Here is a 288,358-nt window from a genome sequence, read left to right as displayed (position 1 = left end):
CCATGACTCATTCTCCTGCTTTCTTTTGTTTTCCGCTCAAATGTCATTTAACCTAGAGTCTTTCCCTGCCTGTGACATCCCATCACACACACACCTCCTCATCCCAACTTATCTTATCCACAGTGCTCACTGCCATCTCACAGGAGATGAGCAAGAACCCCCGAAATACATGATCTCAAGAAGCTGCTCCTTTGCAAACATTGCGGAAAGGTTCATCTTCCCAAAACACAGTCTGACAAAGCTGTTTGCTCCCTGCAAGGCAGTGGAGAAATACAATCTGCTGATTGACAAATTGTCTCTCTGAGATGTTAAGTCTGCGTTGTAAGGAATTTGCTATGTTCACGCTTGCACCCTCAGTACCTGGAGCAAACTCTGAGCTATAGCAAGAGTTCAGTAAAGATTTGAGTGGCCTGTTTGTTTAGTCTAAGACTGGAATTTTTCTTTCCTTGCAACTCTCTTAAGTCTCGAAGCTTGGGGTTGTAGAATAAGGCTAATAATAATAGTGTCCATACAGGACAGCGTGAGAAAGGATCCATAGCCCTCTTCTGGATGTCTGTCAGCGACTGAGATGTGGTAACAAAACAGTGAGGACAGTGGAAGTTGGCTTGGAAATACCCGCGCACTTCCAGTCTGGGCTGGGGTCTCAGTCCATTGTGATAGGGTTTCCTTCTGAGCAGTTTAGCTTAAAGGAAAGTTCACTCTGCAGCAACTAACCCTAGACCAGACTGATTCCATCAAACTAGAACTTGAAACAAGAAGAGCCCAGCATGTGTGGCTGTCAAGAGCCTGCTCCCCCGGCCCTTGAGAAGAGCCACATCTCTACACCCATATCTCTCATGCCTGGTCTCTTAGCTCAGCCTTGGTCCTGCAGGTGTCCTGAGTTACCCCCATGTCAACATTAGTGTCTATCACTGCTCATGTCCTTTATACAATGGGATATTTACAAGTAACCTGATACCTACTCCCAAACACTTTATCTCTAGGCTGCTATCGGTGTGTATGCGGGGCAGGCAAGTGTTAATTTGGGAGCACAGATGTGTGTATGTATGTGGAAGCCAGAACTCCACTTCAAGTGTTGTTGCTTGGGGGCTGTCCACCTTGGTTTTGAGGGAGGGTCCATCATTGGCCTGAGTTTCATCTGGTGGGCTAGGCTGACTGGCGAGAAGGTCCCAGTGATCTTCCTACCTCCACCTCCTCACTGCTGGGAACAAAAGTGTGTGTCATTGTGCCCAACTTTTAAAATAAACAAACAAACAAAAATAGAAAACCGACTTTTTCTGAGCATTTCATACATGAGTACTATATTTACATGATTTTCACCCAACCTCTTTATCCTCCAATTTCCCCATCTTCTACATTTTCTCTCAAATTCATTACTTCTTTATTATCAGTGTGTGTGTGTGTGTGTGTGTGTGTGTGTGAGAGAGAGAGAGAGAGAGAGAGAGAGAGAGAGAGAGAGAGGGAGGGAGGAAGGGAGGGAGGGAGGGAGAGAGAGAGAGATATCAAATTTTTTGCATGGGTTTTGGAACTCAAACTTAGTCTTTGAGCTTGCTGACTGAACTGTCCTTCCAGCTTCATCTATAGACTAGTAATTCCAGTGTACTGCAAGTGCTATATAGATGGTTGTCACGCTGCATTGTTTAGTGCATAGTGTGTGTGTGTGTGTGTGTGTGTGTGTGTGTATGAGGGCGAGAGGGAGAGAAAGGAAGATCAGATTTTTGCGTGAGTTCTAGAACTCAAAGTCTCCACATAGTAACAGAATACCTCTGACTCCATACAGAGTCATCAATCCTGAAATCTGGGGAAATGAAACACAAATCAAGAGTCCGGTGGCAGGGACTTCAGAGCAGTCTCCACCTTTGATTTGCTAGGCCTCTGATGCGGTGCGCTAAGCAAGCCTGAGCCCAGGGACTGGGGCATGGGGACATGCTGTCCCTAACTTGCTGTCACATAGGGACATAAAACTGCTTCCCTTGTATCCTTTCCACACGCTCCTAGAACTCCTTATTTACTTAAGATGACATAGTCTTTGGTCTGACTCCACCATGTGTTAATGGATGGCTTTGTTTGAAATGTGTTTAGACATGAACTTGGGAAGCCGTGTCCCCTGGGAAGAGCACGTGCCGGCATCTGTGGCAAATTTCAGAGCTTAAGACTTAGTGTGTGTTCACTTGTTTAGGAAACGCTGGGAGACAAAACAGTAAGCTAGGGGCTAGCAATTGTTTCTGAAGAACTAGATCCACCTGAATATTCGTCTCTATAAATATAATTTGTCTAAATAACGGCATATTATTAATGTTAATGGGAGAGCTTTTCTGACAGCGCAGGTTCCCGGGCCCTGTGGGGGCTATTCTGATGCATTAGCTCTGGCGGAGCTGCTGGGAGTCTTCTGGAAATCATGGAGTAGTGGGGTTCTCAACATCCTAGCTGGTGTCAGTTTGAACTGGACCCTAATCTTATTCTCTGAAATGGGAAGGGCTTAAATGGTTTAAGGAGAATGAGCAAGCCATTTCTCTTGGAGTTCATTCTCAAGTAGTTTCAGACATTAATTGGACTCTAAACTAACTGACCTGTCAATCTTTCTTTGTTTTCTTCTTCTTTTTTTTTTTTTTTTTAATTTTTCGAGACAGGGTTTCTCCGTAGCTTTTGGTTCCTGTCCTGGAACTAGCTCTTGTAGACCAGGCTGGCCTCAAACTCACAGAGATCCGCCTGCCTCTGCCTCCCGAGTGCTGGGATTAAAGGCGTGCGCCACCAACGCCCGGCATGTCAATCTTTCTTAGAAGAAACTGGTTGTCTTCAAAGTTGAGACTGTACCATTGAAACCTGAAAAGGTATTTCCAGTTTTCTTGCTGTCTTGGACAGGGTTCTGCCAGTTTCAAATCATAGAACCAAAGTCATACGTTTAAGTTAGCTTAAATATAAACAGGTAGGTAAGAAAGGAAAAGATGAGCAATCAGCCTGCAAGATGACTAGACACAGGTCAGCCCCAGTCATTGGCAACAACTCCAACCCTGAACTTTACTCTGTATCTCTTATTTCAAACTTGAAAAATTCTCAGAGACAAACCCAATTGGTCTCCTGCCCAAGTCAACTATGCTTAAGAAAGAAGAGGGTCATGTGACTCAGCACCGCAAATGAGGGCCCTGGATGTGAAGAGAATCCAATTCTCTAAGAAGAGGTGAATTTCTTAGCTTTGCTTCACTATGACCAAAACAACTAACAGAAACCAATGTGAGGGGAGATTTAATTGGCTCAGGGGGTCTCTCAGTCCATCATGGTGTATGTATTAATTACTTTTCTATTGCTGTGATAAAACCCCATGACCAAGGCAACTTCTAGAAAAAAAGCATTAAATTGGGGTTATAGTTTCAGAGGTTGAAAGTCCATGAGGGCAAAACAAAGGCAAGGCACCAGGCGTAGCTGAGAATTCGCAGATCAAACCACAAGCAGGAGTTAGAGCGGATGATGGGAGGCTTTTGAAACTTCAAAACCCACTCCCTTGGCACCTCCTCCCAGGCCACACACCCCCATCCTTCCCAAACAGTTCCACCCCCTGGAGATCAAATAGTCAGTCATACGAGCCTATGGGGTCCATTCGCATCTAAACCACCACAGTAGAGAAGCTCATGAGAGAATCTGAGTTCATGGCAGTGGAAGCATGTTCCAGAGGCCATTCACAGCAGAGAAGTAGAAAAATGGGAGGGTCCTAACAGTGGCCAACAAAAGTGCAAGTTCAAAGTGTCCTTAAAACCAATAACACTCTCAGCCTTGGGTCCCTTTAAAACAAAACACCATGCTGCATTCCCTCTAACATACAACAGCACAGAGACACCATTTTTCTCAGGAAAAGTCTTTCCAATGAGTTTATAAGTGCACACCCATGAGCCCAGGATACACAGAGCTTTATGATTTCCTAAAGACCTCAAACGGAGTTCTTGGCTTCTGGAGTCAGTGGAACACATCTAACAGGCCTGTCCCTAGTCCACAGCTTTCAACTTGCTCCTTTCCTGGGCAGACTGAACATTTGGAAATGCTCCTGCTGTTTACTCCTGGTCCTCACTGCACACCTGGCTAAAAGCAGCAAGGCAATAACTGTGCTGCAGTCTGAATGATGCAATGCCGTGAATTTCCACCTTAATTATTAATCATTAATTATTCTTTTGCTTTTGAGTTCAGCCACAGTCAAATCTTCAAGGGCATGGGTGTGATGTAGACTTTTTTTTTTTTTAAGAGAAAGTAATGTGAATGGCTTCTAGTTCCCAGCAGAGTCCTTGTTTCCATCTGAAACCTCATGATTGTAGTCTTTACTGTCTGACATTTACCTTGTGGCATTCAGGCCTTCTGAGTGCCTACCAGAGTCACCCATTCATTTCTGGTCATAGGATGCTATGGATTCTTGTGTTTACCTGTTGCAGGGGGGCCTCTTGGTTGTTCCCGGCTGCTTAACCTTGAAATAATCATACAGAAACTGTATTAATTAAATCACTGCTTGGCCCATTAGCTCTAGCTTCTTATTGGCTAACTCTTACATATTAATTTAACCCATTTCTATTAATCTGTGTATTGCCATGAGGCTGTTGCTTACCAGGAACAGTTCTGGCATCTATCTCCAGCAGGACTACATGGCGTCTCTCTGACTCTGCCCTTCTTTCTCCCAGCATTCAGTTTAGTTTTCCTCGTTTACCTAAGTTCTGCCCTGCTATAGGTTCAAAGCAGTTTCTTTATTCATTAATGGTAATCACAGCACACAGAGGGAAATCCACATCATTTACCTCTCCAACTTTTCCAAATTCTCTAACCAGTTGCCAAGGCCGGTGACTGCAATGGTCAGATTTGATCTCAGCAACCACCCTATATCCCTGGTGTCAATTTTCTGTGTTGGTTACTTTTACACAAGTGGCCCAAATGCCTGCCAGGAACGTGGAAGGAACAATTTACATTGGCTATGGTTTCTAAGTGTTTCCGTGCATGGCAGTGGGAAGCCAAGGGGAGCAGCTTTCTTTGTGACACAGATACTGTCTGCATCATGGCACCACGGCCAGAAGTTCTGCACCAGCCAGGAATTAGGGGCCAGGCTGTAACTGCTATGAGTCTGCCCCTAGAGACTACTTCCAAAGGCCAGCCCTTGCCTCCTAAGGAGTCCACAGACCCCCCCCCCCAACACAGCACCAGCTGGTGAACAAGCATTTGAAGCACAAGTCTGTGGGGGGACAGTTTACATTCAAACCTCAACAAGGAGCCTCTATTCTCCTGATTCCTTTCCTTGAGGTCTAACCTGGAAACAGATCTTCTTTTTTGATGGGGGAGGATTGGTTTCTGATTTTTTAAGTCAGGGTTTCTCTGTGCAGTTTTGGAGCCTGTCCTAGAACTTGCTCTGTAGACCAGGCTGGCCTAGAGCTCACAGAGATCCGCCTGTCTCTGCCTCCCGAGTGCTGAGATTAAAGGTGTATGCCACCATCGCCCAGTTTTGGGAACAGATCTTAAACTGACTCCTAAAACAAGCCATTCCCATTTGCCCTTCTCCACCCTCCCGCTCCTTTACAGACAAAGCCACTGCTGAAAAGCTTCCTAGGTGCCGGTACCCACAGATCTCAGCCACGTAAGTCTCTGACTCTCGTTTGTTTGACTGACGATTTCGCTTCTGTGAAATTTCCATTCCGGAGGGAACACCTTGAGAATCAATGGGATGATACTGACTTTCATACAAATAATGCTGAGAAATCAGCTAATACATCCTGCTTTGGATTATTTTTCTAACGACAGTGATGGATCAAGGTGAGTCACTCAAACTAGTTTCCTCTGTGGCTGCTACTACGGAGTCAGGGGCAAACGACTAACACCGTGTACAGGCTAACTGCCAAAAAAGGTTCTTCCTGGTGGGATGGGCTGGCTGGCTTGCAGAGGGAGAGAAAAGTTATTCCTAATGAAATCTATACCCTAAATAGAATGATTTACCAGGTTAAAAAAAAAAATCAAAGCAGTTTCTTGGTCACCTTCCTATTTTATTCTTTCTCTGAAGAAAACACTAAATGCAATGACACATTTTTTTTCTCACAAAGGTCATGAGAAGATGCCACAAAACTCAGACATACTTTTCTCTGAATTGAACTAAGAGAAAACCCCGACAGATACACTTAGCTTACAATGTGTGCTGTGAATGCCAGTTATACAGCCTCCGGGTGACCGCTGTCTCATTGCCTTCCCCTCCTCCCCGGGGAGATTTTAGAGAAGATGGAGTAAATATTTAAAAGAAGAACCTAGATTAGTGCCTGCCATGTAACAAACACTTTAGACACGTTAGCCACCAGAAGCATTTGTGACAGCCGAGGGTAACGCTTGCATACCTTCTCTATAAAAAGCTCCCTTCGCTGTACTGTTATCTTTCTCCACCATTAGACAAGGGCACTCAACTGGAGCCCTTCGTACTGTATCTCTGGTACCTGATGTGATGCTGTGATGCTGGGTGTGTGCATGAATGCTGCCAGAAAGCCAGCCGTATAAGAGGACCAGAATGGAGTAAGGAACACATGACTTCCGAGATCCTTCGGTCGGTAAGAGCAGTAAGTGTATTAGCAGAAGAGCGTGCACAAAGATTGCAAAGGAGCACGGAGAGCTAGTTAGGAGTTTTGCGTGAGTCTGGCAAGTTGCTTAGCACCTTTGTGGTTGTCTGCTGGCATTTTGTTTTATCAGTGTAATTTGCAGCCTAGGCTGGCCTTGGACTCACTCTGTGACATAGGATGGCCTTGAATTCCTGGTCCTCCTGCCTCTGCCTCCCCAGTGCTGGGAGTACAGGAATGGACCACCACTCAGCAACACTTTAACCCTTCTTCTCCAGCTGGAACATGGATACTAAGACTTATTCCAGGCATTAAATGAGAGCCAGATATAGCAAGGAAAGCCTAGTGTTTGATGTATAACAAGCATAAATGATAACTATGCAATAAAAACATTAGCTATGTCAGAACTTCCTTATTCCAAAGTAGAATATCTCAGTGACAAAATCTGATAATGTGACCAATTAATTCCTCTGGGTTTGGTTTCCCCTCATAAAACACTCTCTAGATAGTAATTTGTCTTCTATACAGACACCTACAGAGATGGACTACAGGAGTCCTGATTCTTTTGAGTCTTGTTTAAAATAGACAGGGATGGGGCTGGAGAGACGGCTCAGCAGTTAAGAGTTTCCTTAGGACCCCAGCATTTTACAATTCTCAGCACCCGTATGGCGCTAACCATCTGTCACTCTGTCCAGTTCCAGGACATCTGACACTCTCCTCTGGCCTCCGTGGCACTGAGTATGCAGGTCAGTATACAGACATACATGCAATAAAAATATTCACACATATAAAAAAATTTAAATTAAGTGACTAGATGGGCACCTTTAATCCCAGCACTCTGGAGGCAGCAAGGCAGGCAGATCTCTGAGTTCAAGGCCAGCCTGGTCTACAGAGAGAGTGCCAGGACAGTTAGGGCTACACAGAAAAACCCTGTCTCAAAAAAATAAATAAATAATAAGTAAATAAATAAATAACAAATAAATGAAATGTATAAAATTGGTAGGTGCTTATAATTTTTTTCAGAGTCTCTCTGAACTGGACCAGTTCCTGGTAGAAAAAGATGTAGAGGAATCTGGACCTGATGCCAGCATATGGCAGCTCCTTCTTGTTCAGACTCTGCCCTTCACCAAAGCGGGTCTTGCAGAGGCAGCTGCTCGGTGTCCTCTCGTCCCGAGCAGCAGAGCCCCGATGCCTACAGAGCAGTGCTGGGCAGAGACTCCTTCTCCCACTCTGACTCCGGGAACACTGTTAGAAGGACTGGCTCACATTCTCATACCGAATACTTCATGTTAATGAACGGAGAGATGTATCATTAGCTTTAAGAAATGGAGCACAGATGACTCCAAGGTCTGCTGAAAATCATAGCAAATTGTCTGAGTGTGTAGGGCAGAGTGTCCCCCGGAAGAAACAGATGATCAGCTGATAGCCCCAGTGACCCGGGGAGAGAGGAGATGGGTGGCCCAGGCCAGAGAGGGAGACTTTCATGTACTCCTCACTTGAACATTTTTGAACTATGTGAATATGGTCACTTGCTCAAATCTACAAGTTTTGAATATGAAGAATTTAAAAGGAACGCCTACTCCTACCACATTCATTAAGTTTGACGCTTTAGCCGACGAGCTCAAAAATTACATTTTAGGTATTCTGCTCATGAGTCTTTTTAATGTTCTTCAAAGTGAGCTCTTGCCTTTGATCACTGATCTCTGTGCTCACAGTTTTTAAACTTCAATTAACTTTTTGAGGGATGAACTCTTAGATTTGAAAGGAAGTCTGTCAGTTTCTCTGCTGACCTGATATTATAGGAAGGGTGATATTAAAAACATAAAGAAAAGAAGAGCATTCTTGCTGTGTCTCTGCCCCCCCCTCGTGTGTGTATGTGTGTGTGTGTGTATGTGTTTGTGTGTGTGCGCTACTCTTTCCATTCAGTGTGACATCATTATGATACTGGGTTAAACTTGGGGGTCTGCCCCAAATCTCCTGTGACTAAAGGAAAGGATTGCTAATCTGGATGTGGGAGAAGCTCTTTTGGCACTCCTTCTCCCCTTGGCGTGGAGTGTGTGGACTAGAGCTTGATCCTGGATCCTTCCTGGAGCTGCCAGCCCCATCTTCACTTCTGCTCAGAGTGACTTCCGCTTTGTATTGCTTCCCAGGATCTCCCCACCCCCACCCCTGCTACACACCCAGCAAAGACATGATGTGGGAGTGATTTCTTTCTAATTTGTTGCTTTCATTGGTTAATTAATAAAGAAACTGCTTAGGCCCATTTGATAGGCCAACCCTTAGGTGGGTGGAGTAAACAGAACAGAATGCTGGGAGAAAGAAGCCGAGTCAGGCAGTCGCCATGATTCTCCCACTCCAGACAGACGCAGGTTAAGATCTTTCCTGGTAAGCCACCTTGTGGTGTTACACAGATTATTAGAAATGGGTTAGATCAATATGTAAGAACTAGCCAATAAGAGGCTGGAACTAATGGGCCAGGCAGTGTTTAAAAGAACACAGTTTCCGTGTAATTATTTCTGGTAAAGCTAGCCGGGTGGCAGGACGCAGCCCGCCGCCGCTCCTCCATCAACAAAGGCACACACGCACCCTCGGCATCTCGGGTTCAGCTGCTGCCATCAGAGATGAACACATATTGGAATCATTTGGGTGTCTTACTGAGGCCCCTATTTCAGAGCCGTACACCCAGAATTTATGATCCTGAAGGTCTGGGATAGGACTCAAACATGATCATTTCTAGCAAGCCTCTGCCACGATATCAAGGACTTAAGAAGCTTCTTGAATGTTTCTTGTTTATGTAATTCTTTAATCTCTGAAAAATCTGAATAACCTTTTAGAAAGGCTCTGTGGAAGTCTGTGAGATGGTTCAGCAGTTAAGAGCACTGGCTGCTGTTGCAGAGGGACCTGGGTTCAGCTCCCAGCACCCACACAGCAGCTCGCAACCATCCACAGTTCCAGTTCTGGGGATCTGATGCCCTCTTCTGACCTCCTTGTCCATCAGACATACACAAGGTGCACACCACACACACACACACACACAGGAAAAATATTCATACCCATAAATCAATCTTTTTTAAAAAATCAGAAAGGCTCCGTATCTTATCAATAACTTATTTCTAGAAAGTGGAAAGAGCTTGAATATTTTAAACAAGTAAAATGGGTTCACAGACAGACCTTGCCATCCATTAGCTTGTTCATCTGATGATAGGGAACAAGAGTTTCAGCCTCCCTCAGCCTCGCTTCCAGTTTCCTCACCTGTGAAATTGGGGCACTGGCAATGACTTCATATAATTAACACGACAAGGGAAGATGGTGTGAACTGTTTCTTTAGCTCTCCTCTCTTTCCTGATGAGCAATGAACTGTGCTACCATCGGAATGTTTCCCCAAATTTCACATCTTGGAAACTTAACCCCTCTGAAAAGCAGGGCCTGTGGAAAGTGATTGGCAGAGTCCTCATTGAATGGGTTAATTTCTGTTTGAGCTACTGGAATGACGGTTATATAGAGTGGATTTGTAAAAGAAGCGAAGGCCTCTGGCAGCTTGCTCAGACTCACTCTCTGCAAAGAGGCTCCACCAGGGGGAAGACCTCATCAGAGGACATCCTGTCCTCTAAAACTGACAGACAAATTTCTCTTCTTTATAAATATACCAGGTACTCTGTTATATGAACAGACCAAACCGAGACACTCACCACTCGAACTATTAACCAGTCCAGGAATACCCCAATGAAAGAATTATTCAGGAATTTACACCTCTGTGCCTTACAGAAGAAGCTGTCTACACTATCGTGTGGAGGAAGTCTAATAATTAGCACCTTTAATGAACCCCCAGGGTAATGTGTATATGTGCGGAGCTCGGAAGCAGCTAAACATCTCATCTAAAGTTCACAATGACCTGAAGAAGGGTATTATAAATCAGTATTTTATGCATGAGAGATATTTGACTTGCCATATTTGCAAAGCAGGTTCCCAAGCCCCTGGCTTGTGAATTTGACTCTTCAATATGAATACCGAAATGCATAATGGTGGTATTTTGAGCATGAGAGACAGGAAAGAGGGGTGGATATTTTTGCTTCCAAAGCTATTCTTGGAGTCACCTGATGATGCCCCCGCGGGTGATTTGCGGGGAAATTGGGAAGCTGTTGAGAGCGGCTGAGTATGCGACTCCTGGACCACCGTCAGCTCAGGAAGGATGCACCTGAGCAGGTGCCTTATGGCCTTTCCACTCCGAAGGGCCGACCTAATGCCAGCTGGCTTTCTGGAGTGGAACATTCGGTGATCCTGCTGACAAACAAGCTTCCCGCCCCCCTTTCCCTTCTTTCCTTTATAGCTCAAGCCTTTATAAGGGAAGAAGGCATTACTCCTAAACACAGTTTTGGAAAAATCTTAACCAAGGGAAGAGCAAATCTTGGCTTGGACCTTTGTGAGTGGAGCTGCCCTCCCCCCTCCCCCCGCCAACATGCTACCAGTTGGGTTATTTATACTATGAAAGGAAATCACTTAATTGCTAGCTACCCCTTTTCAGCTTTTGTCAAATCCAAAACAAGCGTGTATCTGTAAACCAAAAGCAGAGGTTGAAATTAATAAAACAAAATACTTAGTGGCTAGCCACATAGCTTCCTATCCTAAACAGAAAGTCCCGCGTAATTATCTGTTTCTTGGGCTTACTGTCTAACCGGCCATATTTCATCAAGACTGGCTTGATCCCGTCTCTTGTCCTGCCCACCCCAGGATGATATTTGCTTCTCAGAGATTTCCTAGCACATATGTAAGAGTGTTCATCAGGCGTTCACGGAGCTTGCTTTTTTACATTTTATTTTGAGTTAAGAAATGATGGAGTGAGAAATCGAACCTGTGGTCAAGCGCATTGAAACTAGCCGAGGGAGAAAGTAACTCAAGCTGGCACAGAATTCCACAACTAGAAATGGGGTTCTCATACTTAAAGACGTCTGGACCTGAGGGACAGTGACAACAAAATCTCGTGAACTAAAAATGTGCATCTCCTTTCCTGTCTCCAGCCTGAGACGGACCACAACTTTCCTTGATGCCAACATGCCTAGAATTCATAATAAGTCCCCCTGGGACTGTGACAGCTGGGATCAGGAACGAGATCTGACTAGAGAAGAGAGCTTGAATGGGGCGGCCTGTGAAATATGCCAGGTTCGAAACCACCGTTTGCCCTCTTTCTGCAAGTGAGTGTGAGCCTCATTTGAAGCGAAAAGAAATGAACTCTTGGGGAGAACCAATAACTGTGAAATGGACCATTTTTTAGATCGTGAACATAGGGCAATTTGTGGTGCTCACAGTCCGTGATTAAGTCAAATCAGAGATATTAAAACCAATTTCCGAAGTTTCACTTGAAGAGCTGAGGTGAAACCCAAGTTTGTGAGGGCTGTTGAAAGAATGACATGAATGTGTCTCTGGGAAAATATGGTCATAAAAATATGAATCACAAGACATTGCTGTCTCCATGTTGCGAATTTCTCCAGTTGAGAGTGAGTGTTTTGGGGGGAGGAAGACTGACCAGTTGAGTCACAGGACATCCAAAGCTCAACTTGTCTCCCGGGGATATACAAAGTCAATTTTGTGAGCTGTCTCTGAAAGCCTGCTGTTTCCCAGCCAACTGGGAGAGCATCTGCCTCTGGAATCCTCGGTCAATAATCCACGACAAGAAGTGAGCCAGATGCTTCTCCGTGGCTCCGATTTTCAGTTACTGCTGGACGTGCAGTGATTTGCTCTACAGAGTTCTGAACTTCAACTCTGTCTAGACACAAACAAATCTGACACATGCCATAAATAAGGAAGACAAATGAGAGACAAACAAAACAAACAACAGGCGTGTGACACAGAATGTGGACAGCAGAGTCAAGTGGTCATGCATGCATTCATTCAGTAAACACTGACAGGGCCCCTAGTCACAGGGGCTCTGTGCCACCCTGGGGTATGCCTTTCACAGTGTATAAAACTGTGTATAAAATGCAGGAAGACAAAGGACAGTCCTTGCCTTCGGGAGGGGGCACCGTGAGGCAATTACAGGATAGAAACACTCGGGATAGAATGTTGACCACCAGTGGTCCTGAGAGCTCCAGTGTCCTCCCATTCTCGGGAAATCTGCAGAGAGATGCTGCACCTAAGAAAGGGACCTGGGGTTTAGGAGAAGAGGGAACGGCCCAAGATCAGCTGTAGCCCATGCAAATAAGATGGGATAAGAGTTGGGGGTATCCAGAGCCATTCAGGGGATTTAGGACCAGCTGAGTAGGAGGAGAATTCCAAGAAAGTGAGAAGAGGAGGTTAGCTGGTCGGGAAGAGGAGGAAGGAACTGAGGAGAGAAGACGGCAGGAGGCCAAGCCACAGGCCCAGCTGTCTTGTTCCTCACCTCCCCTTGGCCTGGCAAACAGACTGTTATGGGTGTCTGTGACCTTGCTGTTCCTTACTAGGTCCAACTCCAACAGGGACTCTTAGTGTTCAACAGGCTGAAAGGCAAGTAGGCCCTTAAAAAAATCATTTAAAATGTACTTGAGAAGCGCTTTGGTGACCTGTGCCTGCAGTCCTGGCTACTCAAGAGGCCGGGGAGGATCCCTTGAGCCCAGGAATTCAAGGCTAGCCTTAGCTTAAATAACTGGAAAGCAAAAATAAGATAAGATAATGAGGAGTGTGGTTTGTACCCAGTAGATCAATTGACCTTCACCACCTGCTAGTCTGAGTCCGTGTAAGTCACAGTCAGAAGTCACAGGAAACAGCTCATTTTGGCCCACCATGATACAGTATGTAGCATCCCTGTTCACTGGCCTACATCCACTCATTTGAGGGACGCTGGCTCTGCATTCCTGGTGTTAGCTGCTCCTTGGCTGAGCATCCGTTTATAGGATAATTAGAGAAAAATGCCGACCGGTAACTTTCCTAAGCACAGTTTTAACCCAATGTTGAGATACATTTTAGCGAAGAAAGTGTTACAAAAGAAGTCAGACAAAACAGCCACCAGGACACATGTTCTCCCAGATACTATGCCTTTTAGTTTTACACTTGAATGCGGGGAATGGAAATCCGGTGTTGGAAAGTTCTGGGATGGAGAAAGGAGGCCGGTTCTCTCGGTGGCTCAAAAGTCAACTGTTAACTGTTTAACAAGTCTTCTTTGCTGTAAAGTGTGAAATGAATTAGTGGAGCAGCCTGGGGCCTGTAGTCATCATCGCTGAGCCAGCAGCAGGGTCTTCCAGTCGCCTCAAAGCCGCCTCCCCTCCGCTGACACCAGTAAATAGAATTAATTATCCTTTCCTGGCCCCCAGCTAACAAAGGCTAAGCTGTAAAGTCGTGGTAGCAAACGAGATCGACTCTCACAGAACAGCTGTTAGCCAGCTGCAAAGTTAAAACTGATAGTGCCAGAGCATGGTTAATTACTTCTTCCTAGGTCGGCCCAGGGAAGTGGAGCAAAATGTACATGTCCGAGGACCACATAGTTCCAGACAGAATGTGTCCACATCAGTAAAAGTTCTGTGGACACAGGCAATTAATTCTTTGTTAATTTCCTAGTTCACCTACCCTCCTGCTTCTTGTAAAGCGAGCTGTTGTTTTCCTAGTTTCATTAAAATCCCCCTTAACATTATTCTGGTCTTCTTTGGTGTCTGGAAGGTGCTTAGAGGGTACCCCTAACTTTAGCTCACTTAACCCAAGATCTTCCAATTTTTGGCAATACTAGTTCAGTTTGGTAAGGTTTTGTTTGTTTGGGTTTGGTTTAGTAGGAGTGGGACATGTGGCTTATGCTGTATGTGTATGGTGTGCACGAGTGTTAGTGTGTGTGAATGCATGTGTAAGTGCAGATATACACATTCGTGTGCATACAGTCATGTAGGAGGGTAGAGGTCAACACCAGGTGTCTTTCCTCAATCATTCTCCATGTCTATTTTTTGAGGCAGAGTCTCTCATGGGACCTAAAAAAAGCTCGAGGACTCAGCTAGGCTGGCTGGCTAATAAGCTTCATGGATTTGCTGGTCTTCCATGTCCCTGAACACTGCATCATTGGAGTTACTGCTTGCATTGCCATGGGTTCTGGGTCTCTGGACTCGGGTACGAATGCATGTGGAGCTCTATCAACTCAGCCGTCTCCAAGCCTGAATAATAACTATGAAATAGCAATGGTAACAAAGTAGCGAGAATCCATCTTTTTTCTCTCCCCTGCCTTCTTCCTACTTGCTCACCACCTATCATTTTTTTTAACGCTCTCAGAAACCAATAACGCAAAGTTAACCAACATAAACATCTCTCCTCTACCTCTTTCTCGCAGTTTTGTTCCTCATTTTTCTTCCCACTTCCCCTTAAAGAAGATTTCTCTGTCTCTCCTACATGGGCTGCAGCCCATAATACGAAAGTGAGCAGGACCTTGGTATCTTCTTTGCTCATGCAAATTGGCTGTAGGGCCCCAATCCCAATGCAATGTTCTCTAAAAGTACTTTTAGCTTTGGTAATCTGGGGGAAGAAGTTCAAAGAAGCCTAGTTATGAATCCCCTCAGAAGATATAACCCGTGAGAAGTTGTACTTATAAATTTGAACAGTAAAAATTCCATGTGTGCAGTACTTGATAAGCATCTCGGTCTTTCTTAGCCACACCTTGTAAACATAATCTACATCTTCAACTATTAAACAGCAACAATGTACCATGGAAACCGTCAGCATTGCCTCTCAGGATGTTTTCTTGTCTGCCTAACATCTTGTTATTAATTGTTTTCAGCCCATCCCACTCTTCCTTTTCTGTCACTGAATAGGCTGTGCCCAGCTATGGTTACAGTTCACTACCCAGCAATGAGATCCAGCCCTCATCCCACTGCCAGCCACAGGAGACCCTATCACGTCCAGCAGAAGCCCTCCCGGTCCCATGTGACGTGAACCACACTCTGTCTCTACTTCTCTCTGGAAGTTTCAATTCTTAAAACTTGGTAATATTGAGTCTCTTCTTAGTTTCCCCCCAGCAAGTTGAATTCCTCTCTGTGGGTGCATTTCCTCTGTCTTGTTCTTCTAACCTCACCTCCTTTCCTTTCTGCTTCCCATTTTGTGAGCATCGTTCTGCATTTGAATCCATTTTGTTGAGGTGCTATCCCTTTCTGTTCATTTTAATTGGGCAAGATATAGTCTCTCTCTCTCTCTCTCTCTCTCTCTCTCTCTCTCTCTCACACACACACACACACAGACACACACAGAGACAGACAGACACACAAATAGACAGACACACACTCACACTTTAAAAACAATGTCTTACTTATTTAGTTCTTTTTATTATATGTTTGAACAATGATTACTCCTTAGGAGTGGGATTAGGGTGACTTGGGGTTAAGAACTGGGTGAACTAGGGTGTTTTTACTTTCATTTAAACTATTTTTCTATTGCTTAAAGTGGCTTTGTGTGTGTGAGAGAGCCTATGCAAAAACCACAGATCTCATCTTAAAGGGAATAATAAAATAGGCAGTTATATTGATGAAAGACAAAGGAAAATTTTGGTTCCTAATTGCCCCCTCATACATGTAGAACATTTTCAAAACCTGCATTTGTTGCTATTGCAGTTACACATTCATACACATCCACACAAAGATGAGAAGGGGAGTCTAGGATGCATTTCCAAATGCCAGCTCTGGTTTCTGGTTATCATAAGCAGTTTCTATCTTATTCAGATACGTTATCACTTGTTTCTGTGTAGATTCTTTGCAGTTTGTATATATTACACTTACTGGAATATACAATAAAACTCATTACACATGGAGAATGACCTGCAGGCAAAGAACCATGTATGCAACACACATGCATGCACACACACACACACCTGCAAACCACGCAAGACTCCTGTTCTCCTTGGAGGCTGATGAGTTTAATTGGGGTCCTTTGCTTATGTCTCTCACTAAAGTGTTGGGGACATCCCCGTCCTCACAGGAATCGAGGGGCCAATGGATGGGCTGATGCCATCATCTCTGTAGACCCCTTTTCTAGGGTGAGCAATAAGTGGAAGAGACAGAAAAGAAAGATCCAGCACAGGCATGGATGTCCAAGTTATTTTTAACACACTACCACACCCAAGGATTGAAGCATGCACTTTTAAAACTCATTGACAGCCCTTGTGTATACTACAGAGAAATATGCCTGCTGGGTCTAAGCTGGTGGGGGCTAACAACTAGATTTGCAGGCCCAGAGAACTGGAGAGGAAGCTGCTAGTGTCTAGAAATACTCTTTCAATGGCACTTACTCATTCATAACATGTGTGGGTTGTGGGATTGCTCCAAGCTCAGATGTCAACCCAGGGCAAGTGATCAGCTTTTCAGTCCACTTCCTGATTCTAACAAACTACTTACAATCCCTTTCTGCATTCCGCCACCGTGTATGACTTGGCCATGAAAGTTATCCGCCCCTTGCAGCTTCTACTGGGTTTCTATTTTTTGTTTGTGTGTTTTAAACTAGGTCTCTGTGAAAGCGGTCTACCGTCATCATTAATTTTGTCTTTAACAGTTTTTAGTGGGAGCTAGGTGTGGTGGCACACACCTTCCGTCCCAGCACTCAGGAGGCAGAGACAGGTGAATCTCTGAAAGTCGAGGCCAGCCTGGTCTACACAGCTAATTCCAGGACAGCTGGTGCTATACAGAGACACTTTGTCTCAAAAATCCAACAATGACAACAAACATTTAATGTGCGCTTTTCAGTCTGGTGGTGTCTTCAGGTGGGAGTTCCTCTTTTCTTACATCACTCAACTTGCCTTCGCTCCCAGGCTCAGTTTGAGCAACTTTGAGTGGACAACGTTGAATCTCATTGGTCACTGTTCAGTCCTCTTTAGACACTCTCCTGGTGAGGAGAGTGCAGAATGAGATCTCCCTTGTGGTGGGATCGTTTATAAGAAACGGTGAGCTCTCCTAGCAATGCCTTCATTTGACCAATAAAACTCTTCCAGGATTTTCTATTTTAATAATAATCCCCCAATTTAAATTAACCTCTTCTGTTTGCTTCCTAGTATCCTTCTCCTCTCAACAGCTAAACTTAAAATAGGAGCAAAACCATTCTTCCCCCACCCCAGAGCACCCCTTAGTCTCCACTCCCGACGTCACATGGTGCTGGGGTTGCCAGGATCTGATTGCCAGAAGCAATGCCAAAATTTTGCCAGGTCATTGTTTTCATGCAAGTCTTCTGGAACCAGACGCCAGCACAAGGTAAAGCCACCTGCAGGCGCTCTGGTACAGAACTTTCCTGAATCTGTGTGGTGGATCTGCTGGGTTCTTAACACGTAGCGGTACGCCAGAAGTCTCTCTCCGCTCTCTCCGCTCCTGCTTTCAGTGTGGAACCACCGTGAACCTCGGTGTGTGGAACCTCAGGGAAAGCATGGCAGCAGGAGCAGAAATCTGGCCGCTCTCATTTTCATCCTCACACGGGATGAGCAAGAACAGGAAGTGGGGCCAGGCTCTCAGTGTTGTTCTTACTCCATTAAGGTTCCACCTCCTAACCGTCCCAAGCAGTGCCAGCAACTAAGAAGGAAATGTTTGAATAGAGGAGCCTATGGGAGTATATTTCTCCCTCAAACACTAAAAGGATGATTTGAGTGCCACCCAATAATGTGTGTGTAAAACTTCAAGCCCTGTTGAGAAGCAGGCAGAGGGTGGAAATGTAACCTGAATGTGATGTTTGGAAATGGGGCTTCTGGGAGAAGACTATGATTAAATGCATTCATTGAGTGGAGACAGAATCCTGGCTTTAGCAGCTAAGGGGAAAACACTGTCACGTGAAACTGCTGCTGTCTTGGGTCACTGGACACAAGGAGTGACCACCCAATGTAGCCGCTCTCCCTTGCACTTCCAGAACCAGGGATGACCAAACAAACCTCTTTTCTTTACAGAGTCACCCATCCACAGGTGTTTTGTTATAGCAGCAAAACCCAGACTAATACACACATCAGTGCTTGCTTTATATAACACCAAGGCCCATGCTTTTCCTCCCTTTTTATAATTTATGAACCATTCCCATCCCATACAACCCGGGGGATATAAGGATGAGAGGGCCCAGGTGAGGAAACTGCAATCCTGTCAACCCTCTTGAACTCAAGGTCTTCCACAAGGCTGCTGATATTTTTTAGTCATCCTCAGAAAGAATCAATAATGCTAAATGTTAGCCACATCTATCCTTCCTATGCTTTCATCTTCCATTGGTATTAATTGAATTTTACATTTGGGGCAGTGTTCCTTTCATGATAAATTTCATGCTGTGTTTTGGCTCCTCTGATCCCTTATCCAAAGTGAATTCTTGTGACATCTGAAACTCTATTTTTCTTCAGCAAAATACTTTTGAACAGCTTTGGAGATTTCTAAATCATTCATCTGGTGCCGAAGCCCAGCATCAGCATAGGTGAGTTCCTTACTAAGGAACTCGGCCCTACTGAACCCAGCTGCTGATCTGACTCTCCTAATGTATGGATGGACCATTTGTCTCTGCCAGCTCCCGCCATCCATCAAATTTGACCCCAAATTCTCAAGTCCACCTTCTCAGCTATTTCTCACTTCCACAGGCGCTAACCATTTCTCTCTCTGTCTATCCCAAAAGCATCCCTTGACTTCCAGAGCCTTCTACAACCTCCTGAGGCACCCACCTGGACACTCATCTCACATGGCTTGGCTTTGGCCTGCTACCCCCATTTGGGTATCTCTACTAAAGACATTCACCATCTACCCTCTGCCCTGTTCCCTCATCTCTGTCTACTGGATCAGCATCACCTGGAGACCCCTGCTTTGTCTGCTATTACTACCAGAGCCACACTGGTGTGCCAGGAAGTCCCTCCCACCCTACTTGGGCCCTGGTCACATGGGAAAGAAACCTTTGCTCATGATTTGGAACATTTTTCTCCTTGACAAGTTTCCCCGTTCTGCTTGGGGATGCTCTGGATGGAAATTCTTGTCACGAGGACACTTTACCCACCTCAGCTTAGCCATCTTTTTCTCCCCTCCCCCTAGGAACTGTGGTCCTACTCTGCTACCTCTTGGCTCCCATCTGTAGTCCTACTATGTGACCTCTTGGCTCCCACCTGCAGGCCCCAAGCTTCTGCTCTCCAGCCTTGCAGCTGCCTGCTCTGCTCTTCCTTAAGCCTGCCTCAGTCTCCCTTCCCTCCAGCAGAGTTCATTCCTGCCTCTCATCTAAGCCCAGGCCTGTCTGGGTCGCTACCCATTCTTTCTCGCTCAGCTCCCTCTTGGAACTTATAGACATTCTCCCTTGAAGAATTTTGCTTTTCAACCCCCTTTCTCTTCTTTCATGGACTCAGATTTTATTAGTACAAACAGCTTGACCTTAACACAGATCAATGGCCAGAGACTGGCACATTCAATTTTCAGATTCTTTCCTATGGTAACAATCTCTGGGGCTGCATAAACAAAGGACCCCCAAATCTCTTCATCTAAACTTGCTCCGCTCTCCATGTCCTCTGCTTCCCCACTCTTAAAAGTCTTTCATCTCCAGTTTCTCTGTGCTCTGTTAATAAAAATGTGTAATGAAAAATTGGCTTAGAAAATCTATACATGGGTAATCTTAATTTACTACAACACACTATATATGGGATTCAGTTCTTGTTTAGAATATACTGAGCCAGGCGTGGTAGCACCTCAAGAGGCAGAGGCAGGCACATCTCTGAGTTTGAGGTCAGCCTGGTCTACAAAGTGACTTCCAGGACAGCCAGGGCTACACAGAGAAACCCTGTACAGAAAAAAATGGGGGCAGTGGGGGGAGGTATATACCATAGATATAACTTACATTCAATTCTTGTTTGAAAATAGGTCTACGAAGAATAGATATTTTAAATAATAGCTACATGGTTGGCAGCTATCTTTACCAAGGTTAAAGGGTACATGCCATGCGACTTAACCATTATCTTATGATAACCACTTAGTATAAACCAACTAAGGTAACACCTATATCACTTTTCAGTCCTATTGAGCCCTCTGCCTCTCCTTTTGGACTAAGTACACAACAACAGGTCTCCAAAATATTTCAGATTGGTATGGATTTTTGTATGATGATAAAAAAAATTAAGGTTATAGAGGTCTACTCTGGTTAACAAAAGCTGGCTTGGATATTTACACCTAACTTCTTATATCTTTGCTAACTGTTCAACACCAGGCTTCTAGAAAATTTAAGTAACAATACATGTTGATAAATAAGGCATATTTGATAAATAAGGTTTATAAGTTCCTAAGACTTATTCAGGTTCACAGTAATATTTATATAGCATCTTTGTCTTTGCTCACTTTGTTAAGTTCTAGCTATTTGGATAAACTGAGTTACACAAGAAACCGAGATATTCTGTAATGATGCCCTATAAAAAGATCAGGAAAATTCCCAGTCTCTCTGTGGACTGCTTTATGGTTTAAATTTGACGGTATTTATGGTTTAAAGTTTTATTTTTATGCTAAGGGATTTTCAATTAAATATTCAACTCAAAATTAAAAGCTCAAACCTAACAGGAACAAAGCTGTAAAATTCTTGTCTTATGAAAGCTACCAACTTGAACTGTTAAAGATAAGTAAGACAGCCAAGTTCATTTATTTTTAAAGTAAAGCCTAAACTCTCAGATATCTAATAGATGGCCCTCAGACACACAGAGAGATGCTGATGTGGCATTTAAAATATTTAATGAAAGAACAACAGACAGAAATGGTCCTGGTGAGAACCCCAAGGTCTCCAAAGAAAGTAGAAGGGGCAAAACCACTCCACCTAAATTATGGTAACACTAACCACTGGGCAAAACTGTCCTGCGCGTCACCTGCTGCAGGGCTTTGCCCAAGTTGTGACACTTTTGGGTTGACTGCCCTGCTCTGCCTCATCCCAAGGCCTTCTCCACAGGAAAATCTCTCCATCTGGGGTCTGGAAGCCAAAGGCTGGTACTGCTGTATCTAGGTGACGGCTGAAGACTAAACGCTATCCTGTATGAGAGCTGAAAACCCATGAGCCTGGCCCCAACTAAGCCATCAAGACCACAGGAGCCTAGGGCAACCATCTAGGGAATGGGTAAGTCTCTGTCATTTTAATTGATACGTATGCTATTTGGATTATACCTCCTGTTGTAATTTATCCTCCTCAGGTCTCTGATGATATTGACTGACTGTAACTTTAACAACAGGAAGCACACCACCAGCTCCTCCCCCAAGGCTGCAGCTGCCTTTTCTTTATAAGTAAAAGCAGGCCTCAAACCTCACTCTCCTAGAACCCCAGCAGAGGAAGCATTGACCTTGCTGCCAGCCTCTGAAAGGAAAGGAGATAAACTCGCAGATTCTTCTAACACCAAGTCATTTTGGGGTTCCCAAGGCGTGAGTATACCGTCTTTTCTACAATATGGATTTCAGTGCAGATCACAAACAGTGGGAATGCTAACGTATCTAAAACGCTTTTTGTAAACGTAAAAAGAAAAAAAAAACCTATAAGCTTCATGGAATCGATTTGAATCCATCTCTCACAGATCAAACTGACTCCAGATAAAGACTCCTGCCAACCAACAGCCTGAGTTTCCTGTCTACTGCTTATTCCTGAGGAGGGGATTTCTCCCCGCTTCCCTGGTGTTAGGACTCCCTTCCCCCAACTACCATGGGCTTGGAAGTTTCAAACGTATACCCAATATAAAAAATATTACTATAAACTCCTAAACTTTACCTTCTGTCCCTAATAGCTATCTGTTCCAGCAGATTTCCAACAAATCAAACACTGCAAACTGCTCTAAACTGACGGCTCAGCTGTAGGTGCTGCTGACAGAATTCCCCCAGTTTCCATTCCCTATATAATTCAGCCATTTGGGATGCTTGGATACCCATCCTTTTGTCTACCCTTTACTCTCCTAGCTCTCCCTTCCCTGTGCCCCCTTCTCCTCACATGACCTAGCTCAGGGTCATGTTCCCTCTGGACTTGCCCAGATGTCCCTGCCTCTGACTGCTGTGGGAGGGGCCACTTGGCCGTTTCCCGGCTGCTCAACCCCAAAATAATCATACAGAAACTATATTTCTTAAATCACTGCTTGGCCCATTAGCTCTAGCTTCTTATTTGCTAGCTCTTACATCTTAATTTAACCCATTTCTATTAATCTGTGTATCGCCACGAGGCTGTGGCTTTACTGGGTAAAGTTCTGGTGTCTGTGTCCTGTGGGGCTACATGGCTTTTCTCTGACTTTGCCTTTCTTTCTCCCAGCATTCAGTTTAGTTTTCTCTGCCTACCTCTATTTCCTGCGCAGACCCAAGGCAGTTTCTTTATTAACCAATGGTATTCACAGCGTACAGAGGGGAATCCCACATCATTTGACTATGTTTCCCTTTATCTACAGTAAACTTTCTCCTCCACCATACCTAGGAGCAGTTATACCCTCCTTTTTTCTTTTCTTCCTATTTTGTTTTTTCATTCAGAGATGGAACAAAGAAGACAGAGGACAATGTTGCAGCTCATGGGAGAATGGCTAGAACCACAGAAAGCTGGTCACATCAAGAGTAAAAGCAATAAAATAAGAATAATTTTTAAGAAAGCTCTTGCATTTTAAGAGACCCTGCTAATATAATGAAAATTCATACACTGGAAGAAAATATTTCCAAATTATATATCTAATAATGGGCTGGTTTCAACAACATCTAAAGAACGCATAACTCAACAATAAGAAAAATACTCCTATCAAAAGTGATCAACAGATCTAAATAAATATTACTAAATAAGATATAGGAATTTCTAATAATCATAAGAACAAGTATACTGGAAAATGCAAGCTAAAGTCATGACTATCTCTTTTGTGTGTATGAGGGTTTTGTCTGCTTGAATATTTGTTCATCACCTGTAAGCCTGGTGCCTCCAGCGGTCAGAAGAGGCCATCTGATTTCCTGAAACTGGAGTTATGGATGGTTGTGAGCCACCATGTGCGTGCTGGGAACTGAACTGAACGGGGTCCTCTGTAAGAGCAATAAGTGCTCCTAACCACTGAGTTACCACTCCAGTCTCACTCATACCCATTAGCATGACCGAAGCTAAACCATAAGAAGGCAATAGCAAGTGCTGAACAGGACTTGGAAGAGGACAACTTCCGGACCTTGTTGATGGGAATGGAAACGGTACAATATTTGGAAAACAGTTTGAGAGTTTACAAAACAGACTAAACAAGTGCCATCCATTCTGAAGTAGTAAGAGCCTCCGAGAAATAAAACTGAGCTGTCGTGCAAGGCCTTGTATGCAGTGCACACTGTGCTATTCCTAAAAGCCAAACACCATGCTAACTGGAAGAAGCCTGATCATAGCGGAGGCTGTTGCACATTGTATTCTATTTACATGTATGGAGACAGATATTAGACTAGTGGTTGCCTGGAGCTAAGGGTCAAATGGGAATTCACTATCAAAGAGAGGAGGTGGTTTTTAGAAGTAATGATACGTTCTTAAAATCTGGCTGTGGCGCTGGCTATATAACCCCACTATTTATTAAAAGTAGTTGAAGTAGTTAGACTTAATGTTGCATACCTTTAATCGACCTTGGGAGGCAGAGGCTCATTTTGTGAGTTCCAAGGTAGTTGAGGCTATGTCATAAGACCCTGTCTTAAAACATAAAATAACCAAAGGGCTGGAGAGGTAGCTCAGTGGTTAACAGTGCTTGCTGCTCTTCCAGAAGACCTGCATTCACATCCGGTCAGTCACAACCCTGGAACTTTAGCTTCAGGGGAGCTGACACCCTCAGCTGGCCTCCTCAAGCACCTGCACACACATATACATATATGCAAGGCACATTTGCATATATATATATATATATGGACACACTTGAATACATATAAATAAAAATAAAATTTTTAAAAATAATTGGACACTTACAATGGATACACATGTTCAAGAGCTTTTAAGTTTTACCTCTGCAGAGTATTTACCTTTACCTTGTTCACTGATGCCTGAACCTATAAACCCACCTTGGTTGGTTACGCAGGTCTTCATTACTGAGAAAGCTCGCATCATGAGGGATAGTGTTGAAACCCTATTACTGCTTTACCCCGACATCATTTACCCTTGATCAACAACTGAGCATCTAAAATAGACTTTAAAGTATATACTGGCTTCCATCAGTGCCCTGCCTTAAACTGGGCAACATTAGGCAATGTCTTCAGACTCTCATATTTCATGGGCAGATCTGGTTGAAAGGCTAACCCTAAAGCCCAAAAGAATAGCTTCACTTTGGTCATTCAGTTAAAAGCTAAGTGCTAAAAAGAGATCATATATTTTAATTTTATTGTGGTCAACTTTTGCCACCAAAGCCTGGGTCCTTTTTGTCCCAGCAGAATGGGCTTCTTCCTACTAAGGGGGCATTAGCAGACTCTGGGTTCAGGTTGGTAGCAGGTCAGCAACGTCTCCCATCTGCCCTAAGGCCACCCAGACATCATGCGGCCCACAGAGTGCTGTGCTATTTTAGTAATGAGAATTACCCACCTAGAAAAAGAGCCGGAGTGACAAGTGACAAAGAGATAAACATCTTCCTGCTTAGGTTTCAGTAATTGGAATGAAGCTACATCCCCTTTCAGACTATTTACACGATTGTCTTTTCTGCACAGCCCTTCACTGTGCTCTGCACATGAGGATGGTGAGTTTGCCCTAAGTATCAATTTCAATCTCTCCTTTGTTGAAAAACTGAGAACAATTATTTTCAGATTCTTTTCATATGGGATTCCAGATGCAAATTAGAGTTGAAGACAACTGAGAAAGATTTGGAAATAGGGTGAGTTGGGGACCCCAAAGTCCAGCTGTGCAAAACCAACCCCTTCCTTTGCAACATGCCTTTTTATTCTGATCTGAATCCTGTCACTTCTGAGTCCATCACCAGGACTTAATCATAGTTCCCAATGTCTTTCCTATGTGGAAACTTTTGGCTTGGCCTTTAAATTGTATTCTGGCAACAAAATATCATTGGGGGAAAAGTTGGGTCCCATGATCTCATGCACGGCCTGGAGCTCAGAGTGCCCCATGCCCCAGTGGCTTCCTCCGTGGAGACAGAGGTGCCTCTGGTTAAATGTTCCACTCCCTTATTCTTGCCCCTTCCCCTGTGGATTGTCACTTTCCTGTCTCTTTTCCTTCCATTATTTTCTCCACGACAAGTTTCTTCCTCCTCCTGATGCCCTTTCTGTCCCCAGGGGACCGGAGCACTCCCTGGATCATGAGGGAATACACCAGACTGAGAAGTGAGCAGACGAAGCTTGATGACTTCCTTCGTGTTTCAGGCCTCTGCTCTCTACAAACCCAAGGCTTATCATTCTTTCTAGAGCATTCAAATGTAACCTGCCATAGCGAATTCTCTTACATGGACACTTTGTGTTATTTAAAATAACTGTCTCTGTGTTTACTCATAGGATCATGAATGGTAAAAGAAATACATTCAAAGCTTGATGATGGTTTTATTAAAAAGCATGAGGTAGCTCCTTAATTACTGACATAGAACAATGGCCACACGATAAAGCCATGTAGAACAACACGGCCAGAGGAATCCACAGGTTTTGAACTCTATGCTGTTTGACTGTTGTTGGGAAAGAATCAATTTAAGTGGCACACGGAAGCATTTGCCTTGGGAGGGAGGCAAGCTCTAAGGAATAAGGAAGTACACTTCTTGTTTGTACACTTCTAAATAGTTTGAATGCTTTAAGTCAGCATTCATTTAATAGTTTAACCACAACACCCACTTTAGTTACCTTTTGGAAACATCTATACCCTGAGGTAGTGCTTTGTTCGGAAGTTTTAGGTACTAAAATAAATTTTCTTACCTATAGGCATTCATTAGTCTCTTTTAAAACATATCCTTTAATCATAGATAGATGATAGATAGATAGATGATAGATAGATAGATAGATAGATAGATAGATAGATAATAGGAAAACAGAGAGACAGACAAAAAGACAGAACTGTTTTGCCCTTTTTAAAAAAGGAGCAAAATGGCCCCGGCTTTTTATTTTGCCTTACTCCCTCTGGCTTCTCCCCACTCAAACTTCTTAATCACCTAACTATAATTAGCATCTAGTCCCATGTCCTAGCAAGTCACAGAGTCCAGAGAGAAGTAGTACAGGAGCAGAGGCACACTTTGAGAAGGGACAGGAGAGCTGGCACAGTGGTTAAGAACACTTGTTCCTGCAAAGGGCCCCGTTTTAACTGTTAGTACCACATGGAGGTTCACCACCTCCTTGGGCATCAGGCATGCAAGTGGTGCAAAACACTCATACACACAAAATAATAAGAAAATAAATCTAAATAAATAAAAAGTCTAAAAAATTTTTGAGAAGAGAAGGCACTGAGATTTCTTTTTCTTTACTGGATTCAAACCCAAGCTGTTTATAACTTTCCATATAACTTATAGTATATGCAACTATGTATATTAACGCACCATCTAGAGAATAGACTTGAGTCTGCTTCATAGACTCTAGCTACTATAGATTGGTTTTTAAAGGTTATTTAAGTCCTGTTTAATTGGATGCCAAGAACTTTTGAGATACCATGATGCCCACTATGGTGAGGTTTTGTATTTATATCAGCAAATAAAGCTATCTCCCTAAGTATTTTCTCCAAGGGGACTTTTATTAATTGGCTTTGTTTGTAGCAAGCTGTGGTGACACGCGGTCTACTATAGCAGTGAGCGCTTTCCAGTACTAATGGTCCACACATAGAAGCATCATTCATTGCACCCTCCCCACATAACCTGACACGTCTGTCATTAAGACAGAACCCTCCCCCGCACCTCCAGTGCCCAAGAAGGAAGTCAGTAAGAATAACCTGAGAGTGTGATTTCCTCCCACTTCCTGATACAGTCCAGCCTGCTTGAGGACAGTCCTGCAAACACAGGCTTATTGCCATGGCGCCGAGACTCCTCTCATTTTCTGGACAGGACAACGGCTCAGCACCTCAGAGTTCCTATGTTTAGGGTTAGGGTAAGCATCCTCTCCCGTCCAGATGCGGTGAGTCAGTGGAAAAGGCATGTCCCATCTACAAGCCTCTGAAAGAGTGAGCCATTATTTATTCTACAGCAAGTGTGTTTCCTGGAAACAGTATGGGCCCCCAAATACTCAGTTCTCATAAATTTGAAAATGTTGGTCTAACTATGAGACGTTTTTATTTATGTCTCTCTAGGTTTATCCCACCTTTCCTCCTGGGAGCTCTGCTGCTACGGGTTCCACGAAGACCCCGCCCCCATCCTACTTTCTCTGACACCGTTTCCTGTTCTGTCTCCTGCTTGCATTTGGCCCCTCTATACCCATGATCTGTCTCCTGCTTGCGTTTGGCCCCTCTATACCCATGTTCTCCACATAAATTTAATAACGTGATGCAGATCCAATCCTAAACTTCCCATTGTGCCTTTTTGGTTAAGCTCCCACCATGGACCCCCATGCCCCGCCAGTGCCTTGGCACTGTCCCTGTCCATCAGGTGCCACGTCCCAGGTATGCTTTCGAGACCACACCTTGCTCACCCAGCTTTGGCCCTTTGCCATGCTCTTCCTCTACCTCCTGCCTGAGACTTAATGTCCAGGGCTCTTCCTGGGACCTGCTTCTCTGTGATCCTCAAGTTCTCTGAGGTCCCTTCTCTCACCACTCATGATTCATGCTTATCATCCCCATAGATGTTTACCTCTGTCTCCTGTGGAGGCGGGCTCAAGGCTGTACCCAGCCCTTCCAGCCTAGGGAGCATACCCTATCACCAGGGCAAGTCATCATGGGTGACTGCATAAATAGTTTTCTGTTTATCTAACATACCGAAAGCAGTGGGCCCTGAGAAAAGAGGGGGGCAGCGAACTGTCCACCAGTTTGAAGGGTACATTACAAGCCAAGCTTTATGATGGGGAAAAAAATCAGATACAATTTAAGGGCAGGGTGTAGAAGGCTCACTCCCTTCTCCCAAATCACACTATAAAAACATCATGGTGACCACACTACTTCATTTGAATCCGTGAGAGTTCCAGCATCACCCAGAAATAACGAGAACGCTTTGATCTCTTAAACTCATTGTACAACCACACGCTTCCCTTTATATAAGCCACCAAAGCTAATTGATTTATTTATTTGTTTATTTATTTATTTTTAGTTTAGTTAGTTAGTTTGCTTGTTTGTTTGGTTTTTGGTTTCTCTGTGTAGCCTTGGTTGTTCTGGTGTTTGCTTTGTAGACCAAGCTGGCCTCGAACTCACAAAAACTTGCCTACCTCTGCCTCCTGAGTGTTGGGATTAAAGGCATGCACCACCACAGCCCGAGCAGTTTTTAATAATAAGTATTGTTTACATATTTATGAAAATTTAGTCAAATCCAGAGCTGTGACTCTTCTATAGGGACCAGGGTTTAAATCTGAGAGTTCAACACGAAACTATCACTGGACATATTTTACCTTGGCCAAACAGTTCCTGTTTTGAAAGCAAAAAGGTCTTGATTGCTACAGACAAAATGGAAGGCTAGTTCAGACAGAGGCCTATCATGAATCCCGCTGCACTATCCAGACGAGCTGGCACAGGCCCTGAACCTCTACACTGCCATAGGAAACGTAGGGCATGCCTCAGCCTAAAAAAAGCGCTAAATTTGGGGAAAGAGTAGCACAGGGGCTAATATATTATGCTCTTGTTATATTGAGTGTCTTCTGGCATTTATTGGGTGCTTACCAGTGCCAACCTTCCTGCTAGAACTCTGAGTGTATATTTTGATTTCATCCTTATGACACCGCTGGGCGCTTTGACTATGTGGCGATTTGACATTTCAAATAACCAAGGCTCAGAGCAGCACACTGATTGTTCCACCCATACCCAGCTAGTTTAGTGGGAGAGTTTAGTTCTACCCAGACCCGCCTGATTGAAGGGCTTAATGCCATTCAAGTTTGATTCATTCTTCTCACCATATCTGAGGCGGGCCGTGTGGCTTTTCTCCTGCAGAGGATACACGGACTTGGGTGCCTGTCAATACAAGGCTCTACCACCTTAGAGACTTCCATCTTCAGGCATGTAAATGAGGGGGAAGTGGACAGGGAGGCCGGAGAGGATGTTATAGGACCTCATTTCCACCTATGTCCCATTGGAGAGTCCTCAGTCATCTGCTATCATCCATCTGAAGGGCGACAGAGACAGAGCATCTTCCTTCGTGCCCGGGAGAGCGACCACCATGGTGGTCCATGTTAGACATCTCATGCTCACACTGCTCTCATCCCAGGAAAGCTCTTGGTCTCAGACCAACCAGGACGGCTAATCAGGAAAGAAGCAAAGGTTTTGTGACAAGACACTGGCAGACAGAGAGCCGCAAGAGTCACCTTTATCCCCCTTGAAGTTGACTCCAGGAATAAGGCTTCGATCCACATCTGGTGAGGGGGAGGACACAGTCAATGCAGGGAGCCTGACTTTGGGACTCGAGAAAAACTTCGCTTTCTATAAGCAGATCTGCCTCCAGCAAGGAAACCGGAGCTGATCTTCCCACATTTGCTTATTTTCTCCACCTTGGCCAATAGAGAAACCTGTCTTCCTGAGGGGAAAAATGGGAGGGTTATGAGGGTAAAAGGGTGGGCATGAAGCAAAAGCCAGGTCGGTGTACCGATGGATCTTCTCTTAGAGAAAGAAACACCATGCAAAACAGGGTTGGGGGCAAAGCATTTTTTTTTTTAATCAGCACACACTGATTATAAAAAAAGTAGGTTTTATTTTGACATTTCCATATATTTATCTATGCAAAAATATATATCTGCATTTCCATACATACACACACACACACACATATATATATATATGTATATTTTCATGGTAAAGAGTTTTAAGCACAGATGTAAAAAGGCATTGGGAGCATCGACTGTGAGGTGTATAAAGGTTTAAAAAAACACACACAATTTGTAATGGAAATGTCCTTGTGACAAGAATAAACCAAACTCTCTGTTTCATGAGTTCATCCCAAAGAGGCAGGCGAGCTGCTGTGCTGGCCCGGCTGGCAGCGAGTGGCTGAGCTCAAACTCAGGATTCCTGACTCTGGACCCACAGTCTTTGTCCTTCTAACTGGAAGAAGAACTTTCCTTAGAAGTTCATGTTTTGGGGGTTTGTTCTTGTTTTATGTTTTTTAAATCCCAGAAGTGTCTTTAGTCACTGTACTTGTCAGATCCCCTATAATGAAACACCTGAAGGTGGATACTTTGAAAGCCAAGTGACTTTAGCTCAGAGTTTGGGAGGCTAAAAGTTCAAATAGCCAACTTTAGTGATGCTGACAGCCCCAGCTTATCACCTCACAGTAGACAATCTCCCAAGGATGGGAGAAAGTCAGTCATATGGTGGGGACAGAAAGTTACGGAGCACAGAGGACACAGAACAGCTTGATCTTTCTAGAGCTAACTTGGGGTCTCAAGAGAACTACAATAACCACCTGTCCCCCCGTAACCCTATGGCATGTCAGCAGTCACCTGCGGACCTTCCCTAGGCCCTCCTTCTTACAGTAGGTTCTCATCACCACACTGAGACCCATGCTTCCAGCACACAAACACTCAAATCAGACATCTGGAAGGAGGAACTGATTACATTATTTGCTTGGGGGCATAGGGATAACAGGCACATGTCAATCCCAGGCAGGCTCTTTCCAGCACATCTCTTTGAATTCCTCCCCCAGGGATGGCTGGAAGCATCCCTAAGCATCACTGTGGACACTGAACAAGAGTCCCTCTCATTCCACCACGGTGTTGGTGGTCTCTGAGCTGGTAGACGTGTCTCTAAGTGGCACTGTCTGTCTGTCTGTCCTCAAAGGTGAAATAATAAATGGCTTTCTGCTCCCTGCACCCACAGAAAGAGCTAGTTTGTCCTTTAAAGTAGTCTCACCTTGAGTGTTTCGAATGATGGAAAAAGGCAACCCTGTGGTGCTACATGGTCTGCGAGTTCTGAAATCTTATACATTTCCAAAGCAGTTACATTTTATTTCCCCAGAGCTATAGTTTCTCTGCTTCTCCACTGTTTCTGGTGGAAGGAACACTGACGTAATTTTGCTGGAGACAGGGACTTTTGCCTTAGAAATTGAGACAGTCCAGGGCTTAGGGAACTGGTCAAATACAAGACCTGCTACCCATCTCTTTCTCAATGCTTCTTGCATCCCATGCTGCCTCTGTTCAGTTTCCTCTCTCTGCTACCTGGTTGAGGCTGTGTGTTCGAGGTTTCTAAACTTCCCGGACTGTGGCTTTGCATAGGTTCAGCTTGCCATGTCCCCAACAGTCCCTTAGAGCACCTCCAAGGATACAGGGCAAACCAAAATGCTTCTTCTACTATATTCCCATAACACAGCCCTCTGCCCTAATCAAATGTACAGGGGCAAGGGGTGTTGCCTCACAACCAAGCAAGCAATCAGCATGGAGGCAGGCATCAGCTCAGTTCTGACACTGTGCATGGGGACAAACCATCAGATCCCAGGCAGAAAGTTCAGTCCTACAAGACAGTCCCTTCTTTAGATGCCAGTTTTAAACCCTAGGCTGTTATGGTTGTGCTTTCAATGGGCTATAAGTCAGCACTGGGGTTGACTATGTGCTAGAGAGGCTTACAGAACTCAGGGAAACATCTCCACTCACTGTGTGAATTGCAGAACATACCACAGAGGATGCTAATGTGGAGATGCACAGGACAAGGCAGATGGGAAGGAGCATTGAGCCTCTGGTCCTCCTTGGGGATGGGGAATGGGGGTTGACCGTTCCAATGCACTGATCCTAACTTGGTTTGACCTATGACTAATGCCCTTCCTGAAGCTTGCTAGAAGCTGCTGGCCTAACAGTCATTTCATCAACATATAAAAGACATCACTTTGGCGAGGCCGGGATCTCAGGGGTTGTATACCAGGAAACAAGGATGGAGAACAAATGCATGCTTCCTAACATCACAGCACGTTCCTACTCCTGGTGCTATGGGCTCATTCTTTCTTGCTTCCTTATCCCAGCTGTTGATAGACAGGGAATCTGATTGGCTCCACTCATTGTTTTCAGCAATGCATATGTCATCCATGCCCTTTGGCTGCCTGTCAGTCAAGTGTCCACCTTATACCAGTCAAAATCAGTTTCCATCACACAGTAAATTAAGAGTCTACTGGTGGGGTGATTTCTTGAAAAGGGAGCAGAGACATTGTATGTAAAAGCATCTGGTTTGTTTGTTTTGCTTTAATCTTCTTCATGTCTTAATTTTCTCTTTAATTTCTCATGTTTTTTTATACAAATATGTTATTCAGGAACTCTTTATTTATTTAACTATGAGTACCGGCAATGCTGCTCTCATCTGCGAGCTGGTTGGCACTTTCCCAAGAATCTATGTTGGCTTCCACTCCCTCGTGCCGCAATTTCAGTGTGACTCCGGTACGGACTGAATCCACGTGCTCTGGCCTCTGACTCTGGACTGAGGTCTGGGGACCTCTAACTTCCTATCCTGGGCCATTCTTTGATGACTTCTTTCACAGAGTCCCTTAAATACGAGCCCTAACCTTCATTCTCATGTACAAACCTTATCCTATGGCCCCTGATAGAGGCTGGTTGATTTAGGATCTTGAGGGAACACATGGAAGGTAGGAAGAGAAACAAAGGAAGGGATTAAGCATTCACTAAGCATCAACAATTGTATGAGATTCTCATCCCACAGATGGGGAAGATGAGGCCTGGAGAAAATATGGCAGTGTCCAGCAACACACAAAGGGTACTAACTTAGATCTGTCCACCTCCCAATTCCATTCTTTGCATCGACTCTCAGACTGGATAGCAGAGAAGGGGTAAACATTCCAGGTGAAGGGAATGCAGAGTGTATCGGGCCAAGGTGCAGCGACAAACAAATAGGAAGTGAGCAGTGACCCCTGAAGGACCAGATTCTCATTGAGGACATGGAGAGGTTAAACATCTGTGCTAGCCAGATTCTTACACAACAGACGGGACAGGCTGGAGAGTCACTGGCAGATTCGGAGGTCATGGGTAGTCACAGAGGGCAAGGCAAGAATGATGTCTCCGAGGCAGCTGTTCAGATGAGAAGATTAGCCTCGTGACAGGTGTCACACGGGTTGGGCTAGGGAAAGGCTAAAGGTGATTTCGACACGCAGTTCTGGGGGCCTCATGATCTCAGAGGATGTTCCATGACTGTCTTCACACTACTGAACATGAAACCTGTTCCAAATCTCTTCTCTGTAACACTCACGAGCTTGGAAGTGTCAATTCTCTGGGTTAAAAACAGAACTCTGCTAGACGGCATCACCTTTGCATAAGAGAAATGCTGGCAATTAGCAGTGGTAGCCCACACCTTTAAACCCAGTTTTCGGGAGGCAGAGGCAGACAGAGTTCTGAATTTGAAGCCAGCCTAGTCTACAGAGTGAGTTCCAGGACAACCAGAGCTACACAGAGAAATTCTGACTCAACCTCCCTCCCCAGCCCACCAAAAGATTTTTTTTGATAATTTCTTGTAATAAATCCTACCAGAAACTTCCAAAATTGAGGTTTGGGAGGATATGTGAGCTGTGTGTGTGTGTGTGTGCACGTGTGCATTGGTGTATGTACATATGTGACCATGGAGTCCAAAGGTCAGCTAGGGATATCAATTTCTCAGGATACAATCTACTTTGTTTTTCTGGCAGTCTCTCACTGGCAAGCAGGCTGGGCTGAGGGCCAGTGAGCTCAGTCACCTGCCTGTCCCTGTCTCCCCAGAGTTGGAATGAAAGGCGAAGGCCACCACTCCTGGCTTTTTACTTAGGCTCTGGGGATCATGCTCAGGTTCTCCTAGTGCCTGCAAGCCAGAGATTTACCTATGGAGTCATCTCCCCAGCACCCCTCCCCAAATTGAGTTTTTGATTTTTAAAAACAGAACTATCCGGAGGGTAGCGAGTACTGAGAAGCTGAGCCTGTGGTCTAAATTTCCCCTGAAAGTCTTAACCACCAGTGTGATTCTGTCTCTGTATCAATCACACCATTTCCATCCCTGCTCTCTGTTCCTGTCACCCGTGTGAGAAGAGCGATGATTAAGCAAAGGAGAAGTTCCTAGGACTTTACCTTCTAGTTCTCCTTTTTCCTTCCAGAGTAAGATGACCAGGGAATTGTAAGAAGTTGTAGGCAGTGGCGACAGTACTTGTGGACTTGTTTAGAGATGAATGAAAGAAGCAAATTCAGGTTTGTTATTTTTTTTTCCATGCATTTTGCAGCTACTGAAGCTACTCCTATAGTTTGGGTATGGTACACCAATAACTGAGTTAGAAGCAATATTTCTGTCATATGAGACTAAGTATGAAGTTTGGAGGTGAGTTAGTCAGCTTTATTAGTGAGAAGAAAAAGATTTTTAACCCCGAGACCCTGAGGAAATCAATAAATATGTACCAGCAAAGCCAGTAAGTCAATGGTGACAGATTCATGTGTCCTTTTCCTTCCATCCTAGGTAAAATTTGGAGCCTTTCTCCCTTGATATATATATATATATATATATATATATATATATATATATATATATATTTTTTTTTTTTTTTTTTGGTTTTTCGAGACAGGGTTTCTCTGTAGCTTTGGTGCCCGTCCCGGAACTAGCTCTTGTAGACCAGGCTGGCCTCGAACTCCCAGAGATCCGCCTGCCTCTGCCTCCCGAGTGCTGGGATTAAAGGCGTGCGCCACCACCGCCCGGCCCTTGATATATTTTAATAAACCAAACTTACAACTTTGACAAAACCACAAGGAGGAAAAGTCTTTTGTATACAAGTTAGCTTCCACCCAATGAAATAGTTTAATAAGACCAAACTAGAAGCCTTAATCGGCTGTCCTCAATGTGTGAGCCGCTGGGCTAGCAGCAAGCACTGCCGAATCTTTCCTAAGGAGCTCAATGCCAGTGATAACAAAACCCTGCACGGAGCAGGGATGAGTGGTTACAATTTCCAACCCCATCTAAAGACTCCACGGACACAGACTGCCCAGTCCTTCCTCGGCAGAGTCCGAAAACCAACTCTTAGCATTCCCAGTGCCCGAAGCCTGGGCTATTACGACTCTGCATATGTGGACTCACAGGAAGGACACATGTCCAGGGACTGAGTGGATGTAAACGCAAGCCCTAGCTAACAAGTTGGGGGCTCTACAGCCGGGGGCACATGAAGATCTGCTGTTAGTGTGCCCCATCTGGTAGCTCTGAGTGGCCTGATGGTTAAGGTCACCATGTCTTCCTCTTGGCCCTGTCATGGCTGGGCTTAGAAGGTGTAAGGAAATAGTAACACGGGACAGAACTGACTTGGTCAGAGTAAACTCTTCGCATTGTCCTAGTGGTAAGGAGTCCACACCTGGGAGGTTCAGTTGGGGTCTCGTGCATGCATTTGCATGACTTAGAACTTTAGAATCCAGGCAGACTAGCCCTAGGGGAACTAGTGGGTATTGGTGTTTAAACTCCTTGGGAAGAAAACAAGTGACAGGAACTTACTGATTCTTGAACAAGGAGAGAAGGTTCAGGTTTGTGTCAATCTCTCAGAGGAGGACGAGCCCCCAGTGAGCATGGAATTCTCCCACTGGAGTAAAGAAGGGAAACGGTTTATGGTACCCATGCTGAGACACTCATTTTTTTTTTCTCTTCACAACAAAGAGCTGTATTTCTCTTCCCAGGGACTACCTATGTGATTTCCAATAGATTCCTATGTGATGGCCATGTCAAGGGGCCTTAAAATCTATGATTACTCAGGGGTCAGACAATTCAAGATTATCTACAAGAACCAAAATTGTTTGGGTTCAGGCCAGGGTCCAAGCCTTCTAGTTCTGAAAGGAATAAGGCATGTCAGGAACAGAGGATAACTAGGGACAGCAGTCAAGAATGAAAGTAATTGTTGAGGAATAGAACACCCCAGAAGCAGTAGCAGACAGAGGTGGGTCAAGGGGTTGGGAGGAGGTGACCGCAGAGGCCGGTGGGGGAAAGAAAGAGACCCCGGTTTTAGTTACAGAAACAGCCCAGTGGGGATTCAGAGCCCAGAGTGTCAGTGCCCATCAACCAGACTTTGAAAATCAGTACGGGATATGTAGCCCCCACAGAAAAGGCTTGCTCAAATATTGGCTCCTGTGAACACATCACCATTTCCACCTGTTTGGGGGACGTGAAAGGTTTGGTATGGTGAACTCAAACAAGATTAGCCTGGGAAGTCTGGCAGCTGTTGTGGTGAGGGCACACAGGGGGCACTCCAAAATGAGCCGTTGAGATCAGAACTGCCTTACTGGGTTGAGAAATTACCTACATGCCAGTCACAGCTACATAACATCAAAACATATGAGTCAGTGTTTTCTGATTGTGTCCCAGAAAGTCTGTTCGGTGTGGCACAAAGCACTGAGAGGGCCTTTAGGCCATTCTCAGGTCAGGTAAGGAACTAGAAAAGCTATGTGACTACAAATGTCTTCTTTAGCTACTGCTGCACATTGGAGGTTAGGAAGGTCCTGATTTGGTCACTGGCTCTCTCATCCCATAGCTTTTGTGACAAAAGACAAAACCCGGAACTTGACCGGCCAGGTCTGTCTTCTCACTGCCATTTAATCATTCAGAATAACACAGCCACTCTTGCTTTGAAACAACTTTCATTCAAAATGAATAAGTTAAGACAAAGTAAACATGTACCTCATACAGGTTTTGTAGGTCAGAAGTTCAGGAGGGGCTAGCTTGTGAGGTAGCAGTCAAGATAGCAGCCAGGGCTACATCACTTGCAAGCCGAACCCGGACTAGAGGGGTGGCCCCCAGCATGGTATACTTATGTGCTGCTCAGCATGGTGGCATGACGTTGGCTGTGGGAGTAAACCCCGACATGTGGGATTCTCTATAGGGCCGCTGAAGTGTCATGATATCTGGCCACCCCATATCATGAGATACCAAGAGAGTGTAGATTAGAAGATTTTTAGGCTCTTGTCTCAGAAGCCACACTCTGGCATTTCTTCTATTGGTCACAAGGTCAGCCCCATCTGGTGTTAGGAGGGAACTACCCAAAGATATGGATGCCAGGAGGCCAAGGTCATTGCTGCCCGTCCTGGAAGCTGTCTTCCACAATTGGAAGAGCTACAATCTTCTGGGGGGCGCGAGGCAAGTACCTTGCAATCGCTGTACATACCCTGGTTGATGTGATCTTACCATTGTAGCTTAAATGGGAAATGTCCCCCATAGGCTCATGCTGGAGGTTTGGTCCCCAGAGCTATTTTAAAAAGTTCTGGAAATTTCTAAAGATGAGACCCAGCTGAAAGAAGTAGATCACTGGGGTGGGGCCCTTTGTCACTGGTGTCTTCCTGTCTCTTTCTTTGTAGTGAAGACAATCATGCCCTCCTGCCGCCATGGTGTTCTGTCCAAATGCATGGGGTCAAGCAAATATCAAATGATCCCTTAGAAGCCATGAGACAAAATAAATCCCTCCTCTCTTGATCGCCAGGGCAGGAGTAGGGAGTCCCACCAGATTCGCCAGGCATGCAGAAAACTCCCATCCGCGAGTCTAAGCTCTCAGTCTGTTTGGGGAGGCCAAGTGGTACCTTACCACAGGTGGCTGAATGGAATCGTAGGCTCTGGTTCCCTTCCACTCCACTCCAGACACAGACTATGGCTATGGCTTCTGGAAAAAGGATTAAAAAAACTTGCCTGTTGTTGTGGGAGGCGGGGAGCACGCTGGCTGTGAGGATCAAACACAGTAACGCACGCGAAGGACTACTGTGTTTGGAGCTTTCCCTCCGAGACGAACTGTCACCACGGAACCACCACCCTGCTGCTCATCCTTGCTCCTCTACCCACTCTCCCATATCACAGGAGAGCTGCACTGCCGATCTCATTTTCGAGGCGTATGCTCACAAAACGGGGACTGCGCCAACAGTTCCTGAGGATGCCAACATACCAGGCTACCTCTGAGAAGTTCAGGGATGCTTCGGCTGCCCCTTTGAAACTGGGCCACTGAAAATGCTCGCACAACACAGGAAAAGAGAAAGAAGCACATTGCTCACAGCTGGGACATGGCATGTGCTTTGGGAAGCTCTTTCAGGATAGCTCTGGAGGGTTGGCACTTTAAGCCTCGGTGCTCTCCTTCAGTTTGTTCTCTGAGAAGTCAGGCACATTCTTTTCTGAGTCGATAATGCTATAATTCGTGAGTTATTGCATAAGAGAATAAGTGGGGATTTTCTTGCAAACCATGCTTTCTTTCATGTATGTGTAACCACAGCCTGTAGTTCCCGGGGAGACTGGAGGTGGGAGGAGGAAGTGTTATTGTAAAATGGTGAGTATATGCAAATGCCAGGTAGACATAATAGATCCCTCCAGTGTTCTCACTAGCATCAGAGCAGATAACAGACGGGGTGAGAGGCAATCCCCAGCTATACCAATCATGGGGCTGATGGCAGGGCTCACAGAACAATAGCACAGGATACTGCGCTCCTGCAGTCAAGCCCCCACCCTTCTGCTCTCTTATATTCCTGGTCTTTCTGGAGCGGGAAGGCAGCACCACAGGCTCCAACAGGCTCTTCCTTACTAGGCCCACAAGCCCCCTCCACCTCTACAAGAGCACCAGATGAGATGGTGAGATCTTGGCACACCTCAGAGGACCCTGACCCAACTGCTCCAGTGACCTCCAAGTTCTGGAAACGTTTTCTCTTTCTGGGCAAGGAGGCCAAGATGGTTCTGGGGTGAAACTTGGTAACCCTGGATTGAGAAGTGAAGATCACCTTGTTCTATGGAAAGTGAAAGAGGAATTGAAGCGAGGAAACTAATGCTCTCCGTTTAGCCCCAGAATCTCAGCTTTCTTCTTCTCTTTCCTTGATGGCCGCAGTTATGGCCCAGGCCTGCGACTCTGGGTTTAGATAATTTGTTGTGTCTAGTAGAAGACAGTTACTCAAAGCCCATCACCCTCTTCAAAGACTACTGGGGGGGGGGGATTGTCAATTAAAATATAGTAAAAATTAATTTTTGGTGTGCATTTTGAATTTTACACATGTATGGTTTCATGAAACCAACAACACAATCAGGGAGCCTAACAGTTCTAACCACAAAATATAGTCATGCTACCCCTTTGTAATAATATGTTCTCCTTTTGTAGCCCAACCTCAGCATGCTCTTATCTTTTCTGGAAAGTTCCAGAAATGGAATCGAAGAGTCTGCATCTTCTAAGACTGTCTTCCTTTCCTTGCTGTCATACCTCTGAGAGTCAGACATGCTTCTGTGTCTATCAATGCCTAGCTCTTTTTGATTGCTAAGTAATATTCTACTGTTCTAATATATATTTAAGATGGCACGTCTCAGTAGAACACAGATTCCATGAGTCCTAGGAAGAAATGGTACAGGGTCACCAACTGAGGAAGGAGCTAAGATTTGTTCTTCAGATTCTCTGGTTACTTGTCATAGTGGTATTGGGTGATCATGTGGGGATGAAGGGGGGGACAGTAATTTTTGGTCAAGGACAAAGGAGTACAAGAGAGCAGAGGCTGCCCCCTCTGGTCAGCATGTGACAGTAGCAGCTCCACCCACAGCTGGCCAGTGTGTGTTTGGTGGCACTCTCTGAAGTAATGGCGCTCTGCACAGGGTGACATTGCTCCCCCAAGTGATACATGGCAAAGCCTGGAGACCCTATTGGCCACAACTAAGGGAGGCTACTAGCATCCAGTGGGTAGAGGCCAGGGATGCCTCTACGTGAGCCACACACAACATGTTCTCTGCCAGCAAAGGTTCATCTGGCCCCAAATGATAGGATATGCTACCCTTTCAAAGGACACTTCGCAAAGTGTCTTGTGTTGGAACTAAAGAGCCTGGTTGGGAAAAAAAAAAAAAAGCTGCCTTTCTGTGAACACCTGTTTGCTTTTAAAACGAAACTGACAGTATGTGAGAGAGAGACAGAAGATGAACATAGGGACCACTCAAATCCCATGACTCGTCCCAAGCCCCCTTCTCCACAACTTCCATACTCCTGTTGTTCTCCGTTGTTGCTCCCCAGAGCACTGCGGCTGCCTGCTCAGGGCGAGCAACCTGTAGCTTCTCCATCCTTCTCTGAGCCAGGCCACCATCTTAGCATGCCTGGGATGGAATCTTTCCTTATGGCTCACACTGTTGCTGACCCGTACCTGTAGTGTGGTGTTCTTGAGCTTGTCTTGAACTGATGTCTCTCCTCACTGTGGTGTCTTCTGTCCAGAGTACAATGGCTAGCATAAGATGATGCTCGATAAGTGGTTACTGGATTAAGAAAAGCACTTTCTAGAACTATTTGACTGGATTATATGTTCATCTGTTTGCTTGTTCATTACTACGTATTTATTCAACACTGAATTCCAGACAACTACTTGTGTGCTCGAGGTAGAAGGCAAACAGACCTTCCAGTCTAGAGGACAAACTTCATCTGTCAGATGCCAGAGACATACAGCTTTGTGGACGGGGACAGTTATTGCATGACTCAATCCTGCCGTTGTACTGGAGACACCAAAGACAGGAAGACTTCTCTCACAAAAATAGGCAAGTGGAATTCTGAATATAGGCGGCAACAGTCCAACCCTTTTCTAGAGGAATGGCTATGAAGTAACCAGAGAGAAAACTTGAGAAACAGGTGTGATTTGATTAAGGGAGAAATAAGCAACAAAGAGTGGAGGGTAGTGGAGGGCAGTTGGCATGGGAAGGCCTCTTGAAGAGTGAAACAAGGGCAGAGGCCTGGGCATGCATGTGCTGGGGTCTTACAGGACCTGGCAGAAGGTGCCTGTGTGGTTGAAAGAAGCTGCCAAGATCAGAGAGGCCAGCTGCCTACGATATGGTCTTTGGAGTCACTGCTCAGTATGATGGAAGTCTTTGGAGGTTTTGCAAGAGTGAACAGCATGTTCCAAACATTCTCTGTGCTGGTTGGTTTTTGCCAACTTGACACAAACCTAAGCATATGTGGGAAAAGAGAATTTTTTCTTTTTTTTTTTTTTTTTTGAGACAGGGTTTCTCTGTAGCTTTGGAGCCTGTCCTGGAACTCACTCTGTAGACCAGACTGGCCTCGAACTTACAAAGATCCACCTGCCTCTGCCTCCCGAGTGCTGGGATTAAAAGTGTGGGCAAAGGAATCTTAATTGATAAAATGCTTGCATAAGCTTGCTCCATAGGCAAATCTGTAGGGCATTTTTTTTTTTTAAATTAATGATTGATGTAGAAGGATCCCACCCACTGTGGGCAGTGCCATCGTTGGTCAGGTAGTCTTGACTGGGAAAGAAAGCAGGCTGAGCAAATCAGTAAGTAGTGTTCCTCCATGGCCTCTGCTTCAGTTCCTGCCTCCAGGGTCCTGCCTTGACTTCCCTCAGTGATGGAGTGTAACCCGAGAGCTGTAGATTGAAACAAACCCTGTCTTTTCCAAGTTGCTTTTGGTCATGGTGTTTTATCCCAGCACTAGAAACCCTAGACATTCTCCATCAATGAGACAGGAGAGGGTGGCAGTTCACAACCCCTGTGGTCTACATAGTGGATTCGGTGACTAAGAAAGCTGCATCATGTTTTAGGTGTGGCTGTGGCTCTCAGCCTCCCCTCCTCTGCTCTGACAAAGGCCCTTGGATGGGAAACACACTATACAGCTGTGCACCGTGGTCTGTGGTCTTTAGGACTGCCAAGGTTAAACCGAATGGTATTCTGGCACCCTCTAGGGCTTTGCAATTGTGGCTTACAAACAATTGTTCTATAAAGAGACTTCAGGGGTTCCAAATTAGTAGCTGAGGAAAGATGGAAAGGGACTACATCTTAGGGGTGTCCCTCACCCTGGGCCCTGAGAAGAGCTGCCAGCCCATTCCTGAGACTTTCAGCCATTAGGAACAGAGGTGTCTCTCCCACGTATAGAAACTCATGAAAAGGAACCTTACAGTGGTCATGGTGGTTTTCATTTTTATTCTTTGCGAAACTACTGGTTACCGGGAAAACACTGCCACACGCTTGCAGGCAGGTTAGGTTTCTCCAGCTCCCAGCCACTGAGGTTAGTAAGAGTGTGGGTAGGAAAGAGGCCTGCCCTGCATGTCACTATTTTGCTGTGGTTACTACCATGGTAGCTGCTGGCACTGACTGGAATCAACCAAGGCACTCTCTCTCTCTCTCTCTCTCTCTCTCTCTCTCTCTCTCTCTCTCTCTCTCTCTCTCTCTCTCTCTCCATTAGATGTTGAAGCCTTTCATTGTTTTAGATGTATAGTATAACTAAGAGGAAAGAATGGAAGGGATTGTCATTGCTATCACGAAATCCCCATGTTTGGTGGTGAGAATGCTTCTAAAACCACTCTAGACAAGGGTGGCCCCGCGTGTCGTGCTTTGTTCCCTTGGGAGACATGAGCAAATATCTTCCCACCCCAGAAAGGGCACCATCAACAGACCTAGGAAATGATTACCCCAGGGCTAGCTTGCTGAACCAATAAGTTTAACTGGAGTTGCATGAGCAAGGGCAAGGAGATACCTACAGGAATATGGTCAGCTTACAATTGGACACCAAGAAAGAAAAGTCCCCTCCCCAGTCATCACCAGGCACTTCCATATTAGAGATACTCTGGGAGTGGTGGGGCCCTCTTGAACAGTGCTCTGTGCCCCTCATGGGCCTCTGTAGACACAGCGAGTCCGCTCCTTCCATCAGGGAATGTTAGTGGGCCTGACCTGGAAGGTCATCATGGGGCTCTAGTTTTCAGACGGCGATGGACATGACCAGAGGGCAGCATTCCACAACACCCACACTGTCTCAGTGTGCTGTGGGAGCTGGTGATAGCTGCTTCCCCACCGAGTCATAGGAAGTATGGGCTTCATTTCTTCCCCATTATCTATAGTCTTCATTAGCTTTGCAATTTGCCCTAATCTCAGGAGCAAACATTCTCCACTTCCTGCCACAGTCTGACTGAATATCCTCTATCCATTTGCCAATTTTGAGAGCAAGTTGGATCAATTTAAAAATGGAAATTCCTCACCACCAAATATAGTAATATTAATTAGGTGAAATATGAATAAGGGCAAAAGCAATCAGATAGTATGAGTGTGGGTGTAATGAGCATCTTTGAAGCTAAAAGATGGGGCACAGCCCAGAGCTGGGCACTGAATCAAGGTCTGGAGTTGTTTTGAGGGATCTGAACATCCGGTGTGGGGATGCAGGACCAACAGACACATTTCACTGTGTTTTAAATCTGTTCTTGGTGTGGTTTATGGTAAAAGATTGTTAAATATTCTTTGTTGAACAACTGGGAAATGTACCTCAGGTTGCAATAAAAATAGGGGTTAGCTTTTCTTGCCTTTCCCTTCCTCTGAGAGGTGTAATTCATGCCCCAGGGTGCACAAGATGCTGGCCCGTGAGACAGTGCTGAGGAGAAAGGTGCAGCTCCAGATGGCCCTGCTGCTGTCCACAGGCAGCTGGAGCGGAAGACGGCTTTCCAGGATGTCGCTTTTCTCATCTTGGCCTGTTCCCTTCTTCTTTCTAATAAAGTTAGGCTAGGGGGAAAAAAGGGCTAAAGCAAACCTTGGGTTTCTACTAATTTCCAGTAAAGCGGCCTCTCCTCTGAGTCAGGAGAGGATGAGAGCATAGGAAGCCAAGCCCTGTCACAAAACACCCCAAAAGGGGACCTAACATTGTTTTTTTTTTTTTCCCTTAAAGACGGAAGCATTGACAAAATGATGGGAAGACAGAAAATAGAACAGAAAAAGGGAAAAGAGGAAGTAGAATTCAAGGACAAAGGAATCCAAAGAAATCTATTGACACGTAACAAGTTTCACCTGATCTGCTTTAGACTGGCTTGTCACCAACCCTGCAGCTTAAAGACACAGGAGCTCATATCACCCGCTGACCTGGAGCCATCACCATGGGAGAAACTGGCACTGTCGGGGTAGCAGAGTGCTGGCCCCTTTGAGTCCCACCCTCCACCTCTCTACAAAGATCCTGCACAAGAGCATATCAGTGAAATTAGATAACTGATAACCGGAAAGACCAGGTCCTTACGCAGACAATGAAATGCCTGGAAAGGAAAAAAAAAGGTTTAAAAGGCTGAGGCAGGAGGAGCATGAGTTAGAGGCCGGCATGGGCTGCACAGTGAGTTGCAAGTCAGTAACGGCTACAAAGCAAGACCCTGCCTTAAAAATAAATAAAGCAGAAATGAATGCAGATCTGAGTACTCTACGTGGATACTAGTTTTGTATCATTGGTCTACACCTACGGTTCACTGAGCTCACCATTCAGTTCTGAGCAGGTGGCAAAGGCTGTGGACCCCACAGGACTAGAATTGTTTCTCTTCTTGTTCCTTTGGTAAAACTGTCTGGCAGAAATGACTTCAGGAAGGAATGATTTATCATGGTTTCAGAGATTTCAGTCCACCACAGCAGGGAAGGCACCGCGGGGCAGGGGCAGCTCTCATCTTCCCCTGGCAGAGGGACAGGGAGTAAAGATTCAGAAAGGAACTGGGGACAGGTTAACCCTCAAGTCTGGCTTAATGACCTATGTCTGCCAGACGGGCCACACCTCCTACAGGCTCTACAGCCTTCAAAGTCCTGCTACCAGCTCAGGGCCAAATAGTCACAAGATTAAGGTCATTTTGAGGTGTGGGAGCCCAGAGCTGCTATTCCTCAGTGAGGTTACTGAGTCTAATCTGTCCCTTTGTCAAGGAAGACATTGGGTAAGCAGAGGGGCACTGGGCAGGCTAAGGCAGGATGACCTTGAGTCCAGACAGAGTTATAAAGGAAGACCCCCTTCTACCCCACGCCCACAGAACACACATCTTGTAGAAGTAAGCTTCATGCTAGAGATCGTGACAAGAGGCCATGGGCTCAAAAAGTGACCTTCTCTCTGCACAGCGCAGGAAACTTTATGCTCTCTCTCTCTACCTCAAGCCCCAAATACAAAAGCCTATGTAAAGCCTGCTTAACATCATATTCAAAGAGAAATAATTCCGGCTTCAGATTTAATTTAACTTCAGAATTCTATAGGAGTTGGGGCAGGTAGCTATCAAACATGTGAGATTGTGAGCAATGGAGGAAGCCTCGAGTGAGTCAAGTCCTGAGTGAATGAGTATTGTTGACATGGGCACAGCCAGGTCAAGAACCAAAGCCTCAGGCCCATGGGAAAATGGTAGAGCCTTCCTGACTGAATGCCAGTGTTGACAGTGTGTGCACAAAATGCTCACCGTAGCTTTCTCTCCGAGAGGTTTGAGCCTTAAGACTGTCTCCTTGTTCAGCTTTAGAGCCTCCTTCTGGTGCATTGGAGGATTCTGAGAATTGCTCACTGATTTCTCAGTAAGTCCTCTTGATCAACAGCCTTTGTCCTTCTGCTCCTCCCTGGCGTTCTGGTCTCTGGCAGGAATGTATTTCACTTGAATCCCAATCTCGTTATAATCAATACTCTACGAAGACTCAGTAAATGAGCTGGATTCATGGAATACAAATGTGACTTCTGAACAATTCTTTGAATAGGGCAGAGCTAACTTCTCCAGGATACCATGATTTTCCTCCCCTAAATACGGAATATTCCAGGGGTGAGAGTTCCAGTGAGTCACCTAGTGTTTTCAAGTGTGTATCAAGGCCCTCACACGCTTGCACTCACGTTTTCTGTGAAGGACTAACTCCAAAGGTTTCTCTCTTCTACAAACGCCCTCTCCACATTAGACAACTCTTAACCTAAATAAAAACAACATTGGGGACCTCCTAAGGTACATGGATACCTTACCTGTGTAGCCTGCAGTGTGAATCTCTGTTCTATCTTCCAGAAGTGGAAGACATTTTTGAAAACTGGTACCCCCCCCAAAAGCAAAACAGGAGACTTGGGGCGCCCTCTGCTGTCTCTGCTAAGTTCTTCTGCTGTAGGTTGGAAAAGAACAAAGCATGAATAAAGTCAGCCACACACACACTCAAGCATGTGTGCACACACACACACACGTGCACACACACGTGTACACACACGTGCAGGCAGTACAGTCGTGTAATTAAAACCATGTTTCCCAACTGCCTGCTTTGAAATGCCATTGTCTTCCACTTGCTGGTATCAAATCTGTGAACTCGAGCTTCTCCCAGGTAGTAGGGTCATAACTACCTCAGAGGGTTCCCCTGAGGATTCAATGAGATACCTATCCAAGGTTCTGCAGGAACCTAACAAACAGTAACCCCTACTATATGGTGGCCACTTCTTTAATTAACTCTGGCATAAGTGTTCCTGCTTCTGTTGAATTCCCTGTCACCCACGTACCTAAAGAGCAGTGGTTCTCAACCCTCCTAATACCTTAACCCTTTAGTACAGTTCCTATGTGGTGGTGACCCCAACCATAAAATTATTGTTGTTGCTACTTCATAACTGTAATTTTGCTACTGTTATGAATCACAGTGTAAATATCTGATACTGTGGTTCCTGTGAAAGGGTTGTTTGGCCACCATAGGGGTCGAGACCCACTGCTATAGCTCAAAGGAACAATCCTGCCTTTTAAATTTTTAAATTTCTAATGAACACATTTTAAGGAAGTGCCCAACTATAGTACCGCACATTAGTTACCTGGGCACTAAGACTTTAACCGGTCTCACAGCTGTCTGCCAACAGCAGAGCGCCAGCTGCCCCCGTCTCAGGAGAGAAGGGGCTAGGGAAGGTTGCTATTTATTGTCCACAAAGTTGCTTGTGTTTCTTCCTTCTTGTTTTGTTAATGAATGGTTGTGACCTAGCAATCTTCACCACATTTATTTAAGATGTTACAGCCATTTAAATGCTCAGCAAGAAAAGACACAAGGTTAAGTTGGGGGGCAGGAGGCAAGGTCTATTCTCAAGGCTCTGAAGGTACAGAAACTGCCAAGTTTTGCTGTTGTTTACAAAACACCACACACAGAGATGCCTGTAAGCCATTGTTTTCTTGTTTAAGACGGGGTTTCTCTGGGTGACAGCTCTGGTGGCCTAAAAGTCAGAAACTCACATTGTAGACTAGGCTGGCCTTGAACTCAGAGAGATCCACGCGCCTCTGCCGCCCGAGTGTTGGGATTAAAGATGTTCACCACAACACCTGCCTCCATTATCTTCTATGAAGACAAAAATTTTGGGGCTTTGTTTTTAAATGAGGATGTCTAATGCTTCATAGAACACAGGCAAAATCCTTTTGACATCTGTGAGATGGGCTCCTGTGCACGGTCAGAGCAGGAGGAAGGCCCCCTTCACGCAATTCCTCAGAAGGTGGGGCTACTCTGCCACACACTAAGGTGGTAGCGGATGATGTGGTACAGCACTTGCTCTGCAGGCACAGCCTGCCTGCTTTATGTTCTCGGTGAGTTCAAACAAGTCAGTGTGCCGGCATTAGCCCGACTTACCAAATGAGCCAACTGACAGCCTGAGGCCACGGGGTAAGTCATGGCGTCCTTAACAGTCCTTAAAGATCTAGGAGGAAGGTTTCAGTCAGAGAGATAATAATGTGACCCTGTGGGAAGGGCACCAGACCAGGAATCTGGTGCCCCACCCTAATTGGTTCTGCCAGTAAGGGCCATTACCTTAACCTGAAAGGCGAGGGAGTTAGGAGATGTGGGACGTTTCCCTGACTCTAAAATGTCTGATTCTACAGACAGTTCTTGCCTGAGAAGAACAACAAAGTGAAGAGACTTTATTCTGGAAATGGCCTCAAGGACAAGTCTGAAGCCCACTTGTTCTCTGCGGCTGGGTTCAACACCTGGTTGGGCCTTCAGAAACAAGAACGAGAGAGATGGCTCCTGGCTCCTTTTGGAAACGATCACACATGCACAATTCATCCCAAGCTGCATCTCAAACTGTCACAGAAACGGCCCGCTGTCAATAAAGTTTTATAATAATGGTAATAATCAAATAACAAAAATAATGTGCACAAGCAGAAGGTGCATAGCAAACACAGTGACATGCAGGATCAAGTATTTATGATATTAAATAGAAAAGTAGCACAGAAAACTAAGCATCCCAGGGTTTTTAAATCAGGATTTGCCAATGACAAAGACAATGATCATTTAAATTCAGCATACTTACCAATTCTGAAAGCTAAATTCTGGTTCTGTTTACATGCTAAGGAAAGAAAAACACAAGCTCAAGTCTGTGCAGGTACCTTTTATTTCTTGTTTTGGAGAAAGATTAACTCTACCGAACCCTGAATGAAAGTGTCAGATCATCCCAGCACACACGGGCAATATTACTTTGTAGATGGGGAAATGACGGCAGAAATGAGAGAAGGCCTTGACCGTTTCCATGGTAGAAGAGGGTTTCAGATTTCTCGAATTCAGCGAGGACATCCCTTGCAAGGCATCTCTCCTGTGAAAGGTCACTCAAGGTTGACGAGACCACGGGAAATTCCTCCTGCAGGTACTTTCTGAGTGTCGCTCTGGTGCTGGGCTGCGTTAGTGGCTGTGGCCCTTAGTCTGGTGTGGCTGACATAGGGGAAGCTGCCTTTCTGTGGCAACGGTGCTTCCCTTGCTTGAGCTAGCTCTTCACATCTCTTTGATTGGCAAGTCACCACCCAGGGGACTTGGGACGTAGGGAGACCAGGCGTTAGCACAGTGCCACGGAATTCAGAGAAGCCAATGATTCATCCACGGCAGCTCCTCACCTGGGAGGCTGAAAACACAGTTACTCAGTCAGCAGGGACTGGCTGAGAGGTTGTAAGGTCCGTCGGCTGACTGTCCTCTTCTTTAACAGCATTGTGTTGGATTTCTTGTCCCGGGGAACATGGCAGAGCAGAGCATCCAATGTGTAAACAGTGACCAGCCCGTTAACGTGCAGCTTCCCATAGACCTCATCAAATCTGGCCGCAAGTGTGGGATTGTTCTTCAGTTTGTCCCTCACCTTGGCCAGCTGGAAGAAGAGTAGTCATTACATCACAATGTGGTCGTCCTATCCTCTAAGAAGCAGAAACAGGCATTCAGAAATGTCCTGCGCACACACAAAGACAAACACCAGGGCACACAGGCACGGGCGACTGTTAAGAGCCTCTGGAAGCCACAGAGTTCAGAACCTCATAAAAGGAAGCCAAAGCATACGCTACAGCAAAACATATTTGGGAGAGGTCGAATGCCAGCGGAATCAACAAAGCATGGGTGTGAGCAGGGGGTCAGATCATACGGACTTTACATATAGTCCCAGGAAAGATGCTCGGAATTTACCCTAAAAGCCAGGGGATGACAAGGGCTATATGGTCTGATTGAGACTTAACAAGCTGCCCAGAGAATAAATGGATGGGGGAGCCCCCATCATAGCCCAGAGGAGGAAAAGATGGTGTTGACAGCGGAACACACAGGAAAGAAGGAGAGGCAAGTGTAGGTGAGGTGCACTGTGGGTGTTATTAGTGAGGGACTCCAGCTGAAGGAGAGGAGGTCAATGTCACTTTCCTAACTGGGGTCCTAGAAACACGGTGATGGACACTGCCATTTACTGAGATGGGGGACAGGGAGGCCCAGGATTGGAGGGGAAATCCAGAATCTCTTCTGGAGGTGAACATCAAGGTAGGCATGCCAAGAAGACCACTGGCCAGAGAGTCTGAGACAGAGTAGAAGACCTGATGTAGAAACAGCAGTCACCGCCCACGGTACTAACCCTACAAAAGCGGGTCAGCTCAGAATCAGGATCTGCATAAAGCCTACGTTTTACTTAGTTCAGTTCTAACTGAGGACTCAGCCTAGCATCCCAAGGCAAGTTAAGCGGGATCAAGCTTCCTAACATCCTTTGGACATCTTCTAAATAAATCCTTCCAAACACGGGCTCCCGACTGAACTGCAGATAATCAGTTTCATGTTCTGTGAGAACGGCTTCCTTACCACAAGTTCATGGTGGATGATGGCCACATTCATGTTGGGTATGGGAGAACACTCTTGTACACTGCAAAGATTTGTCACTAGTATTGGTTTAATAAAATGCTGATTGGCCAGTAGCCAAGCAGGAAATATAGGTGGGGTACCAGACTAAGAGAATTCTGGGAAGAGGAAGGGCTGAGATGCAGTTGTCACCTAGACGCAGAAGAAGCAAGATGAAAATGCTGTACTGAAGCCATGTGACTAAACACAGATAAGAATTATGGGTTAATTTAAGTTGTAAGAGCTAGTTAATAATAAGCCTGAGCTAACAGGCCAAACAGTTATAATTAATATAAGTGTGTCTTTGGGACTGAATGGCTGCAGGACCAGGTGGGACAGAAACTTCTGTCTACAGTACAGGCTTCCCAGAGAAGCACAGCATAACAGACTGGAGGGACATTCACCCAGCTGCATAGGCCACAGTGGGTTATCACTGCAGAAACTGTCATCAGCATCCCAACAGCCATGGGATGCAGGTAAGAAATCACATCATATTGCTCTGTTAACTCAGTTTTCAAAAGCCAATGAGAAAACAGCTAATATTGGAGCACTTTCACAAACATTACTACAGGAAACCAGAAGCTCTTTCCTAAACTCCTCTGTGGTATTCTATCTACAATAGTTGATAGACTCAACACACTTTTAATAACTATTGATATAAACACCAAGTACAGCATTTTCAAAATATAGAGTTTGGGGCCTGGAAAGATGGCTCAGCAGTAACAAGCACTGGCTGCTTTCCAGAGGACCCAGTTTTGGTTCCCAGCACCCACATGCTGGCTCACAGTCTATCTGTAACCCCAGTTTTAGAGGATCTGGCTTCCAAGGCCACTCCATGCAACAGGTGAACAGACATATATGTAGGTAAAAAACTCAAGACATGCAAAATTTAGAAAATAAAATAAAATCTTCAAAAATAGTTTTATACTATTAGAGTCCATATACAATCTGTCTCTGTCTCTGTCTTTGTCTCTATCAGTCTCTCTGTCTCTGTCTCTGTCTCTGTCTCTCTCTCTCTCTCTCACACACACACACACACACACAACTGGACCTAGCTAAGCCAGGCACACGCCTGCATTTGGTGGAAATGCCAGCTCCTAAGAGGCCGGTGTAGGCGGTTCCTAGGTTTCAGACCAGCCTGGACTGCATAGCAGGACCTTGCCTCAGAAAACAACAATGACAACACAACAAGAGACCCAAAGAAGCAAATGAACAAAAAAACCTAGCTCAAAAGGTATGGAGTTGTATAATTAATTTCTCATCAAGCAATTCCCTGAAAGTCTCAGGTAATCAGGGGGACCAGGCTGAAGCCCGGGGTGGGTTTTCTAAGTGAAAGAGTCTTACGTCAGAATTTTCAGTGAGGCTTGTCTGCGTGCTTTAGACATAAATGGGCAATAACAGGCCATAATGATTTATTAAAATTAACTACTGAGAAAAACGGAAGTTGCATCAGCATTGTTATCACATACACATGTGTGCACATACAAACACGCATGTGTGTATACACATGATCTCCAGCACACACAAGCACATCTGTGCACTCTAGAATCTGTTCATATCTCCATGTCCTCTGCTTTTAAAACTTACTCCAACACGATCTAGGAAAATCACAACCCAGGCAGAGTAAAGCCCTCTAGTAGGAAGAAGCTAATCCTGCCGGTAAGATTCCTGATAACTCCTTTGCCATCAGGAAGAAGCAGAAGCAAGGGAACAGGTAAGACAGAGCTGGGATGCGGCATGATGGAGAAAGTGCTCCTGCTCCCTGGTGCCCATCCTGCCACCTCAGCCATCAGCAGAACTGGCAAAGCACAGGAAAGTGGAACAAGGAAGGAGGACCAACCCACAGGTCACTTGGTCAGAACAAATGACAGTGTGGGCATGACTGCTAATGGCAGGGCCGCCTGTACTAACACATTTTCTTAGTTCTTCGCTCCCTCCCACAACCATTTCACATGTCATTGAAGGTATACATGACTACATTTTAGGCTGAAGAGATGGCTCAGTGGTTAAGGTGCTTACTGCTCTTGAAGGGGAGCTAGCTTTAGTTTCTAGCACCCAGCTGGGTAGCTTAAAATCTCCTCTAACTCCTTTACCAGGAGACCAGATGTCCTCTGGCCTCTGCAGGCACCTGGACACATATGACAGAAAGAAACTCAGAGGCACACACAGGTACATGTAAGTAATAAAGGAGGTTTTGAAAACAGTGACTGCATTTCAAGCAGGCAGCGCTAACTTCTGCTGTGTCTCACGCCACAGTGAGGCACAGGAGCTCATCCCTTACACTCTGTTTTCAATTTTAGGAACTGTTGTTTCCTCTTCATTTACATTCAATTTAATTTTAATGTTTGGGAAGCTTTTACTATTTTGCAAAGTCAAACATACAAACACACTCAGGGAAATCCTACTTCTACTCTTTAGCCACGTTTTCATAGCTGTTTTGGTTTTCTACATTAATTTAAATATAAATATATGAATGTACCTGGCCATGTATCTCACTTCATGATGGGGCTTCCGAGGGAATTCACTGTTAGAGCTGAGAGTCTTCCCGAGGGTTGAAAGCATTCAAGTCCTAAGTGAATCCTATCTTGGTTCAGCATTTGGTTATTGGTTCTTTTCTCGTAATTTTCAAAAAGAACTCTCCACATTAGAGTTGGTCAGCTCTTTGTTATATGAGTAAAAACCTCAAAGTATTTTCTTCAAGATGATTCACCTTTTTATTTGATATAGTGTTTCTGTCACACGAAAACACATTTTTAGGGATGGCAAGATGACTCAACAGGTCAGGGTGCTAGCCACCAAGCCTGAGAACCTGGACTCAAAATTACATGGTGGAAGGCGAGAACCATCTTTCGAAAGTCTTCTGACTTCCACATGTACTGTGACACATCTGTGTTCACACACATACACACACATGAACACATGCACATACATGCACACACACCATATATTAACACAAAATAAAGAAATATAAAAACAGATAAATGTGAAGAAAGACTTTATGGAGAGGCTTGGGGAGACAGCTTTGTCAAGTACATATCTGTTTTGCAAAAATAAGAACTAAAATTTGATCTCTAGAACCCATGTAAAAAGCCAAAATGATCAAAGAAGGCGGGTTTTTAATCTGGAAGCTGGAGAGGTAGAGGCAGAGCTCTGGAGCTCACTGATCCCCACCTAGCTGGATCAGTGAGTCCAGGACCTTGTGAGAGATAAATAAGGCAGCCTCTGAGGGCTGGGGAAGAGGACCACCAAGCTGCATCTTGAAGTCATTCCTTCCTTTAAAGAAGCTATTTTTCTTACTTGTTTTAAGCCAAGCCACAGAAAAAGTACAGTGGTATACTTCCTGAGGTCATTACCTTATCACATTAACTTTGGAGGAGCTGGCATTTGTAAGGTCCAGTTTTCCTAGCTAAATCCATTTGTAGGGTAACTGTTTTCTTTAGATGACAGATAGTATACACAATAATGCTGACAGGACATTCTGACGAGACTTAAGTGTGACAATGTCCAGTAGCAGTGGAGATGCTGGAGAGGTACACGCCGTCACCGTGGGCATACAACCACAGCCTGCAGTTGACAGTGTACTGGTCATTCTCTCCCCCAAACAGGAAGCAAGGGTTAGCGGAGAGTGAGGAGCAAGGAGAAGGTACTGGATGCTACAGTGGTATATTATCTGTGTTTTAATAAGTAAAGCTTGCCTGAAGATCAGAGGACAAAGCAGCCACACTAGTCAGTCATTAAGGCCAGGGAGTGGTGGCACACATCTTTAATCTCAGGACTCGGGAAACACAAGATTGACTCTGTCTAAAAGAGAAATAGAGCTCATACAAAGGTGATCCCAGCACTTGGGATCACATGCCTTTAATCCCAGCACTAGGGAGGTTGAGTCAGGAGCGATATGGCTGGGCAGAGAGAGGAACATAAAGGGGAAGAGCCAGTAACTCAGAAGAGTATGGAGTCTGAGGATTTATGGAGACAGGATCTCGCCCCTTTGGTCTGAAGACTTGGTAAAGGTAAGAACTCTCTAGTGGTTGGCTGCTTTGCTTTTCTGATCTTCAGGTTGAACCCCAATATCCGTCTCTGGGATTTTATTATTCATGCTATGGGAAACTTGAGAGAAAAAAGGAAAAGTACCTACAGAATGGTAGAGGGGAAGGAACAACACAAAAGAGACGGCTCCCTGGGGGCCCGAAGCCATAGCACTCCAGGAGAAAGTAGGCTTCGCGCTGAGCGAGTGAGCCCTGAGACCACGGGAGAGACTACTGCGTCTGGCCTCTTGCTGAAGAGGCGGTCTCAGGGCTACGACGCCAGGTGAGCATAGGGTGCCCTTGCACTCAGTGCCACCTGCAGCACTGGCACACTTACCACTTCCTCTGAGAACGCGTGTCTTTTCACAAACATCGATACACTTCTGTCAACAGTGTCCTGTAAGATCTTTACCAGGTTTTCCAACCTATTTGACCGGACATGGATTAAAATCTGAATAAAAGAACAAACAAGACTGAGCTAACAGGCTTTTCAATGTTGAGATGAGCCTGCATTGACAGACACCAATTTTTAATATTATTTCCTAATTCATTAGCTCAGATATGCTTTTTGTTTTTTAAGTGCTTTGTATACATGTTCACTAGCAAAAATATATTTTTCTATAGCTAATGGCATTGCTGTAGCTGGGGCCAGTGAGGTGCCTCACAGAGCAGAGGCACCTGCCACACAAGCCTGAGTTTGATTCCTCAATTCCACAAAAAGAACAAGAAACAAATTCACAGTTATGCTCTGACCTCTGCATACACATCTACACACACACACACACACACACACACACCACTGGTGCCTGGCTGAAATTTTAACCCTGGCAAACGCTAGCTACGAGACTCCCAGCTGTAAACTCTGCTTTTAACGTCCTCATCTGTTAAATGGGAACAGTAGTGTCGAGTCCCACATTGCGTGTGTTACCGTGAACATGACGTGAAAAACCAGCACACAGGAGGTACAAGGGAAAATGTTCATTCCCTCCGCCCTCTTTCCCCTAGGATCAAGGGCCATGACAATCAACTGTACCCTAAGTCTGGCTGGAGGAAGGCGGCACCTCTCATCTGTTGGTTAACTGCAGCACGCACACTGTGCCAAGTGGAGTGGAAGCTGGCTGAGGTCTCAGTGAAGCCTGTCTATCTGCACTGCACCTCTTAACAACCTTCAAAACTGGGCGCCAAACCAAACTTGTGAAATGGCCCTGCTGATGACTTCCCATCAGCCTGGCACACCCAGCACACGGAAAAGCAAGGCTCATTTCCTTCTAATCGTCAGTACTCACTAGGACAGTTTGAGACACAGAGAAAAGGTTTAAAAAAATGAGAGTAACTGAGAAGTCACCAGTCTGTGTTAGTCACTGTTTATAATTTGATGTGTTAGTTTCAAAATATATTTTCCCCCAAATTGTATCTTTCCTTTGCTAGTTACTAAATAATTTTGCTTAACACTAGAAATAATTGATGTAAAGCCGCATACTGAATAAATGCATAGCAGTTAGCCATGGAAACACACCATACTATATTATATTGATTGACATGTATACATTAAAATTAAAACCTAGTACTTTTTAAACAAGAAATTATTACACCAACAGGAATGAACACCTTTACAGCCCAGGTCCCCAGGAGAGGCAGCGTCTCCTCCTTCACACTGAACTAGCTGCACCGTTTCGCCCCCTCTTTCATAGTCTGCATGTGGAGTGTTTGCATTTTCTCTGTCAGAACAGAAGGGAGGAAGGTCATCAACTCACAGTTCTGGAGGTTCAGGGCCTGGGGCTGCCCCGAGCTCAGCCAGGGAAGGCGCTCTGCCCCGAGTCACACCATGGCAGACAGCAATGAGTAAGCACACATGAAAGCAGGGATCGCATCTCAGAGAGGAAACAGGAGGGCAGATGGTGGGGCCTGGCTAGTTTTCTACAATGTTCTTACAACTACCTTCATCCCTCCTGAGAGCACACCCCCAGTGACCTCATAGTACTGTCCTCTAGGTACTGCCTTTTTCCTTCCAACTTCAAAAGTGTATTTTCAAAACTATTTCTTACATGTATATAATGAAGTTTGACCACACCCACCTTCCATTTCCTTTTCTTCGCCCATGCCACTATGTCCGGAATACGTCCTCTTCCCAACATGCCCCTCCTACTTTCGTGTCCTTTTAAAAACTAACCTGAGCTTAATTCGGGTTGCACATGCATGGGTTATTTGCTAGCTCACCAGCAGGTTACAGTGGCTACACTCCTGATGGAAAATGACTCTGTATCCTCCAGACACCACTAATTCAATAGCTCCTCACAGGGACGGTGACTCATGCTGGCCCTACATCTCAAAGTCTCCTACCTCACTCTCATCACACCATGGCTACATCTCCCACAGATGGGCTCCCGAGAGACAAAGAAAATCTCAAGGGAAGCAGCTCACCAAGGTGAGGGCAGCACTGCCAAAGAGAGCTTGTGGTTCTTCTGATGCTGACAGGCTACAGTCAACATGCATGGGTCTTGGTGATGTCATAGATTACATGAATGCAAGATGTAGCAAGAGTCAGCTGGGAACTAAGAAACCAGCTCCTCTGGGTCACACAGGCAGCAGAAGCAATTCGGATAAAAAGAAAATTAAGCTAGGGGAGGATCAAGTGAGTTTAAATTCTAATGCACAGCAGCGAAAGATTTAAATGTAAGATATTGATTTTTAAAACAGACCAAGAAAAAGAAAACTTTCATCTATTTTTACTAATACTGACTCAACAGGCCCCCACTGCCAGCCCATTCGTCAGGCTTACAAATTGTTTAAGGATTCCAAGTAATGATAGCCTTGGAAACGCTGAAGCCTGTGCGTCGTTTTAAAGCTCAGGCTGGAAAAAGACCTAGAATCTGAAAGCCGCCTCAGGGGCTTTCACTGTGCACACTGTCTCTTCTTTGTCATCCCAGAATACAAAGGTTTAAACAGGCTTATAGTGCGAAACGAAGAATTTAGACCGGATATCTGCAAGTTTCCCAAGTGGGAATTCTTAAAGAATAAGACTGTTTCATTAAAGTTTCCAAATAATGGATAATTCCTTGACTGCATTCCCAAAGAGAATCAAATTTAACATTAGTTCAAGGTTCCTTAACCACAACACGCTGGTCCTACCCATGTGCCAGCTGGCTGTCCTCCCATGTCAGAGAACAGAAGCTGCCTTGCAAGTGCATGAGCCCCACGCCTCAGCCACATGCGTGGACACATTTCTCCCCCCGACGGCTCATGGTGTGTCTCCACCAAACCATTTTCTCATTTGGGAAAAGACATTACTATACTTCTGTAACAACGTGAGAGACAGGCAGGGTCAGAAATCTAAACCCACAGAGTGGCAGTGGCTGTGCCTGTCAGTCCTGTGATCTTGGCGCGGCTACTCAGGAGTCCCAGGCCTGGAAGACAGGCACAGCCTTCCTTCCTGTCTTCATGGGTCTCATCTCCCCAGAGAGGTGGGAGACCTGGGCTTTGCAGTCATCTGTCTGTGCTCCAACCCTGGTCCCGGTGTCTACTGAACTGTGAGAACTTGGCGAATCCCCCGGCCTGGACCATCCCTTTCCACATCTGCACCACGGAGTAATACTGTTCCAGCAGGACTCTGAAGAACTAACAATCAAGGCGTCTAGTCCAGTACCTTAGCTAAAATTAAATTACAATCTGGCTGTCTCACCCTCTTCAGCGTCCTGCCACCAGTGCCATCTCTACTCTAGGGAAAGCCAGCAGTAACTCATGCCCCGCATCGCTGCCCGCATGCTCACGCGCAGTTCTCCTCTCTAGCGCTACAGCCACTCGGCTGGCTTTGCTGCTGGAGGGGGAGTTCCTCCCTAGTCCCATCTTGTCCATATCTAACGGGAACCGAGAAGACAAAAGTAATGGCTGTCTCTTTGCTGTCATGGTTGAAGAATGGATCTGAAGCAGCTGGCCTAGGGCGGGGAGCACTTAGTGCTCCATACTAACCAAGTTCATAACAGGAGTCTGTCTGCAACAAGTCCTAGAGTGGGATCTAGGCAGAGCTTCACGATTCCGAGGAAACACACAGTAATACTTTCTGCTCTGCCCACAGGAATTACCCTCAGATGTACGCCTGTACAGTGCCCGATAGTATACTTGGAAAACTAAGGTCAGACATCTAAAGAATCAGTGGACTGGACCCGAGGACTCAGAGCTAGTAGGAGGCGGCTATAATCAGCAGTGTAGTCTTTGCATGGAAAGCCTCACCAAGAGCAATCTGTGGAAAGCATTGTCCTTCCAGCTACAACCCATAGCCCCTCCTCCAGAACACGGCCCCATTGTTGACCTGTATTAGTTACTTTTCTTGCCATGTGACAAAATAGCCAATAGAAGCAAATTAAAGGAGGAGGGTGTGGAGGCGGGAAGAGGCCTGGCTGGTTGCAGGGGAGGGGCAGAGCTCTTCCATCTGGCTGAGTCTGGGTGAGCTCGGGCTCGAACCAGAGCAGATGGCGCCTTCAAGGTGCGTTAGTACTGACTCACTTCTACTACTGAGGCCACAATCCAGACACAGCATGACAGCCGGGAACTGAACACACACACACACACACACACACACACACGCCAATGGGAACACTTCAGTCCCTGCCCTAGCAGGTCTCCTTCACTCTCCTCAGCTGCTCTGCAGCCTGGCTGGAGACACGCACTGCATGGTTGTGAACTAGCTCATGTCACACTACTGCTATTTCTAGTCTGAAAAGAGTGTTCTTCAGCTTAAGCCCCGGACGGTTTAGAAGAAAAGACCTTGAGAGCTGGGGACCTGAAGGGCTCGAGAGATGTCTCAGTGGCTCACAACACTCGGTAGTTCTGCACAGAACACAGGTTAGGTTCCCAGTGCTCACAGGCTGTTAGTTCACAACCACCCATAACTCCAGCACTAGGGGATCTGATGTCTTCTGACGTCCCCAGGCACTGGGTGTACGCATGGTGCATAGATATTCATAGACAAAACACTGAACCTCTGGAACTGTGAGGCACCCCAGTGAAACGTTTTACTTTATTAGAATTGTGTGGTCATGGTGTTTCTTTACAGCAATAGAAACCTAAGACAGCACATATACCGGCTTATCAGTCACAGGCACACCACAAATCAGCTGCCACAGATGGGATGCAGTTAGCATGCAGGCTTCACTTGGGGCCTGGAAGAGTCTGACCAGTCCAACCACCCCTCTTCAAACCCACAGCCTTCTCACTTGTGCCTCAAACGCCATGGGCGCCCTGCCACACAGCCGAGCAGATCCATCACCCCACCATTAATAAACTCCCAGAAGTCTGTGGTGATGACTTCTCTCACAGGAGTGGCTCTTCCCCAAGAGAAGACTTAGTAAATGACTGTTCTTCTCAACTGAATACCAACGCTGGACAATTAGGCCATTGCAGAGACAAAAACAGCAAGCATTTTACCACATTTCAAGTCATTTAAAGTAGAAGACAATCACTTACATTTAAGTTAGCACAGGTTATACTCTCTGGATTCATGATTTGAGAATAAATGGACATGGCTTTTCCCACCTGGTTCTGGAAGGAGAAACAAAAGTCATAATCCTTGAGCATGCAGCCATCACTCCATTGTCCTACATATTACTTAGAAAAAGCAGAATGCCCCTAGGCACAGGGCCTCAGAGTTTTAAATCAACAATAGGATTTTTTAAAATACAAAGTTAAACAAACTATATAAAGGGTTTTACCCCGGGGCATGATATCCTATGTTTTAGCAATCTCTCTGAGTCTAGTTTTTGAGATGGAGATATTAAACTGGCACCTTTCCTTCTCCTGTTGGAACCAGCTTTGAGGAAAAATGACAATGAGAAGAGACAGAGCAAACCTCATCCTGGCATAATTAGTGAAGCCTCAAACCAGACAAGACGTGGGTATTGTCAGAATTCTTGGAGACGGAGCCCTGCAAGGTCCTACACATTTCAGAAAGGGATCCACATTCTAGGTTCTAGGAGGTTCTCTATCAGCACAGCCTAGAGTCCGTGACCTAAGTGCTGGCCTGCAGAGATTGGAGTCGAGGCAAGGGGCAGACTGGGGCCCGTGGGGAGGCACAGGTGAGTGGTGAGGATGTCCATGGCAACGCTGTATTTGCAGGAGCAGCATGGCTCTATGGTAGCGACAGAGAAGAGGCTGCATCCTGAAATCCTGTTGCTACAGATGGGGGAAACAAGTGTGGGCATCCGTGCCGAGGACTGCAGGCTACAACAGGGAGCTATTCGACCAAGGAAAGCCTGTCCAGCTGGACTGGGGCTCTGGTGTTTCTGTCTCTCTGACACAAGTTTACTGTCAGTAGTGTTCGAAAAGAAATTTTTATTTCTGAGGGATGAGTAATCAAAAAGAATCAGCATAAGAAGTGCGTGAAGAGAGTTTTAAAAAAATAGAAGAGGAAGGGGACACAATGAAAGAAAACCTGAGAGAAGAATTAGCAGAGGAAACGCCAGTAGGATAGCATGTTCATGAGTACAGAGGCTAACAGTGAGAACGGTGAACAAGATCACACCAGTCAGCCACAGAAATGAGACCAGGCCGAGTTCTCCACAGCAGTGCAGAAAGACATATAACAAAAGACCAAAGCTCAAAAACAAACAAAAAAACCTTCAAGAAAAGCAAGCGCTGTCTCAAAATGTTAACTCTGGCAAGACTGTAGGGTAAGTACAAAAATAAATAGCACATCAAGAACTCAGGTGGAGCGTTTGTTGGAAGAACTTATCAGAAGGCACATTGTAGGCAAAGGAGAGCACACACGGAGGAGCAAGCTGTAGCAGCAAACAACAGACTGAGACGCCAAGGACCACAGCTGTGCAGAATATGGCTACAGGACAGTGGGCGTGCTATCCACCTGGAAAGGAAGGCCTTATGCTACACAAAAGGAAAATAAGAGCAAGAGAAATTCATTTCCTCTCCTTTATTTCCTATTTAAAGCCCATAAATTGGGTATATTTAAGAGAAAAGCAAGCAATACAAGAGGTAGCATAGCAACTAAAATTCCATGACAGAGATGAACAAAGAGGAAGAAAGAGAAAACACATTAACTTCACTATTAGTAGCTATTACCAAAGGAATTAGATCGAGGAAACTCAGTAATAACATGGTTTTGAAGTAACCAGTAGAAAGGACACATGGACAGGGAATGACCTGCGACAGTGACCGCTAGGCTAGCTGAGGCTGTGGGAAAGCCCCATTCAGAGCCGCCTTTCCATCCAGTTCTCCAAAGTTCACAATAAAAGATAAATTTCCAATCCAATTTCTCAGGCCTCTAGTGCTGAGTAGCTAATAAGGAAATACAGGGACACAAGAAGAGAAAGCCCCCACCTCTTGGTTCCTGTTTATCTCGCTGGCTGACACCCAGTGTCTACAAACCGAGCAAGCCACCTGCAGCAGAAAGCTGCACTCCCCCAGACATGCAGCACAAAAGTCACTGTCCTTCCGCTTCACTCATAACTTTGCCAACTTGGCTTTAAGAGTAGCCAGTACAGCAGTAGGAGAAACCACTGAAAACTACCACATGCCATATATTAAGCGCTAAAAATACAAAGCATCCCAAATAAAATTCCACGTTAGATCATTCATGTCATATGAATATAAACAGACTAAGAAAGACTAACGTCTTATTATAAATGCAGGTTGCGGTTCTGCAGCATATAAGAGAAACACCTAAACCAAAACAATTCGGAAAGACTTCAAATAAAAAGACTAAAGAGGCATTAGTACACAGTGCAAATGTGATAAAAATAAACAGACAACACAAACAAAGGCAGTGATGCTATTAGCTGAGGCCGAAGCCCGTGTGGGTAACGCGATCACCATAACCAGGAGGGTCCTGGACACCGCTCAGCTGAGAGATTCACAAAGGCGACAGCAGGGTTTATCTGCACTCTGAAGGGAAGACTTATGCTTCAGAAGAGTCAAACTGCAAGAGCTACAAAAAGACTGGGGACATGTGTCTCTCACGAGACTTCAGTCCGTGTCATTCAGCCCCTGGCAGAGCAGGAAAACATGAAACAACTTCCTTGACAAACAGGAAAGCTGATCATGCGCAGTTCGTGTCTGGTAGGCGTGCATCCCCCTAAGCCTTCCCCAGCATCAAGGAAACAATCACCCTTCAGTCCTAAGCACCTATTCTAACTAGTTTTAAGTAAGAGCTCTCCAGTCTTGTTTTGCTAGTTGAACAATAACCTAGCTTGGTTAGAATTTTCTATCATAACACTTTCATTTACCACATAGCAAACGTATGAAGTATTTCATATATTTTGAGCCTTCAAAGAAGGAATCTCAGAGGTGGGGCTCCTTAAGATTGAAGGTATTCCAGCCCTATGTCCTTCATGGAGATCAACCTCAGAATTTCACCTTTTTGTTCTGGGTCGTGATTGCTTCATTTATCAATGAGGGAATGAGGGACTAAGGTAATAGTAAGGCTTCAACTAAATACTAGTAGGTGGTCTAACTAGCAAGGCCAACTGGGGAATCCTTACTGATGTAAAAACACTCTCTGAGAATGCCCCACAGGAAGCATGTACCATCGCTACTATAACAAGGATAATTCTCTCAAACTGCAGCTTCCTTCTTTGATTTTCCACAAGATCTTGGCCCACCCACTCTAAATAGAAATGCATGCTGGGTCTTTGGCCACAAGTAAAAACTTTCTTTGCAGCAAATCGCTGTGGCAATGAAGGCATTTTTTCATTATGGCATGTCTTTATAATACAGTTAGGAGGGAAAAATAAATGAAAAACAAGAACAAATGAAAGCAGTAATGTCCTGCCCTCTTCCACGTCACTTACGTCTCCTCTGCCCCAAGGCCTTACCTGGTTCAGAGCTAATGCCACCGCAAAACAGGATGCTCTCCTGGAGATGACATCTCCTTTAAGTAAGGCTTCTTCTCTTAAAGTTGTGCAAATTTTAAAAGATTCCGGGCTGTTCTGTGAGGAGATGGGATTGCTCAGTCAACGTCATGAACCTTCAGGTGTAATGATTAACAGAGCTTAGTGTCTCGGATATCCTGCTCTAAGAATCTCCCAGAGCCTATCTGAAGTCACTTGAAGAATTAAGCTCAACAGACATGACCATGTGGACTGGGGAAAGATCAGGGCTTCAACGCTTCACAAAGAACTACAGGTAACTATGTAATCTGAGAGGGAGATAAACAGTCCTCCCCAGGGAAGAGCACACCAACTGGCTGTCCAACACCAGTCAGCCCTGACAACATGCATACAATAACTGAGCAGGCTGTACTGTGGGATATATGCGTACACACACACAATAACTGAGCAGGCTGTACTGTGGGATATATGCGTACACACACACAATAACTGAGCAGGCTGTACTGTGGGATATATGTGTACACACACACAATAACTGAGCAGGCTGTACTGTGGGATATATGCGTACACACATACAATAACTGAGCAGGCTGTACTGTGGGATATATGTGTACACACACACATGCATGTAACAGCAATTGATGAAAGAAAGCCATGAATGTGAAAGGGAGCAAGGAGGTACACATGGGAGGGTTTAGGGGGAGGAAAAGGAAGAAGAAATGATATAATTACATTGTAAGCTCAAAAACAACAAAATATTAAGCTATGCAGAGGCCATCTGCAACAGACTAGACTATTTATATGGTAGCAGCTCAACTCTAAACTAATTTTCTTGTTCAGCTCGCCTATCCCATCGTAAGCCAGTTCTCACTCGTAAACAGGCATCTTTGTATGGCAGCAGGCTAGTTTCTCGGCATGAGCCCCACAGTGGGGCCAGCACTGTAACATGCAGTCACAAAGGGGACTCTCCTTCAAAGAAGTTCCAGCTTGAAAGTCTCAGGGTAAGTCAAACACTTGAAAACAGTAACTGATGGAGGTGGGTCTTGTATCTGTCTGTTGCTTTCATTTGTTAATAAAAAAAACTGCTTGGCCTCTGACAGGGTATAATTAAGATAGGTGGAGTAAACAAAACAAAATGCTGGGAGAAAGAAGCCGAGTCAGTAAGTCGCCATGATTCTCTCACTCCAGACAGACACAGGTTAAGATCTTTCCTGGTAAGCTAGCTCGTGCTACACAAAATATTAAAAATTAGATCAATATGAGAGCTAGCCAGTAAGAGGCTAGAGCTAATGTGTCAAGCAATGTTTAAAAAAATACAGTTTCCATGTAATTATTTCGGGTAAAGCTAGCCAGATGGCCGGACACAGCCCCGCCGCCGCTCTTATTTCAACAGGGTGGCGCTATTGTTTATAAATGTTCTTCTACATTTAAAGGGGGATATGATATAGATATAAATAATTTACATTGGTATGGATTTTAAGGTCAATTTTGTTAAATGTATATGTATTTCTGCTCTTGATTAAGGTATTGTGATTATGTGGTTCATTTAAAAATATAATGTATAATTAAAAAATATAGGTTGTTAGTAAATAATCATTGATAATAGTCAAGCTTGTAGTCATGTTAATTAGATTTTCTAAATATACATAGATATATTTCAGACAGATATTCTTCATATCTTTCAAAGACTACAAAATATGACATTTAAATGTTTAATAATTTAGGACTTTTCATGACAATGAGACACGTCTGCTCCTGGCAGCACCAATCTACTTCAAAAAAAAAGATGGACATCAAAAAGACTCCTTACAAAGTTTAATAGCCATTTGGACAAAAAACTGCTCTTGCCTGAACTATTACATAGACTGGACACAAAAAACCCACAGAGAGAGGACTATTAAACTTGCCTAAAGGTGAGATGGTCTTTCAATGTTCCTGACTCATAAAAGAGTCTACAAGACATTCTACAGGACACAGCAGATAATGACTAAACTGTCTTTAAAATTTCCTACTTCATAAAAATGTCTGCTAAATACTATGGGCCTAAAGGCCAAAGATAAATGCCCCAATGATACAAAAAAACTTTGGGTAACTATACAGACAACAAGATGTCTCTGTCATTTCTGAAGTTTTAAATTTCTTGTTTACTTAGGTAATATTATATCCTTCTAAAGTCTTTGATAAAATTAAAAAATAAATAGATAGTTATAATTTTCCTTAGTTATAATAAAAGATAAAATAGATATAAATATTATAACTATAATTCTTACTTGATAACAGTTTTATTATATATAATTTTACTATATTAAAGTTAAAGCCTTTCTTTTCTATTTAAACAGAAAAAGGGGAAATGATGGAGGTGGGTCTTGTATCTGTCTGTTGCTTTCATTGGTTAATTAATAAAGAAACTGCCTAGGCCCATTTGATAGGCCAACCCTTAAGTGGGTGGAGTAAACAGAACAGAATGCTGGGAGAAAGAAGCCGAGTCAGGAGTCGCCATGATTCTCTCACTCCAGAGAGACGCAGGTTAAGATCTTTCCTGGTAAGCCAGCTCGTGCTACACAGAATATTAGAAATGGGTTAGATCAATATGAGAGCTAGCCAGTAAGAGGCTAGAGCTAATGTGCCAAGCAGTGTTTAAAAGAATACAGTTTCCGTGTGATTATTTCGGGTAAAGCTAGCCGGGTGGAGGAACACAGCCCCGCTACGACAACAAGTAACACTAATACAACGTAACTTATAGAAGAATCCCATGAAAACAGACTTAAAAAGAAACTCCAAAGGGGCTGGAGGGATGGCCCAGCAGTCAGCAGCACTTGTTGCTCTTGCAGAGGACCTGAGTTCAGTTCCCAGCTCCCACACAACCATCTGTAACTCTGGTCCAGGTGACCTGAGGCCCTCTTCTGACCTCTGCCAGCCCCAGGAACACATGTGGTGCACATACTTACATACACATAAATAAAATATAATAAATACATCTAAAAGAGAAAATGTATTTTTAAATCCAAGGAAGTGATGCCCTAATCAATCAGACAGCAATGTAAACCCAGTCCTCTCCTCTGAGCTGCCACAGGTGGATGGGATCATAATGGCAGCAGTAGCCTGACATCTGTGTGTTTGTGAAGATCTATCTATCCCACCACTCAATCCTCTCAACAAAGTCTGAATTTTATGTGGGGTAGTTGCCAGGGTGACTGGGAACCTCAGCAGCTCCTTTTCCAGACTTGTCTCCACTTGATAAAACAAGTTTCTCTTGGATACAACACAGGAAGAAAGATCGTCTGGCCCTTCTTAAGAAGCAGAAGTAAATTCTCTATACTTCAGCATGCACCCAGTGAAGCAAGCCTGAGCAGGAATCACCATTTGGAATGACCCACATTCTACTGCTAGATGACTTGAAAGTATTATTGAATCCTTATGTCAGCAAACATAGCCCTTGGGCCAACTCTAACCTACAGCTGAAAGTGGTTTAAAGGTTTATAACGGCTTGGAAAAACAAAAGTCAGAAGTAGAGGGCTCAAGAGATGGCTAAGTGGTTGAGCGCTGACTGCTCTTGTAGGACGGGGGCTCAGTTCCCAGCACCCATGATGGTTTATAACTATCCATGACTTCCACAGGCACCAGGCATGCGTGTGGTGCACAGACACAGGCAAAGCACTCGTACACATAAAATAACAGTAATCATAAAAAGTATACATGACAGCCATTGCATGTGGAGTCTGCCAGGAAGGATGGGATGTTTCTAAAGGACGGGGCAACAGTGAAGGTGATCTAGTGTAGTGTAACCTACGAGGGACTCCGGAACTCAGCTGAAACTTGTCTTTTGCTTTCACGATCCACAAGCTTGCCAAAGAGGGGCGAAAGATGATTGCTTTTCCCATGATAAAAATATCTGACAAGGCTAACTTGAGTTTTCTAAAAATGGATACATTTAAAATTAAAATATTTGTATCAGATGGAAAACAGGCTTCAGAGGAACTGAAGAGAAAGAAAGAAAGAAAGAAAGAAAGAAAGAAAGAAAGAAAGAAAGAAGAGAGAGAGAGAGAGAGAGGAGGGAGGGAGGGCAAAAAATCCTCTCTTAGATACTACTCAATGCCCTGAGCATTAAGGGAAATAGCCTTTTTTTATTTTTTTAAATTTAAAGATTTAATTATTTATTAGGTATACAATATTCTGTCTGAGTGTATGCCTAAACGCCAGAAGAGGGCATCATATCTCATTACAGATGGTTGTGAGCCACCATGTAGTGGCTGGGAATTGAACTCTGGAGCTTTGGAAGAGCAGGCAATGCTCTCAACCACTGAGCTATCTCTCCAGTCACAAGGGAAATAGTCTTACCAATTTGTAGCAAACTGCAAACGCAAGGATGTAGGTGTCTCTGCTGAACTTCACATCTTGGTTTTTCATTTCAATCAATACTTCCAGGGCACCTGCCAAGTGAACAGTGGCCAGCGGGGTTAAAGGAACCTATGGGTAGTTCCCAAAATTCTACTCAGTTCAGCATCACCTACCAAAAAGCAAATTTTAGCATGATCAAAGCCGTTCCTTGAAGTTAAGTGGCAATTATCTAAATGTTAAACTAAATCATCGGGTCGTGCAAGAAAAACGCATAGGAAACCTACTAAGGTTTTAGATAATCTGAGGTGGTTCATTTCAGCCATCATATGCAATTTGATGTTATAAATTTAAAAAGCAAGGTCACAGTGGGGCTCCTCAGCAGACATCTAAGGGTCACTTCTATAGCTCTTCCCACCCCAGCAGCTTGTCCAGTAGTTTTCCACAACCACAGACTGCAGTACTTACTTTCATATTTGCCTTTGGTAAATAACATATCCATCAAAATATTGAATGACGTGGAGTCCAGGAAGAAGCCTCGTAAATGCTAGTGAAGAGAAAAGGTAGAGTTTGGTCAGAAGTTAAACTATTAAGGGGGGCCACATACTGCAGCCCTTTTGAGACCAGGGCTCACTAGGTAGCACTGGCCATCCTATAACTCACTGTGCAGACCACAGGATGGCCTCATAGAGGTCCACACCTCTGCCTCCCTTGTGTTGTGCTGGGATTAAAGGTGTGAACCATTGTGCAGGGCCTGTCCCTTTACAGCAGTGGTTCTCAACCTTCCTAAGGCTGCAACCCTTTAACACAGTTCCTCATGCTGTGGTGATTCCCCAACCGCAAAGTTATTTCACTGTTACTTCGTGACTGTAATTTTGCTACTGTTATGAACTGCAATGAAAATACTGGTGTTTTCTGATGGTCTTAGGCGATTCCTGTAAAAGGGTAGTTGGACCACCAGAGTCGCAACATGGGCTGAGAATCTCTGCTCTCCGGGTTTATATTTAGTGGCTTCCTGAATTTCCTATTTGTCTGGTATACAAAGGATGTTTTAAAGCTTCACTTTTAAACACTGTCCTAGCTTTGGGGATGGACACACTGGACAGGAAGCAAGAGAGCTCTGCTTCACGAGTGGTGTAGAATCAGGAGGTGGCGTCCAACAGCCACAGCAAGCTGACTTGGAATGAAGGCGAGCATGTCTCACAGAGCAGTAGCTGCCGCAAGCATGGAACACACACAGCTGCTCACTCTCGCAAGCATCTGCTAAAACGGTGCCTCTCAACCTTGTTCTGGACTCGCATTTAGTTTAACAGACCAAAACATCTGTGTACTGATCTCGTTATATTCGGTTTTAAATACATTAGCAGAAGAGCTAAGTTGGGGAACACGAATTATGTCACAGAGAAACGGAAGGGCTATTCTCTTCCTAATTTTTAGAGTCTATATTGTTACCATGACCACCATGTTTCCCAACTGTTCAACTCTTTTACATCAATTGTATAGCCTTTGACTACTATCTCTTTTTCTACATCTTCCCGGCACTTGAGTGCCATACCGTGACATGATATTTAGATGTCAGTAAGTGCTCTATCCTTTGCTCTTTCTACCTGCCGTAGATCCTAGATGCTGAGAATAAGGAATGAAAAACAAGGCAACAAGGTCTGCTCTAAGTGCTGGGTGCTGGTACAGAAAGCTGAGGGACAAGCCAGGAAGAAGGGAGTAAGAGAAATGAGAAAACACCACAGTCTCCGTCAGCACTGGGGGCTGCGGAGAACAAGGACAGTGGAGGGACAGCACACACCCACAGAAGCAAAATCGCCCTCAGTCCGGACTCAGGCCACCTCACCTCTGTTACACGTGGGACTCCACATACCAGGCTTAAAAATTACTTACATTGTGTTTACACTGGCACAATAACGGCTTTGACTTATAACAATCAAACGTTTAAGTGTAACATTAAAATATTTACTTAAAATAAAAAATAACATGAAAAAGTGAGGCTTTAATAATTCTAACCCTAAAGATACCGCTTATCTTCCAGGTTTTATTACACACATACAAACATGTAATCACGTGTATGTGTAGGTTTGGGTGCACACACATGCCAATGCATGTCAAAGTCAGCATCCTTGGACACCAATTTTTGGTTACTGCTTACCCCCTTAGTTTTTAAGGCAGAGTCTCTCATTGACTTCAGAAAAGTTTCTACACCCCATAATTCCCTCCACCGACACAATAATTCGAATCAGATCAAATCAAACCAAATTAGAAAAAGCTCAGGTTTAATGAACACTAATGCTCCTGGATGGCTTTCCAGTTCTCCAGAGGAGCCGGGGAAGGAAGACGGGAAAACCATGAGCTTGTTCTCTGGGGTACTGTAGGAAGGAATTCCTGCCGCCAGTAGCCTATCTAAGTCACCTGCCCACTTGGGCGTGGCCTCTTATTCTATAAATGCGATGTAAAGTGAGGTCTGGCCTCTCTTCCGGGATTCGGTTCCTGTTTCCCGTTCGAGCAGAGGACTGTAATCTGTGAGTCTACCCCTAAATAAATAACCCTCTATTATTCTCAATTCTGAGCTAATGTGGGATTTCTTTTAAGCATCCATCTTCATCTGGCAGTCTTCACTGGGGGACTGTTTAAATACCCTGTGGGAGTGGTCTTGAGCATCTCTGGGGAGGTGTCATTGTTTGATGGGCTTTCTCAGGGGCAGAGTCTGGGCTGAGGCAACTTCTAGGGGAAGGGGCTTGGGATGGAACTTCCACCTGAACATTCAGACTCTTCGGATGTATGGATGCCAGGGGCTGGGGTGAAGTCTTAACCCCAACATTCCAGATACTTTTGGGTATATGGATGCCAGGGGCTGGGTTGAGCTTTTAACCCAAACAGCTTCTAACTCACAAGTGGGCCAGGCTGGTTGGCCAATGAACCCCAAGAATCCACAAGTCTCCGCTGCCCTGGAGTTGTGATTATAAGTACATACTACCATGATTGGCTTTTTAAAAATAGGGGTTCTGGGGAGCAAACTCAGGTTCCTTTCAAGCACTTTATCCACTGAGTACTTCCCCAGCCCCTGTATGTGCTCCTTTTTTTTTTTTTTCAAAGTAAAAGACAAGATCAAATGTTGAAACTGTTCTTTTTTTTTTTTTTTTTTTTTGGTTTTTCAAGACAGGGTTTCTCTGTGGTTTTGGAGCCTGTCCTGGAACTAGCTCTTGTAGACCAGGCTGGTCTCGAACTCACAGAGATCCGCCTGCCTCTGCCTCCCGAGTGCTGGGATTAAAGGCGTGCGCCACCACCGCCCGGCTTGAAACTGTTCTTAAACTACCTTTCCTCTACTTACTAACTCATTATGACCACCTTCCTAATGCACGGTGTTCTTAAAGAAGGATAACCCTAATGCTAGGCATGGTGGTACATGTCTACCATCACACCCTCTGGAGGCTGAGGCAGGAGATTGCAAGCTTGAGGCCAGCCTGGGTTTCCTGTCTTAAATAAAACGGTCAAGCCTAGGGTAGTTCCATCAGTGCAGAACACATAAGGAGAAAGATTAAGAAGCAAGGCCAAATCATTGCACTCTGGAGTTCCTAAATGTACTGATCACACATGGTGGACAACGGCCCAAACAAAGGGTCTCTTGTCATGGAAGAATTTCTAATGCCTCTACTGCAGTTTTACCTTCTGGGAGATAGAAATAATAATCATACCCGTGACTGGGCTGTTGTGGCAATAATAATTATATAACAACAACAGCAACAATTGTGGGAGAGAGCAGAAGATACAGTAAATATTCAGTAAGTAACTAAAACATGTTTTTACAATTTATTTATTATTCATTGCCATGCGTATGTGCCACAGTGCATGCATTGAAGTCAGAGGACAACTGTGTGGGCCTGATTCTCCCCTTCCACGTTTGTATGGGTTCCACAGATTGAACTAAGGTTGCTGGGCTTGCATGGAAAGTGCCCTTATCCACTGAATTATATTACTGTGCAAAATTATGATGTGTTTTAGAAAAAGAAACCAGAATATATAAAAAGCATTTTAAAGCTTGACCAGCTATAAATACAGTCTACAATCAAAAATAAAAAACAAGAGAGAGAGAGAGAGAGAGAGAGTGAGTGCAGGTGCAGGATAGGAAATCAATGGCTGGTCTGAAACTATTTACCTCTGAACTCCAGAGACAGGAGATATGCCCTAGGGCAGCACACACCCAAAGTATATACACAACAGGGTGCCACCTCTGTACTATGCTATGCCTCTGAACTCCAGAGACAGGAGACGTGCCCTAGGGCAGCACACACCCAAAGCACTTATATACCAGGGTGCCGCCTCTGTACTATGCTATGCCTCTGAAGACACATGTAAGTCTCCTTGTGAGCCAACTCTGTGGAAACATTTCAAATGCAGACAGCTTATTTATTCAGCCCAATGACCTTGAAATAATATAAAATATAAAACAACAAATAAACCCAGGAAATAAAATGCCATAAAAAAAATGTCTTTTGTAAGAGCACCAAGAACACAAGGTCACATTGGTAGGAGAAGGAACTGGAAAACACTAACCTTATCTTTGATGAGCTCCACTGCAGAGTCCTCAAGATCCAGCTCGTAGCACAACCTCATGAAAACTGGTCCAAACTTATATTCTCCCACAGTGAAGTTTCTGTTCTCTGCATGGTACCTGGTGATCAAGATGATTCTATGAGCAAAGATAGGGTACACAAGAACAGACACAGAATCGTAGAGACCTCAACTATCAAGCAGAAACACCCAAGTTTGGATTCCAGCACCCATGTAAAAATCAGGCTTAGTAGCATGCACAGGGAACTCCAATGCAGGGGATGGAGACAGGAGGATTCTCAACGTTTACTGGACAGCCAGTGTAGCCAATCACAGAGCTCCAGGTTCAGTGAAACCTAGTCTCAAAAAACAAGGTTTAGGGCAACCAAGGAACATATTTGATTGAAACCTCTAACCCTGTGTATGCACCTCCAATGCATATGTACACATACATGAACATATATACATACCCCACACATACCAGACACACCCACAAGGATAGACACAAACCACAGTGTGCGCTCTACTAGGTGCTAGGAACACAATAAAGAATAAGAAACTCCCAGTTTGGGAGAATGGGGATTTGAATAAAATTAGGGGTTCCAGAGTTTAACGCACTTGGCATTGAAACAAAAAGAGTTTTGTTAGAGGCCAAAATACTCTGAGAATTAAAAGGAGTAAAACACACACTGTAATCATCCCTTAAATTACCTGCTGGGCCAAGAATGCATATAATGTTACAGAACAGCGGGGTCTCCTTAGGATGGGTACAGAACAAAGGGAGGGCACTGGGAGTTTCCCGTGCTCCTTCCAGAGGTGGCTTTATGACCATGTAGGGTGTCACACAACCAACAGGCACACTGTAACTTACATCAACCTCTGCTTTTCTAAATTCAGATAAGGGCTTACATGATCTATGGCCACTTCGGTTTAAAAAAAAATTAAATTTACTTTGAAATCTTAAGTCCTGGGAGAAGGCTAATTTTAATGGCGGTGACATCTTACTAGTGGCGTAAGTTCTATAGGTGGCCAGTCAGTCATCTGAAACTGACCAACATAACCTATTTTGGGTGACCAGCTGCTGCTGCTTCAGGCACATAGGATGATAGTCTGGTGAGCACCTGATAATCGCACACATGTCAGATTTGTGATGTAAATGACTTTAAAGTATGAGTGGGAAAAGCTGACTTTACTAAAAACTCTTTCACCCTCTGCTGAAACAGCAGAGGGGAGCTGGAGTGGTGTAGGGGGAGTGTTGTAAACACACACTGCCAAGAACGGTGATAGTGAACACGTGACCTGCTTCATCACATGCTTGAGAACTGAGTTATGAAGGACAAGAGTGTGGTGATTTTAAGGACTTTTGTCTGCTTCTGCATGCTGGCTCCAATCCAGCTCTTCTACTTAAAAACTATGAAATTGTAAGAAAATCAATTCATCGCTTGGAGCATCAGGTTCCTCATGTGTGAAGTGAAGATAAGAACTCAAGGAGTCTGGAGAGAACTGGGTAAGTTTTCCTTGGCATGCGGCAATTTTTTAACGCTAGGTAATGTGAAACGCGAGGCATCTTCAAATCTATAAATGTCAGTAAATGAGAACCTGGTGCTAGATTAAAAAAAAAAGCAAAAGTTTCCTTGAATTGACATCTACACTCAAAAGGAAGTTAACACCTATAAAAGGGAGGACCTAAACTCCCCACAACCTAACCAGCGCTGGAGCGAGATTATGAGGGAATTACGTCACTCCCATTTGTGGTGCCATCAAGGTGAGCCTCTGTCTCAGCTCATGACCTCCTTTCTTGGCGGCGGGCTGCGAGTCCCAGGAAGAGCATGAGCAGGCTGGTTAGACCACAGAGGCACCAACCCGTCCAGCTGTTCACAGAAGTGACAAAGAAGAGCAACCGGGTCGTGTCATGAGTGTGAGTGAAGAGCTCCGAGTCACGCGCTGGTGTGTATGGTGAACGTGAAAGCAGAGCGCTCAGAATTTTATCCTGTTGCGTTGTTATTCTTAGAGATATCTTCTGGATTTAGGGCAATAACAGGAAAAATAAGAGAAAAGCAGCCAGCGTCAAATGACAATGTAGCATTAGTTTTGCTGACATGACCTGAAGGTTTACTGGTAGGTGTGTCATAGTTTAAACTCAGTTTGCTTCTCAAGGGTTGTGCATTGCAAGTTTATTCCCCTGTGTAAAATCTAATGGGATGTCCTTAGACCAGCTGAGAATATTGCTTTCAGAAAGGATTAGGTATATCCCACGTGACCCCCAACCCCATGCTCTAGAGGAGTTATATAAAAGCCCGAGTCTGGTCCCACCCAGCTTTATGGCTTCCTGTACTGAGACAGCACTGACCAGCAGTGTGACACAGCCAAAGGCCGTCAGTAGAACTCAGCCGATGCCCTAGAGTGTCCGAAACTGTGAGTCAAACAAATTCCCTTTTTCCATATGCAGATTATCTCGGGCATTTAGTTACAGTAATGACAAACTAATTTGCTCTTTGACCCAAAACACAAAGAGTATGTAAGCTTTCTAGAGTTCCTCATCATGACATTAGTTGTGCTGAGGAAAAACTAGAAATAGTTTAGATGTCTGATAACAGGGCGCAGTTGATTAAAATACCTAACATATGGTGGAATGTTGTTAGAGAGGAAGGAGTCTCGGTTGAGGAAATACCTCCGTGAGATCCAGCTGTAAGGCATTTTCTCAATTAGTGATCAATGGGGGAGAGTCCAGCTCACTGTGAGTGGTGCCATCTCTGGACTGGTGGTCATGGGTTCTATAAGAAGGTGGGCTGAGAAGGTCATGGGAAGCAAGTCAGTAGGCAGTGGCCCACCATGGCTTCTGCATCAGGCCCTGCCTCCAGGATCCTGTTGTCCTGTCTGAGCTCCCATCCTGACTCCCTTCATTATGAACAGCAATATGGAAGCGTAAGCCAAATAAGCCCTTCCGCACAACTTGCTTTTTGGTCATGATGTTTTGCTGCAGCAACAGAGTCCTAACTAAGATAAATACTGTAGTGTCACTAAAATATGGCTCCTTGATATATAAATAAGAATAAAGTAGACTATATTAATGTAGAGAATACTGTTTCTATATAGTAATAACTTGAACTAGGAGGAGCCGAGTGTGGTGACATATGCCTGCAATCTCAGCACTCAGGAAACCAAGAGTGCTGTGGTTTGAGACCTGTGTAATCAAGGCCGGTCCAGCCTGAGCTACAAAGCAAAACTCTGTCTCAAAAACTAACCAACTTAAATAAGCAAAAACATCCAAGCTATATAAAGGAAAACCTACTAAAATTATTAAATATTTGCATAAAAATCTGTGAAAATATGTAAATATTTGCAAGCGGGCTTTAAAAATAATTTTCATCATTTTTATCCCTCCCAACATGAACCTGCTGTCTCAACTATCCAGGACTGGGGTCCCTTTCCCTACATCCAACTTTGGTATGACCAGACAAATCCCGTAGGGCAGGAGAAGCTGAGCTGTCTGTGGTGCTGCTGCAAGGCCTGGCAGCTTCCAGTTTTGTGTGGGTTTGTGCGGCTCACACAGGCTAATGAACAGTGAGGCACTAGAGAGAGAAGGGCCAGGACACACGGAAGAGCACAGAAACATCAGAAATTCAAGGAAGATCTTCTTGGACCCACTAACCTGTGGGTCGAGGACCTTTGTGGGGGTCAAATGACCTTTTCACCATTGAAAAACAGATAGTTATGATTCGAAACAGTAGCAAAATTATAGTTATGAAGTAGCAACAAAATATCAAAGGGTCACAGCATTAGGGAGGTTGAGGAACACTGGCCTAGTGCTTCCTTTCCACTCAACTAGTACCTAAGAAAAAAGACAGAGTAGGCAGAAAGGAGGGCAAAGAGGCCACAGGTACCAGGGAAAGAAGAAGCAACAGACTTTGTATCCTATCCAGGAAAAGAGGCTCCAAAATACCTGCCCTGTGTGACTGGGGGCTATCAGAGGAGCACTGGGGTGTGCTGAGGAGCTAGGGGGTGGTAACTGGAGGGACCAGCCAGTCTGTTGGTAGGGTATGAGCTGCTTTCCTACGCTCAGCCCCTTCAACGTCTGAGGTCAAAGGCAGGCATCAGGACAAGATGTCTGTAAGTCATCTGCGTAGAGGAGACAGTGAACGTCTTGAGAGCAGATGCGACTACTCTGGGAAGGGCGGGGTGAGGAGCATGAAGGCTGCAGGGGTCTCAGGCATTCATGGGGTGAGGAGCGATGAAGGCGGCGGGGTCTCAGGGACGCCTCACCTGTAAATGACAGTTTTCACCAGTTCCGCATCTTCCCGGGACTGGCACAAGTGGAGCACGGTTTTCAACTCTTCCTTCAAGATGAGCTTGTTCTGGGTCAATTTCTCCTCCAAGTTTCTGAAATAGATGGCTGAAAGAGAGCACAAGGTGGTAGCGACCACTCAGGATGGGTGGGACTGTGAGCAGGCTGGCCTCAGGGAGAAGCCCAAGCACGGCTCACTGCAAACAGGTACTGAGGGACCTCTCATATGGCGGCGTCCCTCACTTGCCATCACCTCGAGAGGAGTGGGTGCTAAAGGCAGTCTATAAGGCACATTTGTGCCATAGGGAATTCAGGGCCACAGTCCACCCCAGTCTCTGGAAATCACAAACTGAGGGGTGTAGGAGTGCCTTTGGCATGCTTTAGGTGACACTCAGGCACATGCAAGTTTAACACTACTATTGCAGCCCTAATAAGAAACACCACAGGTTACTGACAACAAGAGGAGAACGTGCAGCCAGACACTCAGACCATCAATGAGCAGGATCTCAAGAAGGGAAGTAAAAGGAAATGCAAATTCATCGTGGATTTAGCCAGTGGTCAGACCATGTAATTCAGGAATATTTTGTGTTCTTGCAATTGGTTTAGCTTTTCCTCTCTCATCCCCATGGCCTGTCTTTACTGTAAACCAGACTACCATAGGATGGGCAGAGGGGAAAAAAACAAAACCAAACAAACCAGTTCTCTAAACAGTAGCACTCTTCAGGGACAGATCATCTTCAGGGCATCACTATCTATTTTGGTCCCTGTCTTTGCGCTTCTATGGAACAAACATCAAAGGGAACATGGCTTCTGTGGATTATTTTCCTCAATACTGTTGGGAAACACAGCACAGGAGGCAACAGACAGGGCTATTCTCATTTTAGGAGTTCCATGAATATCTCAGGATTGGTTACAAGTCCAGAGCTTTGAAGGAAAGCTGCTGAAGTAGCCGCACAAAGTCCATTTGCAATGCAAGGATTCGAGCCAAGTCACACTGCTCTTGGTGTACAGGAAAGACCAACGTGGTTTACGACCAAGGTGCTGGGTCTTTCGATCTTTCTTCTCAGAACCAGGTGATTGTTTTACAGATGCAAGGACCTGGGAAGATCTACGTCCTTCCACTTATATGCTCTGTGAATAAATACCCTTGTCTGTGAGACATCACTTCTCAGGCACAAATAGAGGACTATGATACCTACAGCTCATGGGATTATATAAGGGTATATACAGAAAGCATCTGGCACAGGGCCCACCATACCATAACTGCTGGTAAGCAACGGCATTAGCAACCTAATTTTCATCCTATGCCTGTTTGATCTAAACAATGCAACTTTAGAGATTTCTAAGCAGTTTTCATCTAAAAGATTTCAAAGCAATGTTTTGCATTCTGCACCTCTTAATTGTTAAGAAACCCTGTGAATTTAAAACACTGAAAATGTAAATTGGACCTGAATAGTTTGGTTTTCGAGTATTTACCATATAATCACAATGAGAGAAATGTGGGAGGAGCCATTAATTCTGTATGACAAACACTCCTAGCTCCTGACCTATCTCTCAAAAGTAGGAAAGAACAATATAATGACCATCAAGGGCCAACCAGCCTCAACAAATACCAACAGTTGGGGGAGGGAAATGGGAAACGGGGACAGGTGGAAATTTTAATTAAAAAACAATAAAAATAATAATAAAAAAACCAAAAACCAAATACCAACAGTTTGCTAATTTTGATTCTTCTATAAACTCTAAACACAATGAACTTTTCAAAGCAAATCCCAGATTTTACGATGTAAAAATGCCAAAATGCACTCTCACAAGGGGGTCTCATTTACCTACAAGTAGATCAGAAAGTCTATGTTTCACCAAGGATTACTCAACATTTGAAGGCCAGTCACCTGGATTCTTGAACTATACAGTGTATACAATCATCTGTGGCCCTTCCATTTGTATCTCCATCCGTCTCCCAATTGATGCTGACGCTGGTCCTCAAATCATACTGAGTGGCACAGACTAGACAACTGGGTACATGGCTAATTTCACTATTTCCCTGGGATCCTGGGGGCAGGGCTAATGTGAGAGAAAAGATAGACTAGGAAACTAAGCAAATGTTCACTTTTTTTCCCTCTATGTGGTAGGTCTCGAAAGAATAGAGAAAAAGGAAGTTTGAATGACAAACGGACGAAAGAGTCAACGGAACAGATACTACTACTACCTTTGGTGCTGGGAAGGTTATATGCAATAGCCACTTTCTTCTGTTGGAATTCCTTCAGTTTCACAATGCTGTCTGTGAGTAGGTATCTTTTAGCTAAAGAATAGGAAAAGAAAATAAGTGAAATTATTTTGATTGTCTTTTTTCCCCCCTTAGGAAATAACATAGGTTAGAGCTTAGTTGACTCCAATGAACTCATCTTTACCTATTATATTAATAAGTGATCCATCCAGATAGATAAAAATATTACAGTATTCCTGGTGGGGAAACAAACATCTCCAGTCTACTACTGAACTCAAATCTTGGCAAAAGTCTTATGTTTGAAAGTAGCTTATGATTAACGGAATGTGAAGACTGGTTGACACAAGAGAAGTGAAGAACAAACGGGCATTTGCCATCTAGGTAAGGGCTAGTAACTGCACAGACACCACACACACACACACACACACACACACACACTGCACAGACACCACACACACACTTTTTTTTCCTATTTGGTTTATCTTGGTTTGAGAAGCATGGGATATTGAAAAAAAGCTACACTGAGACTTCTGGTTTTGTAGCTTCTGAACTGAAGATGGCCTTTTAGATCCGGACTCAAGTAGCCTTAAAGCAGAAATCACTGACCACAGCTTAGCAAGTCTGGAATGTACCCTTCTTCAGCATCTTTGGCTGTGCATGAGATAAAAACATATAAAGCTTAGCCAAAAAAAACTGTGCACTGAGTTCTGCTAAGATACAGTAATAATAATAATAATAATAATAATAATAATAATAATAAAGCTATTTATGAAAAGGGAATCCTGTGAAGCTGTCAGACCCGGGTGTTTTATTCAAATACTCCCTCTGCCAGCTTTCTGTGTCCTTGGGCAAGTGACAGTCTTGCCTGTTTCCTGTTTTGTAAAGGTACAACCTCTGTCATTGGATGCTGACTGAAGGAAAGGAATTCATATTATGTAAAATACATCACAACGTTAAATACTTTTTATTATCATTCAGTAGCAGTCTCACGTTTAATATTTTCAGGAAGGCAGTAAGGAATAACTTGGGGGGATGAGGAAGCCTGTCTCTGTAAGGAGCACAGCTGGGGTTCTCCTCTCTTAAACTCGTACCAAAGCCTTGAAGAAAAGGAGACCCAATGAGTGAGGAAAGCTCTCCAAGAGCAACGTGGAACTTTCCGCGTCCAGACCCTAGCTGTCCTTGCTTTCCAAGCACCAACTGGGGGTGTTCGCGGTCCCCAGCCAACCGGGCTGCACACACGTGCAGTCAGAGGGAAAGGTCGCCCGAGCCTTCTCCAAAGAGAGATGCTGGGGTCTCACGCTCCCTTCTCTTCCACCCTCCCTTCCTCCACATCGTGAGGACGCGGGTACCTCCGAGAGTGCAGCGGCCGCAGGCGGAGCCTGAGCCTGTCACCCCGGGATGCAACGAAGGACGCGGCGCCCCCAACCTTTCCAGGGGCCGAAACACCGTAGCCATGTTGTCCCGGCCCGGACCGCACCAACTGCGGCACCCGGACAGGGGGAAGCGCCCGAGGCGGCCCACTTCCGGCGGAGGCGGGCTCTGCCCCTGCCCCGCCCACCTCTGGCTCTGACCCCCCGGCCGGCGTTCCACTTGGTACGCTTCAAGATGGCGGCCCCCATGGTGCGGTGTGGGATGCTCCTGGCTCGGAGAATAGCTACGGCTCGCCTTTCCCTGGCAGGTTGGTGGCTGCTGCCTTGGAGGGGCGGCTCCATTAGACCCCTCAATACTCTCTTCACTGAATGAAGGGAGCGATAAGCTTTCAAGAAGGGCGTAAATGCTTCTGGGATCCGGTTGCTAGAGAAGCCGTTTAGGTTATTGGTAGCGTAGAAAGGAAAAGGAACTAATATTCCTTTAAGAATTAGCACCTGCCAGTCCAAAATTATAAAGGAAGCCAGTGGCGTGAGAGATTTTGCGTATGTCTTGCAGTTTTAATGTGTTAAGCCAGCAGACATTTTGCTTACCATGAAAAGTCCAAATTATGTTCACACCTGGGGTCAGAATAGTTTTCTTCCACCTGAGAATTCTTTGGAGAGGCATCAGGCTAAAGTTTTCTTTACCTGATCACAGCCTCGTACTTGATGGTTCGGATCCCCGTTCTTCACCTCGTGAAAGAATATTTCATTACCAACTTCGCTTTCCTCAGTGACCTTGTTCACAACTTCTGCCACACACTTCATTTTTACCGTTTCCCACGTGTAGGTGAACAAGTGTTATTAGTTATCCGTAGAGCACTTTGCTGTCTGAGTTGAGTTGCGAGCCACTCAAAGCCTTTGTAGTGGATCTGATGATGAAAACACATTTTAAAGTATTTAAAGAAGCCAAGTTTGCAATGGTTACAACTTCATAATCCTTGAAAATATGCCGAATTATAGGAGTAAAATGTACTAACCACGCTTGGATGTTTCCAATGCTGCTAATCTCTTTTCAGTCAACCTGCCTTAACACCAGCTTTAAAAAAAAATACACACTTGCTCACACTGCTTAATGTACAGCCCTTAAGAAACTTCATAGTTGACCTCAAGAGTTTTCTGAAGATTTAGGGGTTGCACTACGTGGTTAAAAGGTTGTATATCATGCATTTGGCAAATTGGTACGAACAATACTTGGTACTAAAGTAAGAATGTTCTGTAGAGCTACTTACTATATTTAATTATGATTGCTAGTAAGTCCTCTGAAATCTACTAAGACCCTGTTTAGTAGCTAAGGGAGAGTATGTTGGTTGCTTATAATGTCTGGGACAACCATTCTAACAAGGGAATGGAGATTGCATGGAGCAACTTGAGAGAACCTTTAACTTAGTGGCTTGATTTCAGTTTAATCTAGCAGACTTATACTGCACCTGTGCTATTCCAACATGGTAGTTGCTAGTACATGTAGCTATTTAAATTTAAGTTGAAGATACATATTTAAAAACTAAGTTTTTTAGTGGTAGAAAGTGTTTTAAGTGTTCAGTGAATCTATGTAGCTGGTGGTCTTTGACTTGGACAGCTTAGAATAGAACATTTCCATCACTACAGTAAGTTATATCGGACAAACACTACATTAGGCCATGGGTGGAGGCTATGGGGAGAAAATATACATTCACAGGACTCAAGGATTTGGGTATGTGGATAAATAGCTTGACTTAGACATATTGAAATGTTTGATCTGGAAAAGCACTCTGCTTTGTATAAACTCATAACAGGCCAGTTGGCATATGGAACACAGACTTCTATCTAGTCTACTTACGATGAGAAACAGCTAAAATGATCAAAAAGTTGGAAGAAAAGTTAACTGAGGTAGAACAACAAAGACAAGTAATGGAAAGGACGGAGGGTGGAAGCTTACACCTTTGATAGGATTCTGCGCGCAAAGGACTGGTGGGTGAGAGCCCAGGGGCCTCCTGGGGAGCAAGAGACAAATATTCCACACAGATAGAGCTTAAGTGGGGAGTTTTATTAGATAAAGGGGGAAGGGGATGGAAGAGACAGAGAAGTAGAGAGGGAAGTAGGCGGAGTTTAGCCTTCTAAAGTGATAGGATACTGCCTTGCCCTGTCTGGTCTTCAAGGGGCCTGGCAGGTGGCTGAATGCTGACAACCATTATTTAGTAAACATTAAGAGACTGAGTCCTCAACTGCCATGCTGAAATCGGTAGTATTCCCTCATTCTGTGTATGATGAAAGACAGAGCTGCTGTGTGATTTGATCAGTTTTTTTGTAGCATTTATTACTGGCAAACCAAGGATTAGAAGTTAATTTGTGACTCTAAAGCTTGTCTATTTCCACAGTCACATTATTGGCATCTTCCAACAGCAACAAATGCTTGGAGACATTCGATTAAAAGCCCAAATCATGAGCCAGGCATGGTGACACACACCTTTAATCCTGGCACCAGGGAGGTAGAAGTAGGTGGATCTCTGAGTTCAAGGCCAGCTTGGTCTACTAAGTAAGCTCCAGGACAGCCAGGGCTGGTACAGAGAAATCCTGTCTCAAAATAATAAAAACAAACAAACAGTAAAGACTGAAATAACAATAACATGTAGAAGGAACAGATGTTTTTCTCCAAATTTTGAGGTTCTGGCCCTTTTCTTTTTATTGAGGATACTTATTTTAAAGAATATTGTTGCCCAAAGGAGAGCGATCTAAGGATAGTAGGCCTGAGAAGATTCTAAACTCTCTAGTTCTTTGAGATAGAATCTCACTAGGTAGGCTGATTGCTTTGAAACTCTGCATAGGGCACGTAGGCCTTGAACATGCAGGTGCACCCACCTTTGCCTCAGCTTGGCTAAGTAAATATTTTGAGTGGCAGGTGTAGAGAGGGATTGGGCAGGCTGAGCCCTAAGCCCCTGAGTTTGAAGTCTGTCCTCTGACTCAGTCAAATGTGGTCTGAGGACTTTGATTGTCATCTGTTAGATATGCAGAATCTGTCTGCCCTCTCAACCTGCAGAACTACTGTCTGCATTTTAATGAGATTCATATGCACACTAAAGTGTAGAGTCCTACCCAGGTTTTCCACTTTGCTTCTGCCTGACCTCCTTTAACCTTTTGCCCCTGGCTGTAGAAATTCTTTGGCTGTAACATTAATATCTAGGCCCTCGGTGTGCTTCATAAAGCAGCACAGAAAGATGAGACTGTTGTTCTATTTTTCAAAGTGTGTGTGTTTGCATGTTTGAGTATGCATGTATGTGAGTGTGCATGTATGTAGAGGCCAGACGTCAAGACAGATGTTATCGTCAGTCATTCTCCGCTATAGAAAGCTCAGGTTGTAATGTCCGTGTGGGCTGTTGTGATCTCTGGGCTGCTGCTTTTGAGATGGAACTCACATGCCACACACCTCACTCGTTGAAAGTACACAGTTTTGACTTTCAGTAGAGTTGTGTGAGCATCTGCACAACCAACTTAGGATATTTTTATCACACCCCCAAAGAAACCTATATCCGTTAGCAGTTACTCACTTTCCTAGACCCCATTCCCAGGTCTAGCCAACGAGTAACCTTCTTGCTCTCGAGATTAGCCTATTCTGATGTTTCACGGAAGTGGAGTACAGTATGTGCTCTTTTGAGACTGATGTCTTTTCACTTAACAGAATATTTTCAAGATTCTTATTTTTAAATTGCTAAATAATGTATCCTTATAACCTGTGGATATTTTGGGCACTTCTGCTTTTTTTCCATTATTGGGCACTTCTGCTTTTTTTCCATTATTAACAATGCTTCCATGAACACTGGTGTATAAATTTGATGTAAATTTAAGTTTTCATTCTTATATCTACCTAGGAGTAGAATTACTAGGTCACTTGGCTACTGTGATAACACTTGGGCTCTGCCTGTTTTTCCAAGCACTTGCACCACGGTATAGTCTCACCAGAGATGTATAAAGTTCTGACTTCACTCAGAACTGTATCTTCTGCTTTATGATTGTGATCTTCGTAGTGGGCGGCCTTGCTTTGTATTTTCCTAGTGGCCAGTGATGGTAACCATCTTTGCTTGTCTTTCTGTGTGTGTTGTGTCCATAATCACAAGTTCCACATTTTTTTTTAAATTCAGCCAATCACAAATCAAAAATACTTTTAAAAAACTGCATCTGGGGCCTAGAGAGTGCTTACTGCTCTGGCCAAAGACCAGAGTTTGGTTCCCAGCACCCATGGGTAGCTAACGACTGCCTATCCCCATCTTAGGAACCCAAGGTTCTTTTCTGACCTTCATGGGCATATGCACATGGGCGCGCGCGCGCGCACACACACACACACACACACACACAAAGTTACACTTGGACTGAATATGTGGTTATTTTTTTTCCTTTCTTGTCACTATCCCCTAAATAATCAAACAAAACAGCTCTTTGCATAGTTGTTCTCATGAAATTAAGTAATATAGCAGAGACTCTCAAAATTTAGAAAGGTGCACCTCAGTTATATTCAAACTCTACATCATTTTATGCCAGTTTTGATTTGGTTTGGTGTTTTGAGACAGGGTTTCTGTATGTAGCCCTGCCTTGCCTGGATCTTGTTTTATAGACCAGACTGGCCTCAGACTCACAGAGATTCTCCTGCCTCTGCCTCCCGAGTATTGGGATTAAAGGCATGTACCACCATGCATTTTTTTTTAAATATCATTTTATGTCAGAACTCATATGTCTATGGGAAATCCTGGAACTAATTCCTCAGACATGGAGGAACAATAGCATGTGGGGGAGGGGGAGTGTGAATTTGTGTTTGGTGTATGTGTGTGAGTATGAAATGTGGTGTATGTGAATATGTGAGTGTGTGTATGGTGTGGTGTATATGATATTGAGCATTGAACACAAGACCTCACATATGCTGGGTTAGCTTTCTATCACTAATAGCCCCAGATCCTTTTGTACTATTATAATTTTTAAATACGTTTATTTATTTACTTCGTAGGGGAGGGGAACATGTATATGCTGTGGCCCATGTGGAGGCCAGAGAATAGCCTTCAGGAGTCAGTTCTCCTTCTACCATGTGAGGTCCCAACTTTGAATTCAGGTTGCCAGTTTTAACAGCAGTCCCCGAACCCCCCTGACCCATCATACTGGCCCAGTACTTACTGTTTTGGGGACTAAGTTACTTAGGCTGGCCTTGAACTCACGCTATAGCCCAGAAAGACATTGAGCTTGGAACCCTTCTGCTTCAGTTTCTTCATGACTAGGATTACAAGCTTGTGTTACCAGGTCCAGCATATTTTTTGGTTTTTTGTTTTGTTTTGTTTTTTGTTTTTTGAGAACTCTCTGCTCAAATCCTTTGCCCAACCTACTTTCAATTGGCCTGTCCTGTATTATTAAATTGTAAAGGTGCTTTATGTTCCTGATGAAAGTTACTTATTTTTTTTCAATGTTGTAGGATTCTATTATTTTTCTGAGAGTATCCTTATAGGTATAGAAGGTTTTCCTTTTGCTGAGACTGTCATCAGGAGGTCGTGTATTGAGTGTTCATTGAGTACTGTTGATGCCGGGCACTGTGCCGGCCACCAGGAGTCCAGCTCTGTCCCCTATGAGGCTTCCAGTTTAGCTTTCAGGTTTCTTTCCTCTCCTCAGGGGTTCTGGGGCTGATATGATATTTTTTTGTTATGCAAAATAAGGGCAGATTGGCTAATCAGAATCAAATGGAAATGTTTTCAGGATTGATAACATAACATATCCAGTTAATGACTTAGCAATAGTTCAGCAGGTTATTTGGAGATAATGAAGAATTTTAGGACCCTGAAAACCTGGGCTGTAATTTGATAGTAGAAATGATTTTCAGTTTTATCATTAAAAGATTAAGATGACCAGCAGTTTTGCCTATGAAACTGTTGAGGAGGTTTTTAGACTTTCCTGTGATTTAGTGTGAACTGTGCAGCATCCATTATAGTACCACGTTCAAGTTTAAATGCCCAAGCTGGAGGCTGCAAATACAACAGAAGCCGTATTCAGTAAAGCACATCTTTTAAACTGCGTGCCTGTTGAGACCTTGTCTTTCTTTCCCCAGGTAAAAGATGCCTACTTTCCGCAGCATACGTGGACAGCCACCAGTGGGAAGCCAGAGAGAAGGAGCAATACCACCTGGGTAGGTGCTGCTGTGTTCTGTCACTTGTCCTCATGTCTCACATGAAACTTGAATGGAAAGATAGTTTTACGATGGCTCAGCTCACAGAAGTACGTTTTACGTCCTGAAAGGAATCACTTTTGCTGACCCTGCGTCCCTCGTACTGCCTTTGTTATTTGCTGAGCTTGTGTAAGCGATTCCTTCTTGCTTTTCATTCATCAAGTCGTGTAGTTTTCACACAGCCTGTCTCCATTTTATGGAATTTTATACTTTGTACTATTTTTTTTTTTTTTAATTTTTAATCTCATTGTTTTCTTAACTATCTTTGCCAAGTGACAGATCTGGAAGAAAGTGTCTTCCCAGGAGTAAGCTCACACTTTACCCTCTGTTCCCCTTCTTCCTTTGTCATAGTTCACAGATGGTGGCCTTTTGTGTAAATGCTACCAAGGCCTAAAAGAAGCCACTGACCGCACAAGCACATTTTACAAATGTACTAGCATACTTGTGAATGACTGCCCTGCCACGCATAGGCCACCGCCAGGACACTGCGGACTGAACAGATAGGAGGTGGGGTATGAGACTCTTGGTGTGCGCGTGAATCCCAGTGCTGGCCTAACACCACCCCACCCTTGTACTTGTGTCAGACAGAGCAAAGGGCGGGGACATAGCTGTCAGCTCTGAACGCCTTTTGGATGTTCAGAATGGTCATGGTCTCCCCTGAGCATGTGAGCTGCAGAGTTGGCCAGCAGCTCTAGAAAGGGTGTGTGGGCAGGGCCAGGCAAAGCAGAGCAGGGCAGGGTGCGAAGGTGAGTGGTCGAGCCCTCCATAGGGAACTTACAGTCTGACTCTCGCTTTAAAGGACTGGCACAGCCTTTTAAATCAGCACTATTTACTCTCTTGAAATTAACTTCAAAGCAAATATGTTTCCATACATAACACTTTTCAAATTTATATAATTACCATGATAGAAAAAAGAAAAACGAAGTTATTTGGCATATAGTAGTATTTGGAAATGTAATGAGATATTTAGGCCTCACCAAGGATTCGGAAGTAACTATGTCCTTGCATTCTCCATGCAAGGCACACACACAGTGGACAATGGCATGGACATGGCAAGTGGCCGTAGAGTGACAATTTTATTTATAAAATGAGTGTTTTTAGGTAAAACTCTGGATAGCACAAAAGTCTGTCCTCAGTCAGTTTGCATTGAAGATGCGTTAATGAAAAATGCAGCTTACTTTTATTTATGAAAGAAGTACTTTGTGTTTATATGTAAAACGAATTAGTTTGCTAATTAGAAACAGGTCTCTCACTCAACTTAGAGGTGAGTTGATGACCAGCAAACCCAAGCAAGCTTCCCATCTGTACCCCAGCCCCCCAGGAATGGTTCTAGACCTGCACGCAGCCGTCAGGGCTTTTTCTGTGGGTGTTGGGGATTCACACTCAAGTTTTCATGCGTATACAGCAAGTACTCTTAGTTGCTGAGCCATATCCTAGCCCCTGGGAAGAATTTTCAACTTACAGAAAATTAGCAAGTTCCTCCCTACCCTTTGCCCATCCTCACTTTTTTTTTCTTTTTTTTTTTTTTGATTTTTCGAGACAGGGTTTCTCTGTAGCTTTTGGTTCCTGTCCTGGAACTAGCTCTTGTAGACCAGGCTGGTCTCGAACTCACAGAGATCCACCTGTCTCTGCCTCCCGAGTGCTGGGATTAAAGGCGTGCACCACCACTGCCCGGCAGTTCCATCTTCACTTTTTGTTACCATTTTGATGTATTTGTTTTTGCTTTTTCATTCTGTTTTGTGTGTGTGTGTGTGTGCCTGCGTGACTTACTGTGTCCCTGTCAGAGGTCAGAGGTGTGCACATGCTATCTTTTTAATTATCTGATTTTGTTTCACACATTATATAGCCATCTTAAATTCTTCAGCATGTATTACCCAACATATTATATACCATAGTACATTTTTTTGACTTCATTAATTCTTTTTTTCCTATCTTTTCTGTCACTTGACTCCAAAAATGTCCTTTACCACATTTTTCTCCTCTAATACAGGAACCATTTCAGGTTCACATTGCATTTAAATCAAGTCTCCTTTAATTTGAAATTATTCCTTCTCCTCTTTTTAGTGGTTAAACTCCAGTCTGCCTCCCCAGGCGCACTACTCTTTGCTGCTGTGACCCTGTCGGTGTGTCATCTGGACATCTGTGTGCCTGCACTAGCCGTGTGAGCGCCCGTCTCCTGTCACTGTGTCTGATTTCTCCACTGCAGCCTTGGCTGGTTTTTCTCCCTCTTGACTAGCAGTCTAGAAGTAGGGGGACATTAACATAGTGATGATAGCCTGATTCTGTACCGTGAAGGCTGCAAGGTGATGGTTTCCTGACTCCACCCCCTTCCATACTATTGCTCAGCTCTGTCTTCTGAGGCAGCAGACCTTGCTTTTGTGCTTTTTTCTCAGTTATCTGTCATTGACATTTTGTTGGTTTATGGGTTTTTTTTAATGGTGCATTGCTGTCATGATTTATTTGGAAGGCTGGTGTCCCAGCCTTCCTGGCTGGTAGTGTGAGTGCTTTCCAGTCAGTTTCCATGTTCTCGTTCTCCTCACTTGCTTCTCACTCGCCTCAGTGCACTGTAGGCCATTTTGCCTCCCTTCCCTGGCTCTGCACCCAGCCCTCTTGGGAACACTTGTCCCTTTAGTGGGGAGTGCTATTAGAAGCAAGATCTGGGTGTTAGATGTTCCTTGATCCTTACCCAGAAATAAGTTCACACCAATACCTTGCTCTCCATCCATTTGCAAGGGTTTTCCCCAGGCCTTGCTGTAGTCTCCCTTCTATGCTTAGATCTTGGCTCCAGGCAGAGGCAGGGTTTTGTGGGGAGAGTCCACAGCATTGCACGGTATACAGTTCTCTGTCTTCTATCCAAAAAGTACCAGCTGTGCCTTCCAGTCATCGTGAAAGTCATAAATAACCTACACATTATGTGAAGGCGCCCTCTGAAGTCAGTCTCTTCATAAAAGCCACTGTTCTAGTGATAATTCCAGTGTGGCTTCAAATAATTACATAGCAAAGATCGTTCTCGTGTGCCGTACGTGAATTATCCACAGTGCTTGGAAATACAAGTAAAGGAATGATGCATTCTGGGAAAGCTTTTTAAATGTTTTCCTAGGTGTGGAGGAAAGATGAGGAAGAGGAGACAGCCACTATATGTGCCTTGTGTTAGGGATAGTTATTAGATCTATTAGATGGACACAAATCCAGGCATCTTTGTCCTGGCTACGTGAATAAACAATTTGCTTGCCAAAGCATGAGGCTGATAATGTGTAACACATAAATATCATGGGGCAGTTGTCCCTTCTCTGTTAAAAGCAATACTTGGGAAAGCAGAGTAAATTACCATTTACTGAACACCTCCAGGCATTTTTGCCCCTCCCCCTCCGCCTTCAGTACCTTGCTACACCCAGTCAGAACTGTTTTCCTACTTTTTTTTTTTTTTTTTTTTTTTTTTTTTAGAAACAGTTTCTTTGTGTAACCCAGGTTATCCTGGAACTAGTTCTGTAGACCAGGCTGGGCTTCGTACTCAATAGAGATTCCCCTGCCTCTGCCTCCTGAGTGCTGGGATCAAAGGCATGTGCCACCACCGCCTGGCATGTTATCTGGCCTTGTTGCCTTCCTTAAGAAGTGTGATGTGGATTGTGCACCCAAGAGGCTGGCATCTGGGTTTGTGTCTCAATTTTACCACTTTCATCTGTCGCTGTCCGTGTCTATAGCCATAAATTGAGGGTGTGTGGTGTCTGCCTTAGTTCCTAAACATTCATCTTAGAAATATGTGTAATGAGTAAGTCCCTGAGTCCCTTGTGTCTGACCCTGTATATATTATTTGATGTGAAGTAAAGTTTGAATTCAGACTGTTTGGAAGAAAAAGGAACCTTCAGAGACCGTGTTATCCCATTGTGTAACTGCTCCCACCTCTGATTCATACAACCCCATTTTTCTGTGTGTCATGACTGCTTGCTTTAACAAGGTTGAAATCTGATCCTGCCTGCTGCCTGCTCCGGGTGCTCCTGTGGCTGCGTACCCGCTGATCAGGCAGTAGATGGCAGTATGGTCCTTGAGAGAAATGCTCTTCCTTCTGCGCTGGGCGCGGACCTATCGGGGAGCGTGCGTTCATGTGGAGCGCCGTGATTGGGCACCGCGATGAGAGGTCCGTGAGGTGGTGAGTTCGGGCTCGCTAATTGGAGGAGGGAGGAGGGCCGATATGAGGCCTTTGTTCCTGTGGCCTCCCATTGGTGCGGCAGCCGGTGTGTGGTGTCTTTGGCACGGCCCGCTGGTCCTGGGGAGGTCCTTGAAGGAGAGTGTCCTTGAGCGTTTCTCTTTTCTTGACGGTTGCTTGTTGCTTTGCCTTGTGCATTCCAAAAGATGCACAGATCGTCTGCAATGAATTAGCACCAAGTGAGCACACCCGAGTAAGAGGTGGAGCATTCGTCTTGCTTTCCTTGGAAACACCTGAGCTCCTGACTTGTTTAGGCTACCTTATAAGAGTTTAAATGAGAAAGTGTAAAGCAGAAAAGATAATAATGTAACGAACTCCCGTTACCCGCTGTCTCAGCAATTATAAGCGCTGAGCCTTTTTTCTCTTTCTGCACCCCTACCTAATCCTTTGAATTAAGACAGGCCCAAGGAAGCAAATGGTGGAGAGAGGAATATGTTTTCTGTATTTCAAAAGATGTTTTTAAAGCCATTGTTAAATATATAAAGCATTCATGTGGATATGAAATAACCAGCTTTCAGTATTCAGCCTCTGCCTCCCAAGTGCTGGGACTGGATGTGTGCACCACCATGCCCGACCAGTTTTTGGTATTCTTGTTTGTTTGTTTTTTTTTTCAGACAGGGTTTCTCCTAGCTTTGGAGCCTGTCCTGGAACTAGCTCTTATAGATCAGGCTGGCCTTGAACTCACAGAGGTCAGCCGCCCGCCCCTGCCTCCCGAGTGCTGGTATTAAAGGCGTGCGCCACCACTGCCTGGCTCAGTTTCTGGTATTTTTATAAGTACTTTGAACAAGGACCCAACTGGAGCATGGCAGTAAAGTTGGTTGTCCTTTTCTTGACTCTTTAATAAAATCTGTTTGTAGAAACATGAAGGTGAACCTGATACAACAGTTAACAATTAGATTTCATCTATATCCTATTCCCTTTCATCAGTCTGCTTAAGTAAATCAGCTACCTAATCATTTCATGTGTATTTGATACATATCTCCAAAAGATGAGTATTTTAAGGATAACTCTAATGCCATCATTAAATATTATACATTCACATTTCCTCATGTGCCTCATATCTTTAATATGTTTTCTTCATTTACAGAGGACTTCCTGTGGCACACTCGTGCAGACTGGCCCTTTGTAGATCACCTCACATTCTAGGTTTGCTGAAGTCATCTTTGTGGTGCTGTGTGATATGTCTGTCTGGTTTCCGTCTGTCCTGTGTAAACAGCGGTTGTAAATCACCAGGATTGTCAGATTCGGGGCTTGTTCTGTGGTTTTGGTTTCTTTTTGTCTTAAGCACAACACAGTAACTGTTTACCTCTGTCAGGACACACAGGCATTTGTCTGTCCCTCTGGCGGGTGAAGACCCTGGTGATTCTGCCTGCTCCATTATTTCCTTAGGAGGGCAAACCGTTACTGTGTATTTCTGTCATTTGTTCCTTGTTTACTACCAAGAAAAATGCAGTAAGTTTTTCCTTCATTAGCATTTTAATTATCCATGATAGAATTTGTACCTAAGAGGCAATTTCAAAATACCCTCCAAAGGCGATTGCCATTATAAACTTACAGATTTGTTTTTGTTTGTCTGTTTGTTTGTTTTCCCCCGGACAGGGTTTCTCTGTGTAGCTCTGGCTGTTTTGGAATTTACTATGTAGATCTGGCTGGCCTTGAACTCAGATCTGCAGGCCTCTGCCTCCCCAATGCTGGGATCAAAGGCAGAGGCCACTTTTGTTCTTGGTAACTGCTGTTTCTGCAGAGGCCTTATAACTGAGCATGTTACAGCTGAGAGCTGTTTGCTTCGACTGTTGTCTGTGGAGGCCTTTGGCTCCAGACTGCTGTCCATAGAGGTCTAGGACGAGGTTGGCTAGGTTGTGTTGTTACCTTCAGCTGGCAGTTCAGAGGTGAGTCTGACTTGAGCGTATGGTCCTTCTCATTTCCAGATGTGTGAATGCACACCTCGCTTGTGCATTTGTCCGTTAGTGATCCGTTTGTTTAACACAGAAGCACAAATAGAAGGAAATCTGAAAGTCTGTACGATTGACTCCCTTATGTTTTACTGTTTCTGCTTCCTTTAGTAACTTCATTGTTTAGGTGTCTGTGTTCTGTTCTTTTTTGCCTTTTAAAATGGGAGAAACAAACACAGTTGCAGCCTATTTCCTGAGATGCTGTCCTCTAGTGAGTGCAGTCGCAGCCTGTGTCCATTCTTTAGGAGAAAGGGGCTGCTGTTGCCCTGTGGGGAGAAACCACAGGTGATAGGAACCCCTCTGGGTTGGTAGCTTCCTTCCAGGACCTTTCCTTTCTTCACCGGCTTTCCTTAGCACTGAAACCACGCCTCACGGTGGCTCCTTTTCCAGTGTCTGTGACTGGCTTTGTGATCACTGAGAAGCTTGCCACAGTCTTCTGAGAATTCTGTTTACTGTGATGCTGTGGTACTGTGGCGTGTGCTGGATTAAAATTAATTTCCTGGTAAAGTCATGTAATGACCCGCCTTTCAAAGCCCTCATTTTGTCTGTAGACTTTTGCATCTGATAGTGTCTCACAGTTCTGTCTGTAGCCTTTTGGCTGCTGTTCTCCTAGTAAATGTTTTTGCATTTATTTCCAGTTTTTCTATGTTCCTATGATTTATACACCTAGATTTTTGGTCGTGACCTATCTGGCATTCATTTCCTGATTGGTGGTATATCTGGACTTATTTTTGGTCATGTTTTGTGGTTAGTATTATCTCGTATCTTTTGTTGCTGTTGCTTTTGCTTTTATTTTTGTCTTGGGTTGGAAGAATCCATAATGTTATATATTTCTGCAATGCAAAAGGCCAAATCAGACCAGATTAAAAACAGATAAATGCATGTTCATTGGGTGTTGTTCCTGGGTGGATTGCCTGTCCTAAAGAACCGGGCCAGAGAAGTCACGTGCCTGGGCTAAGGCAGGGAGGTTTTATAGATCTTAGACAAGGGTGATGGCGTGCAGGCTCTAGCCCAGCGAGAGACCCTGCTTAGAGAAAACAGTGTGGATGGTGCCTGAGGATTCGAATGACACTGGTGCTGGCCTGTGACCGCCACACCCATCCTAGGCCGTGCACACGAGAATATGGACACAGGCACACAAACCCTCAGCTGTTTTCTCATCGCTTGTCATCTCACCTCATTCTCTTCATTTGCTTTTTTGGACATTAAATTAAATTTATTTCAGAAATTGTCCTATTTTCAGTGTCTCTTAATAGCATCCTATTGCATTCTGTGTAATTTTGCCCCAGTCTGATTTTCAATTCACTCGTTCTCACGTGTGTCTAACCTGCTCCTCAGCTCACCGTTCGTTTGCTCACTTGCTTTGGAGACAGCCTCATGATGTGCCCTGCAGGCTGTCCTCAAACTTGCGCTCCTCTTGCTTCCGACTTTGGGGTGCTAGTATTGTAGACAGACAGCACTATGCCTGTTTTTATTTCCTGTTCTGTCCCAGCTATCCTTTTTTTTTTTTTTTTTTTTTTTTTGAGATTTCTTGCAGTATTTACATAAAAACAAGCCATGCCTAAAGCATACAGTTTAATAAATTTTGGCAAATGTGGGCTCTGGGCTCTGTCTGACCTTACACGCCACAGTCCTGTCACCCTTCAAAGGCAGTCTTCTCTGGTCCCTGAAAACCCTTCCCTCCTTTCTGCTCCGTACCCAGACTCCCAGGAAATGACTGATGTGCTTCTTGTCATTTAAATTAGCCATTTTTAGATTGTGTGTAAACGGACACCCCTTTTAATAAAATCCTTAGCTTGGCATATTCTGAAGGCTTCAGAGGCACCAGGGCTGACTTGTGCTTTAGAATGGTCGGGGACCAGCAGTCCTTGTTTTGGGGGCATTGTTTTCCAGTTTCTCTCCAGTACCAATGCAGCTCCAGCCTGACTGTACAGGAGCCCACAACCAGCCTCACCTTTTACAGAGGCTTGATTCTTACCCTCGGATGCTGCCCGTTATTAAAACCAGGGCTCCGTGCCACAGGGTCTCCCTGTGTCCCGGGGTGACTGCCATTGATTACTTCCTCAAGCCCTCCAGGTGTGAGTTTCCGTGTGCCCTCTGGCAATTGTATCTACCTTTTTCAAAGCTCAGTTTTATGTGTGAGAAATAATTACTATTGTTTTTATGGTAAGAAGGGTGGTTAAAACAATATAGTTCATTTTATTTCAGAAATAGAATTTCTTAGTATTTTATTTGAGCTTAGACACCATATCCAGAACCTGCTTCCCTCCCTCCATGGCAGTTCTTACACATCTCACAGTCATCTCAGCTGGCTGTACTACCAGCTGCTGGCTCTGTTGCTAATAGACTTGGATGGCACTGGTTTACTGCAAGCCTATAGAATATGGGGGGAGGCCTGGAAATTCACAGGTTTGTTTCTGGTTTTGTTTTTATGTCTTTCTCCTACTCCCACCCCCAGACAGGTTTCTCAGTATAGCCCTGGCTGTCCTGGAACTCGCTTTGTAGGGCAGGCTGGCCTCGAACTCAGAGATCTGCCTGCCTCCACCTCCCAGTGCTGGGATTAAAGGTGTGGGCCACTACCATTCTGCTTACAGTTTTAGGGAGTCCACTCCATCATTATAAAAAGTCAGTCTCCTCACTAAAGCCTTTTATGTCCTTAGATCCTCAGTGTTATTGCTGTCTTCAAACAAGAACACTTCACTACTATCTTATGTTCCATCTTCTAAATGTAATTCAACATCATGTAGTTGAAATGCTGCTAAATGAAGAATTCTTATTTCAGGTCCATTTCCCCATAGTCTACGATGTTCACAACCACCAGCCTCAGTGTATATTCCTGGGGAGCTAAGAACCTAGGAAAACAACACCTTTGGCACAGCCCATTGAACAGAACTCGGGCATCTGTTGGCCCCTCACTAATGCATAAAGTGTGACTGGCTGTGGAAGGCCACAGTCCAGAAGCCTGTGGTGCTGGCCCTCCGTACGCTGCAGCTGTCCCGCTTTCCTGGCCCTCCAGCCCTTCGCTGTTTTCTGCCTCATTCATCACACCAGCGCTGTAATGCGAGGTGATTGGTCACATAGTGTGTTTGCAGCGAACCTTTCTGACTGCAGTATGTAAATGTTATTCATCAGATGCGGGCTCTGCAGCTGTTTGTTGCCTTTATTGAAGCCCTGGCCAATTCCCCTTGACTGAAGACGCCTGGGTGTGAAGGCTTCAGATAGGCTCTGGTTACCATGCTTGGAGGTGATCAGCGAAGGTTTCTTCTCGTGGAGTTGGACAGACATATACTCTGCCTTTCCTTACAGAGGCACCTTATTGATTCATTTTTGAGCTAAATTTGTATTTTTTGTAATTATTATTTTGCATTCCCTAGTTGAATAAGTCATTTAAAACTGTGACTGACGTCGGCTGTTCTCAATTTCTGAAAAAGCAAGTGTGAGCCTGCTTTGATACTGACTTTGTCATGTTCGCAGCCTTCTGGCAGGAGTCGAGTCTGGTGGATTTTCCTGGAGAAATGTGTATATTTAACACGGTTCTTTCTCCTTTGTCTTCACAGCTGATCTCGCTTCGTTAATGGACAAAGCATATGAAAGGAAGTTGCCTGTTAGTTCTTTGTCAATATCTCGGGTAAGACCATTTTAAAAGAAAGTAGCCTGTTAATTCTTTAGCAGTGCCACAGGTAGGAACATTTCAATCGTGTTTTCAAAGGAGACAAGCAAGACTGTAGACAAGGCCGTGTTGTAGAAGTAGTGGTCACCATGGGAACTGTCTTACCACAGTGCAGTATGTTTTTATAATTACAACAGATATTGTATGATGTAGTGGCTGAAGTGAAAGGAAATAAACACACCAGACTCAAGTTAGCAATCGCTGATTGTTTTTTCGTCTGGTTACATTATTTCGTGTTTTTAAAGTTACTGTGTCCTCTAGTGTGAGAGCAGAAAACAGGCGTTCAGTAGCTGACCACCATCTATGGAAGAATGGCTGCTGACATTAAACTGCTTGCTGCTAGATAGTGGGGAGGAGGAGATCAGGCGACAGTCGGGACCAGTCATGGTGGAGCCACTCTGGAGCCCTTCCGTGGCGGTCGCTCTTCTAGTTTCTTGCCATGCATCATGTATGTTCGTTTGCATAGGAGCGTGGTGTAGGTAACTCCAGATCCAGCACAGCTTCCAAGAAGAAAGGCGGGAACATCAAAGGCGGGATGTGCTGGTCCCGTCTCGATGGTGACTTCAGGTTACCAGGCTGGAAGTGATAGGCTCCTCCAGTGGGAGGGGGAGGAGAGCTCTTGCCTTCCAGTCCTGTCCTTCCTCTGTGCCTTTGACCCTCTTCATAGGGAGGCAGTTCCGCTGTCATCACTTGGGTTTAAGGGACTCCTGTCTGTCAGAGTGGAGAACTGGGAAACCATGGTTTTGAGGGTGGCACCTGTCTGTGAACTGTAATGTCTGGTTTTTGTTCAGGCAACACTTGGAACTTCAATGAGCTTTTATGTGGGTGCACGCTCCAGCCTGAGACTCAAACTCCTCAGGGTGGAAGCCTGTAGCTGTTTATACAGATGGGGCAAGGAAGTCCCAGAGGGGCTGTGCCATCTGTTTGTGCCACAGCAAGCTCTCAGGAGAGCTGGTTCTCCAGCACAGGGCCTGTGTTTGGACCACATGTTATCTGCCCTTTAATGGATTTCTAAATCAAACCCATAGGTCCTGATTCTTTTTAGAAAGTCTCCCTTTTTCCTCCCTTCTCTCTCTCTTTCTGAGGTTCTGGTTATACTCTCAGCATCCCTGGGCTCTTCCTCTCTCTTCCTCTTCTGATTGCCCACTTGAGAGCAGAATCCATCCTTGGATAATAGTTTCTGCTCATTCAGATCATAGGTAAGGAACGTACTCACAGATTTTTCCACTTTTTCTTCTCAAGTGCTGGAGATTGAACTGAGAGCCTCATAAACGTTAGTCAAGTGCTCTTTACCAGTGAGCTGCATCCCCAGGCCCAATGCTTAGTAGATTTTGTAGCCTGAAAGGAGCCTCCAGTCCTAAAGCGATTGTTCCATACCAACTCTAAAGTCAGAGTCAAAGTGGTTACACACCAAATTCTCTACACTTAGATGCTATGCTCTGAACAGTATTGTTCCAACCTTTAACGTCCCTACCATTTCAACTACGTATTCCATGTGTTTGGAGGAGAGACAGGGACAGAGGTGATGATAGCTGTAAACAATACTGTACAGAGCTCTCCTCCAGTGTGAACAAGGGCGGGTTTGGCTTTTCCTGGGTGCTTTCCTGTTGGTGGTTTTGTTTTGGAACAACGTTGTGCTATACATAGAGGAGAAGCTATGGTATCTGATTTGTTTTCACCAGTGTGACGGGTTTTCAGAAAGGAACCATACCATTGGACCATCGTCCCAATAAAAAGAGTACATGTCTTTAAAGATCAGTGTATGAACTTGACCAAACATGGCATAATTTGTATTTAACAAAGGTTTTTTTTTTCCTTTAGTTTGTGGACAACATTTCATCTCGAGAAGATATAGATTCTGCAGAGTACTATCTTTACAAGTAAGCTCCCTGCCCGCCTCTGCTTCACACCCACTTCTAACACTGGGTGTTTTTCTTCTTTTGTAGTACTGAGAAATGTGTGTGTGTGTGTGTGTGTGTGTGTGTGTGTGTGTGAGATTGAATCCAGTTGCATGTGGTCTAGAGCATTAACAGAAGATTCATGTAGTTGCTTATAGCAAGGAGCCGCTTGTTCGTCCTGGCCGCCCAGAATCAAAATAATCACACAGAAACTATACTCATTAAATCACTGCTTGGCCCATTAGCTCTAACTTCTTTTTTTTTTTTTTTTTAAGATTTTATTTATTATGTATACGGTATTCTGCCTGCATGTACACCTGCAGGCCAGAAGAGGGAACCAGATCTCATAGATGGTTGTGAGCCATCATGTGATTGCTGGGACTTGAACTCAGAACCTCTGGAAGAGCAGTCAGTGCTCTCAACCTCTGAGCCATCTCTCCAGCCCTAGCTCTATCTTCTTTTTGGCTAACTCTTACATATTAGTTTAACCAATTTCTATTAGTTTGTGTATTGCCATGAGGCTGTGTCTTACCGGGTAAAATTTCCAGCATCTGTCTCCGGCAGCTCCATGGCATTTCTCTCTGACTTTGCCTTCTTCCTCCCAGCATTCCGTTTAGTTTTTCCCGCCTAGCTCTGTCCCCTACAGCTCTGCTATAGGCCCAAAGCAGTTCTTTTATTAAACAATGAAAGCAACACATAGGCAGAAGGACCTCCTACACCAGTTGCTGGTTTCTGTCTTCGTGTAGACCATGTATATAAGACTGTTGCTTGCTTCAAATCTACGCTGCTGTGATTTGGCATCTCATCATTTGCTTTAATCAAAACTAATGTTCTTATTAAGGTATCTTTTTAAAAAAAAACCCTGTTCTTTATCGAGAAAATTAGCTTATTTTCTCAAGCTTTTTGTTTTTTAAGAAACTTTTTTTTTGTGACACAGTGGATACTTTTATGTGTGTGAGAGTTGGGCAAACCAGGCAAGGATAGTGATAGTGATGCTTGCTCATTGTCTAAATGTCTGCTTCCCAGCCTCGGAGAAGTACAAAACATATTAAGGCCTCAGGAAAGCTTCTGTAAACATTGGCAGTTAGAAACTGTGAACTCCTGGTGTTTCTCTCCAGTAGAGTCAGAGGTTAAGCTTGGACACCAAAGAGCTGATTCTCTGAGGTAGGCCTTCTGCGATTGTTGGGCTAACATCTTACAGAGGGACTTTCGACCTCTCAAAATGACCTTCAGATCCCTTGCCTAACATGAAGAAATATCCAGCAACTTCTTAATCTTAAATAGCCCACAGCTTCCGGTTATCCTGCCAGGAGGCAGCATTTCTTACTCCTTGAGGTGTTCCATCACTTAAAGCAGTGGTTCTCAACCTGTAGGTCATGACCTTTTGGGGGTTGAGTGACCCTATCACAGGGGTGGCCTAAAACTGTCATAAAGCACATATTTACATTATGATTCATAAGAGTAGCAAAACTATATTTATGAATGAAAATAATTTTTGGTTGGCAGTGACCACAACATGAGGAACTGTGTAAAGGGTTGCAGCATTAGGAAGGTTTAGAAGCACTGGCTTAGAGTAAAACTTATTGCTGCCCATGGCATAAGCCTACCTCCTCCCTTGACACAGCCTGTAGCCACCATCATGTCGTAATTGACCGGTGGAGAGCTGATGGACTTTCTGCCATGGAATCTGGGCACGGTAGCAGCAGGTCCCAGGACTTGTGGCACACACACATACCCTTCTCATCTTCTCATCCCTGGAGAACATTTGAAATCTCCAAATATCACAGACATGAAAGCTTGGGAACTCCAGCTTCACAGGGTACCAGGGATCTTTATAGAAGGGCTTCTTTTGAGGCAGCAGGAGGGACAACAAACATCTGGACATTTGCTGTGGGCCGTGCACCGCTCTTGGGAGCCAGCCACTCTGGGATCCTCCGCTCATGGTAGAAAAGGAAACGTGGAGGAAAAGGAGTGGGCGCTCTCGTTACCACAGCAAACTGGGGTGCTTAAGGCAGCCTGTGTGTAGACAGAAACCCGAAAACAGTGATACTCTGCTGCTGACGGGAAAATCAGCAAGAATGGAAGTGATTCAGACAGTGGGAAGGCTAAAGCTAAGTGAGAGCCAACACTCGGAAAACAGGCCGTGCCAGGAGCACCAACAGTGGCTGGTGTGGCAGAGACTTCGGCTCATGTATGGCATGGGGACAGTAGGACCTGAGGCAGAGGCTCAGGGTACTCAGAGTGGGTGTGGTTTGACTGGGAGCCTGGGGAAACCGGCCTGAGAGTATGCACATGCACGCTCTTCTAGGAGTGGTCCTGGGACCCTCTGAGACACCTGGGGCGTGGGTGGGGAAATGAGAACCGTGAGAGGCCCCACTGTGCTGCCACAGGCCCAGCTACTCTGTGGCTTCTGCCAGAGAAGCCATCCCTCCTGCTACTTTCTATATTGGGGTCTGCAGAGAGCATTTTATAGATATCTGCAAATTGGGTAAGCATAAAAGTCACATTTTCGTCTCTCAATAATGCTTAGCATTTTCTTTGACTATGAGTATAGATGACAGATGCTGTCACTATTTGAAGCATTTGTCTTTCTCACCAATTAAAGTCATTGACTTTTTTTTTTAATCATATCACATTTGTAGCAGAATTCCAAAAACTGTGCTCATCACAGCTCAGAAGCTGGTGATTAGGCTGCTCCTGGCTCTGGGTCCCAGCGCTGATGGTACAGCGCATATGCTGCCTTACCTGGAACTTCTTAGTGTCTCGATAACTGTCTCTCAGTGTAATTGGGTTCAGTTGTAAAAAAGCCCATTTGGAGAAGGGTCCACACCTGCCAGAGGGCTCACAGTGTAAAATATGAAAGGTTGAGGGCCTCCTCAGAGAGCTTGTGAGCCATAGGTTCTTTTGCTGGTCTTCGTCCTGCTTCTTCCTGCAGGCCTTTTCAAGTATTCTATCTTTGTTTTCTTTTCATACAAATACTTGATTTTCTTATTCCAGCTTGCCCCGTGAAGGAAGGCAAATGCGTGACTGATAGGTACCCTGTCTCCAAATGAAAGGTTGGGTATAGTCCGTCCCGATGAGGTGGGCGAGAAGACTCTGCAGGCCCCAGCAGGCTGTCTAATCTGCAGCAGAATGATCCTTCCCGCAGGGTGACAGGCCTCTCCAGCTATACAGCTTATTCTCTGTTGAGAATTTTACAGTTCTAAAGGGGCCTGTGGTTTCTAGAAAAACTGTGGTGAATGTTGAATCCATTGCCACACAGTACAAAAGGCTCTAGAGCTTTGGGGACGGATCTTTTTTCCCAGAGTCAGACTCCTGTGTTGTCGTGGAGAGCAGCATGCTGCCCAGTAGTGAGAGGAAGGCTAAGTCTGGAGACTGGCTATGGTGGGGTTGCACGTCCATCCATCTGTGTCGTGGCCTCCAGCGTCCTTCAGCAGTTGCTCAGCTGACCTGGCAGATAGCAGGCGACAGGTCAGAACAGCTGGGATGCGGCAGATGGCAGCCTGCGTGTCTCCAGGTCCTAGGTTGGCAGCCTGTCGAAGAACCAAAATAGCTTCATTTTTCAGTGAGCAGAACTGCTGTGATGGCTCCTTCGAAGGCGGGGTTGGAGGAACCTGTGCCTGTGGGGACAGGGAGGGAGGGTTTGTTAGGAGTGAGCTGCGTGCAAAGTCACACAGCAGTAGCTTTCCTCTGAGGGCTGCTTAGCTCTCTTAAGTTTCTCTGCTAATGTATTACTTCGTCTCTGAAACTCACACTTGTTTTTTAAGTCTAAAAGTCGTTGGGCAGCAAGCAAACCTAGAGCTTTTTTAGAAACAGTTCCCTGCTTTAACTCTGCTGTAGTTGTTTTTATTTGCCAATCCTTACCCCACGCCTGAGAGACAGTCAATTATTATTAATGTTCTGTATCAGACAGTAGCAAATTGACAAATTTGGTTCCTGTCTGACCAGAGATTCATGGGGCTTGGTGATGAGAATGCGAGACTTTGGCCCCTGCTCCTGCAGTCTGTTCTTTCCCCTCTCATCTAGTTAACAAGAATAGGGTGTGAAGTTCATTTACTTCACTTACGCTTCCCAGTATGGCTTATGTTCCCGTGATCTGAGGTGACTGCTGTCTTTACTACGGTGGGAGGTGATTCCGCATCTGGAGAGTCTCCGCTTTTAGCATAGCAGCCCAGAGTACTAAGAATACCTACAGAGTATCCATCTTGTATAGACGTGTCTTTTTGTTTTTCTGGGGTGAATTTGTAGTAGAGTGGCTGGAACATATAGAAGATAGATGTTTAACTTTTAAAGAACTTGACTGCTGTTTTACAAAGTACTTATCCCATTTTATAATCTTAGTGGAATCTCATTCCTGACAGATTAAGCTGGATCAATGTGTATTTATTTTGGCTTAAATTTGTAATTGCCTGATGATTTCCTCCTTTGGCAAATTGTTCAAATTTTTCACCCTGTTCTGGGGGTTATTTTCTTTTTACTGAATTTGAAAATTCCTTTTACTCAGTCTTGTGTTTTCATTCACTTAATATATTTTTCAAAGTATGGTTTCAACTTCAATGGAAATCCAATTCTTCATGTTTTTTTTTCTTTTGTTTTTGGTATTCTCTAAGAAATCTTTGTCCAATTCAACACCGTAGATATTTTTCTGATATTTGTTTTAGAATATTGTATTTTGTAATTTTAGGTTCTAGAGTTAGATCTATAATTAATTATGAGGATTTTTGTTTGTTTGTTTACATAGGATAGAAGATCGGGCTCAGTTTTGTTATTGAAAACACCTGATTTTATCTAGGCCTTTCACTGTAAACATAGCGTTCTTTTTAATTGCCTGGATCCTCTTGGTGATAATTTCTTCAGTGACTGTTCTGTTCTCTGTTTTGCTTCATTTCGTGATACAAAGGTGTCTTGGTAATAGTTTTTAATGTCTTTTCATTAGATAACATGGCTCTTCTACCCTGGCACTGCTTTATCGGAGTTCTTCTGGATAATCAGGTCTTTTCTAGTCTATGTTTATCTACACATGTGCACACGTTTACATCTCTGTCTTTTTAAGATTTATTTTTATTTTGTGTATGAATGCTTTGCTTGGACAAATATATGTCCAAAATGTGCATGTCTGGTGCTGACACAAGAGGGCATCCGATTACCTGAAACTGGAGTTATGGATGGGTGTGAGCTACCATGTGGGTGCTGTGAACCAAACCTTTGACTTCTGCAAGAGCGGCCAGTGTTTGTAACAGCTGATTCATCCTTCCAGCCCACACGTGCATTCTTTCTTGTTTGGTTTGGTTTGGTTTGTTGATACAGGGCCTTAATATGTAGCCTTGACTGCCCTGGAGCTCACTATGTAAACCAGGCTGGCATCAAACTTCTAGAGATCCACCTACCTCTGCCTCCTGAGTGCTGGGATTAAAAACCTGCCACCATGCCTGGTATGCACCCATAATGTTGAGAAACTAGGAACAAACAATTCAACAATATGTATTGAATGTCTATTTATATTCAGAAGAAAAGGGAAAGGGATGAATATAGAGAACACGAGGGGAAAGATTAATTTTGTGAATCAGCCAGTCTTTTTTCCATTGACACAGATAGACTCCTCTGACAGTCTTGGACAGGAAATACAGGAGGACAGTGCCAATTACAGTGTCCCTAAGATGGATCAGCTCTGTGTAAGGCAAGTTCTAAAGCCAATGGGAGATGGAAGAGCATTTTCTTAATTCACTAAAACTGTGGCGTGTTCTAAGGAAGGAAGTACTAATATCACTACAGGTCAAAAAGACTGTAAATTGTTAAGGATGGGTGTATATGTGAAACAGTTCAAAGTCCAGACAAACCCCAAATAGAACAGGTAAACTCACCATATTATATAACAAAGTCTATGTTTTAAGGCATGTTTGAGGCAGACTGAGAGGGATTAATGACGTCATCAGCAAATATGCGTTGAAAAGGTAGCACTTGAGTGGGAAAGCTGCAGTAAGCTCTGCCTCTGTGGGACCTGGCGTCAGGGTGGGGGAGACGGGGAGGACCAAGAAATAAGACTGGGAGATGGAGAGAGAAAAAAATGCAGAAGAGAGAGAGAGCAAGTATAAATCTGTCCTGATCGGATACTGATACTAAATACGTAAGTTGGTCCATCGTCCAAGGTGGGCATAGTAGCACATGCCTATCATCTCAGCGCTCAGGCTGAGGCAAGAGGATCTTGAATTGGCTAGCCTAGGCTATCTGGTGAGATCCTGTCTCAAAAACAAACACAAATTCGTAGAGTTTCTGCAGAGAGAACTTTGGCAACATAAAAGTATAAATGTGGGAGCTGGAGAGATGGCTCAGAGGTTAAGAGCATTGCCTGCTCTTCCAAAGGTCCTGAGTTCAATTCCCAGCAACCACATGGTGGCTCACAACCATCTGTAATGGGGTCTGGTGCCCTCTTCTGGCCTGCAGGCAGACACACAGACAGAATATTATATACATAATAAATAAATAAATAAATAAATAGATAAATAAATAAATAAATATTTTTTAAGAAGTATAAATGCATGTATTCTTTAATCCAGGGCTAGTTCAGGTATTTAACCTAATGTAGCCCCATACGTGTGAAACCGTGTCCATTGCAAAAAGTAAAACTTTTGCCTATTAGCAGAAGCATGCTGAAATTAATTATTCTCTATCATGTTATGCAGTGACTAAAAAGACAGAGAACTTAATGTATGTTTGTATTTCCTAAGGAGAAAGTTACAGAATTGTTGGGTAAAAAGTTACGGCTTGAGTGACATGTGCTGTGATACTTGTGTGTGTGTGTGTCTATGTGTGTGTGTGTGTGTGTGTGTGTGTGTGTAATATGGGTATAGGCATAACATGTTGTGGAGTGGTAAGCACTGTCATACAAAAGCTGTTAACAATAATTTCTTTCAGAAAATACTCCTGGGTAACTTTTCATTGAATTCTCTCTTGGACTTTTTGAATTTTATGTTGTGACTGTGTATTACTTTGTCAAGAAGGATTTTTTTTTTTAATGATCCATGAGATAATCAATCATGGTTAAACTCTTCAGAAATGTCATCATAATGAAGGCATCCCATGAAGGGTAATAACTCTTTTTATAATGGGTAACTGTATGAGGGAAATTAGTTTTCCCTGCTTGCAGTGCTAAAGACCTGACCTGTGGTAATCAGCAGTAGAGAGAGAGATGTACTGTACACAGGAGGAGACGATCAGCAGAGGTAAGACAAGGCTTGAGAACGGCGCCCTGGCTAGAGGGAAAACGGCTAATACGCTGGTGAAGTGCTGACCTGGAAGAAACTTAGGAGGTGGCAGGAGGCTGACTGACTGGACGTTTCACCTTTTTATGCTCCTCTTGTATGTTTCTAAGTTGTCTGTTTTCTGCCTGCTCACCATACTTAGGCTTTAAGGAAGAGCTGGCCACAGACCTTCGGAGGAAGAACAATTGCCAAAACATACCATCAGGTTTTCCTGGCATTCTGGCACCAGCTGGGGAGTCGGATTCCAGGTGGCCTCTGTGGCTTGCCAACTTTGGAATCTGAAGATGAAGTGACGTCTGTAAAGTCTGTGGGAGTCAAGTTCTCACAGCTGGGGTGGGGACCTGACTCAGTTCCCAGGCTTGCCATACAGGCCAGCGTGTCTGCCTGTGCGTGGTCTCTTCAGAGGCAGTCTCAGTAGTAGCCAGGACAGAGATGTGATTGATACAGTGACAGTCAACCTGAAGAAAGCCTGACATACAAAGAGGTCATCAGTAAAAGTCCACTGTGTTGTGGAGGACAAGTGTCTAAAAACCCTGATAGCGTCAGAATGGTGGAGCCAGTTTAAACTGTAGAGGGAGACTTTTATGCTGACTGTAGATACCAGCTATCCAGAGGAATGCCTGGCCTTCCCTCATTAAAATTGTAGCTTCCAGTAGGCTTTAATGGCATACGTCTTTTAATCTCAGTACATAGGAGGCAGAGGCAGAAGAATCTCTGAGTTTGAGGCCAGCTTAGTCTACAGTTTGAGTTCCAGATCAGCCATGGCTACATAGTGAGATCCTGTCTTAAAAAAGAAAGACAGGTGGAGTCTCAGACTTTGTGAGCATGAGGGTCTGGTCTGCTTAGCTTCTCAGAAACTCTGCTCAGTTAAATGGCATTATCAACATTGCAGTCAGTTCTTGCATGATTATCAAAAGAAAAAGCAGTACATGTAAGACTAGATCGCAGAAAGGATGGAGTTTCTGATCTGTCGTGGGTCTTAGTCGTAAACTGCTGTGGTACTCCCTGCTTACTTAGACAGCTAATTTCTCTGCCATATTTGTCTTCATATTACCTATCTCTGAAAAGTACATGAAGTGCATTTTTGATGATCTGAACATAAATGGGGAAGAAAAAGACTAAAGTCAATCTTTTCAATAGCTAGCTGCCAAAACTTTTAAGGGTGAATCTCAAGAAAAAAAAAATAAGATTTTGTGTAAAAGGTATTCTCTGACTTCTGTTTTTGCATTGTAGTCCTGGGGTCAACACCGCTTTCTGCTAGCTGTTGTCATGATTGTAACATAGACAGGGTCCCTGGAACATGGCTTGTGGACACAGAGATGTAGCAAACTCCTCTGTGGATTGTGCACATGGCTTGTACACAGATAGCTAAGCTGCTCTATCTGGTGTGCAGCCCTCCTTTGGTAGTGTTTCGCCTGTGAGCTTGCAGATAGTCCTCAGGAGCTGGCAGTGTTTAAAGGGGAACGGACTAGATAAACAGAGGCTTCGGGGAGATCTCTGGGAGCAGAAGTTGCAGTTGATTGCATCATGATTTTTAAGGCCAAAAGCAAATAAATTCTTAAGTATTTCCAGATGCTCCGTGTCTAGGGAAGTGGACACTTAGGAGCTTTGATGTGATTTCCCTTCACTGATGGTGGCTGCTGTCGTTTCCATGATAGGTTCCCCTTATGTTCGTTTTAACCAGGTGGAGTTTTGAGGCCTGCGCTGTTCCTTCTAATATTGCTGCTGGTTTAAGACAACAACCCCCATCTCCTAGCTTTGAACTCTAGACTAAGTAACACTGTCTCCTGCTTACGTGTTCCATCCTCGGGGGTGGGAGGAGGTCACTAGTCTTCATTCCTAAAAGCCTTGCCTCAGTCAGTGGGGAAGACTTGGGAGGCGTTCGTTAAAATGAGAGTCTGGGGTCTCCCAGGTAGCGATCACTCTAGTTCTCCACGTGCTGAGTTAATGCAGGTAGTGAGAGGTATAGTGTCTGACACACGTATACATGCCCTCAGAGCACAGCCACAATGGCCTGCATCCCCAGAGTGACCTGGGCTTCTGTCTTTGCCTATGTCCTGTCTCCCCATTCTGCCTCATCCGTACTTCCCTGACTTTTATTGTAATTTGTGACCTTAAAATTATGCTTCAGGTATTTATTGGTTTACCAAAAATCTGATTTTCTTCACTTGAGAAGCAGTTTTGGAGAATAGGTTCGAGCATGGACTCTGCAGAGCCATAGAGTCAGGTGTGCCGTGTGCTAGCAGTGTGGGCTAGTTACAGGCTCTGTCCCTCTTTTTTCACTAATATAATGGACATTAAAATAGAACTCCTGCCTCGGGGTAGGTTGGAGACTTGGAGAAGCTGTTTAAAATCTGCAGAGGAGGTAAGTGCTTAGTCAGATTTAGCTTTAATATTGGCTGTGCTTGGGGCTGGAGAGATGGCTCAGCTGTTAAGAGCACTGACTGCTCTTCTCAAGGACCCGGGTTCAATTCCCAGCACCCACATGGCAGCTCACAACTGTCTGAAAATCCAGTTCCAGGGGATCTGACACCTTCACACCAATGCACATAAAATAAAGTTAAATATTGGCTGTGCTTTGTAATTCAGATTTTGGTTTTTAAATCCATTGTTCCCCAGTGATCTTTACCAGTTCTCACTGAGGGGCATCACAGTCCGGGCATCATTGGAGTCATGAAAAATACTAGCTCAGCACCCAGAGGGAAAGGATGTCACATTTGGGGGAAGTGTTCTGATTTAGCTACTTGAAGCTGCCTTGTCTTTGTAAGGTTATGGCAGCTAGTAGCCAATAGGGGGTAGCAGAGAGTCGTCTGCTTCCTGTCTCGGGGAAGGAATGTATCAAGTGATTCCTGATTAGGAAAAGCCTGTCCAGACCCAGCCTTGGCCATGTGTTATGAGTAGGTAAAGTACTGAGTAGATATGAATAGTTCTGGGCCAGGGGTTACTCAGATGGCTGATAGAAAGCCTGTGTGTCTGTTCTGATGACAGGGTCGAGCAGCAGCTTCGCGTGGCTGTTGTCAGCTCTCATCCCCATGGAGAAACTGAGTGACCTGTTTATGTAGCCCATGGGAGATTGGTCTGCTGTGACTTTGAAGGTTAGGCTGAAACAGACAACTTTTTCTATATTTTAAAAATTATGAGCTTTAATTTAATTTAATTGGATTAAAGTGCACATGCCTTTAATCCAAGCACTCAGGGAGGCAGAGGCAGGCGGATCTCCATGAGTTCGAGGCCATCCTGGTCTACAGAGTGAGTTCCAGAGAAACCCTGTCTCAAAAAGCCAAAAGAGAAAAAAATTATGAAAAAGGTAATTCTTTTAACTTGTAAAGAAAAAAAACCCTGCATTTTAATGTTTTCTGGAAAGGTTTTTATTACCTCTCCATTTATCTGTTTTAGGCTAATTGAAATATTCAGATTTTATCTATAAAGTTAATGCAATTTTTGCCGAATTATTTGAGAACTAAGATGATAATCTTAAAATCAAATGAAAGAGTAAAGGGCCAAGAATAGCTACAACTTAGAAAGCTGGTGGAAGACCCTGTAAGGTAGCTAACGCGGCTCAGTAGAGTGCAGTGGCGGAAGACCCTGTAAGGTAGCTAACATGGCTCAGTAGGTGCAGTGGTGGAAGAAGAGCGATACCTGGCCCAGGTCTGATGAAGGCACAGCCCAGCCAGGCAGGGCAGAGGGAAACCAGAAACAGAGGCGCTTTATGTGTTGAAGGGAGAGACTTGTAGTGAGGTCATAAATGCTACTTGGACAGCTGATTACATGAAGAAATGTGTATGGGTGAACACATTATTTTAAGCTAGAGCAACAATCTAAATGAGAAGAGCAAGCTAACTTCTATCTGGAAATACAGGAGACACTAACGTGACGGTGAAGGTGGGTTGAGCATAATGCAGGAAAAATTGTAACTGGTTAAAGACTGGTAATTTCAGTGTATGAAAATTTAAGCATACCATAAAAGAGAATATTAACACGCTAAAGAAATTCTCAGATATGTAGCCATACATCTCAAATAGCCTTTAGGGCGTTTTTCTAGTAATAATCATAGTCAATATTATAAAACCTTCTTATGGACAGAAACTAAGAGGAAAGGCATCCGTGTATCTCAGTACATAACTCAATACATTCCTGTCCACACCTCTGGGCTATGCCGAGTAAACAACTTTCTGATATAGCCAAGAGAAAGGACTGCCAGGGAAGCCAGGTGTATATCCTCTTCCCTAATAGCGTTTACTCCCCTAGTGGGAACAGAAGAGGCTGCTCACATTAGCTCTGTCCTTGAGGGCACCCAGTCTGATAGCTGAGACCCCTTAGACCTCCAACCCCCAGCTGGCTGCACAGCAACTGGAGTTAGACTGTGCCATCAGATAATTGCCAAATGCTGACAGTTATTTATATCTGTACAAAAGTCATTGTCCCTCATCTTCATCCTGTTCATAGAAGAGCCTGCAGCTCCAAAGGGAGGCATTATGTCTCCCTCTCTTTTGAGATGAAGGATATATACAAAAGAAGCCTTCCCAAGGCCAGACAGCCACAGACCGACCAAAGACCTCATCCTGGTTCTTTGGCTTCTTCCTCTAAGCCTGAAGGAGCAGTTGTTTCTGTATCTTCCAGTCTCATAAAAACATCGTTTAGCCGGGCGATGGTGGCGCACGCCTTTAATCCCAGCACTTGGGAGGCAGAGGCAGGCGGATCTCTGTGAGTTCGAGACCAGCCTGGTCTACAAGAGCTAGTTCCAGGACAGGCTCCAAAGCCACAGAGAAACCCTGTCTCGAAAAAACCAAAAAAAAAAAAAAAAAAAAAAAACATCGTTTACCAGCTCCACGGATGTCCAGTCGGGTTAACTTCCCACCATCTCGGTGGTGTGCTGCTCCCGAAAGCACACTGGTGTTGCTGGTGGAGTTGTGTCGCCTTATCTAGCAGCGTCAAACACTGCTTCCTGTTCAGGAACGCTCACGGTACAAAGAGAAATAATACGTTTTTAAAGAGGCAGAAATGCCTGGATCTGTTTTCACATGTCAGGGGAGGTCTATAAACCTCTGACTTTTAGAAGATATTTTAAAAGAGGATGATTTTTCAAGTTAAGGCTGTATTCTGATAGTAATGTCGTAAGTTTATCAGATTTATGATTCCTAGGTTTTAAAGAGTTGACTGAAAGACTTTCCCTATTGCAAAGCAAAGTTAGCTTTCACCAGGACAGAGTATGGATTTGAAGCCAAGGGCGGCCCCTTGGCACTGATTTAATGCACATGTTTATCGGGTGGGCCTCTCTGAGGGTGCTCCAGTGCCATGTCCTCCACCCTGCATCCACCCTCCTCCTCTTGGTTTTCGTTTCTGTGTATCACCTTTCTTTGTAGACAGTAATCATTTGGGCTCTGCTCTCCGATTTTTCAAACCAAGTATTTTGTGGTGACTTGGACTTCCCTAGATATTTATTTGGAAAGCGACAGTGGAGTGCTTTATTTCTTAGGATCTTGATATCTTATTATGGTAAGATAGTGGAGTCTCTTTCATTTGTTTTGATATCATCATCTTTGGCAGCAATAAATCTGACCCCAAACCCCTTGGACAGAGTGTATTGTATTCCTGGAGAATTGCCAACTAAGGTTCACTTTTTCAGGATGATGATGTCTTAGTGACTGTATTCTCAGTACCTGGCCATGCTGGGAACAGTGCTGATCTCCAGTAAATATCTGTTGGCTGAATGATGGAATGAGATTTACAAACCAGTGAATATTTAAAATTCTGATTGTATTCATGTTGTTTTCCTCCGTTCATACATCCGTGAACTCTTTTAATGAGCAAATAAGGATAATTTGGAGGGCACAATTTCAAATAAATTGCATAGTGAAGCATAGAATATCAATCTAGGACGATAGTGTGGTTAGCAGTTAAGCACTGGGCTGAACCCAAAAGATCCATGCTGTTCCACCAACATAATCGCAGTCTGGTTCTTGTCAGACTACTTAAAGCTTGCTGATCTCAGCTTCTCCATCTTTAAAGTAAATAGAGAAAACTGTAGAAGCCACTCTTCCCTGGCCGCAGCAAGTGGGAGCACTCTGGAAAGGCCAAAGCCTGGCACACATACACAACAATCATGTTCTCTGGGGAGCTGTCTCTGCTTTGGGGAGACATAGAGACCCTTCGGCCATAAAGCCCAGCATATTTCCTAGGGTGAGAGAAGGCTCATGGACCCAGTGGTAGCACATTGCTGGTTCCATGTGTATGTTCTCCCCAGTTCAGTTCTGTTTTCCTTGTCATTTCTGTCTGTAGCTGTGAACTCCGCCCACTGCAGATTCATAGAGCTTGGGGGAAATGCAGGACTATTTGGGGATCTTCTTTTATACTCAGTAAAGGTCCCAGGAGTGTTGCTCTTGGGTTTCTTTGCTCAGCCGGGTACAGGAAAACCATATGTATGCCATATCTTGAGAACCTTAGGGAACTTCTGTGGTCACTATTCCTCTCTGGGTTTAGAATTGTTCCGAGTGTGTGGGTCTTTGGAGGAGGACACAGAGGCTGTGGACATATCTGCCTGTGAGTCTGGCTCATCAGGTCCTGTTGCTTTTCTGTTTTTTTTGTTCGCCCATGGTGGGATACTATCTAAGCCACGTGCCAAACTATTTTCTGATTTTTGTTTCTACTGTCTGTATTTGTTTTACTTATAGCACCTTTAAAGACAAGAATAACAGATAAAGTCTTTAGGCAGTGTATCAGGGCCACGTGTGGTAGTGTACAGCTTTAATCCTGGTGTGGAGAAGACAGCGTTCAAGGATAGTCTGGTCTACAGAGCGCACTGGTACACAGTGCTGCCTGGTAAGATCCTGTCTCGACTAATAAGTACATCTATTTGAAGTCATAAGCTTGATTTTCCTGACAGAACCACCCTCCCATTGCACTTAGGACATAGTTATTCCAAGTTATGGTTTCCTGGATTTGCGTTCCCAGTTATAGAACAGGCGTGAGCACCATTGCCCAGTTAGTTTATACCTGTGGGACATCTGTCTGAGGAAACTGCTTATGGAGCTGCAGAGCCATGTGACTCACCTGCTCCGTGTTCGCTCATCACTGCTGCTCACGAGAAGTTAGAAGAGCAGTGAAGTGGTTAATTATCCAGCCACAGATCCCCAGGCTGCCCCTTTCTCGGTGCCGCCTCTTTCAGGAAGAGCATAAACTGTGTAGTGTGTTTCCAACCAACTTTTCCAGCCAGGCATCTCTGATCCCTAAAATAATCCCTACACTTAGGGAATCAGCTCTCCTGGCTCCTCTATCATTACTCAGCAAGTACTTTCTGTACTTTCTGTCTAAACTGAGCAGTGCTGTGGCCATGGGAATTCATTCCTTTGAAAAGTCTGCCAGATCTTAAATGAACACCTCACCCGGGCCGTGGTGTCATTCCACATCGCTCCAGCCAATAGTGGTCTTCAGGCTTCCACAGCTGCCTTCCCTTCACTTCTCCTAGGTACATTGATCACATGGGCCTGGCATTGTGACATTATCAAGTCCTGAGAATAGCAGTGTTTTGAGAAAACTTTGTTGACGAAAACCTCAGAATTTGTATAGGGTCTTCTATCTTCAAATACTGCAGGCATCCCATGACTGTAGGTGAATAGGCGCCACTCGGCTTTCCTGAAGTCCCGCTGCCACCGTGAGCTTCAGCTCAGACGGATTTCCTGCAGTTCTTCTCATGGAAGTGCTCTCTGCCTTTCATGTTTGAGCTCTCCTCAGGCTAGTAGCTTCTCACACTTGCCTCCTTGAAGCCTCCTGCCAACCTTATTTTTCCATTGTACGTCACCTCCCAAGGCTGCAGCTACAAACTGCCACAGACCGGGTGGCTTAAAAACTGAAGAACTTTATTTTCTTGCAGTTTGGACCAAATGTATGAGCTCGGAGTGTCATGGGGTAGGACTCTCTCTAATGTCTCCAGGGGACAATCTGTTCCATAGGAACCTTCTGGCTTTGCATGACTTAAAGATGCATGGTTCTGTCTCTGTCGCCACCCAACACTCTCCTGTGTGTGTGTATATGGGTCTCTTTTAAGGATACCGTTGTATTATTAAGTTAGGACACAGACACACACATCCCAGTAACCTCATCTAACTTGATCACCAAATTTCCTAATAAAGTCATGTTTATAGGTACTGGACATCAGGATTTCAGGATATCTTCTCAAGAGGTGTAATTCGAACTATAATTCCGATGAAATACACACAACATAAAACTCACGATTTTAAAAATACATTCACGATTTTGTGCAATAGTTACCTGTATCTAAAGTGTTTTCATCACTCCCAAGGAAAGCCGTTGACTGCAGCTAGTCCTAGTCACCCCTCTGCCCTTTGCAGAGGCCAAGTAGAGCAATTGTTTTTCACCACCTCTCCTTTAGCCCCTGGCAGCCTGCGGTCTACCTTCTGTTTCTGTGGATTTAGCTATTCATTGTTATCTATTATTACATGTATCGTGTATATTAATAATAAATTCCCTCTTTTGTGTCTGGCTTCTTCAGCATTATGTTTTCAAAGTTCATTTTTATTGTAGCATTTTTGCTTCTTTTTGTATCTTAAAAATATTCCACTGTACATGTGTACTCCCATCTGCCCATCAGTCCATCTTTGACTTCTGTGGCGAGAGCTGCTGTGGGCGCATGTGCACAGGTATCTGTTTAATTCCCTGTGTTCAGTGGTGGCAGGTACATACCTGGGAATAAGCTACGTGTTCTGTGACAATTCTGTGCTTAGCTGTTTTAACCACTGCCAAAGTTTTTCATAGTAGCTAAACCATATCACCACTGACAATACACAGGAGTAGCCCAGTTTTCCGTAGTCTCACCAACATTGCTCTATTTTGGGGTAGTATAGTAGCTGTCTTAGTGATATATATGTGTGTGTGTTTATATATATATATAAAATTTGAAATCACAATATTTAATATATATATATTTAATATATTTTATATGTGTATTAAATCTCATTGTGATTTCAAATTATATTTCTCTGTGATATTGAGGATTCTTGAGTTCTTGGACTTGCTATATATTCTTTGAAAAAATAACTTTTAAAGTGTTTTGCCATATTTTGTTTAGATTGTTTTTGTTATTAATTTATAGAAACTCTTTTTGTATTCTCCATGCTAGACCCTTACCAAATGCATAATTTGCAGATTTTTCAACTTACACCTCCTTTATAGGTTTTCCCCTTCATAATGATAATGTCTTTTAATATTACAAATGTTTTAAATTTGGATTAATTCTAATTAATCTGTTTTTCTTTCATTATCATACTTCAGACTCCTTTGCTAAACCACATGTTGAGAAAACTTAACCTGTCGTTTGTCTGAGGGCTTTATGACTTCGAGCTTGGGATTAGGTCATGGACACATTTGGATCTATGGTCCTGCTGTGCATATCACTAGATACCATGCCCTGATACTAAAAATGCCTGCCCTCAGTAATACGCTCTTTTAAAACTTATTTTGTAAATGTCAAGGAAGCCTAGGAGACAGCTGGGAGATAATTCCTTCCACTGGACTTTACAGAGGAGTCTGCCTTTCACTTACCACTCAGTCCTCAGGATTTCAGGAGCTGTACTGTACTGAGGACTCAGTGCGGCAGCCAGAGCCAGCCATGGCCTGCAGTTACAATCTGTTCTACTCGTCTTCTGGCTGTAGTAGAAGGTGGAGTACTGACAAGATGGAAAGAAGTGATGGCTCATGCTCCCAGTCACTTCATTCCAGGGAGTGTTCTTCTCAAGTATCTGCTCTCGCATCTGTAATACGGGGCTTTGTGTCGTCCTTCTCTCCCACTGCTTGCTTCCATTGCCCCAGTCGTATGGAGAATAAGTTCATTATTGTCCGTGATGGTGCAGATGTTTTCTATAACCTTTGGCTGTCCTCTCCTTTTGTCTAGCAACAGTCCAGAGGTGGCCCTGTGGTGTTTATCTTTGTATCTTTAGCATTCAGTACCCAATATATATTGAGTATTTATTGCTCGCTGAGCTGTTCTTGCTGAATTCTGTAATGCCTTTTTAGGTTTGTTTGTTTATGGATATGTTGGAGGCTGTGGAATGCCACAGATAACAGGCCTTATAAAAAGCCTCTCTGGATCGAGGTTTTACCAGTCGCAGCAGCTTTGCCGAGAGCTGGCCACATGATAATATGTTCTTAGCCAAGTCTCCACACAACCTCTCAGAGTACACACTTTGATTTATAGATAAGAAAGCCACATATCAGAAAAAATGTAGCTTGCCTAAATTCATGCAGAATCTAGAAATAGCTAGAGGGTTGAAGGCCATATTTTAAGAATTACCCCACATTAAGTATCCCAACTAGAGGTTTGGGTGGGTCATACAATTGGTTTATGTGCTAGTACTCACTGACTAGGGTGGGCTTAGGGCCAGAGGGGATGAGTATAACTTGAGTTCATGCTTTCGTAGCTGACATCCACTTGTGGCAGACATCTTTGCTCTGTGCTGTGCTGAGTGCTCGGTATGGCAGCCAGCACCACATGGAGCAGTGACAACTGACAGCACAGGAAGGAGTTACGGACACTGACACCTGTCCTTGTTCGCCTTCATGGTGTGCACATTACATACATCACCACGTGGGAACCCTTGCTGCTCTGGAACTGATAAGATAGCTCAGCCAGTAAAATGCTTGCCACCAAGCCCAAGGACCCGAGTTCAGTCTCCAGGCCCCACATGGTAGAAGGAGAAAACCGACTCCTCAAGCAGCCCCTGGTATGCTATGGTATGCCTCAGAACATGGCCACACACACATATAAATAAATACATGCAGCAAACATATTTGTAAAAACTCCTGTTCTTAACTTGCTGAAATATAGTACAAAGATGTAATGCAGCTTCCTGGCTCGCTCAGTTCTTATTGTTGTTGGGTTTTGGGGGGTTGTTTTGCTGTTTTTATTTTTCATGAATCTCTACAGGTTTTTCATCGTTTTAGTTTCTGCTCAGCATTAGTATCTCATGAGTAAGGTGTTTATTTTCTCAGAATCAAATGCAAGATGGCACCTAAATGTAAAGTATTTAGCTAATTACGGCAGAAAATAGCTTGAAACTTGGCATTTAGTTGCCCTAGAAACAGCCCAGCGTCTCATGCATATTTTGAGTGACCTAATTACTTAGAATATTCTGAGTTCTAACATTTGAACATTATGAGTTCAAATGCTTTTGTACCTAATAAATTTTTTATTATGTAATGAATTTTACTCTTCTTCTAACCAATACTCATTTTACTCAGTGCAGTTTTTAACGCAAATAAAAAGATAGGTAAACTAAACTGTGGCCCTCCTCTTCAGCTACAGGTGGTGAGCTTTTCGCCACTGTTCTGTGCAGTGCGCTTTCGCCCAGAACCCGGCAGCTAAACAGTAAATGTGATTATCTTGAAGTTACGGATCTGTAATTGGGAAGAAGAATAAACCATCCGGGAAAACAGGCCGATGTCTGAAAGACAAGAAGTGCAAGAGATTACAGTGGAGAGAGGTTTTTAAGGGCGGGTTTCATCTCCCAGAATATGTAACGTTTGGATCAAAGATTTAGATTGTTTTGTTTTTTCAAGACAGGGTTTCTCTGTAGCTTTGGAGCCTGTCCTGGCACTTACTCTGTAGACCAGGCTGGCCTTGAACTCACAGAGATCCACTCGTCTCTGCCTTCCGAGTGCTAGGATTAAAGGTGCGCATCACCACCGCCTGGCTGCAAAGATTTAGATTTGAAAAGTAAAATCATCCAAATATATGAAAATGCAAAAAGAAAATATTCATTTATAATCTTGAAGCATGGGCTTTTTAAACATGATGTGAATGTCAAAAATCACATTAGCAAAAACTGGATTTGTCTTAGGAATTATAAATTCAAATGTAATAACATCAAGTCAAATTATATTTAAAGAATGAGAAACTAGTTAATTATAGTATTAGCTTTTCATTAACAATCTTAAGAAACAGTTCTAAACTATTAATCATAGGAATAGAAATATTGCAATGGGGAAAAAAACAAAAAAAGCAATTCTAAAGAAAGGCAAGTAGCCAATAAACATACAAAGTAGGTTCAGCCTTGTCAGTGAATATGCAAATAAATAATAGTAAAAAATTTAAAAATTAATAGTCCTATTCTCATAGAAGCAAATACCCCACACACGCTGGCTAAAAACTTAAATCAATAATTTTTAAAAGGAGTTTGTCCTATAAAAAAATATGCATCACTCAAGAAAATTAATTGTAGTTTTGTTTACAATAATAAAAAATGGCAGTACCTTAAATCATTAAATAACTGGCTAAGTGAGCAATGTAATACCAGCTCTAAATGAATCCCAATTATTTTTACTTCTCTACAATTTACATAAAATCACTAGATTTATGTCAGAAAAGAAAGCTTTCAAATGGAAGCTGTGAGAACTGGATTTTTAGAGTACGCAGATTATTGGGTAAGGTGTTCAGGAGGTCTGGCTATGAGATTCATGGAGTTTTCTGGACTTAGTATAAGTGTTCTTACCCCAGTGGAGTTCAGCAGTATAGAAGGTACATTTGAGAGATCTTGGGCTGTGGAATTTGAAGACCTGGTGAAGGACAAATGGAGATGGCCCGAGGCGACATGCTCAGTCTGCCACTGCCGTGGGGTGCTTGGGCCGCAGACGTGGTTCAGCAGTTGTCCGCAGATAAACGATCTCATGGCCTGTTAGGTGCCTCCATATTGTGCTGCTGCAACAGACTTCCTGAGGATATATTCTCTAGTTTTGGAGGGTAAGAAGTATGAGAACAAGGCACCCAAGTGTGTTGTTAAAGACCCCATGTCCACTCTCACGGTGGCACCTTCAAAGGTCTGTCCCCAGTGTGCTGCTCCTCACCAGGCGCAAGAACAGAACCTACTCCAAGCCCTCTTCGTGACGAAGTTAGCCCATTGGTCAGGCTCTGCTGACCTCAGTCTTCCATTAGGCCCCACCTTCCTGAAACACCTCCAAGAGTTGAGTTCCAAGCCAGGTGGGGTAGTGCACACTTTTACTCCCAGCATTTGTGATGCAGAGGCTGGTGGATCTCTTGAGTTTGAGGCCAACCCGTCTACAGCGTGAGTTTCAGGACAGCCAGGGCTACACAGAAACCCTGTCTCAAAAAAAAAAAGTTGAGTTACAGTTTGAGGCTCAGAAAAGAGTGTGTTTGGTCATTGAAATAATGACAAAATGGTTCATTTATTCAGCCCAAATCAATGAGAGCACAAAATTTTTTGTTGCATTTTGCTTGATAAGTTTCTAAAACAAACAAAAATCAGAAGACATAATAGAACACTCTCTTTTTTCATATTAGATGGGACAGAATGCTGATCTGTCTCTTAGGTTTACGGCTCACCTGGCAGCCGTCCTTGATAGTTCTATGGTGCCTCCCTCTCTTGGACTCCTCCCTGAAGATTCTCTGGTGCCAGGCACTCTGAAAGCTCAGTTAATGCTAAGTTTGTGTCAATCTTGAAGATTAAGTCCTTGAATAGAGGAGTAGTGACTTCTGAATCCCACCTCAACCAAGGCAGCCATCTTTAAAATCCTTGTTTTCTTTCCCTCTGCCATGTCAACCCACCCTGAACAAGGCACATAAGTCTAGCTCATATTCTTTATTCCCACCACAGCTTGGAGTATGAAATGTTTATCCAAAACAATTTTCTTAAAACTCGTGTCCACGAATCTCCATGGGAGCGGTGGCACTATTGCAGGCCAAGGCCACTTGATTCAGGATTGTAGGCGAGTACAGCAACCACAGTGCCACTTTCTCCTAGTGTCACTCAGTGAGAAGAGTCAGATTCACCGCCATGGATAGAGGGTGGTCATATTATTGTAGGGAGGATAACAATCCAAGCCTCTGCAGACCTTACAAGGCAGGGCTTTAAAACAGATTCTTAGTCTCCTCAAAATCATCCTGTTTAACCTCATTTCATAGAGCTCAAACTGTAGTGGAAAAGGAATAAAAGTATTTTGTTAAAGGTACAAATCTGTAATAAGACTGATGTATATGTATATAGAGCTATGAATATTCCACTAAGAAACAGTAAGATAATAAAAACGATGTAGAAGGCTGGAGATGCAGTTCTGAGGAAGAGCACTTGCTTATTATGCTAGCCCTGGGTTTAACTGAAAACAAACAAAGTGTGGGGTTGGGGTTGAGGAGGATCAAAGCCATGGTTTCAGGTGTCCAGGGCTCCTTAGCTGTAATTCTTTCCTGGCACATGGTACACTTATTCTTTGTTATTTCAGAAGATGAACAGGCTACCTAGCCTTTGATCATCAGCAATAACCTTCACAGAATAAATAAAACCATTCTTTATTTATCTATGCCATTACATTATTAATATTTGAGAATTTTACACATGTATGTAATATATTTTAATATGTTCACTTATATATACCATTTTTCTCTTATCTGTGTCCCCACCCCAAGCCCTTCATCCTAACAAGTCTTTGATGTCATTTCTTTCCTTGACATCTTTTCTTTTTACTATATAACCCACTAACTTTAATTGAGGTTGTCTGCATGTACATGAGTGTGGGTGTTTTACTAGATGGGGCCACATCCTTCCCCATAGCTTCTCAGCTCGGGCGGGGCCTGCTGTGTTCCTCTCACACTGTACTCTTGTATTCCTTTTGTTTAGCAAGTCACCCTGGGGACTTTCTTATCCACCTTATAGATCATGGCATGTCAGTCGTTCTATGTAGACACGGGTGGCCATTAGAGGGTCCATGAATTAATTAGGGTGGAAGACATGGAATTTGTTCATCTTATTATGAAAATCTGATGACATGATTCAGCATGATTCAGGCTGTGAGAAATAGGAGAATAGCAGGCCTATTGTTTTAAAGCTCACTTGGCAAGTGGCTAAAATCAGATCACACAGTAATTCCTTGGTTCTGATGAGTCATCCTGCGGCTTCTCCATCTGGCCTGTGTATTTCTGCAGTTCCAGTCACTGTGTTTTCACATCACTTTGGGTAGCTGGGCGAAAACAGTGTTCAGTTAATATATTTACATAAAAAGATTGTGGAGGTGCTCATGGTCAAATCTGAGCTCACGGGTTTAGTGGAGAAAGTGAAGGCACCCGGTAGATAGTATGAAGATGTGTCCCAGGTGTCCTGTGTTCAGTCCCAGCGTGCTCTGCAGTTGAGTCCGCCTGCAGATGATCCCTTCCCCATCATCCCTTCCTTAGATTTTACTTACTTTTTTTTTAATTCCTGTAAGGATTTAAAATTTTGGGATGGCTCCACCCGTTCTTAATTCTCTGGTGCGTTCTATTTAATAGCAGTTTCTTTTGTATGACTGTGTCTACGGACCTATAAGGAAACGATACAGTTCCATAGTGCATAGATACGTGAGGCATGTACCAATAAGTACATCTGTGGCACCCTTCGGATGAAGACTCACTATGATACTTGATTGTTATTAGTGAATCATAATGGGAATTCCAGAGCTGAGCTGAGCTGAGGTGACTTGCTCATCAGCCTATTGATAGTACTGTATTCTGGGACCAGGGGAAGAACAAGATAATGCCTCTCGTTCTTTATCCTTGAATCCATTTGATGTTATTTTCAACCTCTGAAATGACAAATAAGATTTTTCTTGCCAAATGTCCCTCTTCTACAGAATAATTTAATTAGAATATAACCTCATGGTTTGTAGCTGATACTCTGGCTGGGCCCTGAAAAGCCCAGCTACTAGTGGAAAGCTGGCAGAGACTTTGTCACCCCCACCCTACCCAAGCCACCTAACTTTAGCACCAAGCACTTCACGGTTGAAGCTCCAGAACCCTATTCCGAGTTTGAAGTCTGCCTTGTTTCGTATTGACTGTATGACCTTGGGAAAGTTTTGGTTTTGAGGCTCCTTGTCTGTGAAATGGACCTGATGCACGTACTTATAAAAGCTTGCTTTAACAAGAAAACGATAGTCTTCAGGAAGAGATGAGTGCAATGGCTGCGGGGATGTGCGCAGTAGAAAGTGGTGACGAGCTGGTTGTCGTATTTGTGTGTTGTCAGCTTGAGTGCCTCGGGAAGAGCAGATTTTCTGAGACACGGGTACGTGCAGTGATTGGCCATGATGAGCACCCCATTGGGTTAGAACTGACTTCAAATAGCTCGTAATTCATCTGAGTATCTGTTAGTGCTAGTTAGTGGTGTTCAGCCCGGCCTCAGAGTTCTGGGCTCGCCTCCTCAGCCGGGACCACACTCATGCTCCACTGCCCCTGCTTATGCTCTTAGCTCTTGGTCCGTTCCTGCTGTTCGTTCAGAGGCATTTTGTGTATATTGGATGAATGTCAAAAATATATCACATTTTAGATGTGACAGGTAAGGTCTGAATAGAGCAACTAAATCTTGCATTTTACGTTATTTCAGTGAAGAAAATGACATTTCTGTTTCTTAACAGCAGGCACTCCTCTAAGGAAAAGCATAATGGAAACGAGAAAGCAAAAGACCATTACACATTTCTAACAGCAGTCCTAATTCGGATTTGAATGACCTAAATTCACTAACTCAACCTTGGAGGCGTTTTAATCCCTTGAATTGGTACAAAATAAAAGTACCTGATGGCATGGCTTGTGTACAATGTCAGTCCCACGTGGCATTTGCAAGGAGTGAACAGGAAGCAGGTGCTGTTATACCCTGTAGCTTCATGGGAATAAGGATCTGTAACCACTGCTCCCTGTTCTAGTGTGCTTCTGAATTCACTAAATCCTCAAGTCCCCTGCCCAGTGTCTGCATTCTTAATTCCAGGATCAGGGAAAGGAATTTCACTTTCTGTCAACCTTGAGGATTTCAAGGAAGGATGGTTCCCTTCCCTGTTGCCCTTCTGTTTTTTTTTTTTCTCTTTTCCCTCATTTCTTCCTTCTCTCCCTTCAGTAAACACACACATACACACACAGAGTCTGCACTCATGCACACAACATGCTCGTAAAAGCTAGGCAATGGCTTCCCTGATTCCTGAGGTCATGCAGCCCTCTGTAAAGAGCTGCCCCACAAGGTGTTCTAGGCTTCCTTGTAGGTAGATGTTGTTTTCTTAATCTTGTAAGAGTCATCCCCTAGCTTCTTGGCCCTTCTAATATAAATAAAACATTTAATTTAAATATACACGTATGTGTATATTTAATATAACACATTTAATATAATATAATATACACATATATGTGGAAACAGGTCCTATGAATATGTCTAAAGTTTCACCATTTTAAATTAAGAAGCCATGCTAGGTGTTTTGGCTTAAACCTAAAATTTCAGTACCTGCGTTAAGACAGCATGGTCTCTAAAGTACAAGGCTACATAGTGAGCACCAAGCCAATCTGAGTTACGTAGCAAGACTTCTAAAAAGCAAATGAGTGAATAAATGATTGCAATATTACATAATTTGCTGTATATTTAAGAGAGATGTGATTAAGGTAGGTATGGCAGCTTATACCTATAATCTTGAACTATGAGGCCGGATACCTTTCCATAGTCTGTTCTTGCCTCCTGCTGTGCAGGACCTGGGATCAAACTCAGGTTTGTCACACCTGGCAGCAGGCCCCTTCACCTGCATAGCAACCTGGCTGCCTGGCCTTTACGCTAGATTGCTATCTGCAGTTTCAGTTTCCTAGACTGTAAAGGGGAGATGGAGAACGCATGGAGTTGTGAATGTCATGCCTGGCATTTCGAAAGGATCTGGTCCATCTGAGTTAACAGTGTTATTTAGCACCATTGCCATTGTCATTCTCAGTCATAGTAAATATCACCAGGTGATGAGGGCAAGGCAGCTGTCATTCTCCTGTGTTACCTGCCTTTTATTTTGTTTTTAGAGATTTAAGTGTTGAAGAGAGAAACCCAGGAGCTCCCGAGTATATGATACCCTTTTGTATGTTCCATTCACCCACACGTTCTGAGGAATAAACTCAGAACTGACTTGCCAACAAACTTGACTTAGGATTGCACGGGATTGCAGGAATGCCCTGGAGACATTCAGTTCTGTCATCCGTCACCATAGCAGCTCACACTGACGTTCTCGCATTTTTTAAGATCTATCTTAGCATAGCGTCCTAAAATACAATTAGTGGTTATTTATAGATTGGTAGATGTATTTATATGTCTATAATTTTTTTTCAAAACAATAAACCCATTCTGTATTTGTTTTTATAGATATTCTATTAAGCCAGCAGCCCTTTGCTGTCCTGTGACTGGTGTCAGCTCTACATATGTTCTCGTGTGCTGCCCCCACCACCTCCATAGCCCAGGGTCCCCTCAAACTCACTGTGTAGCCTGAACTCCCCTCTACTGCCCTAGTCCTGGGATTGGAGGCGTGTGCCAGTGTACACAGCGAACTGTCCACACTGTCTGAAAGAGTTTGTGTCTCCTGTGAAGTTGGGAACAGCCACCTGAGCTTTCAGCTCTGAGCAGTTCTGTGTTGCCTCTGGTGGGTGAGAGGTGAGGAGGTGTATTCTTGGCTACATGGAGAGCAGAAGCCCCAGGCTGGGCCAGTGGCTTGTGCAGCAGGAAATGCTTTGCCTGTTTTTCATTTCCTTTATTTCGACCTTGGGTGGTGGCATGTTCTACACTCTCCTGAGATCTTGTCCCTAGCCCCATGCCAACTCCTGAGTAGTGCTTGGTAGCTCCTCTTTCGATTGATTCAGTGCGTCTGTTCCGGGCTGGGCATCCATACCCTGGAGTTGTCTAGTCCACACAGAAACTGGTGAGGACTGATTTGCCCCAGGACCCCAGGTAGATACGAGTCCAAAGGAAGGAGGACACTCATGGGTAAATGACTTCCTGTTGGGTAACCCCATCCTGAATCCCTTGTCCTCTGTAACTGTTCCCTGCCATAACCCCACTATCTTCTCAGTCTAGGTGGCACACGCCTGCTGTGGTTGGCATGAGCCTTTGTGACTGTGAAAAGCCTCTCTGTTCTCTCTGTTTCACCCTGTAGCTCTTCCTTTAAGACTGTCTTTGGAGGAATGAGGGGACAGGGACTTGTCACTGGCCCTGTACTTACCCCATGCCATCTGCTCTGGCTGCTGGCAGCCACATGTTTGCCACACATGTGCCCTGAGCATATGTTGGATGTGGCTAGAAATACTCCTAAGAGCTCACATTTTATTCATTAACCTGTTGGATGTGGCTGCTATTAGATGCTCTGTCTGGGGTCCCTGAAAATACCATGCAGCAAGCACTGTGCTCAGCTTATTGTATTGTCTCCTTAATCTTCATTATCGATCCAGAGTTCCACCATACCAAATAGGTGTAACTTACACCCTCGCTTTATAGATTAAGATCCTGAATCAGTTTCCTGAACTCGTAGGAAAAAATTCTTGTCTAATGTCATGTCTTGTATCTTAGCTTCTCTGCCAAGAGCAGTTATGCTACAGTTCTTAGTGCTGTGGTTGCATAAATGTCTTGCAAGATCTGTATGTAAAAGCTTGATCCTCAGGGTAGTGCTAGTAGAAGATGCTGTATGCCTTTAATAGGTGGGCTCCAATGAAAGGTCCTCGGGTGCCATCAGAAGGGATCTGGGGCTGGATTGCTGATTACATTTGTGGGTCTCTGGGTCAATGTTCAGCACCATTACAAAAGGAAAAAGAGTTTAGATGTTCTAGCCAGTACTCTTTCTCTCTGTCCTTCATGACTTGGAATGTGAGTGGTGTGTCTACCATGCTGATTGAGTTTCTTTTCCTTTTCTTATGATAAAATACTCTTACAAAGCCACTTAAGAGGGAAGGAATTTATTTATTCTCTCAATTACAGTTTATAGTCCATTGTGGTAGGCAAATCACAGCAATAAGATCTTGAGGCACATGGCTTTCATAGACAAGAACCTGAGGGCAGGGGCTGGAGAAATAGCTTAGCAGTTGAAAGTACTTGCTGAGGCCCTGGATTCAGTTTCCAGAACCCAAATGACAGTTTACAACTGTCCATAACTCATTTCCAGGGAATCCAACGCTTCTTCTGACCTCCCCAGGCACCAGGCATGCGTACAGTGCATACTCACACACGCAGTCAAAACGCTCATACACAGAGAATTAAACTAAAATCTTAGGAGGAGGAGGAGGGGTGTACACTGAGTGCTTGTGGTTGCTTAGTTCCCTTTCTCCACTGAGCAACCTTCTAGTCCAGTATTTCAGCACCCGCAGTGGTTGAGTCTTCTCATCTCAGTTAATGTAGATAACCCCCACAGGTGTGCCCAGAGGCCCAGCTCCCAGATTCTACATCCTGTTGGCAAGAAACACTCACCACCTCATGTGCATTCTTGCCACAATGTGCTGCCTCAGACTCAAACGACAATATGAACTTGATCCTCCAGAGCCAGGAGCAGAAGCAAACCTTCCCTTACAATGACTGTGCCAGGTACTCCACCACAGTCTCCGAAGCTAGCTGGCTAGTGTACTTAGCACTGACAAGGATTTTGGTGAGCAGTATCGAGTGCATGCCATCGAGTGCCTAATGAAGTGGGCTGTAGTCATAATACTGCGTGGATGTGTACATATTTGTACTCTGTTGCTCCCAGCTGTCAAACACATGCCTAATTCTCTTTTGATTTTCATAGTAACCCAGTGATTACGGCATTATCACCTCTGCTTTATAAATGACAAAACTAATTCTCAGGATAAATGACTTAAGCCGGCAGTGGATCAGGGCCTGCTCTCATCAGACACAGAGCAGCTTCGTATCAGGCAGCTCCTGGTGGCAATGCCAGTGGTTTTTCACTGTACAGTGGTTTGGTCCTCCCATGTGTCTGAGTGAATTTTGTTGGTTCCCTCCCCACCCCTGCCCTTGTTTGGTTTACCTCTCTATGTAACCAGCCCTTGTGACCATGTTGCCTCTCTGCACCTTCAAGTGCTCAGCACAGAACACAGTCCAGGGTTGTCAAGAGTAAACATTTGCATGAGGAAGGAGGACCCTGTTGTGTGAATTTTTCACTCTTTTTGACTTTCGGGGGTTCCTGCCACCCAGTTCCCAATAATCACTCAGAGGCTTATTCCTAGTTATGAATGCCCAGCCTTAGCTTGGTTTCTAGCCAGCTTTCTTAACTTATCCTGACAACCTTTGCCTCTGGGCTTTTATCTTTCTCTATTTCTGTAGACCTTTCTTCTTTCTCTGCAGCTTGCTGTGTAGCTGGGTGGCTGCCCCTGATCTCCTCCTCTCCTTGTTCTCTTGCTCCTAGTGCTCCTCAGTTTTCCTTTTATCCTCTCTGCCTGCTTAGCCCTGCTTGTCCTTACTTCTGCCTCTCTATTGGCTGTTCACCTTCTATATTAGGACCATCAGGTGTTTTAGACATCACAGCTTCACAGTTAATCAAATGCAGCTTAAACAAAAGTCACGTACCTGAAAATAATATTTCCCAGCAGGACCCTGTCTCATCTGCATTTCTAATAAAGAAGACTATCAGGAAGAGAACAGTTGGGTTTCCTTTCCTACTGAAAGCTGTAGCTCAAATATACATACATGCATACACACACACACACACACATATATAATTTGTTTTTGATATCCAGATCAAGCCTCATTCCAGGCAAGGAATATGTTTATTCGTCTTTATCAGGTGGTACTTAGTGTAAATATTGTGGCTGCTAAGTGTTCAAGTGCAGAAGATAGAAGACTTGTCCTCACCAAATCCTCCAGAAAACTATATTAAGTAATTCCAAATAGGTTCAGAAACTGAATTCTCTTTTACATTCAGTTTTTACTTAATTAAAATAAAATTTAAAAGAATAGCCTGAAACCAAAAAAAAACCTCCCCACTTTTTGGTACCAGTTCCCAGAGCTTCATTCATTGTGACAGACATATTTCCTAGCGTCATGCTTGAGATGCCACTTCACATATGTTCATGCAGGAATATATTCATGCTCCGTGCTTCCTGCCCAGTGGTTGTCCAGTATATGAGTTGATGATATGAGGAAACTCAGGAAGCAGAGGTATTTGCATGGCCCATTTCTCCACTCTCACTTGCAGAGTGTAGTCGTGACCAACAGGCTGTCCGTCTTCAGGATACAGAGGGTACTTTGATGACTGCAGCGCAGTGCCAAGCAATAGACGTTTCTGCAATGGTATTTTGTCCCCAAGCTGGTCTGACTTCCCTGGCTAAGCCTTTTTGGAATCTGTTTATTACCCATCAAAGCCTTTAAAAAAATAAAATAAAAGAGGGGGAGGAGTTAGGACCAGGGAGGAAAGATGAAACTTTTGCTGTGTTCTCACTCCTTCCCTTATGACTCACACTCAGCAAAGCAGAAGGCCTTGGAAGGCTGCCTGAGTCACAGTCGAGCCGCTCTCCTGGCCCTTGCCGGCACTGTTCTAATTTTCCCAGACAGTAAAAGATGTTTTTCAGATTGTTCATCCCCTCACTCCGGGCCAGCTTAGAGCTTTTTCTTTGCTAAAGCGTGGTGTTTTATGGCAGGTCAGCCAGAACAGTGAACTCAGACTTTCGTGTTTGGTGTATCACTCAAGAAACGCTCTTCTGCATTCAAAACTTGCACCGTTCTTTCTGGTGGCTGTCATAGTACCAAGAGGAGTTGTAGGTGGTCTTTAGCCTTCCCGTGAGGTAAAGTTTGCTTTCAGTCGTTCTTAGGAATGTTATTAGCATTTTATGTTTATGTGTTTTACATATTCAGTTTTTTAAATGCTTGGTTTTGATATGGAAGCTGACTTGAGTTAAATAGAAGAATTGTCTATTAAATGTCCATATCTAGGTCTGACCATTGGAAGTCCAAGAAAGACACAGTAATTCCACCATCACAAGGGATAAACTTACAAAGAGAAAGGAGCTACTTTTGGCTAACAGTGATAGAAGTTTAAGTCTTTGACGTGTGGGCCCATTGCATTTCTTCAGCCTTTGGTACGGTTTCTGGTGATGATAGCAGGGAACATGGTGACAGAGTGAAACCACCTACTGTGTGGCTGGGAATGAAAAAAAAATGCAAGGACTAGGGCAGGATCTCACAACCCCCTTCAGTGGCACCGCTCCATGGCCCTGGGCTCACCAGGTCCTACCCTTAAAGGTGCCACCGCTTCCCAGCAGTACCTCCAATAGGGGGGCCTATGGGAGATATACGAGATCTAAAAATGGGGCTGGAGACATGAGTCAGTGGTTCAGAACATTTGCTGCTTTTCCAAGGGAACCGAGTTTGGTCCCCGGCATACATGTGAGACAGTTCACAATGGCCTATAATTCCTGCTCTGGATGATCTGACACCCTTTGGGGGCCTTTGTGGTCACCTATACACATATGAATATACTGACACAGAAGCATCAAAATAAAAACTATAGTGGTCACCTTTATTTTCCTGCTTTATATATAAACAACTACTTTTGAATTATTTTTTAAAACTGGCAAATTAAAACTAATTGGACTGACAATTGCAGATCTCAGTATGCAAACTTGCTTCTTTTTTAAACTTAAGATAATGGTTATATCCTTTTTATGGTTCCAGAAACTGTCAAGTAAGTTCATACTATCTTTATGCCCACACCATCTTAAGAACTTTTTTTTTTTTTCTTAAGAGAAATCAAGCCTTTCTGCTTTAGGAATTTCCAGTGGGAATTCCCAGATAACAGGAGTTTCATACCAAAATTAGTGATGGCGGATGATTATGATTGCTTATCAGCAGTGTACTTACAGAGTAGAAGCTGTAAGAGATTCAGGGCCTGGCTCAGACCAAAGGCTATTCTCAGCCTTAAAGAAGCCCCTCCTTAGGCCGGGCGGTGGTGGCGCACGCCTTTAATCCCAGCACTTGGGAGGCAGAGGCAGGTGGATCTCTGTGAGTTCGAGACCAGCCTGGTCTACAAGAGCTAGTTCCAGGACAGGCTCCAAAACCACAGAGAAACCCTGTCTCGAAAAAGCAAAAAAAAAAAAAAAAAAAAAGCCCCTCCTTGGAGATGGAGATAAAGGCAACAGCCCTTGGCTGCACAAGATGCTAAGAATAAAGGACAGTTGGGGGATAAACCTTAGATAAGGTATTTCTACAGCCCCTTTATGGCTCAGGCAGCATTTTGGGATAGGGTGCAGCAAGAGTATAAGAGCCTCAGAATGGGGAGGGGCTTGTGAAATTCCATTTCCTAATCAGGACACAGACATGGGAACCAGAAATTCACAGCACTCTGCACACTGTTAGTGAGTCCACAGAAGCCAGTCCTTCTTAACAGTCAGGTGTGGCGGGTCAAGGGCCCTTAGCAGCCATACCACACACTGTTGATACGTTGGCAGTCAACAGACCTGAGAGACAGAAGACATGGTAGCAGGTTGTGTACCACTGTGAAGCCCACCATGCTCTGATGGTTAGTTCTAAACTCAGGATCACACAGAGGGTCCTCATTAAACTCTGTGGGACACAGACTAAGAATAGGGGAAAGAGAGTTCTAGGGATATGGGGGAGCTTTATGGACAGGAAAGGATGGGAGAAGACAGGGCAAGAGCTTCCGAAATACACAGTATATATGACATTGGAGAAGAACAAAATTTACTAAAAAAAAATTTAAATACTAGCAGTATATGAAATGATTTATTTTGCATAAAAGAATTACTTTGGTTAAGTCTTTATATCTAAATTGAACGTAGTAAATAGACAGTTGAATAGAAAGTACTTTGCTCATGAAGAGTTGATTGTTGAAATTTTTATTTCCTACAAAACTTGAGCTTGAGTTAAAACGTACTTGGAGGGAGTCAGGTAGTGGTGTTACATGCCTTGTATCCCAGTACTCAGGAGGCAAAGGCAGGATTTCTGTGAGATCAAGACCAGCCTGGTCTACAAGAGCTAGTTCCAGGGTAGGCCCCAAAAGCTACAGAGAAACCCTGTTCTGAAAAACAAACAAACAAATAAATAAAATAAAGTGTGCTTGGGGGACCTTGGGATTTAACTTTCATTGATTCTATCATTTCATTTTGAAGTTTTAGATGCCAACTTGCAGGCTCTGGCATCCCCATCATCTCTGCTGGTGGGTTGAGGGTATTCCTCAGGGACTAAGCATCTGCCTGGCATGCACAAGGTTCCCACACCAACAGCCTCATTTTCTTTCTGATTTTAGTGGAATTGCTTTGAGTTTCTCAACAACTAAGTTGACGTTGGTTATAAACTTGCTGTAAACTGCCTTTATTATGTTGAGGTGGGACCCTTGTGTTTCTAGTCTCTCCAGGACTTCTGCCATGAAGGGATGTTGGATTTTGTCAAAGTCCTTTTCTACATCTAATGTATTATCATGTGGTTTTTGTCTTTCAGCTGCTTTATATGGTGGATTACATTTATCAATTTATATCTGTTGAGTTATCCCTGAATCTCTGGGATGATGCCTACTTGATTATGAAGGATAATTTTTCTGATGTATTCTTGGATTCAGTTTGAAAGTATTTACTGACAATTTTTGAATCTGTGTTCACAAGGGAGAGTGGTCTGTAACTCTCTTTGTTGGGTCTTTATGTGGTTTGAGTATCAGGGCAACTGTGGCCTCATAAAATAAATTGTGCGGTATTTTTTCTATTTCTATTTTGTGTAATAATTGGAGGAATATTGGTATTAACTCTTTTTTGAATGTCTGGTAGAACTCTGCACTGAAACTATTGAGACCCTGGGCTCTTTTTGGTTAGGAGACTTAATTATTGCTTATATTTCAGTAGGGATTATAAATCTGTTAAAATTGCTTATCTTATCTTGATTAACTTTTGTAGGTGGTATATATGAAAAAAATTATCCATTTTTTGTTGTTTTGGATTTACCAATTTGGTAGAGTACCAAATTTTTAATATATGCTTTTAATATATGTCCTTATGATTCTCTGGATTTCCTCAAGGTCTGTTGTTTTATCCCCCTTTTATTTCTAATTCTTTTGATTTGGATATTCTCTCTCCACATCTTAGTGAATTTGAATAAGGGTTTGCCAATTTTACTGATTTTTCTCAAAGAACCAACTGTTTCATTGATTCTTTATATATTTGTTTATTTCTGTTTTATTGATTTCAGTCAGAGTTTGATTATTTCCTACTATCTGCTCCTTTTTGGTGCGATTTCTTCCTTTTGTTTGTTTGGGGTTTTTTTGGTTGGGTGGGTGGGTGGGTTTTCTTTTTCTTTTTTGTTTTTTTTTTTTTTTTTCGTTTTTTGAGACAGGGTTTCTTTGGAGCCTGTCCTGGAACTAGCTCTTGTAGACCAGGCTAGCCTCGAACTCACCGAGATCTGCCTGCCTCTACCTCCTGAGTGCTGGAATTAAAGGCGTGCGCCCACTACGCGGCCTCCTTTTTGTTTTAGATTTCCCTTTTTAAAGCATCACTCAGTGTTGAAGACTGAGCAGTTTTTTTTTTTTTTAAATTAAAACCTTTTAGGATTCTTTGAACCCTTGAACCCCATCTTCTGCCAACATTTTGTTACTTTCCCTCCTGTCAGCACCTCTGTTTCCTGAGGCAGAGTCGGTGCCATCCTTCAGTCTCTAGACTGGACTAAGGAAGCAGTAGGGAGGAAGGATATGATCGGTGGTTTCCTGTTAGTCCCCTTCCTCTGCTCCTGCTTTGTAGGGAAAGGCAGTGTTTCATCCTGGCTTCAACTCTATTTATAGGCAGGGTGATACTCAAAATTGGCAGTGGATGGCTGTTTCTATGTAAAGAAAGCTCACAAATGTCAGCATATATATTGGCATTGGTAAATCTTAGTGGGCCTTGTGAAAGCCTGGCTTAGTTGGGGTCAGTAGTTACAGAAATAGAATTTGGCTCTGACTGTATTGTGCATCCTTTTCGTGATAAACAGAAGTCCTCGGGGATTTGACTTTGTCATACTCTAGGAGAGTCAATGCTGAGAATTCTAAGGGTGCTTTTCTTCTTCCTTTGAGAAAAAAAAAATCTGATTCTTAGGAAATCCAGATTAGTGCTGAGCCTCTCAGTAATGGCCCAGGGCCTCTGTAACTCCACGGCAGACACGTAAAATGTGCTCATGCTGGCTGGCTTCCTTCTCTGCCTCTCCTGGGCCTGCTCACTTCTCTTGTGGCAAACAGAATCCTGCCTGCTTTGATAAACCTAGAATATTCTGGAAATACTGACTCTTATTCAGTCCGACCAATACCCTATTGGATTTTCTTCCCTTTCTGTCTCCCTTCCCCTTCCTCGGAGTTATTCCAGTGGGACCATGACTAATCAGTGTGTGGTTTTCCTGCCTTAGTTGGCATGTTCATGGCTTTGTAGTTTCATCTTAGCTTTATAACACACCAGGAAACATTTGTATCTTTTTGAACTTGCATGCTCCTTGTCTGTAGGTTTCATATTCAAAACTAAAAAATATTCCCTTATCTCTGCCCAAAACCAAGCCAGTTCCCACAACTTGTATGTTTTTATAAAGAAGGTAAGTTCCAGGATCCAGTTTTATTTCTCAGCTTTCTGCCTCTCCTAGCCAGAGGCTCTCTCCTGTTTGTGACCCCTCAGGCTTCTGTGGTTCTTAGAGCTAGCCTGTGAGCCTGGGGATGAGCAGTGTTCTTCTGAGTGTAGTTTCACCAGCCACAAAGTGATGAGGACCATTACCAGAAGAGTATCGGTGATCACTGTAAATATTTCTTTCTCTCTTTCTCTCCCCATAGTACTTCCCATCTAGCTGTACATACTGCCTTTGGAAGCAAACTAGTGTTCTCAGCAGCAAAGAACAGCAGGCTTTGTTCTGATTGGCTCTCTTAGGTCCCCTGAGTGAAGGAGCCAAAAGACCATATGGTCTGTCCAAAGTTTTTTTTTTTGTTGTTCCCTGCACCAGAAAACAAAAGAGGTTTCATTTCCAGAGTAGAGTCGGGGATTGCAATTTGGGTCATTGTACCTCACACAGGACTGCTATCAGTGCATGGCTGTAGTCTCTCTCCTGGATTGAGAAATGTAGATCTGACAAAACAGCAGCCAGCTCCAACCAAAGAGAGACAGAACAATATAGGACATGGTGACACATGTCCCACTTGTCATTGCTTTTGTGGAAGCCTTCCTCGTGCAGTAGGTTCCAGTATGTCTGACACCAGCGTGTTTCCCAGTGAAATGCCAGGGGCCTCATTTTTAAGCTTTGGGTCTAACAGGTTCAGACTTTGATAATTAAGAAGTCCCTCTGGCGTGCGTCTTCATTTTTAACATGTGTTATTATGCTACATTAGTTTAACACTGCATATTGTAAAATTCTGTACTGTGTTATTCTACCAAAAGCCCACTTGCTTGTCCTCCTTTCAGGCTGGCCAGCAGAGTGCCTGGGGACGAGGGGCTGTGCAGCTTACAGGAAGCTGCTTCCAAACTGCATTGCAGGTTTTTGTTTTTTTTTTTCCAAGTTCTTTTTGGAAATTGACAGAATTCAAATTATAAACCAACCAACAGATGCAAATGTGGCCCCTGTTTGTTTGTTCGAGATGGAGGCTTTCTATGTGATTCTGGCTGTCCTGGAACTCACTTTGCAGGTAAGGTTGGCCTAGATCTCACTGACATCTCCCTGCTTCCGTCTCTCCACTGGGAGTAAAGGCGTGCGCCACACACTCAGCTTTTGTAGTTCTTCTTATAAAGTAATACTTTCAGTTCTGGAGGGACCCAAGGAAATGATCTGTATAAAAGTCTTGCAGTGACCAGAAAGTCCTTCAAGATTGACTTCAAAGGGAACATGGGGGAACTTCTGGGGTACCCGAACTCTCCTTGTGCCTTTATTGTGGGGGCGGTTGTACGGCTGTCATCTGTAAAGTGTGCAGTGGTAGAACTGGAAGATTGGAACTTCAGGATTTGAGCATCACAGCTCTATAAATCCAACTCAGAAAACTGCCTAGATGTTTAATCAAAGGCATTTCATCTCCACTGGAGTAGCTAGTGAATTCTAAGTGTTGAGGTACAACTTTGTGTTAGCCTTCGGGGATGAAATAGGAAAACATTTTTTAAAAAATGATTCAGGCTCAATATATGTTTATTGAAAGTTAAAATTAACTGAAACTTCTTTAAACATAAAAATATGGGATTTAGAGCAGCAAAGAAATTTTAATCTGTGCTACTTCCATTTTGTATTTGTGGTAATTGAAGGAATTGAAGATTGTGGGTTCTGAAAGCAGACTTGCCTGCAGGATGGAAAAGAAATAATTATCTTTCTAATTACCTTTTTTGGATGAGAAAGTGGGTAGCAACAATGGAATCAGTCTGCTTTCGTCACACAATGCTCTCTTGCTTTTTGGTAGGAGGAAGCGTTTGACCCTGTTGATAATTGCAAACTTGGCTTCATGGGTTTGATTCACACTGCACATTCAGCCATGGAAGCAGCTGCATTTTCTGCTTGGCAGTCTTCTCTACTGCCCCTCCTCCATGCCCACCTCACTCGGTGGCTGAGGTTCCCATCTGGAAAGCCTGTTGCCACAGGATACAGAATCCTCTGGGAAAGATAGAAGGCTGTGTGTATGGTTAGGCTTGGCTGGTGGCTCATCTAATCAGGGAAACCATGTGGAAAGCTTGCTCATTCGTGTGCAAGAGTCTGTGTTGTAGCTAGGTGATAGGGCCGCTGTGGGAAGTGGGCCCTGACCTTGTGCATGAAGCCTGCAGCACTGAGTTGTAATCCTCAGTCCTGCTGAGTGTGGCCGCTTCTGTCGTTCAGCAATAGTGACAGGTACCAGCTTAGAACCAGAGTGGACACTCAGCAGCACCGTCCCATCCCTCCTGTGCTCCTCTAAGAAGTGCATGTCCACAGAGCCGAGCTGCAGACGCCTCCTGCCTTCATTTCTTCATCTTTTCTACAGTCGCGGCAGCCTGCTGCTTCTGCTATGGTAAAGCGTCTATTGAGATGTGGCCCCAGCTGATGGCTCCAGGTAGAGAAGGGCGTCCTCTAGTGTCTGTAATTGCTAGTGTGCAGCAGAAGAGGGCAAAGGTCAGGTTCTTCGCAGGCCAGTTGGAAATCAGTGTGTCGGTTTGTGTTTTCTTTGCCCTTCCTCACTGCCATGCTGGCCAGCAGTCCACAGGGTCATCTAGGTGAGGCCCATTCCAGAGCCTGACCAGCCCGTCACGAGAATCCCAGCCAAGCTGCTTGTGAAATTGGCTGAGGTGTTTCTCTCATACTATCCAAACATAGTTCTTTTTTAGCCTAGTGTGTTGACTCCTTCATGTTCTAGAAATTCTGCACTAACTCATTTCTTCCTTCCCTCCCTCCTTTCCTCCCTTCCTTCCTTCCTTTCTTCCTTGTAACTGGAAGTTTCTTTCCCATTTGCCAGTTCCTGAATAAACACTCTGAGGTTTATATTAATTATAAAAGTTTGACCAATAGCTCGGACCCATTTATATAAGTTTATATAATTTATAAGTTAAATTAACCTGTTTCTACTATTCTATATTTTATCACGAGGCTCGTGGTTTGTTACCTTACATCTTTTTTCTCCAGCAGCTGTTGGCATCTCCCTGACTCTGCTTTCTTTCTCCTTGTATCTGTTTGGGTTTACCGCCTAGCTATATTCTGCCCTGTCATAGTAATAAAACATATTCACAGTATACGGAAGGGCATCCCACATCACTTTTTCTTTCTTTCCTTCCTTCCTTTTTTTTCCTTTTTAGTTTTAACACTTATGGGGTAGAAAGGGGTCCACCTGCTGCCTGTATGGGATTGACCGGGACTGCACTTTGGACAGTGTATTTCATATGTGAGTGTCGCACTGCTGTTCCTGAGGTGGTGTGATGTGGCAGTTAGCTGAAAGTGTCCTGGACGCTTGTGACGCATGTGGACTGTTAGGCCTATAGGCAGACTTTTCTCTCCCTCCCACTAGTTCCCAAATAACCGACACAGAGACTTAATTATAAATGTTTGGCTTATTGCTCGTGTTTATTACTAACTAGCTCTTACAATTTAAATTTGACCCATTTCTGTTAATCTACATCTGCCATGTGTCATTACTTCTCTTTCATCTCGCACCTCCTGTTTCCCCTCTGTGTCTGGCTGGTGTCTCCTGACTCCGCCCTTCTTCCCAGTGTCCCTAGCCTGGTTCTCCGGTGCAGCCTATCCTCTCCAGTTATTGGCCAGTCAGCTTTTTTATTAAACCAATCACAGTGACATATATTTACCCAGTGTAAAGGAATATTCCACATAGGCCTTATAGTTCAGGGGTCTCATTGACCTGACCTCTCCAGGAGCTGCTGGGCAACTGGGGTCTATGAAATGACCCTGGTCATTTCATAGGTAATACTTCCTTTAGGCTTCTAAAAGCCGCACTTCTAGGTGCTAGCCTTAGAATGTTAGCAAACAGCTTGAAGTAAATGTTAATTTAAGCTATAAAGGTCCATAGCTAGGGTCCCACTTTCAGTCTTCAAAGTCTCAGGATCACTTGCTGATCATGAATAAGAAAAAAGGCACTTGCTTGGATGTGGTCATGGATATAGCCACCAATGTGGTTTAAAGTCTGTCAACAACAGCAAAAAAGCTATAACCTCTGGCCACCCAAGATGTTGTAAGGTGGGAGATTAAAATGGAAATTAAGTTTAAGGTGCTCTTGGGTGAAGAGGTGGTTGGCATTAAGATGAGAATATGTGAAACCACCAAAGCCACAAACTGTGCACCTAGCAATCCCTTTGGGCTATGCCCTCCTTATACTGTTATTGGAGGCATGTGTAATGAGGCTATACTGCCCCAGGCAAAGGGGTCACCATTTTTTTTCATGTACAATGAGTGTTACCAGTATAATAGTGAACATAATTATGTAGCCTTTAATAAATATCTTGACTGAAGCTCTGCTTTTATTTTCTGAAAACCTTTATGAGCCAAGAAGTAATGTGTCAGGCACCAAGGAATCATGTGGAATAAGTGGGTCCTAGTATATCCCAGGAGTTTCTGCCAAATAGGGAACATGTTCATCATCGAGACAAAACACCTGCTATTTTACTTGGTGGTTTTTGTTTTTAAAAATAAAAGTTGCCTATGGTGTGTAGCTTAGTAGCAGAGGCTTCGCCTAGCACGTATACTATCTTGGGTCCGATCTTCAGTACCCCTAAAATTAAATAAAAATAAAAGTAGCTGTTAACTGGCTACATTTTAAATCTCAAGTTTTTGTTTTGTTTTGGAGAGATTCTTAAGTAGCTTAACTGTTGATTTGAAAATGTGACGGAGCATGTGGAATACTAAAATGTATGTTTTTTTCTCTATGCAAAGAATTTGTAAGGTGGCTGTACATTACCTTTCTGTGGCCAGGTCATTGTCAACCTTAACTTAGTTTGACAGTTTTGTGTTTCTCATTTTTTGAGCTAATTTACAAACAAACTAAAATAAAAACCATTTTCATGCCAAATCTAGGATGATAGATAGATAGATAGATAGATAGATAGATAGATGAAACAAACTGAATATGTAAATTTGGTGGTGCATGACTTGAACACTCAGAGGCAGAGGCAGGAGGATGATGAGCTCAGAGCTAGCCTGTGCTACATGGCAAGATCCTCCCTGTCTCTAAAAAGAGTGCTGGAGAGAGTCTGTAAAAGATCTTCAGATTTTGTTTAAGCACGTCTCTCCCAGAGCACTAACAACCCAAATTAAACATTATCCTGTCCCTCCTTTCCAAAGCTCTTTTCCTTTGTCACCCAGAGAAAGGAAACCAGCCCAAAGGCACACGACTGGAACTAGCTGGTGGCACACTGAAGAATCGCCTCTAGAACAGTGTTAGCATGTGCCCATGGCTCTAAATGCCAGAAAGGCTTTACCTCTACGTTTCTGTCTCCTGTTTTTGTTTTTGTTTTTTTTTTTTTCTTCTCTAAATGAGAGTTTAACCTTTGTGGGGCCCAGAGACTAGACTGCTTTCTGAGTGGTTAAAGAAAATGTGGGGGTTTCTGTTGTCTGAATAGGTTGTATGAAGTTCTGTCCTAGTGAAAACAGATAAATATTTAGGCATGCCCAGATAATCCAACCTCCTCCGCAGCCCTGAGGAGGTGAGAAGTGCTGTCCAGCCCAGGCTCTAGCCGTGTATGAGGACTCAAGCCAGAGCATCATCCAGGAGCCGTTCTTCCCAGTGACTCCATTTCAGGCCACCTGTGTCAGAGGCCCATGAGGGGGAATGAACGGAGGGACCACAGTGGAGCTGTGAAGGAGGTAGCAGGGCCGTGGTTCCCGAGAGACCTGAATGTGAGATCTTGGTCAGCTTTTCGTTTGTGCGTTTGTTTTCTTGACTGAGTAGTATCCCAGGTATTCTCGAATATATAAGAAGTGCCGGTGTAACGCAAAGCTGGTTTCCCCAGAGCTCTGTGCTGCTCTGGTTTTCTTTTCTTTGTCTGTTTGACTTCATTTTCAAAGTATCAACTTCAGTTTCACACATCCCTTCTGATGAGCTATGTATTTGCATAATGTTGTGATTAATATGTCCCCGAATAATTTCTATAAACCTCATTAAAGCAAGATGTTGAGGCACGGGGTATTAAGTAAATAATAAAGCTGGGTGTGGTAACACATACCTTTAGTTGGGACACTTTGGAGGTAGAGGCTGATCTGTAACTTCTAGACCAGCCAGGACTACACAGAGACTCTTATCTTAAAATAAATAGGTTTATATTTTATTATTTGGTCTCAGACTTCCAGTCAAGAGTTTCACTTCAAGTGTTTACCGGTTGTCAGCTCTCATGGCTTTCGAGCGCATTGGCTGCACCAAATACTGTGTCAGTAGAAGGACGCGCGGAGGGAAGATGTTTGGGTTTTAATGTTAAGAGATAACACCAGTATTGTCTCTTCTCGTGTCTTATTTAGATTTCGACACAGTCCCAACTGTTGGTACCTGAGAGACTGGACCATCCACACCTGGATTAGACAGTGTCTGAAGTACGGTGCACAGGACAAAGCCTTGTATACCATTGTTAATAAGGTGAGGGGTTCCTGCATGCTTCCAGGTGTGTGTGACCTGCTGTTTGTACCCATGATGGTACCAAAGAAAAGTACCAGAAGTCACTGTTCTTAAATGTCCTCTCAGGATCCTTCTGCTGTCTTCAGACTGGAACTGGTTGTAAACCAACAAACTGAAAACCCAAAGCTCCTGTAGCTGCCGCTTTTCCAGACAGTGGTCAGGGAAGGACAGGCAAGAGCGGAATGTGGTCTGCACTGGTGGTCACTTCGTTTTCATCCTTAGGCCTGAGGTTTCTTGCCTGCTTCCCTTTCATAAATTTGGGTGAGTGATGGAGTGTCATCTCCAGCTTGTTAGGACCATCTTACACTTTTTTCAGAAGATGGTATCCCCTTCCCACAAGCCCCAGAGTTCCCAGAATTAAGGTCCTTCTGATGTTACACTCCACCTAGCACTTCAATCTTCATTGACTTCATGGCACGAGAGTATATACAAGATAAGCACAAAATGTAGAGTGTTACTATTGCCAGAGTCAACCTAAACACTATTATGCACCATTAAAGAATTTTAACACGGGGCCGGGCGGTGGTGGTGCACACCTTTAATCCCAGCACTTGGGAGGCAGAGGCAGGCGGATCTCTGTGAGTTCGAGACCAGCCTGGTCTACAAGAGCTAGTTTCAGGACAGGCTTCAAAACCACAGAGAAACCCTGTCTCGAAAAAAAAAAAAAAAAAAAAAAAAAAAGAATTTTAACACAGCTGGAGAGACGGCTTAGTGGTTAAGAGCACTGGCTACTCTTCCAGAGGACTCAGGTTCAATTTCCAACATCCTCATGGCAGCTCACAACTGTCTGTAACTCTAGTTCCAGGGTATTTGATGCCCTCATATAGACATACATGCAGGCGCAGAGCACCAGTACACAAAAAATAAAAATAAATGAATAGCTTTACATTGAAAACACACCATGAAGTTTTAACTGGGCAGTGGTAGCACAGGCCTTTAATCCCAGGACTCAGGAGGCAGAAGCAGGAGGATCTCTGTGAGTTCGAGGCCTGCCTGGTCTACAAATCGAGTTCCAGGGCAGTCAGGACTATTACTTAAAGAATAATTAACAACATTTTACACAGGATATATATTTATGAAAATTTATTATTTTCATAGTGTCATTAGACCTTGAAAATTAGAGTTAAAATGGAATACTGATTTTATCTTTGACTCCTCTCTGCAAAAATGATTTTCACCTGTAACTTAGGCTCAAGTCAAATCAACATATTCTCTACATATTATTTGTGTGAGATGATGAACTGATTCAATAAATGAAGACGGAAGTAAAACAGATATCCCTGTCACTGATAAGCTCGCTTAGATCCTAAGTGCTGCCCCAGGAGGAATCCTGAAGATGGCGTCCAGCTGGAAGGAAGAAGTCGAGGGCAGGAGAGCCATTTAAACTATCTTCAAAAGTGCCCCGGGAGCAGCATGTGCTGCCCCCGGCCTGCAGTGACGGCAGATCTCAAGGGGACAGCTGAGTCAGAGGAGAGCCGAAACTAGATCCTAGATACAGACGGTCAAGGTTCAGGCTTCAGTCTCGTGAGGGAAAGGACAGCCCCGGGGGACGGAAGAGATGAAATCTTGTGCTCTTCATTCCAGAAATTATACTCAGAGATGAAGATCCCTGTGGAAACAGATCCAGAAAGGTCTAGAAAAGTAGAGCAAAGGATCTCTTTTCTGTTGCTTCCAGGCCTTTAGAAGGAAAAGTCACCAGGTGAAGGGTCAGGAGACCCAGCTTGTAACCTCTTAACTTGTCAATTACCTGGAACATCAGGCAAATATTTTTTTCCTTGTGGTTCCTGGTTTTCTCAACTCCAACTTGAGTTATATGGATAGTTAGATCAGTGGTTGACAGCCTGAGCTGCCCACTAGAGTCACCCAAAGTTTTTAGATTTACAGGTGCTTCCCTGTGGAGAGTCAGCTGAGTTGATGTTTTGAGTTTGGATCCCTAGCACCCATGTAAAAAGTTGAGCAGGGCAGCCCTTGCCTGTATGTGCACGCACAAACACAACTGCATACAAAAATAATAAGCATCACAGGCACTTGTATTTACCCCTTATATTCTCATTTACTCGGCCTAGGCATTTGGGTTCAAAGTACCATGAGTGGAAAGCATAGAGATTCTGGTGCACACACACAGCCTTCCCTAACCAGTATTCTGCTCTGGGACATCTGCTGGGGCTGATGCACTTAGACCACAGCATTAGCACCCAGAGCCCACAGTTTACTGGTTCCTTCTTGCTGTTGTGCGTCCTGTGGGAGTGGATGAAATGACATGAGTCTAGATCATTGTGGCTGCCTTTTCATCTTCCTTAGGCTTCTCTTGACCCTTGGTCAAGGTTGAGAATCCTGGACTGGATGATTTCTTTTTCTTTGTTCTACAGACTTTATCCTGTAGCCCAGATTGCCCCAGAACTCACCTCAGTTCTGCCTCAGCCTTATGAGGAATTATAGGTGTTTGGCACCACACTCAGCTTGAACCAGTTAATTTCAAAGGTCTTTCTAGCTCTAGTGACTTAGATTCTAAAATGTTTTGGCTTTAGCCTGCCATGGATTAGCGCTGCTGAGGGTGAGTTCTCTGAGAATCCCAGGCCCACCCCTGAGCCAGCCTTCCTGCCTTGTCCGCTTGAACACACCTGAGGCTTCCTGCGCTGCTGCCATGAGTCAGGTCAGGTGGTTCACAGCTGAGGCTTTGGAAGCTCCCAAGGGAGTAGGTGGCACAGGAGAGGTTCCCCAGGTGTCTGGTAGTTGGTGACACTATGGAACAAGGAGGTTAATCCTATTGGAATAAGAATTGGGGGTGAAATTGTAGCCATGATCTAAGCAGTAGGGAGTCAGGCTCACGAGTATATGAAAATCACAGAAGCGTGCTAAAACTGCTGGGTTCCGTCCCCGATCTGAGGCTGTGGGCCTGAGGCTTCAAGATCTGAGTCATTAATGTGCCCCTACTACACCCTGAAGCAGAGACTGCATCATCTTTATTTATTCCTAAAATATTATTCCTAAATTCTGGCGTCTTAATTATGCAGGTAAACAGCATCCGGGGAGCTGGGTTCATTGCAAAGCATTGGCATATTTCTTGTGTATTTGAAGCTCCAGCCAGACCATATGCTGTATAATATGTGCTTTTTTCCTTATGATCTCTTTCTGCATTTTTATTCATACCTTGTGAAAAGGATCGCTGGAGCAGCTATGTGTGAGGAAGGGATGGTCCTTGCTGCTGCTCTGTCTAGCTGTGGTGAGCGGTTAGAACTGAGCCCTGTTCCACCCGTCAGGTGTCATCTGTGAGACACCCGCTCACAACTCTCATCTTGACCAGCTGTTCCAGTTACCAAACCTCATGAGTCACAGCTTCAGTTTCACTGTCACCGATGCTGCAAAATGATCGGCACATCGTTGGCCAAATTTTATCCTGGATAATAGATAGGCATGTGTTACAAACTAAATTAAAGAGGGTTTCTTTTTTCTCTTCATTTTCCTTTTTAATACAGGTTCAGTATGGAATTTTTCCAGATAACTTTACATTCAATTTACTGATGGATTATTTCATAAAGAAAGAAAATTACAAAGGTAAGAAACCAGATGACCATCCAGCTAATACAGGACCTTCGGCTCCCAAATGGAAGGGTCCAAATGCAGACAACTTCCTCCTTCTTTATTTCTTAATTAACCGTCTCTTTACATTACTCTTTTAGTCAGAAAAATTTACATGAAAGTTATTATTTATGCAAAAATTTCAAGTATCACCCTTTTATGGGATAGAAATATCAAAGTATATAAGTGATTATATTTTTTATTTTCATTTTTTGTTTTTGTTTTTGTTTTTCGAGACAGGGTTTCTCTGTAGCTTTGGAGCCTGTCCTGGAACTAGCTCTTGTAGACCAGGCTGGCCTTGAACTCACAGAGATCCACCTGCTGGGATTAAAGGCGTGCGCCACCACCGCCCAGCTTTTTTTATTTTTTTTATTTTTTATTTATTTATTTATTTATTTTTGGTTTTTCGAGACAGGGTTTCTCTGTAGCTTTGGAGCCTGTCCTGGAACTCCCTTTGTAGACCAGGCTGGCCTCGAACTCACAGAGATCCGCCTGCCTCTGCCTCCCGAGTGCTGAGATTAAAGGCGTGCGCCACCATCGCCCAGCCGCTGTTTTTATTTTTTATTTTATTTTGTTTGTAAGTGATTATAAAGGAAAAGTTAATTATACGGACCAATCTGATTCCACTTCCCAAACTGATTAAAATGCAGAATAAAAAGAATAAAGTAAAAATTGATTTCGTTTTCATGTGTAATTTTGGAATCTATAATGAACAGTTGGCAGAATTAGATTTACAAAGAAAGGCCTGTGAAATGGCTCAGTGGGTAATGGCGTCTACTGCCAAGCCTGAGGACCTCAGTTAGATACCTGGAATCTACAAGGTAGAAGGGGAGAACCGACTCCAGCGGGTTGTCCTCTGACCTCCACACACATACACACGCACACACACATGAAATAAATAGTAAATAAAATTGTAAAGTAATAAAATTAATAAACAAATGTGTGGTTTCAGGAGGAAAAAAAGTGGGGACTTAGACCTGGAAAGTGGGCTCAGCATGTCAGAGTACCGTTTGCTCCTGTGCAGCACACACCCACACGGCAGCCAACAGCCCTCCGCCACTCCACCTCTAGAGGACTTGACGTCCTCCTCTTGCCTCCCCAGGCACTACACATGGATTGCAAAGACAAGCATGCAGCCAGCACCCACATACATATAGTTAAAACTAAATAAGTCTTAACAACAGCAGCAAAATGGGACTTCATCCTTGTTGAAAATATTGGTGTGATTATTTAAAAGAAAATCTCACCCAGCGTGGTGGTGCACATCTTTAATCCCAGCACTTGGGAAGCAGAAGCTGGCCCATCTCTGTGAGTTCAAGTCTGGCCTGTCTACATAATGAGTTTCAAACTCATCAGTGATATATGATGACACCAAGTCCCAAAAAAGAAAAGAAAATTTCTTCCAGGTCCTTATTTTGCTAGCTTTACTAGATACTTTGTTCTTTCTGTCTCAGTTTCCTGCAAAACAAGTAAGAAATTGATGCCTCTCAGCCTCCCGCAGAACCATTGCAGTATTTGCAAAACTAGCTAGCCATGAACAGCTGTACATCATGATAACTCGTCTGTAATTATGCATATATGCAAATTGAGCAGGAGAGCACATGCACTCAATTGAAAACATTGTGCTTGTGGCATGTGCAAGCTTTATGTTTCAATGTTAGCATTAACATCTCTACCTTGACCACAACTTACTGACGGAAAGAAATTGTTTGAATGATACTTTTAGCTTTTGTCTGTGTTGTAGAATATCATGGGAAAATCGGTGTCATCCAGGGCCTGTTCTATGACTCGCATTCATGTAGAAATAAATAACATATGCTGTATGTTACACTTATGAAGGAACATCTTCCTCTCCCTTCTTTGAATTCTTTTAAACTGATCTTTATTATCCCTGTTTCCATCTTTGAAATAACTCCTGAGGTTTGGGAGTTCCTCTAGGCTTTGTCTTGTCTTGCCTCCACAGTGAGGCATTCTAACGGAGAAAAGCAGGCAGGCTGCTTGCTTGTCAGGGTGACTTTGCCGGTGATGGACCTCTTTCTGCTGCCTTAGCTCTTCTGGCTGATGGACAGTGTGTGAGGCATTATCTTGTTGAAGTAAATAGAGCAAGCAGTATTTGATCATTTTGAAGATGCTACTCACTGGGAGCCAAAGACATGCATTTTGAAGTCAGTGATGCACAAGCCCCAGTTCAGTGTGCATGCACTGTGTATAGTAGGCGTGAATGGCTCGGAAAGGACCTGCTTCGTCAAAGGCCTTGATTCTGCTTGTTTTCCCACTGCACTGCACTTTGAAAGTGTTTTTATATTTAGAGATTTACGATGTTACCTACAACTGATTTCCTCTCGTTTTCACCTTCATCTTCTTGCCAGATGCTTTATCTGTGGTTTTTGAGATCATGATGCAAGAAGCCTTTGAAGTGCCGTCCACCCAGTTCCTCTCCCTCTATGTGTTATACCGTTGCCTGGCAGAGAAGACAGACCTCACAGTAAGTGCTGTGCCCTGCCATGGAACTGAGAGCTACAGGAAAGTCGAGCAGTGACTGCCGGGGAAGGTAGAGGAGGGCAGAAGAAGCCTTGCCCTTAGAATCTGGAGAAAAATATCCATGTGCAGCCAGAAATGAACGTTCATTCAGTGTGTTCTGTTTCTACAAAGTGGAACTGGACACTTCCCAAGCAAAAGCCCTTACACACATTTGCAGGGGAAGGGAAGGTTGTTTTTGTTTTGATATTGGGGGATTTGAACCCAGGGCCCCTTGCATGCTAGCTGAGTATTTTACTACTGAGATACAACCCTAGCCCCTTGTGCACAGTTTGAAACTTGAGCCAAGTCAGGTGACCTCAGACATTCTGCAGTGAGTCATTGATAATCACTGACAGCCAGACGTGGCAGGCTAAAGAAGCAGGTGGGCAGCCAACTTTAACCCTGAGCTGGCATATTTAACACTGACCGTTTTGTTTGTGTCGGGGTTTCCCACAGTTGCTTCACGCCAGTTGTGTTCCAGAATGTGCAGGATGCCAAGCTTTGGCTTCAGCTCTTGAGTAGGACATTTACTTATGGTTTACTGTTAGCCCTACGTAAATATGGCGGTGAGAAAGCAGTGACTGATATTAAGCAGACATGTGCCATACTGCACTGCATTCTTGGGGTTTAGCTGTATTAATGCCTTTAATCTTCACAATTAAGCTATCTCTAGCTCTACAGAGATAGGGAGACTGAGGCATAAAGATACTACAGAATAACCACGGCACCAGTAGATGATGCGAGGCATTGTGACCCTGTGGTCTACCCTTAATTTCAGTACCAGATGGGAAAATCTCAGTTTGGCACTGATGACAACTTATGCTGGAGAGGCTGTGGGGAAAATGCCTTGCTGTGGGAACGCAGGCTGGTGCAGACCCTTTGGATGTCAGTGTGCCGATTTCTCGGAAAACTGGAAACAACCTTCCTCAAGACCCAGTCATACCACTGTTGGGTATATATCCAAAGGATGCTCAATTGTGCTACAAGGACATGTGCTCAACCATGTTCATAGCAGCATTGTTTATCGTAGCCAGAACCTGGGAACAACATAAATGCCCCTCGACCAAAGAATGGAGAAGGAAAATGTGGTACATTTGCACAATGGAGTACTACACAAAAGAAAAAAATAATGACAGCTTGAATTTTGCAGGAAAATGGATGAAGTTAGAAAACATTATTTTGAGTGAGGTCATCCAGACACAGAAAGACAATTATCACATGTACTCACTCATAGGTGGTTTTAAACATAAAGCAAAAAAAGCCAGCCTACAAACTACAATCCCAGAGAACTTAACAATATGGACACTAAGAGAGACTTACATAAATACAATCTACATGGGAAGTAGAAAGTAGAAAAAGACAAGATCTCCTGAGTAAATTGGGAGCATGGGAACCTTGGGAGAGGATTGAAGTGGGGAGGGGAGAAGCAGGGAGGGAAGCAAAGAAAAATGTAGAGCTCAATAAATATCAATAAAAAATGAAAAAGAAAAAGAAAATCTCAGTTTGGATAGGAGTTGAAATATCATCAGTCCAGGCCTCATTCTGCATACCTGAAATGTTCTGCCTTACTGAGTGTCATGACCTGTGATATAGCTTATATTCACAATTAAGTTATTAAGTATTTATTGAGCCTATTTTTTAATCAGTTGCCAAGTACTATGTATTTAGCAGTCAAACAGACATCTGCTTATAGCCTAGCACAAAACAAAGGGCTAGCAGATGGCTTAATGCTTAAGAGCACCTATGGCAGATCCCAGCACCCACATGGTGCCTCACAACCATATAAAACTCCACAGACCCCACGCATGGTGCACATACACACATTTAGGCAAAACAAGCATGCAGCTGTAAAATTATAAACTGCTGGATACTATATAAGAGAAGTCAATGAAAAGCTCTCATTGAAGAGTTTTCTTGTATTTCAAACTTGAATTTAATAGAAAGGGAAAATACATTTACAAGGCATTTACAAGGTTAATATTTGAAAGTTGAATCATTATTAGCTAGTTAAAGAGGAAACTGGCAGGAAAGGTGCCATAGGAAGCTGAGCACAGTGGTATATGTTTATAAGCTCTGCTCGGGAGAGGCTGAAACAGGAGGTTTGCTTGAGTTCCCAGTGTACCTGGGCAACACAGTGAAATCCAGATGTGGTGGGGGGAATAGGCTGGAGGAATATGGGCCATGTCACATGGGCATACCTGGTAGGGGAGATACCATGGCCATGATGGTGATGGCCCTGCAACAAAGAGGGTGTCAGGGCCTGGGGTTAGAATGAGTTCAGACTGAAGAGCATGGGCCATGCTAAGGCCATTTTGCTGTCATCCAAAAATAGTGAGGAGTTTGCTTCAATGTTAAATGGGGTATTATAATCAGATTTGCGTTTCGAAGCCATCCCCGAGCTGTAAGGTGGATGAGTCAGAGCAGGGGAGGGCTAGCTGTGGGCAGACAAGTTTAGAGAATCTTATGGAGTCTGAGAGAGCTGATGATGGAGGAGCAGCCACGGTGAGGTGAACCTAGAGTGCCCACTCAGTACCTGAAAGGTGACTATCAGGTGAGGAGGAGCTAGATACAGAGACGCGGGTGGGAGCGGATGTCAGAGCCTCAGTTTCGAACTGTTCGTAAGGGAACTCTGAGGAAAAGAGAGGTATGTGAGGAAGGGACAAACTCAGGAGACTTTGAAGCAGTCCAAAGATTTCTCAGTTGAACTGCAGGACACTCTTGTGGCCTTGTGTCCATATGTAAATGTGTGCACATGATCTAGAGAGACAAGCGATGGAAATCAGCATCATACGCATATCAGATGTCAGCATACACACATCGGTCACAAGTTAAGGAAAATTTGGAGTGTGTTGGACCACACAAACCATGGAAAGAATGGCCTAGAAGAAAGGGTAGTATAAGGTGGGAATAATTAAGGGTCATTTATTTAGTGACATCAGAGCGATAGGTGGTCCATTTTGTCTCCATAGAGAAACAGCAGGAGGCCAGATTGGAATGGATTAGTGGGGGATTTAGAAGTGTGCAGACAAGACAGCAAGTGTAGGTGACTCGGTGTGTCTAGTTTGTGGAGAGAATAAAGGAGGCGGACGAGGAGAAGGTGAAGGCTTGCTTTGCACCAGTAGGCAAGGCCTGGCATAACGATCCACACTGCCAGTAGATTATGCTGTTAAGAGCTCAGAACCAAAACTGTTTTGAAATTCAGATTTGTTTAAATTATAGAATATTTGTATAGTGAGATACATTGGAGATAGAACCAATCTTCATCCATATTTTATGTGTACTTTAGACACATACACTAAAGGTGATGTTTATGCATTATGTTTAATTTGTACATGAAATGTTCCATGTAGTGTGGATTTTCTGCTTGCAGGATCATTTCAGAGTTAAAGAGTTTTAGAGCTCGGAACATTTTGGATTTTCAGATTAGGGATGCTCATTCAGACACTGTCAACTCTGACTGGTCCCAGCATGTCACTCACAGCTATTGCTCGTACATTTGCTGTTCATTCAGCTTCTGTTCCCTGTTGGAATCCAGAGCCTGTAGCTCATCTTTAGATGGTGAGATGGTTCAGTGGGTAGGGTGCTCCGCATCAAACCTGATGACCTGATCGGATCCCTAAGATCCATATGGTGCAAGGAGAGACTGACTCATGCACACCGTTGTCCCAATCTATCCCCCCCACACACACACACAGACATGCACTCACACACACACAGACATACTAAAACAAGTATTTGAAGTCAGCCTGATCTGCATAGTAGCAAGTTCCAGGCTAGCCGGAACTACATAGTGAAACTTTCCTCAAAAACAAAAATAAATTGAAAAATAAGTGTAAGAAAATGTTTTCAGGCTTCTTATTTATTCTGAACTGGACCCACTTTTCAGGCTCTCAGTGGGAGAAGCAAACTTGCCTAGATTATATTGGTGGCTTTGGGAAGTATAGTTTAGTGGTATATTAATAGGCTTACACTCCAGCACAAGTACAAAAGCCAGAGTGATTTGCCCTGGGAAAGTGAGCAGCTCTTCTTTATCTGCACTGTGGAAGCCCACGTGGAGTTTCCCTTCCCAAAGATCCACGGTTTTCCAAGGTGTAGGAAAATCTCGAGAACTGGGGCTTATGCTTCACGAAGCATGAGCAGGAGATCTTTAATGCCGTAGAGCCTTGCTCCATGCAGCAGTTGCAGCTGCAGGCCTCCTCCCTTCTCTGCCTCTCCCCCAGCTCCTGTGCATGTGTGCTGCGGGGGAAGGGCTAGGTCTGGATGGCCACAGCTGCTGTCTGGGTTGTTACCACACCTCCTCCTCTGAGCTCTGCTCTCCAAGGAGCACCCCAGTCACATCTGTTACTGGTGTGTGGCAGGCTCAGTGAGGCTGACTTTGCCCCCTTTTTTTTCTTTTCATGTCTCAAAAGGCTTCTATTTTATTGAAGTACAATTTTACACCCTAGGTTGAAAGACATAGTTACTAAGTGTTTCTGATTGCCTAATTTATTTTCAAGAGGCACAAATCTTTCTAAAAGCAACTTAATGGTGGTACTTATTCTAACACTGTGGAGAAGTCTTATCGCTGCTGTGTTGTTAGTGTGCGCCCTCCCTCTGGAGTAGTGTAGTATGAAGCCGGCAGCCTGTGGGGCCTCTTTGACGCTCTCAAGTCAGCGGGGTCCAGAGTGTACTCTATTTTCTTTTATTTTTTCTGACTGCAAAAGGCGCTGGTTCATTACCAAAAGCAGGGAAAATAATGAGGAGCACAAAGAATAAAACCAAAACGACTTCATGATTTCACTACTCAGGAATCTTTTAGCTATATATAGGGCATTTCTGTTCTGATTTTTTTCTAATATGAATACCTTTTATTTTTAGTATTGGGATAACTTTTACACAACTGTGTTATTTTCGTAAGCTTAATGCATGCTGTTTAGTGTCACCGAAAGACTCCCATGTATGAAGTATCCATGGCTTTAACAGACAATGGTCTTCTGTCTTTTGTTGCAGTGGGAAGAGGAGAGGAACTTCGGTGCATCCCTGTTGCTTCCAGGCCTAAAACAAAAGAACACAGTGGGCTTGAGTTCCCAACTGTATGGCTATGCACTTCTTGGTAAGCTAAGTGAGCTTTATTAATATTGCTCTTTGTAGAAAGATGTGGCTCAACTTTTTGGCTCATAATTAAAGCTTCGTTTAAATTTGGTAGTGAAGTTCCAGTTATAACCTATATGTATAGACAACAAAATAAGTCTCAGTGTGGTCTTACAGTTATGGACAATCGAGAGATATCATAAGACCTGTCAAGACTCACTCTGTTAGCTATAGTAGAATTCACTCCTCATCAGCAAGGACGTTCTGGTGCTCTGTCTGACGGAGGGCAGCCTCAGCACCTGGGGTGTGTGGAATCTGGGCAGACCCCCGGCTCAGAGGGATTCATGGGTGTATGCTATTCCATATCCTCACCCCCTCTTCTCTCAGAAGTCAGGCCTCCATGAAAGTGCCTTTTCTTTGCTCCTTGCTTCTGCCCGTCTCTCTGAGGAATACCTCTTTGCCGCCGAAGCTTTGCCAACAAAATATAGTGTGGATTCTAATATAAACGATTAAGAGACCTGTCTCCTCTCAGTCTGTCAGACTGGCCAGCAGACTAACACAAGAGTGTTCACTCTTTTTGTTGTTGAGTTTGAGTTGAGGGTTTTGTCGCTTTGTTTTATTTGTAGTGTTTGGTTGTGGTTTTTGGTTGGTTGGTTGGTTGGTTGGTTGGTTGGTTGGTTGGTTGGTTGGTTGGTTGGTGAGACAAAGTTACCTGCATCCCCAGCTGACCTTGAACGCACTGTGTAGTCACGGAGGAATCCTTCTAGCTTCTTACCCTCCAGTCAGTACCTCTTAAGTGCTAGAATTACAGACGTGCCTGATTTGTGTGATGCTGTAAATTGAACCCAAGATTTAAGCACATCCTTTACCAACTGATCTGTATCTTCAGCCTTAGCTTTTGGTCTTCAGAGACAAGTTCTTGAGTCTTCCTGTGTCCACTCACTAGGTGCTGTGGCTGCAGGTGTATGACCCATACCCAGCCTGCAGTTCTTGTTTAAAATCACATTTTGTTTATTTGCTTCCTCTTTAGATACTGATTTGCATAATTTTCTTCCATTTTGTGCTCAGCGTATTGTTCAGGACTGCTATACTGCGTGGATCGTTCAGAAAGTTGGCAAGGCTTGGAAAATGCACTTCGCTGTTGTTTATGGCCTTGGTCCCCTGTGATAGGCAGCTGTGCCATCAGACACCCCTGCCCCACCCTTGCTTTCATTGTGTCCTGCCCTGCAGCCTCACTCAGAGTGATCCCTGTCCAGCCCAAGCACCTTAAAGGTCTAAAATTAGCCATGTCCTGATGAGCTTTGTCTGCTGGTATCCTCCTACAGCTTCCCAAATCCTCCTTCCGGGAAGATGAGCGGAGGCAGACTAAGACCCAGCTGCTCAAGGTGACATTGCTCCCCAGTGCAGAAAGGCTCTGCTCCCTGGTGCCGAGGGCCCCATATTTCCAGGGCCTTGCTGTCCCACCACAGCCTGCGCGACAGTTTGAGGAGCCCAGGGGATGTTCAGGCCCTGTGAGCCAGAAGGTTGCTAGGACTCTGGTTTAAGAACTGATAATGCTCGATGAAAAGAAGATTTGGGTTGTTTGTTTGGTTGGTTGGTTTTTCCTCTGTCTTTTCATAAAGACAATAGACTGGACTTGGCATTTTTGAAGCCCGTCACATATTCCTTGCAGGGGCAAGCCATCAGATGTTCACGAGGTTTTCACTATAGGAAAGTTGTGAAAGTCTTTTTCTCGGGAAGGTTTTGAACTTGAAACAAAAATAGTACTTTCATTTTCTTCTGTCTTAAGGGCAGCCTTCTGGGGAAAACTCTGTCAGTCTCAGAATTCTTCAGCCAGTGATTCACAGGCTCTGGTGGATCTATGTAAAACACGTTCACCAAGCTTGCATTTACAATGCGCAGGGTGCGGTTCCTCCTCTAGGCTGGCGTTTGCAGGTACTGTGGCCTCGGACTGCAGACATGCCGGGGACACACAGCTGAGGGGTCTTTGCGGGTCTCTCGGCCACAGGGAAGGTGGAACTGCAGCGTGGACTGCAGGCTGTGTACCACGACATGCCTCTGCTATGGAGACCAGGCTACCTCGACAGAGCCCTTCAAGTGATGGAGAAGGTGGCCTCCTCCCCTGAAGACCTCAAGCTATGTAGAGAAGCGGTATGTTCCTGCACCTCCACTCAGATGGAGCCATCACTGTTCGTCTGGGTGGTGTGAATTTTTCCTATTGTCTTTCCCCTTCCCCAGCTTTCTGTATTTGTGTAGAATTGGTATTTATTCAATTGAAAAGGATGAAAAGAAACCACAAACATTTTCAATGTTGCTGACAGAAAGGCAATGGAAAATAAGATTACTGTTGATTCCTACCTCATTATGTAAGAGAAAAGCTGTCTCCTCTCCTGAAATTCAAACTCAGCTCAATAAATACCATCCTCTTCACCATCCCCAATTCCCATCCAAAAGGAATTAAAGGTGGCATAAGAGAAAGATTAAATAATTTTGATGGATTTATCCCTCATGTAGTCTGGAAAGATTAAATAGTAATTTTCTTTAATATCCTGGCTGTTGGTATTTGCCTCACAAGTATAAGTACCTCAGTTCAGATCCCCAGAGCAACCTAAAATGCCAGACACAGCAGTGTATGCTGCAGGGTGGGAAGCAAGGAGACATGGCTAGCTAGCCTAGACTACTAGGTGAGGTTCCAAGCCAAGAGCCCCCATCTCAAACGAAAAAAGCAGAAAGTGCCCAAGAGTGACTCCTGAGATTGCCTTCTATAGTCCACGTGCAGAACATGAACCGCCACTCAGTCCTCATCAGCCACACAGAACATGGATGCTGGAGAAGACTCCTTCCTTCCCATTGGACTGGCTGTGGTGCATGAGTGATGCCGAATCTATGTCCTGTGGTCCTGCCAACCGTCTAAGGTGTTCCCGTGGCCTGTCTCAGTGTCCTCCTACCTGTGCCAAAGTTCATTTCTTAGTCACCTAAACCCCCACAGTGAGTTCACTAGGCATAGCCAGACTGGGAAGCATAGCGGACTTTAACATCGAACACTGAGCTGTAGTGTTCCCACCCGGCCCCGCTGCTCTATCCAAGGAGTCCCAAATACTGTCTTACCAAAATGAAAGGTTGCCTTGGAGCTACTCGTGTGTGGACTTGACCCGAATACACTGAGGCTCACCCGAAGCTTTCTTCTCAGTCAGGAGACACTTGGCCCAGTGCCTACTGTGGCATCTTATGCTGACTGAACCCTTTGCGTTCTTTCCCAGCCGTTAGACCCAAGGACACACTTCTAAGTGTGCTTGAAGATGGCTCTATTCAGTGTTGGTAATTGAAAACATACAAATCGTTCACCAGGGATAATTCCTTCTAATTTCAGCCAACTTTGCATTCTTTTTATTCTAATTTATAGGAATGTATTCACATGTCAGCAAGAATGTGATGTATATCCAGTTTGTCCATAAAGTATTGAAAACAATGTAGCGTTGGTGCTTTGTTCTACTGTGACATTGTTGAGGTCAATTGGTGTCCAAGCAGGTGCTTATGCCGCCTTGCTACTGTCTCCTCCCGCCTCTGATGACCAAGCCCTGCACAGGTTAAAGAGGTGTGCCACACAGTGGAGGTGGAGGAACAAGAGAGCCAGATAAAAGAACCTCCATGTTTTCAGTTGTTTACTATTTAAGTCCCAGAAACCCCCTCGTTAGAATGAATTTCCTGTGTGCATCTCTGGTCACAGCCAACCGCTTCTGTGGATTAGACAGATCCCTAATTTATACTACTCCATGAGCTGGAATCTTCTGGGGGTGAAGGGCTGCTTATAGCCCGCGGCTTTAATGTGCATTCAGAGGGGCCTTTTGTTGTTTGCGGTCTGTGGCAGTCTTTTCTTTCCCTTTGCCCCAGTTCCAGACGGACTCCAAAGAAAGACATGAAAGTGGGGGCGGTCCTTTAATGCCCATCAAATGTAATTCCTGCCTCCCTACCTGGTTAATTAAAAACATACTTAATTTACCATTGTGCTGATTCACTCCTACAGATAATTCTTAGCTCATGTCTGTAGCTTTTGTTATATACTGAGTTCCTCATGCTGTCTGACAGGTGTGGCTAATGTATAGGAATATAATTGTTGTGTCTCCTTCTTCCTTGTTTGCAGCACTGGGGATTGGACTCAGCACTTCATGCATGGTCAGCTGTTCCAATAACCCCTGGCTGTTACCATCCTGAGTCTTGGGTCTCCCTTTTCCTCTTTGTCTCTGGCTTTCACAAAGTTAAGCCCATAACGAATGATGTCATTCTGACAGCTCAGTGTGCTGGACGGAGTCCTGAAGGTGGTGACATCTCCAGCTGACCAGCCCCAGGAAGAGACACAGCCCCAGGAAGGTGAAGGTAGCTTGGGCTCAGCAGACGTGGTGGAGCAGCTGGACATTGAGGAACCAGAACATTCGAAGCTTCCCCGATACCTAGAGCGATTTAAGGTGATTGAGAGCAGAAGTTGAGCCTCTCCCAGCCATGCATGAACATGCTTCTCTGGTGATGGACAGGCAGGCTTCTCTGCATCGGTCCCACACAAAGGCGTCAAAACTCACATCAAGAACTGCATTTGTGTTGCTCCCCACAGGCTGTGGCCTTAAGAGAAACAGGTGGAATTTTTGTGAGTTTGCCCTAATCAGTGACAGTGTTGTTCACTAAGGCAGCATGCATACCCGGTGATCCTCGTGTGTCTGACGGGTGGGAATGCCTTTCCTCCTGCTAACAATCGCCTGGCTCCCTCTCAGTGTGGAAAGTGTCTGGTCATTTCTCTCCACTGCACCCCATGTGCTCGATCGGAAACCCAGCTAGACATCTCACATTTTCAGCATGCAGCGATAAGACTCAGGCTTCTTTTGTGGCTCATGGCAGCTTTGCGCTTTCAGGGAGCATTAGAGGCACTGCCTGACACCACACGCATATGCAAACAGGTTTCCCCGAACAGCACTGAGCGCTCAAGCTGGCTTTGAACTCTGTGTCCTAAAGTGCTCACTGTCAGTGTCAGGGAAGAAAACCCATGCCCCCTCACCCATAAAGAAATTATAATTATAAAATCATTATATAAGCAGAAAAATTTTCCATCCGTGCCAGCTGGCCAGCTGTACCTTTTCACGCTGGGTAGGGAGAAATGTTGCTGGACTCTCACACTTGAGTCTGTGTCTTCTGAAGCAGCCCTGGGAAGCCTTTCCTCTTATCATGGTGGGATCCCAGTATACTGTAGGCAGTTGTTTCTCCCTGTACTTTTTTAAGGAAGTCATTGCCCAGCTTCTCTCCTCTGTAACTTGAAACTGGGAATAAAAAAAAAAAAAACAGTGTTCCCATCATACCCTGAGAACAAAGCAAAGAGAGAATTTATACATAGTCCTTCCCTCTTTGCCTGTCGATGTACAAAGCTTAAAGAAAAAAGTCTCCTTCACCCCACGGGTTCTCATTGACCATGTTTCGTTAACAGTTCCTGAGTGTCGGCAACAAAGGATGGAGACATGTGCCTTCATAAACTTCTCAGCCCTCGTACCTCCACAGGACACCTCATGACCATTCAGGAAAGAGCAGACACGAGTGTTTGTAGCTTGCTAGCTGTGACCTCAGCCATGTTAGCCCCACTGCCCTCCCTTTGTCCTCACAGGGCTCCTGGGGAGACAACACGGAGCCTGTCCGCAACTGAAGTTGACTTTGGACAAAACTCTGCTCCTCACCATTGAGATTCTGTTCTGTGTCCCTGGCCATCTCTTTGGCTTCAGACTACCTGGGAAATGATGCCAGAGAGAAATCACTTTCGGTGTACATTTCTTTTCCTTCCTATTACCTGATGTTCATTAGTCTTGGGGCTTACTTCTCTGTAATTAGACCTGCCTGCCCCTTGGAGCTCATGGGCCGTCCCTCCGCCCACCATTCTTGCTGGCCAGGCCTTATCCTGTCCACTACATGGACATCTGCCTCTAAACTGCAGCTGGGGCCCTATGAGGCACTCTTTGCTGATGTACATCTTGAAGCACTTAAGTTGATTAATGCTTTTTAGTACTTCAGCGGGAACACTGCACTGACCCAACCAGGCTGCCATCTCAGATGGAGCTGTAAGCAGGCGGGAGGTAAGGGCGATCTGCAGGAGAGCCCAGCAGGTGGAGGCCTGCCCCGCACATGCACTCGTGAGAAGTTGCTGAAATGAATCCCATCTGTTGAAAGGAGCCAAGAGTAGGGACTGAAGTCACATAAACAAAAAGACAGGGATGAGCCGGCTCTGGCTTCAGAAGTCTCTGCCATCTTGTTAGCATCCTAGAATCCTGTTACCTGGAGCTACCTGCTCGGTTAGGGGCAGGCCCCAGTGGACCTGTGGATTGCACCTCTGCTGTGCACTCAGGGAGTAGGGGCAGTGGAGTTGTGCTTGGGAGAAGGTGGTGTAATTGTGATTACGCCTGCTGCGGCCCTGGCTTTGTGTAACTGCTGAGCTGGAAAAACCAGCTGCACCTGGAGGAGAGGCCTGGGCGCTTCCTGCCAAGCAGCTTTCCTGCAGCAGATTGTGTGGCTGCTTAGCAGAGGACTTAATTGCTTCTCGTTTCCTCTTTTTCTCTCACCTGCTCCCTTATCTTTTCTTTCTTTTTTTTCTGTTTCCTACAGGCCTCTCAGTCTAAACTGCAGGAGTTGGGCAAGATCGAGTCAGAAGGTCTTTTGACTCTGACCACCCAGCTCGTGAGAGAGAAACTCCCCGCGTGTGAGGCCGAGGACCTGGTCACTTATGAGCAGAAATTGCGTGAGTGGCACCTAGAGCGGATGCAGTTGATCCAGCGGGAACAGGAGCAGAGGGAGAGAGCAAAGCAAGAATACCAGTCGCTGAATGCAGCAAAGACTGCAGCCTAAACGGCCCCACGCTGGCCCTGCTCAAGAACTGTGTGGACCACTCCAGCGTTCTGCTTGGACAGAGTGGAGTCAGGAGTGTGTGGGCCACCCCAGCGTTCTGCACTGACAGGATGGGACTCACACTCTGCTGTCCAGCTTCCCCTTTTTCACAGCAAGCCATGCACAGCCTGAAAGCCACAGGGTGCGGCTGTCAGGGCACTGTCTGCCCATCCAGGTGTCAAGGGCCAGGAAACTAAGAAGGTGGCGAGTGATTGGGCCGAGACCACCAGCTGAATCTCTAGCGGGCTTTCAGGGCTCACAGTGAAGTACTGGGCACAGTGTGAAAAGTTCCCCATATCCGGTGCGGGTGATGGAAGATGCTACAGCTGAGGCTGCAGCACGGGGTCTGAGTGGCTCATGCTGCCTGTTCTGAGACCTTGTGTTGCATTGTCCCCTGGCTAGTGCAGATAGCCTGGTGATTGGGCCCTGGGTGCTCAGACATCCCGCTGCCCCCCCACACACACACTCTGCCCTCCTCTTTTCCTTCTGGGAGAAGCCCAGCTTGGTCTCCAGACCACAGCCTCACTAGATGTCTGATTGTAGGAGCCCATGGTGACCCTTACAGAATGCGGGGACTTTGGAGAAGAAACTTGGCCCTGGGTGAGGTCCTTGTGGCCCGGCTTCTTCAGCATATTAGACTAACTTTTTCCCACACATTGTCAGAAATAAAAAATGAACCTTTGGTAATGTGTGTGCACATGTGTACATACAGACAACTTTAGGGCAAAGCTTTCTAGTAAAGGATGGGACTTGGCGTGCATAGGGACGAAATCAGTGCGGACTGTCAGAAGGTGGAACAGTAATATTCCTGGGAGCCTTTCTGGGAGAGGGTCGGGGACTTGGCCTGCTGTGTAATGCTGCCCTTAATGCAGTGGCGCATCTGTATCCAAGGTTGTGTTCTTCTGTCAAAGCCTGTAGAACACCAAAATAATCACAGAAAATTTATCCTTGGTGAAAAGGAAGGAGAGAGGGGGTCTGGCCCTTAATTTTGCTGTCTGAACAGCACATTTTAGCCCGCATCCATCCAACTACCACAGTGTAATAATAACAGTCATTACAGTCCTCGGAGACCTGCCCTGAGCTAGCGCCATTATCCCCAGGCCGTAAGGAAGGAGGTGAAGCTAAGTACCTCCCCTAAGCAGCTGCTGCTGTCCCAACCCACACGGTGGCCCCCATGTCTGACCTCCAGGGTCCTCCAGGCTAGCAGCACTGACTCAGGTCATCCCCAGAAGTCAGGGCTGGATTCTGGTTGATCAAAGGCAGGGTTTTCTCGACCGTTCCTTTATAGATTCAGGATAGATCCAGTGGCAACCAAGGAATGACTGTTGCTATTGAAGCATCTTGTTCATTCTTCTTCCCCTGGTCCCCTATTGCAGTTTCAGTCCTTGCAGAAGGAGACATTCCTGTCCCCGAGTCGCTGCCCCTGTGGCTGTGTCCTCATCCTGCGAACTCTTTGCTCACCTCGCACAGCCGCCTCCTAAACTCTGATGCCGTCCTCTCTCACTTGACAGCTGAGGCTTCTAGCTGTAGTTGTCCTCTGCCCCTTCCATTGGTGTCTTCTGTGCAGTGGACAAACTTCTTGATAACATCGCCTGTCATAGATTTCCCTCCTAGCTCAGTCTGGGAGAACCTGGAGCCAGCTATCCAAGGTCTTGGTTTCGAGGTGCCTGTCTTAGCTTTTATCTTATACCATGGCCCATGTTTAGCCAGCTTTCTCTGTCCCTCCCACCTACAGCCCTTTCGTCACCCAAACTTGATCCTCACAGTCTGAATCCTTAGTTGCCTCCCTCCAACCCGGGCAACTCCTGTTGTGACCCCCACCATAAAATCATTTTGTTACTACTTCACAACTAATTTTTGTACTGTTATGAATCATAATGTAAATATCTGATATGCAGAATAGCTGAGATGCCCCCCCCCCCAGAGTGGCCATGACCCACAGGTGAGAAACCACTGTGTTATCTTCTTTCCTTCTCTGTTTTTTTGGACCTACTTAGCTTCCATGGACCTACATCTGGAGCAGCCATAATTGTGTTTCATAAAATTATCTGTTGAGGCCCTAGTCCCCAGTACCTTGGAATCTAGCCTTAGTTGGGAATAAGGTCTTTTGTGGAGGGAATTAGATTAAAATGAGATTACGAACCCCTGAAGACCGGTGTTCTTTAAAGGGGAGTGTGATACAGAGACAAGCGTAGTGCGGAAGGAAGGCCCCATGGAAACGGGTAGGGTGCTGGTAAGTGGACCAGCGACTTCTGCATGAAGGAGGAAGGGAGGAGTTTCTCCTGGAAGCTGTAGACGGCTCAGCCCTACCATGACTGAATTTTTGAGCCTCCAGAATGTTCTGTCAGTCTTTAAGCCCCTCGATGTTTGGTTCTTTGTAGGAGTGCCATAGGAGTAATTGATATGTCATAATTGGTTTTCCTTCTGTCTGCTGCTGAGCCAGTGTTAGTGCAGAGTGATAATTTGCTAATTAATCCCTCTGCACAGTTACGGCTGTGCTCTGAAATCGTTGCTTATCTTGTTTAGCGACAGACTCATTTTGACTTCAGTAGCCCCGCCACTCCGGGTGAGCCCAAGACCCTTAGTGTGAGAACTGAGGAGATGCCTTCTACTTCATCAGGAAAATGGGGTCACATTACATAGCTTTGCTCTCCTTTCTCTTGCCCTCAATGGTACTCTAACCTTACCATTTCTCTCCACCATCTCTCTTCAAGTGATAACTTACTATCCTCTTCCTCCTATTTGTAGTGTCCATGTGTCCTTCCATGCTTGGATGCTCTGGGGACCGTTGAGAATTCCTTTCTACATGGTGTCATCGCTAGTGATGTCTTCCATCTAGGTCTGAAGTCTGAGTTAAATGCCCTCCATCCTATCTATCCTATTAATAGTAATATAATATTTACCTATGGGTTAATACCAAGCTCATTCCTCTCCTTCCTTATCTCAGCATGGACGCCGACCAGCTGGTGGTTTATTGATTAGACCTGGGGAGTTTGGCTTTCAGCCCTATCAGTCCATTGGTGCGACTTGGTTTTCAACTAGACTAATTATCTCTTCATGAGCTCCTGCACTTGGCTTCACCAGCCACCACCTGATGAACTTGAGGTCTTCATCACATACATTCTGTGCATGGTGTTTTGTTTAGCATGTCCTGTATGCACCATCCTAATGCTGTGGAACAGACAAGTGTAATAGAGATCTACCTTCAGATAACGTAGGTTCCAGGGACCCGAGAGATGACTTAGTGGTTAAGAGCACTGGCTGTGTACCTGATCTGGTGCCCTGATTTGGCCTGTTTGAGCAATCAGGCACACATGTACACAAACATACATGCAGGTAAAACGCTTATACACGTAAAATTAAAAAATAACAATCTGTAAAGATAATAACATTTCAGGGGCTGAGGAGGTTGGCAGTCCCCGTCAGTCAACACAGCTGAGAGGTGTCAGACGCAGGTAACGTGATGGGGAACTTCAGAAGAGCTGGGCAGGCAGGGAGACGGACAAGCACCCGTGAGGGGAAGTACCTGCTTTGTGCTTTAATTACCCCCCACCCATGTGCCACAAGCTGGCATCTGTAGATGCCCCTTCTGAACACAGTCCAGTGGAGAGTAAATGTGCTCAGGGGGAAAAAAGGCATTTTAAATTGAGTGAAAATGAACAGTTTGAGCCCATAGCCTACTCACCTTACTAAAAAGGCAAGTAGAAAACAAGTCTAATACAAATACTTTGTGTCCTTCCCTTAGGGCTTTGTGGGTACTGACCTTTGTGCTGTGTTCTGTCTGCTTTTACTGAGCCATCTGTACCCCATGGGAAGATTGGAGATTGTGAGTGTGGATGTGTGTGTCATACACATAGGTGTGCACACATGTGCGTATGGAAACCAGAAGCTGGTGTTGGGTGTCTTCCTCTCTGGGCATGGGTTCAGCTAGACCGCTGGCCAGTGAGCTCCAAGGATTCATGTCTGCACAGACACAGCACTGGGGTTATAGGTGTGGACTGTATTTGTTTGGATTGTAACTCGGGCCCTGCTTGCACAGCAGGCTCTCTACCCCTTGCTCTTTAGGCGAGCCTGAGGCTGTAGACTTCTTGGGCTGTCGCCAATGGCCTTGAAAATGAGCAGATTACACCTCCTTTTCTTGCTGACGGCAAACCTCCCTGCCTGATAGCCTCCTGGTTTTGTTTTCCATACTGATAAATCATCACGCCATTTTGTTTTGTTTTTATTGTTGTCTTTTACCACAGCCGTGGTGCCCTTTGGAGAATCTTTAGCTGCTGCAGAAAATAAGTGTATATAAATGGCTGCTGGGTGGAGCAAGGAATCAGAACTGGGTATAAGGAATATTTTTAGAAGCCCCGTGTCTTTGGGCCGAGTGGATGCAGTCTGAGGTCCAGGTGGAAGCAGGCTTCCTGCCTGTGTAAGAACAAGGATGTGGAAGTGTTGCCTGGCAGAGACGCACCCTGTGAGGACTATCGCCACTACTTCTCTTGCCTAGAGATGCTTGAGGCTCTGGTAACCAATGCCAGCAAACTAGGGTTTGGACTATCTCCTGTGAGCTCTGAGTTACCCCTTAAGGGCCCTCTTCCTGCTACATTCTGATGACCTGGAGTGGTATGCTTCCTCTACCTCTGAGGAATATGACCCTCTGCTGGCTCTTCTGGCTTCCTGACATATCCATCACTCTGGCAGGCCTGTTTTTCTGAGGCTGTATGGAGCTTCTGATGTACCAGAGCGAGTCAGGAGTCTCAGCTTTGCTCTGTGTTGGTCTCTCTCAGCTATTTTGTTCTGTTTTGGTAGGGAAGGCAGAGTCTTGCTATGTAGACCAGGCTAGCCTCATGCTTAAGATCATCCATCTTCTGCCTCCGAATACTGAGATTGTAGGTGTGTGCCCTGGAGAAGTGGGCACCATTTGGAATCAAATGAAGCCAGTGAAGGGGAGGAATACTCGTTTTGATTTCCTCCTTGCCTGGCTTCCCTGGATTGGAGAGACTGGCCCAGAGCCCACCCGTTCCTCTGGGTTTTCATGAGCCATCCTCTTGGCACATTTGCGGTACCCTTTGCCTGTCAACTCCTATCCATTTTATAAATTTCGAATGAGTTTTCTGAACCCATCTGTGAGAGTGTCACCAAACTTTAAACTCCATGAAGACAGGAGTTCCTGCCTTCTAAATTACTGTGTCCAGAGAACAGTCATTACCGCCCAGGAAAGCACTTACATTTGCTGAGTAAAATTTCCTCTAAGGTTGAAAGTCTGAGTACTGAGCTGTATCCTCCCACGAGAACTACTGACTCACCCACAGCCATATATATATATATATATATATATATAGCCTCAACCAGGTGAGGCCTTAACCACAAGGGAACTTGTGAATAATTCAGGCCAAGTGAAATTTGTCAGGTAGAGGTTTTATAGGCATGGGAAACATTACCTACCTCCAAGCAGATGATTAGGAAGTGAAGAATCTAGAAGCCTGCACCACCACTCACAGCAAGAGCTAATATTTATTGAACATTCCCTAACCAAATGGCATAGTAAACCCTTTATTTGCATTATCATATTTAGTCCATTAAGAATGCGATGTATTGGCTGGGCAGTGGTGGCGCACGCCTTTAATCCCAGCACTCGGGAGGTAGAGGTAGGTGAATAAGGCTAGCCTGGGCTACAGAGTGAGTTCCAGGACAGGTTTCAAAGCTGCAGGGAAACCCTGTCTCAAAAAACAAAAAGAAAAAAAGAAATGTGGTGTATTGTCACAGCTGTGATTAACGCAGATATGAAAACAAAAGTCTCAGAAAAATGGGGCAGCACCAAAGCCACCCTCATGCGCTGGAGAGCAGAGTCAAGATTTAGCAGGTCATTGTCTTAAAATATGCCCCCCAACTCCCCACACACACACACACGCACACACAGAGAAACAGGCAAGGACTCAATTGGAGTGACTACATGACAGGAGGGAGAAATTCAACAGGGAGCGAAGGAAAAACAACTGTGAGCACACAGTTAAGTGGGGGTGGGGCAGGTTCACTCATGTTGGGAGCCCTCCAAGAATTGTCCGGTACACACCTTGGCATCTTGCACCAAGGGCCATGACAGTCAAGTGCACATGTGTGAGCCCCATTCCTTCATTGGCTGGTGGCACTGTTGGCCTCCTAGCTTACTACCACAACCAGCAAATATTCCAGTAGGGGCTCTCTGCAGGAGCCTGGAGCAAACACAAGGCAGTGCTTCTCAAACAGGAATAGTTTCCTTCTGGGGCACCTTTACTAATGTTTGTTGGTATTTGGACACTTCAGCTGAAGAGTGATCTTCTAAATAAAAGCCAGGACTGCTAAAAACCATCTCAGAGGGCACAGGAGAGCAGAGAGCCCCCTACCACACATCTCAAGAACTCCCCAGTCTAAAACACTAATAGCTCAAAATTCCTGGTCTAAGACCTATGAGGAGAGCACCCAAGAGACTTCCTGCAGTGAGATTAACCGGGCGAATAATGTGGCTTGTTCCCTTTCTGGCCAAATAGGCGTATGAAATATATACTGAAGGGTGGACCATTATTCTTTCTGAACACGGTTCCTCAGGGAAAGGGGCAAATGGTGACTTGTATGAATTTGATACCAGATAAATAGGCTAGAAGTCTGGAGTTCCTGAATGAAGATGCTGTGACATGACCATGAGAGTCGGGACTGTGGTTCTGTTGACACCCAATAGCCTCACTGGGTATGAAGGAGAAGAGCTAACAAAATGGGCTCAGAGAGTTTCTTTCAGCTTAGTGAATTATAATACCAGAAAATGGGAGGTGAACGTGAACTTTTCAGTGCTGAAAATTATACATAATGTAAAACCCCACTTTGTAAAGGAGGGCCGTGAGGAGTGCTTTCCAACAGCAACATCTGGAAGCTTGCCTTATAGTCTAACGATTTCTACAAACAAAAAACAAAAACAAAAAAAACAAAAAAAAAAACCCTTTTCTTTCCTATGATTTGGCCTTTGCTGAAGACCATGAAGATGCTATTTCCTGTACAAAAATGAGGAAGCTTAAAAATAGTTGCTGTGGGATAATCCTTCTGTACGCTGTGAATATGCAGTACTCTCATTGGTCAATAATAAAACTGATTCACCTATAGCAAGGCAGGATAAAGTTAGGCAGGACTAAGGACTTGGATGAAGAAGGGCAGATTCGAGAGAGATGCCAGTGAGCCACCCAAGAAATAACAGGTAAAGTCACGAGTCACGTGGCAATAGATAAATAGAAATGGGTTAATTTAAATGTAAGAGCTAGTTAGTAATAAGCCTGAGCTATCTGCCGAGCATTTACAATTCATATAAGACTCTGGTAATTTGGGAAGGGACCACCAGGTATTTGAGAACAGGCAGGTGGGAGAGAAATGTCCATTTACAAATAATAGTAGCAATGTCCCTTTTATGTGAATAAAATGTTTAAATATTTGTTTAAAGCAAGATCATTACTGAGTCTGTGTGCTTCTTGAGATTGAATATGCACAACAGATTCTAGATCTGTCCTTGACATGTTCATTGACAGGGAGTTTATTCTTTATTCTTCTCAAATCCATCAGAAAATAAATTCCATTATGGAATTTAAATGCTGGATCAAGGGCTATGGAGAAATATATATATATGATTTAAAAACAGAAACTATTTTTTGATTACCTAATGGTATGAAGGCCTTTTTTTTTTCTTTTTTTAATTTCTTCATCGCTAGAGTTCAAAATACTAACCCTTAAAATGCGCTCAGAAGTTATCCACTGTGTACTGTGCTCCAGTGTGCTGGGCACTGCTGGGGTGCATGTTTCCCAGGCTGGGCTTCACCTGTCGTCAAATGCCCACTCGATTACAAAATTCATATTCAGAAGCCTCTTCCTTGTGGGCACAAAGCCCTCCCCTGAGGAGGTAGGGGCCATAGGCAGGGAGCCCACCATGAAATGCCCGATCATAGTGGCACATTCCGGGTGATATGGAAGCCAAAGACGTCTCAGCACACGAGTGAACTTTTGCCACTTTGTATTTTATTGTGGAACAGAGTTTCTGTTTTTTTGATTTTTTTTTCCTTTACATCAAATATCCTCAGTGGAAGAGGGGATATTGCACACAAATATCATAAAAGCACTACATATTACTTTCACTGGAAACTAATTTTCTACATTAGATATGACTGGATAGGATGGAATGATGCAGGATTAGAAGACATAATACCATACACAGCTGCAGACCGACACAAACACCATTCAGAACAAGAGAGAGGAGCGAGCTGCTTCTCCACAGCGGGGGGGCTCAGGACTGCGCGCTGCTTGCGGTGCGGAAAGCAAGACTCCAAAGTCGCTGGGGTGAGGGCAGCTGAGCAGTTACTTCCCCAGGGCTCCTGGGTCAGGAGCTCCACGCATGCGCGCGGAGAAGCCAGTTCTTCGCTGTTGTCGTTTTCCTTCCTTTTCAGTTTTTGATGCTGCCTTTGAAATGATTTCATAAAGTCACAGTTTTTTTGTTTTGTTTTGAAACAGTGAATCGTTTGCACACCAGGTGAAGAAAACCTAATTGCTATCAAAGCGGCGCTCATCCCTAGGCTGCTTTGGATGTGTTGTTCAGCCGGTTAAATGAGAAAAGCTTACAGTTCCTTTCACACGGAAACAGAATCTTTTTCTCCTAAATCTGAAGTACAAAAGGAAAACAGAAAGAGAAGTCTTTATCCTAACTCACAAGTACCATTGCCGAGCAGGAGCCTCTTGTGACCCGAGACAGAAGAGGCAAGAAAAGCAACTCCAGAATTGTAGCGCTGCTGCCAGGAGCTGAGATTGGTAACAGAAATGGAAGGTGGTAAAACTTCCATTAGCAAATAATTAAATTTATAAAATATGTATTAGAAGGCTCCTAAATTTCATAAGCTATTGGAAACACTTAAAACATCCATAGACACTGGGGGAAACCATTCACTAAGATATGTAACATTAAGAAAAAAAAAACAACTTTTTTTTTCTTTTGAATTCCATGGAAAATGGTGTTTGGGGTGAGGGGTCGGTCACTGTATCCAGTCCCACCACAAGACTGAGAAAGCATGCATGGGGTTGGGGTTTGGAAAAAGAGGACAGAATTGGTTAAAATTGAAATGCAGGATTATCTCTAAGATTTAGTCGCTGTGGAATTTTGTTTACAAACACTACCGAAAAGGTCATGATCAGGAGCGCTAGCTCAATAGAATCCCATCATTTAAAGAGGGTGGAAATCCCTCCCCCTCAAATATCCAATCTATACAATCGGATTAAGAATCATATGCACAAATCTTCTAAAAGTCTGTGTCGGTTCTTAGCTCTCACCACAAATGTACATGGTCCATTGTGATGGCTACTTCTAAACTAATTGTGTATGTATGGAACTAGTAAAGTCAGATTAGCCACACAGGTAGGAGAGGTGCCTGGGACATCAGGAGTCACCTGTAACGCAAATGTAGTTCACCCTGGTGTCCTCCGCTCCATGGTCATCACTGAGAACAGGGGGTGCAGGAGGGTGCTGCGAGATTGTGTAGGAAATCGGAGTCAGTGGATCGGTGACAGTTTTGAAAAGTATTGTCCCCATTAAATTCTGTAGAAATAACAAGTGTGGGGTAGAGTGATTATAACTGAAGGCTGGCTATGGCTCTTCTTGGATATTTATATTTTTAAAACAAAATAATATGTAGGCTAAATAAGTTTAATTCGGGGAAACAGGAAAGTAACTCCATCTCTATGAAAGAAAAGTCAATCAGAGGTCTGGATTCGGCAAGAAGACTAAGACACTGCTTCTTTTCTCGTGTGTTATGCGGACCAACCCAAGAGCTACCATTAATTATCTAATTTGCATGTATTCAGCTTGTTTCATGAAGTGTGAAACAAATGAGTTTATAGTCAATGAAGTCTGTTTTCATCACAATGACTTTTCCATCATATATGACAGTTCTGTACCTTTAATGTGTTACTTCTATGGGTTCGAAAGAAATAAATAAAAACTGCATTCCTAGAGACACCTAACAAAAATAGAATATTAATTTTCTTTAAAAAATTAAACATTTGGAAAATGTGATTCACAGCATTAAGTAGACTGCATGGGTCCTCAGTGAGGGGACCCCGGAGAAGCATTGTTTAAACCCTCAGAGTCATAGCAGTGCGAAACATATACTTCACAGACGAAAATAAACTAAAATGTAAATTCTGAAATAAATAACTAACATAGAAAATAAAATGAGGTCATTGTTTACTACTCCGTAGATCTTGAGAGTCTGCAGGAAATGGAGTGTGACAGGGCACAGAGCAGCTGTCACTGAGAAGCGTGCCACCTCGGAACCCTGGCACGCGGATCTGCCACTTGAGACGGCATCAGTTCTAATCAGGATCTGGCTTCACAGATTCGTGCCTCAGTGATGACAACAATGGACATCGTGTCTGAACTCTACATGGTGCACTTAGGACTTGGGAATTAATTCGTTTTCAATCTGCTGTTTCTTTCATTGAATGTTTTCCAGAAAAGAAAGCCCCAAGCGAAACGGTGCTAGGGTTCTTCTGAACTTGGCTCTTTTAACCTCATGGTGGACAGTCTTGAAAGGAGTCGGTGGGACAGCACTGGGTGATGCACTTAAGGCCCTAACCAATAGCCTACCCTGCCATCCACCCACTCTCAAACAGAACATACTCAGACTTTCATGATATGAGAGTCAAAGGGTGGGAGGTATCACCATTTCTGATAGTTAGAGGTTTTTAATAAATATTATGACTTCAATATCAGACTTCAAATCTTGCCAGAACCTCAAAAAAAAAAAAACTTCAATTTTTGTCTTATAAAACATTTAAAATAAAAAAGACCATCGCTTGAAATTTTTCTTTGCATTTTCCTGTAAATGAAAACATTAAAAAGTTCATTTATGAAAACATCTCAGGTATCTTAAAAAAAAAATCTTCTGTACATGTGTTCCCATAATTGTGTTGAAATTAATGGCAAATTAAAATGGCCAATGCAAGACAAAGAGAGGCAAATACTGTACACTTGCTGGGAACCTCTTCCACCATAAGATTCACTGCGCTCCCAGCTTTGATCACAGAAGCCATTTCGATCTTGAACTTAAAGCAGTTAAAGAAGCCGGGGAAAATGCCAGGCGCTTGGCTGAGGGACCACAGGGTGCATCAGAACTGGTGGCTTTCAACAAGCATGACTCAGCACTAAACTGCTGGACCAATCAGATGAGCTTCTAGTACCTTCCCTCCCCACACGCTCCTTTACCCAGAGTATCTACAATCCTACATGGGTGTTTTAAAAACTTGCTGTCTCACGTTAAAAAATAAGTGCGTCAGGAGTCTGTACATTCAAGTCAGTTCCTAAGGCAAAATGTCTCCCGTATGTACTCCCAACTGCTTTGGTATTTGCTTCAGTTAATAACTGGGGTGGACTTGGGTGTTGCTGCATGCAGGTTGACTTGGTGTGGACTAAGTGGGTGGACAAGTGCTGGGAGCATGCCTTAGATCGATCTACTCATAGTGTTGGAAAAGGCTGAGAGTTCTGAATGGGGCTCAAGCCACTCGCGAGTCCAGGCTACATTTGCTACATTATGCCGTGGGCAGCCTTTATAGTAAAGGCATTTGATTAAGGCGTGAAAAATCTCATGCCCTCATAACAGGCTCCGTTCTTTTTGTTCCTTAGAAACATGCTCTAGGAGATTAAGACTCTTTCTGATGACTCTGATGAACATGAAAACTTCACCAGTGTAGACCACACCATAGCTGCTGTCAGAGAAAATGCAGACCTAGTTGCTGGTGTCTTCTGAATACCCCATCCTGCCCACTCTTTCTCCCTGGGCATCACATCAGAACTCTCCACCGTTACATCTCCTTCTCTTGCATCCTTTTTCTTTCTCATTCTTTCTCTTTCATTCTCTCTCTCCTGCATTCTCTATGTCCCTCGCTTCCCCCCTCTCTCCCTCCCCTCCCTCTGCCTCTCTTTCCCTCTCTCTTTCTCTCTCTAAGACAAATGCCAATACCTAGCAGAAGTCAGTTGGGTGTGCGAGTGCATGGCTTCCAAATGTTCAGCAGAGATGGACGGGGGTAGGTAATTTTGCAGTAACTTGAATCCTATTGTGGGAATATGGTTACTTCCCTCAGCAATCAGCAAAAATTGAGAAGTATTAGTGACTTGCATCACCGTGACACAGTATAGCGTTTGGCAGGTAATTGTTCGGTGACTTAATTAGATGAGTGGACGTTTTAGAAAAGGTAGTTTCAAATTCAAGAATTTCTGGAAACAAAGTTCACATCCTGTGGTGTGGCCGGCTGCGGTTTCTACAGTTCTATCTTACATGCAGGGAAGGACTCATCCTGCATGACCACTGTGCTGCTGCTTGCTAAAACCATGATGTTGAGGTCTTGCTGCTTCTCATGGGTCTCCTGGTACCATTCCCGCATCACCTCTGAGTCATGTGTTGGGATCAGCGTCACCTGCGGAGGGGGAGAAAAGAAGACATTTAAAGGCCATAGACAGATGCCAAGAGCAAGGTGGTGGTTGGGTCACTTGAAGAAGGGGACAAAAGAAAAATGCTGTTTCCTCCCCCCAAAAAATGCGAATGAAGTCTTCAACTGTAAAAATCAAAAGGTTTGCTTCATTGAGGGGAGGGGATGGAAAGGAGAAATCTCAATCAGTTAGATAGAGACTTGTCGGTTCACTCGGCCCAATTTCATTGTTGGTGTCTCTCTCTCTCTCTCTCTCTCTCTCTCTCTCTCTCCCTCCCTCCCTCCCTCCTTCCCTCCCTCCCTCCCTCCCTTCCTTTCTTCCTTTCTTCCTTTCTTCCTTTTCTTTTCCAAGACAGGGTTTCTCTGTGTAGCCCTGGCTGTCCTCGAACTCACTCTGTAGACAAGGCTGGTCTCAGATTCACAGAGATCCACCTGCCTCTGCCTCCCAAGTGCTGGGATTAAAGGTCACTGCTGATTTTTCAATGCTGTAGTATTAAGAAGTGTTTGGATTAGGTACAGCTTCTCATATTTCCCTTAACATGGGGGGAGTGTTGTATAGACTATACTCCATATTTAACACAAGAAGTTTTAGTTATTGCAGCTCCAACTCTCAGAAGCCCGTTGGCCTGAAAACAAAGACCGTGCGATATAAGAGTAGGGTGCTGATTGGTTGGTGCTTCTCATGTGAATACTATGGGAATATTATCAATTAATTTTATTTAAGATGCAAATACAGGTTGCTAGGTGATTATGTGCAAAGAAACACAAATCAGATAACCAGTAATCACAGCCCAATAGAAACACAGAGTGGCTGCTTCATGGCCAGACCTGAGGGTCTGGCGTTGAAGAAACAATGGCACCTCTCTGGAACTCCACCTGGAGGCTGGCTCCCTGTGTCCCTAGCCTAATGACCTTGTTCCTAGTTAGTCTACTGGCGAAACACCAATGAGTAAAAACAATTCCTTAGCAGCAATTCCACAGACAACTCCGATTCACACGTACAGCACTCAACGTGCTGGAGGAGGAACCAGTTTTTCTCAGGTCACCTTACAGATGCCTGAGCTCTGTCTTAGGTGAGGCGGTTCTCCCCCACTGCCACTGACAGTGGGCCTCTCAAGAAATTTACTGTGGGTGGGGCATGGTAGCACACACCTTTAATCCCAGCATTCGGGAGGCAGAGGCAGGCGGATCTCTGTGAGTTCAAGGCTAGCATGGTGTACAAAGTGAGTTCTAGGACAGCTAGAGGTATTACAAAGAGAAACCCAGTCTCAAAAAAACAAACAAAGAATTCTACTTTGGGCTATTTTCTGTGTGTCAAACTGACTTTCTGTGCAGTACATTTCACATGTGACACTCAGACGGCTCATGCATGGACCCACAATCACAATGAGGCCTATTCAAACACACTTCCATCTCTTTGCCTCTAGACCTAGTTCAAACGCAGCTCAGATTGGGGGCCTTGTGCTCTTACCTGCATGTTGCTTCCCCACTGAGCCTTCCCTTCCAACAAGGCATCCAGGACAGCCCGGCTGGGCTCCTCGGCGGCAGGGTCATTCCCACTCACCACGTAGTAAGATGACCTCACTCTCTTGAAAAATTCCACGTCAACATTCTTACTGTTGCTGTGGTTGGGGATATAGCACAGGTCCAGATACACGGGAAGGCCTGGAGGCACGGTGGATGACTTGGCCGTCTTAGTGGTTCCTGGTCCTTCGGTAACAAAGACAAAGCAAGGGTCATAGCAGTGTGAAGACACTGATACATCCACTTGTCCCCAGCTGGGTCCTCTGGGACATGGAAAGGCTGGGAGTATTCCCATGGGGATTTGACAAAATGTACCATGGTTGTTTATCATCTACATAAGAAAAATTGAGGATGAGATGGCTTCCTTTTAACAGACAACCCATTAGGAAGTAAAAAGAGTTTCAGGGTTTTTCAGAAGAAGAAACTAGATAGTGGCACTCTCCACCCATGGATCTACAAATGTGCATTTTAATTTGAAAAGCTCCATAAGATGGTGGCTTAAATCATGGGTTCTGATGCCACATGGATTGAACAACCAGACATGGATGTATCATAGCAATTTTTCCACACAACTTCACCTACAGCCTTGGTTCTGGACCAAAGCATTGCCCACTGTGCACGGTGTGGTGGTAATAGTAATGAAACACACTGCTCGTATAGAAATATAACAGTTTAGGTATGGAAAGACAGACTTTTCATGGTTTCCTACCATCGCCTCAGCATGTAAGTATCAAATGAGTCTTCCTTTGGATTGGCTTGTGCTAGAATGTTTGATGGCTAGATGGATTTGAATCAGTAAATACTTGATTTGCATACTGATTTGTATGCCCGGATACCCAGGGTTGTATAAAAATTTCTTGGGCAAAAGGCAAAGACTTTAAGAAGCATTAATTAATAAACATTTTAAAAATCCAAAGGAACCATTCATATTTAGCAAATCATAGTTTAGTGACCTTAATAATCCTTTTTAGGGTCTCTTAAAAGTAATTTACCCACAGTTCACCAGGATTCCCTAACAGGAAGTAGTTTACACCTTAACCCCATTGATCCTTTGCACCCCAAGCTTACCCAGTAAGTGATGAGCTAGGCCACTGTCCTTAGACAATGGAAATGTCTCTCCCTAGACAGGGTTGGACACCGGCCGAAGACTAGGCTTTAGCTAACCAACCAGGCCAGGTCAGCCTAGGGAAACATCTGGCAGCCAAAATTTCCAGCCTAAATCAGATAGAGCTGGAGAAAGCCAAAGTTTGGATGAGCCCCCAAAGTGTCTGGGCACCCCCATTTGGTTTAGCAATCTGGCGACACTGGTAGAGGGAAGGAACAGCCTGGGTGGCCGTGCTGCTCTCTGCCACATGATCAGAGTCATCTCAGAGGCTCAGTGACACAGGCCTCATGAGTCTGGGCTAACTGTTACAGGGCCTGGACACCGCTATCTGCTCTCACCAGCTCGTTCAAATGATAGGGGCTTATAGGACACGGTTGCGAAGCCATTCAAAACAGCTAGATTCTGTATGGTGATTCTTTCCTTTCTCCGTGGGAAGTTTGAAAACTGCCATCCCAAAGTCAAAACAACTAGCGAATTCCATCAACTATCCCATTTTACTTTGCGGGGATGAGGGGGTGGGGTGGGAGATGGTGAGAATGGTCCAGACTCATATTTAGATAAGTGAGCTCATTTTATAAATAGGTTGGAAGACGTGTGTGTGTGTGTGTGTGTGTGTGTGTGAGAGAGAGAGAGAGAGAGAGAGAGAGAGAGAGAGAGAGAGAGAGAGAGAGGCAGACAGACAGAAAGACAGAGAGACTCTGCACTGAAAACCCTCAGCATATCCGTCTGAGGATCCCCTAAGAAATTCTGCCTTACAAGCCAGCTGTGGTAGCACACACCTACAACCACAGAACCTGGGCAGTGGCAAGGGGAGGACCTGGTGCTCAGAGTAACCCTCTATTACATAATGAATAGAGCAGCCAGCAACGTCTACAATTTTCCCTTGACCATGAAAACCTTTATCATCACACAGTGAGTGCTTCACACCAATACCCCAACCACCAAAGCTATCACACCTGTCCACCCAGATTTGTTTTTAAAGTCAACTTAGGATTCATTTTACCTGCTTTAGAAATCTGAGTGTGAATGAGTGTGAGGCACACGCATGTCAGAATACATGTGGGGATCACAGGGGACAATGCTCCCCATGAGCACCCAGAGTTTGAACTCGGGTAGTCAGGCTTGTGTGGCAAGTGCTTTTACCCACAAAGCCATCTCAACTGCACTGTCTTTACCTCTTTAAACATCAAAAGACAAAACAATTCATCACCTGCATGAGCTAGTGTTTTGGCAAATGTCAGCTGTTTTTTTTTTCTTCTTTTACACGTATTTAGAGCCTGTTTAGATGAATTCCATGCTTTCTCCTAAGTATAAGACAGTTGTCAACTCTTCTAAAACAGGCAGTTGATTACCTGGTGGTTTAATGTTTAATCTGATCATGAGCAAATTCAGCTTGTTTTCTATGTGAGTTGTATAAATGCCAAGCCTGACAAAACCTGATGTCAACATAAAATAAAAACCCACGGCTGTTATTAATATGTCCTAAATTGAAAGCCCCAGAAGCTGGTCTCTTAAAATTTTCCCTCATATATTAAGGAAATGCTTAAAGTAAGTTTTTGTTTTACACATTCGGATAAATGCATATTGCTTTGTGAATGAAGATCTCTGGGTAATTAGGTGAGATAAACCAAGTGTATTACTATAGATGTTAAAGTAACAGGAAGAAACCGTGCTGCCAAGGAGTCATTCTGTCAAAAGCCTGCTCACACAACTTCTGGTGGGGCATTCCTGAGATCCGAGAACAAGAGGTTGAGGCTGTAGGATCACAAGATCAAAACCAGCTAGGGCACTAAGGCATGGAAGCCTCAAGTCACCGCTAAGAAATGGAGAAGGCTGTGTATCAGTGGCAATCGGGAGACCTCAGATATCTCTACTTAGCTCCTGTTGAGTCTGAAAAAGTACTGTTAGTGAGACCATAACAGAAGAAGAAACAGCCTTTAATGTGTCCTCCTGTCTGCCCTGGACACTATCGGTCAACTGGAATTACACAGTTGTGAGCAGCTAAGAAAACACAGCAGAGTTTTCAGTGGGCACAGATTGCCCAAATGATGGCTTTAAAAAAAAAAAAGTATAAATATTTACAATTTTACACTTAAAAATGTTTCATAAGAAATAAATATTTTGTTTAGACTGAACATTCCAAGTTTGCTGGGGAACCTCTGGTTTGCTATAGGTCTTTGGGAGATCCTGGCCTATTACCTCAGTGTGATTTTAGGGCCAGTGTGCCTGAAGTCTCCCTGAACAGTCTGAGACATATATCCTTACTTCTGAAGGTTTGCAACAGGCCCGCAGCTGTGTCCGGAACAATACCAACCTGCAATCCCACCTGATGGATCCCAGCAGCCCTGGGCCGTATACTCTGCTATCTCTAAGCCTGGGAGCCACAGTGGGCCAAGAGGTGTACCTTTAGGCAGAAGAGGAAGGCAGAGGGAAGGTGAAGCATCAGTCCCTGCTCCCTGGTCCTCCCAGCAAAACGCCAAACAGAGAAGCAGACAGGATTCAAGTGTTAAGGCAGCCTTGGTCTGTAAAGGGACACGCCCACGTACCTGCTGTTGCGGTCTTCGCTGACTTGGACGCGGAGGCGTTTGCAGCGTTCTTAGTCTCCTTGTCTTTCTCTTCCCCGCGAGTGGCTTTGACCTCGGGGGTGGTGGTGGTCTTCGTAGCCTTTTCCACGGATTCTTTCTTCTTGGGAGAAGCCACTCTGGACACCTTGTCAGAGGATTCCTTTAAAGCTCCTGGTTTGGGGGATGCTGCCAAGGGCTTGGACTTCCCATCAGCCTTCTTCACAGGAGAAGACGACTTGGTTTTCGTGCCTGGCTTCTTGGTTTTCGTCTTCTCTTTCAGGTCCTTCTTCAGAGCTTTGCCTAGGTTCTGTTCAATGGCCAAGGCCTCTGGGTCCACCATGGACACATCAGGATGGCGAGGAGAAGGGCTTCGGTCTTGCATGGGGGCTGGAGGTGGGTCCATGTGTTTGTATGTGACCGTTTTGTCGGTGGGGATGGTTTCTGACTCGTCTTCAGAGTCAATGTTGGCATCAGCTGTGATGGAGGGGCACTCTTCCGTCTCTGGGGGAACATCAGAGTCGGTCTGGGATGGGGCTGACTCACTGACAGAGGTGGGTGGAGTTTCGTCGCATTGCCGGCTCTGTTGCTTTCCTCCTGATGGTGGAGGGGCTCCTCCGGACTGAGTGAGGGGCTTCTCAGGATCTTCAGCGGCCTCTTCACTGGCAAACCACTCGAGAGGATTTGGATTAATGAAGGAAGGTGAGAGCTCCGTCTTGGGATGCTTGTACTCACAGGAGGTCACGAGGCATAAATCGACATCCTGGCGCGCCTCTGAGGGGGACTTCTTTTCTGTGGAATAGCATCCGTCTGAAGTCTCGTAGGAGTATGAGGATGCCTGTGGGGTCTTGGTGATTTTCTCCATAGTCTCGTAACAGTATGTGGAGGTATCTGGACTCCGTGTTGTTTTCGTAGATGCCTCGTAGGAATAGCTTTCAGACTCAGGAAAGCTGCTGATTTTCTCAGTGGTTTCATAGGAGTAGCTACAGTCTCCAAGTGTATGGCCACCATCCTCAGAGTCGTCATAGCCATTACTAATGTCATCTAGGAGCCTTCTAGATCTCTCCGTCTTTTCATAGGTGTAGCTACTCACTTCAGGGGTCCTCATGGTTTCCTCAGTAATTTCACAGGCGTAGCCACCATCTTCTGAGGGCTTGGTAGTCTTCTCAGTGGTCTCATAGGAGTATCCACTGTCACATGGGGATTTCACGGTTCTCTCTGTCTTCTCATAGTAGTAGCCACTCACATCAGGGGTCCGGGAGGTTTTCTCATATGATTCATAGTCATAATCTTCTTCATCTGGGGATCTGGTGGTTTCCTCGGGCTTTTGATAGGCATAGTTGAAGTCACCGGGTGTCTTCCCTCCGCTGTCCTTCTCCACGCTAGGTGTGGTCAAGTCTCTATCCAAGGCCAAATGATGTTGCATTGTATCAAATAGCATTGAGGCACGGAAGCCATAGGGCTCTGCAGAGGCAGCATCCATGGGTGGGGAGGCGGTTTGGCGACCTGCTGCATCCTCTGCGGCGGCAGAAGTGGAATCGGAAAAGCCAGGTGAGTACAAAGGTGAGGACTCCCGGGGGGTGAGTGGAGAAATATCGGACTTGGGAGAGAGCTTTTCTCCTTCTAGACTTTGCATTTTCTCGGAGGTGAGTGAGGCATATAAGGCCATATCTCTGGGAGGGACAACATCAGCAAGAGTGTCTTCCTGAAGAGGAGAGGCTATCTGAGAAGGGGTGTGAGCAGACGAGGTGGATGGGGAAGCCTCCACCTGAGATACAGAGATGAGCTCAGACAGATCGTTATCTTGGGTGTAGGATGGCTCCTCCGTCGGTGGGATCTTGTGGGACAAGCTGGAGTCCTGGATGTCAGAAGGACTATAGTCCACTTCCGTCGGCCCATTTTCAGTGATGTGAAGCATACTCGCACCTGCAGCAGGGTGATCTGGAGACTGCCTACTAAAGTCCATAGCAAGGGAGTGCTCCGGTGATTCCTGGCCAAACTCAATAGACATCGAAGACTGTTCGGATCGGTGATCTTGAACTGGTGTCCTGGACTTGGCGGTCTTAGGGGAGAAGTCTGGAGGAGAGATCGACATCGGTCTTGGGCACTCTTCTTTAGATGGAGACATTTCCGTTTCCTGGAAAGTGGTAGGTGTTTGCACAACAGATACTGACAGGGAGTCGTCTACTTCTGTGGAGTGCGGGGAGCCCACTTCAGCGTGGAGAGAAGGAGACACGTCATCTGTGGTTGGCTCTGGGAATGAGCTGGTGGCCACGGAGGCAGTAGAGACAGAGGCCACACCCTCCATGTGAGAGTAAGTGTCTTCTGCCACGCCCTCATCCACGGGAGTGGCTGATTTGTCTGATACAGTGCCTTCTGAGATGGACATCTTGGTGTCTTCTTTGAAAGAACCAAACTGACTGACATCTATTTGTGTTGGAGAAACATCTCCTCCCAATTTCCTTTCATCCAAAGCCAGAGCTGATTGAGAACCCATGATTTCAACATCACTGGTTTTCTTTTCTGTACCGAAGTCTTCCTTTATCGGTATGAAGCCTGTGGTTTTCTCTTCCTGTTTGTCTTGGTAAAGACCAGTGGAAGTCACGTCAGACACTGGGCTTTCTTTGTCTGGGAAGTCTTGCTTTCCATTCTCTCCTTCAAAGGGGCTTTCGGTACCTCTGCCAGGAGCCTTGCCATCAACACTGAGAAAGTCTTCATATGCAGACTCAGATCCAATAAGAGGAGGGCTACGTAGAGGAGACAGAACTTTCTCAATAGGAGACGCTGAGTCAGGCACAGGCTCGTCCATGGGGCTTATAGAAGCTCTCTCATTCTCATCTTTGGCCTCGCTGAATTCAAAACTCGCTGGAACTGCCTGTGGCTTCTCAGTGGCTTCGGGAGGTAGGTGACTGGCCTTCTCATCAGTGGGAGATTGGTAGTAAGGTGTGTGACCTGCACTGCCAGTCACAGACTGAGACGGTGAGGCTACTTCCAGGGTCTTCTCCTCAGGACTGGCACAGTGTTCTTCAACTACTGCTTGGGTCACTCCAGGAGACACTGACGTCACTTCAGCTTCTGTGGAGACTTTAATCTCATTGGGTGTCAGAGAGAAATTCACGCTACGTTCACCCAGGGGAGTCTTCTCTATGGGTGACGGCGGAGAAGGACTCAGGGATGGACTCTTGGTTGGGCTAAGTCTCTCATCGGAAACATCTTTGATGTCCAGCACGGCACTGGCTTTCACGTCTTTCTCTTCTGAGCAGTAAGCGTCACGCAGAGCGGACTTGCTGAATTTGTCTTCTTCCATGGAGGAAGGTGGAGATATGGTGGAGGCGGAAGCGTTGTAATCCTTGCCATCAGTGGCATCTGTTTTTGACCCTTCTGACAGTCCATTGAATGATGCAACAACGGGTTTGGAGTATTCCTGAGAATACAGCGAAGACTCATATTTGGTAATGTTTACGAACTCCTGAGATGGGGACTCTGTCTCCTCATTGTTGGTCTCATCACTCATCACGTCGCGAGGAGTAGACATCTCATCCATTGGAGTAGGCTCACTAGATATCTCAATGGTGGACTGAGTATACCCAGAGGTGGCCGTGAATTCCTCGGGCTGGTCTTCCCGATTCTCCTCATCAGAAGCAGTGGCCTCACTCTCGGAGCCTCCAGGGAGCGTCTCGTCATGAATTGAAGAGGCAGGTTCTCGGCTAGGAGACTGGGCTCCGGGTTGCTTGGTTGGCGTGCTCAGGAATCCATACTGTTCCTCAGCAACACCGGCCTCTGCAGCCTTGTCAACTACGGCCATCACATAATCTTCAGCCTCCATTTTTTCAGGCTCATAATCTTCCTCTCTGGCATCCTCTGCTTTGTCCTCCTCTTCACCCTCCTCCTCAGACTGCTCAGCTTCTCCTTTCTCAAGTGCCTCATCCATGTCTTCCTCTGCACGATCATCACCGCTGGTCACCGACTCCCTCTTCTCCTTGATGTGCACGTCCGCCTCAGCTTTGGCACTTTCATCGTCTTCTGTGGGGCTGTGCTTTGAGGCACTTCCACTCACATTGTCGTCCCCATCCTCTTCTGGCTCCTCAGCCTCCTCAGTCTCTGCCTTCTCTTCATAGTCTCCGGTCTCTGAGGATTCTTCAAAACCAGCTCCTTCATCTTCAAATTTCTCAATGTCCTCCACTCCCTGCTTCTCAACTGGCTCCAGCTCCTCAGGGGTTTGCTCACATTCCCCCTCCCCTTCAGTGGTAGTGATCCCCTCATCAGGTGACTCAGCAGAACCTTTGATGACTTCGGTCTCTTTCTGGATGACGTAGGCTTCCACCGGCTCCGTCTCCTTCAGTTTCTCTTCGTCTTCAATGAGCTCCAGCTGAGGCTTGATATCCTTTGCCAAGTCAATCTCCTCAGCCTTTAGCTCCTCAAAGTCCTTGGTCAGATCCTCAGGGGAGGACATAAGGGACCTCTCAGCTTCGAGTTCTTTGGCAGGGCCACTGGCCGCTATTCCGGCCGCTGCTACTGCAGCAGCCGTGGTGGCCGCAGTGCCAACGGCCGTGGCAGCCGCCTCTGTGGTCTTGCCTTCCTTCTTAATGACTTTAACTTTGCCTTTGTCCTTGAGCTTGCTAGCAGCAGCAGGCTCCTTCTTGGGGGGCTCTTCCTTCTTTGCCACTTTTGGTTTTAATGCAGCTGGTTTTTTTGTTTCTGACACAGGAGTGGATTTCTTTATGTCTTTGGAAATCTTCTTGATTTCCTTTTTGGGTTCCTTCTCTTCCTTTTTAACTTCTTTCTTTTCCTCTTTCTTCACTTCCTTCTTGGCTTCCTTCAAGGGTGTCTCCTTCTTAACCTCTTTCTTCAGCTCTTTTTTCTCTTCTTTTTTGATCTCTTTTTTGACCTCCTTTTTCACCTCTTCCTTTTTCGGTTTCTCGTCTTTCTTAATCGGAGTCTTGTCTTCCTTTTTAGCCACTTCTTTCTTGGGCTTCTCCTTCTCCTCTTTCTTCTCTTCGGGTTTTGCCTTTATTTCTTTTTTGACCACTTTCTCTTTGGTGACTTTAGGTTTGCTCTCAGTGGCTTGCTTCTCTGCCACCTCGGCTTTCACAGGGGACTGCTCCTCTTTGCTGGGCATCTCCTTTTCTGTCACGGAAGGTTTGGCTTCTGGCTTTACCGGCTTGTCTTTTTTCACTATTACTTTTTCCTTGCTTTCAACTTTGGGTGTTTTTTCCACTTGGCTAGCTTTTGTGACTTCAGGAGCTTCTTCTTTGGACTCCTTCCTCACCGATTTACTGGGAACTGGTTTTGTAGCGGGCTTCAGGTTTTCTCGGCTGTCAGCCCTCTGTTTCAATTTGACTTGTTTTACTGTCGGGGTCGGCACCTGGCCAGTGAGATCTTTCTGGGTAGCCAGTGGCTGCTTTAGGAAGTCTAGGTGTTTGAGTTTTTCCAGTCCTTCCAAGATGTTGTATTGGGTGCTGTTTCCAGGAAACAGAACTCGGATGATTTTCTCAGCGGGGTTGGCAGGATGCCACACAATCAAAGATGAGACTGAAGTTAAGTAGGAAATTGGGATATCTACTTCTTGACCATTGGGCAGGATTAGTTCAGCCTTGTCTTTGTTGGTGCCTGTCCACTGTTGCATAAAATATTGCATTTCCTTGCTACTCTTGACGGGGTTAAGCACGTACATCTCAAGTTTGCCCACTCCCATTTTCTGGAATAGGATAACAGGCTCAATGGTATTGCCTATGCTTCTAAATAGAGGCTCTGGTTTCATGGACAGTTTGTTCAGATACTGGAGGGTGAAGCAAGCTTCTTCTATGCTCCTCTTCATCTTGATGTTGGGTTCTGGGTTTTTCAGATTTTCAGGTACGTTGAGAAACACAACCCCCAGGTCAGGGGAGATGAGGTTTTTCATCCAGTCGCTGTTGCTGGTGGAACCCTGAGACCGTTCCTCTTCCAGCTCTGCAATCTTCCGCTGCAGCATGCTGTTGATGCCGGGCAAATTGTCATCCCCAATGTGGGTGAGCAGGATGGAGTCCACACGATCCAAGTGCCGAATGAGCTTCCAGAAGCAAGATTTTCTTTCCGATCCTCCATTAATGAGCATATTGAATCCATTCACTGCAAACAGGGCCGAATCACCCCGGCCCCCTGGAAAAATGTAACAGCAGGGTTTGGAGAGCTTGAGAAACCCGCCCGAGGTCGGCGGCTCCAGGATGTCAAAAGGAGAAGGGACTTCCACAGACTCAGAGAGATACTCTGTAAACTCAGAAAGCCCCTCCATCTCTGGCAAGATAGACGCTGAGTTGAGTTTAATGTTAATGAAGTCTTGGAGGTTGTGTCTGTCAAGGTTGGAGTTCTTCCAGTCTCCCTCCTCAGGGCAGAAGAGGGTGAGGCTGGCTTTGTTGGCAGGATGGGTGGTGCTCAGGAGCTCCCCAATCTGGGTTTGTCAAAAAGAAAGAAAGGAAGAAAAGGGTTAAGTGGCAATCATCACTGACCCATCACTCCCATCTGTTATTAGTTACTGTAGAATCACTGACTTTACATAGGGCTAATATCAAAAATTTGGTCACAGCTCTGATTAAAATATCGATAAACTTGCACTTTGGAAGGTGGGCACCCTCTGTTACTCAGTCCCCTACGTACCCTCTGCCACCCCCTGACCTCTGCTCTAGAAACTTCTCCCTGTAAGTCCTTGCCCCAGAACCCTGCTCAGGTTCCAAAACTGGGCACTGAGTGATCGGCGCTTACGTCACAGTAGTTATAAAGTCATCTGATTACTGCCTCTGGGTGTGTTGTCATGTAAAGATGTTTGTTAATAAACTCTAGGCTATCACAGGAGAACGCTGTATCCATCATTTCACCATGGTTTAGAAACCTTTACTTTAGCCTAAACCGGACAAAATGCCAGCATAGGAAGGAGGTTAGGGGTAGAGTCCTACCGCTAGCTAAGAAGCTATTGCAATTGATAGCTGCTAGAAAAGGGATTGCCAGTTCTCTTTAGGGGTGTGGCCCTTGGTCGGTCATACCTAGTGGTACGCTACACATCATATATGAGCAGCATAAATCGGAGAAAGTGGGTTTAAGAAAACAAAACAGAGGACACAATGTTAATTGGCAGGGGAAAGGGGCAGATCTGGGAGAGTTATGAGGGGGTGAATATGATCTAAATACATGGAACAAAACTCTCAAAGAACTAATGAAAATATAAAACCTTACTTTTCTTAACCCACAGGACTTGATGAAAAGGACCTGACTGGTGCATTTGAGGACTTCAGATAATAGTGTTTCTTGCTGTCTCCTTTCAGAATTCAATAGGCACAGGAGAAAAAAAATGGTGTTTTTTTTTTTTGTTTGTTTGTTTGTTTTTTGGTTTTGTTTGTTTAACTCAGCTTAGCGTCTATCTTGCCAGGAAGTTATTAATTGGCCACTACAATAAAGTGCTGGGTTCGGGCACCCACACTCACTAAGTGCCTGGCCCAGCAGATCCTCTGCAAATACAAATGCTCTTAACTGGAGCCATGATGACCAAGTGGCCTGGCTATTATATAAACCAGTGTCCACATTCATTCCTCCACTTAAGTTTAACTCCAAGGTGAAAAAAATCAAAATAAATAATTCCAGGGTGAGACTTTCGGCTCTCTTCCTGATCTCAATGGATTTTGAATAAGCTGGCTGTCAGGGAACAAGATCTCATTTGGCTTAAACATTTTTCAACATGTCATATATTATTTCCCAAGGAAGGGAATACAGAATCAAGACCAAAACAAGTATGGTTTATGGAAACAGTTTTCTTTTTCAGTATCTAGGACATGTGTTTCTTGATCTCGGCTCAGCAAATGCAAATCATGCCAAAAGCTCCAAACTTCTGTTTCAGTAAATCTCCCGCATCAGTTCAAAGGTTCAAATGACAAGGGAGCTACATCCAGATGCAAATGATTCAGGGCCAAAACAAATGGCCATTCTTCAGCCGTCAGTTCTGACCCTTTGCCCTTGGTTTCTTGTCTCAATGAATTCCAGAATCCTATCACTCCAAGGCTATGAGTGTGAAGTTATGTATGCAGAAGTAATGTATAGAAGCCGAACTTTCCCTTATTCGACTGCAGGATTTCCTATACTGGATTGTTTGGTTAGACTATCAATCCTGAGCATAACAGCTGACGTCACAAAATACCAAAATAGCAATGCTTTGCTACTTTCCTTTGACTTAACTTAAATGTTCCATACAACTCTTAAGAATCAACTACTGTTTTAGGAACTAAGAAAACTAACACAGCAAATGGCAAGTATCCCTGGGGGTAAAGGGCATCATTGATCAAGTCATTTCTCATAAATGTCAGCCATCCTTGGGGCAATCTTTGTTCAGATTGTTCGCAGACCAAAGCAAACATGAATAAGGTTTCACTTTTATTGCCGAGTGTGTTCCTCTAAAAGGGCTGTCAGCTCTCTTAGCTGCTGAGCCATCTCTTCAGTCCCCAGTTGGCAACTTTTTAATATGAAATATACAGTCACCTAATTCAAGGAAAAAATATAAAGGCTCGAGGATATTATCCTACTTTCCAGCTCCTCACCTGTCCCCAGGGCGTTCCTATGAAATGCAGGAAATGACTTAAAAATCAAATAAGGCTGCGGAGAATTCTGAGGAAGTGGGAGAGCATGAAAGACAGCCAACGGTCATCACTGGATAGAACACTAAGATTTAATGAGATCAGGAAAGCGATCCAGAGAGCGGAAATCTAATCATTCTGGGAAAACATCAGCATGCTGGACCCGCAGAGACAAGAACATAAGGACAACAATTAGAGAGAGCCAATCAAGGAGACAGATGGGCAGGAGACAGGAGGCCATCACGGCGTCCTTGGGGCTGCCCAACAGAACTGAAGCCCCTGTGTTTTTCCATAGCCCAGCTCCAGGCTTGTGCAACAAGTATCATGGAGAGGACCGGATTCAAGGGCAACAGGTGACTTTAAATGCCCAGTCCGTGGTGATGCTTATTCAGTGAATGGTGGGATCAGTAGGAATGATTTGAGGATGCTGGCAGTAGGAAGGAAATGAGGACTCATTCTTTGAAACCGGGGCTGCTTCCAAATGAACTGGAAGACAGGTGAATAGTAGTAAAAACCATTCAGCAAACCCTTTTACAGTGAAAGCTTCTAGTTACCAAAACATTTTCTCTACCTTTGTATTTTAGGTATCATTGTTTCCCCAGTATACAAAGAGACTCAGTACACTAGGTCATACTGCACTTAATTTGGTCAACTCAACACACAATGTCTTTGGCTGTGACAAATGTCTGCTGAGGCTTATCACACACAGAGTCTGTTACCGTGTCTTACAAAGATGGATGGCAGACATGAGTGGGAGAAAATACTGCTTTGGAGAAAATCATCTCTTTTTTTGTTAATTACCTTTTCTATTAAATGCAGGCACTCTGAGAGAGGAAGGAGGATAAAGGAATAAAGGGTTTTACTAGAGATAAACGAAACAAGATTTTAATTTTGAAACCACAGATTTCTAATTGTAGTTCTTTTTTTGACTAAGTGACTAAGCTCAGCTGAAGAGGAACTATTGTAGACAGTTATCTCTGGGTTTGGCAAGACATTTAACAGGGTCTCGGAACAGTGTGATAGCAGAATTAGGTGGGTTTATAGGTAGCCACGTAAGTAGTGTTCCTTAGTGTCACCCTGGAGGAAGGTCTGTGATGGGCGGCATCAAGGCTCACGTCTGTCCTACTGAGTACCGACTAGCATGAGCATGGAGCGGGATACGTGTCAAATCTGTGCACGGCTCCAAAGTGAGAGGCGCAACAGAGGACAGATGGTAAAACTGAGGTGTTTATGAAAGCTTTGGACTTGAGGACATAATGCCAAGGCAACTGGGAAGAGGGCGGCATTCTAAAGAGATAAATGTAAGGTTCAACAAGCCAGCAACGTAAAGGATGGGATTGGAGGACGTGGCTTAATGGAAATATCCCCGGAAAACCTCAGGGGATTTTAGCTGACAATCAAATGGATTTACATGAAGCCAAAGGAGCTTAAACTTCAAGGTCCCTCACTAGCCTGGTCCGCTGTTGAAGTGCTGTACTTTAAAAGTGTATTAATAATGGGCTTTCTTATTCTTAATGGGAATCTCCATATTATGTTAAGTTGCAGAATGTCTCAAAGCCTTGGACTGGAAACTGTACAAATTACTGACTTGAAAGACCCTAATCTGGTCACATGACTTTCTGGAATATGATGGTGTCTAGGTTAGGTCAGTATACCCAACAATTCATATGTATGTATGTATGTATGCATGTATTTACTTATTTATGTTCTCTCCCTCCCTCTCTCTCTCCCTCTCTCTCTTTCTGAGTGTGTTGATGCTGATTGTCAAACCCAAGAGCTTGGGAATACTAGGCAGCGCTCTACCATGGAACTACAGCCCCTACCCAAACTGTGATATTTTAGAGCAACCTAATTAAACAAGCAAAACTTCTGAAACAAGTCCCTCTTACTGGATCCTTCTCTTTGACTTTAACCTCTACAGTTCTGGTTCTTCTCTCTCTAGAGTACAGCATATGTCTTCTGGGCTTTAAACATGCATATCACACAAATGGATTACAAATGAGTATCTTTAGACGAGTTAACGCTTCTTAGCTCGGTTCAAATATCCACCTGTCTGAAACCTCCAAGGTGTCAAAGAGTGACCAGTGCTAGAAGCTTGAATTTCCTCCATTCCCACTGTGAGAGGGGACACATTGAGGGATAACTCAGAGTAAAACCAAAGATGATTAACCCAGGGAATAAACAGAAAGGGCAGGTGGACATGGGTCTGTCCTTAAATGAAAAATCTTTCCTATGAGAGGTTGAAAGATGTTCCTAGAAATGTTTGCTTTTCTAATGTCATGTTTCTGGTTCTTTTTCAATTGACTAGTATGTTTCAAGGGTTGGATAAATGCAGCAAGACTGGACAGCAAATAACCTCACTCAGTCATTCTGCAAGCCTTCTTCCAAGGTCACAGCAAGTCATCATAGCTCCAAACAGGAATAGCCCTTGGTCTAGTCTAGTCATTTAAAAAAAAAAATTTATGAATTTTCCTGCATGCCGGCCTGTCTGTGTAGCAAGCACACACAATGCCCTAGGAGGCAAGAAGAAGGTATTGGGTCCCCTGACACTGGAGTCTCACAGAAAGTTGTCGGCTGCCATGTGGGTGCTGAGAATTGAACACGGGTCCTCTGAAAGAGCAGCCAGGGCTCTTAACCACTGAACCATCTCTCCAGCACCTAGTCTAGGAATTTTTAATCTCCTTTAGCTGTAGAATCCTTTCTTCAATGTTGAGGCAAAAGAAACACAGACTGAGTTCCACTGGTTTGGCAGGAAGGCAAGCATGAAATGCACATCCCCCCCCCCAATGCCTCACCGTCCCCCATCACCCTAATATTAACAATCTAGACTATGAGAGAAAGCTCTGCCGGTCCTTTTGTGTGCACTGAGCATGACTTCCAATGGAGAAGGTGGGGTAGGAGAGGAGAATATGAGCATCCGGGGCCTCAAGGATGGTACCCAGCTGTAATAAGGTTAGCATCCAACTTTATGATTACAGACCCTGGAGAAGTTGCCCCTTCTATTGAACTTGAATTCTTTAGATAAGGCTTTTTATTTTCTTTACAATTAATGGTAAAATTGGGCATATGCACAGCCCATTGTAAAAGAAAAAAAAACAAACCTCCATTTTCATGACTTTTAGAAGTGATTTAAGTAGCAACTTTAAAAAATTATTCCTTATTTTAAAAGGGAGGATTACTTGGGGCCCAGATGAGTGGCACGTGATACCTCCTCATGTAAAATCTTGGTGATGATAAAATGCTTTTCCTTACACATTTCCCTTGTTTGGTTCTCATGGCAGAAAACCAAACCCATGATGTGGTCAGAAAGCAAACACTAGGAAGGAACTGAGAACCAAACAGGAATGCAAGAAGGCCCAAGTGCATGTAAACAAGCCCAGGCCTCAGAGCTGAGCTGAGCTTACCAGCAGAGCCCAACGTGACACTGGGGCCACTTCCAGGTCTCTACAGCCCGCTCCCCTCCCTGGGACAAGATCCTGACATCTGAAATGCCAAAGGCCCGAGTGCCCTTCGTAGCACATGACCTAAGAACACGATCTTGAAAGAGAGCTGGCATTGTGGGGACTATTCACCAATTTCAGGGCAGTCCAAATAGGGAAACTCGGAGCTCTTTCTCTCAGCATTTCAGGGCAATTGAGCAATGTGGGTGCGATACATCAGGGTGTTTGGCTCAGCCCCGGAGGAAGAGAGAACACAGCGCGGGAGAAAGACACAGACAAAGCTCCCTCCTTCAAGTGAGAAGACAGGCCAGCTGTGAGCCCAGAGGCCTCTGCACAAGGAACCACTTGCCAGTCAGGGATCTTTCTCACTCTGTCGAGCTGGTGCTACGTGCCTCCAGGTACGGATGATCTCACACCCTCTGAAAGAGCTGCGGTTCCACACGCTAAGTAAAAAACGTTCCTTTTCACGGTTCTGTGCTGTCTACCCCTCCGGTGTGCGGAGAGGGAAACTGGTGTGTCATTTACCAGGGCCTCCGGGTGGAACCAAATGAAGCTGAGCACTTTGCTGAGAGGCGGACAAGCTCAGCGAGACCTCTCTGTGAAGTATGGTGCTGAGGAAGCTTAAATGCAGGAAGACAAAACACACGGCCCTCCCAGCGCAAGTGAGACACTGAGGTTCAGGGAGACCTAGCTAAATGGCTGGGGTAACTCCTGCCAGCACATCCCTCAGCCCACTCTCCCCTCCAATCTACCCCCCCCCCCCAGCTTTTCACACTGCATAGGGTCCAGTCATTAGAAATAAGAGAAATCAGAAGGAACCAGGCCAGGAAAAGTGGCACAAGTCCTAACAGAGATAAAGGTAGGGACATCCTGGAGAAGTCTCTCAGAAAACAGCAAAGCTGGGTTTCCTCCGGAGCGCCTTTCCACCGTCTCCAGCACTTCTGCCACCTGTAGATGCTGATCATTCCCACGCTGCCACTGCCCACCTGTCTCCAGCACCCCCGCAATGGCTCCCACTGCCCACTGTCTCCAGCACCCCAGCAATGGCTCCCACTGCCCACCTGTCTCCAGCACCCAGACAATGGCTCCCACTGCCCACCTGTCTCCAGCACCCAGACAATGGCTCCCACTGCCCACCTGTCTGCAGCACCCAGACAATGGCTCCCACTGCCCACCTGTCTCCAGCACCCCAGCAATGGCTCCCAATGCCCACCTGTCTCCAGCACCCAGACAATGGCTCTCACTGCCCACCTGTCTCCAGCACCCCAGCAATGGCTCCCACTGCCCACCTGTCTCCAGCACCCAGACAATGGCTCCCACTGCCCACCTGTCTCCAGCACCCCAGCAATGGCTCCCACTGCCCACCTGTCTCCAGCACCCCGGCAATGGCTCCCACTGCCCACCTGTCTCCAGCACACTGGCAGTGGTTCCAACCATCCGCAGACTGGACTGTGATCTAGGCCAGGCCCAAGTCATTTTGGATCATAGTTTTGCTTATTTCAAAGAGGCCCCTCCAGCCTTCCCACACACATCTGGACACGCTGTGCGGAACTCACCTCTTGATCGGTGAAAATCTCTATGAAGTTCTGGAAGGAGAAAGAGCCTGACTGCAGAATGAGCTCTCCAGTGTTCTCAAAGCACTGTCCCGTGAGCACCAGCAGTTTATGGCGGGCGGCGTCAGTGATCATCAAGCGCACCTGAAACACAGCGCAGGCGCAGAGCGTAAGTGAGGGTGCAGAGAGTGAACGCCAGTCCCTGCGTCCCAGCACCAGGACCATGCCTGAAGCTTATTGCCAGTCGAACACGCTCATTCCAAGAGTCTAATTTCTTCAGCAGAGAGTGGGAGCAGGTAATGTTGGACAGAGCCTTGGCTGTAGGAGTTCTTCATAAAATTAATCATCGTGGTTAATAGTGAGGTCACAGAAGTGGGTGTTGACTTTCTCCCCCGAGTTTCCTCCTCTTTCCAAAGCAGTCTTCACAGCTGGCCCGCATTTGTTCCACAGCTGTTGCAAAGTGTCTGCTAGCAGCCTGCAGCCTCTGAGGCCAGGATATGTCACTCCAGACCCCCCAGCTATCCTCAGAAAAGACATGTTTCCAAGCAGGGCCTCAAAGTCATCCATCTCTACCCGGGATTCAAGCCACAGCGCAAGCACACCATGCCAAATACAGACTCCAGAAGTAGCAGCAAGGTGCTTGGCATTGGAACACAAAGAAAAGGCGACCCCGGGGGATGGCAAGCTGGGCGACTGAATTGAAAAGAGTCTGTGCGAAAGAACTCTCAGGGAGCTATGGGTGGCAGGGAGCCAGCGGTTCTCCGGAGAAACAGCACCCTCGGTACCAAGGTTCTGAACCCACTTTGTGAATATTTAGCACATACTTTGTGGCCCACATCATGTTCTGCACTGGTGAGAATTCAAAACTAAACAGAACACGACCCCGGCCCAAGACCCCTACCGGCCACTCCTGGAAAAACAAGCATACCTTGTTTCTCGGCTTCATCTGATCCACAGACCAGCCTGGATTTTGTCCCCCAACCCCCAGCTTTCTTTTCTATTTTATTTTTCCTTTTCTCAGGGTTATTCTAAGTAGTCTGCCTGGACATATACTAATCCTCCAGCTCTCTCTCTTTATTTTTTTTTGTGACAGAAATTGCCATCCCAATGCTTAACACAATTTCATGCCTTAATGGATTGTCAGAGCTTTTGCAGGCAGAAGTAGGTCAAATCAGGCTGACTGTGATGGCCCCAAAGTGGAAGCCACCTATGTGCCATCAGCTAAGACATGAAAGATCAGATGTGGTATGTGTTCTCAAGAGGGTAATATACAACCATCAAAAGGGGTGCAGAGCTGACGGATGCTACCACAACACTGAATCTTGAAGCAATTAAGCTAAGTAAGCTAAGCTGAACATAAAAGGCCACACATTTGTGCGATGCCACATATATGAAATGTCTGAAATAGAAAAAAATAGGGGTGTCCAGAAGCCAAGGGGCAGTGGAGTGACCGATAGTGTGTTAATGAACATTTTAGGGAGTGACCGACATGTTTTGGAGTTAGATTGTGATCGTATTTGTTCAAGTTTGTAAATGTTCTTTTTTAAAAAAAAAATCACAAAATTACATACTTTCAGTAGATGGATTCTATGGCTTATGAGTCATATCCCACTTTGAAAAACCATACAGTCAGAGTTGCTAAAGCGTGGGCAAAAGACACCACAGCAATGATCCTGCCAGGACCTTTGGCTACTTTAATGTCCAAAAAGCAACTCCATCTCCAAGGAGGTGGGAAAGGCGCTCTAGCAACGCTTGGCCTGAGGGATGAAATTCTTATGTCACGATGGGCCCTGAAACTCCCCAGTTACCCTCTCTACAATCATTTCACGCGATGCTAATGATACAGTAGCCATGGCTACCATGAAGATCCTAGCCACCGTGTGCCGCTCTGGCTGAGCCCCGAGCACTTCAAAACACAAGGAGGGACATTTAATGCAGGGGCTGCTATGATCTCCTCTGCACAGAGGTGTGAGCTGAGGCAGCAAGATAACTTGACAGAGGCCGCCAACTTGGAAGCGGCAGACCTTGGCTGATGAAGCCAGACGATTTGGCCTGGGCTAGAGACCATGTTTCTGATGCGTGTGCTGGCCTGCCTTTCAACTGTGGCTGAGGGCCGGGCTGGATAGCTCTGAACAGGGGAGCTCCTAGGATACTAGTCTTCCGAGTTCCATCCCTGCGACGTTCCTGCCCCCTCCCATCCTGGCAACAACATACCCAATGCATGTCCCCAATTTGACTACACCCGTCCACCAACACGCTTCCAGCCAGCACTGCCCAGTGTGTCCCTGATACTAGACGCAGAGAGCCAGACTCTGGGTATCAGGGGAGACTAGAACCTGGGACTTCCCCCACTTGCATTCCTCTCCAGCCACCTACCCAGCCCCTCTGGTTAGCCAAGCCTCCATCCTGTGAGGTTCTAAGGAAGACCTCACAGAACTGAATGCTCACCTCGGTGCTGACTGCTTCATCCGAAGGGTTGATCAGGACGACTGTTTCTAAGACGTCGCTGCGGTGATGGAGAATCTTTTGTCCTGAAGGCACAAACACACACACACAAAGAAGAGCCTGTTAGCTTTTCCAGACGGAAGATGTTCGCCTGCTTCTGGGACAGCAGCTCAGATGTGGTCCTGGAAACTGGGAAACCCAGTGGGTGCGGCCAAGCAGGAGGGTGTACACGTACACACTACAGGCTGAATTTGGGGCTATATTGGTGTGGCCTGGGCCTCCAGGCTCTCACACTGGGTCTTTCATGGTGCATGCTAGGCAGCCTCCTGACCCAATGGCAGGGGTTTTCATCAGAGACCAGGGAGGGATGCCAGGAAAACTCAACGGGGCTCTTGACATTTCCTTTCTCATGGTAATTGGGGATGTTTCTCCCTAACGGCCTTTCTTCTGGTGAGAACTGCGTGGAGATTAATCAGGAGCCTCATTGTGACATGAATGACGGCCAGAAACCCGGCTCACAATGAGCCCAGCGGCCAGAATGGCCGTCTGAGGCAGGCTCACGGGCTGTTGGGGTATTCACTGATTAATTCGCTTGCTTGGAGAAAAGCGAAGAAACTGTGGGCAAATGAGAAGTGGAGAACCAGCCCTCCCACAGGCCAGGGTGGCTGAATTGCCCGCCAAGACAAACTGGATGGAGAACAAAAAAGCAAGGTGTGGTTTGGGATGAGGGAGCCTGTTTGAGGAAGCACTCTGTCGGGCCTTTGATCTCCTACTCCTTCTAGGACCATCCCGAGGCTGGCCAGCCTCCACCTTAAGTCAGCAGAGACCAAATACTACCCTGCCTTGACAGGGAGATGAAAGACATAAGGCGATGTGGCCAGCCTCGCTGATGCACGCTCTACCAGCAAACAAGGGACAGAGAGGGCGGTCCCCTCGGAAATGTGGGAGGAAGCCACGTGGTTGGGAGGGGAAACATGTCTGTTGTTTAGAAGCACAATGAAGCTTGGAAGATAGGGGGGAAAAGAGGAAAATCCGAGGGAGACACCAACAGAGAAAAACACAAAAGGAAAGCGAAAAATAGATCTAGGGTCCGTCCATAGAATCACGAGTGGCCTTGCCGTTCCATTTGTTGCAATTTGAAAGCAGAAACTTGAACAAATACTTTTATGCTAATGTTAATTACAGCTTTATTTTAGTAGCCAGAAGGTAAAAACAACCTGAGCGTTTGACCATAGGTGGCTGGATGAAATGTGGTCTGCTCACACTAGCCAGACATAGGGAAAATGAAGCTCTGATAATGTTACAAGGATGAGGCTAGAGCATATTACACTGCAATGCAAAGAGCTGGACACAACAAGCAAATAAAACATGATTTCATTTCCATCAAATGTCCAGAGTAGGTAAATTCAAACTCTAGACACCAGAGATTAAAGGAGGGGAAATTAGGGAGCTATTGCTTAACGGGTATTATTTCATGTTTGGGGTAATGAAAACATTTTGAAATGGAAGTGATGGTTTATATAACATTGTGGGTGTAATGGTCATTCCTGAGCTGTACATTAAAAAGAAAAAGTTAAATGGCAAAGTTTTCTTTATACATATCTTACCCCAAGATGAAAAATGAATGTGGCAGACAAGTCCCCGGAGAGAACACTTCACATGGGTGAGTGGCATGGTTTGGACACTATCTCGGTTAAGCAGTTAGAAAGGAGGCAGTCCCATGCATGGCTTGGCTAGAGTTCTCCCCTTGTATCATCAAGGATCAGAGAAAACGGAAGCATCTGCGCAGCGACATTCTTATCATGTCACCATTAGTGGTCATTCTTGCTTTCCCTACCAGCAATATTTACCAGTGAACTCTAACGGGGCAGAGGAACAGTCCACACTAAACAACAATGGTGCCAAGCACAGTTCTGAGACATGCACAATTCCATTTAATCCCCTCAAGAGCTCTCCCACGTGGCACCAGGACCATCACCCACTAGTGCTGAAGAGCAAGAGGAGTAGCTCAAGGCTCTACAACAAGCAGCTGGTCAAGCCAGGATTTGGCCCCAGTTTGCCTGACTTGAGATCCCGTCTGGATTACCACACCCTATGATGCCAAGTATAGGACGGGGATTTGACAAAAGGGACATCATCAAGCGCTGAAGAAGAGCTCGGAGAAAGATCAGCAGAATAAAACCGGAGATGTGCTCAAAGAAGCAAGAAGTCATCAGAGACTACTCAGTGGCCAGGTGGGGCAGAGCAGCTAGACACAGCAAAGGAAGATTAAGCGGAAGCATGCAATGTCCGACTCCGAAGGACTGGTGGCAAAGGAACTCCAAATAAGAACAGCGTTAACAGCTTGGGCAAGCAAAGACCTGAGGATCATGAAAAAAGACAGTAAACCATGGAAAACAAAGTTCCTTTAGTATGAATGCTAGACTTTGTAATTAATTTAAAAATTGCTTTTTTAGCTTTTTGGTTGTTTTCCATTTTTGACAACCATGCGCCCTTAAAGCTAAAGCAAAGACAATTCAAATAAGCAGATGATAAAGTTAAAAAATCGCACAAATCCATCCTTGATCAATGGTCTCTAAGTCCTTCCCTCTGTGGCCTCCTTGGAACAAAGACTTCAGGATCTTTGAAGACATGAACTTGAGGCAACATGAAGCTGACACTTAAAACCAGGATATGAAAGGCTATTTCTTCATCACATCTTTGGTGTGAGTACCCAGAGCACCAGACAGCACAAATCTAGGTATTAACTGTGTCTGTAGGAAGACACAGCAACAAACAAAAGCAAGATTTGCAGAATCAACCCCTTCCCCAGAGCCCCCTAATGGAGCCCCCTTTCTCTGCTGCTCACAATGCTGCTGACTGTACCCTTCCAAAGAGACAGCAGGCGACACAGCCACACTCCTGCCCACAAAGTCCAGCTCTCCCGAGAGAGATCTCCAGCCGCTCCCTGCCGGGAGCTTCTTACCATCCACCAGGAAGAACTTTCTCTTCCTTCTTGACTTCCTCGCTTACAAACAAAACAAATGCCAAGAAACAGTCGATGGCCACCTCCACTCTTCGTAAGTCATTTCCAGAGCAGTCTGCGCAGGAATTCCGCTAATCATTGTCTCCTCATCTTTGCAAGTACTGAGGGACAAACTGACAACGCTGGTGTACCAAGACGCCTCTTTATAGAGTTGATCCGAATGCAGAAAGGGATAGAAAGGCAGCCGGAGAAGCTTCCAACTCTTGTCTCTGCTGGAATGTTGTCCAGATTTATCAAGACTCTTACGCAGAGGTCAGGCCTCTCCAGCATTTGGCAAGGCCAGGGCCCTGGCTGAGGAACCTGTCAGGCCCCCACACCCAGCATCCCGTGGGTGCCCGCTCTCTGGCAGCAGGCGGCTGTCTGCCCTGGCAGCTGAGACGCTCACAAAGCTGCATATTTGGGGAATGTCTCACACTGGGAAGAGGGCCAGGCATTCTGAGGGAGAAGCCACCACCCTTGCCTGTAAAGGTCCCATTCAGTTGCTTCAGAAAAGAAGTTCCCAGCCTCTCTCCTCACCCTCTTGTCTGTCTTCCCCATAGACACCTCATAAAGAAACCAAGGGGCACCCAATGAATAGCTAACCCTCCTCAGTATTGTGGCGGCTGGGCATGAAGCGATGGAGTTGTATCACTCAGTTTCCATACGTGTCTTTGAAGTCTTCCCTCCCCAAAATCCCACATAGCCATTGAGGCTCGAACTGGTGAGGTGGGGGCAGCAGGGAAGGTCACTGTGTGACAAAGGGTCTGCTTCACTTTGGCATCAAAAGAGGACGAGGACCCCTTGCAGCAGCAGGGCCCTTCAGACAATGGGGCTTTTGTGTCTGTGGTCTCCTAGAGCTGTATTTGAAATTCAAACCAGCCATACTTTCCAGTTATTGCTGTTTTTTTTTTCCATTTTGAAAATCTGATCAATTAATTGGATCTATGTGTCTTTCAAAGTTGGGATGTTCTGGGTGCTTTGTGTTTCACTACATCTAGGCAATTTGTTTTTAAATCTCTTAAGCTAAAAATGACAATTCTGTGCTTCTACGATACTTAGGGATCTCTTCAGGGAGCTTAAGATTTTCCTCTCAGCATGAGTGTAACATGCAAAGCAGAGGCTCTCTCCTGGGTTTCAGAGGCCGACTATGGCGAAATTCAGGCAGATTCATCACTGAGGACAGCCACACAGAACCTGGGCTGGGATGTAGCTCAGCTGATAGAACGTTTGTCTAGCATACACTAAAGGCCTAGGTTTGATCTTCAGCACTGCATAAACTGGATCATGATGGTGCATGACTGTAATCCCATCACTTCGGAGGTGGAGGCTAGAGGACCAGAAATTCAAGATGACTACCTGTTGGATTCAAAGCCACTTAGGACTACCCAAGACCCTGTCTCAAGAAAGAAAGAAAGAAAGAAAGAAAGGAAGGAAGGAAGGAAGGAAGGAAGGAAGGAAGGAAGGAAGGAAGGAAAGAAAAGAAAAGAAAAGAAAAGAAAAGAAAAGAAAAGAAAAGAAAAGAAAAGAAAAGAAAGAGGTAAGGAGGGAGGGAGGAGAGAGAGAGAGAGAGAGAGAGAGAGAGAGAGAGAAGAAACCTAGAACCATCTTTTATACAGGAGTAGGTCTTCTCTCCCACACACAGAGCTCATAATATAATAACTGGGAGACTGTAGCATCCCTGATGGAGGCAGAGCAACCCCCACAGCATCCTCAGTCTAGGCCAGAGCATCAACATAGCTGAGAAACCTCCTGATGGACACAGAACTGCTAAAAGCATCTAAGTTGTTCGTATGAGCACAAGACCCACCTTGAATTCCCTTTCAATGATTATAAGCCAGAACTTTATTTGAACAACTTCAATTTGTTAAATTGTATGACAGGGAAAAGATGAAGAGGGTCCTGAATCACTGACAGTCAAGATGGCAGTCGGGGGTCTCCAGCAAGGAAAAAGCCCTCTTGCCTTTTCCTTCCCTTTCTCTGCCAGTTCCCCCCATTGTCACTCATTTGCCAATTACCTCTCTCAGCCTTTGCCAGCTAAAAACTAGAGTGCCTCTTTTTGGGAAAGGCACCTAGCCTTGTGAACCACACTAGATAGACCCCCATTGTAAAAAAACATTCTAGGGTTACACTGGGAAATACGTGAGCTAAAGGCCTGAGAGTGTTTAGTTAAATGTAAGGTCTAATCACTCAAGGACCATGACTACCCATGGGTGTTAACGCAGGGAGGGAGGTGTGGAGAGAGCGCTTCCAGCCTTTCACTCCACCTATCTACCACAGTAGGGCTGTGGAGAGAAAGCCTCTCGCCTCAAACCCTTGCCCTAAAAATACTATGCCAGTCAAATTTAGTTAAATAGATAAAGGCAAGAAACAAGAGGCATACTTCACAGGCATGGTAATGACAGACCTGTGGTCAGCAATTACCTACAGGTCTCTAGGCAGCTTTTACTAACAGCTTTTTATTTAAAACCATAACCAGGCCTCCTTACTCGAGGAACCCACATAATATGCAGGGCAAATGTGTGGTCAGTTTAAAGAGCACGGAGTTGGTATGGCAGGAATTAACTCTGGGCGGAGAGCAAGCCCTGGCTCAGCAGGAACTGTCCCTAAACACCTCACAGGGAAGAGGTGGTGCTGGCAAGCAAGGAAGCCACACAGAAAGTTGTGAAGGGTCCAAGGTGAGTCCCTGAGAACCTCTGCCCACTCGTGTTTCTAAACAGGAAAACAAGAGAGAGTGGGTGAACATGGGGGCTACCCAGTAACAGTGGACTTCTGAGGGGCCACAGTTAGCAGATCCCATTCCCCTGCACTCAAGGTTAGAGATGGGAAGACGTATCTAGAGGAGACGCTGAGACATCCTGGGAACAAGCAATGCCACCTTGTTCCCTAGAGCAAGAAAACGCCTCAGCCTAGAGACACGTGACCACAAGGCAGGGCAGACACGAAATCTTTATGATTGCTTCTGAGGAACTTGGGAAAACAAAGGTGCTGGGGGACTTGGTATCTCCTGATTGCCAGGATCCCCAAAGACCATAGGCTCCAGCACAGAAAACAGAAAGCCACTGTTACCAGGAAATGATGCAGCTTCCCTCTGGGGAGACAAAACCTCTTACCCCATAGGGAGTCTGATTTCTCCAAGGCTCTTTCACATCAAATCAGCTTGTCCATCTCTTCTATTTCTCCCATTCAGCCTTAGGCAGGCAAAGGAACCTTTTCTAGCCTGGTATCTCAGAGGGAATGGGGACCACAGTACAAGCATAATCCAATGGACAGGCTGACGTCACAGTCATAGTTGACTAAGAGAACCTTCCATGTGGTAGGTGTCAATCTACCTGGGTCAAAGGGGCTGAAAGTCTATCCCAAGAACACAGCAATCCAACCTTAAACATGGAGAGTGATGTAGGAGAGCGAAGCATTTGGTCTTGGCTGGTGTGTGTGTGTGTGTGTGTGTGTGTGTGTTTGTGTAAGTCTCCTAACACCCCTAAGACATCCTAAGTGTAAATATTCTCTCCTCTTCATGGACCACAAGCCTGGGGTCTAACGACTTGCCCAACATCTCACTCCTGGCCAAGGTCAGGGATGTGACGGTATTCCGTCCCTTCGTTCTCCTAATTCATTTGCCCAGAATAAAGGTTGCCCAAGTGTAATGCCAAGATTTCCCTTTGTAAGAGGTTAACACACAGCATGGGTCAGTTGACAGTTGTCCAAGGCCTGCTGGATGCCTTGATCAAGCCTCCTACCGGGTTGTTTCTGCTGAATGCTTAGTCAAGTTCTCGCCCACCTTCCCCTCTGATACTCCCAGAAATGACATTTTTGTTGTTGTTGTTGCTGAAAATGAAATTTTTTGTTTCTGATGTTTAAGCTCCAAGGTATAGTTTTGAGAACCATTATTGCTCTTCAAATTCTGGCCATTTGCTTTTCAAGGGAATTAAAAATTAAATAAAAACCCATTGTACACAAATTCAGGGCACATTTTTTAATGTAAGAAAGATGTTCAGTGCTTGGGAGTAACGTCACTTGATTTCATCACCTCGGTTTTTGGAGTTGCAGACCATTCAATGATTTGAGTCTATATCTCATTCTTTCTACACTCCCTTGCTGCTGTTTTTCTTCCTCGCTATCATTTGCTTTGGTCTTGGTTTCCATGGCTGCTGGGCCTTCAAACCATTCTTCCCTTGGGGGCTCTGCCTTCATGGACTCTTTGTGTCTCTAACATGGAGACAAATAACTAAAGCCCCTGACTCCCAAGGTTCTCTGTCCCAAGCTGGTCCAAGTAGATAGAAACCACCCAGCCTTCTGGATACAACAGGCTGGCTTTTCACCTGCTGGAAAGGGAATCCTTGTTTGACATTCTACATTACCTCATGTCTCAACTGAGCACCAAAAGCAGAACTTGCAGGAGTAGAATGCACGGTAGTGACATCTATTCCCTTTGCAAGATTCTTACTCTCACAGTCTTCCGCCATGTTCTTTCTCCCACCTCTGTCCTCTTCCTGGGTTCTTCTTTTGTTTTTTAATTCCCCCCCCATCTCCCCCAAACTGTCTTTTCTTTTCTTATTTATGTGTATGTATGGATGTGCATGTCTGCACATATTTATGCACAGGTATGTGTGCATGCCCGTGACAGTCAGAAGAGGGCAGTGGCTCTCCTGGAGTTGGAGTTGTAGGTGGCTGTGAGCTGCCTGACTTGGGTGTTGGGAACCGAACTCTGGTCCTCTGCAAGAAGAGCTAGCACTCTTACCCACCGAGTCCTCTCTCTAGCCTTCTGGTTTCGCCATGTAGCTCAAGCTAGCCTCCAACTCATGATCCTCCTGTCTTAGCCTCTTGAATACTTAAGATCGCAGGCATCTGACATCATGTTCAGAACATCTTCGCTAGGTTTTCTTTCATTTTATTTTGTGGGGTTTTTTTGTTTTTTTTGTTTTTTTGAGACAGTTTCTTTGTGTGTTCCTGGCACTAGGTTTTCCAAGCCTCAAGGCAAATTGTCAAGCATTAGAAGTGAACGATTGGCAGAAGGAAGAAATAAAAATCAATCAAGTAGATGAAATCAGTTCCCTGGAAATCACCTAAAGGAGAACAAACAACACTCACAATGGGCATTAGCTGAGACAGACTGGACAACCCCCGAGTCCTATCACCGGCAGCGCATGGATAGTACGGATATTTTGAGGTACATCTCTTACAGATATGTCTACCATGTTCAGGTTCATTTGAACGATGTTGGGCTCACTAAAACATCAACAGTCACGTTGAACTGCAGCACTCCCAATGTGTTTTCCTCTGTGTTCACTGTGGTAAGTCTGTTCCAAGCCTCTGAGCCTACCTCCTAGGGCTGTGTGAGGTGGGGCCGGTGAGCTCAAGCCCTCTAAAAACAAACAAAATGAAACCCATCTAGCTCCTCCTGCAAGCATGGAGTCCTTTCCTCTTTTCTGAAGATGGGAGGTATTCTTGTTGTGAGTTAAACTGTGAATGGGCGTTGCTTCTGTCCTGAGGGGAGTACAGCTTCACGGGGAGACTCGGCATTCTGAGCACCTCAACTCAGGAAACCTAACTCTGAAACAGTGTCTCATACACAGCAGGAGTTCAATCAATATTTGATAAAGGGATAGATAATAATAGTGGCCATGGTGTTTTGAATACCGGCCCTAGGTCAAACATTGAGCTACGCTCTTTAGTCCATCATCTCTATCAACTGTTGAGCCCTGTTGAGAAGACACACCTACCATTTTATAGGTGAAGATGAGGAATTTAAAACCCAGGGCTGTGATGTCCCTGGTGTGAGGCCCAGAGTCCAGGCCAGGCCAGGGACTGGGTTACCACTTTATCATTTCATTTCATTTTTTATTTTTATTTATTCATTTATTTATTTATTTGGTTTTTCAAGACAGGATTTCTCTGTAACTTAGAAGCCTATCCTGGAACTCGCTCTTGTAAACCAGGCTAGCCTTGAACTCACAGAGATCCGCCTTCCTCTGCCTCCCAAGTGCTGGGATTGAAGGCTTGTGCCATCACCACCTGGCTCATTTCATTTTTTAGACTGGCTTTTACTATACCTAGCCCAGGCTAGCCTCAAACATTTAGGCCACTTGGTTCCTAAACTCACAATCTTCCCACCTCATGAGTCTCCTGAGTGCTTCAGATTACAGGTCGCGTTCAACTGTGAGAAACCATTTTAAAAGTGTTGGGTTTGGGGAGGAATGGGGAGAGAGAGTTTTAGGTGGAGGAAGGGAGGGAGGGAAGGAGGCAGATAGCAAAGGCAGACCGTCAGTTTCAGATGCCCTGTGCTGCATTTGACAGCCCCATGGTGGCTATGTCCAGGAGCAGATAGAAACCTGGATCGGAAGCTTGGGTCACAGACGGAGCCAGATTTGGGTCTATTTCTAGTTGATGCTGTTGCCGAGTGCTACATGCCGCTCCCTGATTACAGTCTTGAGAAATGCCCATAATTAAAGGGCAGGCAAAGGCAGGAAAGGGCTGATGGAGGCGCTGGAGAAAACAAAGGGGCCATGAACTCCCAGGATCTTCTCTTCTCTTCACCCCACACAAGGTAACCTGTAAGTGCAGCCTGTTCTAAGGCCAAACTCAAGCCTGATCAAAAGCACAGCATTGAGGCAGAGCATTCCGGACACCAAGTAACCTGCTGAGAACTCATATCTGACATTCAGATTCAACCCCAAACCCTCTTGGTTTGACCTCCATAAACACTCTGATATGTTAATACACAGGCCTGCCAAAATGGGCCAGCCACCGGTGAGTTTCATAAGACCCTCCTATGCGCAGCCCACCCTGAGGCATTCTGATTTAGGAGGCTGGAGTTCGTGCCCTTCTGCAATCTAACAGGTGGATTCAGATGGACCTGTGCCCCTTCTTCGAGAAACCCGACGCTGCAACAACGGCTGCTCTAGTGATCAATAAGAACGCAGTGAGCAGCCCCATTAAAACCATCTTTACATTGTTTCCCTGTGTTATTTACTTATTGTCTGAACACACTGCTAGAATTATTTCCCTTGGATAAAATATGATCATTAAAGGCTCAATTAGCTTTTCATACCACCTATTGATTCTTGGAATCCTTTGATAAGTTTATCAGACATTTAATGTGCCACCCAAAACTCCAGCCATTGATTATATCCAAGGAAACGGCTGATCTTTTGAAATCCTCTTCTGTTGTTCTCAAAACCAAATTAACATGAAGCTACCCATCCCCAAACCCATCTGCCTTTAAAACAAAAACTGTGTTAGTCCTTGTTAGTATTTGGCAGTTGAAGAGGAAAAAAAGAAAAAGGAAAAATACAGATAGAAAACAGAACACACATTAAACCTAGATTCTAACAATTACCCATCCTGGGCAAGTCTTTGGTTCTTGACCATGAAGAAATAATATGATCTGGATTTGGTTTGCTTGTTTCTGTTCTGTTTTGAGACAGGCTCTAATGTATGCCAGGCTAACCTCCAAGTCACTATGCAGCTGAGGATGACCTTGAACTCTTGGTTCTCCTGCCTCTACCTTCTGAGTGTGTCAGGCGAGCACTCTATCCACTGACCCACATCACTAACCTCATGAGCCAGATGTCTTTTTCCTAGTAAAGACCAAATGAGTAAAACAGCCTGCAACGGCAGCAACCCGTCTCGTGGTCCATCAGGAAGGGCCCTTTGGACTCAAGATCTTGACCTAAAAGGGTGAGACTCAAAAGACTAGAGACCTTAATCCAACTGAAGTAAGGTTCCAGGGGCCACCGTCCGTAACAAGTGACATACAGGAGGCTCCTGGGTCCATCCATACCTAAATCTGACCATCTATCTCTACAGATACTTCACACACAGTCTCGGCCCATGCTTAGTTAGGGTTTCTATTGCTGTGAAGACACACCATGGCCACAGTGACTCTTATAAAGGAAAACATTACATGGAGGCTGGCTTACAGTCCAGAGTTTAGTTCATTACTGTCATGGAAAGAAGCATGGGGGCGCACAGGCAGACACAGTGCTGGAGAAGGAGCCAAGAGTTCTGTATCGTGGTCTACAGGCAGCAGAAGGAGACTGTGTGCCACACTGTGCATAGCTTGAGCATGAGACCTCAAAACCCACCCCTGCAGTGACACACTTCCCCCCAAAAAGCCATACCACCTAGTAGTGTCATTCCCTGTGGGTCAAGCACTCAAACACTTGCATCTGGGCGTGGTGAGCATACCGATTCAAACCACCACAGCCCACCTCCAAGGAATGTAACTTTTGTTGCCTGTTTGCTATGTTTGTTTATAGACTGACTCATTCAAAGGAAGAGGTAGCATGGTTAACTTAGCTGTAGATGGGCTCAGCATGTACCTCCCCACCAATGTGCACCGGCGGCACTCAGTCAAGGCTGGACGCTTGGCTATCCAGACAAGCAAACCCAGTGCTCCATGACCTTGGTTTTCCCGCTCCTAGAGCTGAGGGAGTCTACAGACCACTCGGCTGCCCTGCTCTTTACCCTAAGTTGTACTTTCTGCCTGGGGAACCAAATGCCTCCCCGCAGCCTGATGATCAACTTATCTCAGTTGGGTTTGAGTGAGTCCCAAGTGTGTTTTTCCATCTTTAAATGTGTCCTCGAAATCCAAGGTCCGTGGACAGACATTCAAGGCCTCCGCACCTGCAGGTTCCATCTTTTCTTGGGCTAAGCTCACATATAAACATGAAATCCCGCATTTGCTTGCGTGTTTTCCTCCTTATTATCCCTCTCTTATTTATTCTAAGTCAGGAATTAATAAATCTTTTCCCCATATCTAGTTGGCCTTTCCACTCTGTATGCTGTCCTAGACAATTGAGAGAAAGAGGTACCCATTTTAGAGACCTGATAATCTTCAAGAACAGAAAGCCTGGGGTGGGGGGGTTAGCCATTTATTTATTTGTCTGTTTGCTTGTTTGTTTATATTTTTTAAGTATAGTCTTTTAAAATATTCCTGACTGTCCTGGAACCCACTATGTAGACCAGATCGGCTTTAGATTCACAGAGATCTACCTGCTTCTGCCTCCCAAGTGCTGGGATTAAAGGCTTGTGCCTGGCATAGCCCTCTATTAAATAAACACGGGAGAAGACCACACAACAAATGCACAAGTTAGCCTGCTCTGACCATGTCTTCAAAAACTTTGCCACAGGAAATGCTGAGCCCTGTGCCTGAGGTCGTTCTTTTTTTTTTTTTTTTTTTTTTTTTTTTTATGTATACAGTGTTCTGCCTGCACACCAGAAGAGGGTACCAGATCTCATTTATAGATGGTTGTAAGCCACCATGTGATTGCTGGGAATTGAACTCAGGACCTTTGGAGGAGCAGTCAGTGCTCTTAATCTCTGAGCCATCTCTCCAGCCCCCATGAGGTCATTCTTAATGGACACAGAGAGTGAAATCCAGCAGAACAACCTCCCCAACTAAATCTACCGGCTCTTCTTGTTCAACCAAATCCTGGCATTTAATAGTAAAATATCTCTGGGTTTTTACCCTAACTTTGTTCTTTCTAGGCTTTTGAGTTTTTCCTTTTAGTTTGAAAAGAATCCAATTCACAAATCCCCAAACTGAACTCGCCGCTGTCAGAGCAGCAGCATATAGGGGTTCGCCTCCACGGCTCACTGACAGCCGGCCAGGTGTGCATTGGGTCAGAGCACTGAGCAGCACAACGGAAGCCATCTTGCAAAGCCGGATCCTCTATTTCTCTTTGTTTCTCCTTGGAGTCCTCTAAACTCTACATGTTGGCACTTCTGTTTTGCTCGTTGGTTTTGGAGCTTTCATACTGAGCATTTCCCTTGGATACAAATTAAGAAAAAGAAAAAAAGGAAATCTAGCAATTAGCATGCATTATGGGGCTGAACCAATCAGACAGACTCACAAACATGTCTGCATGGCAGAGCAGAGAGAGGCCCTGTTTTGTCTTGTTTCCTGGTCTGCCCCGCCCAGCTCGCAGCCTGCCATTTACCAACTGGCGACACTCACCCCTTCTCTTCCTCAGCTTGCAGCTTCCCAGGCAGCCACTACACAGCCTTCCTTACTAAGTACTTAATGAGGTTTTAATTCAGTTTTGGGCCTGGAACAAGGCCAGCCACGGCTGCCGAGGCTCAAATTTCCCTTTAAACATCATTGGAGAATAGTCATAGAGAGAAGCTGGGTCACCACTAGCTTCCTGGGGGGCTGGCTCTAGAGTAGGGCTCACGGGGCTTTACGTTATCACCAAGTCTTGCCGGCATTAGATGACAGAAAAGGTAGCTGGGAAGGTCAAGGAAACGACAGTTGAGGCAATGTCTTGGACCTTTCTAAAGGTGACACAGCTCTGAGTATCAGCAGACCTTGGTTCAGTTGGAAGAGGGAGAAGAACAAAGCATGCAATACGCTTTGGATCAAAATCATATGCATTTTTACAGACACATGCCTATCATATAACAGGGTTGTGGAATATTCCTCTTGCCCATAACTATCAGATGCCAGAAGGGGTTTGAGTGCTTTTTTTTTTTCCTCTCTCTCTCCTTACGCTCTGGTGTAGAACGCAAAAAGCTCACTGAGGCCTGATATGATGAGATAGGACCTCTAGATGTTGCAGTTTTTCTTCTATTTTCCCAGCCATAGCCAGGCTGCTGTAGTCTAGAATTTCAGAGCCTGGGACTGCAGCCAGCAAACCTCGGTTAAAGTTCCCTTGCCAGCTCTGTGAACCTTGGATCTTGAAACAAGTGAGCTTGAGCCATATGAAATATTGCCCATAATAATGCTTTTCTCTAACAGTTGGTGGGACATCAGAGTTATGGAAAAGATTCCCAATGCCATGAGCTCCTGCCCAGGTCCACTGCTGGCCACTTAGAAAACCCCCTCTGTAGCACTTCTTGGCATGCTCGGCCACCTCATCTTCCAACAGGCACATGCTTTCTTGGCAGTGTGCATCACGCATGCAGCTAGAAGTGCTCTTGGAAGACAGCTATTGGATCACCCTGCAGCTGGAGTCACAGGTTATTGTGAACAATCAAACCCGGTCATCTGCAAGAGCAATGCATGCTCTCAAACACTGAACCGTCTTTCTGGCCCCATTCCTGCTTTTTACGTGGATGCTAATGACCCAAACTCAGCACTTTGCCAAACTGAGCTAGTAACCTGATAACACATCCTTTTGAAATCCTGGTTTGTTATAGATGCTTGATCTGATGACTTGACCGAAACATGATCTAATCATTATGCTTTAAAAATCCACTCAGCTGATGGAGGTGGGTCTTGTATTAATCTGTTGCTTTCATTGGTTAATTAATAAAGAAACTGCCTAGGCCCATTTGATAGGCCAACCCTTAGGTGGGTGGAGTAAACAGAACAGAATGCTGAGAGAAAGAAGCCGAGTCAGGGAGTCGCCATGATTCTCTCACTCCAAACAGATGCAGGTTAACATCTTTCCTGGTAAGCCAGCTCATGGTGCTACACAAAATATTAGAAATGGGTTAGATCAATATGTAAGAGCTAGCCAATAAGAGGCTGGAACTAATGGGCTAGGCAGTGTTTAAAAAAATACAGTTTCAGCCGGGCGATGGTGGCGCACGCCTTTAATCCCAGCACTCGGGAGGCAGAGGCAGGCGGATCTCTGTGAGTTCGAGACCAGCCTGGTCTACAGAGCTAGTTCCAGGACAGGCTCCAAAGCCACAGAGAAACCCTGTCTCGAAAAACCAAAAAAAAAAAAAAAAAAAAAAAATACAGTTTCCGTGTAATTATTTTGGGGCATAAGCTAGCCATGTGGGCGGCTGGGTGCCGGGGACACAGCCTCGCCGCTCCATATTTCAACACTCAGCAGTTTGTATATGAATATGTATATACTAAGAAGTTCTATGTGCCAAGAAATGAGGGTATATCAGCAAGACTCCAGCTACAATGGGTGTAAAAAAGGCAAAAACAATCAAATCAGTGGGAGAAAATTATCAGTTGGTGATTGACAAAGAATTAAAATAGGACATATGACTATTTCTTTGATAAAGGGGCCAAGGCAGATTACATCAAAAAGTCATTAAGCTGTTAAAAAGTTATTACCTGACCAAATGTCATTCTAGTTCTAAAGAGTTAGCTTCCTTGGTTCCTATTCTTTGGTTTAAACCTATCAAGGTTCTCTCACGGTATTCAAAACCCAACAATAGAGCAGTATGTGGTCCATGACATATGTACCAAATTGCTGAAAAAAGAGGACTTTAAAATAAAAAGAAAGGCGGAGTAGTGGTGGCACATGCCTTTAATCCCAGCACTCAGGAAGCAGAGTTAGAGGCAGGTGTATCTCCGTGAATTCAAGGCCAGCCTGGCCTCAGGACAGCTTCAGGAAGGCTCCAAAGCTATACAGAGAAACTCTCTTTCAACCTCCCCCTCCCCGCCCCCAATAAATAGAAAGAAAGGAAGGAAGGAAGGAAGGAAGGAAGGAAGGAAGGAAGGAAGAAAGAAAGAAAGAAAGAAAGAAAGAAAGAAAGAAAGAAAGAAAGAAAGAAAGAAAGAAAGAAAGGAGAGAGGATACAGGGGAAGGGAAGAAAGGAAGGGAGGGAGGGAGGGAGGGAGGGAGGGAGGGAGGGAGGAAGGAAGGAAGGAAGGAAGGAAGGAAGGAAGGAAGGAAGGAAGGAAAGAAGGAAGGAAGGAAGGGAAGGAAGGGGTGGTGGTAGTGGCACACGCCTTTAATTCCAACGTGTGGAAGGCAGAGGCAGGCAGAAATCTTGAGTTTAAAGCCAACAACCTGGTCTACACAATGAGTTCCAGGACAGCCAGGAGCTACACAGTTAAACCCTGCCTTGGGGGAAAAGACAAAGGAAAATCCTCCAGGAAAAATATTGATAACTATCCTTTAAAAGACAAGACTCTACACCTCTGTGATGGGACACCTCCCTCCCACCCCTGCCTCTGTCCTGTGGTAATGGGAACATTCTATCAAGCGATAGCATCCCAAACTGCATGAAAGATGTCTTTGATTCTTAATCTAGATATTTCTCAAATTCCTCCCTGGAAGCCACAGCTGGGCAGCAAGAGAAGTTCAGATTCAATTCTTAGGTTACTGATTTGGGCCGCTGAGGGCAAAAACATGGAATCTTGTCCACTTGGCTAAAGTTGCTGGCTTCGATCTGCCCTTCTTTTGGAAAAGGAACAGCTAGGAAATGCAACTGCCTACTTTATAAATTATTTCAAGGGCCTGGAGAGATGGCTCAGCAGCTAAGAGCACTTACTGTTCTCGCAGGGGACCAAAGTTAGATTCCCAGCAGCCACATTAGGCATCACAACCCCAGTTCAAAGGGATCCGATACTTTCTCCTGGCCTCCAAGGGCCCCGCAACGCGCATGGTTCATTCACAAAGATGCAGACACAACACTAATTTTATACATATAAAATAAAAACAGCCGGACAGTGGTGGCGCATGCCTTTAATCCCAGCACTCGGGAGGCAGAGACGGGGTGGATCTCTGTGAGTTCGAGGCCAGCCTGGTCTACAGAGCGAGTTCCAGGACAGGTTCTAAAAACTGAGGAACCCAGTCTTGAAAAACAAAACAAGCAAAACAACAACAACAAAAAAAATGGGGGGAAAAGCTAAGTTATTTCAAAGAAGACAGGGAGATCTTAACAATCAACTTTCAGTGTCTTTATGTGACTCTCCCAGCTCTGATTATAGTCTTCAGAGACTCCTTGTGGGGATTGGCATGTGATGGATAAAAAAGCCTCACATAACACACAGAGGGCTTCGAGCTGGGTGATACAGTCTCCCCTTCGCAGTACACACCATACGATAATTAATATTCTACCCATGTGCATTCATAACACAGAAGTGAAGAGGGGAGGAAACAGCCATGAGTTCATATTTGGTTTTTCTGTGTCAGACCTCTTAGCCTCCATGCAAACAACTAATACCCTGAGGCTTTCAGAGGTGAGAGGATCTATTCAAGTTAGCAAAAATTCTATAAACATCATTGCATTTCCTTAGAAATACTTCCAAGTAACACCATAAGCATTGTGTGTAGCTGCAAGGAACAGGTGCTTTTGTTTCTTTCTTTCTCTTTTCTTTCCTTCTTCCTTCCTTCCTTCCTTCCTTCCTTCCTTCCTTCCTTCCTTCCTTCCTTCCTTTCTTTCTTTTTTGGTTTCAGGTTACTTTTGGTTTTCAGCATGTTTTTCTCTAAACCCATTTTATTTTCCTCTCAAAGAGGGAGAGGAAATGGGGAGAAAAGGGGAAAATCCACCCCCAAAGCTCTCTGGGCCCTTACTTCAAAGATTTTCAGGTTAGTGCCTTTGCAGTAAGGTGTAGGGAGAAAGTGAGGTGCAGGGAAACTGAGCGAGTGGCCCGAGGGATCAGGTACACCTGGCCTTTCCTCCTCACACACAGAACCACTGGGCCAAATGCTTTGACTGACTGGAGGCTGGCTCTCCTCTGTCCCCTAGCCTAGGTTCCTAAATGTGGATGTCTAAACACCTTAGGGGACAGCTGTAGGTTCCCCTCTACAGCCAGGGTGTTGCCTGGGCTCAAGAGCATCTCTCAACAGTTGTATGATATAAATAATATTCAGCAGTTAAACTGAAGGGAACTATGATCTGGGGTTTTCTGACCTGAAAAAAATATCCCCCATCTCTCTCTGGGCCAAGGCTAGAGCCACACCCTCATGTAGGTGACACTGTGAGGTCCCCTGACAAGAGGGCCATTGCTGATGTTCAAGGTCAGTCTGTTTTGTGCTTTAATATCCGAGACAAAGTTCTTTCAGCCTCTCCCAAGTAACATGATCTTGTAGAAGGAAGGGTAGCAGCCTTACTCTTTGCCTTTGTCTCTGCCTTCAGAGGGTTAATAAAGTCTTCACAGGTCACTTTAGGGTGGGGAGTACTGACACAGGATCTTGCCACGTAGCCTAAACTGGCCTTGAACTCACAACAATGCTTCTCCCTTAGCCTCCCAAGTGTTGGGATTACAGGCGAGCATCACCACGCCCAGCTTCTCGAGTGTTTGATGCTCTCTCTACTTATCTCAAGGAATAGGACTGGCCCTATTCACCCTACAAAAGGCTTTAAATGATATAGAATAAAATGATTGTATCTTTAGACTACTACATTGATATAAAGAGAAGACACAATGGAGCAATCACAGGGACATTTGTGAACACTTCCTACCTCAAAAGAGTGAGATATATATATATATATATATATATATATATATATATATATATATAAAGTTTATTTCTAAGCAGTGTAATCAGCGAGTCTATTTCCAGTCTACACTCATTGGTTAGGTAATAGTCATGATTGTGTAAATAACTTCAGCTATTTCTAGCTGGGCAAATAAGTATAGGCTCACAGAAAAATATAGCGTGTAGTAAAAGACATGATGCTACCCACCACTGCTCTTGATTAAAGATGTTATTGGCTTTTTGAAAATAGCCAGGAAGTAGCTACAGGAAGTGTTTGGGTCTGGGAGGATTTGTTTAGCTCCTAACATGCTGAGACCCTTCCTTTACGTTCCGGCCCTAATCCACAATAAGAAAAAATTTCCCAGCTGTTTCCAGATTTATGTTGAAAATGAAAATGGAAACACAAAGAAGGGAAAGGAAGAAGGAGCTAAACGCCTTCCCTTATTCAATTCAAAGACACATTTTACTTCCACCCACTAAAAACACAGAAAGCCACAGTGTGCTATAAAAGATATCAGATAAACACAGGTGACGGAGAAAGAGCCCCTTGGGCTTAATTCTGATGGAGCCCCATCCTCCCCCAGCTGAAAACAAGTTTCTAGCAGATAGAGACTCCTCCCCACATCACAAGTTAAAACCTTCATGAGTTGGTCCTGTATCTCACCCTAGTTAGTCTCAGGAAAGTGGGCCCCTAATAATTAGACTCCGGTGTGAATGTAATGTGGCATGCTTTAGCGTTCCTGGGTCCCTGAAGTTCCTGGTGGATCTTTGCAAAGGTCCCCCCTCCACTTTCATCATCTGATGTGTTGAATGCTTTCTCTAAAAACCCATCAATGCCAACTTTCCCTGACCATTAGGAGAAAGAGATGGCCCTTTCCTCTGGGGCACAAGTTAAATCATGGGTGTGATAGCTTTTACCAACAATATAACACCATATGGCCAATGCCCAACAAATGCAACCCAGCAAAAAGATGGCCTGGTCTAATGATGTGCCGATCCACACATGACCAATGGCACTTCTCAGAGGCTGCTGGATCCTGGACGGTTCTGTTCTTTCTAAAGAGTCCAAAGAGGTTGCAAAGGACTCCTAAGAAGAAAGCAGGCACAACTGACCCAACTCCGTTCTGGCTAATTCCTAACCTCTCTTGGAAGTTCATCTCTCAGCAATCTTTTTATCAAGAAGCGATTTACTTGTTGCAGTTCTGACTGTAGAAGGTTCCTAGGAGAAGTGAAACCATCTTTGGGAACTGGCTGTTCTCAGTTCACATCCCAGTACCACAACTTGCTAGCTATGATGTTGGGTGGGTTAGTTTATCTTTCTGGCCCTCAGGTTCCTCATTGGTCAATGGGAATGGTGTCACTCATACTTCCTAGGGCTGCTGAAGGGACTGAGATCTGCTTCACAAGGAGCCTGGCACGTGGAGGCTCAAGACAATGGGTTGGCTCCAACGACTGTGGTAACTAGACCTGCATGTAGTGCCCTACTCTCTAACTTTCTGCAGGAATAAGCCCTTCCGGTCCCAAATATACATTTTTATATGATTTCATTGAGTAGAGCTGGCAAGATGGCTCAGTAAGTAAAGAAACCTGCCACCAAGTCTGATGACCTGAGTTTGACCCCAAGGTCCACATGCTAGAAAGAGAGAGCTGATTCCCAAAAGTCATTCCCTGACCTCTTACACAAGTGTACATTCGTGCCCACACATACACCCATAATGAATTATAGATAGATAAGTAGATAGATAGATAGATAGATAGATAGATTGATAGATAGATAGATAGATAGATAGATAGATAGATAGATAGATAGATAGATAGATAGATAGATAGAACTTCCTTGTATCTAGTTCCTCTATCTTCCATTAGGAAGGCCCCATTGTCACTTAGTACACTAGCCTCCCGCCCATGAGCCCTTACTTCTAAACCAGTTAGAGCAATGGGCCAAAACCAGCAGCAGCAGCTTCTTACGTGATTTCACCTGGTGCTCACTTCCATGGAGCACCAGTTCTGCACATCACTTGGTAATCACCAAAATCCCAAGATGCCCTTATTTTTCCAACCCACAAATCAGTAGAACTTATAACCACGACCGGCAGAGGAGTGAGGAAGAGCGAGCCGGCACTTACTAACTGCTTCCAGGGTGCAAGGCAGCACAGCAGGTGCTTTGCACACTTTATTTCCTTCGCCACTACCCATTCCTCCTCGTTCATCTGGAAGCAATTACGGGAAGGCTGGGAATGGCTTTACCGCACTCTTTAGGGCATGGCTGCGAATGCGATCAGGAAGGTGAGGCTGGCTAGGCATCGGCGGCTCCCTGGGGACTGGATCAATACTTTCTCCTAGTTCTGCTGCCCACTTGCCCAGAGAAAGCCACTCCCTTTCCCTGTAGTGCAAAGCATCCTCCCCAGACCTCTGCTGGCTGTTCTCAGCATTCCATTTCCATCCCTGGCTCCCACAGGGCTTCAGCAACTCCAGCAACTCCAGCTGCTGACCTGTGTCTTGCTGCCATTTGCATCCCAAATAAGTGCATAAAAACAACGAGCATAACAGCAGATCGGAGATTTGCGTTTAACAGCAACAACACAGCCTTTGATAGGAAAGCAGCTCACTGCCTCACCGCTGGCCCTTTGCAGACTCCGAGAACCTGTCAACGGACTGCCTGATCTGGGATTTCCCAACTAAGTGGAAACAACATCTCTGGGTAGGAAAAGCGGGCCAAGACGAAGAAAAGGAAATACATTGCTTTGCTTACAGCTTCAATTAAAGTCAGGCGGCCAGCCACCCATCCGTTTAACACACATTCACTAAGTCCTGGCTAAGTATGCTCCCAACCCGTTGGGTTATTTTGGGGGTGCCAATTCCACTCCCTTCTACAAATAAACCAGCAACGGGAATGGGAGGAAAAGCCCGAGGTCTGCCCCCACAGTGTGCTGCCTTTGACTTGTGACTTATGAGGTCCCCTAGGCTTGTGTTCTCATCTGAAAAAATGGTTTAGGAACATGGGACAGAAGTTTGGGCTGGCCACTCTGAGAGTCTCTTTCATGCTTTGACACTCAGCTGGAGCTATGGGGTCCCTAGGGTCTTGCCCTGTGTTTCTGTGTATGTCAGAGAAAGTGCTGCACCCATACTGTGCACTGAAATGAATGAAATTCGGAATCATACGCGCGCCCCTAAACCCTACCAGGTCTTGGTTTCTTTGTATTCAAATGGGAATACTGGCGATTCTTACCTATGCAGAAGATGCAATTTAGATGAGATAACCTAGAAAAGTTCCATTGCACCATACAGATGTGTGTCATCACCAACACCTCTGAGACCTAACAGCCGCTTCAGGATCAGAAGTCAGCAGCTTGTCACTCTGCAGTCCCTAGGCATCTCTATTTATGCTTTTTTTGAAAAAAAAAAAGATTTATTTAAATGGATAAGTGTGTTTCCTACATGTATACATGTGTACTACAAGGTGCCCTTGGAAGTCAGAAGAGTTCCCAAGATCCCTTAGAAATGGAGTTACAGATGGCTGGGAACTGAACCAGGTTCTCTGTAAGAACAGCTAGTGCTCTTCATCACTCCAGTTCCTGGGGTCACGCTTGTCCTGCCAACAAGCGTCCAGTGTCTCTGTTATGCACCATGCCGCTCCAGTTGCAAGTTACAGCTTTAGAGGACTTTTTTGTTCGCTTTTTGTTTTTAAGAGGATAAGTTTTAGAAACATCTTGCCTCTTTTGATGAGGCCTTTTGGACCACGATCAATGCAGCATTGAATCAGAACAACTCTGTTTTCTCTTTTTTCAAGAGAAGGTTGAAGAAGTTTGGCACATGAGCTGAGGCTGAAGAGCAGGTCGGTGTGTGTAACAGGCCAGGTCTGCTGTGCTTCGTGGGACTCCCCTGACGCTTTACTGCTATGCAAGGGATGAGGAAAATCAGTGCTTCAGAAACAAAGGAAGGGAAAAGCAAGGGACAAAAATGCTGAGGCAGAAGCCTCCTAGGGCCAGACATGAGCTCAAGACGAAAGCCCTTCAACGACCTCTCGAGCACTGCCCATAAAGTTTGCGACTGAAGGCGACTCAAAGGTGGAAGGAAATGCAAACACACTGCTTTATAAAACTTTTCTAACCAATCACGGTGGGTAGGCCAGAATGCCGCAGTCACTGGGAGTGCAATAGGGAGAGGCGGGGAACGAGGCAGTGCGTGCCTGACAAGACCAAGACGACTGCAGCCTTTACCAAGGATATCACGTGGTACAAATGAGCGCTCTCCCAGTTTACCGGTTTTCACTTATTTCTTCACTTATGTTCCAGATACTTTCCCAGGACAGGTACCCACCAAAGCACGGCCCCACCAGGTCTCTTCCTCACACCAACACATTCTCACTGAGCCACGCCCTCAATCACTGCCCAGTGGCGCTCTAGTTCCACGGACTAAATCCAAAGTTCTTGGCCTACGCTATTTTACCATCTTGGAAGCTCCTAGAAGCAAAACGTGAAACAAACAAACAGACAAAACATGGGATTATGACTCTCGAGGAGATTAACGGGGAAGTCTGCGAGGTCAGTCGCTGCATACAAACTATTTAGAAACTAGTATATGCTGCTCCACAGTCAAGTACTGAGCCCCTGAAGGAAAACGCTAAAAGGAAGACATAGCGAGGATATACTTCCGGTTACCAGAACGTTCAGGCTTCCTTGAGTAGCGAATACACTCTTCATGGAAATATCCAATCCACTTGCTCCACCTCCCCTCTAGAATAATCTGCACTTCCCAGCACACGGCTGACATTCCCAGACTGTGGGATGATGGTTAACTTGAAGGGGGATCTTGACTGTGTTGCGGACTAGCAGGGGTGGGGGGAGGAATTGGTGCGTCTGAGGGCTTCCTAAAGAGGCTGGGCCAGTGGACAGAGTGGGGAAGATCTTCCCTCAGTGTGGGAGGCACCAACCTGTTAGCTGGGGTCCCCCAAAGAACAGGCCAGAGAAAAGGTGAATGTGTTCTTTGACTCCTGGATCTGGGACATTCTTCTTCCACCCTGGCTTTCTGTCTTTATTATTATTAATTCTATTAATTAATTGTTAAATTAATTCTATTAATTATTAAAATTAATTAATTTTATGTACATAGATTTTTACCTGCATATATGTCTGTATAACACATTCATTTTTGGTACCTGCAGAAACCAGGTGTTGGATCCCCTAGAGCAGTGGTTCTCAATCTGTGGGTCACGACACCTTTGGCTAACCTCTATCTCCAAAAATATTTACACTGCAACTCATAACAGTATCAAAATTACAGTTATGAAGTAACAACAAAAATAATTTTATGGTTGGGGGTCATTACAGCGTGAGGAACTGTATTAAAGGGTCTCAGCATTAGGAAGGTTGAGAACCACTGCCTTAGAGGGTGTCAGATCCCCTAACATTGAGGTTACGGAGGGATGTGAGCCTCCATGGAGATGATGGGAACTGAGCTCAGGTCCTTTAGAATGGCAGCCTGTAATCTTAACCACTGAGCCATTTCTCCAGACTTTTCCTGACCTTTTGAACTCTCAGACAGCAGAGATGGCTCCTAGGTTCTTAAATGACTTGGAATGAGAGTTATATTGTTAAATTCTCTAATTCCAAAGTCTTCAGATCTGAACTAACCCATAATCATTCCGGCGTCTCTAGCTTGTGGAACCACTTAGCCTCCACCATCATGCTAGCCACTTTCCCTAGTAAATCCCCTCTTACATTAAGCAAATATTTTCACAAATATAAACATGCATATCCACATCCCTGATCGGGTCTGTCTCTCTGGGGATCCCTGACGAATACATCATGGATTTCTCAGACAAAAGCTTCCCAAACAAAGGACACCTAGCTTACACCTATGGGAGCACGGCCATCATCAGGACTTGGTAGGTGGCTTGTTTACAGCAGAGGGAAGGTTGCTCAAAAAAGGGATGAATGAGACAGCTCAGGCCCAGGGAAGTCCCAGAAGTAGCAGACTTGGGGGAGGAGAGGCCCTGGTGAACACAGAGCAGCAGCTAAGTCTGGTCTTACCCAGCAGCTCTGATCTCCAAGCCCAGAGGTCTCATCCCTAGCTAGCCACCATCTGGTTGGAGACCAGCTTGTTTACTCAGGGAAACTCATGTTGACAAAGTTCATGAGCTCAGCGGGGCAGGATGCTGGATGCAGGCAAATGGTAAGCTCCCTTCTTCCAGGGTTTCGCTCCGACTCTCCCCTGCTCTTTTGGCCATCTGTACTGACCAAATTAACTACAACTTGTCAAATCCCCCTTTCTTCTCGTGGAGACACTACCTCTGTGTCTGTTTATAAATAGATGAAGTTGTTAACAGCACACTGGAAAAGGACCAAGACCAAACACTCAATTGGTCCAAAAATGTGTCAGACTAACATCCCCTTGGAGGAAAATCCCTCAGCGTGGGTGGCACTGTACATGGGCACTAGGACCATCCCAATCCCCTGGGTCTAAACTGTCGTGTTCCCTTTGGTCATGAAAACACTTCACGTACATATTTCAAGAAATCTGATGGTGTGTTGCAAGGTGGCAGAGGAGTAAGAGAAGGCTGGGGACAGGAGACAGAAATGCAGCAATTGAATCCACCAGTTAGAAGCAAAATGAAAAATTAACAAAAATTCTACACAAACAGAATTTTGTTTGTGCTTTTTTTCAATATACGAGTGGTTTTTAAACATACTGATGAACATATATACACGTTCTAACCTGCAGACTGTGGTCAGAAATGTTTTTATTTTTCAAGTTTTTTTTTTTTTTTAATTGAGACATGGAGGTATTCGTTGGTTTTTGAGACAGAGTCTCAATGTAGCCTGGGATGAGACCACAGGACTGAGCCACCAGGCTATGTGAGCCACAGAACTGAGCCACCAGGCTGGGTTATTTATTACTGTTGAAAAAGCATGTATTGAAGGTCATATTGTCAGCTTCTCTGGAAAAGGTATTGTTACTTTTCTTGTTGTTTTATTGGACATCATAAAAACAAAACCAAACAATAGCGCGGGGCGGGGCTTTGGGAGAGCCAAGTGTCTCTGGAAAGGGCTGGGCACAAGGATCCCAGCTCAGAATGGAGCTGTTTCCATCAATTTCATTCTTTATTATTATTCAAAGTCCAGCAATCCCCAAGCAAACCGGAGAGGATTCCCTTTCTCTCCTTGAGCAATAGAAGTGACCCACGGGACAGAGAGAGGGAAGGAGACCCCTGCATCCTCTCTGTCGCTATCAGTCAGGGAACACTCAGCTGTGTGTGGTCCCCCCAGAACTCTTTTCCATGGTCATTATAAATAATCTCCACATGATTCTCGGTTTCAGGTCTACTTGTGGTTGATTTACCTCGGGTAAGATGATCACGAAAACTGGTTTCTGCAACTACTGAAAGTGTACAACCTTCTCTAACAAACTGGCTATAAACGCTAGCCAATGAAAAGACCTCACACCTGTACCTGATTCAGTAATGATTCTAATCAAGTTCAATGTGACCCCTGAATATCTGTGAAACAATTTCCTGAGGGGAGGATGCCATGGGCTTGTCCCAGGCTCTCCTGTGAGAACGCTGGTCAGGCAAGCAACGCAGCCTGTTGCTAGGTAACAGGGCACGGCTAGCATGTTGTCTCATGTTTGTAAATGGCAAGGAAAGAAAGACAAACCTGTGCAAAAAGACTCCGCAAACACAGATGGAGAGCAAATATGACGCAGCTCAGCAAATCTCTGGCTATACGTCTGCTCAGAATTCACAGACCCAGACACCAGACATAGCCACCATGCAGTTTCCTGACTGTGCTTTGCTTTCTTACATTCACTCCTGGGGCCTTAGACAAGCTTTCTTCTCAGACTTTAGACGGCCTTGGTTTCCTTGTGGTTCCCCCGATAAAACCATGTTACCACTTCCTGTTTGAGCAAGATCAGCAAGTGGGTCCTGGGGAGTGGTGGGGGGGGGGGGTGGGACTGAGCCCAACCCACCTCCACAGGCATAGCTGTATGGTAAATGCTATCTTCACTCAAAATATTGTTTCGAGGCTAAAGTTAGAAACTTCTCATTCACAGATCTGCTTCTGGTCAACTTAAGGTTCAAGGGTAAGGAAGAAAAGAAACAGGGCCATAGTCTTGGGTTTGTAGAAGAAGAAAGACTGTTTCCAGAATCAAGAGACCAATTGCGTCATTTGTCATTGGCTTCACTCCCAGAGGAACCAGGTCGTCTTTATGTAGATATAATAGTCAGACATAGAGTAACTGACACACACTGTCTGATTTGTACGTTTAAGAAATGTCATCTAGCAGAGGCAAGCAGATCTCAGTGAGTTCAAGGCCAGCCTGATCTATAAAGTGAGTTCCAGGACAGCCAGGGCTACACAGAGAAACCCTGTCTCAAAAAATCAAAAGAAAGGGAAGAAGAAAGGAAGGAAGGAAGGAAGGAAGGAAGGAAGGAAGGAAGGAAGGAAGGAAGGAAGGAAGGAAGGAAGGAAGAAGGAAAGATGACATAAACGACATGTGGGACCCTGCAATCGGCTAAGAAAATTTTATGGGCAAAGCTGGGGAAATCTGTACTTTAATTAATAACATTCTATGAGTGTTGATTTCTTTGTTTAACAAAAAAGCAGCACGGAGGGGCCAACTGCAACAGGAGGCAAAAGAGATGGTGGAGGATACAAAATCCACATTATCTTTGCCACTGTCCCATAATCAAAAGTTACTCAGAAACAAGACTTTAAAAAAGAGTCTACCTGAAGAGTCAAAAGTAGTCAATTACCAAATCTCCTGAGTAAATTGGGAGTATGGGGGCCATGGGAGAGGGTAGGAGGGGATGGAGAAGAAGGGAGAGGAGCAGAGAAAAATATATAGCTCAATAAAAACATTTTTATTATCTAAAAAAAAATAAAACACAAATGGGGAGGGACTTAGAAAAACCACAGAGACAGAAATCCTGGGTTTCACTCATTCAGCCTCACAGCTAAGCAGTTCCCTTAAACTCTTGAAACTTCACGAGTGCCCATTGTGGTCAGTCAAGTGCCACAGGTAAGCAGCAGCTACAGCGGGTGTGGTCACTTACCCAGGAGCAGTCACCGCCCACCTCTGACCTGGTCCATCACTTCTCCACAAGGGCAGTTTTCACACAATGGGGAGCCACGTTTCCTGGGTTTTCCGGCTTCCCTTAACGTCTCTGGTCAATGGCTTCCCTGTATTAACCCAGTACCCTTGTCACAGCGACCTACCTACTCTACCAAGCACCAATCGAATGTGACCTAACCCGGTGCCAACTGTCACACAGTTAAGACTCACCGAGTTATGAAGCCACATTGTTATTACAGAGATAGCTGAAGGGATAAAGTCGCCCTGTGTCTACTTTTCTCTGGGCTTAGTTCCCTCTCACTGGTAAAAACAGGCAGGACGTGGCCATTCCACAAGGTTTGCGGCCATGCCCACTTCTAGGCAGTTGGTGACCCTTACAATAAAACACACCATGACCAGAGAAAAGATTAGACCAAGTGAGAATAAACTGAAAATCGTTTTCTGTAATAATGAGGTGAAAATATTGGATGATTCTTGCATCCGTAACTAACATATAATAACAACCAAAACCATGATGTTGTCCTACACAGGACAGGCTGTTTATACTGACACCCAGTCAGCATTCACTTCGGTCAAAACTAAGTGGGAATAAATTTCAACTCAATTTCAAGAGAGTGGTTGAAAAGCAAGATATGTAAAAGATGCAGAATGGCCCAGATCCAGCTCTTATTGCGGAAAGTGAAAAATAAGACGCCAATATGCTCACACACAGAGCCAGAGCCTGAAACCAAGATTATGAACTTAATATTTAGTAAGATTAAGTGGTTACATCAATATTTAGGAAGAAAAGCTAAACTCAAAGAGGTCAGCTGCTTCTTTGAGGGATAAATTTCAGTTTGTACTTGTCTCGCTCCCTTAGCGATCTACGCGTATGGAACCAGGGAGGAACATAAGCTACCCCTGTGGTGCCCATCTCTTGCTCCTCTCCCATCCTCTTTTCTATTCCAAGCAATCATTCCAATTAAAGTCCAGAGTGGGCCTCAGGCAGGCCCCTGAACCTTTTGGCTCTCTGTGGACAGCTCCCTGGAGACTTAGAGAATCTGGCCGGAAAACCAAGTTCTTCATTCTTAGGTTCTGAACCCGTCTCATCAAGGAGATAAGCATCTCACCATCCAGAGCCAACCAATCACCAACCATTTCCTGTGAATTCAGGACTCTTCAGACAGAGATCGAGAGTCCACCACAAAAACAAATGGTTGTTTTGGAAAAGGGGAAATCTGAGACTTTTGCATGCCACCCCTCCAAGCTCTCAACAGGCTTCTCTCCCCACCCCCAGGGGAAAATTGGTTGGTCAAAATCAGAACATTACTTTCCAAGTTCCTTGAAGGAACAGTGACACTTAGGACTTCAGCAGTCCACTACATCCACAGCCTTGCAGCTTTGTGAAGTCTACAGAGAACAACAACAACAACAACAAACAAACAAACAAAAAAACCAATGCTGAGAATTCCAGAGCATTCAACCAAAAGACATCATGTCATACGTGTCATGAGCATCTACTAAGGGCCAGACACTGCAGTGAGTGCTGGTGGCAAACAAGACACAGCTTCTGTCCCTATAAGGGCTGGCACAACAATCAAATGAGTAGTGTGTGGGAGCCGGTGAGAATGCCTGACCAGAAAGCCACAGGGAAGGCAGGCTCCTGAAGAAAGAGTTCCTAGCTAAGTTAAAACAAGGGAAAGACGCCCAGGTACCAGTTCTAAATGTCCCCACTTGGAGACTGACAGATGCGTGGAATCCTCTCCCAATCGACTCTACCTTGGCCCATCCCCCATTAGGTACTCTTCTCCCAGTCTTTTCCTCTATCACCACAAGTCCTCCTACTTGCCTTTTGGTTTCTGCTTATCTCAGCATCTCATGGGTGCACCCCAGTATCCAAGGCAGGATGCTTAAGAACAGTGATGCTGAAGACATAAACCAGAAAAGTCGCCCGGCGGTGGGAATATTCTGGAGAGCCTGTTACAAAGCAGACTCCTGGCTCCCGTGCTGAGACACAGAGACTCCACACCCTTACGTTGCTAACAGCCCCTCTGCCCTGCCACAGGACTCTGACACAGTCTTGGGCTATCAGGCAATCTGCGACCGATCTTAAAGGAAAATTCTAAAGCAGCGGGGCAACACCTTAGACGTGATTAACAATGACTTCCCTCCCTCCCTCTGCATGCCCTATTGGGGGTCCTGGCAGGTCTTCACAAACACAGGGCTTTGGGGACTGAGCCCTAAGCCCTCAGAAGACAGGGAGGACTCAGAATTTCTGAGTGTCCTGTAGCATCGGAATGAAATGGGAAAGTCCATGGGATAAAGTTATTAAGAGTCTTGGATGAACTAAGTAGTTTTGTGAAATTCGTATCTGAATAAGATTCCCATTTTAGAATCTTTATTTTCTAGGTAACTACTCTACAGTTTATAGTAAAGTAATGTGGAGTCTTTGCTATTAACACTTTTATAGTCAACTGGTCTTTCATTTGGGAAACGTATGGGTCCTCTAATCTCTGTAAGGAAAAGGAATTTTGGAGACCAAAGTTGGACTCTGCAGACACAGTGAAATCTCATGCTAACTTCTTCTTCTTCTTCTTCTTCTTCTTCTTCTTCTTCTTCTTCTTCTTCTTCTTCTTCTTCTTCTTCTTCTTCTTCTTCTCCTTCTCCTTCTCCTTCTTCTTCTTCTTCTTCTTTTTATATGTATTTCTTTCTTTATTTATTCATTTATTCATTCATTCATTCATTTATTTATTTATGTATACAATATTCTGCCTGCAGGCCAGAAGAGAGCACCAAGTCTTGTTATAGATGGTTGTGAGCTACCACAAGGTTGCTGGGAATTGAACTCAGGACCTCTGGAAGAACAGTCAGTGCTCTTAACCAATGAGTCATCTCTCCAGCCCTCATGCAAACTTATTACTTGAGCTGGCTAGAGGCTTTGTCTCCAGCACATGACTCTGTCGAAGATGACAGCAACAGGGGCCTACTCTGGTGCATTCTGTCGTCAACATGCTACCCAGGCAGCGTACCAGCTCCCTTCCATGGAGTGGTCCCTCAGCTTTCTTCTCTGACATGACTTTTAAGGCTTCCCTTCCCACCTGGCCACCAGAGCATACCACTAGTCCTCCACCTGTGGTAGAAGAATGGGCTGGGACAGACAGCCGTGTCCTCTGCCAGGCTTCAGAACCTTGCCAAGAGCTTGCTGGTCTTTTCCAGCCACTCCCCTCCCTTTTGGTAATTGATGAAAATGACCCACACCTGAAGTCCTATTTCCTGGAAGACAGGTCATGGGGCACAAAGAATGAGGCACAGGTGAGCTTTGAGATGCTAGCCCACAGAGAAAGCCAAACCTTTCAATGCAGCTTTCTTACCAAAAATAATACTGGGGGCTGGAGAGATGGCTCTGCAGTTAAGAGCATTGTCTGCTTTTCCAGAGGATCTGGGTTCAACATGGCAACTTACAACTATAACTCCAGCTCCAGGGGATTTGACAGCTTCACACAGACATACATAGAGGAAAAAAAAACCAATGCACACAAAATAAAAATAAGTAAATCATAAAAAAAAAAATAGTGGAAGCCAGGCAGTGGTGGTGTATGCCTTTAATCCCAGCACTTAGGAGGCAGAGGTAGGAGGATCTCAGTGAGTTTGAGGGTAACTAGGTCTACAAAGCAAGTTCCAGGACAGTCAGGACTTTTACATAGAGAAACCCTCTCTCAAAAAACTAATAATGATGATGATAATATTGGAAGCTTGATTATAAACTTGGGACAGTGATTCAAACTATAGGTAACTCAGGCTGGCCTTGAGCTTGAAGCAATCTTCAATCCTCTTGCCTTGGCCTCTCAATATTGGAACTGAGAGTTCCCGACTAAAGATACCTGAGGGGCTTTAGAACTGAGATCTCCAGAGCCTGAACCTCATCTCTGCTCCTTGATTGTGTGGCCTTGGACCTGCTTCTTACACACCCTGTGCCTCAGGTTCCTCAGTCAGAAACACCCACACCTTGTGGGCTCTTGGTGAACGTCACAAACATTTAGTCCCAGCTCTCGATAAGTAAGGCTGAGGACACAGCTCAGTTAGATCACTTGGTCAATATGCCCCGGCTTTGCGTCTTGGCGCTAATCAGCTTGCTGTAGTAGCACACATCTGTAATCAAGAAATAGAGGTGTGTGGGGGGGGATCAGGAGTTTGAGATTATCTTTGGTTACATAAGTTTCAGGTCAGCCTAGGCTACTCATGAGACCCTCTCTTTAAAAAGTAAAATATCACGTAGCCTGGCAGTGGTGGCACATGCCTTTAATCCCAGCACTTGAAAGGCAGAGGTAGGAGGATCTCTGTGAGTTCGAGGCCAGCCTGGTCTACAAGAGCTAGTTCAGGATAGGCTTCAAAACTACAAAGAAACCCTGTCTCGAAGAACCCAATAAATAAATAAATAAATAAATAAAATAAAGATCACAAAGCTGAGGATGCTGGCACAGGCTTCTAGACCCAGCCCTAGAGGGACTGAGGCAGGTAGGAGGCTTGGGAGCCGCAGGCCCCTCTGGGATGCATAGTGAGACAAGCCAAAAAGACAAGGATCCTCAAAACACCTATGAAGGCTGACAGCTTCACGAAGCGAAGTGACAACCAAAATGGCACAGAACCAGCACTATCTGAGAGAGACAAAACCTCTTCCCCAGGATATGATCCCCTCCCGGAAATCCCTAGAAAGACGGCCTGCCTGGAATTATTTTTAGATTTACTGAAAAAGACAATCTACTTCAAATTAGGTGAGCCGGGTGGCTGTGCGCTCCAGCCCTGGGGCACTATTTGGATCCCTGACTCGGTTATCAAGCTGGGCTGAAAGAAATTGATTTAAATGAGCTAATGAAAAATTCAGCCCTCGCTCCTTACAACTGGCATCGCAGAGCTCCAATAGCTCAGGCGAGCAAACCGCTTTCTCATGAGAGCGACTCTGCGAAAGAAGAAAATAGATTTAGGGCACGTAGCTCTCCCCAAGCCTCCCAGTGAGTTTCCTGTTTGGCACAGCTTTATCCAATTTCAGGTGTTCTGCAGACTCCTCCCCTGCACCCCCCATCTCCAGGTCTCCCTAGACGCCTGAGTATCCCTTAATGGATGCGTTTTGTGGGTCAGCCCTGCACCCAGGAGAAGCAGTACACTTCACGCATAGCAAATCGATGACAGTCTGAAACAACAGGGATGGATACGATCCAAGACCTAGAACAGGGCTCTCTGCGGGTACCACCAGGAATCCACCGGATGAGTGAACCATTCCGGATAGTGCAGTTTCGCCCCTTCACTGGTACTCCCCTGCTCCTCTGCAAGGAGACGCCTGGAGTCAAGTGACACGAGGCCACTTCTGAGTTGTGCAGCATTTCCCTTCGGAATCTCGCTGATTGTGCAAACGCTGGACAATCACCCTGGTTCGTGTATCTGCCCTATCAGAGCGACAGCAGAATTAGCACTGCCACCTCGCTGATGAAAACCAGCAAGCTTTCAAGACCACCATCCTATCGGGAGAGAGAAAGACCCATTCAGCATCATGACAGGTGCACGACAATGGAAACAGGGTGTTTTTTTTTTTTTTAAAGTGTGTGGATGGATGCCAGAGATTAAAATCATCCCGTGTTTAATATCATTCTCTTTGTGCTCCTCCAATGTTTAGAATTTCCTTTTAACAAAGAAATACAAAAGTTGATACAAGAGAGCCCAACTCTCTGAGACCCTTTCTATGATTTCATACTGGGTTGGTAAACACTTCCCACTGGGGTTTCTATGGCTTTCTTTAGAGGCCAATGTCGCCCCTGCAACAAACCAGGGGGTGGGGGAGGGCTGAGTTGGCACAAAAGTAATTCTCAAAAAACACTAATAAATTGAACTGAGAAGAGAGTTGGTGCCAAACGGTGACAAACTATACAGAGAGTGACTTTCACCCCAACAATATAATTCACAGGGAGCACCAGAGATAGGCAGGGACAGGCCCTTCAGCACCACACACAAGCGTCAACAGTCTCTGGCAGCTCCAATAACTGAGAAGAGAGAGATCTGTGTCCGACCCAGAAGAAGGGATCCATTCTGGCGCCCCTCTCACAGAGTCTAGCTAAGGTCCAGACCACCTCTCTGAGCATCCCGTGCCTTCAACTCCCCCAGCATCCACAAATCCTCCATGGGAAAGACCCAAGCCTAAGAGTGTATCAGAAACTCCTTTTTCTAGCTGCCCTAGCTGCAAGAAGCTCAGTTTAGAATCTAGTTACAGAACTACATGCCAGGGTAAAGGCTGAGAGCAGGCCAGAATGCAGCCCACTCAGCCAAAGCATGTGAGTTCAAGGTCTTCACGGCAGGGAGACCCACTCCTCGCAGCTCAACACCAAGCTCAAACCTCACTCTCTTTTCTCTACTTCTTTACTCCGGAGTCCTAATGAGCTGAGTCATCTCCTGGGTTCTGTGATCAACAGCAGACTCAAGAGAAGGTCACAGAAGGGAAGTGTATTGAACTAACTGGCCTAGACCCTCAACCCTATATCCTCTACTCAAAGTAAGAGACTGCACAAGGCTGGGTGGGGGGGGGCTTAATCCAATGGCTGGCATGATGGGACAATAGAGGACTTCAGAGATGACTTGGTGATTGAGAGCTTCTTGCTCTGCTAGGGGATCCAAGTTCAGTTTCCAGCACCCACACTGGGCAACCAGTTCCAGAAGATCTGACATCCTCTTCTGGACTCCACAGGCACCCATACACCAGGATATTCCCTTGCACAGATACATATATACACATATAAATAAAAGCAAGTCTTTAAAAAATAAGAGGACACAGGCAGACCCAGGGAGAAGATGCCATGAACGTTGGAGGCAGGCACAGAGGAACTGCTGTGCGACCAAAGAGTCAATGAAACTGCCCACAAGAGGAGCCCAGGGACAGTTTCCCTCGGAACCTGAAGGAATCAGCCTCACTGACAACCCCAGACAGGAGCTCCCTGGTCTTGTAAGCTGCCTGGTTTGTGACATTCTGTTATGGTAGTTTGCGGACACGTGGAGGAGGTTCAGAACGAAACTTCTGCAGCACAGTTCCCAGGGGAAGCCAAGACGGAGATGCTTCAAAAGAGGAATGAGTTGAAGAACCAGAGCTAGGACCGGGGGTATAATGACCTCAGCCAGTTGCCATAGCTAGGCCAACTTGGTGATGGTCGTTGAAAGACTGGCTTTGGTGCGGTGTTCCAGCAAGATTGTCAGTGTGCTGCCTCACTCCCTCTCCTAAAAAGGAAGCGCTTGTTTCTGTCTCCCACCTCACCAAACACTCTCTGGTACTTGGCATCTCAACAAGGCAGTGTATTTATTCCTTTGTTACTAAATTCTTGAGACTTTAAGAAATCTCTTATTTTCTTTGAAGGGTGGGGATCCCAATTAAGTCATACTGATTATCAATGGTACAGGTAAAGATTTCTCTAGACTTTACCAAGACCACAGCGGTCCACATTCCACTGTGGATTTCATCTCAGAAAAGCCTTATTTCTGGTGGGTGATCTAGGACATCGGGATAATTGGAAGTTGACCTCAAATCACTCACAAACTCTATGCCTCCTCTACCCTCCCATCTAGTAAGAAAGAAAATAGGTAGCTGGGTGCAGTGGTGCACAATTGTAATCCCAGCACGTCAGGAGGCTGAGGCAGGAGAACTGTCGTGAGTTTGAGGCCAGTCTGGGCTATATAAGGAGTCTGTGGCCTTATATATGAATCTAGACCCTGTCTCTCTCAACAACGAAAACAAAATTGCAGTGGAAAATGTTTCAGTGTGAACTGGATTCTGTGTGAGATGGTCCCAGCAGTTCTGCCTTGCTCCCTGACTCTTCCCTCCACAGCCTGTACCGAGCTTAGCTGGTACCATCTATTCAAAATGCGTTTAAATTACACTAAAACTTCATTTTCTTTTTTTATGTACAGGAGTGTTTTTCCTGCATGTACCTCTGCATGCCTGCTGTCTACAGAGGTCAGAAGATGACATCAGTTAGTTCCCCTGGTACTGGAGTTACAGATAGTTATGACCACCATGCAAATGCTGGGCGTCAAATCCAGTCCTTTGGAAGAAAAGCCAGTGCTGCTAACCACAGAGCTGTCACTTTATTTATTTATTCTCTGGGAGGGAGTATGTCATGGCACATGTGTGGAGGTCAGAGGACAACTTGCAGGAATAGGCTCTCTCATTCCCCCATGTGGGTCCTGGGATTGAACTCAGAACATCACGCTTGGGAGCAGGTTCCTTTTCCTACTGAACTATCTCAATGGACCCAGCGCGTATATATACATATATACATATATATACACACACACACTCAAACTTATGCTTGCCACCTCCTATGAGAGGTGGAAGGGTCACAGGGTCATACAGGCAGAGTAGCCCACTCGCTAAGCCCATCACTGCTGCTGCCCCTTGGCCCCTTCAGACAGTCGAGCTGGGCACAGAACCAAGGTGGGTAGGGCCATCAGCCTCTTGCTGGGTAGGGTCTCCTTTGCTTTGCCTTGTCGCATTTTAGGATTTAGGACTCGGGATTGAGCTCCTGGAACAACAAAAAGAAGCCGGTACAGAAGCATGTGGGAAGGCACCTCAGGCTTTGCAGGGCTGTACTGGGAGAAGCAGGTAGGTCTGTCACTGAGGGTTCCTGGTCTGAAGGCACACGGCACAGAGGAAGATCAGCCCAAAGCAGGGGATGGATGGCAAGCTGCCACCCTAATGCAGAATGAGAGAGGGAAGGCCTGGACAGAGTGTTTTCTTCTTTATCCAAGCCTCTTAGTAACGCGATACCCACTGCCTCAGGCTTTTCTTTCGTTTCTCTGTTTTTAAAAATGTAATCTTCTTACAAGCACAAAAATAGCCTCAGAACCTCTCCATATAAGGCGTCTCCAGACAGATGGATTCTGAACCCTTCTTGGGTTCAGTGGAAGAAGTCATTCTGGGATCTGGTCAGACTTGCTGAACGTGACCTGGAGACAGACCTGGTGGCTCACGTAGGACAGGGTCTGGTCTTTCAGAACTATAGCAGGTCAGCAACAGCAAAGGTCACTCTCTGCTTACTTGTCCCTGGGTAATGTTCATGATTTCCAAATAACCCTGATCCCAGAGGCTAGGTGCAACTGTTGGAACAGATCCTGGACGGTGACTCTGAAGTCGTGACTCTTGTCTATCTCTAATTGAGCAACAGAAACCGTGACAATCCTGCTAAAGAGATAAAAGGTGTTGTGCTACCAAGTGCTACTTATGTTCTGTAGTCCCAGTAACCACTGCTCAGCTCCACCAGCCGTGCTTAGAGGTGGCCACGCTGGCACCGCGATTAACAGACAAAGGCACTGGAAAAACTGCATTAGTTTCAATTGAGTCAAATCAAAAATAATAGAAAAGGAATGTATTAAGAGACCAGGTAAGAGGGGCTAGAAGAAGACTGATGGTAAAATGTTTGCTTAGCATGCATGACGCCTTGGGTTCAACGTCCAGCCCCCAAAAGAGAAGAAAGATATATCCAATATTTTCAAATAAAATCAATACCAATGCCTCTGAAACAAGGTGAAATTGTGCTTCTGAAAGCAATCGTACACCACCCGTGGAGATGAAGGAAATTACCATCACCTTTAGCCACGCCGGGGGAAAAAAAAAAGCTGAGATCTAAGAGGTTGTGGGTTTTGTTTATGAATGTCCATTTTGGACTTTCCTTTTCCAAGTCAATCCCGGTCACAGTGTATGAGTCACTGTGAACAAAGGGTGACCAGCAAGTTAATCAGCTCCAGGCAGGAAGCCCTGGGAGGAGGTAGGCACGCATGCCTTCACTGTCAGCTACCTGCATGGCTGTGAGCCAGAAGCCCCTTAGTGACTGGACTGCACGTGCCCAGCAGCCTGCCATGCTCAAAGTACTTGGTACACCTTTTCCGATGATTGTCTGAGACTTCTAAAGATGGGGCGAGGCACAGAGGGTGCAGGATTTTGCACCCCAAGCTTCACTCTTACTGTGCCCTGTTCTAACTCTTCATGATTTCGTCTGACACTCTCATTTGCCAAAGCCTTGCCTTTCCACTCCCTTTCTGATTCTCTGCAACTGAAATTTGCAAGTTCTATTCAAAGATTAACCCAATCTCTCTCTCTCTCTCTCTCTCTCTCTCTCTCTCTCTCTCTCTCTCTCTCTCTCTCTCTCTCTCTCTTTCTCTCCATCCTAGACATCTTTTCCAAAAGCTCTTTGCCAGCATCTTTCAAAATGTGTACTGCAATACTCTGACATAGCATAAACAGAACTAGTGGATAAAATCACAGTAATTCTAACAGGCTAAAATAAAATTAACTGCAGATGTCATGTTGCATTACAGATAGCAGGAACAGACACTGCTAATGTTTAGTTAAACTTTTACCTCAATTTATTTAAGTATGAGTCACCATATGTTTTATATATTGGGGCCTAGGTAAAATGAAGTTTATAAGACATTCCTATATAATTCCAAATGTTTGTCTTTAAGAGTAAAAAAAAAATCCCTTGTGTGATAGTTTGAATGCAATTGCTCCCATAAGCTCACAGAGAACAGCACTATTAGGAGGTGTTGTTTTGTTGGAGTAGGCATGGCTTTATTCAAGGAAGTGCGTCACTGCGGGGGGGGGGGGGACTTTGAAGTCTCCTATGCTCAAGTTATGCTCAGTGTGACACTCAGAGCACTTCCTGTTGCCTGTGGATCAAGATATAGAACTCTCAGTTCCTTCTCCAGCACCATGTCTGCCTGAAAGTCACTGTGTTGCACCATGATGATAATGAACCTGTGAAACTGTAAGCTACCCACAGTTAAATGTTTCCTTTATAAGAGTAACTATGGTCATGGTGTCTCTTCACAGCAATAGAAACTCTGAGACACTCAACAGTGGCGGTGCATGCCTTTAATCCCAGCACTTAGGAAACAGAGGCAGGCAGATCACTGTGAGTTTGAGGGCAGCCTGATCTACAGAGCAAGTTCCAGGACAGCCAGAGCTACACACAGAGAAACTCTGTCTTCAAAAACCAAAAACTAAAAAAAAAGCAAGCAAGCAAGAAAGAAACTCTAAGACACCCTGAACAGAGCCCTTCTCACAGATCACCTACAATAGATGAATATTAAGTCTCAACTTTTATAATGTCTCCATTGGAGATGAGATGCAAATTAGCCTGATCTCTATAAAGAAACAAATATTGTTAAAGCACACATCAGGCTTGTCCATGTTCTGTTACTCTCTGTTTTCATCTTGTGGTCCCCTAGCGAGAACTAAACTGCCTGTCTTACTGTCAACTGCAGCCCTTTCCAAAGATGCATGTCCCGGCATTCCAAAGATGCATGTCCTGGCGTTTGATTAGTCAAGAATGATGGTCCCTTGGGTGAGGCGGTGCTCACCTTCAATCCCAGCATCCCTTTTTCTCCCAGCTCTCTGGAGGCAGCACCAGGCAGATCTCTGTGAATCTGTGACAACCTGGCTACATATCCAATTCCAGATCTGCCAAAACTACCAAGACTGGGGACCATATGACCTCAGACAGCAATGTGTGATGATCCCAGAGTGTGATGGGGAAGGAGTCTCCATGGAACTGGCCAGTCATCTTTAGAGTCATACTTCACCATGCCGGCTAGAAATGGCACCAGATAATACCAAACAATACAAATTCCAAGCAACAATAATCACCCAACACTGGGAAGAAACTCAGAGCCCAGGGAATCTGGTGACAACCCCAACAAGTACAAAAGGTACCAACAAGCATCCGGAGCAGGGACCCGGGTTCCTCAGCGCCAGACCCTTCACCATCTGTTTTGACACAGATTTACGATGGAGGCAGCACAATCCCACGTTCCTAGATCTCACAGTCCGACATTTTCTGTCATGGCTGTTTTCTATATCTACTCGAATTTCCTTAACTCAGATTGACATCGTGGCTTTCCGTGCTGTGTCATTACACAAGTCTGAGGTTTCTGAGGTTAGGGTCTGAAGAACTTTTCAACCTCTGACTCAAATGAGTTCTGTTTCCCTTTAGACACAGAGCTTACTACTGAATCTCATTTCCATGAGAAAAACAAAGGCGGTAGTGATTCATGCCTCAAACGCTAGGCTTTATCATTTAAAAAACAACGCGCATGCCTCTTCCTGATTGCAAAGAGACACAAGACTACTGCTCAAAATGTAAAAAGTACAAAAAAGATGTAGGTGAAAATATCCTGCCGATGACTCTTGTGAAAAGTGAAGTGCATTTTGCAAAGACAAACAGTGTTTTGGTACTAATTTGAGATCAAACGGTAACGATCTTCATGAACTTTGCCCTTTTACTCACAACCACCATGTGTCCAGTGACACATCATTTGTAATGATTTGTAATGTGGTCTGAACATTTAATCTTCTTGCCTAACCATCATCACTAACCACACCAATCACTCCTATCAAGAATTTCAGATTTTTCTCTGGGGTTGTCACACACACACACACACACACACACACACACACACACGTGTGTGTGTGTGTGTGTGTGTGTGTGTGTGTGTGTATAAAGACAGCAAGCCATTTTTGCATAATTTTTATGCATGTCTTCTCTGCTTATTCCAATAGGATAAATGTCTGGTTGGAAACGACTAAGTTGTGCACTTTTATGACCTGATTTTGACTGAAATTTCCATAAAGGTTGTCTGAGCCAGGAGCAGAGCAGGAGGAGTTTGGCCTGTGCTCTTTGCCTACACAGTTAGTACCGTTTTCAAGGTCATGCGGTTTGCAGGGAAACAAGAAGATACGGTTACCTGTGTCTTCACTCCTATTTCTTCATCCATATAGGTTGTGTGCTTTTCAGAGGTGTGCTGGCCATGTTGTGTGTCTGTGTCACTCTCTCTACCAGTCACCTGCGTGTATGTAAATTGAAGATCCATACCCTATGCCTATTTTTAAGGTTTTATTTAGTTATTTGTAAGAGCTCTTTATAAAACAAGGATATTAAATTTTTGACTATGAAATGTGGAACAAATTCTTTCAGAATCACTTCTAATTGTATGGCAATTTAGAGTAATAAGGCTTTTTTTTTTTTAAACATTTTCACCAGCGTAGAAATAAGTCATGCCATCTGCTGGTAAAAAAGCAGAATAGTTGGTAACTACTTATGTGTCTAACGTAGTATGTGTGTCTGTGCTTTTCCCATGCCCATCTAATATTAATTTAATATTAGATACCAAAGATGAACAGCTAATTTAGGGTTTTAATGACATTCTGGAAGTGCACATAACTCTATGGCTACAGATCTTCAATCACATTCAAATATTAAGGCTACTTTAGTTGGTCAGGAGAGGGGAGGGAAAGGCTTCGGCATGTTAGATACGAAGGGGAGAGCCTAATTCTAATCCCTATTATGGCTACTTCTGGGGTGAACTTTTGACATAGTTAAGCCCTGTTTAAAGGAATCACACTAACTCAAACTCTGAATTTTATAATGAGACAAATGAGGAAAGGAGCCTTTAGCAGCTTCAAATGAGAGATTTATTTTTTAAACCAAGGCTTGCAGATGGCATAGGAGAAGCTGCTGCCATCTGCTTCTGGACGAAAATGATCTTACCAGCTAAAGATCATAAGGCTTTCATGGAATTCAAGCAGAAAATACAACTTAATGCAATTCTCACACACAACACGAACTGTGGTTCTGGGTACCGGCTACAAGGCTCTTGTTTCCTGGGAGTGTCTCTTGGGAGCAGATCCAGGAAAAGCAGCGTGTTCAAAGGCCCTGTGGAAACTGACTCTGCCAAGACATCAGCTGACTACAGTAAGAGGACCAATTGGTCACTGATGTACTCGGATGCATGCAGATTCACGGCCGAGCCCCAGAGCCAGCACCTACCTGTCTGGACAGACAGCAATCAGGTAGCTACTCTCTTTATAGGGAGCAGCCCTGAGTGCACTGAACTGATCTTTAGGGACTGTGAATTCTTACTCAGCCCCCTGAAGTCCTGGTGGAAACCAAAACACAAACTATCCCAAGAAGCCCTTCAATTTAGTGCCATGAACACAGCCCTCAGTAGCAGGGAGGGGCGCTTGATCCTCAGGTAGCAGACACACAAATCTGAACTTCTCTATAATTGGAAATGAGCAAACATAGCCACTCTGAACCGAGTACAAAGGCTTTTAACAATAAAATTAATGCGGATACTTGATAGTGTAGCTCAGTGGTACAAGCATGGAGTCCCGGAGTCAACCCTCAATACTGAAAACAATTAACTTTGATTCTGGGGGAGAAAAAAATAGCAAGTTCCAGACAAAATTTTCCCTGTTGGGATTGTTAGCTTGGCAAAATGAGAAAAAAAATGAAGATTGCAGCTCATTTTTTAAAATATCCAGGGGTACGTGGCCATGCACACCTATAATCCCAGCGCTCTGGAGGCAGGGGCAGAGAGAGTATAGTAAGACTTTGTCTCACAGGTAAAAAATAAAAAGAAAGAAAAAAGTTGAAAACCAAGCTGGACACGCCCTGATCAGGAAGCTCGTCTGGCCAGCCACTGAGTAAATGGAACAAAACTTCAGGCCAAGCTGGCTTAGAGCAGGGTCTGGCAGAAGGCAGGAGTAAATGATCATGAAAAGCAACCAAGACTATTGCCCTCTTCCCACCATCCAGGCTACGGCAGATTCAACATTATCCCAGAGACCCAAACCAGGGAGGAGTCAGATGATGGCCATTTTGAGAGCCTGAAGGGGCCACAAGTGGGGTAGCAGGGAAGATGACCCTAATGTCCCTTCAGCAACCTTGAAGAGGAGGATGTGGCCGTCTCCAGACAGTAATTTCAGCTCTCCAGAGCAAGTAATGACTACGTGTCTGCCACAGTCTTACAGTGATGACAAGGTAGGAGAGCTATCCTGTATTCCAAGTGACCCAAGGAGTACCAACCATCCGAGCAGAAGCAACATTGTATCAGCCAAGAAGAAAGTTGGGGAAAAACCGAGATGAGAGCTCATGTCTGAAGTCAGATTTGTTAAACCCCAGCTCTGCATGGACTAACTACAGAGCTGGTACACAGTTGTGGTATCTCCCGTCTTCCCATACAGGGGCTACATGACAGGTGACCTTGAGAGTACAGTGTTTCTAGAAGCCTCAAACTGAGCGTGACACTCCCCCGGGGTCTTTCCAAACAAATAGCCACCCCAGACCTTACAGAATTGCAACGGAAGACTTTCAGTCAAATTAATATCGCATCACTCATATAAACAAAGGCAGCTAGAGAAACACCTGGAATAAAGGAGGGTGGGGGGGAGTAGCTCACCAGCCACCCCTCCAGACAGAACAAGAAGAGGGATGAGCAAGTGGGCGATGTATATGCAGTGTCATTCCTGGCAAGAAAATCTGGTCTGCACCCAACAAAACTAAATGCTAAGAAGTCTGGGTTTAGCGGGCGGTGGTGGCGCAAGCCTTTAATCCCAGCACTCGGGAGGCAGAGGCAGGCGGATCTCTGGGAGTTCGAGGCCAACCTGGTCTACAAGAGCTAGTTCCGGGACGGGCACCAAAGCTACAGAGAAACCTTGTCTCAAAAAACCAAAAAAAAAAAAAAAGAAGAAGAAGTCTGGGTTTACAGATACAGGGTCCTGAGGGAGACCTTCTAGGTGAGTAAGTCGCTGTGGACTTCTTCCTTTCAATGCTTTGGAAAATGTTTTTTAAAATGTCAGTTTCCAAACAAACACCACCACCCCACCCCACCCCCCTGGGATTGCAAAGCCTCTCTAATGCAGGCGGCCCTGGATCTCAGAGTCCCTGTGTCTTCTCTGCTGGGAGAGGGGCTAGACAGGCTGGATTTGTTCCCTTCCCCTGATTCTGCAAAAGCCTTGCAGAAATGGGGGAGGAAGGGAGGAGACGGGCCTCTAAAGAGAAGTGGCATCCTTTCAGAACACTAGCCTGTTATCTGAAAAGAAATGATCCTAGGTGAAAATAGCCTCTGATAGTCACCAGACTCAGCCTGTGGGGTGTAGCTACACCACACCACTGCACAGGGGAGCAGGGCAGCTTGCTTAGCCATCCAGGGTCACACTGCTAATGGAAAGCCAGGCTGTACTGGAACCTAACTTCTCCAACTCAGAGCCATCTGATTGCTCGGGAAAAGGAAATGACTCCTCTTCCCCCACATCAGAAAACTATTTTCTTTTCATTTTTAAAAATCTATTTGATTTTATTTATTTTCCCCCAAGTCTATGTTTACTTTTGTTGGAAGTGAAAACTGCTGCTAAGCTCCAATCTGGGCACAGAGACTCTGACACCTGACCCTGGCTTATTTTTTGGGATGAGAAGGGAATGAAGAGCTCTACCCAGAAACATAACAAATAAGACCTCAAAGGCCATCAATGCCAATCGTGAAAAACACCAACATTTCAGAGGCGGATGGGACCAGCTGCCAGCGTCCCCTTTCCACCCTGTGCCTTCGCTTTTCAGAGCCATTTTCTGCAGCAGGGCCTCGGGCCATTGTGGGCTTTGAGGACACTGCTTTTGTAAGGCAAGGAGGCGATTTCCCAGGCACGCTTTGTGTGCCTGTACTTTCACTAATTGATAGGCGGAGCTGTGGTCATCTCTGTTCCTGTGGTCTGTGTGTGTGTGTGTGTGTGTGTGCGCGCATGTGCGCGCGCGCACGCACGCACGCGCTCATGCACAAGATAAAGTGCACACTTTAGCTTTTCCAAGTTTTGATTGATTTTTTTTCTCTCCTTTTTAAAAACTTCTATGAAGTACGACAATAGCCATTGGTAGCAAGATTTATTAAAACCAAATTCTTAGTGGAAATGAAAAAAAAAACTCGTCAGTAGAATTTCTCTGCCCATGCTAATCCCCTGTTTGACATGCAATGACATCATCCTACGGGGAGGGCGGGTGTGCACAGAAGACAATGGAATGTCTGCTATAATTACAGGGCTTACTATGCAGGATCAGGGAGGTGACTGAGCAGCAGGCAAGCCCTTCTCACCGGGCCATCCTGGCAAATACAATGGGACACAGTACGGCAGTGCGGGTGGGCGGGGTCTGGCCCTGGCTACACTGAAAGGAGCTGAAATCAAAGGACTGCACTGACCAGCCTTCATTTTCTGATGCAAAAACATCTCCAAGAGACCGCTGAAGTAAAGGTGCATTTCCCGCACCACCGAGACAAGCTGAACTGCAGCCTCACAGAAGGCAACAGACACGCAAACACAGGAAAGAAAGCACTTTTCAAAGCATTGCCACGCCGTACACTTAAAACACAGAATAGATACACCGCGGTTGGCATGAGGACATTGTGCTGATTTATATGAAGCAATTAACCTTACCAGAGGACACTGTTTCCTTTTGTAAAAATAACATTCATACATTCCCTTTAAAAACAGAGGTTTTGCTAGGCAGTGGTAGCAAATGCCTTTAATCCTAGCACTCAGGAGTCAGAGGCAGGTGGGTCTCTCTGAATCAAGGCCAACATGGTGAACAGAGAGAGAGAGAGTTCCAGGACAGCCAAGGCAACACAAAGAAATCCTGCCTCGGAAAAAATATATAAATAGGTTTTAGCAGGGCGGTGGTGGCGCACGCCTTTAATCCCAGCACTTGGAAGGCAGAGGCAGGCAGATCCCTGTAAGTTCGAGACCAGCCTGGTCTACAAGAGCTAGTTCCAGGACAGGTTCCAAAGCTACAGAGAAACCTTGTCTTGAAAAAAACAATTAAAAAAAAAAAGAAAGAAAAAGAAAAATGAAAACAGGTTTTTTTAGTGTATCAAAAATGGCAAGACAGTAGCTAGCACATTCCCTAACGATGAGGAATTCTTAAAGAAGCCAGTGGGATGACGTGGCCAGCAGACTTGAACAGTCTAATGTGCCTTGTCCAAATTCATGCATCTTTCAAGCAATTCATAAACAGCAACTTGTAGAGAGACACTAGGAGCAAACGTGACACCTCTGTGGATAGGGACCGAGGCGGCGGGCACTGTTGGGAAGACAGAGATCTCAGTTTCAACACATGAAGGATGCTGACCAAAGAGAGGTGAAAAGGCTTGACTCTAGAGAACTTCGGGCCGATAATGGCAGGAAATTATAAACTCAAAGCTACCACTTATACGAGTGTTCGCAGTGGCCAACGGGACAGCCAGTTTGAGCAGAGTCAAAGGGAAGCCGCTTTCCTAACATTTCTCAGCATTTCCCCGAAGGGCTAAAAGCACCACTCATCACTATATAGATATTTCCCTTTTAAGAACGTGAATCCAAAAACCTGAAAGACAGAAGACAACATGATTGGTGAAATACTTGTTTACAGTTCAAAATATCTGCATATCACTTAGAAAAAGAATACCATGCCAGAGTTCAACCTCAATGTCACACGCCAGCACTGGGGAGGAAGGCAGAGAGAATCAGTGTGAATTAAAGGCCAGCCTGGTGTACAGGGTGAGACTTGCCTCAAAAGAACAAAACACAAACAAAAAGAGGATGTTCTGCTAATTACCATGGAGCCAGTCAACCTCACTACAGTACTTCTCAATAAATGAAATTAAATGAAATGAATGAAAACGAAATATGTATGTAACTCACTCTCGCAATTACGGCTTTTGAATTTCTCCAAAGATTAAGACACAGTGACAGCTTTGAGTGGCAGGTGCCCACAAACAGACTCTATTATACAACGGCTGTGTCAGCTTAGGCTGAGTCGGAGCAGGTGACATGGGGACAGGCAAGAATATGCTCTTTTCCAAATTGATGGGTCTTTGAAAAACTAATGAAAACACATAAAACCACCACTACCAACAACAAGCATGCCCACGGTGCTAAAAGTAAAACGAGGCTAATAGGCATGGCAAGAGAGAGGGACCACAAGATAAGAAATAGATAAAAAAGGCCACTGAATCACACATTTACGTACGTTTCACCCAAGGAAAAAAGTAACAGGTCACAGGTAACAATCATGGATTAGTTAGTATGGTCTCACCATTTCCACCCTTCCTATGGCCTGTAGCCTCTGCTACGCATACATCCCCAGTAGGACAGGGTCATCAGGAAGGAAACTGAGGCACAGAGAACTGAAGCATGATGCAGAGCTTGCATTTGAACCTGTGTACTCCAGCACCAAGCACTCGTCCTCAACCATTCTGTCAGACTCAAGAAGGCTAGACAGGCTTGGGCTCTAGTCCGTCACTCCTGTCCTCAATTCTAGGCTGCAAGACACGCTAGAGTATAAACTGGTACCCACTTCGTGAGGCTTCTCCTGCCCTTAAGAACCAGACAGAGCTGGGGATAGAGGAGGCTGCTGTGGGCATGGCAACCTAAGCTGAGTGGGATTTCAGGAAAAGTCCCTTTAGCGGGAGGCAGCATTTGGGTGAAAACTCAGGACTCTAGCGGGATACAGTGAGATTGCCCAAGGAGGCTATGCAACTTTGTCTGTCGACACGTGTTGAGCCTAAATGGACACTTCCATGTCCAGGGAGAGAACAAACAGAACTCAAAATGGAACCTTTGGAAAAGGTCTATAGTACAAGACAAAAATGAGTATTGGCCTGTCCTGAGAGTTGGTGGAAAACTATATCTCAAAAAAAAAATGACTTTCCCTAAGGAACAAAGTGAAGTTCTGGGAAATAACTGGTATCCAAATATGTATATGGCAGACATCTCTATGAAATGATGGAGAACCATTCAAGTAGGGTGAGTCATGATGCAGCAGGATGCTGACCTACGCAAAGGAAACAGTGGAGATAACCGGCCTGGCAGAGACTGGACCAGCATCACCTTAAGCATCCTGTAAGCAAATGCAGACAAGAAGATGCAAAGTAACTTATTCACAAGCACACAAATCTACTTAGCAGAGATGGTTAAAGCCAAGGCTCTCTGTCCCAGCCCCACCTGTCGCTGTCAAGTCTCTGAAAGCTGATAGTTTGTAAATAAATACCCTCCTACACCTTAGTGTCATAAAGGAAATCTATAACGAAGAAATTGCATACAATGTGAGCAATGACTGCATATTTTCATTTTCTAATATAGTGTATTTTCTGTTCTGTCAGGTGATGCTAGTTTCTCGAGCCTGTGACACCTCGCGAACTCTTCATTGTGTCCTTGTGGGCCTAGTTCCTGGCATTACCCTAAGGCTCTTTAACGTAAAGCCTCTTTGTCTCCATGGTTAAGAGATAACTGCATTCCTTCTTTCTTACAAGTTTGCTGCAACTGGGAAAAAGAGCCACATCTGATTTAGAATCCTGAAAGATTTTTGCTCTGAAATCTGCTCTTGGATTAATTTAAGGTCTCTGGTCTCTTTCTCTCTTTCTTTTTTGTATTCAAAGTATGTTTTTGTTTATTTCTTTTCTTTCTTTCTTCTTGAATTGTAAATTGGAACTTCTGTCATTTTTGTTGCTAACTAGTTTCAAGTTTGTCAGGAGCCTACTTACCAGGTATAGAAAATCCATTTGCTGGTTATAGTTGGCCAGCAGTGAAGCTTCTAAGGATAGAATCCTATTTCGAGATGACCCCATGGAGTGAGTTACTTTGATGCATTATTTCATTTATATTTATATGCTGGAATGATATTCCAAAGGCTCTAAATAGTCTCTTCTCTATGCATAAAGCAATAAAACAAAAACAGACAGGCTATAATAGTGTATCTAACTGACCACGAGGTACAGCTTATTTTAAAAACAAACACTGACCTCACGCTGGGCGTCTAAAAATAACCCAGACCGATATTTGTAAAGAACACGGCTGTGATTGGAGAGTGGGGAGACATGCTATTCAAAAAAATGAAATGAGAGATGGAAACAGATGACATCAGAGGGGGGATGAGTGACATTTGTGAAGGCCCAATGGAAGAGCAAGGAACAACTGGGATGATAGGTGGGGCTGTCACTGTTTGCACCTGGCATACTCCAACAGAAAACATTTTTCTCATAAGCAGGAGTTTATTCTAAAATCCCAATTAGAAGCATATTTTAGCAGACACATTAATCAGTGGCAGCTGATTATCATTACGAAGCATGACGTATTGTCACAGTAGCGTGTGCTACACGCTCACACAACTGGCAGTACGGGTATTTACATCAGCATGGATGGAAACCCGGAACATTTCGTGTGATGTTATAGCATCCCTAAACAATAGGAGTTTCCCAGCTCTGTTGTAAGCTTATGGAACCACACACACCACACACATACACACACACCACACACACACACACACACACACACACACACAATGATTTACAAACACATAAGTAGCTACAAAATGTAGCCTTAAAGTTGCAATTTAAAGGTATTTGGAGCTGAGGGGCTGAAGGCATCCGGAAAAGGATAAGCCGACTGGTCTGAGCCTGGATTCCAAACCGGAAGCAAGGCGGGTTTTCCCCTCGTGTGAGGAGGGCGTCCTTAGGTCCGTGTTTCCAATAAATGACAATATTTGTTTAGAGGGTGAACCAAAGAAGAGAAAGGTAGAGAAATCTGTCTCTGTCTCCTCTCTCTGTCTCTCTCCCTCTCTCTCTCTCTAACATCACCCTAGAAAGGAGAAGAAATAATGAATTTCCAAATTCATATTTACTACAAATAGTTTAAATATATCTTAGGCTAACATTTAACTTGGTTTAGGGATTTTAAGTCAATTCTGAGACGTTTGCCTTAAGAAAACAACTGTTATCACTGGTTTCTAAAACTTGGAAAAGAACAATCCTACAAGGAATTATCAGAACCTAGCTATTCACATTATCACCAATGGTGGGTGTTACTGTACCTAAATTGTGTTCTTTCAAGTTCTAGCACTCTATGTATGGTTTGCTGTGAACACACAATAGTGTTATTTAGGAGTAAATAAGTAAATTAAAATAAACTTTTAGAAAAAGTGATCAGATTAGAGATGGGACAAATTGAACCAGTACCTTGGAGGTCTCAGATGTAAGCTGGGCGTGGTGGTGCATGCCTTTAATGTCAGCACTCACTGGGGAAGCAGAGGCAAGCGGATCTCAGAGTTTGAGGACTGCCTGGTTTACAGAGTTCCAGGACAGTCCAAGCTAAGCAGGAAAACTCTTTCTCAAAAAAGTCAAAACAAACAAACAACAAACAAATAAATTAATAAAAAGGTCTCAAATGTCAATAGCCAATCATAAGCCACATTACCATAAAAAAAAATCACTTTTCCGTTTGGCTAATCATGGCTTTCTGGTGATAATCACCTGAATGTGCATTGTTGGTAATAATGTGATTTGAGCATGGCTCCCCAAGGGTATTCGTATCTGCATGTCCTGACTTGTTAAATTATACTATGCTAATTGATGGTTCACATGACAAGACACGCATAGCTGGTCGTGAGTATTAAGATGCAGGCCGTTCTCAACTATGTACAATGGACGAAGTGCCTGGGACTTCGGACACACTCAAACTACAGCCAGTCCCCAAGTTTATATGCCGAGGTCCTTCAGCCCCTTTCCAAACACTTGTAAACAAGTCGCTAGTCTGAGGTGCAAGTTCTCCTTCTAAGGGGAGAAGACAATGAAGCTATTTCCGATTTGGCATCGTGTAGATAAAACACCCACAATCTGACTTTGAAAATACTTTTCACACAGGTGTCCACCATTGTGCAAACACAATTAAGTTTCTTCTGGTTTGCACTTTCTATGAAGAGAGATAGGAAACGACAAGGGCCAACTTCCATCCTTGGGAAGTCAAGGCTCTGAGCATCTCAAGCCTGTGGCTCTTTCCTGCTTGACAGTCCTAGAGAATGGAACAGGCAGATTTTCTAAATAAATTATTTTTCCTAGGCCTTTTAAGCTTGGTTTTTAAAGCATATTAAACTGTAGAGAGGAGAGGACAAACCCTGCTCTGCATTTCAGTGCTGAGGCATTGTGGTAGCATTCATGGCGCCCTGGGTTAAAGGACCAGGAAGTGGGCTCAGCAATCAGCTCCACTCTTTGGCCAACTGTGTTCTGCAGATGCCGGATCCACAGTGGAAGGGACAGGCCAAACTTAGGCTTCAATAAAACTGAAGTAGTTATTCAAAGTAGCTTATGCAGCTACAAAAAAACAAAAACAAAAAAACAAACAAACAAACAAACAAAAATGAGACGGGAAAGCTTGCAATAGTTTGCAATAGTCGCCCACAGAATCCCGCCTTTGTTTGTTTGTTTGCTTGTTTGTTTGTTTGTTTATTGCCCAAGAGTGCTACAGGACACTTACGTGGACCTAATGGAGTTTAAACCCCCTTTATTTTCAGGAAAGGAAAGGATACAGCAACCTTCCAGAAAGCTCCAGGGCTGACAGTAGATAAGATAGGCTCCCATGCAGCCAGGGCTGCTGCACAGAGTCAGGCTTTCAGGAAGCACGCAGGGTGACTGACTCTGCTTCCCCAGACAAAGGAGCAGGCCCTTTCCGAGGTGTCCACTCTAGCCTCAGGGCAGTGAACTGGTTAACTCACATTTATTTCCAAGGAACTCCACTCTGTCACAACCACCCCTCTTGTCTCAGTCTGGAAACTAAGCAGCTACGTCTAGCCAGAGTTTGTGTCATTTCAGAGGTCACGAATCCTTCAAAACGCTATTTCCATCCGTGAACTGAAGGACTTGGCTCTAAAACAAAGTTCCAAACTAGGGAATACTTGAGTTTGGGTTCCAAATTTCCCAGACCACAAGGAGATGTCAACATCTATGTCCCAAATCGCATAGAGCGTATATTTTGGAGCATATTTTGTGCACATGTACTTTCTAAAGCACATCCTCAGTGAAAAGAATTTGTAGGGCTCGCTCACAAATTTCTGATTTGTACACATTGTAAGCTTAGTTTTCTTGTTTATGAAAATTACTATAACCAACTCTCGGGCTAGGATTTATCAGTAAGTTGTCTAGGTCTTCCTGTGCCTGCAGGATTCCAAACTGAACTGTGCCTTCTGCCCATGTCTTTAATTTTGATGACAGACTGCCTGACAATGGGCACTGTCTCAAAAGACAAACCACAAAACACGAGGAGCTTGTCTCCTTCCCAGGGGATCAGAATAAAACTCTCTTTCTCCCCCACAACTCTCTCTCTCTCTCACACACACACGCACACACACTCACACACGTGCACTACATTAAACAAGTTACACAATGCTTGAACACCTTGTAAGGCCCATGGAGCATCACAAAAGAATTCTTTTTTGACTGAACTGCAACACCAAAATTCTGAATTTTGCACTGAGAAACAACTTGGGATTCTGGTTGTGCAAACAGTCCCTCCTTATCTAAGCAGGCAGCCAGTGTAATTAACAAGAGGTTTGCACGGGTGTTCCGCAGACCCCCATTTTCCAGGGGCTACAGACTACATGATGGCTACAGAGCTGTTCTTCCGTCGTGATGGTGCTGTTCACTGGCAGTGGGGTGTATCAATCCATCTTTAATCTTTTGCTATTAGATTTTTGTTTGTTTGTTTGCTTGCTTGTTTTGTCAAATGTGATTTTTTATTTATTTATTTATTTATTTATTTTTTTTTTTGCTGAACTTCAGGAACATGAAAGCGACACCACGAGGCAAGACCTCAGGGCCCGGTATGCGGTGTTCTGACTGCTCAGCTACTCCACTCATCTGTGAGGCTCCCACAGGAATCTGTGAATTTGGGCCAGAGGCTCCACAGTGACTGCTCTTGTGACTTCTGAAACCCTCACCTTATTAAGGAGAGCCTGGCTTAAAGTCAAAGGGCCAGGGTAGGGACTTTCCTCCTAGACAACCAAGGCCATCCTTGGGATGCTGTATTTTATCCCAGTCCCTGCAAAACGGGTGGGAGCAAACTCCAGTTGAGTCTTTTAAACTGAGGTCTGGTGCTTGCTTTTAATCACATACTTCTCCTCTCAAATCACATATGGAGTCTCCTGTTTCATTTTCTGTGGGCATTCATCTCACTACGCCTACGCACAGGCAGTCCTTTAAGCCCTGGACGAGTTGATTAAAGTCGCGTTATTTTTGTCTTGTTTGTGTTAGCTGCCCAGGCCCTGCAGTTCACTTTAAAGGTGATTCCCCAGGCGGGGGCACTTCTAACTTTCCCACACGTCTCCGGGACCAAGGAAACATGACTTCACACAACAGCGTGTGTTACCTCAGACCGCAGGGAGAAAACAAAAGCTGTGAACCCTGGAGTGTGATGTTTGAAGATACCCGAGAGTTGCCGAGGTAGCGAGGTAGTGGTTAATTAGTATTGGGTTGCTGCTGGGGGCGGAGCGCTGGTACCTGGGCAACCTTTGTCAACAGGACTAGACCCAGGTTTGAAGAATCAAACCACAGGGCTTGTTCGGCTTTCCACCTTCACTCCTGATTTTTAGGAATTAGAGTAAATCATTCCTCCCTCGCTACCCCGCACACAATTTGTAAATTGAGAAAGCTCTTTCTTTGTAAAACAGCGCTGTTTCAAAGGAATGAATGGTGTCTTTTTCTAACTAAATTATGAACGGTGGGGTCTCTTCTCCCACATTTTCTTCACACTCCTTTGCTTATTAATGAGTCCTCAATATCATTTGCCTGAGGTTTGAGATGCAATCATTCCTCGTCTGCCATTCTCTCTGGCAGTATTACTACAAATGCAGAATGCAAAAATATCGTGGCCCACAAAGACCCAAAAGATGGCGGTAAGCAAGTACGGGACTGCGGCTGCCCGGCCGTCCACGACTATTATGTGCGTTTAAAACCTGGGTAAAATCATGGGCACTTTAGTCCCTGGAAGGGAAGAAAAGGGCATGGAGGTCACCCGCGATGCCACCCTTGGTGAGCAGTGACAGCAGCTGCTCTGGGCTGCACTTTGCTGGGTTTAATGGACAGTTATTGGTGTTCCCTAACACGGTTCCTGAGCCCAGGCAGCCCACTTCCTGCCACCTCCCTGCCTAGGCTGGTCTGTATCGAGCACTTCCACAGTGGCCATTAGGAGCTCTTGAGAGCCATTACTGTCAGCAGACTAAAACACCCTTTCTACTCAGGTTTAAAAAAATAAGTGAGATGTATAGTTATTTCTAGGTGGTCTCAATGAGGCATCATTAACTCCCGCAGAAGGAGGGCGCCTGAGCACAGCAAGGACACGGTGTTTTTTCCTTCATGTTGGCCATACCTGTACCGAAGGAGGGAACCACCTAGTGTGTTAGGATATGGGTGAAAAGAGCCCCCGAAATGTCAAAGCTGAGAGGAACGCAGATCTCGCAGAAACTGAGTCTTGTGCTATACGCTTCGCCAGATTCTGAAGAGCTTGGCTCTTTCTTGAGCGGTTTTGGAAATTGCAGGCTATCATCTGCAGTCTGAACCCAGCAGTCTGCAGGGAAACAGGAGGACAGGAGCAGGTAGGAGCAAGGGATACTAAGCACACAGCCCTCCCAGAGGGTGGGCTGGGCAGGCTTGAGCAGGAGGGCCCGGGAGCGGGGGAGGGGACGGGCGGAACCTAGGGATTTGCATTAAAATAACTCTTTCCCCGGCAGGCACCATTTACTTCTGTATTAAACAGAGATTCGGTTATTTCATGAAAAATAAGACTTGTTGTTTTAATATCAGAGTTCTTCCTGTCATCTTGGACGATGACATAATGAAAAAGAACAAGGAAGCCAAGTGAGCATGGGGACAGGGACCCTGCCCTGTCTCTGTACCTAGGACAAAGGAAGCAGTAGGGTGAAGCCTTGGCTGTCCGGAGGTCACAGGTTCCCTGAGCGATAAGTCCGTCCTTTGAATGCTATGCGAACATATATTTGTGTGCTTCCTTGCTTCAAGGCTGAGAGTAAGGCTGACAATATACCCACAATCCACACACCACCAAGCCATCATCCTACGTAACAACTAAACATACAGGACTAGACACAGAAACAGGGCAAACACATCCTAAAAGAAACACCGTATCTTTCCTGTGACTGCACAGGCAAATGTTGGTCATGAGACATCAACTCATTCATGCTAAAGGAAGGAAGGGACTCGCCTGCCTGAAACAGCAAGACTTGGTTTTAATTCCCTACCCACACCAGGCTCCGGAAAGGGTATATCCAACAGTCACTGAGCACAACCTAGAGACGCTCACCTGCAGGCTGTTTGTCTTTCTCCTCTACAGGAAGGACACGAGTCCTTAAACAGAACGCTTTTCGAAACCCATCACAACCATATGAAGGCTTTTGTGAACATGATCTAGTAGCTAGCCACGATAAAAAGTAAGCCCAGAGTGTAAATACGCCAAGGTTGTACTATTTACTCAGCTGAGCGAGAAAATAAACCACAGGAAATCCAAGATTCTTCAGCTTGGCAGAGACTCTAGCCGCTGGTGTGCTGGAGAGAGAAGAGGAAATGGTGGGATGGGATCCAAAGGATGAGGTGGGGAAGGGCGGGTCAACCGCAGTAAGGGAGACAGCTAGGGCTCTTCCCGACATCACCACCCTTGTTTCCGGTGTGGTTGCCATGTCGCAAATGGTCTAACCTCGGCTCTACTCTTCAGGCTCTAGCACATTGCCTTCGCTTTGCTTTAGTACCCAAAGGACTGAGCGATGCTGGGAATCTATCTGTGACTAATTCAGAGGCTCTTGCTGTCTCTACACCAAAGGAGCAGTGGCATGCCTTCAGAGAATGCCAAGGGCAACTGTTTCTGAGGAGCATGCGTATACCTTAAAAACTATCACAGGAAGGAAGCCAGCCATATATCTGAACTTGGCATTTCCCACAAACAATAGGAATCACCACACATACAAGACGCACAGAATTTCTTTGTGAAGACAGGAGATGGCTACTCATTTATATTTGTGTTCCCAGAAGGAAGGTCTTAATGTGTTTATACACATTAATTCAATTGATCTTTACAGAAATTCTATAGAGTAAGATAGTCCAAACCCAGAAAGACAAACACGGTATGTACTCACTCGTAAGTGGATATCAGATATAAAACAAAGGATAAGCAGCCTATAGTCCATGAACACAGAGAAGCTAGGTAACAGGTAACAAGGACAGCCCTAAGAGAGACATACATGGATCTCCTGGGGAGGGGAAAGAGACAAGAACTCCTGAGTAAATTGGGAACATGATGTGTGGGGGGGATGTAAGAAAAGGGGGAGGGAAGGAGAGGTGAGGGGAGCAGAACGTAAGGGAATAGGATGGTTGAGATGGGGGAAAGACAGAGAGGGAGAACAAGGAAAGAGATATCTTGATTGGGGCTAGCAAGAAACCTGGCCCCAGAGAAAGTCCCAGGAATCCACAAGAATGACCCCAGCTAAGACCCTAAGCGGTAATGGAGTGAATGCCTGAACTGGCCTTCCTCTATAGTCAGATTGGTGACTACCCTAATTGTCATCATAGAACCTACACCCAGCAACTGACGGAAGCAGAGGCAGAGATTCACAGCTAAGCACTGGACTGAGCTCCCAGAGTCCAGTCAAAGAGAGGGAGGAGCAATAATATGAGCACAGGGGTCAAGACCTACAGAAACACCTGACCTGAGCAAGTGGGAGCTCACTGACTCTGGACTGACAGCGGGGGACCTTGCATGGGACCGAACTAGGCCCTCTGAATGTAGGTGACAGTTCTGTCACTTGGGCAGTCTGTGGGGACACTGGCAGTGGACCAGGATTTATCCCTAGTGCTTTTGGAACTCGCTGTCTATGGAGAGATACCTTTCTCAGCCTAGATATAGGGGGGAGGGCCTTGGTCCTGCCTCAAACTGTTGTGACAGACTTTGTTGACTCCCCATGGGAAGCCTCACCCTCTCTGAGAGTGGATGGGGGGAGTGGAGTGGGTGGAAGGTGGGGGAGCAGCAGGAGGGAAGGGATTGGTATATAAAATGAGAAAAGCTTGTTTTAAATAAAGCTTAAAAAATTAGGAGAGCAAGTTAGAGAAAATTTCAAGTTCCTATCAACAACCATTAAAAAAAAAAAACCTCTCTGAGTAGAAGTAAGCATTCTGGCTTACATGCAAGGAAAGTGAGAGGCAAAACGAATGTCCAAGGTCATTCAGAAAAAATCCATGACAGGGCTAAGAACAAATGTAGGGAGCTGGCTCCAGAATCTGTAACTGTTACATTGTGCTGATGGCAAGGAACTGGGTTATAAAAAAAAAAAACAAAAAAAAACAAAAAACAAAAAAAAAGAAAACTATGTTAAAGAACAGATAAAAAGGGACAAAGGGCAAGAAAAGAGAAAACTGAATAAAATAGTGGTGCCCTTTTCCTTTGTTTGGGGAATGACTTTCTTCCTTTCTTTTCTTCCTCCCTCCCTCTCCCTTCCTCCCTTCCTCCCTTCCTCCCTCCCTCCCTCCCTCCCTCCCTCTCTCTCTTTCTTTCGTTCCTTCCTCTCTCCCCCCTCTCTTTCTTTCTTTCTCTTTTTTTTTTTTAAGAGGGGAGTCTTTCCCCATCCCAATCATGGGATACCTCCCATGCCCTCAGAAGATAACCTCCCCTGTAACTATATGCACCGAGGTCTACAGTTAAACCTGGGAAAGAAACAGTACAAATGAAAGTGAAAAGAATTCTATGCATCAGGGCAAGCCTGAGCTTCTGTAGAAAGTCTTGCTGATTCTTACTCCTGGAGACCTGCAACAATGACTCAAACCCAACATCATTAAGGCACAAAAATCATGTACACAAACAACAGCTTTATGATAGCGTGGGGACTCAGAAATGACACGTTTCTCTGTGCTGCAAAGACTCAGCTGCTGAGCTGTCTCTTGAGTCAAAGACAAGGCTGTTCTTCCAGGACCATCGCGCCGACTAGTCCAGTTCTCACACGGCCAGAAAGCTTCAGACAGGGAAAGTCCACAGGGAATGGCCTTGGTACACAGCATAGGTGTGCTGAGAGATGTGAGCCAAGTCCACACTTGGCTGCTTTGAGACACTGGTGTAGACTTCAGTGGCTGACCAGCCCCAAAATTATAGTCTGCCAATGCTATAGGACATCAAGACCTCTGGACTGACGTTCTAAAGGAGTCTCACTATGCCAATCCACCCAGTGTACAGAAGGCCACTTACATCCCAGGTCTCAAATGACAGATTGAATCAGACTGATTTTGAGTGAGACAGTGATTGACTCCTACTGAACCCCAAAGCCACAGTACAAAGTCTAAAATAGTATGAGAGCGAGGGCCTCATTCCACCCATGTGGTCTGCCCTTTGCAATTAAGGTAACCACCAGTCTTTCATATATGACTTCTGATTCTTAAAAATAATAAAGGAAATAACAATCAACATAAACGTACAAGGGACTTGACTTCCACAAGACCCTTTGTCTACAGAGCCACAAATGGTAACATATATCTTACTGTAAGGCTGGTGGGTAAAAATTCACCAAGCCAAATAAAAAAAAACAACCAACAATGACAATTTTTTTTTTTTTTTTTTTTTTTTGCGGGGAGGGGATGATGTTTTGAGACAGGGTTTCTCATTGTAGCCTTGGCTGTTCTGGAGCTTGCTCTGTAGACCAGGCTGGCCTCAAACTCACAGAGATCCACCTGCCTCTGCCTCCAGAGAGCTGGGACTCTAAATGAGGAGGCTCTATTGATCCCGCTATGCCTGAGAGGCACAGCTCGGCTTTCAGTGAGTCTCCAGTGTGTGGGGAAGAGGCCACTAGACTTGAATGCACCTAGAATCAGACTAAACTTCTCCAGGGTGTTCAGGAAGCTTCACTAAAGGTTTCCTTGAGCTCAAAGTAAGGATCATCTTGATCTCTCCACCCACCCAATCTGTGTTCTTGCCATTTCACCTCCTTCTGCAACACACCTGAGATTCAATATGAATTGTGCTTTTGTCATGGACAGATTTTAGATTTTGGATTAAAGAATTTTAGATTTGTGGGTTAAGGATGCAAAGGCCTGAAAACCCAGATCTCCAAAAATCTACGACTTTTCTGGTCCCAAACATTTTAGATAAAAAATATTTAACCTGTAGTAGAGTCTTGGTTAGAATACTTCATGCCGCCCCAGGGGCACCATGCATTGGCTTTGCTCAGTGGGGAGCTGGGACACTGAGGGACAGTCCTAATATTAACTCATTCTGCAGCTGGCCAGAATGCTAAGGGCACTGTACATCCAGAAGCCAGTCCCCAAACCAGCATTGACATTGCTAGATAGGTGACCTGTTATAGCAGGTGACAGCAGGAGGAGAAGGGGCAGGGTATGTCACAACATGGCAATTTGGAGAGCATTCTCTCTCTAGTCTCCAGGAGTAGTCCAAGCTAGACCTTTAGTTTGGAAAGCGTTAATTCTTCAGCAGTTTTTGCAGTCTTTCTTTTGGCAATACACATTTGTCATCATATAAAGGCAATTCAAATATGAATGTATACAATGAAAGCCGCACGTTTATAAAAGAAAGAAAGAAGTCTTACAAAGCAGGAAGCCAGAAGAACCTACAGAGAATCAACAGGCGCTTGGCTTTTACTTGTTGAAACAAACATACTTGTTGTCAAAGGGCACTCATCTCTTGTGCGATCGTTACAGCGATTTGCAAGACATAAAAATAAAACACAATAATGAGAAAATACCTTAAGCTGTACCTAGCCTTCAGCAAAGTACATGCTGATGGTCCCTAAATAGCACCTTCCCCACCTCCACCCACCTTGCCTACCATATTCTCTATGTTTTTATTAACACATTCAGTTCTGTGTTTTAAAGTTTTGTTGAGGGTCACTGGAATGTATGGGGTTTTATTCTAAGCTCAAATTCAAGAGGAAAAACAGGAGACAGTCCCATGGCTATATTACTGAGTTAAAAATGACTCACAAAGGCATTAACATTCCACACAAGCGGTTTCAAATCTCAGTACACATGGGCTGATGGAATATGATCTAATCATCTCAGAAGCTCCAACCTTCACTCCTGATGTTCTGTCAATGCCAATAAGAAATCAGAGCAGAGAAGCTGAGATAGAAAACTCTTGATTTTATGTAAGATTCAAATAATAGTCAAGAAATAAAATGTAGTATCATTTCAGTGGTAACCCTTTTGACAGTGGTAACCCTTTTGACAGACACACCTGGGTTTAGAAAGTTCCTGAGCCAGAAAACTGTTGTATAATGCCCCAGTGAAAGCAGCGGGGAGAAATGGAAGAAGAGATAAAGCTGCACAAACCATCACCCAAACCCAGAGACGTGCATGAAGCACATCCTCATGGAGAGGACTGTCAGGGAACGGCTTCCTATCTGACCAATGTTTGGGTCTTTACCTTCGATTCTCTTACTGTGCTCTTTTTATTCTGAAAGAAAGGCCGTTTCTACAGCAGCTTGGACTAGCAGACTCTTCCTCACACTGAGGAAGATCTCTGAGCTGAAAAACATCTTTTGTGCCTGAAACGCCATGTGTCCTTTTTCTTTCTAGAGAAGGGAGTTGGAGGATCGTAGGAGCATCCGATTTGTATTCTTAGCTTTGAGTAAAATTAATACTGAAGTAGTCTTGAGGTCAGAGACATTGAAACCAAAAAGGGAAATAGCCTGGACTTTGAAACCAATCACCTAGAATCCACACCATAAATAACTCACATGACAAACACTTAAATTCTACTTTCTTAGTTTGTGGCTACTAGCTAAAGTCATTGACATAAACAAAATACAAAACAAAAAAAAAAAACTTGCAGCAATGAGAGGAAGGTTATTTGTTTGTTTGTTTTTCTCCCCTGCTAGGCAAAATTTCCCCAGCCAATGTCATGCCCCTCATTCTTCCAAGTTCTAGGCTCACACTAACAGAGGCCTCACCTGGAACTTCAGGAGAGAATCGTGCAGAGTGTCGAGATACAAAAAGTTTGAGTTCTTGGTCCAAGTTGCATTCAATCAGGTTTGTGTCCCATGATCGGATTCCTGTGGAGGAAAAGGAAGATAGTTGGCAAGCTTCCAAGGAGGCATCTCTGAGTGAGTTTGGAGAGCATCCCTACAAAGCTTTCTCGGGCCTTTTTCTAGAGAGTCCCTTGGCTAGCAGTGGATGCCCACGAGTGGAGAAGGGGAGGTCCCTCCACTGAGACACACAGAGAGGGAGAACTGACACGGAGGGGATGGGGTTCTGCCCTTCAGAAAATGGAAATGCAGCGCTGCTGTAGGCTAGAAAGGAAAGAGTTATCAGGGAAATGGCAGGCTGGAGGAAAGAGAGAACGGGCAGAAGGTGCCAGTTCTGGCTAAAAGGTTGCAGACTAGCATCAGCTTCTTCAGGATCTGGGACTTGGAGGCCAGTGTCAGATGCACCATCAAGCCCAGGCCTCTGGTTTCCAAAGAACGCTCTTGCAGTATATTTGTATGGTTTCCTCTTTACTCATTTCTCGCATTAGTTTGCTAATCACGTGATCTTTAATAAGCATGATTTGGCCTAGGATTCCTATCAGTCATTTCTTTTATCTAATCAACTGGGCAGGGAGTGATTTTATTCACAATTGTGAGTAGTGCTGATTTTTTTAATCCAGAAGGAAAAAAAAATAGAAAAGTGGCGCCTTTGTACACTTGATAAGACTGATGGAACTGAGAATGGGCATGAACTCCCTTGCATTAGCATGGAAGGAACAATTAGGGATCAGAGAAACCCACGATCAAGAATGAGAATGATTGTAGTTTCTGGTTCTGGTCACACCTCTGAAGTCTCTTCCTTACTTCCGGCTCCCCCTCCTCATCCCAAAAGGGATGCCTCAGAGGGAAACACAAGTCAGGAGTATACTGGACAAAAGCCAGGAAGAGCTGAGAACCCAAGAACCCTAGACAACATATGTGTATATGTGTTCATGTGTATGTGTCTTCACGTGTATGTGCTTAGACTTTCTCTAACAGATTGCTCATGATGGAGCCAGTCCACAGAACTACGACTGTACACTGGTTTGAGTGTCCTCAGCTGCCAGGGATCAATGTCTGAACCAACAAATATTTATTATCCAACTCCTAAGAGAGGGGTTCAAGAGAGCCCTTAGGTATAACTCTGCAAGTAAACTATCTCTAACCAAATGGCCAATGACTGATTGACTGATTGGTATTTGTGCCATCAGCCCAGAGGATTCAAATGGCAGTGCATGAAACCCACCTCTAAATCCTTAATGCTTATATTTACCAACATTTGCAATTAATTAAATGTTCTTATCTTAGGAATAATTATGTGCAATATATATAAAATAAAGATATATAACAAATATATTAATTATATGTAATATCTTAGCTAAAATATATATCTTTTAAAAGACTGTGGAGCTGAGTGCACTGTATGTAAAGGTATCTTCAAATTCATTCTACTCATTTTTGCTTTTGTTTGTTTGTTTTGAGACAGGATCTTACTATAAAGCCAAATCAGCCTCAAACTTAATCTGTCTAGTCCAGGCTGCCCTTGACATTGTAATTCTGATACCTAAGCAACTAGATTGTTGGACAAAGACTGTTTCCATCAGAGGAAGATTTTTCAAGCAGCCGCATGCCCCTTAGATGGAGGCAGAGTCCCTCTCAGGAATAACAGGAGTTCAGATAAGAAAGAGTTAACACAAGGAGCATTCCTAAGGAGAGGCTAAATTATAAGGGACATTTTATGAGTCTCCCTGGAAACATTAGAGGCCTCAGTTTGCATTTGTGCTAATGGAATATTTAAATTTTAACAAGAAAGGCATGTTGAGAGTTTGTAGGTCTTTTTAGTGGAGCAATGATAAATGGCTTCTTTTTGTTCCCCGCAGCGCTTGACAGGTTGAGAGGTCTGAATTCATTAGACTATTTCACTTCAACATATACACTCTATACTAGCCCCGTGTGGGAAGCCATTGAGTTCCCGTCTGGGCGGCTAAATTGGGGCTGTTGACAGAGCTCCACTTTGTCTTCTGGCTTGTCAAGCTGGGTCAATAAGTTAATAATGAGATATATGTATGAAAATCAAATTCATACTATTTTTCCATCTTTGTTCTAAGTAGCATCTAAATGGCTACATTATCGGAATAGCTGCATCTAGGGTTAGGCACCCGCTTGCTCCTGCACTGTTGTTCGTCACTTCCCCCTCGCCACGGCACAAGTGGTGTACGCTCACTTTATTTCACTCATGGATTTTACATTTCTAATTTGACAATAAAAAAAATGCTAAACCTTAAGAAATCCATTGAGTTAATTTTTAAATTAAACCAGGAGACAGATGATAAAAGTAATTTCCTGTGTGTAAACGCCCAAGGAAGTGAAAACTTCAAGGTTTTTTCTCTCGAGACAGCAATTTCCAGCCAAAGTATTTCTTCCACGACACGCAATCGCGGCTGCAGTTTATAAAATAAAGATTGCAAAGGATTCCCTGGTTACTTTAGGGGGAAGTGGACATTTTTGGAGTCATATTGAGTTCAGAAATAAGAGACTTAGTAATGACTTGGTACCTTATGCTGACTAGTATTAATAAAGAGAAACCAATTCTCGATAAAGATTGGTGGCTTTTTACTAAGCTTTTAGAGCTCCCATTTTTGCCTAACTGAGAGCCAGAATTGGAGCCCCTGATGTTGATAAGCCCTTGCCACATTTTCCCTCTGGACTCCATAGCCAGAGGGGATGCCCCGGCGTCGGTGGGAGGTTCTGAAGAGATTGGGAAGCAGGGAACCCATGCTACATGCCTGACCCTTTTTTTCTGATGATCCTCTATTTCTAAAGACAAACTCTTGATTGAGGCTTTGATTATGTAGCAATAAGAGGACTTCACCCTGACTGGATTACCCAGGGGCTAACACCTGGAGCCGCTGGAGGTAGCAAACCTCTGCGTTTCAAATGCCAGGGCTCAAGGGACATCTGGCACTCGAGAATGCTCCTGGCTGTTCCAGGATCCTGGCCCAGACCCAGGAAGCAGGCACTATCACTGTGTCCATCCCAGGTGAAGAGAAAGCATCTACGCAGCTTTTCTTTTCTGTTCTCTCACCCCATGCGGTGGCAGTGCACAAAGGCGCCAACAGGCACGTGGTTCTTAAAAGATGGGAGAAGAAGGAGAAGGGCGTCTCAGAGCAAGGCGAGGCAGAGAAGGATGATGAGCATCGGACCCTAGGTCTGCAGGCTGGACTGTGTCAAGTGTACTCTGATGTTGGAGGAATTTGGGGTTTAATAAAACCAAAAAAGTGCCTCTCCTTTAATGGATGAAAACTGTATATTTCTAAAAGAAGCAGCAGACCAAAGAAAGGGAAACGAATGGACCACACAGTGCATGCCAATACTCAGAGGTTCGATGTGACTGTTCCTTGGGTCTTTCACAAGCTGTTGTCATCAATGGGTCCAATTTAATTGTTCCCTTTGAGAAAACAGCTTTGGATTATTTCTTGTAAATATCTGAATGGTCAGCCTGTAATTCTATGATTCTGTTTGGAAAACGACACTAAAAGGTAACCTGAACCTAGAAGAGAAAATGTTAAGCGGCTTTTTAGAGAAGAGATTTCCCAGTTTTCCTTTGACCCAACCTTTGGTTTGGTGTTCTCTTTCCAAAGCCTGTAATCTGATGTCCGACACATATTCACGTGTGATGCCAATGACATTTTATAGCACATCACTTCAAACCTCTGACCGTGACAAACTCACTGTCTTCAATAACATCTTACTACAGAAGCAAGCAGTGACTTTGAAGAATTTATTTCTTAAGCTAAAAATTAAAAATTACTTTGAGAAGTAAGCTCTTAAGGAAGATTAACAGTAAAGCATCTATTTAACGACCTTCCACTTGGGGACTGAGGGGCTTGTGTTTCAGCCTGGATCACAGAGCCCTTGGTGGGTAACACCAATTAGGCAGCGCAAGCAAAAACCCATCTGCCTTCTGATTTTGGAAATGCGAAGACGAATGTAATAAATGTAACACATTCTAGTGTCTCTTTAACTCCCACCGTACATGGTTTTCACCTTTTTTTTTTTGTTCTTGCTAGAAGAAAAGGAAAATTAAGCCCCCAAAACTTTCCCAGGTTCTTCATTTTCTGGCCTACCATTTTGTCCAGAACATAATGGGTAAAGCAGCATCGGGCTATTACAATGTAACCAGCTCAACTCACACTTGAAGATCCAAGGCAGTGGATATTACAGCTATCTGTCTTGCCATGAGAACATCTTATTTCCAATGTCACCTAGAGGGACAGTTGCCTCATAATAACAATTGAAAGCATTAAGCTGACACTGAGCATTTGTTAGGTGGTTTGGGTTCTTTAAAAAGAATGGCTTGAATCAATGAAAAATCTTTGCACCAAGCTTTAAAATTCAGGTTGCTAGGTATTGTATAGAGCCTAGATAATTAAAATATATCCAAACACCAGCATTTTGCTAAACTTAACGGTATCGGCTAACTCCACATTGGGGCCAATTGACTCCGCCGGTGGTGGCCACGATGGTTTGGAATCAACTCTGTATAACTACATCAGTGTAGCTGGACCAATGCGAGGAAGCACTGTTGTCTGAAGCTCTGGAGAAGAAACGATCAACCCCGACTTTGACTTTGTGCTTTTCGAACACAGCTGAGGAAATAAGACTGACCATTTTTCTCCCTTGGTCTCAAGAAGCACTTAGCATCCACTCTGAGGTGTTTCAGGCCAATTGCTTTACCGCATTATCTACCATCCCTCTGCAGGGGTCCAGACTTTTTTTTTCCCCCTTTCCAGAGTGCCCTGGTAATCAATCAGATGGCAAATATGCCCATCTCTAGGGTCTCCAACTGCACGGTGCCTGAGTTTGGATGGGAAAGGAAGAGGAAATAAGAAAGGCTAACAGATGAGAAACTGTTTTTCCAGCCTGCAGGCAGCTCACAATCAGAGCTGAGCCCCCCCGGAGCAGCTCCATCTTGCTTCACATAATGTAGCCCGCAGGCACCAGCAACAATAGCAGTGGCGTCGGAGTGACCTTTGGAGGAGGCCCAGCTGGGATCTGCCAGCTGAAGCAGCAGCATGTCATGCCAAGGAAACCGAGCCTACCTCCCTGTTGCTAAGTCATCTCAGACTGTCTGAAAAGCTGGGAAACAGGATTTTTACTTATCCTTGAAAGGCAGGGCTATGTGAGCTGCATCGGAGACCCCAGGACCCAGGAGAGCATCCTCCAGAGGCTGAGCAACATCTGTTACTACCCTGGAGGAAACCGTAGGGCTCACACACTTGGTTGATTCTTAATGAGATCGATATAACCATTTCAGGGATCCATGCAAAAAACCTGACCAAATTAGGGAATTGAAAACCAGAAAAACATGGTGATTGCAAAAGTGAACACTGGGGTTGGTGGGTGGGGTGGCTTCTGGGATGATAGTGATGGCTGTTTCTCGTCTGGACAGCACAGGTGTGCCCAATCTGTGAAAATTCAGTAAACTGCTAGCCTATGCTTTGTGCTTTTCTTCTCTCACTGATACTTTAAATTGAAACTTCTTTTTTTTTTTTAATATTTGGGAGACAAATCTGGATTTTTAGCACTAAATGCTAGCCGTGCAAAGCGAAGTAAAGCTAGGAACGAGCATCACAAAATTCCTTGGCTGCGTATTTTCTCCTTCTCCGACAGAAAGAGGCTTGAATAAACCACGGGGCGGAACACCTAAGGATGATCAGCCCAGTAACAAAGCAGGAAGATAATTGTAGTGGGAAGGTGATGGCCGAGACGCCTCCCTGCACGGAGCGCTGCCCACAAGTGGATGGCAGTACAAAGACTGGGTCTGAAAACTGCCGGCTGAATCCTTCTCTGACGTTAGCCTGCCGCACTGCCATCTGACCTGGTCAAGGAAGGAGTGACGCTGCGGTACCGGTCCTCCTGTCACCGCTCAGCAACGTGACCTTGACTCTGTCCCTTACCCTTCCTGCCTCTCTGGGTCCCTAACCTCTAAAAATGGGCATAATGATTCCTCTCCTGGCACCACAAAGGGTGATCCTGAAAATCCTGGGGGTGAGAAGGCACTTCTTAATGTGTTATTTCCCAGCAATGCTACATAAAGAAAATGATTTTAAAACACCCAGTCATTAATTCCCACAAGAGCCACACCCAAAGTCAGTACGTGTGAGTTTTTCCAAAGAGAAAAATGTGCAAATAAACTAAGTATGAGAAGCAGATCATAGGCTTATAGTCTGAAAACGAAGGATTACTGAGACATTCGGATAAATCATTCCACTTCTGAAATCTCTTATTAATGATTTTTTTTCGTATGAAAAATCATGACTGGCTTTCTGCTCACTTTTGTTTGTTTGTTTGTTTTGTTCTTTTTCTTTTTAGCTGAAAGGGAAAAATCCGTGCTTTAAAGTTAAACAAAAGAACCGGGTCTGCAACCCCAGTCCCCGCCCTGTAGCCTTTTGTTCTGGGGACAAGTGGCTATTTCCAAATGCAGAGGCAGGTGACAAGCTTTTGTTTATTTATTTATTCATCTAAACCAAAATCATTTCATCCTTATTTTATTGGAGTGTGTGGCAGCGGGAAAGGAGGGCTGAGTGAACGCCCTTTGTCCGCCTCGGGCTGCCGTAGAGACCGCAGTGCGGACTGCACCACGCCCACCAGCCCGTGTCTCTTGGCAGAAACGTTTCAGCACCACCCCGAGAGAATAGAGCGCTCAGGCTGGCGCTGTACCGGGACCCGGCGACCTCTGCCAGGGATGAAGTGAAGGGAAGGATGCGGAATGGGGGCGAAATAAGGCAGAGGCCAGAGCTGCCCACCGGGGGAAGTGGGGGTTGGGAAAGCAACAAAGCCGTTCACAGCAAAAGGTGGGCGCAAGGCCCCCGACCGCGCGAAGCTCGGGCAGAGCGAGCTCGGGGCCAGCCGGGGGCGCCGCAGTGCGGGGGCAGGTGCGACTGCCCGGTGCGGGCACTGCGGCAGGCCGGGTGGGGCTGAAGGGCGGGCCTATCATTGCTCGGCCAAGACTGCGCGCTCCTGGACCCTCCCAGCCCCGCCCAGGGTTCCCCGGGAACCGCTATTCGGCCTCTGAAGAGCCCGCTCCTGGTGCGCGCAGCAGCCCAGGAGCTGGCCCTACCCTGCTACCCCCTCCTCCCATTCAAGCTATGGTTCCTGAAGCTGAGACTTTTCAAAGAAGCCCACCCCACAACCTGGGGTCCCATTGTCCATTTTGAAAGCTGAAGCCAGGACCTCAGGGGCAGGAGTGCAGTCAGGCTTCGTCTGGGAAGAGTGCAGACGGGTTAGGTTCCACGCCTGTGTCCTCGGGGGGTGGGGGGACCGGGCGTGGCACTAGGACTAGCCTAGTCATCCCGGGAAAGAAAGGATCGGGAAGTTTTAAGCCAGAAAGGGCATTCTCCACTCTCAGAATGTGGTGTGTGTGTGTGTGTGTGTGTGTCAGGGCCGGGTGGCACGAGGTAGCTATGATGAGGACGATTCCCATGCGGGCCTTGGCACATGGTATTTCGACCCCAGGTTTTCGGGTAAGGGGAAGAGGGTCCCAGCCTTTGGCTAGGGCGGGGGGGGGACGAAAAGAGGGGTTCTGAAAAACAAGGTCCACCCCACCCTTTCTCCGCCTGCGGTTTTATTATGGCCACCGCTCCTCTGACACCTGCATTTCACTGAGCACGATAGGAGGTAGCCAGGTCGAAGGTGGCCGCAGACCCAGCCAGGTGACCCATTCCTCGGGGCTATTAAAGATTTTCTCTATGGGTCTCAAATAGAATAATCTGGAAAACAGCTCAGAAAAAGGGTCCAGATGGAATATGGGAGGTGGCCTGGAGAGGCGTGGGTGCGGGGCGCGCGGGAGAACAAGGTGGCCGTCGCGCCCTGGGTGGGGTCGTTCTGGCGCATCTCCCTACGCACGTCCCTGGGGGGCCGCGGGACTGCTTACCCAGCTCGATGTTGCCGATGGCACGCCTCAGGTGCTCTTCGGTCACCGTCTCGCCGACCACCACCAGCAAGTAGAACTTACTGTCTAGAAAGCGGTGCGACAGGCTGGGCGAGGTGGACGCCGCCGGGTTGGCGATGCTGCCCGATGGCTCCGGCTCGGTGGCTTCCACCACCACGGTCGCCATCGTGCCGGCTCTGCTAAAGCCTGGGCGAAGTGTTCCGCTCCCGCCGCTCCTCTGCTCTGCGGCAGGAGAAAAGATTATCTCCGAAGGTGCTGTCTCCGCTCCGCCCCCTGCGTCCCCCCTCCTCCGGCGCGCGTCGCCTCCCCCCTCCGCCCTCTCCTGGCGCGGAAGAGAGGAGCGGGGAGTGAAAGGCCGGGGAGGCGGTGCCGTTTATATGGAGACTAGGCTAGGAGCCTGGGAGGAGGAGGAGGAAGAGGAGGAGGAAAGGACCACCCGGCACATCCTCGTGGTGGCTGCCTCCACTCCTCCAGCCCTTGGCCCAGGGCTGATGTCATCCGCAGCAAATCATTTCGCCGGCGGCCCGGAAGCTGGAGGGACGAGGTGTGTGGACAATGGTCTGGGCAGGGCCAGGAGCCAGGCTCCAGGGAACCCAAAGAACTCTGCTGTAGCCCCGAGGGGTGCCTGCACCACCGCCGTTACAGACAAACACCTTCCTGCCCCAAACCGTCAACCCTCCTATACCGGAGAGTGGGGATGACATCCTGTTTTAGAGTGGGAGTATGTCCTGAGTCCCAAGTGCACATCAGGCCTTTGCCTGTGTCCCATCCACCATGGAAGTCGGGATTTGAGTAGCTGCAACAGTCACAGTGGGTGCTGGGGGTACCCCATTCAAGAAGACTGGAACCTGTCTTTTTGACCTTGTAGATTTAGAAAGTCGTATTTGTCTTTTTTTTTTTTTTAAACAGGAATATTTACCCCCTTCACTTAAAGGATACTTTGCAAGCCATAAACCTAATTTGTTCAGACTTTGGAGTCTAATCTAGAAAGACTAATGCTGAAAAAGAACTGGCCTTTGGTGCTCATGGGAAATGAATGAGGGGGAGGCGGACCTATTATGTTAGATACAGATTTCTTTTTTTAATATGCTGAACAGATAGCATCAGGCATAACAAAGAATAGAGAAGATACTGTCTCTGCCCAGCAGGGTTACAGTGACTATAATGTGCTTTTCAGTTCCTTGGGGATACACAGGCAGAATTATTTTGTGTGACAACGATGTCTTTTAAGATACACATAGCTTTGGGAGTTTTTATCGCCTTTGTCTATATTTAGAAGAACTCATAATAATGTTTCTAAAGGTCACCATATACATCCATCTCTCACAAATCTAATGAATAGGTTTCTGTCTTAGGACAGGAGGGGAGGGCAGACACTGCATCATCATAAAAAGAGTATTAGGGAAGCAAGTTAGATGGAAGTAGGAGTAGTCAATACCCTTAATACTGGAGTGTCTACTAGTTTTAAAATGCCAGCTGGAAGTGCTGAAGCTCAGCTGGTAGAATGCATGCCCATGCAAGCATCATGACCACTGGGCAGTGTAGTCCCAGCACTCAGGCAAGGAGAGTCAGAAATTCAAGGTTATCCTCAGCTACTGATGAGTTCAAGATCAGTCTGGGATGCATAAAACCCTGTCTAAAAGCAAAACAAAACAATAAAACACCTACTGTAAGATTTTTCAAAATACCCCAGTGTCTTCAGTGTTCTCCGTCATGACTTACTAGTTTGATGCCTTTTGCCCTGTTTCTTTCTTGAAGCCTGGATAGGCTATCCAGTGGGCAGCTAAAGACTATGCTAGCCGGGTGGTGGTGGTGCACGCCTTTAATCCCAGCACTTGGGAGGCAGAGGCAGGCGGATCTCTGTGAGTTCGAGACCAGCCTGGTCTACAAGAGCTAGTTCCAGGACAGGCTCCAAAACCACAGAGAAACCCTGTCTCGAAAAACCAAAAAAAAAAAAAAAAAAAAGACTATGCTAGTCTGGTCAATAGAGACAAAAGAGAATGTCTGACGTAGAACATTAGGGATCTGCAACAAGCTTGCTGCAGAGATTTGGCCACCAGTGAACAGAAACCGTATATTTAAGTGGGAAGCCAATGGACATTTGGTGAAGACAGTTACTCTTAAGTAAGGGCAGTGGGGTGGTCCATGGTGAGGGTGAGGTGAAGAACATCTTCCCAAAGGTCAGCCATAGGAATGGCTTCATCTGCTGAGTTTCCTCCATTTCTCTGATCCATATTACTCCTGTGTGCATAAGAGTGTTTATGTTATCGCAAAGTCCTGTGAGAAACTGTTTGGTGCCAGCAAGATTTATTTCTTCTCACAGGTTCCTAAATTTCTGGCCATGATCTGTTAACTTCCATTTCTTTGGGCCTGAGGTAAGGCAGAATACTGGGGATCAGGGGTTGGAGAGCGTGTAATGGAAGGGATGCTCACCTCCTTGCAGCCAGGAAGCAGAGACACTGCTTCTCCTCCTTTTTTTTCCATCTGTGCCCAGCCTAGGGGGTGGTGCTGCCCACCTCATATCCTATTAGCTAACCCTCTCTGGAAACACCCAACAGGCACACCTAAAGGTGTGCTTGACTAAGAGCCTAGGTGTCTCTCCACCCAATCAAATTAATAATCAAGTTAATATCAGTGCTCTTTTACCTCGTTGATTTCATCTAAATTTATTGGGGGGGGGGAATCTGTTTCTGTGCACATAGAAACACTAATATCACAAATACTTAAGGAGGTAGCCCTCAAAATATACAGAATGAAAATAAGACACTAATTAACTTTTTTACTATACACTGTTACTATTTGCTTAAGATTGAGCCTGAGGTATATACTATTTCAGACAAAAACAGAGCAGTGTTGAAACATACTAACACATGAGAATTATTCCATATGTTGCAATAGAATGTTGAATGAGGAGTACAACAGGAGGTCAATAAGATGATCCTGTGGGTAAAGGATTTACTGCCAAGCCTGGGAAACTAGTTAAATTCAATCCCCAGGACTTACACAATGAAAGGAGAGAAGAGACTACCATAAATGTCCTCTGGCCTCCTCACGCACTAATTAATTATTTTTTTTTAAAAAAAGTGCAACCACTATGGTGTCTGTACAACAAAGCATGACCACGAACCACTCCAGTCTTTACCCACACTTGCAAATCAGAGACATGATGGCAGAACACAGACTGGTAATGGGTACAAACTGTCAGTTCATACCTCTGTGACTTCAGGCAAGTAACTTGGCTCCTTTTTTACGTTCAGCCCCTTTGTTGGGAAAGTGGTGGGAAGAATGGGAACTTTGTGACTGCATGAGGAAAGAGTAAGTGATAGAGACTTCAGAAGTTCTTAACCCACTGGATGAAGCACAGTAAGCAGTCAAGGTCTGGCTGATTGAACGCCGTCTCTACACCCATTTTCTTAGGCAACGGAGTGAAAGTAGCTTTACAAAATGTACAGGTGACTCCTCCACTGATACTTCTGGGAGAAAATAAATAAAAAACCAATATATCCAGCCACTCTTCTAACCGAGAAGAGTTCCCACCCCCAAGGAAAAGGATGCAGTTCTAAAGGCAAAGAAAGCTAACCTCTAAGGGAGCTGCCTGTATCACTAGCTACTAGGTGACCTCACCCAAGTGTCCAAAAAGCACTGCACACTGGGTATGCTCCAGACACAAATTGTCTTTATCCCCCAGACCTGAGCAATCATGTCTCCTGTTCCACTGAACAGTAGCACCATCCATCCCACTGTGTAAACCTGAGGCCTCACAGACATCTTGAACTCTTCCCTGAACCTTTCTTAGCTGCATGTTCAGCCAGCCCTGTGTGGAGTCTGGTCAGTTTCACCTTCACCTTCTAGATGCTTCCTCTGCCATCCACTTCTCTCTGTTATCACAGCCCTAGCCCTCACCATTATGAGAGTTACTATATATAGGTTACAAAAAAGTTCTGGAATCAAAGTTCCCCTAGTCCAGACATGTTGTCCATAAACCCATGGCTCAGAGTATAGACTCTGCTACTTATTCCCTCACATCATAATTTATTAGCCGTGTGACCTTGGGCAAGGTGCTCACGCACTCTGTCCTGGTTTCTTCTTGTATGTAGTGGCAATGGCCACCAGCTTCTTGGCAGGGTGCTAATAGAGTTGTTGTCCATTTGTTGCCATGCTGGGGGTGACAGCCAGAGTTGTGTGTGTGGTGGGCAGGCGCTCTCACCAGTTTAGGCCCCACCCCCACCCAAGGGGATAGTGTAAACAAGTGCCTAGAAGTGTCTTGTATGTGTGTAGTAAGCACTCAGTATAGGTTAATTGATGATTTATTGTTATTTACCATCCAGTATAGACAATTTCAAACATGTATGAATTAGACAAGATCATGTAATATTAAAATTATTGGTAATGATGTATTTAATAGTTTGGTTTTTTAAGCCAAGGTCAGAATAAGTGTATTTAAACTAACCAGTTGTTTGTTTTGAGACAAGGTCTCTCTATGTAACCCTGGCTGTCCTAGAACTCACAACGTAGACTAGGATGGCCTTGAACTCACAACAATCTGCCTGCCTCTACCTCTAGAGTGCTAGGATCAAAGGCAGGCATGCACCACCAGGCCCTGTTCCAAGCGTTAATCTTTACTCTGTGTGCCCCGACTCTTCTTGCTTTCCTTGTAATGTTTTTGTTGAAACACTTGTCATCAAGAGTTTCACAAAGCTTGAATTTTGCTGGGTGCGTAAATGTTTTGTTACTGACTACCTCTCTGTCTCCTGAAATGTCTGCATCTTACTAGGGAGATCTGAGCTGATCAGAGGGCTGGGGGAGCGCTACCCTACCATGAATGAGGCTCTGGATTGGATCCCTGCAATCCTAACTCTTGGGAGGTAGAAGAAAGAGACTCAGAAGGCCAAGGTCATCCTCAGCTATGCAGCAAGTCAGAGGCCAGCCTGACCTTGTCTCTAAGTCATTTGTTAATTAAAAGATTGGCCAGATTTGGGTTTTTGCAACTATACTTCATAGATGATAGTAGTTTCTTCATATGATTTTTTTGTTATGTCATTACCTAATCCATTATTTATTAAGAATTTGAAAATTCCAATATTTTATTATTTTATTTGATAGCAAGAAGGCATCAATTAGAAGAATTCTTACCTTGTCAATTGGCTAACCTGAGATACAGTCTGTACAGGAAAACAAAAGACAAACACGTGGCTTTTTATTTCCTCATTTTCAACATCCATTCATCTATACCATTCTCCCAGAGTGAGTGATACTTTTCTCTCACTGAGATCTAACATGGATGTGTTATTCATATTGATATTTTTATTTCCCTTCTTGGCCAGGAGTATGCAGAACACTTCCCACCTACCTCATATTTATCCACAGAACCAGGATTTATCTGGTTCTCTAAGAAATCGATATTACTTAAGTAAAAAATAGCATTGAGAGACCATAATCTTGACTGAAGGTCGCAACCCTGTTGATCGTTGTTTCTAAATATTTTCAGTAAACACAAATGAAGGATTTTTTTTCTCTTAGAATGAAATACACTATGGGTCGACAATGACAGTAGTAAGTCAGGTCAAGGCCACCAGGGTTTTGCTTGTCCTTTGTCTTTGTTATACACGTGGAATTCCAGTTCTCAAGGACAAAGACAGGATTAGAGCAGAGAGTGGCTCATTTTCTCCGCCTTACACTCCAGTAGCTATATAATAAAAATGCAACACTTTTGCCAACTGTATGGTTACTAAAAGACCATTTAACTCTTTCTGCAGTGACTTCTGTTCTTAGCTTGTATCACATTAAAGACTAAAACTCTCAGTCACCAGGCACTGGGGATGGTGGTTCCTTTGCGCTCTCCATCACTGTGAGCACAGCACTGTTGGGACAGTAGCAAGATAGCAATAGCAACAGGATTACCAAAAACAGCTTGCAATGCCTTTTTGCAATTTCTTTCTCCAATAGCTGCCTCCCCAAGGTATACAGCTTTATGCAGTCTAATTAATTAATTCCCTTTTATAGGATGATGCCATTAACTCAATGCATAGATTCATTGGTTTCATTTGTGGTATTTCTGAGTTGACTTTTAAATTTAATTTTGCCTTATAATTATGAATGTATGGTTTCAAGGTCAAATTTATAAGACATTTTTTTATCCAGATGACTCAGTCTCTACTTATACTCCCTCCATCATGCTCCCCGACTTTCCTTAGAAGCACCCCCCATCCCCCACCCTCCACCCATTGCCTGAGCTTATTTAATATTTCCTTTTAAAAAGGCAAATATAGGACCGAGGGTGTAGCTCCGTGGCAGAGCTCACACTCAGCGTGCCCTGTGCTCAGTCCCCAGCACCAAAAAGAAACAGTAGACACACGCTACCTAATAATATATCCTGGCAAGAACTTCATAATGATATAAATGTATAATCTTCATTCTTTTTTAATTGCTGCATGTTAGCCCATTAAGTTTATCTATAACATATTGCTAGTGGACATTTGAGCTATTTCTAACTTGAAAAATACTCTATACTTGAAAATAGTATAAAAAATACTTTTCTTGGTTACTTTTCTCCTTGCTGTGACCAAAGCGCTTGAGGAAGGAAGGGCTTCGCTTTGGGCTCACTGCTTGAAGGTCTGGTCCCTCACTCTGGGGAAGGTGTGGCAAACAAGAGCAGCCCAGCCGTGGTGGCAAGAGCCTGAGCTACCCTGCAGTGAGGAAGGAGAGAGAAGGGATTGCTCAAACTCTGTTCAGCTTTTCTGTTTTCTTTTTTTTTCGTTGTGGGACCCCCACCAGTGAGATGGTGCTGTCCACATTCAAGATGGGTCTTTCCTGTTCCACTAAAACTCCACGAAAGTGCCTGCGGAGTCACACCAAAGATGTCATCAAAGGGATTCAGAGTCCCGTCAAGCTAACAGTGAAGATTCGGCACTGCACTAGTTACATAGCATTGTTTTGTTCCTTGGTAACGCCTGGGCCAACTGACGGGCTCCCACATGTTTGTCTGACCCTCAGCTGGTTTGGGACTCACACCCCAGGGAGAATGATCTTACCGGATTGGTCACTTTACCTCAGAGTCCCACTTAAAGTCTTGTATCATCTTCAGGACAAAGACCAAACTACTACTGCTGCTGCTGCTGCTATTTCTCCTTCCTCCTCCTCCTCCTCCTCTTCTTCTGGTTTTTTCTTTATTTTTCTTCAGAGTCTCACTATGTGGTCCTGGCTATCATAGAACTCCCAACATCTATTAGGCTGGTCTCAAAGTCAGAGATCCACCTGTCTTTGCCTCTGAAGTGCTGGAATTAAAGGCCTGTGACACCATGCTCAGCCCAAGACCAAACTTCTTAACATGGCCTACAAGGCTCCTAGAAAAGTCCAGCCCTGCTTATTTCCCCTGGGCAATCCCTAACTCAACTGACTCTTCTCTCTCAGCCTCAGCCACAATAGCCCACGTTCAGCCTCTCCTTCCTCTTTATGTAGACTCCCCTCCCTGTCTTTCCCTGTCATGGACTAGGTCACTCTCCCAGTTAATATGACCTAATCCTACAGATGGCACCTCAGCTGTCCCTTCTGTGGGAAGGCCTCTCATCTAATCTTTTTATAGGCACTTGTGTCTCTAAGCCTCAGTTATCTTTGGTACTTATCATGGTCGCCTGCAGAAGTGATTCCTAAGATCTGTTTGTCCTCTCTAGTAGGCTCTGTGTTCTATACTGTGAGGGCCATGTCTTTCCTCCCAGTGCACTCGCACGCACGCGCGCACACGTGCACACCAGCTCACTTCAGTGTGTATTGTGCAGCACATAGGTACTGTGTACATTTAGTGGCTGAAAAGCCTCTCTGATGGCAAAAGGACTGTCTCTGGGAGTTGTGTCTCTGGGAGTTGTGTCTCTGTGAGAAGCCTTCAATGACATGGCCTTGAGTTAATTGCCATCAGCTTCCTAAGCACGTGGCAATGTGGGTTTTTGTTAATGTTTGTGTTTTTAAGAAAGAAGGGATACAAAGTTGGGTGAAGAGGAAAATGGGGGAGGAGCTGGAAAAACTTGGAAGGAGGAAAACAATATTATCCAGTATGTTTTGATGCAATTCTCAAAGAATAAATAAAAGCATCGTTTTAAATAAAAATGATTCTAGCATGTACCTTAAGGCCACTTTTAGCAGTAAGGCTGTAGCCTGTGTTTATTCAGCACTAATTTGCCTTGCCTTTCCAATTTCTAAGCTAACTATAGAAAACAGCAAACTTTGGAAAGAAATAAGAAATTAGGGAGATGATTTATAATGTATAAGCTAGTAGAGACAATTTTAATAGTACTATGTGCTGTGTCTTTGGTGGGGTATTGTTCTCTCGGGACCATTTAATTATTTCTGCAGGGCATTTCTGTAAATTCAGTGCTTGTAACCTCAGCTTCAGGGAAGTGTCTTATACTCACCTCTATTTGATCATGCTTGCTTGGGAAATTGCTTCTTCTTTTGGTAAAATACTAGGGAATGGGGTGTATCACCTTAGGAGGCAACTGTGGTAAACCCCCTTCTAGCTGCATGAGCTGGTCCCTCCTATCACTCTTCAACAGCGAACGAATGAACAATATAAAACCCTAAAAATGGGGCTGGAGAGATGGCTCAGAGGTTAAGAGCATTGCCTGCTCTTCCAAAGGTCCTGAGTTCAATTCCCAGCAACCACATGGTGGCTCACAACCATCTGTAATGGGGTCTGGTGCCCTCTTCTGGCCTGCAGGCATACACACAGACAGAATACTGTATACATAATAAATAAATATTAAAAAAAAAAACCCTACAACTGGACAGAGCAGCAAGTGCAAGTTCCCCCACTGTTAATCAGCAACTACGTGTTTCTGTATGTATGCATGTAAACATATGTATAGTTTTACACACACATACAGGTTTATACGCACATACACACAGCTCATCCCCCAACTCAATACTCTTTTACACACGGTTCTTCAAATAGCATTTTTCTCTTTGATGCTCTCCTCAGATGTGTGAAGACTGACCTCATTTTCAAACTTGTGCACAGGAACCCACATCTGAATTCACTCTTCACCGTTCGTTCATGCTTCCCCCTCCTGGCAACCCTCCAGCTGATCTTTGCTTTCTTCTAAATGATGTGGCGATGGCCATGTTTTTATGTGTGTTCGACTCTCTGGGCACAGATGACTGAAGTAGAGTAGATGGGGTGAGCGTGCTATCATGTTTGAACACGGGCTGCCTCCTGCCAAGGGACTCTCCCAGGAGAAGGCAGCGGGTGCTACTCCGGCCACATCATCACCTCTTCCCACAGATCACAGTATGAGTTTCAGTGAGTTTTCCTCATAACAGAATTAAAAATTCAGATTTGTGTGTGTGTGTGTGTGTGTGTGTGTGTGTGTGTGAAGGGGAGGATTGGTTTTGTGTTTTTGAGACAGGGTTTCGCTCCGTAGCCCTGGCTGTCTTGGAACTTACTCTGTACCAGGCTGACTTCGAATTCACAGAGATCTGCCTGCCTCTCTCCAGTGCTGGAGTGTGTGCCACCACCTCTCAGCTAAAATTGAGAATCCCCACACACACAAAGAATCTTTTAAATGACATTTCTCCCCCTTTTATCAACTAAGCACATATGTTCTTAAATGTTTTTTGTTCCCCTTTAGGATTGTTAGCTTTTTGTGTTGTTAATCTTGTCTTACGTTTTTTAATTTCTTAAACTTTACATGTGTGCATGCTTATGAGTGGCAGGAGGGGCTGAGTGTATGCTCTGGTCCCGGGTATTAAACTCAGGTCATCCAGCTTGGCAGCATCAGGCTGCTGAGCCATCTTGCTGGCCTGTTTTGTTTTTGTTTTTGAGATAGAGTTCAATACAACCTAGGCTGACTTAGAACTCACTACACAGCAGAAGGTGACCTTGAACTCCTGGCTCTGCGGCAGCAGCTGCCTTTCAAATGCTGATGTCACTGGCTTACACTGCCATGCTCCTCTGAACGATTAGTTTGATTGTGGGGCTCTCAGTACATCCAGATGAATAAGCTCTGTCATCAACATGTGCTGCAAATGTTTCCTCTCTGTGACAGGTTTTGGGGTTTTGGTCCATTTCTGTCAACTTCGACCACATTAATCATTCTTTCCAAGGTCAACCTACCTTATAAAGAAGAAATTTCTTCATTTATTAGCTATTAGGATTTATCTTTTCTCAAACCTTAGCATTCTAATAATTTTACAGACATGTCCATTGAGGGAGTATCAGCAAAGGGTTATAAAGGAAGAAATATTTGAAATTGCCCTAGAAGAATATTTTTTTTCTATCAGGCACAGCGAGAGGACAACCTCCATGAAGGGACGGCTTGTGCAACAGCAGCTGGCAGGAACAAACACTCGAAGAAATGGTGGTGTGCTCACCAAACTGTCCTGTGCCTTGCTGAGGGCTCTTCTCCACACGCCCTCATCCTCACCCCCAAGGGCAGGCATCCCTGTTGCCTTTAACCAATGCAGAGAGTTCCTTTGTGTGTGCAAGCCTTCCTGCATCGTGGTCGTCTTGATGACGACTCTTTTCATCAAAATAGCAGTGCTACCGTTAGAAACTAATCAGATAATGCAAACAGCACTGCAGCCGATGTCATTTCTCCTACGTTAGACGCTCTCCCCGGGGAAAAGGGCTTCAGAAATTGCTGAGTCAGGAGAAGCACATTGTGATATGGAAAGATGTTAAAAATTTGCCTCCTCTACATTTTGTGCCAGTGTGTACTCCACAAGTAACAAACGACTGCAGTGCTCCCCACAATGGGAGGGGTTTGTTTGTTTGTTTTTCGAGAGAGGGTTTCTCTGTAGCTTTGGAGCCTGTCCTTGAACTAGCTCTTGTAGACCAAGCTGCCAGGCTGGCCTGGAACTCACAGAAATCGGCCTGCCTCTGCCTCCCAAGTGCTAGGATTAAAGGTGTTTGCCACCACCACCAGTCAATGTGAGAATTTTTTTTTTTTTTTTAATTTTCGAGACAAGGTTTCTCCGTAACTTTTTGGTTCATGTCCTGGAACTAGCTCTTGTAGACCAGGCTGGCCTTGAACTCACAGAGATCCGCCTGCCTCTGCCTCTCGAGTGCTGGGATTAAAGGTGTGCGCCACCACCGCCCGGACAATGTGAGAATTTATAAACTTTATTTGTTCCAGTGTTAAAGACAATAAATGATATCTCTATGATTTTAGTAGTGTTGTCTGTGTGTGTGTGCATGTGTATGTGTGCACACGCATGTATGCTTGCGGGTGCACTGTGCATGTGGATGGGAGGCCTGAGGCATCATATGGCTTTCTTTGATCACTTTCTACTCTGTGTTTTTGAGGCAGAGTCTCTCACGGACCCTGAAACCCATTCATTTGGCTAGACTGCCTGGAGCTTCAGATCCACTTGTCTACCGGATCCCTGCCCCAGTGGGGGTTATAGGCACACACCACCACACCAGGCTTCTTACATGTTCTTGTGATCTGAACTCAGGTCTCCATCTGCCACAGTCATCTCCCCGGCCCAACTGAGCTGTCATATAAGTGAGGCTGAGTGGGTTTTCATTTCAGTGAGCTGTGTGCTTTGTCCTTTACCTACATTTTGATGGATGATTCGTGTTTTTATTGATTTCTGTGTACTCTTTCTATATTAGGGGAGTTAGCCTTTTTGTGGTATGACTTGCAAATATTTTTCCCCATCTGTTGTTTTGACTATCTTGCAGATCTTACCATAGGGAATATCTTTATGCAGCTGTTTCATTTGTGGCTTCTGGGTCTTCTATTGTACTTGGGCCTTAAAATGGCTTTGGAATTCTTAGATTGTACAAGAAGAATTTCCCCAGGTTTTGTCCAGTGCCTTGAAGACTTAAATATTTAATGTTTTTGATTTATCCAGATAAACTTGGATAGACTGGGTCTATCATTTGTTCCTAAGTTTCTTAGTGCTTTGCTGATGCAAGATTTTACAACATGGTGTAATCGTTTTGGTATCTTCTCTCTCTCTCCTCCATTGACTTTGGGGTTTATGAGGGTGGGTGCCTTGGTTTTATGCTTTTATTCCCTCACTCACCTTGCCTTCTGCTCATTTCAACCCAGCCTGAGCTTCTAGAGTCAGCTGCTGGGCAGCTCAGACTTGCTGCTCTCTGCTGCCGGGGAGGTAAAATTCCACCTGCGTTGGGATGACACTGGGGGCACGGGGGGGGGGTGCGTATTGCTGAGATGAGACTGGGAAGTTCTGTCCAGTGCCTTTTCATTAAACTCTACCTCTTACCGCGTCCAAATGCCAAGTGAGTCATTCTGACACACCAGGGGACCGCATGCCAAGAGGCAGAGAATTACGTTGGAAATCGCCAAGCCTGCTTCTTCAGCTGACAGTGCAGACAAGCAGCCGCCCAGCTCAGGGCAGAGCAATGGCCATCTGTCCATCCCGTGTGCAGCTCCAGTGCAGTACACAGCTGCAGGTACAAATGTGGGTCCCTCTCCAGGGTACCAGCAGCCTGGGACAGTCCTCCCAGCTCACAGTCAGACGGGGCACTCTAGCTAAGGTGTTCCTTGAGACTCTAGGGGAAGCATCTAGATGGCGGGAGCCCAGGGAGACGTGCTAGTGTCCCCCGGAGAGCACTAATGCAGCAAGAGCTTCGGTGATTTGTCCCTCGTAATGCTGCTCTAGTCCCCGCCCCTTAGGAAGGTGGCCACACAGTTGAATCTTTCTCAAGAAAGTAAGAGATGCACAGAAACATGGGGCAGGCCTATCTACTCATGAAGCACTGACCGCATTCATGAGTAGTCAGAGACGAGGGCAGTTGCTGAGGACACAGCATATTTAACTACCTGACCTTCTTAACGTCTACTAAAAGACACAGGCCGTGATGTCCACAGTGCCGGGGGAAGATCTTAGTTTCAGGAAAGTTTGACTGGCTCTGACCTTTGCTGCTTTAATTTTGTCGTTTTTGTTTGTTTGCAAATGACTTAAGATATGATAAATCTGTTGCTTTTTTCATTCTTTGTTCTCAGGAGCCATTAAAGACACAAACATGATGTGGAAGACAGTCCAGCCAAGCGGCCCAGACGCAGACTTACAACTTGCAGGTACCGAGCCTGTGCAGTGTTATATGTAGAGCCTTACACATGCCTTCTGCAAGTGAAATAGAAACCATTCCCAACTCTTCCGCTCCCCTTATTAATACTATATAGACTTTAAGACCAGGGTTGACTCTCAACCCTTTGTCATACATAAGTGCCTGTTCCGCAGAGATGTTTATGCAATCAGTACAAACTCATTCACCACACGCTACTTCCTGCAAATCCCCAGTGCTCGTGGTGAAGCCATGTTCTTCCCTCTGGACCCTAGACAGTCTTCCCCCTTCAGCATCCCGTCCTTCTTGGCACAACCCATTCCACACTATGGGATGCAAGCTTCCAAATCCCCAGTCTAAGAGTTCTTCCCTTCTAGTGGAGGGGACATGCAGGGAATACACCTGGCTTTTGTGTTGCCGTGACCGCAGCACCTAACAGAGACAGCTTCAGGGAAGAAGGTTGCATTTTAACTCATGGTTTCAGGGGTGTTAAGTCCATCCCAGAGGGGAAGGAAAGGCGCAGTGTTCTGCTCATGGCTGTGGGAATGTAAAGCAGGGGCTGCTCATATCATGGCTGAACAGGACACAGGAAGCACAATGGGGCTCAACCACAGCCTTCAGAGTCCTTCCCAGGCGAACCGCTTTTCCAGCTTGGCCCCATCTCCAAAGGTTCCTTAGTCTTCTACACAGCCCTGCCAGCTGGGGTCTGAAGTATTCAAAATATGAACGCCTGGGGGTAATTTCAGATCCAAACCATAACGAGTGTGTGATGTTTCCAACTAATAGACAGTATGAATTCCCTCCTATATGGCAGGTGTTGTGCCAGCCACTGGGGCATCACTGTGACTTAAACAAACACAAAACCTGCTGCCGTTTTGTGAGCTCATGTCTCTTTGCTCTGAGTCTGAAAATAGGCATAAACATACAAGATGATTTCAAAGGACAGTACATTTGTGAAATAAAAGAACAAAGTGGGGTTGACTTGTGTCTGGGGGAGAAGGTGCTTGAGATTGTTTGGCCAAGGAAGACATTTGGAAAAAGGACACTGGAATGACCCACTTGAAGAGTAGAAGCCAGCCACACTTCAGAGACTCTTCTAGATGAGGCTGGGAGGAGACCAGGTTGGGCGTGTTGGGAGATGGACAGCTGAACTTGCGGGTGCCTTAATTTTCTGGTCTCTAAAATGGATGAAAGCAGTGCTTACTCAAATGAGTGTTGAAGGGCATTAACACACACCTAAGGTGCTTAGGACAGGAAAAGGGGAGCTTAACTGCCCTCTGGGCTGATGCTGGGAGTGTCTTCCCTGTGTGTGGCGGGTCCAGTGTCCAGGGTCACCAAGTCTCCAGTGTAACTTCACAACGTAGTCCCCTCCGAGTGTCCATCTAGGCTTCCTGGTCTTTCCCCATCACTCTCCTGTGCTCGGAAGCCCTTTGTAGGTTGCGGCTGTGGAAAGAGTATGCAGAGAACCTTTTCCTCCCCAGCTCTGCAGCTGCAGCCTAAGCAGTCAGCCTGTGTCGACTTGGTTCATTGGAGCCTGACCTACGCCATCAATCTGAAACCACCTTTGGTTTCTTACGGTTTCCATATGTGGCGCTTTCACTAAACCCACTGCTCTCAGTAATCACAGATTTTCCCCTTGAAATAACCCTGACTTATCCCCACTCGGCTTTGCTCCACCCCCATTTTTTGCCCACAGTGTTTTTCTTGCGTTTTGGGCAAGCTTTTCAACACAACAGAAATTCAACTGGAAGGATTTGCTACTTTTCAGGACAGTTTCCACCCCCTAAAAGCAAAAAGTGTCCTTTATACCCATGATTTACTTGTATTCGAAATAAAACTAGATTTTAAAATGTGATCTGAGTGAACCTATTTATCTTGTCTGTCCAAAAAGTACTTACCAATTACTAATTATTGTGTGTAACTGAAAACAGGGCAAAAGGTTATTTGTCCAATACTTAGGAGACTCAGATAGGATCAGGTGGTCAAGGCAAGCCTGGGCTAACTAGCAAGACTTAAAGTTCAGACTTCTGCCTGTCCCATGAGTGCTTGTGTTTTGGGTCTCTATTGTCTGTGTGCAGTTTGTGTCAGATGATGTTTGCTGAGTGAATATGTAAACTTTCAAAGACTAGTCCTTTACTTTAAAAGAATAAAATCCTGCACCTGGGTATGTTGCATCATTTAGGGCTTTAGGGACCCTACTACCTAAGAATGGACAAGAAACAGTTTTGGATGTGGTAAAGTTGCTGCCCAGAGGAGCAGGGATTTCCAGGCGCAGAGCTGACCAGGGCTAATTCTTCCTTCTGTCATGACTTCTAGCCCGTCTGATTTATTGAACATCAGATACATGCTCACCGGGGACATAATTCACTGCAGAAATGGTCGAAGTTATACATACACAGCCGCTAATCAAACCCAGAGGACTCAAAGCCTAACGTGGGCTGAGCAGAGCCCCCACTGGAAAGCCAATCAGTTCATTAGAAACACTTATAGATGGTAGGAAAGATGACCAAATCTGAGCTAATCACAGGTTTGGCATTTTCATAGAAATAGTCTGTGGACAAGGCAAAGGAGTTCACCGGTTTTATTAACCTCGTTACTCAGTGTGTTGAATTTACGAAAATCTAGAAAGTCGATAACAGTAATTAAGCTTGGGAAAGCGACAAACCCGTGAACCTGTGAGCCTGCAGGCATGGGGCCAAGGGCTTTTAACCACCTGGTGGGGTGGCTTTCTGAAAAGAAAGAAGAAAGTAACAGGAGGGAAGAGGGGGAGCAAGGAGGACAGGAAGGGAATGATTCGATTTGCTCCCAGCCTTGGCGTTAGTTATCCTTCCTCACTCTTATCTGCAGCCTACGCCTCTGTGCCGGGACTGTTTGATTACACTGAAACATTTCAGCTGCCCATTTCCTGGGTTCAGTGACAGGCCAGATGGACAGGAGCTGCCCTGGCTACTTAGCCCTTCTTCATTCTCCTCAGAGGCCCTCCAGGCTCCTCCTGCCAGAAAGCAAAACAAACCAAACCTGAGAAGGCCGGGATGGGGAAAACGCACCTTAGGGCTTGGTCCCCGCTCTCTGCTGTTGTCTTTCTTGGAGTATATTGCAAGGGGTACCCATCCCCCAAGGATCCTCACCAAAGGAAGGTGTCTATCATCAATGTCCGGGGTGTGGAGGTGCCGTCAGTATCTCTAAGCACAGGGAGGAGATGCCTCTTCTGTAGTAGAGCTGAAGTGGGGGAGGCGTTCTAGGTTTTTTATGGAGTGTCTTTTAAGTAGCTCGATTTTTACCACAACTTAGTGCAATTCATCATTGTATGAGCATCTCCACCACAGCGATCTGTGTGTGGTGGCTACTATAGCAATGGAAAGCTAGGAAAACACTCCCTACTTCACAGAGTTATGACCCAGTGCGCAGGAGCAGGCCTGTGCACTGGAGTGGCAGAAGCAGCTTGGAGGAAATGCAATTTGGAGGCCTGAGGCAGCAAAGTCAACTTACTGTGAGTCTAAAAATGGCTTCCTTGAAGAAGCCTGTCTGACAAGGCCTTGAGCTGGGGAGCTCAAAGAGAGCTTGGAAAGCCTGGGAGAATCTGCAAGCATGCAATTCCCGAGGCCTGGATACAGGGACCTACGGAGGGGAGTAAGGGGGGATCCCAGGCAGGTAGGCTCAGGATCCCCATGACGCTTTCAGGCCACATGGAGAAAACTGGGTGAATGCTGTGGGCAGTGATTAGCCATGAACATGTTAGAGTAAGAAATGGTTACAGTGGCAGACAGATTCCAAGTGACCACCCCAACGGGGACACGATAGAGGACAGGAAGGGAAAGCAGAGAGGCCACATACTATTTTAACAGCGGTCACAGGAGGATGTTACTGAGGCTTTGACTTCAGGCTAGGCAGAAGGCGGTGATGATTGGTCAGTAATGCCTCTGGAAAGCCCAACCTTGTTTGCATGTGTGTTGGTTTTTTCTCACCAATGGGCTCTTCGCATTGTGAGACAACAGGAAGCAGAGAGCCTGAACCAGAAGCTTAGCTGGCCCTCACCCCTGGCCCTCTCTCTGCCAGCTAGGCCCACTCCCAAAAGGCTCCACAATCTCCCCAAACCTTTACCAACAGGGTCTAACAGTCCAAGCGCACGATGCTAGGAGGGACGGTTCGTATTCAAACCTGCAGAACTCAGGAGGCCTCTGTCCATCTCTCCATTGTCTCTAAATCAGTGTCTCAGGCCTTCGTCTCTCAGAAGCTGCTTGGAGCCCGAGTATGTCAGACTTTCCAAGCCTTTGTACACGCTGTTGTTCCCCTTTGCTTTTGCCTCATCATGATGAAGATGAAAATGTTGATGATGATGTGATGATGGCTGATACATAGAGGACCAGCTATGAGCCCGTCCCTGATGCAAGTGTTTGCTTTTCCTCACTCTTTTCCTGAAGAAGCTTCAGGGTCTAAAGTGGTGCTGAGCTCATCTTCCACGAGAGGCTGGTACCATCGCCTCAAGTTTGGAAGTAAGATTGCGAGATGATAGTATTCTTGAGGCACACACTTAATGATATTTTAGATTTTTAAATTTCATTTTACATTCCAACCACACTTCTCCCTCTCACACCCCCACCCTGTCTTCCCCCAGCCCATTCCTCATCTACTCCTCCCAAAGGGTAATGGCTCCCATGGGGAGTCAACAAAGCCTGGTCCATTGAGGCAGGACCAAGTGTCTCCCCCCTGCATTAAGGCTGAGCATGGCATCCCTCCATGGGGAATGGGCTCTGACAAGCTAGCTTATGCACCAGGGATAGATCCTGGTCCTACTTTCAGGGGCCTTTCAGATAGACCAGGATACACCACTCTCTCCCACATGCAGAGGGCCTAGTTTGGTCCCTTGGAGACTCCATAGCTGTGAGTCTAGAGTTTATGAGTTCCCACGAGCTTTGTTCAGCTGTCTTTGTAGACTTTTCCATCATGATCTTGACCTTTCTTGCTCATATTTTCTCTCCTCTCTTCGACTGGATTCCTGGAGCTCAGCCTGGTGCTTGACTGTGGATCTCTGCATCCGGTTCCATCAATTACTGGGTGAAGGCACTGTGATGATAGAGTATTCACCAGTCTGATTACAGGGGAAGACCAGTTCAAGTAACTTCTCCACTATTGCCAGGGTCTTAGCTAGGTTCATCCTTGTGGATTCCTGGGAATTTCCCCAGCACCAGGTTTCTCTCTCATCCCATAATGTCTCTCTCTATCAAGATCTCTCTTTCATTGCTCTCCCACTCCGTTCGTCCCCCAACTTGACCTCCTGGTTCCCTCATGTTCCCATCTTCTCTTCCTTCCCCTTTACTGCTCTCTGTTCTTGCCCCCAGTCTACCCATGAGATCTCATCTAATTCCCCTTCCCAGGGCGATCCGTGCCTCCCTCTTAGGGTCCTCCTTCTTTCCTAGCTTCTCTGGAGATGGAGGCACACACTTAATTGTAACTGAATATTATTATAAAGCTCCGAGACTGCTGTTTTCTACCTCGGGTGCATGATTCTGTATCTGTGTATTATTAGGAAAATTAAAACGATACTAACAATGACTAGGAAATGACTTCAGCATATTGTGCATTCATAAAAGCAAGCTTATTTTGTTCACCTCTGGCTGTGTCCACAGCATATGAAGCAACTTCCTGGCACACAGAAGAGCATGATATAAATTTATTAAGTGACTCAGTGAATGCACGAATTGATGAAATGCCCGTGAAGGAATGCTGTTTCCCAAGTCATCCTCTTTACGCTTGCTTCTGCTCTTCTTCACACGGTCCCACCCCTGCCCAGATGACAGTCTCCCTTTCACAGTGTGGCCTTCCTGCTGTGCTTGGTCTTCATGGCAGGTCACAGAGGATGCAGCATGGTAAGAGAAATGAATCCAAATGCCGCTGCTTCCTTAGCATGCTGGTTGCCAGTCTTCCACCCAGGGTGCGGTGGGACAGGTGAGCACTCTCAAGAAAGATGTCGCCGAGGTCCAGGCTCCAGAGCAAGGCCGTGGTAAACGAGAAAGAACTCCTCCATCACTTGTCTTCCCTTCTTGATGACGAAGGCAGTTCCAAGCATCTCAGAGCGTGCTGAGGACTGGGATTCAGGAGGCACCAGGCCTACTGTGGTATTGTCCACATCCAGACTTGGAGTTTGAGGACAAAGTCCCAAAGATCAATGGTCTTTACAATCTGAGATTTTTCAGAGTTCATCTTCTTGCAGGTGGTACTGAGGGGCAGGAGCCAGCATGGCTAAGGTAGGTAGTTGGGTACAGTCATGTGGGTGAGGGGCAGGAGCCAGCATGGCTAAGGTAGTTAGGTACAGTCATGTGGGTGAGGGGCAGGAGCCAGCATGGCTAAGGTAGTTAGGTACAGTCATGTGGGTGAGGGGCAGGAGCCAGCATGGCTAAGGTAGGTAGTTGGGTACAGTCATGTGGGTGAGGGGCAGGAGCCAGCATGGCTAAGGTAGTTAGGTACAGTCATGTGGGTGAGGGGCAGGAGCCAGCATGGCTAAGGTAGGTAGTTGGGTACTGTCATGTGGGTGAGGAGGCAGAGGACATGAATGGTCCTTAGAGATGGAACCAAGACACATAGATAGCTTGTTTTATCGACCCGAAGAGACACTGGATGTACATCCTTCAGGGACCAGCTCTGCTCACATGTTATCGCCTCCAGATTAAGGATTAGAATTACAGGGGAGGGAGAAGCCAATTAGTGACAGACAGGAAGAAATTAGACACCGATCAAGTGGAAATAAAAACTGGGAAAAGAGAAGTAACCTCAAATGGATATTTCTTCACAGGGGGAAAAATGCAAGTTTTGTTATGGCACAAATGGATCCTTTTAGGAAAACAGAAAATTGAGATCAGCAAATGGAATAGCCGCTCAGAGAAAATTGGTTTTGCGTGTTATGCTGTACCCTCCCTGACTTGGGGTGTGGACTGTGTCTTTGTTCTTCTGTTTTTGAAAGTAGCACCATGCTTACACGCTCCTTGGGGCCCAGAGTGGATGTAAATTTGGTGACTCTAAAGCTTTAAACTCTGGGAGTCTTTAAGAAAATATTTTAAGGTTATGAATGCAAACGCACTAGGGAAGGGTTCTGGAATTCAAGCTTCATTATTGTGGTGCGCAGTAAATTCCTTTTCATGTCCTAGTTTGGTTTATTTACTCAGTTGTTCATTTCTTTTCTATTTGTGTATTGATACATAATAGACATCCATCTATCATTCCTACAAGCCCCTTTCCCCTCCCATTTTCATAACATCTATAATGGTATATTATTTGTGCTTTAATAATTAAAGCTTTCCTGAAGATCAGAGGGCAAAGCAGCTATGCTCGTCAGCCCTGCAGGCCAAGGAGTAGTGGCACACACTTTTAATCCCAGGACTTGGGGGACAGAGGCAGACAGATCTCTGTGAGTTCAAGTCCACCCTGGGCTACACAAGATTGAATCTATTTAAAAGAGAAACGGAGCTCACACAAAGATGATCCCAGCACTTGGGATCACCCGCCTTTAATCCCAGCACTAGGAAGGTGGAGACAGGAGTGATGTAACTGGGTGGAGAGAGGAATATAAAAGGGAGAGACGGGAATTCTTCCTGGGGATCTGTGGAGACAGGATCTCCCCGCTTTTGGTCTGAAGATTTGGCAAAGGTAAAAGGTCTCTCTAGTGGTTGGCTTCTTTGCTTTTCTGATCTTCAGGCTGAACCCCAATATCTGTCCCTGGGTTTTTATTATTTGTGTTATAGACACTGGAGAAATTAAAATTCAGTAAGCACACGTTGGGCATCTAGTGTGTACCTGGCACTGAATGAGGAGGTTGAGATACTCAGGCAAGTCCTCCTCCAAACAGGAATACAGCAAATAGGTGGAGTGGTGAACCCCAGGGAAGCCGGAACAAAGCCTCCGGTTCAGTCCCCTGCTTTCATTATGGATTTCAAAGGTGCTAACGCTAATCTGCATGCCTCATTAGTTCTGATACCCAGAATACCTTCCATGTGTGGTCACTATGGAAACGAGGGCTTGTTTTTCAGGAACCTGGAGGTCTTTATCTATTTGAAACCAGTTGAGGTTTTCTTTCTTTCTTTCTTTCTTTCTTTCTTTCTTTCTTTCTTTCTTTCTTTCTTTCTTTCTTTCCTTCCTTCCTTCCTTCCTTCCTTCCTTCCTTCCTTCCTTCCTTCTTTCTTTCTTTCTTTCTTTCTTTCTTTTCTTCTCCCTCCCTCCCTTCCTCCCTTCCTTCCTTTTTTCTTCTTTACTTTCTATTATTTGCCTTTGAGCAGGAGTCTTCTGGTTGTCCATTTCATTCTCAGATCCAGCTGACGCCTGTTTTCTGAGCACGAGCCCTCTGAAGACTTGTGGAGTTTGACCTTACAAGCGCCGACAGTTGGTTACTTCAGTTTACCCCAGTGACCATTGTTTTTTCTACACCTGAGATCATCTTGTTTTTAATCCCATAAATACCATTAAATCCTAGCCTCAGGGAGCTAGATTTGGGAGTCTGGGTTCTTGGATCATTTAGATTTGTGCCTCTCAAATAAAATAGAACTTTTCTATTTTGCAAACTCCCCATTTCAGAGGTTGATATACGACAAATGGACGTTGTTGGCACCAGAAGCTGGAGAGCTGGTATCTCCTGATGGCCTGTAAATTCACAGAGTGGGAGAGGGAGCCCCGGAGCATCAGCATTCAAATGGCTCTGGCTGAGGACGCGCCCAGAAACTTCTCTGCCTGCTTCTCTCCAGCTGGACTCCTGGGACCAGCGACCCGCTTGCTGCGCTCAGATTGTTTCTTTGCCCCGCTAAGGCGCATGCTCCAAGAGCCTCTCTTCTAACAGTATGGCGATGGAACTCAGTCCTGAGCGCTATCAAAAATAGATGTCATTATGACAATGATATGAATAATGTAGTTCCAAAAATGGGGAGAACGGATTTGAGGATTATAATTAAATATAGCTCGAATGTTCTTTAAGGTTAATCGCTAACACTCCGAGTTAGAGCCATTTAATCATTTTCTAGTGCATTGTGCGTAAGGCGAAGGAAACTGTAACCAGGGAAATTCAGTGGCAGCACAGAGCAAAAATAACGTGTTTTCTGTTTTAATGTGTTTGCTCACTGCTTTGAAAACAGTGTCAGCACAACCCCATTCAAGCACACACAGGTACACCTTTAAGCTGTAATGAAATGCTACTAAAGTTTAAACTTTTTTTTTTAATTCTGTAAAAGTGATAGGATTCTTTTTAGCAGCCACCCAGTAGCTTGTGTGGGTGCGAGATTCTGGAGACCCAGTTCTCAGATGACAGCAGTGTGGTTCGAAAAGAACTCTTCTGGAACCCAAGTATATTAACTTTTCTGTTGCCATGGTAACAAACATATGGATGAAGACAGTTAAGGAGGAAAGTTTGTTTGGCCCTACAGTTCCAGGTTTGGGTCCATACCGGCAGGGACATAGTGGCAAAAGCTGGGAACTGAGAGCCAAGAAATCAAGTCTCAAAATGGTTGAGTCTTTGAACTCTCAAACCTAGTGTATTAGTGAGAGTTCTCGAAAGGACCTGTAAGGGACCTGAACCAGCTTAGCATACCAGAAAACCAAGTGCTTGGCACAAAGGAATAAGAGACAGAGACAGGAGATAGGGGATGAGGGAGAAGGGGAAAGGAAGGAGGGAGAGGGGTAAGGAGTGTTTGTCCCAGAGGACAAAGGACTGCCTCTGGATAGAGGGGATAGATGTGACCCATAGGAAAATAGCGGTTTATAAAGGTAAAGAGGGAAAACCCGTGTTAGCATGAGGAGTTTAATTTAATTGGACATGTTAGTTAGGTGAGCCACAGGGCTTTTGATTGTTGGATTTCTGTACTTTAATAACTAGATCTTGGTAGTCAGCCTCAGGAGGAAGAATTGGCCAAAGGAAGCAATGGATCTTGGAACTAGATTTAGGAATGTAATGTGGTTTTAGCAAGGCAGAGGAAATCGGGGAAAGGGCAAAGTCTGCCAGAGCCGTGTTTAACCATGCTCGGGCTGTCTCATGAAGAGAACAGACAGAACTCATTAGAGTAGCTGATAAGCTGTGGTCTGAGTAGTTCCGCAATGGTGGACTCCCGACAGAAAGATGAGGGATCCAGGAGCTGTTCAGTCTACTAGACTGGATGTCTCCACTGTCCCAGTCAAGTGTGAGAGTCCCAGGAAAGTCCTAGAGAGCTGCCAGTTTGCACTCCGGGTTGGAATCCCTGAGAAATAAGTTCTAACACTTGCAAAGGAAGGCCTCAGGAACAGGGTAGATGAACTTGCCAATGAGAGTGAAGGCAAACAGGCAAAGAGCAAACTTCCTTCTTTCATGGTTTTTTATGTAGCTGTCACCAGAAGGCGTGGCCCAAATTTAGGGTGGGTCTTCCCACCTCAGATGAGCTAATCAAGAAAAATGGCTCACATGTGTGCCCAGATGCTTGGAGTGGTAGTTTGAACGTAGTTGGTCCCCATAAACTCATAGGGAGTGGCACTATTAGGAAGTGTGACTTTGTTGGAATAGGTTTGGCCTTGGAGGAAGTGTGTCACTGTGGGGGTGGGCTTTCAGGTCCCTTTTGCTCCAGCTTCACTCAGTGTGACACACAGATCACTTCTTGTAGTCTGCAAATCAAGATGTAGGACAATCAGCTTCATGCCTGCCTGCACGCCACCATGTTCCATCATGATGACAATGGACTAAACCTCTGTACATGAAAGTCATGCCAATTAAATGTTTATAAGAGTTGCTGTGGGGGGGCTGGAGAGATGGCTCAGAGGTTGAGAGCATTGCCTGCTCTTCCAAAGGTCCTGAGTTCAATTCCCAGCAACCACATGGTGGCTCACAACCATCTGTAATGGGGTCTGGTGCCTTCTCTGGCCTGCAGGCATACACACAGACAGAATATTGTATACATAATAAATAAATAAATAAATAAATAAATATTAAAAAAAAAAAAGAGTTGCTGTGGTCATGGTATCTCTTCACAAAAATAGGAACTCAACTGAGATACTGAATGAATGATTGGAAGCATCACCCCAGCCCCTGGCCTGGGAGTTGCATTGGTCCGGACTTCAACTCCCAACCTGCCAAGCGCTGACCCCTCCCCAGGGCAGATCAGGACCATTCCCACAGGCTATTTAGGTTCACACGGGGGAAAAGGAACACGTGCTCTCCAGGGTTTGCGTGGGTTCATCTCCCCTGCCATGCTGTCTCCGTCCACCCAAGAGTGCTGCATTTATTAAACACGGGCATTTTAATTTGCTCTATTCCACTTTAATTGGAGTTATTTGCATCGGTGGAGCAGCTTTTCTTAAGATTAAACCAAGCACTGAATTTAGTTAATTCTAGATGTAGTCAAATTGACAGCCAAAATCAGCCATCATACGCTCCTCCAGTGGCCGACTTCCTTTAATGAGGCCACACCCCCTAAATCTACTAAACCCATCACCAACTGGGAGCAAGCATTCATATGCCCCAAACTATGAGGGGAATTTCTCATCAAACTGAGGCATTTATCAAACTACTGTGTATAGAGAACCTAGCTCAAGTATTTAAAAAAAAATCTCAACTGATCTCAGTGTTCAGGACCAGATTTAAACAACCAAACCACAGGAAGTTAGGGTTCAAACGTCAGAAGATAGCATGACAAAGAGCAATTACTCATTTACAGAATGGAATACTATATGGTTGCAAAATGAGACGGCTTTTTAGGTATCTACCTCCAGATGATTCCAAGAGGGCTGGACATGCTGTATTATGGAGAAAAGGGCAAATCTACTTCCAGATGATTCCAAGAGGGGTGGACATGCTGTATTATGGAGAAAAGGGCAAAAAGATGTACACTTGTTTGAGGATAGAATTCATCTCTTGGAGGATACACAAGGACAGCAGCTATGACAGGGAAGGATGGGAAACTTCATTGTGTGTCTTTGAAGAGATATGTACCTCCCTGTTGTGGGAGGTCCTTCCGCTCCTCCAGCCAATAGCCACTGAGATACCAGCCCATTGGGGCATGGTCTCTTTCCATTTAAAAAAGCGGCCACTTTCCTCCTCGCTCTCTCTTAGTTCCTGCTCCACTTCCGGCGAGCCTCCCTTCCTGATTGCGCAGAGGGCTGTTGTCTGGGACGGTGATCTGTAAGTTTTTTCCTCTTTAAATAAATAACCATTCTATTAATCATAATTCCAAACTGATATCGGATTTGTTTGTGACTTACGCCTTCGCCTTCACCTCCCCACCTCCCAGCCCAGCCCTGGTATTAACTGGGGGCTGCATACATGATAGGCAAGAGTTCTACTCCTAAACTACATTCCCAGCCCTCTTTTTAGTTTCAGTGTAGGGTCTCACTAGGGTACTCATGCTGGTCTCGAACTCACTCATAAGATCAAGCAGGCTTTGAATTTGTGATCTTCCTATATCCCCTCCAGGAGAGGCTCTTTGTGAAATTTTGACTCAAGTTACTGTATTTCTTTCTCTAAATAGAAATAAAAACCCAAACTATAATTGGTTGCCACCCAAGGAAGCATTACCATTTCTTGAATACAATCTGAATATGATTTCTAGCCTGAAGTCAGATGTTTTCACATTCTCTTTAAGCTTGTCCTTAGGAAAGTAAGCCACGGGCAGCAATCCATCCCAATTTCCTTTGCTGCACAACTAACAGGGAGGAAAACTGCAGGGTATGGAGTCTTCATCCTTGAAAAGGGTACTTTTGCTTCCTGTGCCATTCCTTCCGTTCTCTCTTGAGAGGGGAACAGGTAGAAGGTTCCAGCAGAGAAGCCCAGTTGGATTCCACACCATGTTCTGAATTGTGTAGTGATTGGCACCTCGCTCTCCACCCCAACGTTATGATGGCGGCCGGTAGGGCAGAGTTTGGGATTTCCTCCTGCCTGGGCTGAGGCAGGAACGTGCTTGGAAGCTGCCTCAGCTGCTTGGCCATCCAGGCTGGGAAGCCTGTGACTCGTGGAAGATGGACACGTGGAACTTCTCAGCTGCACATTTCCAATCCTTAAAACATGGTTGGATGTCTCTTTGCTTCTGCTACATGATTTCATAGAAGTCTCCTGGGAGAAGAAGCAGGGCTTTATTTCTGCTCCCCTTGGGCACTCTGGAGGTGACGTTTTGTTTCTTACAACAGCAAATGTATCTAAAATAAATAGCAGAAGATGAGTGTTGGTGGAAAAGCAGAGACTTTCTGGCTCATCAATAACTGGACAGGGATAAAATAGGCACTCAGGAGCCACTGCAGAAAAGGTTCTCTAAGTTCTAGGCTGTGGAAGGAAATGGATTCTCTGGCCGATATCTGAAAACAATTCAGAGGCATTTGTGCTTACAAGAGGCCCCCTAAGACCTTGGTCTCTTCTAAATGTCCTTGCATTTCAGTGCCTGTCAGCAATATGGCAGAACCCAACAATGATGCATTCCTTGAGCAGTTCACCCTCATCCTTAGTGACACCCCTAACATTGCTGCTGACACAGATGACTGGCCCCCAGATGACAGGGCAAAGCTGAAGTTCAAGTGATTTGTTGGTATTTCCTCCGTAAGAATGCACGTACTAGATTCCCAAAGTGGAAGGTGGTGGGCCTGAAGACCATGGCAGTTTATCCTTGGGATAAAAAGAAGACAAGGAAGAAAGAAAAACTCCAATATTCTGCTTGGTGCGGCATTCATAAACTCCAAGGTGTGCCCTAGCCACCCAGCTACCCAAGCAAGTCTTCCACTTCTCAGACTTGTCATTTGTAAGGCAGACACTAACAGCTCACCTGGCAGAGCTCTCAGGAGGATAAAATGAAATGAAATAGTGGACACCTCCAAGGCGCCCAGCCCGTGAGAGCCCTGTGGCTGCTTCTGTGGGGAGGCTGGGATGGGACAAAGCAGAAACACCTTGGGAAGAGACCAGGTCAGAACAAGGGTTGTTCTTCCTTTGTTGTTGCTGTTTTGCTTTTTGTATTTTCCAAGCTGGTCCCTTCCTGCTAGGTCCCGGGAAGATTATCCCCCATTCTGCATGCTGTCACTTCTGTGTGAGTCCCCAACCTCTCTGCATCTAATAAGTCAACTGTTCTTTTTTATCTGTGGCTCCTGCCACATTGTCAAACAGGCTATCCCAGAGCTGATTTGTATCCAACCAGACTGTAATCGACACAGTTATCATATCGTAAAACCAAGGTCACGGGAGGGTGAAGATGGGTAAAGAATCTATTAGGTTCAATGAAATAATATGAATAAATCACCTTGATTTTAAAAAAAAGCATGACTGCGGGAAAACACATAAACTTAAACAACACCACATTTTTATGGGATTTTACCACTTGCTCCTTGCCCTTTGTGGCTTGCTGGCACCTTGATTTTCAGTTTGTCTAATGCAGAGTTCTCTATTGTCTGCCATAGCAATTCTGTAGAGAAATGTCCCCAGAAAATAGTTAAAGAACTATATATAATATCTATAATGAAATCCAGTGAGGGTGGGTATGTGCCGATGCCTGCAGGTGTCTGCAGAGGCCAGAGACATAAGATCCCGTGGAGATGGAACTGCTCACGTGGGTTCTAGGAACACAGCTGGGGTCTTCTCCAAGGGCAGTAGGAGCTCTCAGCTGCTGGGTCATATCTCTAATCCTCTGTTTGCTTGTTTTATGTGTTTCCTTGTTTTGTTTCTGAGACAAGGTCCCATTCTGGAGCCTAGACTCTTCCTGCTTCAGGCTCTCGGGGTGCTGGGGTTAAACACATATGCCATCACACTCAGGTCAGATAATTTCTTATTGACTACTTGAAAGTGAGAAGTTGTGGGTATCAACTTTATGTTGAGTTACAAGAGTCTTCTCCAAGGAAGGTTTCTAGCAGTTTCCTTCCCGAACCCAGGTAGAGATGAACACGTTGACATGGTGGGGATGAGCATCCTCTTCTTACCTTGGGACCAGCACAGCCCTGGATCTGAAAAGAGAGGCTCTGCTGTACTTCTGGGGCACTCTAGCAGTAACTTAGGGTCTCCCTAGTTCTTCCACAGTCTCCTTATGTCTCGTACACCATGTCTTTCCCAGGTGGGTGTGATTAATGCCCCATAGAAAACACCAAGCCCTGGTCCACAGAACACAGAGAGACTGTTGAGGTAAAAATGGCAGGGCTCTGGACTGCCTGCACTTTGAAGACACATACACCAGCTCCAACAGCACGAACCTGCTTGAGCTGTTTTCTCCTTTGTCTGATTTAGCTCAAGCAATCCAGCTTGGGTGAGAACCATGAGGGCTTTCCTTGTCTTTCTGTTGCGTAGTAACTAGTCGGTGTTTTCTAATTTTTTCCACACTCCAATCTCTGAGTCTATTGTCCCCTGTAGGCAACAGCTCTTTCTGTTGGTAAACAGCAGTGCTTTAGAGAAGTCTTATTTGAAGAAGTCTGTCATTGTGTACCAAGCGCTTTCAAGTGTATTTGTGAAAGAGTTAGAAGTACATTATATTTATGCCATTACTGCTCCTAAATATTTATACACAGTCACAGTTTAGAGGTATCTGGAGGCCTTTATAATTTATTTAAAAAGCTGTTTTAAATTAATCCAGCAGAAGGCCAATATAACAAGACAAATAGAGCCTAGCCCACCTTTGGTCAACCATGTCCCAGAAAGATAGCAAGTGCTTAAATAAATAGTCCGTGCTGGCAATTGTTCCACCCACTTACATAAGCAGCGTGACAGATGGAGGCATTTTAGCTTCGCTCAGCACTTCTCCTGGGATATGTCAACACGGAGTTTAGATTTGTGGGTTGTTTTAAGGGCCAGTATCTTCCTGACCCCAGCCTTCTAGCTTATCGGGACTCAGATAAGATGTGTTTAGTCCTGTGCTAGCCCGGTAGTTCTTTCTTTCCAAATAGTAACAGATCCATCATGCGTCGTCTCTGTAAGGATTTCCATTTCTTTGTGGCATCACCCTTCAGGGTCTAGGGATGCCTAGGAGCACAGGCTTGTGTGATTCCTTTTTCTCCTGTCAGGATCGTAGGTGAGAAGAATGACAGGCAGGGCAGTTTTATCTGGATGACTAGACTTCTAACGAAACATCTCTGTCTGGGCTGCATCCGTGCAGAAGTGTTCGCAACCCTGTGAGAGACAGGCTCTTGGCCTTTGACACAGCTAACAGTTTTGCATGCATGGCCTCAGTCAAATTTCATGAGATCTATCTAATTTTGAAGAGAGGTGTTCCTGGAATTTTTTTTTAAACCAGGAAAAAAAAAATGAACTATCCATCTTCCTCCATTTTACCGAGTGTGCCCGCCCCCACCTCACAGCTCTTATAGGAGCACAGGGGATTTTTAGCTTGAGTTAGGAACCTTGTCCCTCAGCACAATGTAGAGAAGACAGGTAGTGCGTGTCAGGAAGGACGTGCTGGCATGACGGCATAGGTCTGCCCCTCTGCTCCCTCCTACAGAAGAGTGTCCCTGTGTGGGCGGGGGCAATACACCAGCAGCATCTTAGATTAAAGGTCACTATTCACTGCTCTGGTATTGCGCCTTCATTTAAGAAAAATACAACAAAAAATAAATACTCTCAAAACTGCAAAAACTTGATTTTGCAAAACACGTGAGCAATTATTACTTTGCCGCTGTCATTTGTCAAAGAACTTGGCATCTGGCTGCCTTACACTATGTTCTAGGGCCACAAAAGCTATGTTCAATTTTTGTTTTGCACACAGTATAACTAGCAGACACACTGCCTACGTACATATATGCATACATATATATTGTATGTATTGACAGGTAGCATTTTATTACTTATGTAAACATTGCACATAAATCATTGTCGCAAATATTCAAAACCAACACGGAGTTCCCCCTCACCGAAGCTGTATTAAGTGACGGAGCCAGAAAAATGTCCCATGTTCCAGCACAATGAATCATCTGACATCAGACTGACTCTACTTAACCTTCCCTCGGTGACTGGCACCCTGGATGTG

General features: G+C 44.9%; 3 protein-coding genes across 3 annotated transcripts; 1 reads left to right on the top strand and 2 right to left on the bottom strand.

Moving 5' to 3' along the window:
- Positions 1–48,465: 48,465 nt before the first annotated feature.
- On the bottom strand, positions 48,466–79,956 carry Ptcd2 (pentatricopeptide repeat domain 2). Its single transcript, XM_057789734.1, has 10 exons — positions 79,829–79,956; positions 78,462–78,554; positions 76,231–76,360; positions 71,971–72,088; positions 67,879–67,957; positions 67,414–67,505; positions 63,061–63,174; positions 59,702–59,776; positions 54,579–54,692; positions 48,466–49,221 (listed from the first exon to the last, which is right to left on the bottom strand). The coding sequence occupies exons 1-10, from the start codon at positions 79,932–79,934 to the stop codon at positions 48,997–48,999; spliced, it is 1,146 nt and encodes a 381-aa protein (XP_057645717.1). The 5' UTR covers positions 79,935–79,956; the 3' UTR covers positions 48,466–48,996.
- Positions 79,957–80,083: 127 nt separating this feature from the next.
- On the top strand, positions 80,084–157,610 carry Mrps27 (mitochondrial ribosomal protein S27). Its single transcript, XM_057789742.1, has 11 exons — positions 80,084–80,157; positions 85,944–86,021; positions 95,774–95,844; positions 97,708–97,766; positions 138,697–138,811; positions 142,327–142,405; positions 144,799–144,914; positions 149,939–150,041; positions 152,028–152,170; positions 154,309–154,482; positions 156,650–157,610. Exons 1-11 carry the CDS (start codon positions 80,085–80,087, stop codon positions 156,887–156,889), a joined length of 1,251 nt encoding a protein of 416 aa, XP_057645725.1. The 5' UTR covers position 80,084; the 3' UTR covers positions 156,890–157,610.
- A 7,323-nt stretch (positions 157,611–164,933) lies between these two features.
- On the bottom strand, positions 164,934–258,682 carry Map1b (microtubule associated protein 1B). Its single transcript, XM_057790172.1, has 7 exons — positions 258,395–258,682; positions 250,405–250,506; positions 190,625–190,707; positions 188,180–188,320; positions 174,575–181,016; positions 170,871–171,109; positions 164,934–169,387 (listed from the first exon to the last, which is right to left on the bottom strand). Exons 1-7 carry the CDS (start codon positions 258,576–258,578, stop codon positions 169,232–169,234), a joined length of 7,347 nt encoding a protein of 2,448 aa, XP_057646155.1. The 5' UTR covers positions 258,579–258,682; the 3' UTR covers positions 164,934–169,231.
- Between the last annotated feature and the right edge of the window lie 29,676 nt (positions 258,683–288,358).

Source organism: Chionomys nivalis, chromosome 15 (assembly GCF_950005125.1).
Source record: "Chionomys nivalis chromosome 15, mChiNiv1.1, whole genome shotgun sequence".
NCBI classification, from domain to species: domain Eukaryota; kingdom Metazoa; phylum Chordata; class Mammalia; order Rodentia; family Cricetidae; genus Chionomys; species Chionomys nivalis.
Note: the sequence above shows the minus strand (reverse complement) of the source record. Positions and strands in the feature narration are given on the sequence as shown.

What these genes read in the sequence shown, in the direction of transcription:
- Mrps27 (XM_057789742.1), top strand. Translation starts at nt 80,085, where the DNA reads ATGGCGGCCCCCATGGTGCGGTGTGGGATGCTCCTGGCTCGGAGAATA. An exon ending in GTATGGCTATGCACTTCTTG is followed by an intron (nt 150,042 to 152,027) that starts GTAAGCTAAGTG and finishes TCTCGGCCACAG; the next exon opens with GGAAGGTGGAACTGCAGCGT. An exon ending in TCAAGCTATGTAGAGAAGCG is followed by an intron (nt 152,171 to 154,308) that starts GTATGTTCCTGC and finishes TCATTCTGACAG; the next exon opens with CTCAGTGTGCTGGACGGAGT.
- Ptcd2 (XM_057789734.1), bottom strand. Translation starts at nt 79,934, where the DNA reads ATGGCTACGGTGTTTCGGCCCCTGGAAAGGTTGGGGGCGCCGCGTCCT. An exon ending in TAACCTTCCCAGCACCAAAG is followed by an intron (nt 76,361 to 78,461) that starts GTAGTAGTAGTA and finishes GCTCTCTTTCAG; the next exon opens with CCATCTATTTCAGAAACTTG. An exon ending in TTGCAGTTTGCTACAAATTG is followed by an intron (nt 63,175 to 67,413) that starts GTAAGACTATTT and finishes ATCTCCTCACAG; the next exon opens with AACAGCCCGGAATCTTTTAA.
- Map1b (XM_057790172.1), bottom strand. Translation starts at nt 258,578, where the DNA reads ATGGCGACCGTGGTGGTGGAAGCCACCGAGCCGGAGCCATCGGGCAGC. An exon ending in ATGAAGCAGTCAGCACCGAG is followed by an intron (nt 188,321 to 190,624) that starts GTGAGCATTCAG and finishes GCTGTGTTTCAG; the next exon opens with GTGCGCTTGATGATCACTGA. An exon ending in AGATTTTCACCGATCAAGAG is followed by an intron (nt 181,017 to 188,179) that starts GTGAGTTCCGCA and finishes TGACAAACCCAG; the next exon opens with ATTGGGGAGCTCCTGAGCAC.